At 41.6% G+C, this 274,274-nt stretch overlaps 1 protein-coding gene and 2 long non-coding RNA genes across 4 annotated transcripts; 2 read left to right on the top strand and 1 right to left on the bottom strand.

Moving 5' to 3' along the window:
* Positions 1-37,512: 37,512 nt before the first annotated feature.
* Positions 37,513-250,617, top strand: LZTS2 (leucine zipper tumor suppressor 2). 2 transcript variants are annotated; one of them, XM_089683290.1, is made up of 6 exons: positions 37,513-37,647; positions 128,342-128,403; positions 220,231-220,752; positions 237,145-237,735; positions 242,564-242,833; positions 244,556-250,617. In XM_089683290.1, exons 3-6 carry the CDS (start codon positions 220,270-220,272, stop codon positions 245,258-245,260), a joined length of 2,049 nt encoding a protein of 682 aa, XP_089539416.1. In that variant the 5' UTR covers positions 37,513-37,647; positions 128,342-128,403; positions 220,231-220,269; the 3' UTR covers positions 245,261-250,617. The 2 variants fall into 2 exon arrangements, with proteins under 2 accessions (XP_089539416.1, XP_089539417.1); XM_089683291.1 differs by lacking the exons at positions 37,513-37,647; positions 128,342-128,403 and adding an exon at positions 191,162-191,320.
* Positions 111,623-113,269, bottom strand: LOC149457820 (uncharacterized). Its single transcript, XR_016313560.1, has 2 exons — positions 113,143-113,269; positions 111,623-112,032 (listed from the first exon to the last, which is right to left on the bottom strand). It is a non-coding gene; the product is annotated as an uncharacterized LOC149457820 (long non-coding RNA).
* Positions 250,618-265,113: 14,496 nt separating the features above from the next.
* On the top strand, positions 265,114-269,692 carry LOC149457818 (uncharacterized). The gene is made up of 2 exons (XR_016313559.1): positions 265,114-265,248; positions 269,488-269,692. It is a non-coding gene; the product is annotated as an uncharacterized LOC149457818 (long non-coding RNA).
* Positions 269,693-274,274: the final 4,582 nt, after the last annotated feature.

Raw genomic sequence — 274,274 nt, 5'->3', positions numbered from 1 at the left:
GCATTGAAAAAGTATTCATACTCCTTGACATTTTCCACATTTTTTCATGTTACAACCAAAAACGTAAATGTATTTTATTGGGATTTTATGTTTTAGACCAACACAAAGAGGCACATAATTGTGAAGTGGAATGAAAATGATAAATGGTTTTCAAAATGTTTTACAAATAAACATGTGAAAAGTGTGGAGTGCATTTGTATTCAGGCCCCCTGAGTCAATACTTTTGCTGCAATTACAGCTGCAAGTCTTTTTGGGGATGTGTCTACCAGCTTTGCACATCTAGAAAGTAACATTTTTGCCCATTCTTCTTTGCAAAATAGCTCAAGTTCTGTCAGATTGGATGGAGAGTGTCTGTGAACAGCAATTTTCAAGTCTTGCCACAGATTCTCAATTAGATTTAGGTCTGGACTTTGACTGGGCCATTCTAACACATGAACATGCTTTGATATAAATAATTCCATTGTAGCTCTGGCTGTATGTTTAGGGTCGTTGTCCTGCTGGAAGGTGAACCTCCACCCAAGTCTCAAGTCTTTTGCAGACTCGAACAGGTTTTCTTCTAAGATTGCCCTGTATTTGGCTCCATCCATCTTCCCATCAACTCTGACCGGCTTCCCTGTCCCTACTGAGGAAAAGCATTCCCACAGCATGATGCTGCCACCACCATGTTTCACGGTGGGGATGGTGTGTTCAGGGTGATGTGCAGTATTAGTTTTCCACCATATCAGGTAACTTCTGAAGGCAATTGGTTCCACTACATTTTAGTTAGGGGTGTCGGGGCTGAATATAAATGCTCACCACACTTTTCAGATAGTTATTTGTAAAAAATTGTAAAAACCATTTTTTTTCCAACTCACAATTATGTTCCTCTTTGTGTTGGTCTATTACATAAAATCTTAATAAAAAATATTTACATGTTTGGTTGTAACATGACAAAATGTGGAAAATTTCAAGGGGTGTGAATACTTTTTCAAGGCACTGTATATGGGCTTGAAATGAAAGATACATGATCAGGTCATGATCTTCTATTTGAAGACCTTGCAGATACTGCTTTCTCCTATAACTGTGTCAGTATAGTCCCTGCTTGTAGCACATGTGAAGGGAGAATTATGCTGCTGCATATCTCCAATCATCTGATATGGGAAAGCAATAAAGGGAATGCTAAATGAAACAAAAAGTGCACAATGATGCTCCTGTAAATTAACCAAACTCCATTGTTTTTGATTAGGAGAAGGAAAACAAATATAACTGGTTGTGATATTAAGCAGTACATGAAATAAAATAACAACATGGAAGAACAGAATAGAATAAAATAAACCCTTCCACACGCCATTATCTCAAACAGTCGTTCTATTTTTTGGTGGGTTATTTAGATCTTTCTCAGTTCTTCATATCAGTCCATACATCAGATCAACTACTCAAAACTCTTTCACCTTACTGTCATCCTTCAAGAAGCATATTATATCCTGGCTGGGTAGGAATACTGTTATAAAAAATGTCCCGCTTACTAAATTTCTGCACTATATAAGTGTTCTACAGGTCTCCATTCCATCCATTAGGCTTTGGGCACTCAAGAATCCTCCATGTTCTGTTTTGGTTTTTAATTTTTTATTAAATTTTTTTGTTAAGTTTATATTATAAATACAAAACATTTTTCAAACATTACAATCACACAATCTCCATATCAAATTTTACAAAATCCCTTTCCCTCCTTCCATACAACTCCCACCCCGCCCCGCCCCCCTCCCTGTTCACCTCCTTCCACTTTTTCTTTCTTCCTGTTCCTCTATTTTGCTCCTGATATTTTTCTTCATCACACCACTCTCCTTCCCTACCTACCAAAAAACAATTAAAAAAAGAAAACCATCATTTCTATCTTGTCTCTACCTTTCCTTTACACTCAGTTATAAAAATCTCTTAGATGTTTTAAAATCCTTCCATCTATCCCAAATGTTCCTAAACTTTTCAATTTTATCCTCTCCAATATGGTATAGTTCCTCCATCCTATATATATATCCCACTCTATTTATCCAATCTTTTATTTTCTGGGTTTCCTGTATCTGCTAGAATTTAGAGATCAATCCTTTTGCCGCATTTATTAAATAAAATACCATCGTGTTCTTAAATTGTTTCACTGTACGTTCGGATTTGTGGGTTTCAAGCACCACATTCTGAACGCACTGCCCTTGCGATCTGCAGTAGGTGTCAGTGCAATTTTAACGACACCCCAAATGCAAATTGCAAACACAGTACTTTTGCTTACACCGGATTGCATGGTACAAATGTACCATGTGACTTGGTTGCAGTGCCTTTCTTAAAGTATTTCATGCACTGCTTTTGGTGTGGCGCGATGTGATTTCAGCCCATTCAAAATGAATGGGATGAAATCACACCACACAGAGCTGCATGTGATTCACATTCCTAGTGTGAATGGGCCCTCAAGGTTTACTTTTACAGATTTGGTGGGAATGCCTAAAGTTTAGGAAATTCTCTGCCTGGATATATAAACTGCTGTATACTGTCACAGGCTCCTCATTGAGCAAGGATCCTTTTGAGGCTCTCCTCAATAGGAAACCCAAGAACTGACCAATTAATCACTCATTTTTTTAACAGTGGCCAAGCATCAGATAGCTAGGGCTTGGAAATTCCTTTCTATTCCCCTCAAAAAGGTAAAAAAACAAGGTGTCCCGTGTAATGTTTTTTTTTAAAGTGACTGCTTTTAAAATTATTATTATTATACAGGATTTATATAGCGCCAACAGTTTGCCCAGTGCTTTACAATATAATGGGAGACAATACAGCAACGGCACAGTTCAATACAAGAGGGATAGGAGGGCCCTGCTCCTCAGAGCTTACAATTATACTTTTATACTTAAAATTATATATTATACCAAAATTTCAAACAATATTGAACCCTCAGATTTACCTCCTCCTTTTTGGTACCAAAATAAACTTTATTGCAACAGTAAGTCACAGACATATTTAGATAAAAATGGGTACAGGGGGATTAGGAACTTGACAAGATAGAAATGCCATCACACACATGCACGGGATTTGCATCAGGCACTAAAAGAAATAGTAGGATAATGTACAGTATATGCCTGTGTTAGGGTGAGAAGTAAGGCACAAAGTAGATTGCAGTGGACTAGTGTTAGAGGATAGGTTATGCAAAAGAAGCCAAGAGTCAGAGAGGGAAGTAGAATAATGGGGAACAGGTAAGAAGAGAAAAAGAAAAGAATGAAATAAGGTGAGGGGGGGGGGTCCTAACACAGGGGCCACTCCAATATATTTCCAAGAAAGAAACAATTTTGAAGTCATCACCTGGGTCAGATTTGGACTAGTCGCAGAGTTAACCATGAGACAGGTTGTTACAGGAACCTGTTGTGCCTCTCTTTCAAGACCACAGTCTGCTTTTCTTTAACCACTTGCTACCCAAACCTATACAGACACTTCTTTCTCACAATTTTCTATTACTAAATCATATTTTTTTTGCTAGAAAATTACATAGAACCCCAAAAACATTATATATGTTTTTAAGCAGAGGCCCTAGAGAATAAAATGGTGACTGTTGCAATATTTTATGTCACAAGGGATTTGTGCAGCAGTTTTTAAATGCAATTTTTTTGGATAAAATACACTTTAATAAATTTTAGTGCACACAAACACAATATAAATCCCTATTTTCTTTATCGTAGATCACAAGACACAGAACAGGCTAAAATCATTACCATCTGGTTTATGCTCCACCTATAGGACACTGGCAGATCATTCAAACTGGAAGTCCTTCCCTATATAACTCCCCCTACACAAGAAGTACTTCTGTTTTTTCGCCAGTATCTGTAAGGTGGATGGTCACTAATGTGCTGCATGTGCTCTTGCAGCATACTGGGAGGTCCATAACAGTTCTTCTGTCAATTAAGGACTGGTATTGGATCCATTTGGAAAGCTGTTAGCTAAAAAGCCTTGTTGGATAGGACAATCCTTGAGGTTTGCCTGTAATGCACCCTTACGGCGCTGGTCCCTGCATAATGGAACCCTGTGCAGTGTTTGTTCTGACCAAGGTGCTTTCCAGCAGGGTGCTATAAAGGTCCAAGGGGGTGGACCCCAGATGTAAGGGGGACAGAGTCCTTGAAGGTCTTTTATGACAGAGCCCACCATGATGGGTGACGGTTGGACTCCTGTTATGATGCAGAGTTCTGCGGTGCGAATGGTAAGTCTACATTTACAGTGTTTCGTTACAAACCTGACTGTCTGGTCATTCTCCCAGTGGGAACCTGGGGGCACTGTGCTGTTTGGTCTGACTGGGCCATGCTCTGTGTGTCTCTGAAGGAGTATTGGGCTGCAGTTTTCTCCTCCAGCCACTAGAGGCTATGGGGCCGCTCTGTATAGCCTATTCTTGTGCAGTGGAGGCAGGAAGAGGGGCGGCCATTTTGGATTATGGTTGAAGTCCCATGTAGGTTGGAGGGTCAGTGAGGCTCCTGAGAGATAGCAGGGACATGGAGCCGTCCATGGCTTGATGATGATGTGTGAGTTCTACCTGTGGGGGAGCTGCATGACCAGACAGGACACGATTATACACTGCATTAGTCTGCATAATCCCTGGGGGCTTGTACAATGGTTTTCTGATACACCCCTGCATGAGTATCAGTGCACTTGAGTTGTTGCTCCAGAATAACTTGCATTTGATCTACAGGAGCTTGCACTGAAGCAACATAGGGGCTGCATTCATGCTGCGTTTGATGCACATGTGCTTGGCTAGCCCTGCAGAACTAATATGAGGCCAAGGACAGTTCATTTTGACACAATTCTTTGATGAAACAATATGCTTTTAGAAAGTGGGGCGGGGCAGGTGTAGCATTGTATTACATTATTTCATGCATACCTGCATAATTATTTGAACTGTATATTTGCATAATCTGCATACTTATACTTGCATAAATGGCATACGTACATGCATACTTAAAGTGGCTGTAAAGGCTAAAGGTTTTTTACCTTCATGCATTCAATGTCTGTCAATCACAGCAAGTGTGCCAATGAGAAGAGAGAGAGAGGGCAGGGCCGAGCCACAGCACGGCTCCGTGTGTGAATGGACACATGGAGCAGCGTGTGCCCCCATAGCAAGCTGCTTGCTGTGGGGGCACCCAACAGGAGGGAGGAGCCAGGAGTGCTGGCGGGGGACCTGAGAAGAGGAGGTTCCAGGCTGCTCTGTGCAAAACCACTACACAGAGCAGGTAAGTATAGATATGTTTGTTCTTTTTTTAAAAAATGCCGTTAGAATCACTTTAAATGCATCAACTACATACACTATATTGCCAAATGTATTAGGACACCCTCCAAATCATTAATTTCAGGTGTTCCAATCACCTCCATGGCCATAGGTCTATAAAATCAAGCACCTAGGCATGCAGACTGCTTCAAAGCGTCGGATGTAGTGGTGTAAAGCACGCCGCCACTAGAATCAAGAGCAGTGGAGATGCGTTCTCTGAAGTGAGGAGTAACGCTTCTCTACCTGGCAATCTGATGGATGTGCCTGGGTTTGCCGGTTGCCAGGAGAATGGCACTTACCTGACTGCATTGCGCCAAGTGTAAAGTTTGGTGGAGAGGGTTTGTGGTGTGGGGTTGTTTTTCAGGGGTTGGGCTTGGCCCCTTAGTTCCAGTGAAGGGAACTCTTAAGGCATCAGCATACCAACACATTATGGACAATTTCATGTACCCAACTTTGTAAGAACAGTTTGGGGGGTCCATTCACACGGGCGTTCCGTATGTCATCCATTTTTCATCTGTACGTTTATGGATTAAAAACGTACACCCTCGTATTTCTATGGACTAGTGGATGTAAACGGATGATCATCTGTTTACATCCATTAACGTCCATGTCTGTTAACATTGGGTGTTTAGGACAGAAGAAAACCCTATTAAATGAAACGGATGAAAAACGGATGTAAACAGATATACAGTATGTTTTTGCATCTGTTTTTGTGTTGGTAAAGGATGTAAGAAACTGATGTAAAAACTGATGTAAACCGATGAAAAATGTATGTAAACTGATCTATTTTTCTTTGAAAAAACTTGACTGAAGTGATGAAAAAAACGGAATGCCTGTGTGAAAGGACTCTTTGGGGATGGCTCCTGTGACAGTCGTGGTATCAGACCCCCAGCCCTTCTCACCAACTCGTGACCGAAGGACTAGCCAATCTAAAACCGTGCATAACAATGCCACGCTCAGCTGCACCCTGCACAAAGATTTTCCAGCTAATGGACCACAATCTATGTACCTGCAGCCTGAGAGCGATTGTTACTGGGTCAGGTTAATTACGCAATTAACCCTTCACACTGCCACCACCGCCTTTTTGTACAGAGAAGGAGGAAACTCGCAAATATTAGCAATAACACTATGATGTTTGAATATTCGTCTGTATACACACTGTCATCGCAGGCAGATGTATATAGAGGTTTAAAAACACACAGTAGCACTCTTCAGGAACAGGGATTCGTAGTTTGCATTAAAAAGCTTTAGAAACAGTTCAACACTTTTCAGAAAATAAGATTTATTACTAAAAAGGTCAAAATGGTGCAATAAAAGTATTTACAGAAAAATATGTAGCCAATATATATATATATATATATATATATATATATATATATATTGTGAGGGATTAGCTCACTAGCGGGTTGTGCTTGACCCCCTGGATGAGTCAGAACACCATAAAAAGAGGCTCAGCACGACAGCAGGTACTTGGTGAATAAGTTTTGTGCTTTTATTTACAAAGTCCAGTGAACACACGGTGCATAAAAAAAAACAGCAAAACAAACAAAACAGAAAATAAAGCCTGGCCACACTGGGCTACTAACTACAACACACAACTTTCCTATCTAGCGGGCTGTATGCAGCCTACCACTGCTCAGACCCAGGGTGTTCACACAGTTCCAAAATCACAGAGATTGTTTCTCACCACAGGTTGGTTTGGTTGCTCCCCAGTCTGTCTTACACAGTCAACTGGTTCCAGAATGGAGCAATCTCCCTATGCAGCCTGGGAGTTTTATAGAACCCAGAGCCCTTAATGCACTACACCTGAGCTAATTATCCACAGTGAGCCACACAGGCTCACCACACAGCACAACAGGAGAAACAGTCCGTGTAGAGCATAAACCTGGGACAAATATATCTCCCATCTTGAATACATCCCCTAGTTCAGTGGTGGGCAACCTTTTTTTTCAACTGAGCCAAATCTCGCCAAAACCACGATTGAAATTTATTTTGAGAGCCACATTTTTAAAACTGAAAATACATCTCCCATATAGTAATTCATCCCCCATAGTAATTCATCCCTCATATAGTAATTCATCCCCCATATAGTAATTCATCCCCCATATAGTAATTCATCCCCCATAGTAATTCATCCCCCATATAGTAATTCATCCCCCATATAGTAATTCATCCCCCATATAGTAATTCATTCCCCCTATAGTAATTCATCCCCCATAGTAATTCATCCCCCATAGTAATTCATCCCCCATATAGTAATTCATCCCCCATAGTAATTCATCCCCCATATAGTAATTCATCCCCCATATAGTACTTCATCCCCCATATAGTAATTCATTCCCCCTATAGTAATTCATCCCCCATAGTAATTCATCCCCCATATAGTAATTCATCCCCCATAGTAATTCATCCCCCCTATAGTAATTCATCCCCCATAGTAATTCATCCCCCATATAGTAATTCATCCCCCATATAGTAATTCATCCCCCATAGTAATTCATCCCCCATAGTAATTCATCCCCCATATAGTAATTCATCCCCCATAGTAATTCATCCCCCATATAGTAATTCATCCCCCATATAGTAATTCATCCCCCATATAGTAAGTTCCCCCAGTGTCAATTCACTTACCTTTGCTCCGCACGTTCCTCTCGCTGTGTTCCCGCGCCGTTCTGGTCTTCAGGGCGGACTGTGAGAGGAGAGGAGTTCGTCACGCTGCCCCGCCTACATCCTGGCTGCCCCGCCTACATCCTGACAGCTGCAGAGTCCTGACTTTTGGGGCGGCCGCCCGAGAGGAGGGAGGGGAGGGGGCGGCCGCCCGAGAGGAGGGAGGGGAGGGAGAGGAGGGGGTGGCCGCCCGAGAGGAGGGAGGGGAGCGGGCACCCGGCACACAGAAGAGCCGCATTGAAGTTTGTAAAGAGCCTCATGTGGCTCGCGAGCCGCGGCTTGCCGACCACTGCCCTAGTTCTTCCTGACCTCCTGTCACATAATATATATATATAAAAATACAGAGAGCAATACCACAGCAGGGAGATAACAGAAAGAAATTTAGAGAGGTAGAATACTTGCCGTGAGCCTTGGTTTAAGCAGATTCAAGTGTCCTGAGCAAAAGGGTGCCTTTTCTCCCAAAGTTGGTTCCTGGTGTTAAAAGGGAGATCTCTTCAACTTCCTGCTCCAAGCATAACAGCCTTTTTCTAGGAACCCAGCAGGGTGTCTCTTTAAAGCAGAGAACCAATCGCTTCATTTGGGGAGGGGTGTTTTAGGCGGGGAACTCAGGCTATGACCAAATCCCTCTCGAGTTATACCATGGTCAATAACCTTCCCTAGGTACATGTAGCAGCCTAGCCACTAGTAGATTAATATGCAGAATGATGTCCTGAACTTCCAGACATCAAATATGCCATACCTTACTATTTCAGCTAGAACTATATGGATTTTTCTCTCCTGTAGACTTTAACTAGGGGTGTAAGATAGTGTAAGATATCAGGCGACTTGCATTAAACTGAGCTATCCGAATATATGCTTTGTTTCATTGTAATTATTTCCTATCTTAAAATATGAAATTATATGGAAAAGGGGTTTTAAATAGGATGTCTATTTTACTGTTATCTCGGAATGTCTTTCATGTTCAGTGAAGGACTGGTTTATAGCTTTACGATCCTCTCCAAGCAAGAGTCTCACAGACATACTGGGCCCAGGCTAATTGGGGTTTATAACCATGAAGGTATCCCGCTGTGCCTGATGTCTGTGATCTCAGCGTACATACAGACCACATTCCTGAGGGAGGGGGATTGGAGGGAGAGAGAATGATACAAGATGGAGGATCTGTAGCAAGATGGATAACTGCGTCCATCTCTGTATGTACAATTGCTACAGCTCCTTCTTGTTCCAATATGACTGCGCATCAGGCCACAAAGCAAGGTCCATAAAGACATGGATGAGTGAGTTTTAAGTGGAGTCCTGAACTCAACCTGATAGAACACCTTTGGGATAAATTTGAGCGGAGGCTGCGAGCCAGGCCTTCTCATCCAAAATCATTGCCTGACCTCACAAATGCGCTTGAGGAAGAATGGTCAAACATTCCCATAGACACACTCCTAAACCTTGTGGACAGCCTTCCTAGAAGAGTTGAAGCTGTTATAGCTGCAATTGTGGGTCAACTCAATATTGAACCCTATGGACTAAGAATAGGATGCCATTAAAGTTCATGTGCGTGTAAAGGCAGGCATTCCAATATTTTTGGCAATATAGTGTATGTGCATGCATGCTTAAATACATAAACTGCATATGTACATGCATACCTAAATGCATAAAGGGCATACGTACATGCATACTTAAATGCACAAAGTGCATATGTACATGCATAATAAATGTATAAACTGAGTTCATGTGCATCTCCCATTCTTTGTTGTTGATGTGTTTTTTTATTGTTTGAAGACATGTTTTGGGCTTTGTTCCTTTCTCCAATTGCTGTTTACATCTGGTCAGGAAGGAATAAGACGTAAAAAGGAAAAAGTAAGATATTGTCAAGAAAGTTTTGGATCCTTGTGGTCTCTGTTTTGTTTGATTACCATTTCTGTTATTCTGTTTATTATGGTTTCTGCATATCTACATTTTTCTATTTTTGTGTAATCCTGTTGTTGCAGTAATGTAATTGTGGATTCTGTAAGTACTGTTCCATTTTCTCTATTATCTTAACAATAAAAGTTGTTTGGATTAAAAAACAAATGTATAAACTGCATAAGTACATGCATACTTCAATGCATAAACTGCATACATACATGCATACTATAATGCATAATCTGCATATGTACATGCATACTCTAATGCATAAACAAGTTTAAAGTGAAATATAAGAATTAAAAGGTATCTTTCGATACGTCTCTGCATGAGGAAATGGTATTTACGTTTAAGCGGTTTCCTATCTGCATTTCCCCTCCAGAGGAACATTCTGTCTGTCGGGATCATGAAGCTCTAATCACTGGATTGTAAGAGGGCTTTTGCAGAGTCCAAATTGGTGGTTGGTTGTTTGGAATCTGGAGAAGTGGTACTGTAATTTTCCTTGCAGGAATATGGAAGATGGGAACCATTGATGTCAGTCTATTTGGTTGGGAGGCTGGTTTGGAGGTGGCTACAGGTCAGGGGACTTGGTCTCCACAGGAGAGAATACTATCTATCAATATCTTGGAGCTTTGGGCAGTACACCTTGCTCTGGATTATTGGATGAAACAGTTGCACAAGTTTTGGTCAGGGTTCGGTCCAACAGTGCCACAACAGTAGCTTATATTGACCACCAGGGCGGCAACTGGAGTCGTGTAGTTCAGGGATAGGTGAACCACATTCTGTCTCAGGAAGAACAGCATGTGTCGTGTCTATCGGCAGTACAAATTCCAGGTATAGAGAACTAGCACGGGTTTTTTTCCTCCAGTTGTCAGCAACTAATACCGGGAAAGTGGTCCCTACATCCTGAGATGTTCTTGGCAGCCTGTTGGGGAATGATGGATGTGAATCTAATGGATTTCATGTTCTACAACAAGTTCTACAGGTTGTGTCCATGTTGAGATTCCCACTGGCAGTAAGGGTAGATACCCTGGCAACACCTTAAGAACCAGTTCTCCCTAATCTATGTCTTCCTCCAATTCAACTATGGCCGCGTCTTTGAACAGGATCTGGGTGGAAATAACGCTGATAATAGTGATATTCTGGCCTAGCCGAGGAAGGGCTTGGCACACCGACATAGTGAATCTGGCAGTGGATACTCCTTGGACACTTCCGGTCCACCCAGACCTATTGTCTTGGGTCCAACAATGTATGTTGGTTTATGATCATTAGGATTGAAGGCTTGGCTATTGAAGCCCAGGTCTGAAAGGATCAGGGGGTCTTGGATCCAGTTATCTCCACACTGTTGAGCGCCAGGAAGCCGGCTTAAAGGAGCTTCCATTACAAGACCTGGAAATCTTATCTGCCTGGTGTGAAGTTAGGAAGTGGCATCTGTGGATGTATCTGATTGGGAGATTTTTGTCCTTTCTCCAATCAGGAGGGGAAATTAAATTGGTACCATTAAATGTTAGATTTGAGCTCTATCCATTTGTTCCCAGAGACCGTTGTTTCTCACTCCTTGATTCATTTCATACTTTTTGCAGGACGTAACACGGATGGTCCCATCTGTCAGGCCACCCATGTGTCCTTAGGATTTTAACTTGGTCTTGGCTGTCCTTGTAGAAGACACCTTTTGAACCAATTCAAGAAACCCTGTTAGTCCTTTGACTTGGAAGGTGGCTTCCTTTGGTTACTATCACTTCAACAAGAAGAGTGTCAGAGATGGCTGCTCTTTCATGTAAGGAGCCATTCTTGGTCTTGCATCATGATATGGTGATGCTGCATCTTCATCCATCTTTCTTGTCTAGAGTGGTTTTCACTTGAATAAGGACAGTGTTTTGCCTTTCTTTTTTCCTAGTCCGCAGTTGGCAGGGGAAGGATCGCTTCATATTCCGAATATAGTTTGGATTGTCAGAATTTTCTTGAGTTTGGCAGCACAGGTCAGGAATCCTGGTTTGTGCTGCCAGAAGGGCCCAGGAAAGGCAGGTGGCATCCAGGTCAACTATTTCTCATTGTATCCCCCAGTTAACCACTTGCCCTCCTGAGGATTTACCCCCCTTAATGACCAGGCCTCTTTTTGCTACTCGGCGCTGCACTAATTCAACTGATAATTGCGTGGTCATGCAATGCTGCACTCAAATGAAATTTACGTCCTTTTTTTCACACAAATACAGCTTTCTTTCTGTGGTATTTGATCACCTGTGCGCTTTTTATTTTTCACGCTATAAACAAAAAAAGACCACAAATTTTGAAGAAAAATGATATTTTTTACTTTCAGCTATAAAAAATATATAGTAAACTGAAAGTTGGTTATAAATTTAGGCCAAAATTTATTCTGCTACATGTTTTTGGTAAAAAAAAATACCAATAAGTGTATATTGATTGCTTTGTGTGAAAGTTATAGCGTCTACAAACTATGGTATAGATACTGCAATTTACGCCATTTTTTTGCTATACAGCGCTGCGCTAGATTAATGGACAATTGCGCGGTCATGCAATACAGTACATAAATGAAATTTACATCCTTTTTTTCCCACAAATTGAGCTTTCTTTCGGTGGTATTTGATCGCCTGTGCTTTTTTTATTTTTTGCGCTATAAAAAAAAGGCTGACAATTTTGAGGAAAAAAACAATATTTTGGACTTTTTGCTATAAAACATGTCCAGTAAAAAAAATTTTAAAATCAAATTTAGTCATAAATTTCTGCCAAAATGTATTCTGCAACATATCTTTGCTAAAAAAAAAAACAATACGTGTAAATTAATTGGTTTACGTGAAAGTTATAGTGTTTACAAATGGCGGGAAAGATACTGGGATTTTTAATTTTTTTTTATACTTAGACTTATGGCGGTGATCAGCGACTTATGACAGGACTGCGGGACTGCGGCGGACATTCTGACACTGGGGGGGAACTGACTTGGGGTCACTGACATCCCCAGTGACACCAATACAGTGATCAGTGCCAAAAAAAAAACACTGACACTGTACTAATGGCACTGGGGAGGAAGGGGTTAACTCTTTTTTTTACTGAAAGGGTTAACTGTGTGAGGGGAGTGTTTTACTAGGGGGCGGGGGTGTGTACTGCAGCGATAAACTCTTCTCTCCGGATCAGCATGTCAGGAGCTGACGGGACTGACAGGGACTGTCAGTGATTGCCGCTAATCGCTGGGACACGGTAGGTAATGACCGGCCGTGACCCGGCGACTGACACCCGCGGCCATGATCGGCAGGACGGGTAGGGCGGGTACGCGCTTCGCGCGTGCCCCCTACCTGTTTTGCAAACGCACGTTTTAAAACGTGGTTTTGCCCATCCGTGCCGACCTGCCACCGTATTTCTACAGTGGCTGGTCGGCAAGAAGTTAATCATTCAAGCTTATGAGTTGAAGGGTAATATTCCACCCTTTTGGGTGAGAACGCACTCTACCAGGAGTGTGAGGGCATCTTGGGCTATCCACTATCAGGCACCAATATCTCAGGTTTGAAAGGCCGCTTCATGGTCTTTTGTTCATACATTCAAAAGGTTCTACCAAGTGAAGGTTAGAGCTACAGAGGATGCTGCCCTTGGCCGCAGTGTGTTGCAGATGGCACATTAGGTCCTTGGACTGATAACAGTGTCTGGGATTTGTGTCTTCCTCCCCTCAAATGTATTGCTTTGGGACATCCCAGATAGTAATGATTATAGCTTTCTCTGTGTCCCGTGATATATGATAAAGAAAGTTGATTTTTTTATACACACTTTCCTGTGAAATCCATTTCTTGGAGTACATCACAGGACACAGAGGTCCTTCCCCTCTTTTCGGAATTTCAATGCTTGCTACAAAACTGACGTACTTGTAGGAGTGGTTATATAGGAGAGGACTTCCTGTATGATTGATCTGCCAGTGACCATTCACCTATAGGTGGTGCATAACCCACATAGTAATGATTGTACCCTGCTCTGTGTCCCGTGATGTACTCCAAGAAATGGGTTTTACAGGTAAGTATGTTGAAAAAAATCAACATTTCTTGGTAAAATATATTCGACAAAGTGTCACTATTGTAAATAGAGAATGAATTCTCTCAGAGGAACTTAGATTTGTTCATATGAGTATACCCCCCTGTCAGTTAGTAAGGAGTAGACTGTTAAAAAGCCATGTGTGATCCACCAGCTGAACCGTGTATTCCTCCAATGCACCTGGAGGAAACAATGGGCAATCAAACAGTTGAGTAATTGAGGGGATATTAATCTTGGATTTACATCCTTCTTTCAACATAGAGTCTGTGACCATGGAAAACCTCCCTTGGCCCCCCTCATGCATGAGTGATAGATCACATTCATTACTCCCCATCCCACCCCCTTTTTATATATTTCTTTATTCCCTTCTCTTAAAGGGGAACTTTACTCATAACACTTGATAAAAAATATTGTTCTTTAGCAAAGAACATACATTCCACATCAATAGTTATGCTACCAAACTTAGTGTGTGTTGTAAATTGCCTCCAACATTGTTCATGTTTCTTCTTGCTGCAGGCTGCCATTTTGTTAAAGCTCAGACATCTGAGCAACAGTTAAAGCAGAATTAAACCATCCTATCCTTTTCAGCCAAAGAAGCTGCCATCTGTTTGATCTGCAACTGCCATGGTGCTGCACATATGATCAGTTATGACACTGGTCATTTGATGGTTTGACAGTTTGATTGAGAGCACAGTATAGGCACTTATTATTAATGTTTTACATAGCTAAACCTGCAAAATCGGTCAGCCTGAAGTGATCTAGCAGAACTTAATTTTCTGACTAGAGTTCCACTTTAACTTCCCGCCTCTCTATTCCTCTCTGCTTATTGTTCCGATCTTTACTCCAATTTTCCTACCTTCTACCCAGATATCTAATTCTGCCCTCCTAGAACTCTTTGTAGCCCCTTTTCGTTGGCTGTAACAGTCCTTTATCCTTACTGTACAATGTTATATGTAAACAAGGGCATGTAAGTTCTTGTACATCCTTTCCTACCTCTGGTTCTCCTTCTCCACTTTCTTGTTGCTATATTGCTTGATATTTGTCTTATCACGTACAGTATATGTTGATAGCTCTAATACGGATCTACTGAAACATACAATGCTCAGCATAAATGAGTACACCCCTTTTGAAAAGTAAGATTTTAATCAGTATCTCAATGACAAAACTGAATTTTATAGAACATTTGTTTAGCTCATTACATGAAAGTAAGGTTAACTTAGGTTACAAAATCTACAATTTTACTTAAATTAGTTGATACAAAGATGAATACATCCCACAACAAAAACGAACACATCTAGTATTTTGTATGACTTCCATGATTTGTAAGGACAGCACCAAGTCTTCTAGGCATGGAATGAACAAATTGATGACATATTGCAACATCTATCTTTTTCAATTCTTCAAGAACAACCTCTTTTAGAGCCTGGATGCTGGATGGAGAGTGATGCTCAACTTGTCTCTTTAGAATTCCCCATAGGTGTTCGATTGGGTTCAGATCAGGACACATACTTGACCACTGAATCACTTCCACCCTGTTCTTCTTCAGAATTGCAACAGTGGCCTTAGATGTGTGTTTTGGATCATTGTCATGTTGGAAAAGTGCAAGACGACCAACGGCACGGCATGATGGTAGCATCTTCTCTTTCAGTATAGAGCAGTACTTCTGTGAATTCATGATACCATCAACAAAATGCAGCTCCCCGACACCAGTAGCACTCATGCAGCCCCACTGCCACCACCATGTTTCACTGTAGGCACCATGCATTTTCTTTGTACTCCTCACCTTTGGAGCGCCATACAGTTTTGAAGCCATCCGTTCAAAAGCATTTATCTTGGTATCATCACTCCAGAGTATAGAGTCTTAGTAGTCTTCTTCTTTATCAGCATGGTCCCTGGCAAATTCTAGGTGGGCTTTTTCGTGCATGGGCTTTAGGAGAGGCTTCCTTCATGGACAACACCCATGCATGCCATTCCTCTGCAGTGTATGCTGTATCATGTCACTGGAAACAATCACTCCGGTTTGGCTTTCTACTTCTTACGCTAACTGCAGTGAACTTGCATGGCAATTTTCTTCAATCCTTCTCATCAAAAGATGCTCCTGTCGAGGTGTTAACTTCTGTGGATGACCTGGATGTCTCTGTGAGATGGTTGCAGTTCCATCTTTGTTACAGTTTTGTATCACTTTTGCTACAGTTTTCTGGCTGATAAGTAATGATTTTCTGATCTTCTTGTAGCCTTCACCTTTCTTATGTAAAGAAATTATTTTGTTTCTCAGGACTTGTGACTTTTCTCTTCCATGTGGTGCCATTGCTGACAGCATGAAATGGGAAGGGTTTTTTTTTGGTAAGTAACGACCTTTTATAATCAGCTGTCTGCTGGACACATGTTTAATGAATAATTAGACTCACCTGTAGTTGAATTCTTGTTAATTAGGATTTTGTTGTCTAAAATTTAGCTTTGCTCCTAAGACTTTCATTGGGGTGTATCCATTTTTGCAACATGCTCTTGCGTGAATTTGTTAGGAAAAATACTTTTTTGTGTGTGCAAATTAACAAATCTTGTTTGCAATCAATGCCCTGCATTTGTGGGAGTATTTTGTTGTATAGTGTCCCATAGAAAATGTTGATTCTGAAACAAAAGTAAAGGTTTTCTGTCAAATCTGTTGTGGTGTATTCATTTATGCTGAGCATTGTATGTTATGCATAATGTGCACTAAACTCTTTTAAAATCTACATTCCCATTGTGCATTGTTGAAAGTATGACTTTTTCATGTTAAAACAATTAAAAAGTATTGAATGAAGAAACAATATAAATAGTTTTAGCATTTTACACTTTACCTGCTCCAACCAACTCTGAACATCAGCAGGCACCACTAACCAGGAATCCTGTGTTCACATGATTGTTCCTTTTAGGCAAAGGAAGAGAGCAGTTGAGCGACCACTGAACACAGACAGTCCCGGTGTCCTTCAACCTCAAGTGAAACAATAGCAATAAGGCAAGTTTTTTAAGCATTCTGGTTTCCTAATCTCCCAAGAATGGTTGTGAGGAACTGCCTGAAGATCCCTAATAAACTTTAGATCTTTGGCTAATCCAGCTATAGACATGAAAATGAAAGATCTTTCCAGAAAAATGCATAATTGTTTAAGCCAAACATGCATGTTTATGCGCTGAGCAAAAACACCAGTAGTTGGCCTAGCCTTAAAGAAACAATATAGACTGTTACGAAGAAGATCGGACAAATAGGGTGTTATATTGTTATTGGGAAATGGGAAATGATCTCATGGATATGGGTAGCTTATTTACACAGATCTGTATAGCACACATAGCAGTAAGACAGATGAAGGTTTAAAAGAACAGGAAGATTTAGGTCCAAAACAAGACCAGTTGATTCCTTTGACTGCACAATTGGACAGCAGATGCTTGATTTTCATGGATCACATTTATCAAAGGTGTCCTTTTGCCAAAGTTCATTTTTACCAATTGTGAAAATGTTCTTTCATCAGTAATTTCACACTTTGCCTGTGGAGCCTTTGATAAGACTTCAATCACACTACCATATCTCTAAATCAACACGTCTTGGTGCTGAATAACCTCCTTATCCTCTCCTTGTCCTATGCTATCCCCTCCCCAGGATGAAAATAACTGGTAAAAAAGACAAGACCATGGGTCTATTTCTGAAACAAATGCTTAACATCATTACAGGACATTTCAGCTGAACAAATGCATAATGTGTTTAGAATTATCCTAGATCTACTTTCATTCTGAAAACTCTGAATTTGTCATTTGCTTCTTATAGCAATCTCAGTTCTATGAGCTGTCAGGCATAGAATGAAAAAGCTGCCTTAATTAGAAGCCATGTGGCCAGCCTATTTTTACAGGGTGTCTTTGGGGACTGACGTTACACTTAACTCTTTTTCTAAAGGACAATGCATTTGCAGAAGGCTTAACCACGATTAATGAAGAGCAGCTGGCAATCAGGAAATGTGCAACTGGGCAAACTATTATGCAGCAAATTTATATTCTGCTCTCATATTTTATCATGTAGGTGCTAATGTATATGATGTATTGTTTTAGGTGAATGTTCTGCTTGAGTGAATTGACCATAAGCAACCAAAGAGTGTATATAGAGACCAGTGTTCACCATAGTGTTAGTCTCTGTGGTGAACTGGTTTGCTATGTGGTGATCACAAACTAAGATCAGTATCATTCAAATGTGGAAGCTAAATAAGATGTTTAGCACTATATGATGCCAGGTTTTGTTGTTATTGAAAAATAAAATGTTAATTTTTAGATGACACTAAAAGCCCAATGTAGCCCCTGGTCTCATGTATAAAAAGTGAGTCTGTAATGCTTGTAAAAATATGCTACCAGTCTGATGGCAGTACAAATATAATACCAGTGTCTGATGTTTGGAAAAATATAGGGACCCTGTGTCAAGGTCCTACCTTTCCTCAGGGCTTGTGCTGCTCCATGTGCTGGCATCCATCTTAGGTGTCTGCAAAGCACTGTAGGATCCTTTATGCTTTCAGCCCTCTGCGGCTCCTCCCCCAGGAAGTGGCGGCTTATCACATATAAGTCTGCTGTTTGTAGCTGTCCATTGCATTTGTGTCCTGTCTGTTGCACAGCAGCAAGCTCCTGTTTAGTTTCTCATTGCTCTCCTGGATACCGACTCGGCTTTGGCAAGACTCCTTCCTGGCTTCTGACCCCGGCTCTGGCGACCATCCTTCCTGGCTTCTGACCCCGGCTCTGGCGATCATCCTTCCTGGCTTCTGACCCCGGCTCTGGTGACCATCCTTCCTGGCTACTGTTCTACCAAGTCATCCGCTGTTGCTGTTGGACTTGCATAGACTCTGTCTTGTTTTTGTATAATAAACCTACCTTTAATTGCACCTCCTTGTGTGTCTGGCTCCTAGTTCCCTGACACCCTGCTTTAAGCTGTTGTATTCCTAACCAAATTTAATGTGTGTTGTTGCTAGGCTGTAACCAGCCTGAGCTGTTATTTACCATTTTCTTGGCTGTGCATGTGTTCTCTAAGTTCATTAGGTTGATTGCTTTAGTCCATTACTGTGAAGGAGGTTCCTGAGCTATAAATATGTATCTGACCCAGCAAATCCCTTAGGTCCTTGTTCAGAAGTACTTTTAGATGGCGATGGGAGATGCTAAATATTCTGGGCACCTTTCCAGAATGTTCTCATCCGCCCTCCTGGGCTTTGCCAAGGCAGGATGTGTGTCTGTTCACTTGGGCCTTTCTTCAGCCTGGGGCATGTGCCAGAAGCTCGAAGACTTTAAGCTACCTGCTGAAGTGGATAACTGGATGAAGCTGGGAGAGGAAGGGATCTTCTTTTTTAGGGGTATGCAGAGGAGCTTGGTAAAAGATACCATCTGGAAATTGCAGTAAAACTCATTTGCCCACAGATCAGGGTATCTTTGACTGCTATTGGAGAGTCAAGGGACACACTAATTAAAAAGAAATCCACTGCAACATAAGAAAGACTGAGACTGCTCTTAAGGAGTCGTGGATCTGCTTGGCTGCTCCTACAGGACACTCTGAAATGGCCTACTATTACTTTCAGAGTAACAGTTTTTTGGTACTCTTCTTTTTGAGTATCATGCACCCTTAAACACTCCTCTCCTAGAATTCAGTTGAGGGATAAAATGAAAAAAAAAACAAAAGTAACTGATGCGCAACTTTTTTTCTGCCCAACTACCGGTATATACCAAGGACTGGACCCTTGGATTGAGATGTTAGCCTGCCTCACCACTTAGGGTGTAATTCCACTCACAAGCGGATTGTTGCTACAACAACAACAACAGACTTTTATGCTGTTATCAGATCATCCACATAGTAACCTGGGCAGGATTCTATGGGCTTGTGGATGTCCAACGTTCCCAGCTACAGCATTCATTCTCTTGCAGTAAGCCAGGTAATAGCCAATCAGTCAAGGCTCTGCACCTGCTTGTTACTTAATCTTGGATTAGGATTTAGTTGTTGGAGACCAAACTTGTGAGCATCACAAGCAACATTTGGGTTAATTAACAAAGGCAAAGAGACTGTGCACTTCGCAAGTGCAGTTGCTCCAGAGCTTAGTAAATGAGGTGAAGCTTTGCTGACTTCCATCTTCCAGTCATGTGCAAAAATTCTGCTTTTTAAAAAAACATTTCCTTGCATGTAATTGGGTATTCTTTGCAAAGGGAAGCTTCACCTCATTTACTAAGCAACTGCACTTGCGCACAGTCTATTTGCCTTTAGTAAATGATTCCCAGTGTATACTCTATGACCTTCCTCTAGCAGCCTTAGATCTAACGTTCCATCTCACAGTAGAGATTTTATTCTAACACAAAATCATGGGTTATCACTAGTGTCCTGCTCCGCTGTTGTCTGCAATGAAGGTGATTTAGTTGCACACAGTTTTCCTGACCAACAATAAATATTTTAAACCCCTTAGTCAGTGAGTGCTATTTAAATGTGTTCTTGTTGGGAACTCTAAAGCTTAATTTTGATTCTCAGGTATCTACATGTAATGAAGCTGTTATGGACCTTTTAGCTAAAATGAGTGCTCGCTGTCACAAGATGATTTGAGAAAATAATGCATTAACCGCTCTCACCTCAGTTATATGTATACTACAGCAAGAAAATAAGCTTTCACAGTAATGCCCCTTTAAGCATTTGATGGATTCAGAAAGTTATCAAGGTGCCAAGCTTGAAGATAATTCTCTATCAAAATGGTGACATTTTCTCTTCCAGATGCAAAAATCTCCTTCTTAATAACAGTTCTCCAAAGAAGTCAGGTAATTGTTGGCGCTCATTATGTATGAATGTCCCTCTAATGTGTCAATTTATAAAATTCTTCTCTTCAGTTATCAGTTCTAATACCCTGATAACAGTGAACTTAAACAATTAGTGGCTCACTGTAGTCCAGTTCTCTGGCATACGATTAAGCTGTTAATTGCTTAACAATTCTGCATCTACAACAAAGAGTTTTAATAGCACAAAGCTTTAATGAAAAGGACTTAATTATATCCCTTGATATGTACTGAGCTCCTTAATGCTGAGCATATGCTCCTCAATGTATGTCTGTGGCTAAAATGTAAGGCTGTTCTGGTCATAATCTTTCAAAATTGGAAATGATAATAGTAGCATATAAATTTATGATTCAGACTGGAGCCTTTTACTTTTTTCACTAAAACACATGATAAAAAAAGCTACATTATTTGTAGGCTAGAACATTATTTGCAAAGACTGCAATACATGAAGCACAAGTACATAAAGCTGCTAATTACATTCTTGATCTTTAGGTGGGGTCTTGGGAATTTCAAGTTTATGTGGAAACCACTTATCTGCAGAGGGGCCCTGTGTGTAATACTACAGAGGAGTTCCTGATTCATGCATCCTCCATCTTAACAGGACTGGCCTGTATCTGCATGTTTATCCTTAGATTCCAGACTTCACCAGGGAGTTGAGCTGCAGTCAAAACCTGTGATTGCAACTCCTGGTTCAGCAAAGAAGATAATGAAAGGGAATCCTCAATGTTTACTTGAAGGTAAAGAATACGATATGTCCTCCTGATAACATTAGACTGCAGTGGCTACCAAGTTAAAACCTTTGTAAAGGTCCATCTTTTTTTTGTTTTAAAATAACATCATAATTACCTTCTCTTTGCACAGAGCAGCCCCAATCCTTCTCTTTTTGGGTCCCCCACTGGCGCTCCTGAGCCCTTCCCTCCTTCTGAGTGCCCCCATAGCAAGCTGCCTGCTCTGGGGGCACTCATGCGTGCTCACTCTTGAGCCATCAATGTGATTGTGTAGTTCATCTCAAGAGCTGAATAGTTGATAAGATAGAAAGTACCCCACTATTTCACTGCAGGATCCGCAGATAACTCTTACAACAATTAGTGTCAATGTGCATTCAAGAAAGCGATTGTACCATTTTAACATGTGTGGGAGGTGTGCAAGGATAAAGCCTTTGCAGTTCAAAAAGAAAATTAGAGGAAAACTAGAGTTTGCTATTGAACATATAGCAGCTGCACACATGTGGTTCTGTAAGGAAGGGAAGTGCTCATTTTTGTAAAGCTGGTGCATACTCAACGTCTCATCTTTCTCATCTTCTATGCCAAAACTCATGATCACTGAAAAGACTTCTTCTTCAGCCAGGCTTTGCAGAAGCTGCCATTGCCCTAGGGGTATGGAATTTAAACTAAAGCTGGCCATACACTATGTGAATTTTGGATGGTTCCTGGTTACCCAACTGTAAGTCCTTATGTGGGTGGCATTGTCTGATCACCCCGCCCCCAAACACATCTTTTGTTAAAAATTGAAAGAGGTGGATGGAAACCTTTCAACCAAATCAGCTGTCTGCTGGGGCTGTCAGAATACAATAGGCACAGTGGGAGATTTGTCCACCTAACTTGTATAAAGAGAAAAATAAAGAAAATAAAGAAAAATATAACAGTGTACAGCCAACTTAAACTTAATTTCTTTAGAAAGCATTATGATTGGCAATAGGGCCCCTTGGCTGCACTTTGATTTTTAGTAAAAAGGTGAATTTGCCTTAAATAAGTTAAAGTTGACTGTTTTCCATGGGTTGTACTTACTTTTTACAAGACTATATGGGAACTTTCTAATATGATAATAATTTTCTTCAGAAATGATGCAGAGCATTACTACTGCAGCATGTGAACAAAGGGCGGCCGGTGAAATGGGCTGCGGGGGGAGACACCGTGGGATCAAGGGACAGGTAAGTGTGCATTTGTTTGTAGCAGCTGACTTTTTTTTATTTTCACTGGAACTCCGCTTTAAGCAAAGGAAAATATTACCACACATATACATTGTTTTCTTTTAACTTACTGGTCAGTGAAGAGTTCCCCTCATTGTTTTCTACATTCCTAAAATATTGGCTGCCTATACCATGAGATAAATTATCAATGTGTGTTTTTTTTTCGTGAATTAACTCTAAAGATTTTTAATATTTTGTGGTGATTACTGAGATATCAATGTTTTACTTTGATGACTCTGCTCCTATATTACTGCATGCGATATTTCCCCAAAAAACACAAATATTGCATTTAATACTGAATAAAAATAGAAAACCGCTGCACTATTAGTACTGTATAAAAACAACTATAAATAGAAAAAAAAAATAAGTCAGATTAAGTCAAATTTAATCAGGAAAGCAGCTACCACCCAACTATGCAATCACTCCACTGTGTCAATGAATCAAAATCAAATACTGGTGAAGCGCTTCCAATGTGACATAACAATCATATAAACAGATCCTCCGAGTATTCATTATCCTTTTGTGAATGTGCAATATACATATATACAGTATATATATACATGTACACATACATACACACAGTATAGCTCTTAAAGCATTAATAAAAGCCCAAAAACATATTGTCCAATGTGTGAGTATCATACACCAAAAAACATTTGTGCAATCTTCAATCGATATATTTATTCTGGTCAGAACAACAATATGACTTTCTTCAGCATAAACAAACACCACCGTGCCCTTCACCACACCTCATAGGTATCTCCTCACCTTGTATCATGGACCCCACTGCAAAAGGAGGGTCAATTGCGCTTTTCTTTAGAGACCACGATCTTATTCAGCAATCTTCAATCGATGTATTAATTCTGGTCAGAACAACAATATGACTTTCTTCAGCATAAACAAACACCACCGTGCCCTTCACCACACCTCATAGGTATCTCCTCACCTTGTATCATGGACCCCACTGCAAAAGGAGGGTCAATTGCGCTTTTCTTTAGAGACCACGATCTTATTCAGCAATCTTCAATCGATGTATTAATTCTGGTCAGAACAACAATATGACTTTCTTCAGCATAAACAAACACCACCGTGCCCTTCACCACACCTCATAGGTATCTCCTCACCTTGTATCATGGACCCCACTGCAAAAGGAGGGTCAATTGCGCTTTTCTTTAGAGACCACGATCTTCTTCAGCATTCACCTGGTCATTACCAATCTCCCAGGAATAGATATAATAAAAGGAAGCTAAGTAACATCCAATAGTTCGGACTACTAGTTTATTTCCATAAGAAAGTTACAATTATTATTATTATACAGGATTTATATAACGCCAACAGTTTGCTGAGCGCTTTACTATATAAAGGGAGACAATACAGCAACAATACGGTTCAATACAGGAGGGTTAGGAGGGTCCTGCTCCTTGGAGCTTACAATCTAAGAAATTCCACTCATGTTAAAAAGCTCATAAGGGCATGCCACAGGCTATTAGCATACTCGACTTTCCAAAATGGCATCTAAGCTTCGTCCAGCATGATGGGGTCACTGCCCACTGACGCGTTGCGCCCTAGTCGGCTTTCTCAAAGGCTCAGCCGAAGCTGAGCGGGCAGTGACCTCATCATACTGGGCGAAGCTTAGATGTCATTTTGGAAAGTCGAGTATGCTAATGAAGATTTCTGCATGTTGCACCTTTGGTACACAAAAAGGCACCTTTCATTGTAAGTCAATGGGAACACATCAAAAGTGCATCAATGTAAAAGGGACCTTATTAACTCAAAAAGTATAAAAGTTATCAGATCAGCATTATAGCCAGAAAAACAGCATTTTCAGAAGGTGATCTGCATTGGCAGCAGCATCCATGTTTATTTCAACACAAGTTTTCATGAATTAACACATCATTGATGTAAAGGCGCTGATTATATTTGCCTGAAGTTCCAATTTAGGTTTACAGCAGCAGATGAAGGGTATCAAACATGTAAGGTATACAGACATTGCAGTTTTTCCTAATATTACATGAGTAGGCATTGTTCATCGCCATGTCATTGATAATGCACACATTATGGTAAATTTGTACTCAGACAACAATGCCCCTTCACCATGTTTATCAGCAGGGAAGCATAGGATCTTTTTTACTGAATCAATGGAGAACTATTATATCCCTTTGACATGCAGGACAATTGTGAGCTGTTCCAATTACTGCAATCTGCCTGGTACTATTAAAATACTTTAGCTGTTTTGAATAAACCAAATGTATTTAAGTGTTGAGGCCCCTGGCAGTGCAGGGAGCCGACAGGCACAATCTGGGGTAATGCCGTTTTCCTAGGTCTGCTTGCATTATAAAAATAGAAGAGCTCTCTCCAAATGTACCAAGATGTATCAGTTATGCCTTTGTCCACTCCCCAGTCTGGCCATCTTCTCTGCCTGGTCTGAACACACATGAATTAAAAAAAAAATGTAGGCCTGAAAATCCAGATATAGGATTACATCTGTCCATATATGTAGCCATTGTATGACTTTTCATTAGGAGAATGCATGAGTTTAGCACTGAAGGAAGCTGATAGCCACATCATTTCTCTTCTAAGTCTAGGTTCACACCTATGCAGGTTGCGTTTGATGCGTTTCTGCATTGCGTTTTTGCAGTTGCGTTTTTCTGGCATTTTTTATGGGTTTTTTTTCGTTTTATTTTAATTTTTCTTGTTGCTAGGCAGATTTTAAATGCAAAACGCATCAAAAACATATAAAAGATGCAACAAAAACGCAATACATGCTTTTCTGCAGCATTCCCATTGAAGTCAATAGAACCAAAAATAAAATGTTTTGTGTTCAAAAAAGTCCCTGACCCTGTCCAAGAAAGACACATGGGGTGAAAACATGGAGATGTGAACCTGTCCCATAGGAAATCATGATAAATGGACTCTACTGTGTTTCTGCAAAACGCTGCAGAAAACGCTTAGGTATGAACCTAGGGTAAAGATGAGTTTTCAGGCCAACCAACATTGCCGGACATATCAACATTGAGAATTCAAACTAAAGGAATAACATTTCCAAGAAGAGTGTGTAGCATACATTGTCTAGGAAAAGGGAGCAGCTTGCTAGTAAGATTGCCACACACAGTTACCACCCATGAGCTTTTGGGTGTACTGATTCTTTAATATATACACTACACATCATATAATTAATTGAAACCCAAGTTCATTCTAATGAATAATAAAGTTCTGGCACCAATACAGTGAATTATTCCAACACACAGTAAAGAAACAATTGAAACATAGTCAGCCAAGCAGGGGCAGACTGACAACTCATGGGGTCCCCGGGCAATAGGGGATCATGGGGCCCCTGTGTCCTTGCCCACACTCAAAAAAGCCTATAAAAAAGGTACCAGGGGCATTTCATGGGGCCCCCTACTGACCCCGGGCCCTCGGGCAGTGCCTGAGTGCTCAATTGGTCAGTCCGCCCCTGAAGCCAAGTAATGTTGCAGTGCCCAATATAGTGAGTCTGGATTTTTAGGGGTTAAAGTAGAACTAAAGGGGGGAGGGTTATATTCCATGTCAGTTTGATTTTTGTTGCCATCTGTGTTCCATTGGGTAAATTTCCCATCACTTCTTGTCCCATAGCCAAAAGGGGCAGTGAGAGGAAATCCCACCAGGCTCCATCTATAACTAAAATATCACTTTTTGGGGGGACAGACCCTTTAACTGCTAAGAAAAGTTGTGTCATACAATTCCTTTTCCTATTTAAATACACCACCGCAGCTGGTCATATGATTGCTGAAATAGGGTGAAGTTGAAGCAGAGCCAGCCAATCAGAGCTTATTTTTTTAAACATATTTTATTGGCAAGTTTTCACTTTTTATAAGGAAACAATGACTAAAAACAAGCAAGTAAGTACATACACATGTACGCGGAACATGTCTAAGCCAAAGCAGTTTTCCCATGTCAAAAAATATAATAAGTCCTGAAAGGCCACTAGTTAACAACACAAAGCTTGCCTTTAGTCAGCAGTCACATGTACTATTGCCTCAGCAGATTCAAGAGAAGCCAATGGTTAACCCTAGGTGGCCTGCAATTGCTCAGGCACAGCAGCCCATTCAAATGAATGAATGTTCTCATGTATCCTGCAGAAAAAAAGGTCCTTGCACTTTTTTTAACCACTTGCCTTCCGGGTACTTTTACCCCTTTCCTGCCCAGGCCAGTTTTCAGCTTACAGCTAGAGGTAGAGTGGTGGTGGTAATAAAGTTCTGGCACCAACACAGTGAATTATTCCAATAAGGCAGATCGGCAATCCCCATTTCAAAATCCTTTATGTGTCCTTGACAGGGATGGTGCTAGGCTATTTTGTGCCCTAGGCAAAACCAGCTACTTGCAGCCCCCCCCCAAAAAAAAAAACTTCACCTGTAGTTCTACTCCACCCCTCCTAGCACACATATTCTTTCCGCTCAAATTTTCCATCCTAGCACAAATCCTCTCCCCCAAATCCCCCCTCCTAGCATTGATCCCCCCAATCCCTCTTCCTACCACACCCTCCTCCAAATTACCCTTCCCAGCACAAATCCTTTTTCCCCACCCAAATCCCCCCTCCTGGTACAACCTCTCCCAATCCCCCCTCCTAGCACAATTTCCTCTCCAATCCCCCCTCCCAACAAAAGTCCCATCCCCAATCCCCCTCTCCTAGCACAAATCCCTCCCAAATCCTCTCCTAGCACAAACCCCCCCAACCCCCCCTCCTAGCACAATTCCCCCCAATCCTGTCTCCTAGCGTAAATTTTCCCTCCTCCTAGTACAAATTCCCCACTCCTAACACAAATCCACCCCCCGAACCCCTCTCCTAACACAAATCCCCCCCAATCCCCTCTCCTAACACAAATCCACCCCATCCCCTCTCCTAGTAAAAATCCCCCCCCCAATCACCTATCCTAGCACAACCCCCCCAATCCCCTTTCCCAGCACCAATCCTCTTACTTCAGTCATTCCACCTAGGTAAAATTCCCCCAAATCCATCCTCTAGCCAAAACCCCTCCAAATTACCCTTCCCAACATAGAATCCTCTCCCCTTTAGCACATAATCCCCCCAACTACCCCCCCTACAAACCTCCCTCTACTCCTTGCACATGTCCCTCCTTTCCTTCTACTAGCACAAATCCCCCCCCCCCTCATCATCTCCATTACTCTTCCCAGTACAAATAGCCTCCATCCCACCTCCTGCACACCCCTCTCGTCTCAGACAAATGATTTTTAATGCCCCCCCCCATTTTATTGTGTACAGTTCCCCCGGCCTGTAACCCCTCCAAATTTAAAGGTGGGAAACCAGGTAGAGGTGCAGGTTGTGTTGTCCTCTCACTCCTGTCAGTGGAGTGATCCTCTATGCAGCAGATGAGATAGGATCTCTCTTGGATCGGGCTGTACACAGTTTGACTATCCTGCCCCCTATCTCCTCTGCTCATCTCTCAGCAGCAGGGAGTCAGGAAATTAATCAAACATTGAACATGCCAATGTAAGGGTGATCCTGTGTCATCTGCTTTATGGAGGATTGCTCCACTGACTGACTCTCTCTAGTTATTTCTGCTTTGCAGGTTTCACTGCTCTAGGCTGCTCTCCCCTTTTCCCAGCTGTGAGTGCAGGGATTGAGGAAGGCACTCAGTGGCCAAACACAGCGTCCATGGAAGGACCGGAAATCTGGGGGGTTGTAGCCCACCCCAGCACCGCCTAAATGCAGCCATGGCAGAGAGTAGGGAAACCAGTGGCTGTACCCTAGGCAGCAATGCACCCTAGGTAGATGCCTAGTTTGCCTAGTGGAAGCACTGGCCCTGGTAATTGATAGCAATGGTCTGAATAACAGTTGTGGCTATCATGCATATTCTAAGCCACTATCGTAATTACAGTCAAACAGTATGGAGGCTCACAGGAACAGAGTAGGTTTTAACCACCTTACTGCCATTGGGCCCCATTCACAAAATGCTATCTATCACTTTAAGAAATGTGGTAAAATACCGCTCAACATTTTATGAAATTTTTTTTTGCCATTCACTAAAAAAATCTTCTAAAAAAAAAAACATGCAGTATTTTTCTGAAATATGCAGTATTTATCTTTTGAAACCATGCGGTATTTCATCTCATGCGATATCCAGTGGAATGTATACAGTGGTGAAAAATTAGAACCCTGCTAATAAGGAGGTAAATGGTTTAAACTGTAGAAATATGCCAAGTCACTAAATCCTTGCATTTCTGTCAGATAATACACCACTTCACCCAGAAAATAGTTGTAAGTACAAATATTTATGCATTCTCATGTTTATTTTGTTTGTATAGGTATGACACAAAAAAGTGAAGAAACAGAAAGCCAAATCTGACACATTCCATGCAAAATCCCAAACATGGGCTGGGCAAAATTATTGGCACCCTCAATTTCATATTTGTTAGCACACTCCTTGGAAAAAATAACTGAAATCAATTACTTCCTGTAACCATCAATGCGTTTCTTACACCTCTCTACTGGAATTTTGGACCACTCTTCTTTTGCCAACTGCTCCAGGTCTCTCAGATTGGAAGGGTTCCTTTTCCCAACTGCTGTTTTGAGATCTCTCCACAGGTGCTCTATGGGATTGAGATCTGGACTCATTGCTGGCCAGTTCAGTACTCTCCGCACAAAACAAAAAAATCACAATTTTTTTTTAACATATTGTCACCAGTCCAGTACAGCATGATTATATAACTGGTGTGGCGATGATCAGGGACACTGACTGGTGACAGTATGTAAAAAAAAATAATAATAATTTAATTGTTATTTTTTTCAAATGTTTCCATTAATTTTTTATTTGTTATTACATTCTTTTTCCTTTATTTTTTACTATTTTTTCTTCAATACACTGTGACCAAAGCAATACAATGTTACCATATTAACATTGAACTACTCTGGGCAAGTGAGCAGGATTTTTTTTTCTTTACACATTATGATTGCTAATACCAATGTATTTCATTGATATTTGCAATCATTGTTACTGAATTAAACTGATTAATTCAGTCTTTTGTTGTGATTAGCTGTGATTGGGCAAAGCTCATCACATGATACAGATGGGCTGTGATTGGCTCTGTCTGTACCATGTGACTGCTTTGATCAATCACAGCTGGCAACACAATTGTATACAATGAATGGTATGACAGGAAGCCATCCATTGTATACAATTGACATGTGATCTGCTGCAGTGGTGGACTGACAACTCATGGGGCCCCCGGGCAATAGGGGATCATGGGGCCCCTGTGTCCTTGCCCAAACTCAAAAAGGCCTATGAAAAAGGTACCAGGGGCATCTCATGGGGCCCCCTACTGACCCCGGGCCCTCGGGCAGTGCCCGAGTTTCCAAATGGTCAGTCCGCCCCTGATCTGCTGTGATTGGACACAGCGGTAACATGACACTGACAACAGGCGGTTGTAGTTATATGCCATTGGCTTTGTCCTGTGGACACAGACAGTGACAGATCGTGCTGCTGTGCGGCCCCTCAGCTGCGTGAATGATTGCTTTTGACAGGACGTCATATAACGCCCAGTCACAACAGTGAGTGTCCCGCAGGGCCGTCAATCTGCTATAGGACGTGCGGAAAGGTGTTAATACTATTTTCATTCAATATTTGACATTTAGAAAGATAGTTTTAATTTATTTAAAGTATAACTAAAGGAAATACTTTTTTTTTAGTTTTGTGACTGCTGTGTGTCCCCATTGGGGAGATTCCCCCTCTCTATGTTTACCATTATCACTGAAAGTGAAATGAAAAAAAAAATCACAAATTTTGGGTTGTCCTCAGAAAAGTGACAAAGGGAAATCTTCCAATGGGGACACAGATGGCAAAAAAAACTGACAGGGGTTATAACCTTCCATTACTCTATCCAAAATGAAAAAGAATGTTTTGCCTTTAGTTACACTTTCCAGCAGTCTTTCTCAACCTTTTCAACACAGAGAAACCCTTGAAATATTTTTACAACCTCAGGAAACCCCTGCACAAAATGACTACAATTTATGATACATTAGTGTGATGGTCAGTGGGAAAAATGCTCCTTACACTTGTGGTCATTGTGAAGAATTAACCACATACAGATGGCTAAAAAGACCAATGATGTCAGTGAGAACTTGTCAGTAGGAAGACATCTCTAAAAAATAATTATGAAATAATTGTGAGAAAGTAAAGTATCTCCACTACATATGACATATGTTCTAACAAGGGATTAGACCATTGTGATGTGCATGTACATTGTATTATGTTTGGAGTTAGTGGGAGTTTTGTGCAGCAAATTATGTATATGCTTGTATTTTTCTAAAAATCTGGCAAAATGACAGGAGAAAATAAGTATGTTTTACTAAATGTAATAGGGTGGATTTACTAAAGTCACACAGACTGATTACTTTGTAAGTGAAGTTGCTCCATACCTTATTAAATGAGGGGGAGCTCTGCTGTCTTGCCTCATCCAGTCATGTGCAATCAAAAATGCAGTTTTTTTGTATGCATGTGATTGGGTATTCTTTGTAAAGTGAAGCTGTACCTCATGTACGTACTAAGCTCTGGAGCAAATTGCACAGTCTATTTGCCTTAACGTAGAACTACAGGCAGAATGGGGAGGGAGGGTTATAACCCCTGTCAGTTTTTAAAATTTTTAGCCATCTGTGTCCCCATTTGAAGTTGTCCCCTCTATTACTTTTCTGGAGACAACCCAAAATTTGGCATTTCTTTTACTTTTAATAATAATGGTAAACAGGACAAATAGAGACGGTGAATCTAATGGGGGCACCAGCAACCTTTAGTAAATCAACCCCAATGATTTCCATATTTCTATATTTAGGTTTCTATGCATTACTGTTGAGAGAATTGGTGCAAAAAGCCAGAAACTACTCAAAATTGGCTATAATATTTTTTACATTCCTTAAATACCACATGCCTGGACTACTACTTGCCAGGGAAGCGTGATTCGTCACTCCAGAGAACACGTCTCCACTGCTCTAGAGTCCAGTACTTTACACCACTGCATCCGACACTTTGCATTGCACTTGGTGATGTAAGGCTTGGATGCAGCTGCTCGGCCATGGAACCCATTCCATGAAGTTCTCTATGCACTGTTGTGCTAATCTGAATGCCGCATGAAGTCTGGAGGTCTTTAGTTATTGACTCTGCAGACAGTTGGCGACTTCTGCACCCTGTGTGCTACAGTATGCGCTGACCCCGCTCTGTCATTTTACGTGACCTAACACTTTGTGGCTGAGTTGCTGTTCTCAGTTGCTTCCACTTTGTTATAATACCACTAACAGTTGTCCGTGAAATATTTAGTAGCAAGGAAATTTAACGGATGGTGTTATTGAACAGGTGGCAACCTATCACAGTTGAATTCACTGAGCTCCTGAGAGTGACCCATTCTTTCACAAATGTTTGTAGAAGCAGTCTGCATGCCTAGGTGCTTGATTTTATACACCTGTGGCCATGGAGGTGATTGGAACACCTGAATCCAATGATTTGGAGGGGTGTCCCAATACTTTTGGCAATATAGTGTATGTGTTTATAATTAAAAAATCAGTATAATTATTCTAAAAAATATTTTGTGAGCCATTTTCAGTTATCATTTAAGACATCACTTTATATATTTTAGTATATCCAGAGTACTTGAATGAATTACACGTATATTACATGCGATATAAGAAATATAGGTACATGTGGGATTTGTAGATGATGAATTATGTAGTTTGTATAATTTCTCTTTTTTCTCTCAGTAATCACACTGTCCTCTCCAGCATCCAGAGAGCATTTAATCTTTAGTAATGTAATAGGAGATAATCCACCCTCCTGTATCTCATATAGGCTGACTGCCTCCGGCCAGTTATGTAACACAGCGTCTGTAAGATGCTTTGGATGTTTATTCTGTGGCCTATTTAATATACTGCTGCTGCAGTCATTGCTCTAGTGACTTATGATGCTTCTTTTAAAATATGTACAGTGTTTAATGTGATGACAGAATCCCTGTGTAATTATAGGTGAGTCTTAATGAGTAGCCACTAGATTTTGTGATAGTTTAGCATTATCATCCATAAAGTTTTGAATGTGTTACTGGTAAATTGGTGACCATATAGTGAATAGAAATTTACTGGCTAAATGTACATGTGATTACAAATCACCACCAGTAATATGTGACCCTTCCTGTCATGGCTATCTGTGGTATTCTCTTTGCTCCATATCAATCTGGATTGATATCACTGGAATCTGTATGTGTACAATATTTGGTGTTCAAAGCAACACCCCTCTGTTGGGGTCACCACTTTTGCAAAGAACATGTTGGGCGATCACTAACTATACAGGAGAGAGACACATATTTGCCTTTACCATCCACGGGGCAAAGTCTAATGATGTATCTGGCTGTGCCTTTACCTTTTTGGTAAACATATAGCAAAATGCCCCTTTGCCTTGGGTCAGTGGGCTGCAGCAGTACCATTGCCCGCTCCCTGTTCCAACACACTACAGCAGAGACTTTCCTCTTTTAAAGTGGAACGTTAAATTAAGTCCCCCTAGATCACTTCAGGCTGGCCTAAGTGCCTATGCTGCTTTAAATCCAGTAATACACTGCCTCACTCTGATCTGCCCATGCTCAAGTGCTCTCTTTTATTTTTTAGGCACTGGGCTGAATTTGTAGAGGCTGATCTTTTAACAGCTTAAAGATTTAATTCTGCTTGGGACTCTGGGCTTCAACAAAATGGCAGCCTCTGGCAAAAAAAAACAGGAACAATGTTGAAGGCAATTTACAGCACACACTAATTTTGGTAGCATAATTATTAACGTGGAATGTATGTTTATTGATAAAGAACATAATTTTTTTTATCTAGTTTTTATGGGCAAAGTTCTACTTTAAAATGGTCATACTTGACTCAAATTTTGACCGATTTGAGCCATGAGTGGCCCTATACACATCAATTCCAGGAAGATACCTTGGGCTTTACACAAATTCAGATTGTAGGTCTCGTGATGACGCTTCATTCATTCCTGTGCAGTACAGCAAGCAACAGCACGTCAGGCATGTGGGGCAAGTGTGGAAATGAAAGTCTTTACTGATAACAGATAGGAAGATTGGTTTATCTATGTGCCCCTCTGCAGCTGAACCCATCCTTTAGAGAAGTGGTTCTCAACCACCAGGCTGTAGTCTCAGATTTTTCAACCCGAGGCTTGCTGTCTGCTATGGCAGCTACTGCTGTCACACCAGACTGCAACTTGTCCACTAGAAGGCGAGAGGAACTTCTGGTGGGCCCCTGCCTGCTTTACCACTGAGAAATCCATGGTACAACTTCTATTTTTTATGAATGAAAATACTGTGTCTCAAATTATTGATGTGGGGAGCTGTTCTCCATCTTGTACTACTGCACTGATACCAATGATTTGGGGGACTATTCTCTTTTTACCTTTGGGGGGATGGAAGGTTTTGGAAGAATTTACCTGGAACTAGTCTTATCGAGGTTGAGAACTATTGCTTGAGAGCAATCCTTGCCCTTACACCATTTGAAGTGATTATGATGTATATTAGATTGCTTTACTTTTTGGCAATTTAAGGCTACTTGCCTGGCTGTTATAGCCTGCGGTTGCCCACATGCATAGTAACCAGTATTCCAGGTAAAGGAGGGGATACCCCAGCTGTCTGTTCTGAGTGTTAAAGTTGACATTTCCATTTGCCCTGGGTTATCAAGGAGCTGTAAAATATATAGCTGGGTACATGAAAAAAACTGTTTTCCAGCTTTTCAAAATTGTTGTTTGTGCCATTTTTTAAGTTGGAAAGGTTTGCTTTTAAAATCTCTTAACCCCCCCCCCCATATTTCCCCTTAAATCCTACATTTACCTGTCTACTCTCCACAAAGAGGAGCTTCACAGCTAAGACTTCTAAGCTATCTACACTCACAGGGCACTTTATTAGGTACACCTGTTCAATTGCATGGTAACACAAATTGCTAATCAGCCAATCACATGGCAGCAACTCAATGCATTTCAGCATCTAGATATGGTTTAGATGACTTGCTGAAGTTCAAACTGAGCATCAGAATGGAGAAGAAAGGGGATTTAAGTGATTTTGAACGTGGTATGGTTTTTGGTGCCAGACGGGCTAGTCTGAGTGTTTCAAAACTGCTGATCTACTGGGATTTTCATGTACAACTATCTTTTAGGATTTACAGAGAATGTTCTGAAAAAGAGAAAATATCCAGTGAGTGGCAGTTGTGTGGACGAAAATGCCTGGTTGATGTCAGAGGAGAATGAGCAGACTGGTTGCTGCGACATTCAGATGGTAGGGTCAGAATTTGGCATAAACTACATGAAATCATGGATCCACCCTGTCTTGTACCAATGGTTCAGGCTGGTGGTGGTGGTGTATTGGTGTGGGGGATATTTTCTTGGCACTAGCAAGGTGTACCTAATAAATTGACTGGTGAGTGTAGACCAATAAATACTGGTACTTCCAGGGATCAGACCACTATACCATATACTATTTACTTAGGACAATACAAAAGCATTATCAGCCCCTTGGGTTCCTCTAGAGATGGCTAGGAGTTTTTTGAGCTGTGGTTAATCCTAGATTGTAAGCTCCTATCCCTCTTGTATTGAACTGTACTGTTGCTGTATTGTCTCCCGTTATATTGTAAGGCCCTGAGCAAGCTGTTGGCACTATATAAATCCTGTATTATAATAATAATAATAATAATAATTGACTTCCCATCTGATGTCTGTATAATTTCAGGTCCAACACTACTTGGTAGAGCCAGTAGCATAACTGCAAGGGTGGCATTCTGACCACCCCTTAAGGGGGACATTTTCACAATGACTTCCAAATTGACTAATCTTCACAGGGGTTCCCTGTGATCTGAACATTATTTCAGGGGTTCAAGGGCTACCTAGGGCTAAAAAGGTTGTTTTAGGATAGGTCAGCAATGCTACATATCTCTCCTATGCCAAATTTCCTTTGATCTAGCAGCAGCAATGGCTGACGGTACTTGTAGTCTATCCATTCACAGGAAACTGTGACTGAATGATGTAGCCATGAGGGCGGAGCCTTGCTGTTTTCAAATTGTGAAAACAGTTGCAGGGAGAGGATTCAGGGGTGGGAGGATTGGGAGGAAGAAGGTGCAGATGCTGGAACATATTAAATGTTCCTCCCTAAAAATAGGTGGAACATGTAACATGTTCCATAGGTGAACTTATCCTTTAATGTATTGTTGAATACAATTATACATTTTATATCTCATTGTGTGTTCAGATATGTTGGCACTATTAAAGAGATCCCTGTCCCTTTGTGCACATCAGCTGTGGGGGGTGGGGGTGGGGGTTGCCCCAGCAATTACAGCTGACTTCTCAGATTGAACCCAAAAGTGTAACCAAGCTCGCCAATTCTGTCTTCGCACATTATGGCCCCTTTAACATGTCCTTATGCATGTCAGTGCATTAAAGCGGAGTTCCAGTCAGTTTCATGTGTATGAAAGGTCAACAGCTACAAAAACTGTAGCTGTTGACTTCTACTAAACACACACTCACCTGTCCCAGGGTCCAGCGATGTGCTCCTTTCTCTGCCTCGTCTCTCCCTGGTGCCGGCATCTCGACTGTAGGCACTAGGCTGTGACAGCTTGCCAACTTCACAGCCAGGTGCCCACTGCGCATGCGTGAGTCAGGCTGCGCATTCTTATTGGTGCGGCAGTCTTCTGGGACCTGTGAAGGTTCCCAGGAGATGGCGGGAGGAAGGAGGGGTCACTTCAACGCGGCGAACTGAGCTGGAAGTGGGAGCAGGTACCTGTCAAAAACAGGTATCTGCCCCCCCCCAAAAGGTGAAGGGGGAGGAGCTTCTGCTTTTGAGTGGAACTCCGCTTTAAATACAGGTATTTCAAGCAACCAACACCAGACATCTGTCAAGAGCAGGTTATGACCCCTAAACAGCCCTGAACACTCTATTGTGACCTCAGATCTGTGCAAAAAAAAAAAAAAGGGTATGCTGCATTTTGCAGAGGTAAATGGGTGTGCACCACAACTGCCATGTGACTGCGTCCGCAGTGAAGGGGGATTTTGGTGTAAGACCCCTGTTCAGACAGGCGTGTGGGAGGTGGCCTATCACTTACTAACTGCGGGGCCCATGTGAAGAAGGACCAAGGGACATTTTTCCCACTGAGACCTGAAAATGATTTGATTGGTTCCTGTTCACATTTGACTGTTTTACCAACGCTTGCCAAACGCTCCTATAGCGTTTGGCAAGCGTTGGTCCGGCATTTGTGGAGTGTTTCTTAACGCTCAGCAAACGCTCCGCAAACGCCGCATGCGCAGTTTAGCGGTGGTTGCTAGGCGTTTGCCGAGTGTTAAAAACGCCCTATAATGAAGTTTAAATGGTGTTACCGCTCCGCAAACGCCGGTCGGGCCATAGGCTAGAATAGGAGGCTTCAGCGCCTCCTGACTCAACCAGAGGCATCCGTTTTGCTGCGACGCTAATGCTCCCGTTAGAACAGCACCATGTGCTGCAATGTGCAGAATTGTCAGAGGCGTTTAGGAAGCGCTAAAAACGCTTCCCAAACGCCTTTCTGCCGCCTGCACACAATGCTAGTGTGAACGTAGCCTTGGAGTGTTAAAAGGATGTGAGAGGCTGGATCATACTATCAAATATATGATATATTACTAAAAAACAAGCGATCCTTCTAATAGGGTACAACTCCCCCTTAGTATTGCCCTATCAGCGGCCTCCATGCCTCTCCTAGAAGAGTTTTACTTTCGGCACTCAGGACTCCCATGGACGGACCCCACGCAGTCGGCGGTCACTCAGACCCTGGCGGGGCCCCTCCGCTGGCTGATCAGCAAATGACTCCCCGGGAGAGGGCGTGTCCCGCGGCTCGGCCAGTGGGGAGGAGACAGGGGGGTGTGAGCTGTGCTTGTCCCTGCAGCAGCAGGCAGAGAGGAGAGCGCTGTGGAGTGTGAGCTCCTGGGGTCAGTGTCCGGGGACTGTGCGGGAGATCGGACCCTCCACGCTGGGAAGTGACCTCCTCTTAGTAAGTGTTTGATTCCTTCCTGTGTGCTGGGAGCTCCTCATCATCCCACTTCCCAAAGCAGTCTCACTTCTGATGAACTGCACGAGAGGCAGCTGGGGCAGAGAAACAACATCGTACAAGTGCAGAGGTCAGCAGAATGGAGCGATCACACCACTGCTGATGGCTCTGCCAAGAGGTTCTGCAGCAGCTGGCCAGTAACTTGCTCTAGGTAGTAGTATACAATCCCTCTTCTGTTCTCTATTGGTTGCTTGGACTCTTTTCTCTGCCCCCCCCCCCCCCAGCTGGGTATACTTTTCACTTGTATACTTAGTTTCTCTAATGTTTTCCCAATCCTTGGGGTCCGTTAAAACTCATCGCAACGCACCGAAAGTGCACGCACCTTGATGGTCATGCGTGTTCTTGCATTTTCACACGTATTGTCATCTGATGGGAATCGACAGGTCACTGGAAGGGTCAGACTGCCAACAAGTTATTTTTTATTTTTGACTTTCAGTGGGGCTGCGTTTTTCTGCGTTGCGTTAAAATGCAGACATGCTGTGGTTTACGGCAACGCTCGTCTACACAGCGCTGTGTTGTGAACTCCTGCGCCGGACCAGTGCAGAAAAACACGCAGGTCACTACATGTGGTGCACAGAGAGTAAAAGCGCACATGAAACGTTGCGTTTTACTGCACGTCAAACTTTGTTTATACATGCGATTATTCCGTATAGGCCACATCAGGGGTTAAAATTCTAACCTTTTATAGTTGTTATTGTTATTATTTTGCTGTGTGTTGATGCACATTTTTGTTTGTTGCATATGTTGTGTAGAAATGCAGACATGCTATGTGTGTGTGTATGTATATAATAAATATATATATATATACACGGACAGCAGCACATCTTTTATGGAGTGAGCAGAGCACACAGAAATCAGTTGTTTTCGCTGTGTCCTTGCATTGTGCCCACATTGATCAATGCAGCTTGGAGCATATGAGACAAAGATTAGATGTGAATATCTATAATTGTGAGGTTTTTTTTTTATTTTAACCACTTGCCTCCAGAGGATTAACCCCCCCCCCTCCCTTCCTGACTAGGCCATTTTTTGCATTACGGCGCTGTGTTACTTTAACTGACAGTTGCGCTGTCATGCAACGCTACATCCAAATTAAATATACGTCCTTTTTTCCCCAAAAATAGAGCTTTCTTTCGATGGTATTTGATCGCCTGTGCGGTTTTTGTTTTTTGTGCTCTGAAAAAAAAATAAAGACTGACAATTTTGAAAAAAAAACCCAGTACTTTTGACTTTCTGCTATTAAACATGTCAAGTAAAAAAAAACAAATTTCGTCATAAATTTAGCCAAAATGTATTCTGCTACATGTCTTTGCTAAAAAAATAAATCACAATATGTGTAATTTAATTGGTTTACGTGAAAGTTATAGTGTTTATAAATTGTGGTATTGATTGGGTGGGCATTCTGACACTGGGGGGAACTGACTTGGTGTCACTGACATCCCCAGTGACAGCAATACAGTAATCAGTGCTAATAAGCACTGACACTGTACTAGTGGCACTGGACAGGAAGGGGTTATTGTGGGGAGATCAAAGGGTTAACTGTGTGCTGTTTTGCTGTGTGTGTGCTTTACACTGTAAGCACACTGCTTTGAATGTCTGTGCTGTGCAGTGCCATCCAAAGCAGTGTGCACGAGCTGACAGGGAGGAGAACTGTTTTGTTTACAAACATACTGGGCAGTCACCGCCTGCGAGTAATCATTATTTCTACTATAGGGCTGACGGGAAGCTGTTAAGGGAAGCCAGTCTTGTTTGTTGCAAACTGCATGGTAATAGTGCTGCCAAATGTTTATCTGTAACAATAAATACATCTACTTTGAGGATTTCTCAACCAGGGTTCCTCCAGAGGTTGCTAGGGTTTCCTTGAGCAATTTGTGCCCCTTAGATAAGCTCCCACTGACATCATTGATATTTTTAGCTATATATAAGGGGGACAATTCTTCCCAATGACCACAAGTGTAAGGAGCATTGTTCACTCTAAGGCTGGCCATACATTGTACAATTTTCCTTTAGATTTACCAAAAACCATATGATATGAGGTCAAACCTAAACACTTTCAATTTGTATGCAGTCAGGCAGGCACTTACACTACATAGTTGAAGGTAAATATAAAGGAAATTAAAAAATAAAACTGTATAATGTATGGCCAGCCTAATGTATCATGAGTTGTAGATCTAGTAATTCATCTCAGGGGTTCCCTGAGACCAGAAAGTTATTTCAAGGGTTCCTCTATGTTGAAAAGGTTGAGAGAGGCTGCTTTAAGAACCGGCATCCAAAAAAAACTGAAAGCTTGAACTGAAGCCTGCAGCGGCCAATCACAATTCAGGTACCAATGTGCCAGTGCAAGTTGCAGGATGAAAGCTATAGTCTGATTGGCTGTTCCTGGCAGTATCCCTGTGTTCTCAAGTCAGCTATAGCACATTCAGTACAAGAATTGTAGACCTAAACTTTAGACAAAAATATAATTATGTGTAAATTCATTACATGTAAGATCAGAGACTCCAAATTGAGCAGACCGCTTTGCATTTCTGTTTTGAGCGATACACAGAATGCTTGCTGTGGGGTGAGCGAAGGATTTTGAGTTTGTAATTTAGTAAGTTTTCCCGTAGACGGGGTCACGTCTGCCTTGTAGTGCTGTTTCTGTGGCCAGTGTTGCTGAGTTTGCACAAATGACTGTAATTCATGGCAGACTCAGCGGTAGGAGAGATCTACGTTTAATTTACAGCCGTTCATTAAGAGCAAAATATTTCTTTTGTGCTGAGAATGGATTTTTGGTCGTTTGTCTGCCAAACAAATGCTCCTTGTGTGGGACCAGTGCATGTTCCTATTTATTTTCCTCCTCTGATTTCTTCAACTTTATTGTTTATCTACTTGCTTTACTTTTCCATACGGAAAGGATCTGGTGTGACCGATGGAAAATACTTCTTCTACAGGAGAACTGGAGACGACTATAATGCTGGGTCTGTGGGAGCCTGAGGGGTAAAGGGGGTATGGCATTAAACCTCTACTCCAGTCAAAACTTTTTTTTTTTTTGTTTCGATAGTGAAGAAGAGAACGTCTGTCATATTTTAGGGCTAATTCACACAGGCATCTAAAATGCTGTGTTTAGATGCATACAACGTACAGTTTTATATGCATCTAAACACAGCACTATAGGAAGCAATGAACGGGGTTCCTTGGTGTCCTGCTCTGTCTAACATCTGTCAACAAGATTTAAAATCAGGTGATTATTTTTTCCTGTTCCATATTAAAACTTTTAAAAAAGACAAGGTGGGGGAATTTTGCCTTCCTTTCTCTTTTGCCTGACATTCATCAAATAGGCAAGAAGTAGGGTGATTTTCGCTAATTTCCTTTTCTGTCAAATACCTGTTCAAGAGGAAGGGTGGTGATTTTTCAAATTGTTCTTTTTTTACCTGATTTTCATTGATTAGACAAGAAATTAGTTGATTTTCTATGTATCTTTTGTTTTGCCTGATACCCATCAAATAGGAAATGGGGTGAACTGAGAAGAACTGGGGTGATTTCCTATAATTTCCTGTTATGTCTGATATCCATCAGATAGAGAAGAAATGGGGTGATTTCCTATAATTTCCTGTTTGGTCTGATATCCATCAGATAGAGAAGAAGTGGGGTGATTTCCTATAATTTCCCGTTTTGTCTGATATCCATCAGATAGAGAAGAAATGGGGTGATTTACTATAATTTCCTGTTTGGTCTGATATCCATCAGATAGAGAAGAAGTGGGGTGTTTCCTATAATTTCCTGTTATGTCTGATATCCATCAGATAGAGAAGAAATGGGGTGATTTCCTATAATTTCCTGTTTGGTCTGATATCCATCAGATAGAGAAGAAATGGGGTGATTTCCTATAATTTCCTGTTTGGTCTGATATCCAGCAGATAGAGAAGAAATGGGGTGATTTCCTATAATTTCCTGTTTTGTCTGATATACTTTGAATAGAGAAGCAATTGGGCATTTTTATCATTTCCTCTTCTACCTGTCAAACAGGATGGGGGTGATTTTTTTTTTTTCCCCCCTCACTTCTTCTTCTGTCTTTCATTGATCAAATAGTCAGGAAGGAAGAAAAAGCTGCCAAGTGAAGTGTCATGCAGCAATATAAGGGTAACAGAGTTTCTAACCCAGCCTTTCTCAACGTTTTCAATGCAGAGGCACCCTTGACATAACTTTTCCCCTGCTAAAAATGACTACAGGCGTACCTCGGTTTAAGAATTTAATGCGTTCTCCAGGACGTTTCGTATTGTGAAAAATTTGTAAACCTAAATGCGGTTTATCATAGGAATGCATTGAAAACCAATTAATCCGTTCCGGAGGTCAGAAAAAATTAGAAAAAAAAGTCTTTGATCTGTTCAAAACTCTTTACAAAGTGCATTTTAAAGGAATAAATACTGTACAGGGACATGATTAAAAATTTCCAGAATGGCTCCAAAACTCGATGAAAAACCGCTCCAACTCCTCCACACTCGACAACATTTGCTGCCCACAGACTCCAGCAATGCACGGGGCCGGCGCTATAAACCTCCCAGGCGCAATGCATCCTGGGGAAACTTGCTTTGTTTTGCAAAAAAAATTGTGTAAACCGAGGCATTATTTTCAATGGATTTTCATTCGTAAACCGAAAATTACGTTAACCGAGGCGTTTGTAAACCGAGGTACGCCTGTATATCTACAATTCATGATACATTAGTGTGATAGTCAGAGATCAGAATTCTCCTTACACTTGTGGTCATTGGGAAGAATTACTCCCTTACAGATTGCTAAAAAGTTCAATGGTGTTAGTGGGAACTTACCTGAGAGGCAAAAGCTGCCGGTTGCTCAAGGAGCCCCTAGCAACCTCTGGAGAACCCTAGTTGAGAAACCTGATCTGACTCATCCCCACTCTATCTAGAACCAAAATAAAGTTTAGAGTTTAGGCCAAAGTTGGGATTCATGTAAATGAACATCTCCCTTTTGGTTGTAATGATGCTTCAGGGCTCTGCAGATCAATGTGTGATATTATTACTGTTTACAAAGTTCAGGCTCCGCTGATATAATTATTATTTATTGTAAGTGAGAAAATGAATCTTGTTCACAAGTCAAGGTCACCACTTATGGAATTGGCCACTTCACACTCTGAGCTCAATAAGCCTTGTGTGGTTACAATGGCCAGCATGCTACCAATCATGATCTGTAGACATCTGTTCGTGCACATGGAACACAGTCTGGTTGTGCCGTGCCCCTATTTGCCCTGGCACTAGTGCTGGTAGTCTCCATATCAAGTTATTAGCCAGTTCAACCACACAGCAGACACATGCTTGCTTCTGTTAGCCAGCTAACTTGTCTAATAGTATCAACAATTTGTAGTAGTAATAGTAGTATCAATTAGATTCTATTATATCATCAGTATACATAATCAATTATTGCAGTATCAATTAGTATCACGTGTTATTGTATCAGTGTACATAATGAAATATAGTATAATAGCATGAATTAGTATAATCCGTTATAGTATCAGGGCTTTTTTTTCAGCGGGAATGTATTGGAACGCAGTTCCGGAACCTCCAGCACTGAATGTATGTAATGACAAGAGGTGTTTGGGTGTGCTGGAGGGTCTAGTGATGCTGGCTGCTGGAGGATCTATTGTTGCTGTAGAGGATCTATTTTTTCAAGGGGGTCTAATGTTGCTGGGGGGTTCAATAGTTTCTGGTGGGGTTTTTATTGTTGCTAGGGGTGTCTTATGTTTCTAGGGGTTAATTTGTTGCTATGAGGGATCTACTGTTGAGGGAGGGATCTATTGTTCCTGGAGGTTTTTTTTATGCTGGCTGCTGGGAAATCTGTTGCTGCTGCTGGGAGTTATTGTTGTTGGGTGGATCTATTGTTGCTGGGGGGGTGGATCTATTGTTTCTGGCTGCAGGGGATCTATTTCACTGCTTTTCTTATCAATGACAAATTCCATACAAATTACTGAGCACCATAAAATGATACTTTGTTCTGTATTCTTTGAAAGGGGAGTACTGGGAGGTGGGTAGAGGGTGCAACCAAGGGATGGTGCTCAGAGGTAGGTCGGAGGCTGAGACAAGGGTGGCTCAGAAGGGGTAAGTTCCTGTAACTTTTCACTGAGAAAAAACAAACTCTGTATAGTATAAATTCTAGCATAGTAGTATTAATTAGCATCATCTATTATATTATCAGTACATAATTGATTATTGTAGTATCAATAAGTATCACCAATTATTGTATCTTGAAACATAATTAGTTATAGTATAGTAGTATAAAATAGTAGTACCAACTAACATTATCCATTATAGTATTAACATAGATAATCCATTATACTGTAGTATAGTAGTATCAATATACTAGTAGCAGTTTTTCCAAGGATCACCATATACATTACAGTCTGACTGTAAAATCTTTGTGCAATCAATGTTAGATTTACCAATACTATATAATATAATGACCTACCTAATACAATTATTTTTTTATCCATTCATGCAGGTCCTTAGTGTGTGTGTGTGTGTGTGTGTGTGTGTGTGTGTGTGTGTGTGTTTAAATAAAAGCTTTTTTTGATTGATTCAGACTTAATTTTGATCATATTCAATCAAACTGGATTGGCAATAGCAGATATTTACCAAGCACTTGGCCTTGATCAGCAGCACTGAGATATATTGTTCGTTAATACGATCCTATTTTGATTGATCAAATTAAGAGATGACATAAAGGAAACAGAGAAGTGATCAATAATTTTATCCACATTCTATGTGCCACATATTGACCTAATGGGTTGTCTTCTAGAAATCAATTGTTCCTATTGGAAGAAATCAACATTTATCAAAGCATGTATAGCCACCATAATTAGAATTGCATTGCACAATCAGATTGTAATGTGTGTGGTGAGCTTAAAACAGAACTAAAGGCTGCTTTACTCGCCCTTCATCCACTGGTCTCTGTTCCCCACCGGCGCCAACATACTCTGTGTGCCAGTGCACGGGATGATGGCACATAGGGATCAGGCCAAGAAAATTAATGGGATAGGCAGGCAGGTGGATTCCTTGCAGAATAGACTTTGCATGCTCACAGTTAACAGCAAAACTTTGGTTCTGCTTCAGGCCTTATGCACACTGGTGTATTGTAAAATGCTGTTTCTCCTGACAGGAGAAAATCAGAGTTAAAAACTCACCTAAGCTGCGTTTTTTCAAACCAGTTTAGCAGAGTTTGGTGTTTGGGTGTTTATTTCATTGGCCAGCCATTTTAATTTATTCTGGCTATTGAAATAATTGCAGTGCTAAATGCTACTAGCGTTTTAGATACCGTTAGCAGTATCAAACATTTTTTTTTCTGCCAAAACTTTGCTGCTCCTGGATTCACTGCCATAACTTTTTCCTGCCACATAACGCTGCTAAATGCCTATACTTGCATTTATATAGGTTAACATTCAGGGGAGTTTGGAAGCAAGCAAAAAAAAAAACCCACCAGAGGCCCCTAGGAGCAGCTGTAAAAACATCCAGTGTGCATCAGGCCTAAGTCTACATGTACAGTTGCAAGAAAAAGTATGTGAACCCCTTGGGATTACGTGGAGTTTTGCATGAATTGGGCATAAAATGTGCTCTGAACGTCATCTAAGTCACAACAATAGAAGAACACAGTCTGCTGAACATAATACTACACAAACATTAGATGTTACCATGGTTTAATTGCACATAACATGTAAACATTCACAGTGCAGGGAGGAAAAAGTATGTGAGGCCATAGCTTAATGACTTCTCCCAGAGCTAATTGGAACCAGGAGTGAGCAAACCTTGACTCCAATCAGTGTGATGATATTGGATGTGTTGCTGACAGCTGTCCTGCCCTTAAAAAACACACACCTGTTTTGGGTTTACTGGTTTCAAGAAGCACTGTCTGATGTGAACCATGCCTCGCAGAAAAGAGCTCTCAGAAGACCTACAATCAAGAATTGTTGACTTGCATGAAGCTGGAAAGGGTTACAAAAGTATCTCCAAAAGCTTTGATGTTCATGTGTCCACGGTAAGACAGACTGTCTACAAATGGAGAAAGTTTAGCACTGTTGCTACTCTCCCTAGGAGTGGTCGTCCTGTAAAAATGACTGCAAGAGCACAGTGCAGAATGCTGCATGAGGTAAAGAAGAATCCCAGAGTGTCAGCTAAAGACCTTCAGAAATCTCTGGCACATGCTAACATTTTTGTTGACACATCTGCAATAAGGAAAACATTAAACAAGAATGGAGTACATGGGAGGACACCACGGAGGAAGCCATTGCTGTCCAAAAAGAATATTGCAGCACATTTGAAATTTGCAAAAGAGCACCTGGATGTTCCACAGCACTACTGGCAAAATATACTGTGGACAGATGAAACCAAGATTGAGTTGTTTGGGAAGAACACACAACACTATGTGTGGAGAAAAAAAGGCACAGCACACCAACATCAAAACCTCATCCCCACTGTAAAACATGGCGGAGGGAGCATCATGGTTTGGGGCTGCTTTGCTGCCTCAGGGCCTGGACGGATTGTTGTCATTGATGGGAAAATGAATTCCAGAGTTTATCAAGACATTTTGCAGGAAAACGTACGACCATCTGTCCGCCAACTGAAGCTCTGCAGAGGATGGGTGATGCAACAGGACAATGACCCAAAGCATACAAGTAATTCAACAAAACAATGGCTGCAACAGCACGGAATACGCCTTCTGGAGTGGCCCAGTCAGAGTCCTGACCTCAACCCGATTGAAATGCTGTGGCATGACCTTAAGAGAGCGATTCACACCAGACATCCCAAGAATATTGCTACACTGAAACAGTTTTGTGAAGAGGAGTGGTCCAAAATTAATCCAGATCGTTGTGCAGGTCTGATCTGCAACTACAGGAAACGTTTGGTTGAGGTTATTGCTGCCAAAGGAGGGTCAACCAGTTATTAAGTCCAAAGGTTCACATACTTTTTCCTCCCTGCACTGTGAATGTTTACATGTTATGTGCAATTAAACCATGGCAACATCTAATGTTTGTGTAGTATTATGTTCAGCAGACTGTGTTCTTCTATTGTTGTGACTTAGATGACGTTCAGAGCACATTTTATGCCCAATTCATGCAAAACTCCACGTAATCCCAAGGGGTTCACATACTTTTTCTTGCAACTGTACATTAGCCTACTCTGACTGTGGCTGCGGGAAAAAGAAACAAAGCGTGCAAATGCGTTACCGCGTTTACCCCCTTTTTTACTGTGTTTTGCGTTTTCCCGCAGCCGGTGCTCAAAATGTTAGTCTGATTTAGTAGAGGGAGGTTTAGCCTCACCCAAACACGGCAGTTCCTAAACTCTGCTAAAAACCGAGGTGTATATGGACACACAGGCTTTTACGGAGTTGAGTTTAGGAGCTTTGGCACAAAAAAAAAAAAAAACACGCCAAAAGCTCCTAAACTCAAGTTTGGGAGGCGCCAGTGTACATGAACCCTAAAGACATCCAGTTACATCAGTAGTTTTCAAACTGTTTTATTTAAGGCCAGTATTATTGTCCTTGATGGCCAACCTACCAAGTCTTGTTCTGTTCATTGGTTACAGCGCCCCTCCCACAATACCATAAGGAATGTTCTCTGTAGGAAGCTACAATGTAAATTCATGTGTTTATGATACATTTCTTTTGTTTACAAATGTTTTTATTTATTAAGGAATAGGCTGCAAAAACAGCATAAAGTATAATATACAACAGAAAAAAGGCACATCTGTATGAGCATGGTAGGCAGAGCAATAAGGCTACTAACAGAGGAACACTATCAATTAAATCATGAATATTCATTAGTCATGCAATAAATGTCTATGAGTTTTCCAAACATCCCATCTTCTGTCAAATAAATGCATCCTATCCTGTAACGTATAGTGAATACGTTCCATGAGCATCACCACATCGACTCTTCGTAGAACTGAGGCCAATGGTACTATGGCGCCTTCCAATGAAGGGCAATGGCCCATAGGGTTGAGACACATATGGTGTGAATTAGCCTCATAGCCTCAGTCTGTATTCCCGAGATATGGGCTCCCAGTTGGCAAATCTGCATAGACAAATCTGCATCTGCCACAGCAGAAGCCACTTCAGAGATTTTGCGCCATACCAATAAAAGGCCGGGAAGGGCCCAAAATATATGCACAAGGGTACCAGCAAGGCCACAACCTCAGAAGCAAAGGTGGGACGTCCCTGGAAACATGATGTGTAGTCTAGAGGGGGTATAATACCGACGGGTTAATACCTTAAGGCCATCTCATGGACAGAAAGAGATCTAGAGCTCTTACGTATGTTATCCACCATGGAGTCCCAGTCCTCTTCAAAGAAGGTGACACCACTATCAGCCTCCCATTTCTGTCTATATAAGGGGGGTGAGGGAAAGATAGTTGCCAAAAAAGGTGATACAAATCTGAAGGTATCAAACCAAAATATGAATTGAAAAAATGTCTTATTTGCCAATAACGATAGTATTCGTGAAGTGGGATATCAAAAAGTGTTCATAACATCTGAAACGTAATATAAGACCCACCTCTTTGAAAATGAGATAATCTGATAAAGAATCGATCGTACCACCAGAGGAATACCTACGGAGATGAAAATGCCGCGACAAAATTCGGGTCTCCAAAAAATGACGAACCTGATGAGACAGAGGAGACAAGGTCTAATTTAAATTTATAACAGGACCAAAGTATCAATGAGTGGGCAACAATTGAATTATGGGTCAACAACGAGCGAAGGGGAATTTTTGTCCATAATAGACCCGGTAGATAGAACAGGCATATAGATTGAGACTCAAATCTGACCCAAGGAGTCTGGGAGTTAATAGTCGCCCATTGCGATAGTTGTGAAATGCGGGCAGACAGGTAATAAAGCCAAACATTGGGGAGTCCGAGGCCACCCACCCGTTGCATCTGATATAGGACGGATGAAGTAAAACAAGGATGTTTATTACGCCAAATAAAATTATTAACCATCTGTTGAAAACAATCAAGGAATGTTTTCGAGGCCAAAATTGGGAGTGCTTGGAGTAAATAAAGTAATTTTGGCAAGATATTCATTTTCACCGCCGTGACTGTGCCTAAAAATGAGATGGGGTATCCATGCCAGATCTTTAACAAAGAAGAAATCTGATACGTTTCTAATGAGTCAGGAGATCCTCTGTAATGTCACATTTGACAGGTGGAAATGTTCTCACATAGGTTTATTGGAAGGGTATGTCTTGGCAAAAGAACAAAACACATGCGGTACATCTCTGCAAATACATGTACATTTGGGAAGCATTCTATCTCCGGGAGGAGTTAGCATAGTGAAGAAGATGTGTCATTTTGGGCAGAGCTTGATGAATAGGTGTCAGTGACATGTTTAATGACATCCTAAACAGTGTGGCTGTAATGTGAAGTTCATGCTCTTTAACCTCTGGATTGCCAGGGGCAAGCACAATTATGACACATTTATGATCATGACACAGTTGACATGTGTGTCTGGTCACTGGTATGAGCATGAATTATTCTTCGTCATTTGTCTGAGATTGTTTCTGCTCATGTTTTTTCAGATGGTGCTCATATTTTTTTTTCTAAAATGTTTCGTTAATAAACAAATTACCTAGCCCAGGTTCACTCTATGAATTGCACAGGAACTTGCTGCGCATTCCTGTGTGTTTAAATGCTCTGCAATTTGAACCCATTCATTGTGAATGGTCTCAAATCGCACTGCATCACACCAAAAGTACTTTTAGAAACACTCTGCACCCAGATCCCATAGTGGTTCTTTGGTATCATACGATCAAGTGCAGGCAGATGCACTGCGTTTAAGTGTGAACCTAGCCTTAGATTTAAATATTGTGCAAAATGTATCTAAAAAAGGTATACCTTAAACATAAAGGAGTAATTTGCCACATTTCACTCACTATTCTAAAATGAATAGTAAACGTCTGACTTTTTCTATCTGTGATGGAAGTAAGGCTACATTCACATTTCTGTGTTGCAGGAACGCGCACAAAATCGCATGCTTTTCTGCAAAGCACAAAAATGCGTAGACCATTATCAGACGTGTGGCAGTGCCATTGAATCCTAATGGCATCCCCACGCCTCTTGCTAATGCATATGCTTTGACACACCAGAATTCATGGTAACGAAGTACCATCAGTAAAAACAAAAGGCAACCACCCCAACCTATAACTGGCCTTTGCAGCAAGGAGCACATGGAAGGGCGACGCATGTCAAAAAAACAAGAAGCAAAAATTCCCAGCTTAATTTATCAGCCAGCCAGCAACAACTCAAATTGTCCTGTTTAACAGTTCATGTTAAAACAAAGGGTTTAGTTTGCACACATTTGCAAATAGATACGTAAGCTGAGGAGGCCGCTTCATAGCACCCCATATATCTGCAGTCCTACCTCTCTAAAGCACAAAAACACGCTCACTAGCTGTCACAATGGGGATGGGGGGGGGTCTGTTCATAACGTGTTACACCCTGAATATGGGTATAACATGTTACAAAAGGTGATCTTATCCTTTGCAAATGCCTTCAGCTTGAAGAGGACTCTACTATCTATCTCACCTTTTATGTGAAGGGCTTGTTGGTTCCCTTTAGCCCACCTTCCTTTAACCTGTCTGGTTGGGCCTTTATCTTGGAGAGATGTCCTCTTTCTGCTGCTGATGAGAAAATATTCTCCTGAATAGGACACAGATAGTAAAAAAAAATCCTGAAAATGGTTTCAACCCCAATGGGGGAGCTTCTTTAAATCAGTAATAAAATGTAAAATATTGCAGCTTACAGTTCTGCATTTGTTTTCCTTTTGATTTTCTTTTCACCTGTTGATTTGGCCTGTAACACACTTCCCGTCTTATGGTCACCATACACACTTCAATTTTATTATCTGATTCAATCAAACTAATGAATAGGCAAATAATCAAATATTCAGAACGTCCCTTCTGATCGATTTTAGATCAGATTTGCTTAAATGGAATTGATTAGCCAGTGCAGAAATGATCGATTGTTTTGACTGGCAACACCGAGATACTTTGGTCATGATTCTGATCATATTTTGATCAGTCTGATTATGAGACTGTATGATGGAAACAGAGATGCTATTAATAATGCACAATTGTTTCTTCCAACTATCGATCATGTTCTTTCTTCTCTGAGTGTGCCTTATCAATGAATTTGAGTTGTTGATCAATTAATCTTATCGGGAGAGATCTATTGGATAAGACATCGATCATTTATTAAAGTGTGTCTGGCTTCCATTAGGGTGTCTTCTCTCTGTATTTGGAAAGCAGAGGAGAGGGTAGAGGGGATGCACTAGCAGATTTAGATGAACTTGACCAACAAATTAAAGCCGAACTCTAACTGACACTTTTAGTAGTTACAGCAACACTTTTTTCTTTTTCCTTTTGGGATAAAGTTTTTACATGGTTTAAATGGATATAAGTCGATCAAAGTAAGCATGCTTGTCCTGTTTTAAATAGATTGCCTCAAACTGCTACTTTTGCTGGACAGCTTGTCCTGTTGAATGAGGCTAAAAAAATAACAGACTTACTGGCCAGATAAAAGTAATGGAATATAGCCTAAAAATAGAAAATAAACGCAGCCATTGCATCTAAGAATTGGTAACCTGTCATTGAATACACTTCTGTTTTCGGCTTTAACACTGTTTTAATCGAACAGGTTTTATCTTTTTCACACATATGCAATCTATGATGCATTTGGACAGACACGGATTCTCATGGCAGCCCACATAGTATTTGTTCTTACAGAGGTAGTTCACACACATGCGATGCAAAAAGGGTCCTGTGTGAGTTTGGAGCAATGTGTTCCAAACTCACATACTATAGTACACAGGTGTCAAACACAAGGCCCGCAAGCCGAATCCGGCCCTCCAGGCCATTTCATGTGGCCCTTGCACCTCTCCTGCAGCTACAGTACCACCTTGTCTCTGCCCCCACCTTGTCTCAGCAGTCGGCAGCAGAGAGGTGGACAGAACTCCTCCACCAGATCCTGCACCCCCTCATCTCTGCCTCTCCTGATCTCAGCATTCAGCAGACTCTGATAACTGACTCCACCCCTCCTCTGGTCCTCTTCCAGACCCTGCACTTTCTGCTTCCCAGCTCTGGGGGGGCATGGTGATGTTAGGAAGGGTATGGTTTCTTGACATCTGATGTAATGGGGGGGGGGGGGGGTGCTCTGGACATCTAGTCTCACAGATAAAACCAGCTCTTTGAGGGCAACCATAATGCTGATACGGCCCGTAATGAAATGGAGTTTGACACCCCTGCTATAGAGTTTAGTGAGATTCTGAGATTTTTGTTCAGATGTGAGTGTGATTCTGATGCGTTTTTACCATACCAGCAGAAGATCAGTGGGTTTTTAACCAAGGCGAGAGAGAGGGATGGAGAGATAGAGAGCCAATCAAGGATCACATGAAGAGCAGTAAGCAAGATGTCACTTTTGACATCATTGCTTACTACTTGTGAAATCTGTGAATGATCACAGAGGTCACATGGTACAAGGCTATTCACAACAGTCTTGTACCATGTGACAAGCTGTGACCAATCACAGCTCACACGGTATTTCTCAATGGCTGCAAGAATGCAGCCAGAGAGGAGGAGAGATGATTGTTTTGACAGCCTTTGTGGGTATAAAAGCAATCAGTGTAAAAAAAAAATAATAAATCTTCAACACCCCCACAAGTAGTACAGTGTCACTGTGGTGACACTGTACTGCTAGGATGACCGTATGTGTAAAAAAAAAATATAATTATATAAATAATATATTATATAAATAATATAAAAATGTAAAACATTTTTTTTAAATTCTTATTTTTGGTTATAAACTAATTTTTTTTTTACTAAAAATATAATTGAATACATTTTGGCCAAGATGTATGAAAGATTATTTATTTGCAAAATTTTATAAGAAAAACACTTTTTTTCCAAATTTTTGGAATTTTTCATTTATATAGCAAAAAAAATAAAAATCCCATTAGTGAATAAATACCACCAAAATAAAGTTTTTTTAAATCTGTCCCAAAAAAATGCTAAAAAAAATCATATGGGTACAGTGTTGCATGACCGCGCAATTGTCATTCAAAGTGTGATAGCACTGAAAGCTGAAAATTGGCCTGGACAGGAAGGGGTTAAAAGTGTCCGGACTTGAAGTGGTTAAGATTATTTAGGCTTTAGGTGGAATTCTTTAAGTATTTTTTTTAACTCCATGCAGGTTTTTGCCACTGATGATCATTCTGCGCTGGCTGAACATTGATCTGTTCGGTCAGCCTGGGTTCACATATATGCGGTGCTGTATACCGCATGTGATTCGCACAGGGACCGCATTCCTGTGCAAATCACATGTGATTTGTGTGCGGTGTGATAGGAGCCATACATTCTGTATGGCTCTAATCGCACCCGCACCAAAAAGGTGCAGGACCCTTTTTTGGTCCGCACTAGAATCGGATCGCATGGATATTCACAGCTATGCGATCTAATTCTGCACATCGCACCGCTTTTTGTGGACCACTTTTGGGGTGTTGTTAACGTAGCGGTTTGCATGGACGGGGTGCAGTTCTGATGCGGCGCGGAATTCGCACAGAAAATGCTGCAAATTCCGCATCAGTGTGAACCAGGGCTCACAATGTACCATTTTGATTCTGTTCCGGTGCTGCAAGAACAGAACTAATGACTAATGCAGTGTCTTATCTCTGTTTACTAACAATAAACTCTCTGACCTCAGACTAGGATGTTTGTGTCATCTAGTACAGGGCTGTGCTTTTTTGTTTTCCACTTTTGTCTCTGTTTAGTCTTTCAGAAGCTTTTACAATGTTGTATGTTAATGTAATTTCCTAGTTTGCATGTAAGTGCTGGACAGTTTGCCCCCATCCAACCCCCCTTATACACTAGACTGGAGGAACTTGTTATCATAGATGTTCAGCCTGAAGTGTCAGTTTGGCCTATAGTACTCCATTTTTGTTCAGTACATCCTACCAAGTACTTTTATCCTAAGGCAGTAATTGCTTAACCCCTTAAGCAAGGTATCACATTTGTATTAGATGACAGCTAGGCCTATTCTATTTTACACATCAATAGTGAAAACATAAGGCTGATTCCATTGGCTAATATTTGAGTCATGCTGTCTGCATTCGACATGCACCCACACAGCTGTCAAGTTAGGACCAGGGGCTGTGTACATGCGGCCATTGCATCTCAATACACATGAATGGAAATGCCTGAACGCAGATGCACGGAACATCTATGCATGTGAAGACAGCCCTTCACATAGGTGTAAGTGTAAAGACATCCCTGCAAATGAGGCCTAATTCCTGCCCAGTAAAGAAGAGCTTGGGTGTCCGCCAAACCATGGGTTGAAGGAAAGAAAATCGCTTGATTCTCCCATCAACAAAGTCAGTGTTGATAGGGGAATTCCTCCCACTGCGCTATTGTATTCTAATAGCAGGAGGTTACCCAGCTGCCACAATACAATGATCACTGCTGCAGGCTTTAGACAGCGGCAGTGATCGAACAAAAATACCTGACAGGCTGGTTGCACGGAAGTCAATTGATAGTTCTCTAACTGAACTCCATATCTACCCACTTTTTTTATTCTTTAAGTGTTACTAAACCCAGGACCCTGCATTCACTATATCTGGTCTCCCCCAGTACACAGAACATGGAAGTGCAATTATTTTAGTAAATATAAAATGCTAAATACCTTTTCTCATCAGCAGTTAGAGCAGTTTTGTGATTTTTATCTGTCCAGCCCAGCATTAGCTAAAGTTTGTAGGAGGAGTTTTCTTTCTGCTCTAAGAGGATGGAAATCCCCTGACTTCTGTCTTGACAGTGCTGATTGGCCCTGTGCTGATCATATGCACTCTCCCAAGAAAAAAAACACAAAAAAACCTATAGCAATACACACCAAACTGAGCATGTACATGAATACGGTTCAGTCTGGAGATAAGAGGTGGTCGCTTGAAAAGGGGAGGAACAAAGAAGAAAGGATCAAACAGCCTTTTACACAATGCAGAAGATGAACCCCTTAGGTTCTATAGTTAGTATAACAAGCATGCTTTACTGCATATACAGACTGATTTTTACTGTTGTGGGTTTAGTAACTCTTTAAGCCAGCCATAGACATATCAAAAGTCTACCGGTTCAGCAAGAACTGTCCAAATTTGGATCAATCTATGGGCAGGCTGGTGGTGTTGAAGTCAATCTATCAATCAACTTCAGTACAGCCAGCCTGTCAGGTTTTTATTTGTTTAATCACTGCTGTTGGCTATAGCCTGCAGCAGTGATCATTGTATTGTGATGGCAGAGAAACCTCCTGCTATCAGAATACAATAGGGCAGTGGGAGGGATTCCCCCCATCAGCACTGATTTTCTTTGGGAATTGAGCGATTTTTCTTTCCTTCAGCCCATAGTGAAAGGAGAGAAAATTGCATAATGTATGGTCAGTGTAAGTTGGGTCATTTCTGTCCCACCTACAGCTCATTGAGGTAGAAAGAAGCAAGTTGGGAGTTTGGCTAGAGATAAGTTTGAAGGACATTCAACCTCATCTCTACTTCACAGCGCCCATATATACTTCCCCCTCATATTTATGCAGTTTTCACCCCCCTCCCCCAATATACAATCCCCAATACACACACAATCCCTGGCTCTAGTATCTTTGGTAGTATAGTGTTTATTAATCACTGCTAAGTCTATTAGTGGCCAGGCATAGTGGGAATCATTAAAGTCTATGTTTAGCCAGACTTTGCAGTTGGAGTGTGGAAGGATTTTGTCTGCTATCTGAGGCTCCAATAGAGAGAGAGATTTATCCTCACTTCCTGTTTACCAGACAGGAAGTGAGGGGGACTCTCTGTATGCTGAAAAAAGTGGTACCCAGCTTCACCTGCACTTCACGTGAGAGAAAGTTGACTATAAGTCACGAGTGACTTATGTCATAGAACAGTGTTTGTCAACTTGAGCTATAGGGGGCCTCAAATGCAGCCAAATATCACCAAAGAGCTGCACATAATGTTCAATATATGTAATACTTTGGAGGGCTGTCAGAAATTACAGACCTAATAGAGGAAATGAGGGTCAGAGAGTTTGGACATGCTACATTTGTGTCTGGGGATATGCTGCAGAATACAATATGAACCTGGGAACATCTTACATGAAGCTAGTGGAGATCAATGCTATTACCCCAATCAGTGTTCCCACTACCGACTGCTGAGGTCCAAGGCCTGCACATCATATACCAAAGGGGCTGTAGGTTGGGCACCAGGGGCATAGAGTGTACTTGAAATTGAACAGATCAGCAAGTGCCCAGCCTGAGAAGTAGGTCTGGGGGACGGAGGAGGAACTGATGGTCAGGATTTCCCAATCAGTAGAGGAATCTTTACAGTCTTCATGGGCCTGGTAATTAGATTTGTCAAGCTTTGCATTACTCAATAATTATTTTGCATTCTTCATTAAAAGAATGTAAAAAATAGTGCTTGTAATTTAATATGGTCTTATAGATGGGGATGAATACAGACATGATTTGTGTCCAACACCCACAAGGCTACATTCGCCAAAACTTCACACTCTGGCTGCATCCAGAATCGGTTAGATGCGCTATTTGCATGTAACCGCTCAGTTGTACTTAATACAGAGTTCACATCTGACAACTGCATCTGTGAGAGTTTACCAATCCTTGCTGGTGGACATCCCTGGCTGCAAATAATCTCCCATATTAATTGCATGTTGATGACTCCTCAGCTCATTTAGTCATCACTTAGTCATCACACATCACAAATTTGTATGCAAAAGAAGTAAATGTTGCTTTCTCTGTTTATTATCTCTATACTGGTATTACAGCATATTTCTGATAAAAAAAGAAAAGAAGTTCCAAAAGCACGTCTCTGTTCTTGTCTGCACAAGTCCTATCAAGTTGTTTTCCGAATAGAGTATTCAGTAAAGCCGCAGTAAAAATAGAACTGCTTATTGATCTTTGCTGTTATGCCGATGTTCACATCTGTCGTCTTTAATGATGGTGGCAGGACAGGTATACCTTTTGTGACTCACCAGTGCAATAGTAATCTGTATCAACCAATCAGAAATGGTGCTTCATTATTTTGAATATGTGAACGCTAAACAAAAGTGACATTTTGGTTTGGTACTTTGGGTTACAGAACCTGGAACTTCATTGCTCTTTGTATTGCTTTCTTAATTGAGCCCAGAACAAAGTTACAATGGGAAAGGATGAGTAATTATGCCAAGTAGTTCTTATGGCATAATTCATTGTGACCTTACTGTGGTAAAATATATGTGGAAAGGGTCACAGTAAAACTGTGCTAAAGATGTTTCCAGTTGCATGTGAATCCCATAAGAAAGAAAAGAAATGTATTTTGCCTGCTCATGTTTACTTTTAAAAAGGGCACATACTGTATATTATTTCAGGTACTTCTATAATGCCATCAATTTACGTAGCGCTTTACGTATATATTGCACATTCACATCAGTCCATAACCCTCATGGGGCGTCCAATCTAAGATCCCCAACTTACATTCATACATACACATACTAGGGCCAATTTAGACGGGATCCAGTTAACCTACCAGCATGTCTTTGGAGTGTGGGAGTACCCGGAGGAAACACACACAGGCACAGGGAGAACATGCAAATAATACGAATTCTCCAAGACTAAGCAAACCTTTGAGCACAACTGTACCTAGTGCACATCCCTGCTTATGCTCCATGTGCTTGTACTGGATTGAAGCTATTTGTTTTACATATTACAATCTACTATGGCTAGGCTGGACATGCTTTCCGAGGCTGACCTGTAACCTCTGCTGAATGTGTTCTACTATATTTGGTCAGGTAATGCAAGACTGTCTGCATCGAACATGAGAGAGCAACCTGAAACGTTGGATTTATTCATGAACAATACCCTCCAGGCACCCACTCCAATCTTGCTGTACTACCTATTTTAGTGGGGTTAAAGTAAATCGGTCATTTCACAAAAGCTACTAAATTGCAGGCACTTTGTAGGTGGCTATATGTACCTTTTTAAATATGAATTCCAGGTGGGGATATTTTATTTATAGTTTTATTGGTCCAGCTTAAACCAATGTAATTATGTATATACCATACGTGTCCAGTGCCTCTGGAAGCTAGAAATAACTGAAGTGAACACTGCTACTTCAAAGATCACCACATGTAACTATGTAGAAAATATCCATACCTGGAATTCATCTTTAAAGTCCAAGTCTGGGCTAAGGTCTGGTCCACACCTATGCATGTTGTAATCTGCTGCGAGAAAAAAAGTCCCTGACCCTTTCCAAAAATGCAGTGGCTAAAACAACATAGATGTGAATGTGTCCCATAGGAAGCCATGTTAAATGGACTGTATTGTGTTTCTGAAAAATGCAAAAAAGTACTAGAAAAAAATGCATTGGTGTGAACTAGGCCTAAGTTTTTATTTCAATATATAAATTAATCTCTGACTCTGATGTTCACTTTTATTTAATGGCTGTCTTTCACAGTACCACAAGATGTCCTCAGTTTTTCATTGATTGTCATCATCCTGCATCACTTGACCTGCAAACCTGAGGACTTTTGTTTTTGCAGGGTACCATGGGTCCAACGCCTTGGGGTTGATCACCACAGTGCTCTTTTCTTCCGTAGTGTATTTATGTAGACAGCAGCACTGACAGTATCATGTCAGCCCTGGACGTGCATTATGGAGGACCACCCACTGCCAGGAGAAGACCAAAGAGGACCCAGTGCATTTGTGTGTGTGTGTGTGTGTGTATGTATATGTATGTATGTATGTGTGTGTGTGTGTGTGTATGTATATGTATGTATGTATGTGTGTGTGTGTGTATGTATATGTATGTATGTGTGTGTGTGTGTGTATGTATATGTGTGTGTGTGTGTGTGTGTGTGTATGTGTGTATATATATATATATATATATATATATATATATATATATATATATATATATATATATATATATATTAAAATATATTTTAAAAAAATTGTAAAGCATGCAGCTGTCCTATCGTGAAGATAACCTTGGCAAAGGTTTTAAACCTGCTCTAATTTTTCCACAAATTTGGCTATACAGTAACATCTTGATGAGTCTCCTGAGAGCCCTAAATATGGGACATTTCTCAAATGCAAATTCCAACTTCTCCTAGTAAAGTAGTACGTTGGAACGTTGAGGACCCCCCTTCCTAGATCAGTTGGGGGTCAGGGAGATGAGAATAAGTGAACAAGCACCTCTGAAACTCCACCGCAATATGTTTTTATACCTAGGAATTGGACAGTACAAGACATCTTTCATTTTACAGATCTGGTCAGAGGCAGAAGGGGGCGCTCTCAAAAGGACAGTTTTGTTTGCTTCTTGATTTTTTTCATGCTCTACTGGAAACTTGAAGGGGAAATGCTAATTGATTGATTTGGACATTAAGGACTGTTCTTTTTCATAAGGCATGTATCTTGTTCCTAAGGAACATTAAAGCGGCGCTCCAGTCAAAATATATAAAAAATAAATCAGCAGCTACAAAAACTGTAGCTGCCGACTTTTAAATGACAGACTCCCACCTGTCCCTCGATCCCGTGGTGTCCTCACCGCAGTCGATTTCACCAGCCTCTCTCCCTGGAGCTGGCATCTTCATTGTGGGCACCCAGCTATTACCTCTTGCGACTTCATAGCCGGGTGCCCACTGCGCATGCAGGGGGGAGGATGTCTAAATGAAGAATTTCCCTTTTTTGGTCGAGCTCGGCTTTAAAGTGGAAATTCACTCTCTCGGTCAACATTGACTATTTATAATCTTTATGCTGCTAGAATTAGTAAATAGGAAAACATACCATATTTGTTTGTTTTAAATGGTTTTTTTTCACATTTCTTCAGTTACTTTCTGCTTTCCATGCCTAGGCAAATGTTGTCATACATCCCAGAAGTCTTCAGGCGGGAGGAGGGGTTTTCTAAGCTAAGAACACCCTCCTGCCTGCATGCCTGAACTAAGGGCAGATGGATTCCAGGAAGTAAATGCTACATGAATCATCTGCCTTTACTCAATATGGCCACAGTCAGAAATGCTAGGGGGTGTTTTTCAAAGTGATTTCTCAGCAAAATTAAGCATGGAGACATGGATGGATGAGTGAGTTTGCTTTGAGTATTAAATATGAATTAAATAGCGTTTTTGGTTTGTGGTTCTCAGATACAGTGTAGTTTCACTTTAAGCTCAGTTTCAAATAATGAAACTACACTGATGCAGTAAAATAGCGTTATGGCTCCCTCCCATTTTTTTTTTTAATTTTTTTTTTTTTTTAATTGCCCCATTACTGATTGCTGATCCAGGATAGTGTAAGGGAGACCTAAAACACTACCTATTTTACTGCCCCGTTATTTTTAGCATTTGTCCTAGTATTGGGTAATTAAAGTGGAACCATCATTCAGACCCACACTAGGACTGTATAAATAAGGCCCATAAACCATAACTAAATCACGCTGCTTAAAATACTTCTTTTGCATATTTGGAGTTCCCTGACAGATTTTGTCCAATAACTTTTACTGATATAAGAGGATCATAAGATGCACAAGCTCTCTGGCTTTACCCATGTAAATATATACAGTAAATCAAGCTATGCAAAAAAATGTAACTAAACTAATAAAATAAAACTTACTGTACATATCCAGGGAGGTAGACTGGTAGTATAAACCTCATAAGTACCCTGTTGGGGTCCCTCAAGGTTTTGTCCTTGGACCCCTTCTCTTCTCCATCTACACCTCCTCCCTTGGCCAACTGATAAACTCCCATGGCTTCAATTACCATCTCTATGCTGATGACACACAAATCTATCTCTCTACCCCTCACCTCACCCCTTCAGTCTCCACTCATATCACGAGCCTACTAAGTGACATATCGGATTGGATGTCACTCCAGTTCCTCAAACTCAATCTCTCCAAAACTGAGCTCCTATTATCCCCCCCCAGCCCGCGCCTCCCCCCCTGACTTCTCCATCAAGATCAACAACACTATCATCAGTCCCACCCCTCAAGCTAGGGTACTAGGTGTCATCCTAGACTCCCATCTGTCATTTCAGCCCCAGGTCCAATCGCTGACAAACTCGTGTAGACTTCACCTCCGCAACATCTCCAAGATACGACAGTTCCTAACCTCGGAAACCACTAAGCAACTCATTCACTCCCTTATTATATCACACCTCGACTACTTTAACTCCCTTCTCACTGGCCTACCTCATTGCAGGCTATCCCCACTTCAGTCTATCATCAATGCTGTTGCCAGACTCATCTACCTTACTAACCGTTCTGTATCTGCCATCCCTCTCTGCCAATCCCTCCACTGGCTTCCAATTGCCCAACGGAAAAAAATTCAAAACACTAGCACTGACGTACAAAGCCGTTCATAACACTGCCCCAAACTACATCACCGATCTTGTCTCCAAATATCACCCTATCCATACTCTCCACTCCTCACAAGACTCCACTAGCTCCCTTGTCTCCTCCTCCCATGCTCGTCTCCAGGACTTCTCCAGGGCTTCCCCCATCCTCTGGAACTCCCTACCCCAATCTATCAGACTATCGCCTACTCTCTTTACTTTTAGGCGCACTCTGAAAACTGTCCCTTCAGGGAAGCCTACCCCGCCCTCAGCTAATACTGGAATCCTCTACTCTCCCAACCACTCCATCCCCCATAGTTATTACCTTTTGTACCACTATCCCCTCCCTATTAGATTGTAAGCTCCAAGGAGCAGGGCCCTCGAATCCCTCTTGAACTGTATTGTTACTGTACTGTCTCCCACCATATTGTAAAGCGCTGAGCAACCTGTTGGCGCTATATAAATCCTGTATTATAATAATCATAATAATAATAAAGTATTTTTAGAACAAAATAGACCAAGTCTTAGTCAGTTTAGGTTTTCTTTCTTTTTTCACAGAATCATGGATGAAATAAAGAAAATTCATGTTAATGTACTGATATCTGTCCTTGGGAGAAACGGAAATGTAACCTGTGAATGATACATGAGGGATATTTTTGCAATCTACTGTTGGAATGAGGACAATGATATTCAAATACACCATTTCAGCTCTTGTCCTTTTTTTTTTTTTTTTTTTTTCTCTGGTGCTTGGGAGAGTGCCTTAGTTCATGTTTATTCTAGATGATGTTACTTATTTGCATGTTACAGAGATTGTTCCTGTATGTTCAGTTGCATGCTTGATTACACAACGTATATTTCAATGTCCTTCTGTAAGTTCTTTCATATATTAGGAATTAAAAAAAATATATACTTTATAGCAGTAGGCTAAGGTTTATGAATTATCTAAATCTTTCAAAGTGGATGCATTTACCAGATACTGCAGGTACTTGCCCATTTCCTAGTTGGAACCCTCACTAACCCATACTTTATATGAAATCTGCATTTCATTTGTCCTCCCATTTCATTTGGAAGTTGAGGTTTAAGAGAACTTTGCCAGTGGCACTCAACATAAATTTTTTATATGTCATATAAAATAAGTATGTCTGTGAAATATGAAAAGACTATACTGTAATTCATGCTCAGTTGCTTCTATCCAGTTGCTTAATACCTGTTCTACTCTTGGTAGAAACATAGGTGGTGTTGTCGTAGATTAGATGGTGTTATAGGCCCCCAATACTTTTCAGGGATGGTTGTTTCAGTTTGACATAGCCTCAAACCATGAACAGAAGTAGGGGCCTTTCAGCACCTCTTGACTTCCACATACTTCATAATGCTGTTTTTTAACTTCTCTACCCTGTTGGTTTGACAATAGTTCGCACCTTCAGCCATGTGAATCAATAAATTAACACCTATGCAGACTCACTCTCACCAAGGATAGGCTTATGTAACTAGAACAGGGTGGTTTCATAACTTTCACACATCTCATCCTATTCTTGGACAATCAACATGCACCTTTGACAAAATCCATGGTGATCGGATTAAGCTGTATATACTGCCTGTGTGGATGTAAATGCTTAGGTATATTCCTGACGCTCCTTAGAACTGCAGAAGTGGTTTGAATAATCTATGAAACATCATCTTCAACTTTACAGAACAAGTCCAGTTTTATGTGACTAATGACTACTTGACCTGGATAGATGGGAACCTTCATAGTCATCCAGTTAGTTTTCATCCACTTAGAGTGACACTCAGCAGGATGTGTGATCGTATTGTAAATGTATTTATTTATAATGAATGTTGTTTTATTGGGATGGTCATGTTTTGAATGGGATTTATGTACAGGTCTTGCCGGACTACATACAAAACAATAGTGTAATGACAGAGGGTGTGACTAGGAAGCCATGTATTTATAGTCAATGAACACTGCCTTTTATATAGCAATTATGTAACATTTTGCTCAAAGTATTTAGCTGAGATGATAAAAACGGTTTAATTGTCACGTGCTATATACTTCACGTTCACTGGGGAAATCCTGTTTAATTTGTTTAAAGTCAATGTTGCACACATTCAGCTAGTTAAAGAAATGGTATGATGCTTAGTTTTATTGACCAATTGGGACTGGTGTGTGTGTATGTGTTTGTGTATGTGTTTATGTATGTGTGTGTGTACAGAATACTGACTGGACTTTCATGCTAGCATTCATTGAATGCAGCTAGTTGCATTTATAGATAAATCTCTATTGTTTCCAGTATCCTTAAATTGTATGTATAGTCAAATCCTGTTTTGCATAGGGTAGGGAAGAAACGGAACCCATAGAAAGTTTTTATTGCTCTCTGTGCACCAGGCAGGTAGTTTTACTCCCTGTATTCGATGTGGTTGCCATTGTTACCATATCCAAGTGGTGGGTAATTCTAAATTTTACAGTTGTCACCAAAACAAGGCGGGAGGGGGGGGGGGGTAAATGTTCCAGTGGGGACACTTGTTAGGGTGACAGCTGTCTAAGGGAGGAGATCCCACTGATCTTGCAGATATTTCTTTACATTTCCTGTTGTGTCACTAGGACAAGAAGTAAAGGGAAATCTCCTCAATGGGTAAAATATAAATTGATGGGTTTTAACTCTTTCCTACTCTGTGCAAGACTAAACAAGATAGTTTTAACCATGCATATATATTTAACTTCCCAATAGCCCTTTGTCACAGACCGATTTGGCATCCCACCTGGTTTCCTCTGCCACACAGTGCCTCCTGCCTTCCAGCAAACCAAGAGTTCATACCAGCCCTTTACCCCAAGCATCATACCCAGACAAGATGTTGAGGTAAAAAAAGGAAATATTTTATTCAACAGAAATACAGGTTTTTATACACTGTGGGGCAGCACAGTGGCTAAATGGTTAGCACTTCCTGGCAGTACTAGGGTCGTTGGTTTGAATCCCAACCACGGCACCACCTGCCTGGAGTTTGCATGTTCTCCCTGTGTCTGCGTGGGTTTCCTCCGGGTACTCCGGTTTTCTCCCACACTCCAAAGACATGCTGGTAGGTTAATTGGATCCTGTCTAAATTGGCCCATGTATGTATGAATGTAAGTTAGGGACCTTAGATTGTATGCCCCTTGAGGGTTAGGGACTGATGCGAATGTACAATATATATGTAAAGCGCTGCGTAAATTGGCGGCGCTGTATAAGTACCTGAAATAAATAAATACTTCAAAAATAGGAGTAGTCACCACATGAACAATAAATACAAATATTACACATTGGTGTAAACATCCCAGAGTGGTTGGGTAACAAGGTAAAGTTGACACCAGTTTAATCACATCAGGAGGATTAGCAAAGAGACAGAAACAATGGGTTACTCAATTAACAATGGGAATATGCACCTAGGAGACAACACAATGGGGAAATCACATAATGGGAGAAAGACACTTCACACCTTAATAAACAGATTACACATAACAGCAGGAGACCATCAGGTTGTTTTGAGCTGATTATAATCTTCTGCTTTGAGTCTCTAATGCCGGCCATAGATGGGTCGTTTATCGGCCGAATTTTCGTCCACACGAAAAATTGGCCGATATTCATGCCGTTAGTGGGGCCAGCCCGTCAGCCATTTTTTGCGGTCCTCCTCATTTATTTTTATCGGTCATGCTGGAAAATCCACGAAAAACTGCCATTTTTCGTGGACATTGGTGGCAGCATTGGCAACGGGGCTGACCGATTTTTTGTTTATCGGCCGATAAACAGCCCGTCTATGGCCTGCCTAAGAGCAGATTGAAGCAGTCAATGCTGCTTTGGGTTGTTGGTTCTATACCCCGACAACACACAGAGGCCCCAAATCTGTATTCAAGTCCTCCAGGTCTCAAAGTCTGTGTGTTTCAGGGAGACATGGACATGAATCTTCAGTAAAACTACTCCAAAGGTCCCCCGGGCACACACCTCCAAAGAATAGAGCTCCCTCAAACGCAAGGGCTCATAGTCAGCAGGCAAGAGGCTAGCCTTCAATTCCCTCCAAAAGCTCCTGTCCCAGTTGGGTCTGTCACACCCTAATACGGAGCCTTCAATATGCAGGCTTAAGCCAGCCATAGATGTATCGAACCTCGTACGGTTAAGCAGGGACTGGCTGAGATTTGATCCATCTTTGGGCAGGCTTGTTGTACTGAGGACAATCCATTGACTGACTTCAGTACTGTACAACCTGCCGGTCAGATTTTCTGCATGTGATCACTGTTGGTGACTATAGCCAGCAGCAATGATCATTGTGTCCTGCCAGCAGGGAAGGCTTCCCTCAGGCAGAACACAATAGCACTGCAGGAGGGATTCCCCCTTCAACACTGACTATGTTGATGGGGGAAATAAAGTGTTTTTTTTTTTTCAATTTTATACAAGAAAATTGTATATAACTATGGCTTGCATTAGTGGGGTCACTGGTTCCTGCACCTCCCTTACATTGAGCACTCTTCAGTATTAAATACACACAAAGGAGAATGAGGTTGTAGCAATAAGGTGCACTGTCAACCAGATGTCCTAGGACTGTCCTGCTAAATCGTCTGTGTTGGACAATACAAGTATAAAACAAATGGACTTTCTGACTTTAGCACAGTTTTAATGTTCCCTAGGTAATCTATTAATCTGGCTACTGTAAATTGTTGTATTCTGATTTGTAAATTGCTGCCTTTGATTTATTCATGTTGTTCTTGTTAGCAGCCCAGGAAGCTTCTTTTTTTTTTTATATATCAGAATTTCTGTGCTAACTTCTGGGCTACTTGATTATACAGTGCTGCATTTAAGTCTTCTGTAGCTCTAGGCCTCAGTTAATGATCATGCTCTTTAATATGGCTGGCCGTGCCCTTTCCTTCACTAATCAGATTAGAGAATTATATAATATTATATTTTATCATTTTCACTGCTGGAGGATTCTGCCTCTATTGCTAGATTTAGCTCAACAGACAATGGAGTACCACTGCTATTCCATCCCCACCACACATATTGGTCTCTCGCTAGTGGAGATGATCTTGGGCATTCTCCAAACTCATCTTTATCTCGAACTCTGAGCTTGTGCTCTTTTGTACTCCAGTGAGCTGCAGGCCTGGTAATTCCTGGAAGCTGCGGGACAGGGAATCGCCTTGCCTGCAGTTCACTGGAGTACAATAAAGTGCAAGTTCAGAGTTTAGGTTGGTGATGAGTTCAAAGAATACTCCAGTTCATCTGTACTCCTGGTTATTCTGCTCCCGCCATACAGTTTTACTCCTAGTGAGGATGCCAGTGGAAAACTAGCCCTTGGAAAGTACAGAGCTCATTAGCCATTCTTCACATGTTTGTGCTCAAGCTTTTCAGTGACCATTCCTCAGAGTTTTCACATTAACCTCTCAGTGACTTGTTTCCAGATTGCGTTCATTAACCCCTTAAACATGTTGGTGTAGCTCTTCTTTCTGTACACGCCTAACCCTATTTGACCTGTGCACCAAAGAGAGCACGTTTGCTAGCCCACATGTACTGCTGGAATCGGTTTGCTTTAACAGCCTGCAGACAAACTGGACATTATTATTATTATTATACAGTATTTATAAAGCGCCAACAGTTTGCTCAGCGCTGTACATTACAAACATGCGACAGTACAATAACAATACAATGCGATACACGAGGGGTTCGAGGGCCTTGCTCTTTCGAGCTTACAATCTAGGAGACATGGCTGCTTGTTGCTTCAAATGCTTATCCCTCCACTCTTCTTTTTTGTGATCGAAAAAACTCACTAAATTGAAGATTTAAAACTGTAAATGTGTCAATGCCCAGGCATACACTTTAATGGATAGTTGATGTCTGGAGCCCACAAAAACTGGGACATTATTGGAGACAGACTTTGTTTCATACTGCAGGCCCAACATTTTATGGAACCTTTTTTTCCACATAGAGCTTAAAAAAAAGTCTGACTTGAGTGTAGATGACTATTTTACATGTTTAGAAAACTGAAAGGCAAAATGAAATTCAAAGGATACAATAGCAAATAAAAATGGCTGTGTCTCTACATGCCAACTTGACCTTAGACCTTGACTTTTTGTCTTGATTGGTAGCTTTAGGGCCAAAACTTAGGCTTTTGTCAGTTTAGGCTTGGGGCCCATTCTACCCACAATACTTATGTGCTGTATGATGAATGAGACTTGTGTCATTTCCAGCTTTATAGCTGTAATTTCCCATAAATTGTGGGTGATTTAGTGAGATTTGAATAGTCGCAGCACTATTATATTATTGTGTGGAGGACAGAGGAGTGCTGTGTCCTTAATGTGAAGGACCTTTTTATCTCCACATTTAATGCTGATTAGCAAGAAAATATTCTATTTTTATATAGCATAAATTCAGTTTTCTTCACAGTTTAGAAAAGGTAAATCTGAACTTGAACTTTAAAATTAATGAGCTTTCATTGTTAACACTTGTAAATTATGAAGCCTGACCTCTTTTACCATGTTTTAGAAGCAAGCTTTCAATGTTATCCCTTTTTCTAACTAGCATATTAAATATTGTTGAATTTCCTCAAAGAGTTGTGACCAGATTCATTCTATTTATTGCTCTTTTGTTGCTGCATTATTTTTTCTGTTGTCAGGCCTTGTCACTAGTTGGTATGATGTACAACAATAGAAAGCTATCATTGTCTATTCTATCATGTTGATTTTTTTTGTTTCAGTTATTATGATAATGCCTCCTAAAATGAGTGGTAGGTGAAAGCCAAATAAACTTTCCTCGTGATTCATTTTCTGAAGACAAATTTGAGGGAGCATCTTTACATCAGTATACATGGCTGCTAATACCCGGAGCAGCTATTGAAGCCTCTTAACCTGAATGTCAGGCCAGCATGCCCAGGACAGCGTTAAATCCTCCCAGAAGCCAGGGACTTTTCTACTACTGCAGATGTGTCAGTGCCTGCTGTAGAGGAATACTGGCTGCCCATCAACCTCTGTCAAATAATACAGGACGTGTGGAAAGAACAGTGTGGAAGAGTTTGCTGGTAGTTTTGAACCCTGTACCTAGAACTCTTAAGTGGCACCAAACCCTAGTCCAAAAAATTTTGTTTTTGTAAGTATGTAGTCTCAACTCAAAGTATCTTCTTTGGCTGTCAGGTGCCTCCAAATATCCAAATTCCTTTTTTTTTTTTTTTTTTTTTACGCTGGGATACAACTTCCTGGTAGCTATATTTATTCTCCATGGTTCCACTATATGTAGGAACATAGCCAATCTCTCTTGCTCACTCCTGAGATGGACTAGGAACTATGGGGTTTGTAGTGCGCATAGAGCAGTACACATGACCACAGCTAACGTGCACTGTTCATTCCAAATGGAAGTTAAAGGGGAAAAAAGTTCAGTAGCTCATGGAGGACATTACAAAGAGGCAGAAAAACACATTAAGAAATGATTTTATGAAAAAATGGATTACATGTCTATTAGAAAGTGAATGTTCAATATATGGATAATTTTTGGAGAATAAGGATGTTGTATAGCTGTGGAGAAGTGGTTGGGGAATCCTTAAAATGGATGCTAAGGGGAGTATTCATGAATGTGCATCAATTAAACTACTGGTGACTGTGAGGATTATTCTTTGTGGACAGTAACCCCATGGATGCAGGTAAGAGGCGTATCCAATGCCCAGAATATAATAGAGTGCTGGGGCTGAAACACTTGAAGGACAAGTTCACCTTTGGAACAGGGTACATGTTCCACCCATTGTTAGGGTGAAACATGTAACGTGTTCCTATAACCGCAGCCGTGCCCACTACCCCTCCTCCCTCTGACAGATCGTATGGGGAAATTTCTCCCCATACTATATGTCAGATTTGAAAACCGCACAGCCCTGCAGGCCTTCACCCACACAGTCGCATCACTCATTCACAGTGTTATGTGAATGAGTGCCTAAATGTCTCGGCAGCCTTAGCGGCTGTCGGCTTGTAGCTTTCAAGGTAGTTCATTGAAGCTTCTTGTCAGTATATCTGCTTGCTCGTACATCCCGTATGGCAAGCAGATATTCTGAAAGGTCTGCAGGAAACCTGCATGGCATCAGTTACCTAATGATCGCTGGTGCAATGCTTTACAGGCTCCTTTTTGGACAAAAATAATAAATGCACATTTTTTTTTTACATGCAAAAAATGTGCATTTATTCTTTTTGTCCAAAAGGTGAACTTATCCTTTTTAACTTGTGGAGGACAAACTGTTTGTAGCCACTTTGACATAATGTCTCCCTAATGTGGAAGGAACCTTTAGCTATATTTCAAGAGAGCAGGATATACACTGCTCAAAAAAATTAAAGGAACGTTTTGAAAATACATCAGATCTCAATGGTGAAAAATATCATGCTGGATATCTATATTGATATGGGCTGGGTAATGTGTTAGGAATGTAAGGATGTCCTATTGTTTGATGGAAATGAAAATTGTCAACCTACAGAGAACTGAATTCAAAGACTCGACGACCTCGAAAATCAAGTGAAAAAATGATGCAGCAGTCTAGTCCATTTTGCTGAAATTTCATAGCAGCAACTCAAAATGGTACTCAGTAGTTTGTATGGCCCCACGTGCTTGTATGCATGCCTGACAACATGTGAGCATGTTAATGTTGACGGATGGTGTCCTGGGGTATTTCCTCAAAGATCTGGACCAGCCAGAACATCATTGAGCTCCTGGACAGTCTGAGGTGCAACCTGGCAGCATCCGATGGAATGAAACATGGTATCCTAGAGTTGTCCTACTTGATTTAGGTCAGGGTAGCATGGGGGCCATTCAATGGTATCAATTCCTTCATCCTCCAGGAACTGCCTGCATACTCTTGCCACATGAGGCCGGGAATTGTCGTGCACCAGCAGGAACCCAGGACCCACTGCACCAGCGTAGGGTCTTACAATGGGTCCAAGGATTTCATCCCAATACCTAATGGCAGTCAGGGTGCCATTGTCTATCCTGTAGAGGTTTGTGCGTCCCTCCATAGCTATGCCTCCCCAGACCATCACTGACCCACCACCAAAATGGTCATGCTGAACAATGTTCTAGGCAGCATAATGTTCTCCACGGCTTCTCCAGACCCTTTCACCCCCCACGCTGTCACATGTGCTCAGGGTGAACCTGCTGTCATCTGTGAAAAGCACAGAGCGCCAGTGGCAGACCTGCCAATTCTGGTGTTCAGTGGCAAATTCCAATTGAGCTCTATGGTGCCAGGCAGTGAGCACAGGGCCCACTAGAGGATATCAGGCCCTCAGGCCTCCCTCATGAAGTCTGTTTCTGCTTATTTGGTCAGAGACATTCACACCAGTGGCCTACTGGAGGTCATTTTGTAGGGCTCTGGCAGTTCTCATCCTGTTCCTCCTTGCACAAAGAAGCAGATACTGTTCCTGCTGATGGGTTAACTACCTTCTATGGCCCTGTCCAGCTCTCCTAGAGTAATTGCTGGTCTCCTGGAATCTCCTCCATGTTCTTGAGACTGTGCTGAGAGACACAGCAAACCATCTGGCAATGGCACGTATTGATGTGGAGGAGTTGGAGTGCCTGTGCAACCTCTGTAGGGTCCAGTTATCGCCTCATGCTACCAGTAGTGACACTGACTCTAGCCAAATGCAAAACTAGTGAAAAACAGTGATGAGTAGGGAAAAAAATGTCATTGTCCTCCGCATGTAAAACCATTCCTGTTTTTGGGATTGTCTCATTGTTGCCCATCTAGTGCACCTATCGTTACTTTCATTAACACCAAAGCAGATGAAACTGATTAACAACCTCCTCTGCTCCTTAACTGACCTGATCAATATCCCAAGAGTTTAATTGACTTGATGCCATACTTTGATTAAAAAAGCGTTCCTTTAGCAGTATACTTCCAAACAGTGTTTTCTGCTTGTTTCAAAGGCTAGGTTCACACTGCTGCGATCTGATTTTTACATGATTTTCAGTGTGACTATGTGATGCAGCTAGGATATGGTTCTTATATTCTGTGGGGCTAAAGTCACATTGGAATTGCATCAGAATAGTACAGGAACCTTCTCATGCTAATTTGCATTGATGTGAACGGGAATCATTGAAAACAATTTGATTTCCATTGTCATACATTTCTGTTTGTCCTCAGGTCGTATTTGAAACCGCACTAGTGTTGACAGAGCCTATGTGTTCCTTTTTAAGCAAGAGATGGTATTTATGGAAAGAGTGCAGACAAGAATGTCTCTTCTTAGTATAGGGACAACTGCACAGTCTTTTAAGGTGCTGTATAGGCAGAATGTCTTACTATTCCGTCAACTAGAATTTTTTTTGCCTAAGTAAAAGAATGCAACACAAGCCTTTTTTCATGAATTACTACACAAACTGTTTTTAAGTAGGAAATCAACAACTAAGAGTACTTCCCATATGATCAACATTACCAGTACTTGTGTTTTTGGCAGCTCATACCCGGTCATTGAATTTACAAGAGACTCTGGGGTAGTGCCCATTCCCGATACACGGAGCTCACATTACACTCTGGTCGGAAATCAACTCTGATGTTGCTGGATTTCTGCTTTCTTAAAACCTGTTAACCATTATTTTGATTGAGCTAGTATGATACAAGGTCTCCTTTGTACCAAGCACCACTGAAACACAATATACCACTCTAACAGCTTTGCACACACTCTTTAAGGTGCAAAACAGTTTTTGCAAGTTGCAATAAAAGAAACGAAAATGATCATGTGTGAAAACAATATACAAGGCCAATTTGGCTGTGTCTGTACACTGAAAATAAGTAAATGGGAGCTAACTGTGTTGTGACGTTCTATTCTGCTTTCACTAATATTAGTAATCTCACATTCCAGGGGTCTTTATTTCTCCCAATAATTTTATATTAAAGCATTCAACAGGTAAACCAATATGTAACATGTGCCCATAGTTAGAATCACATTGTCAACCACAAAGTTTGTATGACCTTTTTAATTTTTATTTTAACAGGGTGAGTTGGGTGTAATGGTTATCATATGAAACGGTAATATGCAACCCAGGGGATCTCTTAATGGGCTAAGTAGAGCGTGTAGATGAAGGATGAGGAGGAAAAAAGAAGGGCTGTGAAGGGAATATTCTAAAGTTGGGGAGTACACCTGAGTGGTCCGGGTCAGCCAAAAGGTTGTTCAAACGTCTTTATAAGTTTACAAAGGAACAGTTGAAGTCTGGGGGTAGATAATGCTGTAGCCATTGGGACCACACTTTCTCAAAGGAGGCCATACGATCAGTCAGTATTACTGTTGTTTTATCATTGACCATCATGCTAGTTACCCTATAATTGTCCTTGCAAGAGTTCATTGTGGCCAACTATCACACACTTGCTATGGTCTGTTTTGTTGCTAATATGAGAAAAATCATTAGTTTGAATTGAGAGTATGTGGTCCCCTCTGGCTTTTTGAATGATGGGGTCAGTGGGGTCTTTGCTAAAGTTACAGTGGAAGAGCTTATATAGCATACGTTAGGTGATAGACCACAGTTGCTATGCCACTAGGCATGCTAATCAAATATGATAGAAAGTACCCTCCTTGTTGTAACTTCTAAAGCATTGAGAAGAATCTTAGGCAAATGTGTGGATCTGGAATAGTACCAGGAGAGCAGTTTATAGCTTGCCAGAGAACATGTACACTGGAGCAACTAAATAATGCAGTTTGCCAGATTTGGGACCAGTCTTCCACTGCCAGATGTATGTCTAGCTCCTCTAGTAGCCTTGCTTGGTACCCCGTGAAATTGTGCATGGGGTAGACATGATTACTGAGTAATGTACAGTGTGTATGCTGATGGAGAAATCTGTAAAAAAAAAAAAAAAAAAGACCCATTTACAAAAATTGGGACCCTACATATGGCTGCAGAAAAACAATCAAGGTTAATAGGTCAGGTTTCAGTATGGCATTAAAGGCATTGGTGAGCATGGGGTCCCAAAATTCAGATTAGTTTCTGTAGTAGCTAGAAAGCCATCCAGTCCTGCTTATTTGATGGGTTTGAGTTGCCTATTGGCTAACTGGCTTTTAAGGTCTGTCAAGCCCTTTTAAAGGGTAGTTCTAAAAGCCAGGGGGACTTCAGGAAGGTTGAATTATGAGAATACTTTGTCAGCTACTGACAAATTAAAGGCAGTTGGAGAATTTGGCCATATGTCAGTGAAATTAATAGGGTAATTTCTCTGGTTGTTGGTAAATTTATCATGTCCTATCTGTAGTTTTATAGGTTTGCATGCTGGATCTAGGGTCTTCAGTCTTTTGGGTAACGTTTTAATCTTGTTGTTGTGTTTTTTTTTGTTTTTTTTTTTTACTTCTAAGGCAGATTTTGTGACATGTTCTGCAGAGTTGTTTTTTTAAGCTGTTGCTGTTAGAAGAAGATCAATATTGAGCTCATCTGTGTCTAGTTTGGATTTGTGGGATTTGGTAAGGTTAGGCATACTCAGTTTCCTCCTGGTTCAATGTATCTACTTTTTTTTTTTTTTAAATTCTGTTCAAGCAAGAAGCTAATTGTATGATTTTACCCAGTAAGACCGCCTTATGGGCTTCCCAGATTGTTATTGTTGGTAATGTAGTCCTGAACGTGGTATTGTACAGTAGTGCACATAGCAGGATCTAAAAGGGGGAAATCAATAGGGGTTCAGCAATGGTCCATGTTATGTTGAATTCGGGAGGAAAATCTCACAACTGTAGCCCCCTGGTCCTAAACTGGGGCTACTATGCAAATTTCGTTTCGCTGGGCTGTAGTTAGCTTAGACTGATTGTAGAATTTCTTTATTTGGGTTTCCCCTAATCTCAGTTGGGTTGTGCATTTCTCACTATCACCAGTAGGTGTCACTAGTACCACAGGTCATAGTATGAGAGTGCACACAGACTGAGTTATGAATATTTATATTTTTTTCCAGGCAGCCCAGTAGAAGGCTCTAGGCTACTGGTGCATTCTGGGAGAGGATATATATATTTGGGACGGGGTATGTGCTTGCTCTCTCTCTCTCTCTCTCTCTCTGGTGCTGCTGTGTTAACCCCAGTAGCCTGTCTGGGCCTACCTGCTTCAAAGTGGTCCTGAGGCTGTCCTGCATGGAAGAAGCCAAGCCAAGGTGAGAAGATCCAGGGGAGGCCCCTTCCTGGAGAGATCCAGCATGAAGGCTGGTCTCTCAGAAGGGCCTAGCGACTTGCTTGGAGGACACATTAGATTCTAAAATGTTCTTGCAATGTTGCTGGGTGGTCTTAAAGGTTTCGACACTGTGAAGCTGGACTTTGTTTTGGATCCAAAGCATCTGTAAGTGATCTGTGTGGCATCTGAAACCCCTAACCCTCTCCTTCCACTTCCTTTTCACGTTCGTTAAAGCTTTGAAAAAGATCTAAAGTGACTGGTGCCCAATTTCTGTTCTAATCTTTCCTTTTTAGCCATGGCTCAGCCCTGAGGTAAATGCTAGTTCTCTCCCTGCCCTTTTTTGAGGTAACATCCTGTCTTCAGGGGAGTCAGGGGGGCACTACCCAACCATGGTCAGATCATAGATTGGTCAAAGAGAGGAAACCATGACTAGTAGCTGCAATGACAATTTAGTAAAAATTTGGTCTATTTGTGAAAACTGTTATTGCGTATGGGAGTAAAACGTATGGTTGGTTTTGTTTTCCAGGACCTTTTTTTAAATACAACAGGTTCTATCAGGCTTGCCATGCAACACTGAAAATTTTTCCTCTCAAGTAAACATAACGATGTAGTTTAACTTATTTAGGGTGCCTGTTGTACATGCTTAGTGGCTCGTTTTTAATGGGGTCATTCATCCTGCATAGCTAAATGCTTTACTAGCTAGATCCCTGTTGTCGCTTGTGAAAACACTTGCCAGCATATTCTCTCTCTGAGCCCACTGTGTACTTCTTCACACACAGAGGAACACAATACTGAGGCTGTACAGTGCAGAGACTGTAGCACCTGCCTAGGGCCCCTGCAAGAAGCTTTCTAGATCTAGCGACATAACATTTTGTAAAACATGTACAGTGCTCAGCGTAAATGAGTACACTCCTTTTGACAAGTAAGATTTTAATCAATATCCCAATGAACACAACAACAATTTCTAAAATATTGACAAAACTGAGTTTTATAGAACATTTTTTTAGCTTACTACATGAAAGTTAGGTTAATAATATAACTTAGATTACAAAATCTTCAGTTTTACTCAAATTAATTGATGCAAAAATGAATACACCCCACAACAAAAACTACTACATCTAGTATTTTGTATGACCTCCATGATTTGTAAGGACAGCATCAAGTTGGCGACAGACTACAACATCAATCTTTTTCCATTCTTCAAGAACAACCTCTTTTAGAGCTTGGATGCTGGATGGAGAGTGATGCTCAACCTGCCTCTTCAGAATTCCCCATAGGTGTTTTGAATGGTTTCAGATCAGAAGACATACTTGACCACTGAATCACTTTCACCTTGTTCTTCTTCAGAAATGCAACAGTGGCCTTAGATGTTTGTTTTGGATCATTGTCATGTTGGAAAAGTACACAACAACCAAGAGTGATGGTATCATCTTCTTTTTCAATATAGAAGAGTACATCTGTGAATTCATAATACCATCAATGAAATGCAGCTCCCCGACACCAGCAGCACTTATGCAGCTCCACAGGACACTGCCACCACCATGTTTCACTGTAGGCACCATGCAATTTTCTTTGTACTCCTCACCTTTGCAGCGCCATACAGTTTCGAAGTGATCAGCTCCAAAAACAGTTTATCTTGGTCTCATCAATCCAGAGTACAGAGTCCCAGTAGTCGTCTTTTTTTATTCTAGGCAGGCTTTTTTAAGCTTTAGGAGAGTATTACTTTGTGGCTGACACCCATGCATGCCATTCCTCTGCAGTGTATGCCGTATTGCGTCATGGGAAACAATCACCTCAGTTTGGCTTTCTACTTCTTTAGCTAACTGCAGAGAACTTGCATGGCAATTTTTCTTCAACCCTTCTCACCAGAAGACGCTTCTGTCAAGGTGTTAACTTCCGGGGTTGGCCTGGACATATCTGTGAGATGGTTGCAGTTCCATTTTTGTTGAAGTTTTGTATCATTTTTGCTGCAGTATTCTGACTGATAAGGAAAGCTTTGCTGATCTTCTTCAAACTTTCACCTTTCTTGTGTAAATAAATTATTTTCTTTCTCAGTCTTTGTGACATTTCTCTTCCATGTGGTGCCATTGTTGACAGCCCTTTTATAATCAGCTGTCTGCTGGACACCTGTTTAATGAATAATTAGACTCGCCTGTAGTTGAATTCTTGTTAATTGGGATTTTGTTGTCTAAAATTTAGCTTTGCTCCTAAGACTTCCATGGGCTTAAATGAATTTGTTAGGAAAAATACTTTTTTGTGTGGGCAAATTACAAATCTTGTTTGCAATCCATGGCATGCATTTGTGGGAGTATTTTGTACTATAGTGTCCCATGGAAAATGTTGATTCTGAAAAGAAAGTAAAGGGTTTCTGACAAATCTGTTGGGGTGTACTCCTTTTGGCTGAGCACTGTATATTACCTTTTGTATGTAACGCTTTGCTTAGACTTCAGTTTAAAAATAGCTTTGTTAATATTTGATTATAGCCTGATTGAGTTCATTTTATGACTTTCACAACTGCAATGTTTCATATAAAGCATTAACATTGATTGATCTTACTTGATGTTCTGTGTTGCTCTTTAATTATCATGTAGGTATGACAAAAGAGAGCAGTAGTTCCAGAAAGAACTGTTGACACAAGCAGCGTCATTTGTCATTCAACTGCTTTCATTTGATATAGGCATTTAAGGTTGTCCTACATAATTCTAAAAGACAGCTTGTCTCAAACACAATATTCTATCTGCAACATCTCAGATGACGTCACATACCTAACATTACAAGTGATATTTACTAGATGAGAGATGAAGTAGTATTAACCATTTCTGTAAAAGCTTTTTCCGTGGCTATTAGAAAACCTCTGCTTATATCAGTGAGATACTGGGAACCCACATGATCCATCCCTTTTATAGAAGTCCTGTAAGACTGGTCCTGCGAGACAGACTTGGTGAGCTGCATCGTAGACCCAGCAGTGATAATCTCCTATTGTAATGTGATATAAGGAGGCCCCTCTGGATATTTTCCAATTTATTAATACATCTTTTTGCTGTGTCATTTCAGTGACGAATAGACTACATTTTCTTCAGGAGGATTTCATGGACTTTGTGAACTGTAGTAGATGAAAAGTGAAGCCTCCCAAAGTCTTTGGGGCCATGTCACACTCGCGATTCTTCAGTTGTCAACAACTTACTCAGCAAAATGCAGTTGCTACTAAAGCGTCTCTGTAGGCAAGTTTTTATTGCTGTCTGTCTCCATTCGGAGTTTCGCCCTTCTATTTGTACTGGTGAATGTTGTCATGTAGAAAGATAGTGAGCAGAGATCCAAAATTTAGATCTGTCCCACAAGAGCAAGGGAGAAATCTACCCCCCTGAGCAAGCAACATAATGCTTATATTCCAGGAACAGCTCTCTGGGGCAAGAAGTGAACTGAAAGTTCTCCATTGGTATACAGACAAAAAATAAACTGGCACTGGTTTTACCCTGCCTTACTCTATCCAAAACTAAAAAAAAGTTTTGGGTATACAAACTTTAACCCTCAAAGACTAAGTATGTAATATATGGTTATTTTGATGTTGTGTTTTTTCCCTGCATTCTTTCTTTCCAGCTGAATCTTTCATCTGAGTTGGTGTCTTTGTTACAATTATGTAGGGTTGACGCTACCATTTGGGTCCCTCTGGAGCCCCAGTAAGACCCCTAATGTGCACACTTGCAACAGTGCTCAGCAGCTATGTTCCCTCTACCATCCTGAGCAAGCAACAAAACTGCCTATGATTAGAAAAAGTTCAGGCTCCTCAACCAGAATCCCGAGAAGTGCTGCAGAGAGACAGCAAAACTTGGGGATATTGAAAAAGTGAAAGGTAGTTTGGGCCAAAATGATACAGAATTCCTATAGTACATTAATGATTTAAGTGGAGCTTGAGGAGAGCTTAATGCTAATTTTAAGGCAGAACTCTAGAGAAAGTAAAAATGCTCCCTTGTAGGGGGGCTGCAAGCACATAAAGGGTTAAATGCTTGTTTAGGTCTAAGGGCAACAAAAAAAGTAATTTTACTTTATCCAGTCCTTCACTCTCACAGGCTCCCTTCAGGCTGTAAACTGATCCCTGCAGCCTCTTCTCCCTTAGGCTCTAGCAATCGCATGTCCTCTGACATCATCAAGACCAATTCAGAACCAAAGCCCTGCACTGGATGGGAAGATGGCAAGGAACAGTCCATTGCTGGCACATCGGGAATGCCAGCCTCCAGGGGAGCCAGGGAAGTAAAAAAAAATGATGTTACTGCTTCCCAAGACCTAACTACAAGGCAGCGTTTTTTTCTTTCCCTGGAGATGGGCTTTAATGGACATCTCTCCTTCAATAGAGGAAACCCTTCCAAATCTTGATTGTTTGTTGGTGAGGGAGCAGCGATAGAACAGCACCTTGCTGGTAGGGTCAATGAGAAAGAGATGCCAGAGGAGAAGGTGGGTTTCCACCTTACGCTTCACAATGTTATGACATCCTTTTTTTTTTCACGTGTCACATACATTTGCAGCAATAAACTTTTTTTACAGCTAACTAATATTGTTATTCCTTATATTACTCATGCAGACAAAACGACCAAATGTGCATGTTTTTTGCATGGAAATGGCATATTGTAAGCTCCAAGGAGCAGGGCCCTCCTAACCCTCTTGTATTGAACTGTATTGTCTCCCATTATATTGTAAAGCGCTGAGCAAACTGTTGGCGCTATATAAATCCTATATAATAATAATATCTGATGGAGTGTCTGGGAAAATGTGGCAGGTTTGTGGAGTGCATATAAATATACAGTCTTTTTCCATTTCTGATCAGAACTGGCTAAATTGGGTGAAACTCATCCACTCTTTATATGCATATTAAAAGTCTTACCTATTTACAGACTACCACCATGCAAATATAATATATAGCTTAGAACAGGGGTCCTCAAACTACAGCCCGCGGGCCACATGCGGCCCGCCAAGGTCATTTATCCGGCCCGCCGGCAGGGGCGTATTTTCCGTGAGGAAGGGACATTAAGTACAGGGGTGGGCAGGGGGCTGCTATATCTTACCTGGCTCCGGTCCCAGTCCCACGACGATCCAGTCCAGGAAGTGCTGCTCCTTCATTCACTCCGGCCACTTCCTCACTCCTGCCGCTCGGCTCCGCCTCCTCACCGATGATTGGGCGCCAGAACTGTAACTCAGGAAAGGCACACAGGCGGCCAATCACCTGCGAGGAGGCGGATCCGAGCTGCCCCGCGAACATCGAGTGAGGGAGAGGCCGGAGTGAAGGACAGCTGACAGGTAAGTGTGCCGTGCTGATGGTGCTGCTGCAACCAGGTATGCTGGCTGCAGCAGCACCATGCTGGAGCAGGGTCAGCTAGTTAAGTGTCATTGGTGTCAGTGGGAGGAATAGTGCCCCATCATTGGTGTCAGTGGGAGGAATAGTGCCCCATCATTGGTGTCACTGATACTATTGATGATGCATTATTCCTCCCACTGACACCAATGATGGAGCACTATTCCTCCCCCCACTGACACCAACGATGGGGCACTATTCCTCCCCCCCACTGACACCAACGATGGGGCACTATTCCTCCCCCCCGCTGTCACCAACGATGGGGCACTATTCCTCCCCCCCACTGACACCAACGATGGGGCACTATTCCTCCCCCCCACTGACACCAACGATGGGGCACTATTCCTCCCCCCCACTGACACCAACGATGGGGCACTATTCCTCCCCCCCACTGACACCAACGATGGGGCACTATTCCTCCCCCCCCACTGACACCAACGATGGGGCACTATTCCTCCCCCCCCCACTGACACCAACGATGGGGCACTATTCCTCCCCCCCCACTGACACCAACGATGGGGCACTATTCCTCCCCCCCCACTGACACCAACGATGGGGCACTATTCCTCCCCCCCCACTGACACCAACGATGGGGCACTATTCCTCCCCCCCCCACTGACACCAACGATGGGGCACTATTCCTCCCCCCCCACTGACACCAACGATGGGGCACTATTCCTCCCCCCCCCACTGACACCAACGATGGGGCACTATTCCTCCCCCCCCACTGACACCAACGATGGGGCACTATTCCTCCCCCCCCACTGACACCAACGATGGGGCACTATTCCTCCCCCCCCACTGACACCAACGATGGGGCACTATTCCTCCCCCCCCACTGACACCAACGATGGGGCACTATTCCTCCCCCCCCACTGACACCAACGATGGGGCACTATTCCTCCCCCCCCACTGACACCAACGATGGGGCACTATTCCTCCCCCCCCCACTGACACCAACGATGGGGCACTATTCCTCCCCCCCCCACTGACACCAACGATGGGGCACTATTCCTCCCCCCCCACTGACACCAACGATGGGGCACTATTCCTCCCCCCCCACTGACACCAACGATGGGGCACTATTCCTCCCCCCCCCACTGACACCAACGATGGGGCACTATTCCTCCCCCCCCACTGACACCAACGATGGGGCACTATTCCTCCCCCCCCACTGACACCAACGATGGGGCACTATTCCTCCCCCTTACTGACACCAACGATGGGGCACTATTCCTCCCCCCCCACTGACACCAACGATGGGGCACTATTCCTCCCCCCCCACTGACACCAACGATGGGGCACTATTCCTCCCCCCCACTGACATCAACGATGGGGCACTATTCCTCCCCCCCCACTGACACCAACGATGGGGCACTATTCCTCCCCCCCCACTGACACCAACGATGGGGCACTATTCCTCCCCCCCCACTGACACCAACGATGGGGCACTATTCCTCCCCCCCCACTGACACCAACGATGGGGCACTATTCCTCCCCCCCCACTGACACCAACGATGGGGCACTATTCCTCCCCCTTACTGACACCAACGATGGGGCACTATTCCTCCCCCCCCACTGACACCAACGATGGGGCACTATTCCTCCCCCCCCACTGACACCAACGATGGGGCACTATTCCTCCCCCCCACTGACATCAACGATGGGGCACTATTACCCCCCCCACTGACACCAACGATGGGGTACTATTCCCCCCCACTGACACCAATGATGTACTATTCCCACTGACACCAATGACGTACTATTCCTCCCACTTACACCAATGATGGGGTCCTATTCCACCCACTGATACCAATGATGGAACACTATTCCTCCCACTGATACCAATGATGGGGCACTATTCCTCCCACTGATACCAATGATGGAGCACTATTCCTCCCACTGATACCAATGATGGAGCACTATTCCTCCCACTGATACCAATGATGGGGCACTATTCCTCCCACTGACACCAATGATGGGGCACTATTCCTCCCACTGACACCAATGATGGGGCACTATTCCTCCCACTGACACCAATGATGGGGCACTATTCCTCCCACTGATACCAATGATGGAGCACTATTCCTCCCACTGATACCAATGATGGGGCCCTATTCCTCTCACTGATACCAATGATGGGGCACTATTCCTCCCACTGATACCAATGATGGGGCACTATTCCTCCCACTGACACCAATGATGGGGCACTATTCCTCCCACTGACACCAATGATGGGGCACTATTCCTCCCACTGACACCAATGATGGGGCACTATTTCGCTCCATAAGACACACTTGGGGGGAAATGTCTGTGCGTCTTATGGAGCGGCCGGCCCAGTATTCCCGCCGCCGTTGTTTGTCCGCAGTCTCTGGTCATCTCCTGTACTGTGTCCGCATTTGTTTAAAATTTTTTTTTTTTTTTGTAGAAACTATAGTCTGGCCATCCAACAGTCTGAGTGACAATGAACTGGCCCCTGTTTAAAAAGTTTGAGGACCCCTGGCCTAGAATATTGACATTCTGTACTTATTAAATATCTATTTTCATAAGGCAGTAGTATATCTTCTCTTTGGGACTTGGAATTAAAAATGTAGATAATTGGTTAATTCAGCAGTGGCCTTGAAGCTGTGACTTGTTTATAACTTGTTTAATATGTGTTGTGGTGATGTGAATAATCCAGTACTTGGAAGCTTCAGTATGTCATGGCCATCAAAGTTGGGACTGCTACCAAGAACTGGTAGCGAAATGACCTAGAACAGCTACAGCTTGCTTTTCCAAGCTGTTTTCAGATTTCTCTATTGTCTGCAAACATCACTTGGTGTCACAGGTTCCTGAAAATCTAGAAGTACCAAGTATTTCTCAAGGCTCTGACATGTGGGTGACCTGTAAGCATGGGAGATGCAAGTTTAGCCAACTTTATAGTGCCTGTTATGGTTCCCCGATTAAGAACAACATACTAGTTCACAGCCTTGTGTAAGAATTGGAGAAATTAAAAGGACCATTCGACTCAAAATGTATTCAGTTAGGGGAAGATAATTGGTAGGGGTTTTTAGTTGTGAGATCTGTGCAACTAAAGATTGCAGAGCCACTCCTCTTCCTATTGCTTACTCTAATTCTGTTGGAATTTTCATTCGAACTCTATGGTTGTGGGGCAGTGGTTGGAACTCTTATAGCGATGTTGCTACTAGAGTCCCCAAATGATTTAAAGCAAAACGTTACCCATAAAAACTTGATAAAAAATAATGTTCTTTAGCAAGGAACATGCATACCACATTACTCCTGTTTCTTCTTGCTAGAGGCTGCCATTTTGCTGAAGCCCAGAGCCCCTGAGCAGCAGTAGATCTTGAGGCTGTCCGCAGATCGGCCTCTACATTTTCGACACAGTGACAAAAAATAGAGAGCAACTGATCATGTTCAGAGCAGGGTGAGACAGTGTATTACTGGGTTTTAAACCATATAGGAACTTCTTTTTTTAAGTTCATAGCTATACCTGCAAAAGGGGCCACCCTGAAGTTATCTAGCAGGAATTAATTTTCTGATTAAAGTTCCACTATAGGAATTCAGTGGTTGCTTGAGATAATCCATGATCATTCATAACTAAATCTGTTATTTCTGGGTGAACTTTTAATGTAGGACTCAAGAGCCATTTGGTTCTATTGATTAGCCACCAAGTTTTTTAAGGAACTGGATCTGATCTGATCCCATTACAATAGAAAATTATCAGAGCGTTTTTGTCAACCTTATGCTAGGCGTTCTGTCCTTCCTGTTCCCAGCAATGGTTTTTGATACCTCTGTTTGCTCAGATTGCACAGTGTGTGGAATTACTGAAAACTACATTAGCAGTATACCGGTGTTTCTCCCAAACACGCTCAAATGTTCACCTGTTGCGTTGCAAGCACACTGCAGTTGTAGGACACAATCTTATTATTTTTTTTGTACATCCTAGAAGAAAATGCTGACTCTAGTATCTGTATGTTCTTATGAGTAATTACTGGATTTTGCGTTTTTGTTTGGTGTTCTCTTGTAAAAGGTTTGGTACTAGCCAAACTTTTTTTTTTTTTTGTTAGATCCGTTAACAACCTGACTGCTGGAATTTTTCCATTCTTTTCCTGATCCACTGTCAGTTGTTTTCATATTATCTTCAGGGATGAAGGCATTGGTCTATCAGCTGTCACAGCTAACAGTTTCAAATCGTCTGTTTGGAAAAGTGACATTATGGCAGCATGTTTGTACTCACAGATCTGCTTATTAACGGCATGAGCTATAACAACATTACCACTATGTGCTCACTCAGGCAGCCCTCTGGACAACAGATGTTGGGTTCCGCTCCAGAGATCTGTTACATGTTATTTGAGACGTTGGACATCTTCTGTAGCAGTACATCTCTGTTTTCTTCATTGAGTCTATGTACACTGTTTTAATCTTTCTAGAAGCTCACTTTTATAACATGCCTCGATATTTGCTTGGTAAAGACTGGTTTTTCTTCTAGCTTTTTGAAACTTATTTGACACAAATATTTGTTCTTCATATTTTATTCTTATGATTTTGTTTGTCAGTGGAGGAAGACTTGGACAGGAGGCAGTTTGGTAAAGGTGAGATGCAGCCAATTGTTTGTTTTTTTTTTGGATAGAAAAGAAGGATTATCACCACTGTTTTTTGTGGCTGTTTGTTGAAATGCACAAATATGTAAAAAAACAAAACTTGATGGCAGTTTTCAGCCTCTAACACTTTATTAAAAACCGAAAAAATGTTAGGTGTCCCCCTCCAAGCCTATGCGCTGTGCTAAAATGTGAGAAACTAATTTTACTGTAATGGATATTAAGCCAACACACATGTGCATATATTGTTGCAAGCTGCATTTAAAGTGGTTGTAAAGGCTGAAGGTTTTTTACCTTTATGCATTTTAAGCATGAAATTAAAAAGCCTTCATTGTGTAGCTCCCCCCTCAGTCCCCCTAATATTTACCTGAGCCCGATCCAGCGATGTGCATGAGAGTTGCTGTTCTCCCGGGTCTCTCCCTCTTCAGTGGCAGAGACACAGCAGTGGGAGCCATTGGCTCCCACTGCTGTCAATCACAGCCAGTGAGGAGGGAGTGGGGGCGGGGCAGAGCTGTGCTCTGTGTGCTTTATGGACACACAGAGACGGCTCGGGAGTAAGTATGCACGAGAGCTCCAAGAGCAAGCAGCTTGCTCTGGGGGTACTCAGCAGGGAGAAGGGACCAGGAGCACCAGTGGGGCACACAAGAAGGGGGGAATCGGTGCTGCTTTGTGCAAAACAATTGCACAGAGCAGGTGCATATAACATGTAACTGAACTTTTAATATCACTTGAAATGCCAAGTTCACATTTTGAAAAAATAAAATAAACGCAGGCAAAAAAAAAAGTGTAATTGTTTTTCTGAGGAGCCGGCAGAGCATTGCACCCGTGATCAGCAGATCACACATGCAGTGTCAGGCTCCTGCAGACTCTCAGGATAGTTGTATGCCCATACCTCTTGTACAAGAGCACTCACCGGCACCCTCAACGTTCATTGAGAACTACAAGCCGTCAGTTGCAATGGCTGAGGGTACTTGTGGTCTATTCATTCACAGGAGCCTGCACAGCCACACTGTTTTCAAATTGTGAAAATGGGTGAGGGGAGAAGATCCCCCCACCTGCTGTCACATGGAGGGGAAATTGGGGAGAGAAGGGGCAGATGCTGGAACATGTTACATATTCCAGCCTAAAAATGGAACTTGTAACATGTTACAAAGGTGAAAAAAGGGGGACATTTTGGTCAACTCTTGTTCAATGGCCATCCTTTTCTAATAAATGTGCTGCATTAACAGAATCCACATTAGTGGTAGTGCACTGCAACAGACTATAGAGGGTCTAAATGTTGAAATGAAGCAAGTAATCTTTTACTGGGTGATGTCTCCACTTTGCACCAGTTTTTGTCATGGATTCCGGTTGACTTGCTCAGTAAATACTGGAACAAAGCTCTTGGTACAAAGTGTAGTATCCAGTCTTGGCCAGATAGGTAGAAGATTGCTTGCATGCACTTTATTTGAATAGGAACGTGTTTTGTTATAAATAACAAGCAATCATTTTCCAATTGTCAGCTTCGATGTGAAAATAAAATCGAATGTCACTGGCTTCTATGAGAAGCTACCATGGCAGAACCCCTTTTATATTGGATGTCCCTTCTGAATGAGGTTTAGCTGTCTGATCCAGAAAGATGGAGTGAAAGGAAGGCGGACATGATGTTTGAAGTCTCTGGGTGTGTCAGAGACAAATACCTGTGGTAATCTAACTAAACTAGTGTGCTCTTCAGCTTCCGGTGTTCAACAAACTATCCTCAACAAACTATCCTCGCTCTGTGTGGGAAATATACACACAATTGTTTTGGCATGTGTAAATATTGCTTGAGGTAAAAGAGACTCTTGTGTTCAATGTTCCACTTGATTTATTTATACACAAGACACCTGGGTCTTCATTCGCTTAATTGGTGTTTGCGGAGTATATAAAGTTATCAGAGCAACGCCAATTGATTTACATGCAATGCCTGTGCAGACAAAGACAGTTATCAGCTCAGGGAAAATATCAAGCTGTCATCACTAGAAAAAGCTTGGCCTCTTTATCAAAGTATCAGACATCTGCATTGCTCCATAAACACAAGAGAGCCTCCTGCGCTGCCAATGTAACACCAGATAACAAAAAACAGGAGTGGCCGCTAGCACCCAACTACAATACCAGATAGTGAAGTAAACAGGGGTGGTGCTGCACTAATCCTATATATAACGGTGGAAGAGATCAAAAAGGTGTATAAAAACTCAACCTCACTTATGTGAATAAACAAAAATGTATAAAAAAGCTGAATAAATCATACATGTGATCCTAAATACAATGAAATGTTTGCCCTGAGGAAGTCACGTGACCCGTGACGTAACGCGTAGGACGGAGGCGTGGGGACATCATTTCCGGCGTGGACGACAGCCGCCATCTTGCTACACCCTTGCAAGTACACCTTTTGTGTTCCTTGCTTATTTTATACTTGTGGGTCTGCAGACCTTGTTGTTTTTTGTAAGTAGGCTTTTGGCTTGTGTTGCCTTAATAAATGTTATGGGAGTCCTTGTTTTCTATTTCTTTATGGGGATCGCCTGAGAGGCTGTTTGGCTGACCATTATTAGGAGGGGATACCACCACCATTGGTATGGTTCCTGGATTGCTGCCAAGGGTACTGATGTGATTAGTAAAAGAAAACATGGCACCTGCCCCGGTCTATAACTGGCTTATGAAGCAAGGACTACGTGAACTGGACAACACATGTCAGTAATAAAGGAAAAATGGTTCAAAAATCAACTCGCCAGCCAGCTTGCCAACAACCAAATTGACCTGTCTAACAGTATGCGTTAAAGAACAGGGGTTTAGTTAGCACACATTTGCAAATACATACGTAAGCCACATCACGGCACCCTGATATTCTGTGGTCCTAACTCTACAAATTTGAGAGTCCCCATAGTAGAGGCACATGTATTTAAAGGATAGACCAGGGGCAGGTGCACATGAAGGGAGCCCACCCCTCTTAAAGGTACAGGAGTGCAAAGAACACCCAGCATGTAGCACAATGGCAGCCAGGGTGCCCAGTGCACTCACTCATCTTAAAAACAACAGTAAAATAAAACATGGCACCTGCCGCGGTCTATAACTGGCTTATGAAGCAAGGACTACGTGAACCGGGCAACGCATGTCAGTAATAAAGGAAAAATGGTTCAAAAATCAACTTGCCAGCCAGCTTGCCAACAACCAAATTGACCTGTCTAACAGTATGCTTTAAAAAACAGGGGTTTAGTTAGCACACATTTGCAAATACATACGTAAGCCACAGAGCCACATCACTGCACCCTGATATTCTGTGGTCCTAACTCTACAAATTTGAGAGTCCCCATAGTAGAGGCACATGATGTGATTAGGATCACTCTGCTGAGCGCTACTTTGAAGTGTGTTGACCCTTAGGGGTCCTTGTGTGGAGGTGAACGTGCATACTAGCCGGTGGCGGATTCATGTGTTAGAGTGATCACTGGATGCTGTCACTGACTGTACACTGAGTTGCATTTTGGATTCAGCACTGAATTGATTTTGGACTGTGCACTATTGTTTCAGTTCACTTTCTTGGCCCATTTGTTATATGGTTAAATACGTCCAATATTGTGTTATCTGTTTATTCACTCACTATTTTCAAACACTCACTTCATTATTTATCACATTGTGGTTTATGTTATTGTGTATTTGTTTTTTGATGATTTTGTTGTATTTAGGATCACATGTATGATATATTCTTATTTGTTATATATTTTTTTGTTTATTCACCTAAGTGAGGTTGAGTTTTTATATACTTTTTTGATTTCATCCACCTTTTTATATATAGGATTAGCGCAGCACCATCAATGTCTGCATTGCTCCATAAAGACCAATCCGTGTAAAACCTGAATGAATGAAAAGGTGGAATTTTTGAAATTGTTAATCCTATCATACTCTATAATGCAGGCCATAGACAGGTTGTTTATCGGCCGATTTTTCATGCGCACGAAAAATCAGCCAATATTCACGCTGTTAGTGGGGCCAGCCTGTCGGCTGTTTTTCGCAGATTTTCTCGTTTAGCTTTATCGGTCATGCTTTATCGGTCATGCGTTTTTCGCGGACGTTGGTGGCAGCATTGGCAATGGGGCCAACCGATTTTTCGTTTATCGGCCGAAAATGGCCTGCCTAAGGCTTGGTGTGAAAAAAAACAAACTTACCTTAGATCTTGGCTTCCAGTGTGTTTGCTTACATGAGGATGATGCCATTCAGCATTTTCATGGAAGTTTGGAAAACCTGAGGATCCAAAGTTTGGTGAGAATGTGCTCCTAAATAGGCCCTAGTTGCTGCAGACTGCAAAGTACTATGCATTGGAAATTTTCCAAAGCTGCTTCATGTCTCTCCGGAACACCCAGCAAGAGTTGCAAGAGCTGAAGAATCAACACCAAAGTGTTGAAGTCTATTAGGACTGTTCAGATAAAAATAAAGTTCAAGCAGAATCTTGTGTATGTAGCCAATGAGTTTTGGGGGCTCAAAAGCACTCCTGTTATCTGGAGTGGAATTAACAAATATAAACCTATAAACCGTACAATATAAACCTACAATTTCTTTTTTATAGGCTTATATATTCTACATTTTATGTTAATTGCAGCTCTGATGAAAGGGTTGCCGCTCAGCCGCCAAAAAGCTTTGGCTATAAACACAGATGCTGCTTTTTATTAGGATAAACTTATTTTAGATGTCAACACTCTGGTGTGGTAATGCAGTCTTGATCTCTTTCTTCAGTGTCAGTCTGAAGTGGCGTTGGCAGCCGTTTGGTTTAGGAGAGCAGCCAGCTCAGGGTTGAAAAGGTTTCTCAACCCATTGCTTCCACACCTTCAAGTAGAAATGCAAACAGCTTTGGGGACCCTGCACCGCCTACACACCCACTCATTAATTAACCTACCCATTTACTCACCCATCCATCTGCTCACAAAAATTTCTAGCAAAATCAACAGGTATTTTTTCAATTGAACAGATTTAATAAAACACATTTATTATTGGTATCTATATAGCAGGCCCACCCTCCACTCACACTTCACTTAGCCTTGTTATTATGTAGTGCCTCCTTGACATCATTCATGATCCATTCACTGTTGGAGGATGAAGAGGACCTGTTTTAATATATTTATAAACGATATAGGGTCTGGGATTATAAATCCCATTTCAGTCTTTGCAGTTGACACCAAGCTGTGCAGTGGAATAACGTCCTTACAGGATGTCTCCAAATTACAAGCTGACCTCAATGCACAGTTTATTTGGCCAACTATGTGGCAAATGAGGTTTAATGTTGATAAATGTGAGGTTCTGCACTTGGGGGCTAAGAATATGCATGCATCATACATACTAGAGGGTGGATGAGGGGTACAATTGGGGGAATCAATGGTGGAGAAGGATCTGGGAATTCTGGTAGATCACAAGCTTAATAATGGCATGCAATGCCAAGCTGCGGTTTCTAAAGCGAGCAATATCCTCTCTTGTATTAAAAGAGGTATAGACTTCAGAGAGAGATATAATTTTACCCCTGTACAAATCATTAGTAAGACCTCATCTGGAATATGCAGTTCAGTTTTGGGCACCAATTCACAAAAATAACATTGGGGAACTGGAGAAGGTACAGAGAAGGGCAACCAAACTGATACGAGGCATGGAGGAGATCAGCTATGAGGAAAGATTAGAGGAACTGAATTTATTCTCTCTTGAGAAGAGGAGATTAAGGGGGGATATGATCAACATGTTTAAATACATCAGTGGTTCATATAGTGAACTCGGTGTAGAGGTATTCACCCTGAGGGCATCACAGAGGACAAGGGGGCACTCTTTACGTCTGGAGGAAAAGAGATTTAATCTCCAAACACGGAAAGGTTTCTTCATAGTAAGAGCTGTGAAAATGTGGAATAGACTCCCTCAAGAGTTGGTTCTGGCCAGCTCAGTGGATTGCTTTAAAAAAGGCCTGGATTCTTTCTTGGATACACAGAATATAACTGGTTACTATTTACAGGTAAAGTTGATCCAGAGAATACCTGTTTGCCTCTCGGGGGATCAGGAAGGAATTTTTTCCCCTGCAGGAGCAAATTGGATCATGATTTGCTGGGTTTTTTGCCTTCCTCTAAATCAGTGGTCGGCAAGCCGCGGCTCGCGAGCCACATGCGGCTCTTTACCCAGTCTAATGCGGCTCTTCTGTGTGCCGGGCGCCTGCTCCCCTCCCTCCTCTCGGTCGGCCGCTCCCCTGCCTCCTCTCGGTTGGCAGCCCCAAAAGTCCGCGCGGACCTTTTAATCCGGCTTGCGGATGTGGCTGTCAGGATGTGTGTAGGCGGGGCAGCGTGCCGAACGTGAGGGGAGGGGAGCTAGGCTCCTCTCACAGTCCGCCCTGAAGACCCGAACGGCGCGGGAAGACAGCGAGAGGAACGCAAAAGGTAAGTGAATTGACACGGGGGACTTGGCTTACTAGAAGGGGGGGGGGGAATAGTACTGTGGGGGATGAAATACTATATGAGGGATGAATTACTTTATGAGGGATGAAATACTATATGGGGGGATGAAATACTATATGGGGGATGAATTACTATATCAGGGATGAATTACTATATGAGGGATGAAATACTATATGGGGGGATGAAATACTATATGGGGGGATGAAATACTATATGGGGGGATGAATTACTATATGAGGGATGAAATACTATATGGGGGGATGAAATACTATATGAGGGATGAAATACTATATGGGGGATGAATTACTATATGAGGGATGAATTACTGTATGAGGGATGAAATACTATATGGGGGGATGAAATACTATATGAGGGATGAAATACTATATGAGGGGATGAAATACTATATGGGGGGATGAAATACTATATGGGGGATGAAATACTATATGAGGGATGAAATACTATATGAGGGATGAAATACTATATGAGGGATGAAATACTATATGGGGGGATGAAATACTATATGGGGGGATGAAATACTATATGGGGGGATGAAATACTATATGAGGGATGAATTACTATATGAGGGATGAAATACTATATGGGGGGATGAAATACTATATGGGGGGATGAAATACTATATGAGGGATGAATTACTATATGGGGGGATGAAATACTATATGAGGGATGAATTACTATATGAGGGATGAAATACTATATGAGGGATGAAATACTATATGGGGGGATGAAATACTATATGAGGGATGAAATACTATATGGGGGGATGAAATACTATATGAGGGATGAAATACTATATGAGGGATGAATTACTATATGGGGGATGAAATACTATATGAGGGATGAAATACTATATGGGGGATGAAATACTATATGGGGGATGAAATACTATACGGGGGATGAAATACTATACGGGGGATGAAATACTATACGAGGGATGAAATACTATACGGGGGATGAATTGCTATGGGGGATGAATTACTATATGGGGGATGAATTACTATGGGGGATGAATTACTATATGAAGGATGAATTACTATATGGGGGATGAATTACTATATGGGGGATGAATTACTATGGGGGATGAATTACTATGGGGGATGAATTACACTATGGGGGATGAATTACACTATGGGGGATGAATTACTATATGGGGGATGAATTACTATGGGGGATGAATTACTATATGGGAGATGTATTTTCAGTTTTAAAAATGTGGCTCTCAAAATAAATTTCAATCATGGTTTTGGCGAGATTTGGCTCAGTTGAAAAAAAAGGTTGCCCACCACTGCTCTAAATCAACTGTGGGTGTAGGATTATAACTTTTTTTTTTTTTTCAGCCAGACTAACTATCTAATGAAGATAACTGGGAGAAAAGGCATGTATACATTCTTCTGAAAGGGCTGCAAAGAGCTCCAGCGAGTGAAATGGGCAAGCACGCTCAAGTGTGAGAGGAAAGGGGGATCCTGAGCTTGGAGCTGAGCTTTAAGGATTAGATTTAGGAATTAGGATGAAGGCATTTTCCAGAAGTGTTCAAGTTAAGCAATTAGAATTTAATGACACCCAACCTGGGTCTGTCTGAATCAATTCAAATGTAAGTGCAGCACTAAAGCATAAGTGTCAAATGCAATCATAAAGTACTTATGTGAATAGAAGTGTTCATACAATATTCCAGTGAAATAAATCAAATAAAATGTCTCAGATCACATAGAATCATAAAAAACTCTAAAATTCTGTATATAAATAGTGGGTAGTCCGTAGCACTGCAGGTCACAGAAGTGCCAAGTGATATACAGTATGTCTGCTTATTTATCAATACTGATGATTATACATAGTCTGTGGCACTACAGGTCACAGCAATGCCCGGTGTTTGTGGAACTACAAGGTGCAGCAATACCAGCTGTGATGCTCAAGAGTGCTCATGATCTAACATAGGAATCCACCACCTTATATGGATGTGCACTCACCAGAACGCTACTTGTATAATAGCATTAATGCTGATCTTTATGGGGAGTCTCAGGAAGCCATAAATAGGGACCAAACTTCTCCAGGGTCAGGGCTATGCAAAACCAGCAAAGGATCCTCCTAGGGGGAGAAGCAAAATGGCCGCCGCTCTGAGCTCAGCCCGTGATGGCGTTATGTCAGCATGTAAGGCTCCACCCAATGCGTTTTGTGCACATGCACATCTTCAGGGACACACGTATCCACATTCAGTGGATATAAAAAGTCTACAACACCCCTGTTAAAATGTCAGGTTTCTGTGATGTAAAAAAATGTGAAAAAGATAAATCATTTCAAAACCTTTCCACCTTTAATTCAACCTATAAACTGTACAACGCACTTGAACAACAAACTGAAATCTTTTATGTGGAGGGAAGTAAAAATAAAAAACTAAAATAATATGGTTGCATAAGTGCACACCCTTAAACTAATACTTTGCTGAAGCACATTTTAATTGTATTACAGAATGAGTATATCATTTGGGTATCAGCATGGCACATTTTGACTTGGCAATATTTGCCCACTCTTCCTTGCAAAAACTCTCCAAATCTGTCAGATTGTGAGGGCATCTCCTGTGCACAGCCCTCTTCAGATCACCCCACAGATTTTCAATCAGGTTCAGATCTGGGCTCTGGCTGGGCCATTCCAAAACTTTAATCTTTTCCTGGTGAAGCCATTCCTTCATTGATTTGGCTATATGCTTTGGGTCATTGTCATGCTGAAAGATGAAGTTTGTCTTCATGTTCAGCTTTCTAACAGAAGCCTGAAGGTTTTGTGCCAATATTGACTGGTATTTGGAACTGTTCATAATTCCCTCTACCTTCACTAAGGCCCCAGTTTCAGCTGAAGAAAAACAGCCCCAAAGCATGATGTTGCCACCACCATGCTTCACTGTGGGTACGGTGTTCTTTTGGTGATGTGCAGTGTTGTTTTTGCACCAAACATATCTTTTGGAATTATGGCCTAAAAGTTCAACCTTGGTTTCATCAGACCATAACACATTTTCCCACATGCTTTTGGGAGACTTCAAATGTGTTTTTCTTCGTAAGAAAAGACTTCCGTCTTGCCACCTTACCCCATAGACCAGAAACATGAAGAATACATTGGGTTATTGTTGTCACATGTACTACACAGCCAGTACTTGCCAAATATTCCTGCAGCTCTTTTAATGTTGCTATAGGCCTCTTGGCAGCCCCCCAGACCAGTTTTCTTCTCATCTTTTCATCAATTTTGGAGGGATGTCCAGTTCTTGGTAATGTCACTGTTGCACCATATTTTCTCCACTTGGTGTTGACTGTGTTCACTGTGTTCCATGGTATATCTAATGCCTTGGAAATTCTTTTATACCCTTCTGACTGATACCTTTTAACAATGAGATCCCTCTGATGCTTTGGAAACTCTCTGCAGACCATGGTTTTTGCTGTAAGATACAACTAAGAAAATGTCAGGAAAGACCTACTAGAACAGCTGAACTTTATTTGGGGTTAATCAGATGCACTTTAAATGATGGCAGGTGTGTACTGACTCCTATTTAACAGGATTTTGATTTTGCTTATTTCTGAACACAACTACATTCCGTTATAAGAAGGTGTGCACACTTATGCAATCGCATTATTTGTTTTAGTTTTTATGTTTACTTCCCCCCCTAAAAGATTTCAGTTTGTTTTTCAATTGAGTTTTACAGTTTATAGGTCACATTAAGGTGGAAAAAGTTCTGAAATGATTTATCTTTGTCTCATTATTTTTACATCACAGAAACCTGACATTTTAACAGGGGTGTGTAGACTTTTTATATCCACTGTATGTGCAGTATATCTAAAGGACTATTCTTGGGGTGCATTGATCTGGTCAATAGTTTTTGCAGTCAAAAGCTGATTGAAGGCATTGGAAATTCCCACAAATTTGGTATATGCATGGTGTACATTTTGTCTCCCATCTGTAAATTCATAAAGTCAGGAAAAGGAAAGGCAGCAGCAGGAAAAAAGTAAATGTATAATAAAATGGACAAGCTGACTCTTTAACCGCTTTATGACCACCCTATAGCAGGTATACTGCTACAGGGTGGCACCTGTGTGCAGGATCACGTGTGTATATATATATATATGTGTGTGCGTGTGTGTGTGTGTGTGTGTGTGTGTGTGTATGTATATATATATGTATGTATATATATATATATATATATATATATATATATATATATATATATAATGTCATTCTGCATTTCCGGGTAGGGGGTATGCACGAGCCCTATCCGCGCTGCCATTCACAGCTGCGGATGTCAATCACTGGGTCCCAGCCGGCAATTACCCGCTGGTGCCCGATGATTACTGAGCATCTCCGACAGGGAGGAAGATTGTTTTGTTTACAAACAATGTTCTTCCCTGTCAGCTTGACCACACTGCTCGGGATGGCTGTGCACAGTACAGCTATCCCGACCAGTGTGCTTACAGTTTTTTTTTTAACAAAGACATGTCGCAGAATACATTTTGGCCTAAATTTAAGATGAAATTTGATTTTTTTTTTTTTTTTTTTTTTTTACTGGACGTGTTTAATAGCAAAAAGTCCAAAATATTGTTTTTCTCAAAATTGTCGGTCTTTTTTTTGCTTATAGCGCAAAAAATAAAAACTGCACAGGCGATCAAATACCACTGAGAGCTAAATTTGTGGGAAAAAATTACGTAAATTTCGTTGACAATTGCGCGATCATGCAATGCTGCACCCAGTTAGAGTTACGCCACGCCGTAACGCAAAAAAATTGCCTGGTCATGAAGGGGGGGGGGGGGGGGGTAAATCCTCCGGAAGGCAAGTGGTTAATTAAAATACAGTTTTAGCAGAAAGTTAATGAATAGCTATTAAGAATTTGCTGCAAATTTGTTCATACATTGGATGTCTGTTGGTTTAGTGCACTTATCCTTCACATTGAATGTGTTATCTGTAACATCAGATTATATTGTATTGTGGAGTGTTTCCTTTGCAGTTTTCTGGTTGAATATTTACAATATTCTTCCTTCGGTATACTAAATTTAAGCAGAAGGAAAACATTTGGGTGCTGTGCTTTATGCCTGCTCAAATGAGGACACTATAACTTAAATCTGTTCCATGCTATTTTTAACCTTTGGTGACCTCATGCAGCGATTTTTCCTTCAAATCTGTCTGGATGTCAAATTACATACAAATTAGATGTCTAGTATTTCATAACAACCCAGTGAAACATGAAATCAGCTTTTTCAGTAATTTGCTGTCACGGCTGATGATCTGACAGCATCTTGGCTTTTCTGGGTATACTCGCATAGAGAAATATAACATTAAATCGCCATACATCTACAATGAGTGTGATATAAAAAAGCAGAAAAAGTTTTGACGTGACAAGTTTCCTAGGCAAACTTATTGCATATGTCTAAAAAAACACAGAGCTAATGGTAAGGATGCAGGGATAGGTATGGCTTTGCCATGTAAGTGGCCTGTCTTAAAGCTGATGACTTTTAAAAAAACAGCCTCTCACCTGTCCCATTATCCAGCAGTGCCCCCGCCGAAGCCCGTTTCACTGGCCATCCTGTATTCCAGGTGCCGGCACCTTCAGTGTGGGCACCCGGCTGTGACAGCTTGCGACTTCACAGCCGGGTGCCCACTGCGCATGCGCGAGTAGCACTGCGCTTCCTGAATGGTCCCGTCTTTTTCTGAGACCTGTCACGTGTCCCACAAGACTTCGAGGAGGGAGGCTAGGACAACTTCCTCTTCCGATCGCCTAGGTGGGAATGGGTCACAGGAACGGGTCACAGAGAATCCAGAACATACTGTACCCCTGTGATCCACAGAAGTATGGTCAAAAGAAAGAGCTTTGGTTGTACTTCTCCTTTTAATGCCGTCAGTACCTTCATGCTGCACATATGCAACCCCACACAGTGACTGAGCTGTCATAGACTGCTCCTGGTCTCGGTTTATGATGGATGGTGTTCTGGTGGGATGGGCTCCCAATCATATGACCACTGTGGCTGCGAATCAAAGAGATCACATAATTAGGAAGTCTGTCCTGCCTCCTGGTGTTAGAACTCAGTTGAAAGGCCATCAGGAGGGTTGGGAAAGGGTTAATTATTGGCTCTTTATGTGCTGTTCCATTGTTATCTCAGTCAGGTGACTTGCAGGTCATCTTTCTATTTACATATATAATCTAATGTTGGTAATGTGACTGCTCACTAATCTTTCCTGGGATCCGGCAGGTTGTCCTTGGCCAAGACAGATGCTGCAATACACAGTATGCCCATCACAGATAATTCAAGTTGAGTCAAAGTGCCCCAATTAGCACCTTTGTGGTTTAATCATTAAGCCCTTGCTCAGTCATTATCTAGTCCACAGAGATTAAATAAATAAAATACATCCTGGAAATTAACTCTTGCCTAACAGGTCACATTGACAAATTCTGTTCAATTTATTGACAACACACATTCTTCATCAGTGCATGCCGTGGTTGTGGGTAAAGTCCAGGGTTTGCCTGGGGTTGTTTGCATTGCTCACCAAAAGCAAAGAAAACATTTTGGAGTACAGATCAGTCGGAGAGTGACATGAGTGATTCATAAAGACATCACATCAGTTTAAAGCTGAACTCTAGGCAAGCACAGGAGGGACCTGAACACTCTCTGCTGTACTGTCAGTTTTAACTACAGGTCTAATCTCCACCCCCATCTTCTGATTGGACAGCAAAGGGAGAAGCAGTGCACATACGAACCAATCTGCCACGTGGCTCTCTTCTCCTATCAGCATCTTCTTTGCACTGCAGCATAACTCACTGAAACTAGCCATAGATGGGTAGAAAATCGCTTGAAAATTTGTTCCCATTTGATAAAGATCTGTTGAATGAGCATACGATTATACCATCATTGATACAATACCCCCCCCCCCCCCCCCGATTGTCATGCGTTTGTAACATAAAAGGTACATTTGTCGATTTGATTTCACATTCTATTAGATTGTAAGCTCTTATGAGCAGGGCCCTCTTAATCCTCTTGTTTTGGTTATATTGTAACTGTACTGTCTCCCTTTATATTGTAAAGAGCTGTGCGAACTGTTGACGCTATAGAAGTCCTGTATAATAATAATATATGCTCATATGCAGTATGATTTTTTATGTTATTCCTGATCAATTCTGCTACTTGAGCTTCGAAAATCATTAGTTGGCATCACAAAGTTCCGACTTGGCAGTTCGGTTTTTTTTGCAATAAATTTTTGCTTTTTGAGAATTAAAATGAGCCCACTAACATTTTTGAAAGTCAATGATCAAGTGTTTTGAATGATTATTCGTATGATTTTCTACCCATCTATGGCCAGCTTGACTCCTTGTGCTGTTTCTCCTTCCTGTGAACTGCTGTATAGCGGACTGTGAGAAGCTGATACCAAACCCAATGCACACCACTTGCATTTTAATAAAACAATATATTATTGCAACATGGTAAAGCACCTGACATGCATTAAAGTAGTTGTAAAGGCGCAAGGTTTTTTTTTTTTTTTTAACCTTCAGGCATTCTATTCATGAAGGTTAAAAACCTTCTGTGTGCAGGAGCCCCCCCCTCCCAGCCCCCCTTACCTGAGCCCCCCTTACCTGAGCCCCATCTTGATCCAGCGGTGTGCATGAGAGCAGCAGCTCTACTGGGCTTCTCCCTCTACATTGGCTGAGACCGCAGCAGGAGCCATTGGCTCCCGTAACTGTCAATCCCAGCCAGTGAGTCAATGAGGAAAGAGTGGGGCTGAGCCACACTCTGTGTGTGAATGGACATGCATAGCAGCAACTCGGGAGCAAGCCTGCTTGGGTGCCCCCATAGAAGGCTGCTTGCTCTGGGGGCACTTGGCAGGAGGGAGGGGCCAGGAGCGCTGGCAGGGGAATTAGGAAGAGGAGGGTTGGGGCTGCTTCGTGCAAAACCATTAAGTATAACAGGTTTATTATGTTTACAAAAAAGCCTTCAATCACTTTAACTATTTTGTTGTGTTACAAGAAAAAAAGTGTAGTGGATTCTCCTTCACTTTCTGTCCCAGTGACAATGGTTTTACCAAAAAAAAAAAAAAAAAAAAGGTTTGGTCTGGACATTGTTTAATCTGATCACATCCACAGTGTGCGTCCAGGGGCGCACATCCATCCCCAACTACAAGTACTCATTATATGTGCACTTACAGGCAAACCGCTGCCGACACTGTTGTCCTGTCATTGATTCATACAGACTTCCTTTCATGGCTGATTGGAAACGTCTGTGTGTCTGGTGCAGAAACATGCTGATCTGTACGGTGTTCGGCCTTAGTCAGCCATGTGGATGACCCCTTATTGCAAAGGTGTGCTGGTTAGATGGTGAATCCTTGTAACCAAGACGCTGTCGCCTGTTTTACCATTGGTTGCCTTATTGCCTGGTTGAAGCATGCTCATTATGGTTATGTCGGTGAATGCACAATGCCTAGAAGAGTTTGTTTTTGTACAGTGTAGCTGTTGACACATGTGGCGGTCTACCTTCCATTTATAGACTTGCAAATGATTGCTTCCTTTGTCACCAGACATGAATACTCCCCAAAGAGCGGCCAGTGATGTGATAAGTGGAGAATCCTAAATTAGCAGAACTGCAGAGGAGTAACCACAAACTATTTTCAGCTACAAATCCCATTTCTCCAAACACAATGTTTGTTTTAAAAATTTGCATTAATAAGCCACTAAATGTCTTGGTAAAGACCTGACAGTTTTGTTAAAGCTGAACTTCAGGTATGGTTTGTATTACATTGGACCAATGGTAGAATACATATTCCATACCTGGGGGACTGCTTTGGAAGCAGAGAATCACTAAAGTAGCTACAGGGATCACCACGGTCTCCCAGGTCCAATAGTGAGTGGCTGCCCTGCTGCATAGTAACCACAGAGGTGCATTGGCTCAGTTGGACAGCCGCTTATCTCAATGAATAGAAAGCGTTCTCTGATTGGATAAGGTGGGGAGGCTGGGCAGTGAAAACATGATCTGTGTATTCCCTCTTTTGCAGCTAAATTGGGATAACGCCTCCTTGATATTTGTTACCTGTTCCCATTCACTTACATTACCATAACTTAAAAAAGAAATTAGAAATGCAACTTACCTTTTTACCAAAAAATTCTACCTAGGTTCCTCTACTATGTAATGTTAAGGAGGTAGTTGTATTTACAATGATGAACAATGTACTGTGCCGGCCTATTTCACTATCAGTTGAAATGTAGATGTCCACACTGGCCTAACAATCCACCTTTATGCCCAATGTTTCATATAACATCCGTATTTAGGGTGTAACAGGAAGCATAATCACAGTCTGCAGACCCCCAACCAACCCACCCACCCACCAACCAACCAGCCAAGCCAAGCCACGCCAACCCACCTCAACAACTTCTTTATTGAATCTGGTGGTTCTTCTTCCTGAAATTCTCTGTGTATTTTTGAATTTGGCAGAACGACACACAGAATCTGTCAATGAAAATACAACAAATCCCATCTGAAAATTCCTGCAGCTCTGTAAATGAAAGTCCATACCGAGGGCTGGGCTGAAGGAATAGTCTGCAGGAGCCTGAGCATTGTACTGTAATCCACAGATTTGCTCCAAAGGCTTCAGTGCAATAAATAAATTCACTTTTTTTTTTTTTTTTTTTTGCTATGTGGGTGCATTTATTAATTAGATTCAAGATTTCAAGGCTTTGGTAGCACACTGTATGTTAATGCAGTTTCAAAAGAATATGTTGTCTCTACGTCTGTTTCCTAATTGCGCATTGCAAGCTATTCTGAACATTTCCAAGCTGCCTATAGAATGCTATGTTTAAACCTGAGCCAAAGAAACAACTTGAAGATGAGAAGTATTTATTTATTTTTTTAATTTTAGGAATGTTGTGTGAATGGGAAACCCATAAAAAGAATATAGTTGAGTTTTTCGAATTGACTGCAAAAGTAGAAATACACGTAAATGTACAAAGAGCAAAAAACTGCAGCAGGCATTTGGCAATCCTCGTTGACGACTGTGACTGCTCTACACCAATTATTGCCAATGGCTGATTGATTGCTAGGGTTACGTCATATTCTTTTTTTTTTTTTTTTTTTTTTTTTTTTTTTTTTTCCTTTGATTTATGCCCCAACGAGGGCCAGATTCTAATTATGAGAGAAATGTGTGAGCGAGCTTGTGAATACGTCATTGATGAGGGGAAGGTTTAATTTGGTTAATCCCCATGTTTCCTTTGGCAAGCTTTTCTGTTTGCTTGTTCCTGGTATTGTAAACATAGCATTGACATTCTGCCCCTTAACAATTACATGTAATCATTTTAGCAAATGGCTAGATTTGTATTATACAAATAAATACTTTTTTTCCCACTGGATTGTTAAATATGTAATGTGTGCAGAATACGCCAGCTTTACAATTGTAGAACAGAGTAGACAAATCTGTACTGAAGGAACCTGAATGCCAGCTGATGCCCCAGGAGCTGCAGGACAGAAGCAGCACCAAGCGAACGTCCTTTCTTTTTTTTATTCATGTGCTTATATGCAATCTAGATTAGGATGTGATGCATATAACTCATAGAAGTAAACCGAGGCATGACAGCATCCATGGAGCCCAGTCCTGGGGTTCTGAAATTGAATTATCCAGACAGAAGAAGCATTTGATGAATTCTTTTATAAAATAATGAAATATGAGTAATGTAACTAAGCAATCAGTGTTTGTAGTTAATTATTTAGAATTACACTGGTCTCTGTAGTGGGACTGATTTCCATTAAGTCAATTAAGCTGTGTTTGGATCTCTGCTTTCCACCTTTTTTGTTTTAACAGCGGATCATTTTTTTATTCTTTTTCAGCAAATGTGTTGTACAGCTTTTATTCAGTAGTTGTCTGAGGCTGGCCATAAACAGTAGTTAAAAAAAAAAAAAAAAAAAATTCACACAAAAGAGGTGACTGAAGAAATCTCCCTCTCAAGGACATTGTATTCAGCCGCACTTGCTGCTCTGACAGTCGGTGATCTGGCCAGTAACATACCTCCTGTATTAGAGTGCCTCCACTCTGGATGAGGTAGCAAGAGACTTCTTTTTCACTGCAGCATTGTCCGTTTGGGGGGAAGGTAGTCTTAGATGTACTAGCACAGTGGTCGGCAAGCCGTGGCTCAGGAGCCACATGCGGCTCTTTACACACATTAATGCGGCTCTTCTGTGTGCCGGGCGCCCGCTCCCCTCCCTCCTCTTGGGCGGCTGCCCTAAAAGTCAGGACTCTGCAGCTAGCCCAGCAATGGGCAAACTACGGCCCGCATACGGCCCGGCGGACCTTTTAATCCGGCCCGCGGAGCGTGGCAAACATTGGCTGTCAGGATGAAGGCGGGGCAGCGTGACGAACTCCTCTCACAGTCTGTCCTGAAGACCGGAACGGCGCGGGAACACGGCGAGAGGAACGCGTGGAGCAAAGGTAAGTGAATTGACACAATATGGGGAATGAATTACTATAGGGGGGATGAATTACTATAGGGGGGATGAATTACTATGGGGGATGAATTACTATATGGGGGATGAATTACTATATGGGGGATGAATTACTATGGGGGATGAATTACTATATGGGGGATGAATTACTATATGGGGGATGAATTACTATGGGGGATGAATTACTATGGGGGATGAATTACTATATGGGGGATGAATTACTATGGGGGATGAATTACTATATGGGGGATGAATTACTATGGGGGATGAATTACTATAGGGGGGATGAATTACTATAGGGGGGATGAATTACTATAGGGGGGATGAATTACTATATGGGGGATGAATTACTATAGGGGGGATGAATTACTATGGGGGATGAATTACTATATGGGGGATGAATTACTATATGGGGGATGTATTTTCAGTTTTAAAAATGTGGCTCTCAAAATAAATTTCAATCGTGGTTTTGGCGAAATTTGGCTCAGTTGAAAAAAAGGGTTGCCCACCACTGTACTAGCAGATTTAGGTACACTAAACAACTTGAAGACTAACTTGAAGTAAGCAGTTACAGTAACAGTTTTGTTCCTTTTTGGATAAAGGTTTTACATAAATAAAAGCTGATTTTTGTAAGCACCCCTGTCAGTGGTAAATACTTTGCTTCAACTCTCTAAACAGCTACATCAGCAGTACAGCTTGTTTTGTTGAAAAACAACAGAATTACTGGCTGGTGCACCTGGTAACATAAAAGTGAGTCTAAAAAACAAGAAAACTAATGGAGCCATCACATCTAAGAATTGGAAAGCTGCAATTTAATAAATGTTTGCATTTGGGCTTAATGACGCTGTAATTATTTGATTAATTACTGTCTCGGCATGCAAACATCTGTTGTAAATAACTTTTAGTAGTGATATAATGTTTTGTGACATGGCATACTTGAAGCAAAGTCTTCTAATGTATAGCATCACGACTGACACCAATACCACTTTCTCCATGCCTCTAATAGGCTGCTGGGTGGATTCCTTGAAGGGCAGTTTATACATTGTACATGTCTGGAATGCAACACATTAGCTATGCTGGAGCACAGGAGCCTATATTTAAGTCTTGTTTTGTTGGCGAAGTGGAGGAAGCTGTTTAATGTATGAAATCTGATTGAATAGTAAAAGGCCCTATTCAAGGCCAAGTAAGGAAGCTGGAATAACTGTAACTGCCTACAAGGGGTCACATAGTGAGCACAGTGTATATATATACTTAAGCCATCTCTATTTACAATGAATTCTCTGTACATTCCGTCTGGGTGTTTTTCTATTTCATTTATTAAACATTGTCTCAGTGCTTTGGAATCCTGCTGTAAATCTGAACAGCGAGAAAAGGTGGGATGATAAACCTGTTTACTAAGAATCACACTTTCCTGGCCAGAGGATATGCGTGTTATAATTTCTGTCCAGGTCAAACAAACCACGGCTGATACAAACAGAAGTGTGTGGTTTGCAGTATGCGTATTGTCAATGTCCGTCATCTACTACCGTTGTGATGTATGCACATGCATCATGTACAGGATGTTCCATGATGCATATCTGGAGGTGTGTGTAAAGGGACCCAGTTGAGGGGGAAAAATTAACAAGGGGCCTGTGTCAACAGGCTTTGATGAGAACATGCCACGTGCTTCTGACATCAGTTCTGAGGATATTCAGAATTCACTGCAGGTGCAGTTGACCGCTATTGGACCTGCTTTAGCTGTTTTGCATTCCCACAAATTGTATGGGGAGAGAACCATTGCTGAAGTGTACAAAATCCCATTGATACTTGTCTCAAACCTCCCACTGCTTACCTGGCACTGCTTATTGGGCCCCAAAATTCCTGTTTAATTTTTACTTTTTTTGCAGCAGTTTGGTGAAAGCATGCAGTGCTCCTTACTTTGGGATTAAATTGGAATTACTGGACTGCTTTTACCTCAGGAGGTGCCTTCAGTCTTTATATCGAATACAAAGGATCGTAAAGGCCATGTCACTTGCAGTTAGAGAAAAATGGTAGGAGTGCCTAGTGTCCATCTTTAGGAATGGTAGATATCTCTGTCCACCCCTCATATTCCAGGAAATCTATCTCGCTGAGCCCAACAGTTGCATTTCTTACTAGGGAATATGTTTCATCGTAGCAGCAGCAGAGAATGGTGGCGGGTGCCCAGCTCCTTTTTCAGAATTGGTGGATATCTCCCAGTCCCTTTGTATTCCAGGATGTCTGTCTCACAGGGCCCAACAGTTGCTTCTTTTATTAAGGAATATGTTCCATTATAGGAGTAGCAGAGAATGCTGGTGGTGCCCAATGCTCATGTCAGGATTGCTAGACATGCTGGATTGCTTTTTATTGCTGGATGTGTCTTTCACTGAGCCAGACCGTTGCATCTCTTACTAAGGAGCATGTTCCATCATAGGAGCATCAGAGAATAGTGCTGGTCACCAGTGCCCATGTCAGGATTGGCAGATATCTCTCTCCACCTCTCGTACTCTAGGATATCTGCCACACTGAGCCCAATAGTTGCATCTTCTACTAAGGAGCATGTTCCATCATAGGAGCATCAGAGAATAGTGGTGGTCACCAGTGCCCATGTCAGGATTGGCAGATATTTCTCTCCACCCCTCGTTTTCTAGGATATCTGCCTCATTGAGTCCAACAGTTGCATCTCTTACTAGGAAATATGTTCCATAATGGCTGCAGAGTGGTGGTGTTGCCCAGTACATGCCAGGAATAGCGAATATCTCTCCACCCCTCATTTTCCAAAATATTTGTCTCTTTGTGCCCATCACTTGTGTTGTATCCCATGCTAAAGCATATGTTGCATCATTGCAGCAGCAGAGAATTGTACCGTGTTGACCATTGACAAAAGTAGAAGTTTGGATTTAGAGTGATGCAATTTATTGACTAACTAAAAGATTGTAGCGGAACCTTTCAAGGCATGGTAGCCTTTTTTTTTTCTTTTGGACAATAATGTCTAAAGAAGAGACCAGCACACCGTGAAAGCTTGCACTGCAATCTTTTTTTGTTAGCCAATAAACCTAAATCCAAAGTTCTAAAGAATATGTTACAAGGCAGAACCTATATTATTCTTTGCAGAGGAGAAACGTAACAATAGGACAAACTTTTATGTCTGCATACATTCTACAGGAAGTCGAGAAGAAAAATAAAACAAAACATTAAGGTCCCATTTGAGTGTTTGGTTTGTGGTACCAAGTATTGTTTTTCTTTTACTTGTTGTGGTGTTTAGTATCACTCTTGGTTTGTTGACTTTTGTATATACTTGGCTTTTGTTTGCAGAACAGTAAACAATTTGGTGGGTGGGAGATATCAACATGACTATTTTTACGACATGTGTTTTTGTTTCGGTAACTGCAGCTAAATTTGTCTGGTAATACAAGTATTACAGATACGTCTGTCAGGAGGCAGAGCAGATAGATGAAGTCACGGGGGAATGGTTATACATCTTCACTGTGATCACAAGGAGGGATGAAGTCATTGCTGGCTCAGTTTGGTCAAGGTCAGGATACAGAAGCAGGATCTGGAGGTCTGTGAGAGAACACTACTGAGCTATTCTACCGGGGAGTAATTACTGTACACTGATCATGTGCTGTCGCTGGAAAGGCCAATTTGTTGTGTGTGCATATGAATAAAGCTAAACCTAGCATTAGGATTGTGCAGATGGGTTTTTTTTTTCCTTGATAGACTTTTTTTTTGTATTTCTACATTTTTACATTTTAACTGTAATTTAAAGCAGATCTAAACCCCAACTAGGTCACCTTTTAGTTTGATAAAGCACTGTGTAACATAGGCTTTTACCTTTTTTTTTCTTTCTTAATAAAGTACATTTTTATGGTTTGCTTTACCTAATGGTTATTACCCATGCCATTGGCTCTTGCAGGGGTTAAAAGAAACTATAAAATTCCTTTTGAAACTATAATGTTATTGTAGCTTACAAATTCCTAGATGAGATGTCTGCATTTGTTTTCATTTTTAGGTTTTATTTACTTTTCTTTTCACTTGGTGAGCTGGCCAGTAAGTCTGCTGTTTTTCAAAAGAACAAGCTATCTTGCAGATGTATCAGTTAGAGATGAGACACTGACGGGGGTGTTTACAATGATCAGCTTTTATTTATTTAATTAAAACCTTTTTCACAACAGGAAAAAAATAACTGTTTGCTGTTCCTCTCTGCTCCTTCATCGCTAGGTCACCAGGTGAAAACAAGGAAAAAGCATAAAAAAAGAAAACTAATACAGCCACCACATCTAATGATTAGTAAGCTGCAATATAATACATTTCTAGTTTTGGGCTTAAAGAGTTACTAAATCCAAGACCCTGCATTATTATTATAATTATACAGGATTTATATAGTGCCAACAGTTTGCTCAGCGCTTTACAATATAACGGGAGACAATACAGCAACAATACAGTTCAATACAAGAGGGTTAGGAGGGCCCTGCTCCTTGGAGCTTACAATCTAAGAGGGAGGGGCTAGTGGTACAAAAGGTAATAACTGTGGGGGATGGACTGATAGGAGTAGAAGATTCCATTATCAGCTGAGGGCAGGATAGGCTTCCATAGGTTTTCATAGATTGCCTAAAAGTGAGCAGAGTAGGCGATAGTCTGATAAATTAGGGTAGAGAGTTCCAGAGGATGGGGGAAGCTCTGGAGATGAGTATGGGAGGAGGAGACAAGGGAGCTAGAGAGCAGGAGGTCATGCGAGGAGCAGAGAGTACAGTTTGGGTGATATTTGGAGACAAGATTGGTGATGCAATTTGAGGCAGAGTTATAAATGGCTTTATATGTTGTTATTAATATTTTGAATTTTATCCATTGGGCAATGGGAAGCCAGTGGAGGGATTGGCAGAGAGGGGTGGCAGATACGGAACGGTTAGTAAGGTGGATGATTCACTATATTTGGTCTCCCACAGTACACAGAACATTAATAAATATAAACTGCTAAATACCTTTTCTCATCAGAAGTTAGAGCAGTCTTGTGACTGCTACCTGTGTCCAGCCCAGCACAAACTAAAGCTTGTACGAGGAATTTTCTTCCTCCTTTAGGATGATGCAAAACCCATGACCTCTGTCTGCTCAGTTCTGATTGGTGCTGTGCTGATCACATGCACTCTCCCAAGAAAAAGAAAAAAAAAAACCTCTCTAGCAATACACACCAAACTGAGCATGTGCAAATGCCTATGGTTCAGTCTGTCTTATCAAGAGATAAGTGGTGGTCCCTTGAAAAAGGGAAGGAACAGCGAAGAAAGTATCAAATGGCCTTTTTGCACAATACAGAGGATGAACCCCTTAGGTTTCACGGTGAGTATAACCAGCATGCTTTACTGCATATATAGACTGATTTTACGGTTGTGGGTTTAGTAACACTTCAATACCACATCAATTCTGGGAGACTGCAGGTCACTGTATAATCTGCATCTTGTTCATAAACATGCAGATCTCTGTATAGATAATCACAAGAAGTTGTCTTCTCTGCTGCTGTATGCTGCACAGGAGCACTGGCATAGATCAATAGCCATGATTCTAGAAACGTTCAGAGATCCATCAAAACCCCAAGATGGCAAGATGGCTTTGTTTTCTTGTGTCCTGAGGCGATACTGGAAAGAGAGAATAAACATCAGAACCTGTTTTTATTCTCAAGATGCAAGTTCTGCCTTTTGAAGCCTTTCTCCCCATTAGCCTAGTTTTCTTTATAGGCAAGCCAACCCTCTGTCTGTTATCACCCGTGTGTTTGAATGTGACTCAGACCTTTTCTGCTAAGCTTGTCAGAGATGGTGGTCTGAAGGTCTTACTGACAGAAGATGGACGAAGTGTCCATGTATTAGTTAGGAACCATCAGCACCGGCCTGATCTCTGGAGCACAGTAGAGGGCCAGAAAAAGTCCTCATGGACTATCCATTCTCGCCATGAGATCAGTCAGCCAGGCAGAGTCTGCAGAAACTTTCAGACTGCTCATACATGAATCAGTTTGCAGCTTAACCATAGACAGCTGCTTTGATGGTCTCCTCTTTATGGATACCTTTTGGAAGTTAGGATATATACAAAAGGTGAACAGATACAGTATTGTGTAACTAGTGGAAATATTAATGTTAAAGAACTTAGTTTGTAATGCAAAATGTGAGTGGAAAAATCCAAGCTGCAGTTTTAAATGTATTTGACCAAGACCTAAGTGGAGATATAAAGCAGCAGGGAGTATTGCACGGAGCATATGGAATCTGTTCCCCTTAGTCAAACCGTGAAATGTTTCTGCTCTATTAAACTTTAGGGTAGAAAGTTGGCTGTGTTGGCAGAGCATTTTGGCTGGTTTGGCCGGTCTGTTAAATTTACCAATATCCTGTTCTAGGTGTATGGGAGGTAATGCTGGTAATCATGTTGGATTTATATTTTATGTCTTGGAACCTCAGACAAAGCTAAATACACAGTTGATATACATAGGTTTTTACAGTTTTAACTGGCAGCAGATTTGCACTGTTGGGTAACCATTCTCGTGATACACACGTGCTAGCCAATAACTTCTTGGGTCAGTTTCACTTTTTAAATAAAATAAAGCACCCTCCCCTGTCACTAAGAAAAAAATTGCAAATGGGTAAACTAGGAGAAGAATATAAATACATAAAGTGGAGCTCCAGTCTCTGGTGAAAAAAATTATGAAAAAAATAATGAATGAATTTTAAAAAGACAGCCACTCACCTGTCCTGTGATCCAGCAGTGTCCTCACCACAGCCGGGTTCACTGGCCATCCTGTTTCTCCGGCGCCGGCATCTTAAGTGTGGGCACCTGGTTGTGACAGCTTGGGGCACCACAGCCCACTGCATGCATGAGTGGCACTGAGCATTGTGAATGGTCCCGCAGTCCTCTGAGACCTGTCATATGTCCCAGAAGACTGCGGGGGGGCTTTCAGTGGAAGAGAGAGTGGGTACCTGTCAAAATTCGGTACCCAATCCCCAAAGGTGCCAGTCCTTAACAGGGAGTGGGGGATGAGGCCTTGAAGCGGAACTTCCCCTTTTGGGTGGAGCTCCGCTTTAACTTTGCCGCTGCCTATGCCACCGGAACATCATAACATTTGCAAGAGATCTGAAGTCCTCTGGAAACTGACACTTCATTGAATGTCAATCTACTTGGCCACTGTGAAGCTCTCGATTCCAATGTTCTGAATGTCTTCTTAAAGGAGATGTATGGCCAAAGCTCTTTTGGCTATACTTCTCCTGTGGGTTACAGGAGTGCATTTAGTTCTGCACTCCTGTGACCCAGATTCAGCCAAGTCTGCTGATTATATATCGTGAACCCCAGCGCACAAAGAACTGAACGTTAAATTAAATCTAAAACGTGATAAAGATACCAGTATGCTGCTGTGCAACAGTGTAAAACCCCAATATTTAAAGAAAAAGACATATAACCGCGCAAAACACAAAATAGTACCAGGACCTGGTCTTGAGAATGCCCTGTGGGTGGGGCGAAACGCATCAACGCACTTCCGGTCTGCCGTCAGTACGATCTACGTCACTTTCGGTGAGTGGAGCGCACGCTGAGAGGTGCGTTCCAGCGGCCATCTTTGATGTCGGGAATACAGTGTTATCCTCTGCAAACCGCAAGGCTGTGAGGTTCCTGGTACTATTTTGGATATGTGGATCTGTGTGAGCCGATGAGGCTATTAAACAAATGCTTTTAACTTACTTTGAACATGTGAGTGGCCTGGTATTATTATTCATTTATTAAGTGTTACTGGCAGTATTACTATGTTATTTTTTCTTCTGCACTGCTGGAGTTTTTGAAGGAGTGAGTTGAAGGAGACCATTGTACCAATCAAGGTGGAAAAGGAGCTCTGGAGAGTTTTAGAGGGGCATAGGATCCCTAAAAGGCGCAATACTCACCATTATCCGGTGAGTGCGGTTGATATTCATTTGTCACTGGTGGATGGTGGAAGCACTTTTTTCTTTGGGAGAAGATTTGTTTATCATTATACACCTTTGGGAAGAAGGACTTTTTCAAATTTCATACATATTTATGTATGATATATTTTGTGGACACTTTTTCTATGTCAATTTATTGTGAAGAGTCTTGTGCTTTGCGCTGTTATATGTCTTTTTCTTTAACGTCTGCTGATGGCTAACGTCACAGAGCCGGTGCAGGCTCTGCAGGGATCCTGACAATAATGTCAGGATCCACCCAGATGCCTAACCAGCACCTGGCTCAGCCTCTCAGCATGCCTCTGAGAGCCTGAGTCAGCCTCTTGTGCCCCTTCACAGCCTAGTGATCCTTCACAGCCTAGTGATCCAGTGAGCACTGGAGAGGGGCAGAGCACAGAGCGGTGACCTGACCGTTACCGATGTGTGTTTACAGCGGAACTGAACTGAACTATCTGTGGTCTTTGATTGCTCAGTTCTCGGTGTAGAGCTGGCGGGGGACAGCTGCAGCCCGGATAAGTGCTGCAGCCATTTAGGTGATTAGGATTGTTATTTTTAATTCCTGAACTTCTCTTTTAAGGGGAGCTACTGTGTTAGCTGGCTTCTGAATTCTACATTTTCCCGTGGATGTGCTGAATGTGACTGTCACTCGTGTTATTTTTTCAGAGTTGGTGAATTATTTTTTGTAATTTTTGTTTTCTGTTGTGTTACCGGTTTGTTTGCATACCTTGCAGGAGATGACACTATATCCATCATCAATTACAATGAAAATTAGAGGATTCCATGTTTCATGAAAAAGTAATATTAAAAACTGGTTCCAAAAGGTTCTTTAGCATACTTGTGATATTAAGGTGCAACCAATATACTTTGTCACAAACCAAGGCACAATTGTCTACATATGTTACAAAAATCCTACAGTTTATGGCCATACCAATAACACCCTTAGTATGCGAGAGCTTCAGTTTTACCATTTGAGCCCTGACTCCAAACTATAGCTTTGCAAGGCAACACTGTTAAAGTGTATCTAAATCAAAGAAAGAAAAGTTATATTGCAGCCTGTCAGTCCATAAATGTGGTGGTACCATTAATTTCAGGCTTGCTTATCTTTGTTTTCTCCTGATGATTCTTTATTTCCTAGGGTGACAACCCTCAGTGTATAAAACTGTATCTCTGGAGGTGTAAGCCGCATTGTCACCCCAAGGGCAGGACTACAGAACACCCCTCCCACTCATTATTTCCACTATATAGGGGGGAGGTGTTCAGTAGGGCTAAACTTGGGCATGTTCAAATCGTAGTCCGAACCCATGAGTGAGCCCTCAAGGAAGCTGTCATTGGACTGAGGCCAGTCGTCTGCGGCTAAGGCATTCCCCATCCTGCAGTCATACATACACATACCCCTTGTATACATGCTGCTGCAGGGAGGGGAATGTCCTGGCTGCACATGATTGGCCCAGAAGAGGAGGCAGCTTCCTGGTGGGCTTGCTTACATGGGTTTTGACTAGGATCTGATCATGCCCAAGCTTGTCCTTATTGTCTGGTTGACCACTGACACAACTGGCAATCCATGTAACTGATAAGAGTGCAAGCACAGGCAGAATATACAGGCAGCTATAAACTCCCAAGATTAGTCAGGATCAACAGGTGTGTTTTTTTTTTTTTGCAATTGAACAGATATAACAAAGCACTTTTATTGTTATATTAAACAGACCAAAAGGAAGCAAATAAAAGCAGTTCTTTGTTGGGGTTGACATACACTTTAGCTGTCAAAAGGAGTTTATAGAAGAATCTACAACTTCTTTTAAGGTCTTTGTTTTTAGAGACGAATATGGTAAGGTGATTCAGCCTGGTAATTCAATAGCGGTGTCGGAGCTTTAGACAGTCTCGTTTTTGTAGCTCTTACTGTGGAGGAGACCTCCCATTGACCTGCTGAGATTTCTGTTCTTGGCTCCCCCTGTTCTTTTATGTCCTGTGAAAACGTTTCTAACACTTTGAACTGGTGGACTTTGAATGAGTGGAGCTTTGCTGCAGTCAGGCACATTTCATTAAGATTCTTGGTTTAGCAGAGTGATCCAGTGGAAAGAATTCTGTGAAGATTGTAATAGAAACATCTGGTTACTCGCAGGAAGGGCGGGCACTGGAAGGTTCAGTTACTTCCCCATCTACCGCCTCCCCTCAATGTCTGGTTCCTATTTGAAAACAAACTGACTTTTTTTTCCCTCCAACATCTTGAATAGGTTGGAAAGATTTTATCCCAGGCTTCCAAGTTGGCTGCCCAGGTTTGTGAGTCTGTAGCTGGAATACAGAAAGGGTCAATGCTGGTTTTTTAGTTATGTGATCCCATCATCTGTGAAGGATATGCAAGTGAAAGCAAGACCACAGGAAAGCTATAGCTGTTGCATTCAATTTAGTCTTTTATTTTCATTTTTCTAATGCTTTGGTATTTATATTCTACATTTTGATCTTACCCCTGATTAGGCCTAATACAATGCTCATTTATTTGGGGTACTTAAGGGAGGGCGTCATCCTTCAAAAATACATTGCTGAAATAGGTATATAAAAAAAGGAGAAAAGTAAAGAGGGGCCCCTGTACACTTTTCTCCTTTTTTTATATACCTATTTTAGCAATGTATTTTTGAAGGATGACGCCCTCCCTTAAGCCCTCCTTCTTAGCTTGTCTCTTGGGTTGTCCTCAAAAAACAACGTTCAGCTTGGGTGATTGTACTTAAAACATGAACTACAGAAGTTGACATAGACCAAGGGTGTCAAACTGGCGGCCCTCCAGCTGTTACGAAACTACAAGTCCCATCATGCCTCTGCCTTTGGGAGTCATGCTTGTAACTGTCAATCTTGCAACGCCTCATGGGACTTGTAGTTTGGCAACAGCTGGACGGCCGCCAGTTTGACACCCGTGATGTAGACTTTCACCCTTATGGTTTGCTCACACTTGCATTTTATCCTGTGAAATTTCTATCCCCAATCTAAGTCACGCTTTATTTATGTACGCAGGATCTAATATTTTTTCTACAGTGTGGGACTAGGGAGGTATACCCAATGTATTGGTAGCTGCTGAGTGATTCTGAAACTCCTCCTAAATTACTTTGTTTATAAAGCATATACAATCATCATCTTGCTCTTGCCTCTAGCAATATTCATCTAACTAAAACTGCATATAATAAAGTAATAATGTTACTCACATGTTCTTGTCAGTTTATCCAGAAGCCACGCATGTATCCAAATGTGCAAAAGAAGGTATTGACCATTGACCATCCACTCATCCAAAGGATATACATTGTAAAACCAAAAAGCTATGTAACTTGGTCTATGGATATAAATACTGGTATGTAATAAAACTGAGACAAAAGTATCCATTTGTACAAATTTACTAGATAACAGGTTTAATGGTGCACTCCACTCAAGTGTTTGGATAGAGCTCAGCATCACTCCAACTCATTTCTACAATAATTTTCTCTTTCCCAAGGATAGCTGTCTGCCTTTGGGTGGATGTTCTGCCTGTAGGGTGACGTCTTGCCTTTTAGGCTGGATTCACACTTGAGCATAGCATCTTTGAGTGTTTTTTGTGCGATATTTGTGCATTTTATGTGTGTTTTCATGCAATGTTTTCAGGTTTTTTGAGCTGTGGGGGTTTTTTCATTAACCAACACAGAAAAATCATCTGTTGCATCAGTTGTTGCTAGGTTTTTCAGCTTTTTCATCAGCTCTTATTTGGTTTTTAAAAATTATTATTTATTTTTTGTTAGGGTAAGGGGTTAAGAGTTAAGGTTAGGTTAGGGTTAGGAGTTAAGTTTAGGGTTTGGGTTAGGGGTTAATATTTTATTTGTCTTCTTTTGATTTGTTTTGTTAGGGTGTTAATATATAATAATAAATTATTATTAATATTATTATTAATTATTATTATAGAATAAATGTAAAATAACTAATTATAAATAAAATAAAATAAATGAATAATATGTAATAAATAGATAATTCACCCTTAACCTCCTAACCCTTCAATTTTTTATTAATAATAATAATAATAATAATAATAATAATACACATCCTAACACAAAATAAATATTAATAATAATAAAAATATTTTTGTTATTAAACACATTTTTGTACGGGTTTCTGTGTTTAATATTTTATTATTATTATGATTAATATTATTCATAATATCATATATTCATTTATATGGAATTAAAAACACTCAAACGCACAAATCTGCCCTAAGCTCCAAAACTTGTTTGGCTTCAGGCGAGAGTGGAGATCCAAGTTCATTGAGCATATTTGATTTTTTTTTCTCCAAGTGCTTTGGAGCTTTGAGCTACAAATCACTTAGGTGTGAATGGGGCCTTAGGGCTTCTGGAGCCACCCTGACATGTACACTCCTGATTGGGATTGCATCTTTCTACATCAATTGGTGGCATGCTCCATGTTCTTCTATACTAGAGGGAGGCAAGCACATTACAGGCAGTGCGCTGGTGATGTTCTTGGGGGGGATGCATACGCAGTACAGGTAGCACTCTGTTACTGTGTCCAAGTCATGTGCAGTATGAGCAGCACACAAGGAATCATGGGATTCATTCCCATAGATTTAAATCTCTGACTTTCTCATGGTGAGGAGAGGAATCCAGGAAAAAGAGAAAACCATAACAGTTAGAAAAAGTATGGCTGAGCCACAATAAGTCTCACAGATTCCCTTGACAAGGGAAATCACATTATTTTCAAAGGTGCCAGTTCAATTCAATGAGATTCCGCTCATTGTAATTTTGGAAAAGATCCAGTGCTACTTTGTTGCAATTTACAGCTTGATTTGACTCCTCAGAATATGCTAACCAAATCCAAAGTCGCATCAAAGTTGCACTAAATAATACAGAAACACGCATCAAAATCACAGTAGATTACCTACTGGTTGGGTGGAGCTGAATGTGAATGGCAGTGTTACACTGGGGGTTTTTACTACTTGAATGAAAATCGCAGTACTTTTTTCAGTAAATATTATCTTATGTTTATCTGAAACAGCGTTTAACATGATTTTCTGATTTTCACACTTTTATTTAATTTTTCCCTTGACATTTCCAGCTGCCCTGCTGGATACTGAACACAGGGGGTTGCTTTTTTGACACGGGTGCCATTCACAGAACACCTTGCATTTTTATTAATGAATGCAAAGCATCTCTGATTGGACAGGAGGTGGTGACATCACTCTGCACAGATTGAAAAAAATGCAAAGCGTTATGTTTATGGCGTCTGTGCTGAGTCAGCGATCTCCTATGTTCACTGTCCAGCAGAGAAATATAAAAGTGAGCGCTATCCAATCAGCAGCTAAGCACTCAAGGTAACCAACATAAACCTTACAAATAGAATAGATAAAACAGTGCAGCTCTAAAATTATGAATAAAAGACAGTATTGAACGACAAACTAATATTAAAAGTTCGATATAGATGACAGTCTATGTGACTATAAAGTGCCAGGTGACTGGTTTAAAACTTGATGGTGGTGCTCCGTGAAAAATGGCAGAATTACGCACTCACCAGATGCTTAAAAATTATACGCATTAAGTATCAAATCCAGAGGTTTCCTCATCAGATATAGGTCTGGAAGGGTTTAGGTGATCCTCCCTCAGGGTAGTAGTCAGCAAATGCCCGGTAACAGATTACTCGGATCCAGGTAACCAGAGGTCCCTTTAAGGGATGGGTAGAAGAGGCATCTGGTGAATGCGTAATTCTGTCATTTTTCACGGAGCACCACCAAGTTTTAAACCAGTCACCTGGCACTTTATAGTCACATAGACTGTCATCTATATTGAACTTTTAATATTAGTTTGTTGTTCAATACTGTCTTTTATTCATAATTTTAGTGCTGTGCTGTTTTATCCATGCAGCAGAGAAGCCACTCCATATGGAACCCAGAAGACTGTGGCAATCACTGTAGTAGAGGAGACTACTACAGTGATTTTCTTCTTCCAAAGCAGTCCCACATGTTTGGAAGAAGCACACATTGGTCCATCCTGGATGAAATCAATTATAGAAAATAATCCATACCTAGTACTCCGCTATAAACAGCTTTCTTGAATTACTCCTTCCTTTCCAGGTTGGGGATTGTTAAGTGCCGGTTCACATATATGCGATTGGAAGTGGTCTGAACTGCATCCAATTCAGATAACGTGAAAAAACATTGCTTCCTATGGTGCCTGTTCCCATATGTCCGGTGCACTGGTGGTGCAGATTCAGTGCGATTTGAAAAAGAGTCATGTATGATTTCTGAGCAGTGCCTTCAGGTTTCAGGTGCAGACTACAGGCTATTGACATCTATAGGAACTGTTTCTAAACTGCATTTCTGTGAACAGGATAAAATCTTGACCTAATCCTGTCCTGAACCTCATGTAAACCTGACATGAACCGCTGAAAAAATACTGTGTCAATTAGCTGTGAAACCTGAGCTTCAATCCACATCGCACATGTGTGAATCCGCTCTAAGTGATTCTAAAGGTTGTAAAAATAAAAAATATGTTATACTTACCTGCTTTGTGCAATGGTTTTGCACAGAGCAGCCCCTATCCTCTTCTTTTTAGGTCCCCCACAGTGGTCCTGGCTCCTCCTTCTCCCCCCAATCGAGTGCCCCCAATAGCAAACTTCTTGCTATGGGGGCACTCGAGCAGGCTCGCTCCCAAGCCACCCTCCTGTGAATGAACATTATCCATTCAAACACAGGGTGTGGCTTAGACCCACCTCCCCACTATCTCCTCATTGGCTCACTGGCTGTGATTGAAGGGGGGGGGGGTTGGGGCTGCACACAGACATTTTTTTCTCTCTTCAGCATACAATGCATTCAGGCAGGGGTGTCAAACTGGCGGCCCTCCAGCTGTTTCGGAACTACAAGCTGCATCATGCCTATGCCTGTGGGAGTCATGCTTGTAAATGTCAGTCTTGCAATGGCTCATGGGACTTGTAGTTCTGCAAGAGCTGGAGGGCCGCCAATTTGACACCCGTGCATTAAGGTAAAAAAACCCTTCTGCATTTACCCCTGGTTCACATATATGCGGCCTTGCGGGACGCGTTTTGTGCAGGCGCGAGAGCCCATTCATTTGAATGGACTCCCGTGCCCCGTGACACGCAGTCCCTGCACTCCTGAAAATGCAGCCCGCACGGGAACCTCAGTATGGTTGTGTTTTCCAGTGCGGGCAGTGTGCCATTAGAAGTAATGGTATCCACCCGCGGGTCCGCAATCCTCTGTGCGGGTGGTATGGCTGCACGGATTTTCATGCGGAGCCGCAGCCACACCACCCGCACAGATGTGAACCTAGCCTTAGAAGCACTTTAACATGCATCTTAATGGGAATGTTGTGGTCTCTTTAGACAAGCTGCTGGTTGACTTTCATTGTGTCTTTATAAAATACCGAGGCTTGCTAAACTTTCATAGTGATGAATGTGAACGTTGTGAACAAAAGCAAATGCTTTTTAAATTCTTCCTGTATACATTGCTCTTCAGACTGGCATCTACAGGCTGCAACCTGTGTGATCAAAGCCTTATTGGGCTGTCTTTCAAACTGTACATATGCCAAGATGGCAGTTTTCCTTTGGTGACACTTCCACGGCTTTCAATGAGTTTACAATCGGAGCTTTTGTAACATTTTTTTAGTTTGTTTAAATATAGGAGAAAGAAAACAGGAAGCACAACTTAGATTTTTTTTTTGTGTGCAAGGAACGGGTTGTGTAAGCCGTCTCGGTTTTGTATTGTAGATGAAGATGTTAATGAACTTGTAAGTGTTCCCAGATCTATCCTCCAGACCAAGTGATGTTTGGTCTCTCGCTTATTTTCTCATTTAATTATTTTTATTTCCTGAGCTTGTATATAGTTCCATGGAATAAATGAAGGCCGCTGCTCTGCAAACAATTACACTGAGTTATTAATAACAGATGTTTTTTTTTTTTCTTCTTTCTTGGTGATTCTTACCTCGGTGGCTGTCTCAGGCCTGTAAGTCTAGCAGACATGCAAGGCCTGTTTTAAGGCAGGGATCCCGTTCCCGCCAGTTGAGCCGTAAAGAGCTGTCAGATTCGTATGTATTATGGTGAGCAGATGACTTCTGAGCTCGGGGTACAATTAAGTTATGCAATCATTTAGTTAGTGTCCAGTAACAGGAACCATCTGGCCAGTATCACTATAATGGAAGATACATTATCTGCTGTTTTAACAGACGTTTGTGTATGTCCAAACGTGGATGCATGTAGAAGACTGAGGTCATGTCTGTTTTCCCTGGACCATCAGATATGGTTAAGGTTCATGGATGATGATACAAGTATATGATACTAGGTTACAATCGCGCCATTCCATCTGATATGGGAATCCCAGGTTTCTCACTCAAATGGCTGTCTGGAAGAGGGAAATGAGAATCACATGTAACTGGGAACAACACTGCTCCCTGCTAAATGGACTACTCACAAATAAAATGACAACTAAACGTACATAAGGTTTTTGTGTATTTTTCTTTTCATTCTTTGTTTCTGTACAGCTCAGGGCAAGTATTATCCATTTGGAAAGCATGTGACAGTGTGACAACACAGGAGCACAATTGGGAGACAAGGACAGAGTGTTGTCACCCTATATCAGGAAGTGCCCAGCCAAGGACTTTTGTGGCAGGATCAGCTGGCGTTAAAAATAAAACTGAATTTGACATTTTTTAACATTTAACATGCTAAAGCCTATATAAGATTTTAGTGATTGATTGTAATACTTTAAACCAGGGGTGTCAAACTGGTGGCCCTCCAGCTGTTGTGAAACTACAAGTCCCATCATGCCTCTGCCTTTTGGGAGTCATGCTTATAACTGTCAGTCTTACAATGCGTCATGGGACTTGTACTTTGGCAACAGCTGGAGGGCCGCCAGTTTGGCACCCATGCTTTAAACAGTGGTACATTAAAACTATGAATATTCTGTTATGTGGAGCTCATTGGACATGCACTGTCCAGTGCATGTACATGTCAAATGAAAGGATGTTTATTTCATGGTGTGATTGTGTTTTGTCCTTATAAAAACATAATTAAAAGTCTATTCACACAGGCATGTGTACATTTTCTTGCTGGCAGAATATCCTGCAGAAAATACGCATCTAAAGTATTCGCGCTTGGATGTGTACAATGTTTTTTCATTCAGATGAATGGCTACATATTTCAGATGTGTTTATAGCCATTGGGGCAAAATTTGCGATCTGAGCGGCCCTGGTTGCAGCGGTGTCCTACTTTTTTTTTTTTTTTTTTTCCTGTGCGGCTAAACACAGCTCACATTTTTTCAGGTAGATTTGTCAGTGTTTGGGGTCATTGATTACAATAGTGCAGTGTAGATGTACACAAAACTATGTACAGTGTGCATCAAAACTGTGTTTTTTCTGTCTGTGTTAATGAGCCCTTAAAATGGAACTTCCATCAGACAGCTTAAGGGAAGAGTAAGAACCTTTTGTTTTATTATACACCTACTGCTGCAAGACCAACTGAGAGTCTTTTCTCAGTACTAGGGGGCAGTGGTGAGCCACTAACTTTCCTAGACTTTCTCTGATGCTGACAGATGAGGTATGATGGTGCTTTGTAATATCCTGCTTTCTACGTACTGTAATAGCTCTAGGTAGAACATATTTATGTCTTGTCTACTATGATTTTGCAGTGTCATTTTCCCCTAGTGTTCTATTTTGTAAAGTAAATATAGACATGAATGTAAGACTTTACTGAAAAGTTGATGAAGGGCAATAATACTGTTGAGATTCCAAATAAAATGCAATCCAAGCACAATAGCTGAGTATGAGATGTAAATAATAACATCCACATAGCTGAACATCAAATGATTTACACTATTTGTGACCGTGATATATAAATATATATCTCCTTAAGGAGTATGTAAACCCAACATTTCATATTCCTGATAATTGCCTGCTGTACCATGTACTTGTATGCAAAAGTATCCTGTTTTCTCTGTGTTGCTTCCATTGTGTGAAATCCCTGGCGCTCCCTCTTGTTTCCTTTAAAAATTGACTACATTACACTAGGCATGACAACACAGTGTGGTCAGTTCTCTAGCAGTGCTGGGAACTCTGTGTGCTCTCCTCCAATTATCAGACTTGTTGCTCTGGGTTCAACAGCATCTCCTGTGAATGTGGTTCTGGGGGCATGCTGAAGTGACTTCACATACAGTATTTCTGGCATACCAACAATCCCTTCTGACCTAACAATCTAGGTGCCGGGCAGTTTCCATAGATATTTCTATGGTAGAATTTGGATGATGGAGCACTGCACTCTAAGCCTGGTGGAAGTTCTGAATAATTCAGATGGTTGCTGCATTGTGGCAGCAATTCTGTTGCACGATGGAACCCTAATTGGGCCCTTGGGGGAATCTGCTTATATAGAGTGAAAGAATGAGACTGCCAAGCCATAGGGATCGCTCCAGGTAAAGTTTTATCTGTCACAATAAAAAGAGCTATAGTTTAAAGCTCACTCAATAAAATCTCTTTTCACTCTGTATAGTATATGCAGTACAAAACAGTATGTAACTATACTACTTGGTGGAAGGCAGAGCTAAAAACCAGAAGCCCAAAGTAGAGTTCTGCAGCAACCAGGTATCAAAGATGGATTAAGGACTTCATGGAGTCCTAGGCTTTACTCCCCATCCCTTTTGAATGATTGACATTGATTTGGATTGAGAGATGCACAGAGATGCTTTGGTTTTACTTGCATGGCCCTATGAAACACCCGCTGCCTACAAATACATCCTTCCTTTTGAAGTGATGGGTAGATACACAGCTTTGACCAATTATGCTGTCCTCCGGTTTACTGCAGCAGCAAGAAAGTTGTAAATGGGCCTTCTGGACATTCATTGGGTTGTAGGCCACTGCCTTGGCTGTCTTGTAGATGATTAGGCTCTGGCAGGTACCTACAAGTTAATGTGTGGGAGTTACTGGACGGGACAAGTTATATGAGGCTGGCTGGGTTGCTGTACGGTATCGCTGCCAGCTGGGCTCAGGATCGCTGTAGGTTTTCTACTAAGGCATACAGATAGGTTTGTCCTCTGTTTTTAAAGAAGTTAGAACATAATGCAGTTCCTCACCGGCTTGTGACATAGCAGCAGGTTCTAGAATTCTCCAGTGACTTGAAGGCACAGTCATTTTGTATGGCGGTGGCAATAGAAAAGTGGGTTTTAGGTACCCCATTGGTTAGGGTTTCTTGTTCAAATGGGTTAAAAGACAAGTTGGAGGTCAGGGTTCAGGTCTGCATATACAGACTTTAGCTCATACTTAATCTCCTTTTTAAATCTACCAACAACTATGCAAGGGCCTGCTTGATTGGATACATATTGATTGGATAGTGTAGGTAGGTCCCTATATATTGTATGGTCAGATTGTTGCGTGTATTATGACCCATAGACAATTTCCTACCCAAAAGTACTTTTCACAAAACTTTGCAATGTCATCTTCATGAAAGAGGGGCTAAAGAGGACTTAGGGGACTCCCTCTTGGCATTTTAAAGCGGTTCTTCAGTCTCCCCTCAAAAAAGTTAAGTCAGCAGCTACACATACTGTATCTTCTGACTTTTAATGAAAAGACACATACATGGGCGGCTGACCTCTCCTCTCTTCACTACCTTTTTTCCCCATTCTTTTCACTTTCCCTTTTCTCTTTTTTTTTCTTAATCTTCCCATACTCCTGGAAGTTAATAATGAGCTTAGGACACACTGCACATCCTACATATGTATGATTGGCTGTATACTCGTGTTACTTGTCTTTTCCAGTTCAGGTTATGTGTACCCTAATGGGGCTGAGAACTCCTAATGTTTAGTCTCGAAAAAATGCACCAGTCAATCCTCACAATAGAACACCTCTATATTGCGCTTTTTACCTTGCTATGTTTGTGTTTTCAGTGGGTGTGAATCCCACATATTGCTGTAAATTTCATGTTAATGATATTTTTGTTACTTTGCTTACTCAGTTATAATATTGAATGAGAAAAGACACTCGCATGTCCAGGTATCCAGTGCTGTCCTCACCCGGGCCAGTTCTTCACTAGTCTTTGGGTCCCCGGCACTGCCATGCAAACTGTGGGAAGCCGGCCATGAGTCCTTGCGGCTTCTCAGCTGGCTCCCTACTGCGCATGTGTGAGCCGCGCTATGTGAATGTTCCTGCAGCCTTCTGGGACCTGTGATGTGTCCCAGAAGGTTGTGGGTGGAGGGTTTACCTTCCACTTGGATATCACCTAGGCAATCCAGGCAGAAGTGGGAGCAGTTACCTGCTGAAACCAGGTACTCGACTCTCCCCCCCCAAAAAATATATCTAAAGGTTGAGGAGAAAGGGGGGAGGAACCATTTTGGGTTAAGTTCTGCTTAAATCGCCATTAAATGCTTGTAGCTTGAAAGATTTTTATTTTTTAATTCCAATGTGCAGTACTAATTGCCACTAATACCTGAATTGGTTGCATATTATTTTTGCATATACAGTAGAGAACCAACTTCTGTAGTGAAGTACAAAGTAAGAAGTGCAGAAACTAATCTGGTTTAAACCTACATAACTACATGATCTACTAATGAGAACACTGGCCAGAAGAGCTTACATCTAAATGGAGAAGGAATAGGCCCATGTCAGGTTTTATTGCTCATTTACACTCGGCTTGTCTTTGAAACAAAAATTAAACTTTCCTAATTCAAAGAACACAACTGACTTTCAAACCATTTCAAATGTTCTTTTCATTGTCCATTGCTCAAATGTGAGAATGATACCACATAGATCCACTTGGTGGAGCTTGTTCCTTAATAACCGTTCAGCCACAGCTGCAGAAGTATTTGAATCCTGATGGGGTCATTGATTTATATGAAGTTGTATTAGTCTTGATGATTCAAGCATCTCTAGCTATAAATAGTTGGTGTACGTGTTTTAAGAATATGAAAGCCTGTATTATCTGTCTCTGAAGATTTCCACTATGCTGCGCATTCAGTTTTTAGGTATATGTAACCCTTAAATCTATTTTTAGTGTGTTTCACAGCATGCCTCGCAGTATACAGTTTTCTTAAGGCTCCAAGCACACAAGGCGTTTTAATAAAGCTGGTAACGTTAGCTGTGTAAAGTCACATTAAAAATGTGAGTTTTTTAGCGTTTAGCTGCGGATTTTTACTTAAAAAAAAACCAAAATCCAAAGACGCTGGTTTACCGCGTTTTTTGGTGTTAGACCATTTTACAGCTGAAAAACTCCTCTAGAAACCCACTAGTTCTGCGTTTTTTTTCCCAGCCAAAAAACGCCCCTGCCAAAAATCGCTGATTAGTCTATGTGTGCATGGACACCTAGGATAACATTCTGGGGAGTTTACTGGTTGTAGAAAAAGATGCCAAAAAACAGCAGCTGTAAAAATGTCCAGTGTGCATGAGGACTAAACCTGAACTCTGGGGTAAGCAAATATTGTCTAAATACAAGAGGCTTGTTATTCTTATCTGAGACTTGGTTTGATCTGTGCAGTGTGAAACTTTACCTCTGTGCAGGAACTTCCTGTAACGAAGACTGGCCACTGCCGCTCTATCTCCTTGTGCAGGGTGTCTGGTCTTGTCTCTGCCCCTCCTATAGTTTTCTGCAGACAGTCTATAGTGGGTGGAGCCTGTTAGATCCCTCCCACAGCTTTGCTCTCCGCACTGGTTATGTGGAGCGCACTGATGATGTCACTTCTACATTTACAATTTAATATCTGAGTTTGCAAAGGCATTTGATTCTCACAAAGTGGATTTACATCTTTTTGCTGCTATTGAGGAATATATTTAAATGAAAATTTTTGTGCCCAGTGTTCAGCATCAAGCATAACAGTGTGCTGTATTGTTTTTCTTGAGTTGAGGTAACATGCATTACCACATTGCACTAGTGTGAGCATTCCGGGACTGTGCTTTATTTTTCCTCTTCACTATACAAGCCAGCTGACCCATTGGAAACAACCCACTCTATATGACTGATATCTTATCCCAACACTTGTTAAAGGGTTAGTTCACCTTTACCAAAAAGCTTCCTATGTGGATAAGGGGTGTCTGTAAATAAAAACAAACTGTACAGCTCTGACTAAAGTTGAATAATGCCTTTTGCTATAGGCGGGGCTGCTGTTAGAAACCACAGGGCCCCATACAGTTAATCTGACAGGGCTCCCCTTCCAAAACAACCCCAAAAAAACAGTTGACTATGCTTTAGTTATGAATGAGCACAGCGAGTGATCGGTACCGATCACCCATTGTTTTCATTAAGGAAAGGAAGGGGCTGGTAAATGTGCCATATTTACCAGACCATTCCCGTACTCCCCATCCTGAAGCATCCTTTTGTGTGCTTATAAATGCTGTTGGAAAGGAGAGGAGGGAAGCCTGCAGCACTGTGGGGGCCCACATGGGGGTCTGGGCAGCAAGGAGAAACGTATGGTGCACAGGGAGGGTGATGGGTGTGGTGGAGGGTATTACTGTAACCAATCCCCTTTATGGCTCTCTGCAGTAGCGGAAAGCCAGAGAAGAAGCCAGCTTTTAGCTGCTGCACAGAGAGACATACAGGGGATTGGTGCCAGTAATTGCCCCCCCCCCCACACACCGATCTCCCTTTCTGCCCTCATCCAATTCACTCAGCTGCCTGGGCCCCTCTGCTGGCCTAGGCCCAGTACAGAAGGACTGGTGGTACTCTCTTATCCACGGCCCTGGGTGTAGGCCATTTACGTACCCCCTGAAGCCTCACTGGAATACTCCCAGGATGTTGCTAGGACATTACCCAGTGAGTTCTAGTTGTTACTGCTTACCTCTTCCACCACAGGAGTCAGGTCTCAAATGGAGAGAGAGCAAGCAAGGGGGTTTGAATCAGAGAAAAAGCTCATAACCGTGATGGAAGAGATGAGAAATAAAGACTAGGCCTCACTTAGCAATGTCCTAGCAACGTCTTGGGATTATTCCAGTAAGGCTTCGGAAGGTACATAAATGGCCTACACCTATAGCAAGGGCATTATTCAACTTTAGTCAGAGCAGCACAATTTGTTTTTATCTATTAACACCCCTTGCCTGCATAGGCGATTTATTTGAAAAGGTCAACTAACCTTTTAAAGTGAGTCTGTCATGTGAAAAGTGTGTAGGCTGCCATTGTGACCTCTTCTTTGAGAATGTCGTTTTCCTGGCTGTCATGATGATGCTAGGGTTTCAGTGCTAGAGAGAAGAAATTCTGACGCTCAATTACATCTTGCTTTTTCCGGGTCTTTGACTCAGAAGTATTCGGCATTGTTGATTGGTGAGCATATTGAACCATTGAATATCTGGACCAGTGCACTCTGTGAGAACAGCGGCCCGGATCTGCAGCGTGCTGCTGGCACAAGGCAGCTTTGATATACTTTTTAAAGATCTTTCAACACTATAAAAAAAACAAAAATTTTTAAGATCCATATAAAGTAGAATAAAAAAAAGAGGAACTGTCTCTCGAAAAGAGGAACCGCAGAGAATCTTGTATTGTGTGGGTAATTGAGGGACAACAGGAATGCTGTTGGCATTGACACAGTGCTTGATATGGCAGATTCCTTTCCTTTATTTTAGGTATAAGCAAGAACATGCATAGTGATAGAGAGGGGATTTCTATAGCACATACCCATAAATGCTCTACAGCAGGGGTGGGCAACTGTGGCCCTCCAGCTGTTGGTGAACTACAAGTCCCATCATGCCTCTGCATTTGGGAGTCATGCTTGTAACGGTCAGTTTTGCAATGCCTCATGGGACTTGTAGTTCTACAACAGCTGGAGGGCCACAGTTGCCCACCCCTGCTCTACAGCTTACTAATGCTTTGACTGTACATGAGGTCTTGGACAATGCCCATAGAAAGAGAAGAGTTCCTTTCCAAGACTTTGCTTAAATTGTGCAAATATTTGGAAGCTGGAGATGGTGGGAACCCAGAGGTCGGTGAAGCATTGGTAGACTGTTGGGTAAAAGCAGCTTTTATGCAGTACTTAAAACATAGCAAAGAACCAAGAACAAAAATTTTTTAAATTTTTGTTTACTGGACCTTCGTTGTGGCTGCATTAGTTTTTTTTTCAAAACTTGTTTCCGTTTTTTTCACTTGATCCTGCCAGTCACACATTTCCTGTCCTAGGGTGACCACTTTCACTAACTGTACTTTAAGGAGGAGCAGTGTTGTCACCTTAATACAGGAAGTGTTAGGACCACAAAATGCCTCTCCCTCTCATCTCCATCACATAGGGGGATGTGTTCTGTAGTCCACATCAGGATGCTAACTGATAACAGTGCGAGAGAGTGCAAAGGAAGTTACAACCTCAGTGGATTACTGCCAAGAATTAACAGGTGTTTTTTTTAAACCTATCAAATAAATATAACAAAATGTTTCAGTTGGAACAAATAAGGGAAGCTAATTGTTAGGGATTATGTACGCCTTCAGCACAGAATAAATGTCTACAAGAAAAAAAAGTGCAATGTACTCGGCCCTGAGCACAGTTCAGTGTATCTGTCCCTTTGTACTGCATTTTACCTAGCAGCTCACAGCCAGCGATCTCCGTGATCGCTGTGTCCTATGGGCACAGCTGATCATGTGATGTGGTAAAAGGCCAATCACAGCAACCTTTTACCACATGATCAGCTGTGTCCAATGACACAGCAGATCACCAGGTAAATTCAGTTACCAGTTGTCAGCTGTATTTTCTTCACGCTGTCACAGTGTGAGGAAGGTACTGGCGATAACCGGCAATTGTCAGAAAACAGATTGGCAGTACTTTCCTCACGCTGTGACACAGCTGATCACTTGGTAAAAGGCCGGTGTAATTGGCCTTTTACCACATCACGTGATCAGCTGTGTCGGTAGGAAACGGCGATCACGGTAATTGCCGGGTGCGCGCCACTGGGTGGGTGGCACTGCTGGACACTGATCATCAGTGCCCAGCAGTGCCACCCACACGTGCCAAGCAGTGCCACCCACATGTGCCCAACAGTGCCATCCACCTGTGCCCAGCAGTGCCACCCACCTGTGCCGTCAGTGCCACCCATCAGTGCCCATCATTGCTACATATCAGTGCCGCAGTATCAGTGCTACCTATCAGTGCAGCCTCATCAATGCAGCCTCATCAATGCAGCCTCATCAATGCATATCAGTGAAGGAGAAAAATTACCTGTCTGCAAAATTTTATAATAGAAACAAAGAAAAACTTTTTTTTTCAAATTTTTTGCTCTTTTTTTTGTTTATAGCGCAAAAAATAATAAAAAAATGGCACCAAAAGAAAGCTCTATTTGTGTGAAAAAAAGTATAAAAATTTCATATGGGTACAGTTTGAAAAATATTGTCCTTACAAATCATTTTGATTATTGCTAGACAATTTTGTATTTGATTTTCTTCTAAGAATTTTTCAGCTAAAGTAATTTCTAATTCTACTTAGATCTGTAGCTCCCCAATTGTTCTCAGTTTCCCAGAGTGGTTTTTGGCACTGGAAATATTTAGCTTGTCTCCATGTTGCCTTAGATTTGGACTTGTGATAGCTTGGGTTGAGTGACTGAGTGGGAATAGTCCAAAACAGTTTCTTGACACTAAAATTTTAAGCCTCTTATGATTGAATAGACCAAGACCCAATATTTTTTTTTCTTCTACAGTAGAAGAGTTGTAGGTGAATAGTGATATGATTGTAAGATTAGTGCACACGTTTCCTTTCTTTTGCACTTTATACAGGATCTCTATCTCTGTACAAATAACCGTCTTGATACAATGGATTCTTACAACGAATAAGGACACCTTGCTTGTTGGTCACTCCTAGGACCAGGAGTTGCAGTTACAAATTCTTTCATCATCTTCTGCTGGGGAAAACCCCTTATTGCAGCATGGCCATGAAGATACAGGTCATGTCTTAGGTTGGACTTCAAGCCTCTAAACACTGTGAACATCTATAGATCAAAGGGCATACTAGTATCACAAATGCTACAGCCAATGGGGCCTTAGCTGGCCATTGACTTAAAAAAAAAAAAGTCAGACATGCCATAGTGATTGGACTACCTTGGGCTTCTACCTCCATCAGTACATCTTGCAGATGGACTCAGGCCAAAAATGTATGTTTAGGCCTATGGAGAGGAGTGGTAAAGACAGACCGCAGACCCATCCATTGCTGGCTTATCTTGGGTAAACCAACAAGGTTGTGGTACTTTACGCATCTGTTTATGTATCGGACTTCCCAGAGCAATGTATTTGAGTGCTTTATGAAAATAAACTGCCTACTGTGGTTTTTGGAGAGTTGTTCTGCAGTTTCCTACCCAAGTCAGTTGCTTGGGGTATTTGAAAATTGCAAAACATGTTCAGTTGAGTGCAATACTGAATGTATTTTCAGGCATTTGTGAACAAGCTGTAAATCATGCATGTTATAACTGTGCTTTTTTTCTCTTACAGGTTTCAGTTGTAAAAGGTGGAACTGAGTGAACGTAGCCACTGGTAATTTTCTGTCCAGTTCTGTAAGTAATTCTCATCTTTCAGTCCTTTTTTTGATTTGGAAATGTTGTCATGGTTGCTGCAGGCTCTCCAACTGAAGTGCTGAATAAATAATGTATTTCCATCCAAAATATATTTTTATAGTTTTGGACAGATTAGAGATAGGAGTAAGAACCCCGGTTAGGTGTTTACTAAAATCTGGAGCTCCATTGGATACATTTGCATTACTGCATACGCGGTACTACATTAGCTCAATCGGATATGTTTGTGTTACTGCAATATGTGTTAGCACACATTACATGCATTAGCACTTTGCGTTGCTATTAATTTTAAATGGTACCCCAACATACTTCGACAACACAGCTCTGATGCACGTGCTTTGCAGTATAATCCGATGCATGGTAACGCACTACAGTGCACTGTGGTGCGCTGCCTCGTGGAAAATGCTGCAGGTCCATCTTTTTTTGTCCACTCTTTTTTTGTCCACTCTTTACATTGACAGATAACATGTGAGGGTAAAAAAAATATCTGAAAATTGTTGTTGCATGCTTTGTGTAAAACTTTTTCTCAAGCACACCACTGCCCTGTAGAAGTGATTGTGCAAGCTTAAGGCCCCTTTCACACAAACGTTCCAATTGGGTCCGCCTGCCCGTTTTTCAAGTGGACCCGATCATAACCTATATTCTTTTGGAGCAGTAAGTGTAAACGGATATGTGTCCATTTACACCCGCCGACATCCAATCCGCCAAAAAGAAATGGATGGGGATCCATTCCCCTTCCGTCCATGGGATCAGATCGGATGGGATGGCAGATGGAAATGGACAGGTGGTCCGTTTTCATCTGACTGCCCGTAGAGGACAGTGGGCTGTGTCTGTGTACGCTCTGCAGCAGCGGAGCAGACATAGACCTGTCATCTGCTTGCTCATCTGGGATCTGCGGAGAGATTACCCCCACTGAGCAAGTGAATCCCCTGAGTGGTCCGCCCCGTGTGAAAGGGGCCTTACAGCGAGCGTGATCATTTCTACATTACAGCCAGGAGGAAGGTGTACAAGTTTAAAGCAATACGTTAGGAAGAAGTAGAACCCTTGCTAGCTTTTTATTGCTGTAAGTATCCCCACTAATAGGGAAGAATAGTAAAAAAATCTTACAATAGGGACACTTGTTGCTGTGACAACTAAGAGAGAATTTCTCTCACTTTGAAGAAATGTCTTCTTGCTTCCTGTACCTAGAGGACAGGAAGTGAAGGGGGAATCTCCCATATGGAAGCGGGCAGCAAAACAAAACCTGACAAGGGTTTTAAAGTTGCACAAAACTCTGGTTAAAAAAAAAATCTATTCAAGTATGTATTCCTAACTTGGAAACTTCTGTTGCTTTCAGTTTCCAAATTTCCAAATTCCTTTTTATTTGCTGTTGTGATTTGACTTCATGTTAGAGGATGGTTACTTTCATTCCCAATGGACCCACTATATGTAAGCTTCCTCCTGAGATGGACTGTGAGATTTATAGTGTGCATAGAGCAATACACATGACCACAACTAACATGCACTACTTGTTTCAAACAAATAGAACTGAGCGGGGAAAGTAGAGGTCTGGGAACTCACAAAGGATGTTACAGTGAAGTAAAAAAACACAGAAAAAAAAAGATTTCATGAAAAGTATATTATAGGGCCTGTAATTAGTGAATTATTTTACATAATAAGGATGTTGTTTAGTGTCATTTTAACCCTTCCCCACTGTGTCCAAAACTAAAACAAAGGTTTAGACTTTAGAAATTCTTTAAAGCGGAGTTCCAACTGAAAAAATTGAAAATAAAAGTCAGCAGCTACAAAAATGTAGCTGCTGACTCTTTAAATACAGCCACTTACCTGTTCCTCGGTCCAGCGGTGTCCTAACCACCACTGGTTTCTCTGGCCATTTTCCCTCCCTGGCGCTGTCATCTTCAGTGTGGGCACTCGGCTGTGACAGCTTGTGGCTTCACAGCCGGGTGCCCACTGTGCATATGCGAAAAGCGCTGCGCTTTGTGAATGGCCCCGTAGTCTTCTGGGACCTGTCATTTGTCCAAGAAGATTACAGGGAGGGAGGGGGGGGAGGACAACTTCTGCTTCCGATCGCCTAGGCGATCACAGTGGAAGTGGGAGAGGGTACCTGTCAAATTCTGGTACCCGCTCCCCAAAGGTGCCAATCCTTAATGGGGAGCAGGGGACAAAGGCTTAAAGTGGAACTTCCCTTTTTGGGTGGAGCTCCATTTTAAGTATTTCCTGGTGATCATAGCAGCACAGCATATCAACAGACAACCCTCTTCTAAGGTAATAACTGTTCCTCAGTTCAGCTAAGGTGTTGTCAGTTTTTCCTATGAAATCCAGATTTGGACTACAAGCAGCCATAATGCCACAGTCACCTCTGTAAAATTGTAACATTCAGCCTCTGCTGGAACGTGTAAATATCCTCAAGAATATTATAAAAAGAGTTTATAAAATGGTCACATTGAAAGGAGAGAGAACAAAGTACGAGAATGCTTTTTTTTTTTTTTTTTTTTGTTAAATTGCAATATTCCTTACGTCTAGTACTCTCTTTGGAGAGTTTAGTTCTACTTTAATAATAAAGCCTGCCAGTGTCTTGTGTAAGTGAGTGCATATAATGACCCCTGAAGCTCTGGAAACATTAGCCTCACTTCAGTAAGCTCTATTTACTTCCACTGTTGTTTTTAAAGAACCATTAAATGGTTGCGCAGTATCCTCTGGACTTCAGAAAAACTGCAGAAGCGGCTGTATTGTTAGCACAAATCCATCCTGACCAGCTGTGCCCTGGGTTATATTATCTACAGAGCATTTTCCTCCCCTCTCCGAACATACAAGGCCGAGCAGTAAAAGCTCTTCTAGCTTCCTCTGTACTGCAAACACATTTTTTTTTGTGTGTAAAATTAGATCAAGTAACCCCTGTGAGCAAAACAACATCAGAACTCATAAATCACTTCATGACCATATTGCCATTTCAGAAACAAGAGTCCTTGTAGTACGACAATGGGGTCACCTCATAGGACAGAAAAAAAAGCCTCTCTGCATCCATGGAGGCACAATGGAAGAGACTGTAGACACACGGTCTATTTATATACCCGTCCATCGACATCAATCTACATGATTCTTTACAGTGTTTTTTAATGAGTCGGAGAGGCCCCCGTCTACCGTTAACTCCTTTTTACTAGAAGATAAATTTGGTTTTATTGTGGTTGGAAGGTAACCAGCAAAGGAAGCGGTGGTTGTTCTCATAAATAAATGATAATCTTTCAGGTCATAGAATATCATTGCAAGTTTTCTGCTGCACACTCACGTTTAATTTTAAATTGGGTTTTGGAAAGAGCAACTTGCACTACTTGTGTTCTATGAAGAGAGATGTGCTCGTTATCTATGCAAAGATCATAGCTTGTTTTTGGTTGTATCTACAAACCTTCTGCATTCTGAAATACAAAGTATGGACTTATTTATTATGAGATCACACAGTCTGAAATACAAAGTATGGACATACAGTACTGTGCAAAAGTTTTAAGCTGGTGTGAAGAAATGCTGTAAACTAAGAATTATTTAAAAAATATGTACTTTGTTTATTTTTATCAATTTACAAAATGCAAAGTGAATGAACAGAAGAAAAATCAAATCAATATTTGGTGTGATCTCCCTTTGGCTTCAAACCAGCATCAATTCTTACACTGGCACACTTGCACAAAGTCAGGGATTTTGTAGGATTAGAATCAGGTGTACAATTAACCAAGTATACCAAGCAGGTTCTAATGATCATAAAAATGTAGGTTGAAACACAGTCATTAAATGAAATGTAAACAGCTTTGTAGGAGGCTTAAAATTGGGTAACAAACAGCCAAACTCTGCTACTAATGTGAGGTTGTGGAAGACCGTTTCAAGTCATAGGTCATACACCATGGTTAGACTGAGCACAGCAACAGGACTCAAGGTAGTTATACTACATCAACAGTGTCTGTCCCAGGCAAAGTCTTCAAAGCAGGCTGCGGTTTCAAGATGTGCTGTTCAATCTCTTTTGAAGAAGCACAAAGAAACGGGCAACGTTTAGGACCGTAGACACAGTGGTCAGCCAAGGAAGCCTGATGCAGCCCATGAAAGACACATTATGCTTACTATTCTGTGACATCGGAAGATATCCAGCTGTGCCACAAGCACAGAACTGCAGAATCCAGTGGGACCCAGGTACACCCATCTACTCTCTGGAGAAGTCTGGTCAGAAGCGGTCTTCATGGAAGACTTGTGGCCAAAAAGCCATACATCCAATGTGGAAACAAGGCTAAGCGACATAAAAACATAGGAAATGAGGTTCAGAAAAATGGCAGTAGGTGCTCTGGACTTATGAGTCAAAATTTGAAGTATTTGGTTGTAGCAGGAGGCAGTTTGTTAGTTGAAGGTCTGGAGAGTGGTACAATGAGTGTCTTCAGGCAACAGTGAAGGACGGTGGAGGTTCCATGCACGTTTGGGGTTGCATTTCTGCAAATGGAGTTGAGGATTTGGTCAGGATCAGTGGTGTCCTCTGTGCTGAGAAATACAGACAGATACTTATCCATCATGTCATACCATCAGGGAGGTGTGTGATTGGCCTCCAAATGTATTCTGCAGCAGGACAACGATCCCAAACATGTAACTAATGTAATTAAAAACCATCTTCAGCACTGAGAGGCTGCGCCAGCTGCCGACAATATAGTCTGGATCCTTCCAGAGCCTGGATTGCCTCCTTTGATGTCACAGAAGTAAGTGACACTCCTGTGACTCACAAGAGAAGTATGGCTAAAAAAGGATTGGCCATACTTCTCTTGTAGAACAATCTCTGACCATTTCTTCTAGTAGGTCTTCAACTTGACGTGACCATTTTCTGTGGCATTACTTGTAATTAAATATTATATACATCCATTTGGAGACATTACAGGCTACATTTGAGTCCCCTATTAACTTGCAAATTCACAATTAAAGTAGTTTCAAAGGATAAACATTTTTAACTTGAGCAGCAGTCATGGCACCAGCTAGAACTGGATAAGTGCAAATAATACTTGTTCATCTTCAGAAATCTTGTGATAACTTCCTCTTCTCCCTGCCTGTGTAGACCTGTTATAGGTTTGTACTGTTTAAAGGTCTTTCTGTGAACCACAACACACCCCAATGTTACAGAGAAGAAGGGAAGGTGTTTTGTAGTCCTGTTCTAACAGGACTACTAAACAAAGCTTTTCCATAGATAGTGTAATGAGTGAGTGAGTGAATGTTGTCACCTTGGGATTGGAAGCGTGTAACTGGCAGGTTAACTGGGGGGGGGGGGAGAGTTAGTCTGGCCAAAAAAATTTAAACTAGTGAGGCCACCAAATCTAAGCACTGCTCAAAAAAATTAAAGGGACACTTTGATAACACATCAGATGTCAATGGGGTAAAATATCATGCTGGATATCTATACTGATATGGACTGGGTAATGTTAGGAACGTATGGATGCCCCATCATCATCATGGAAATTTACAATTATCAACCTACAGAGGACTGAATTCAAAGACACCCCGAAAAGCAAAGGTAAAAAATGATGCAGCAGGCTACTCCATTTTGCCGAAATTTCAGTGCAGCAACTCAAAATGGTACTCAGTAGTTTGTATGGCCCCCACGTGCTTTTATGCATGCCTGACAACATCAGGGTATGTTCCTAATGAGGCGATGGATGGTGTCCTGGGGTAGTTCCTCCCAGATCTGGACCAGGGCATCACTGAGCTCCTGGATCATCTGAGGTGCAACCTGGCGGCATCGGATGGACCAAAACATGATATCCCAGAGGTGTTCTATTGGATTTAGGTCAGCAGAGCGTGGGGGCCATTCAGTGGTATCAATTCCTTCATCCTCCAGGAACTGCCTGCATACTCTCGCCACATGAGACCAGGCATTGTTGTGCACCAGAAGGAACCCAGGACCCACTGCATCTGTGTAGGGTCTGACAATGGGTACAAGGATTTCATCCCGATACCTAATGGCAGTCAGGGTGCCACTATCTAGCCTGTAGAGGTCTGCGTGTCCCTCCATAGATATGCCTCCCCAGACCTTCACTGACCCACCACCAAAATGGTTATGCTGAATGTTACTGGCAGCACAATGTTCTCCACAACTTCTCCAGACCCTTTTCGTTACATGTGCTCAGGATGAACCTGCTCTCATCTGTGAAAAGTACATGGCACCAGAAACGGATCTGCCAATTCTGGTGTTCAGTGGCAAATGCCAATCAAGCTCTATGGTGCCAGACAGTGAGCACAGGGCCCACTAGAGGACCTCAGGCCCTCAGGCCACCTTCATGAAATCTGAGACATTCACACCAATGGCCTGCTGGAGGTCATTTTGTAGGGCTCTGGCAGTGCTCATTCTGTTCCTCCTGGCACAGAGGAGCAGAAATGGGTCCTGCTGATGGGTTAAGGACCTTCTATGTCCCTGTGGAGCTCTTATAGAGTAACTGCCTGTCGCCTGGAATCCCCTCTATGCTCTTGAGACTGTGCTGGGAAACGCAACAGCAAACCTTCTGGCAATGGCACGTATTGATGTGCCATCCTGGAGGAGTTTGACTGTTTGTGCAACCTCTGTAGGGTCCAGGTATCGCCTTATGCTACCAGTAGGGACACTGACCCTAGCCAAATGTAAAACTAGTGAAAAACAGTCAGAAAAGATGAGTAAGGAAAAAAATGTCAGTGGCCTCCACCTGTAAAACCGTTGCTGTTTTTGGGGTCGTCTCATTGTTGCCCATCTAGTGAACCTATTGTTAATTTCATTAACACCAAAGCAGCTGAAACTGATTGACAACCCCCCTCTGCTACTTACAGTGAAGGAAATAACTATTTGATCCCCTGCCGATTTTGAATGTTTGCCCACTCACAAAGAAATGATCAGTCTAAAAATTGAATGGTAGGTGTATTGTAACACTGAGAAACAGAATAGCAACAAAAAATTCAATAGAAATGCATGTCTAAAAAATTCTGAACTGATTTGCATGTTCATGAGGGAAGTAAGTATTTGATCCCCTCCACAAAACATAACTTAGTACTTAGTGTCAAATCCCTTGTTGGCAATCACAGAGGTCAGACGTTTCCTGTAGTCAGCCACCAGGTTTGCACACATCTCAGGAGGGATTTTGGCCCACTCCTCTTGGAAGATCCTCTCCAAGTCATTTGATGTCTCCAAGTCATTTGGTAGCCCAGTTCAGCCTTGTGTAGGTCTACAGTCTTGTCTCTGACATCCTTGGACAGCTCTTTGGTATTTTGCCATGGTTGAAAGTTTGGAATCTGATTGTTTGATTGCTCCTGTGGACAGGTGTTTTTTTATACAGGTAACAATGAGATTAGCAGCACTCCCTTTAAAAGACTGCTTCTAATCACAGCTTGTTACCTGTATGAAAGACACCTGGTAGCCAGAAATCCTACTGAATGATAGGGGATTTGAATTTTTTGTTCCTATTCTGTCTTAGTGTTACAATACACCTACAATTCGATTTTTAGACTGATCATTTCTTTGTTAGTAGGCAAGCATTCAAAATCAGCAGGTGATCAAAAACTTATTTCCTTCACTGTAACTGACCAGATCAATATCCCAGGAGTTTAATTGACTTGATGCTATACTCTGATTAAAAAGTGTTTGAGTAGTGTATAATAACATTTTGATCTTGGGTTTATGTACACTTTATGGCCTATAGTTCCCAGAAGCAAATTTGTGCTTGTTCATTATCATTATACTTTAAGCTGAATTTTTCTTTCTCTGGTTATTCAATACTCTGGTAATCCATTACTGCCGAATTGGACAATATTCTAGCTGGACATACATTATTTGGTCATCTCACTAAATACAGGTGAAACTCAAAAATTAGAATATCGTGCAAAAGTCCATTTAGTTCAGTAATGCAACTTAAAAGGTGAAACTAATATATGAGATAGACTCATTACATGCAAAGCAAGATAGTTCAAGCCGTGATTTGTCATAATTGTGATGATTATGGCTTACAGCTCATGAAAACCCCAAATCCACAATCTCAGAAAATTAGAATATTGTGAAAAGGTGCAATATTCTAGGCTCAAAGTGCCCCACTCTAATCAGCTAATTAAGCCATAACACCTGCAAAGGGTTCCTGAGCCTTTAAATGGTCTCTGTCTGGTTCAATAGGAATCACAATCATGGGAAAGACTGCTGACCTGACAGTTGTGCAGAAAACCATCATTGACACCCTCCATAAGGAGGGAAAGCCTCAAAAGGTAATTGCAAAAGAAGTTGGATGTTCCCAAAGTGCTGTATCAAAGCACATTAATAGAAAGTTATGTGGAAGGGAAAAGTGTGGAAGAAAAAGGTGCACAAGCAGCAGGGATGACCGCAGCCTTGAGAGGATTGTCAAGAAAAGGCCATTCAAAAGTGTTGGGGACTTTCACAAGGAGTGGACTGAGGCTGGAGTCAGTGCATCAAGAGCTACCACACACAGATGGATCCTGGACATGGGCTTCAAATGTCATATTCCTCTTGTCAAGCCGCTCCTGAACAACAAACAACGTCAGAAGCGTCTTACCTGGGCTAAAGAAAACAGACCTGGTCTGTTGCTCAGTGGTCCAAAGTCCTCTTTTCTGATGAGAGCAACTTTTGCATCTCATTTGGAAACCAAGGACCCAGAGTATGGAGGAAGAATGGAGAGGCACACACTGCAAGATACTTGAAGCCCAGTGTGAAGTTTCCACAGTCTGTATTGATTTGGGGAGCCATATCATCTGCTGTGTTGGTCCACTGTGCTTCATTAAGTCCAGGGTCAACGCAGCTGTCTACCAGGAGATTTTGGAGCACTTCATGCTTCCTTCCGCAGACGAGCTTTATGGGGATACTGACTTCATTTTCCAGCAGGACTTGGCACCTGGCCACACTGCCAAAAGCACCAAAACCTGGTTCAATGACCATGGGATTACTGTGCTTGATTGGCCAGCAAACTTGCCTGACCTGAACCCCATAGAGAATCTATGGGGCATTGCCAAGAGAAAGATGAGAGACATGAGACTGAACAATGCAGAAGAGCTGAAGGCCGCTATTGAAGCATCCTGGTCTTCCATAACACCTCAGCAGTGCCACAGGCTGATAGCTTCCTTGCCACGCCGCATTGAGGCAGTAATTGCTGCAAAAGAGGCCCAAACCAAGTACTGAGTACATATGCATGCTTATACTTTTCAGAAGTCCGATATCGTTCTATGTACAATCCTTGTTTTATTGGTTGCATGTAATATTCTCATTTTCTGAGATTGTGGATTTGGGGTTTTCATGAGCTGTAAGCCATAATCATCACAATTATGACAAATCACAGCTTGAACTATTTTGCTTTGCATGTAATGAGTCTATCTCATATCTTAGTTTTACCTTTTAAGTTGCATTACTGAAATAAATGAACTTTTGCACGATATTCTAATTTTTCGAGTTTCACCTGTATATCAATAGTATAGAGTGTAAGCTGGTTGAATGCATGTAGAGCATAGTGGGAGAGGTGCCAGAGAATGTATAAAAAGGACTCTAGGAAAGGGACAGCATAAACAGTAAAAAGAAAAAGAGCTAAAATATAATTTAAACAATTCAATTGTAAACATTTTAGAATGTAGCTGAGGAAAATTGAGCTTGAAAAGGGCTTTGGGTCACTTATTAGGGCTTCTTTCAAACTAGCGACAGTGTTTCCACCCCCTAAAATACGATCCAAGGTGGTTTGCTTTTCAGAGGTCAGTAAAAGGGGGTCTGCAGGCATTCAGCAAGTGTTAATATGGCCTTCTGGTGCCTGTTTGTTTTTTGTTTTGCTTTTTTATTTGGGCTTTTTTTTGTTTTTTAATTTAAATTGCCGAACTTTGATTTTGCATTGTGGGACTGCAGAAAGCTTTTAGCTCACAGTTGCAGCATGGTCCCAAATTGTTTATGTAGCAGTACCCCCTTAGGAGTCACTAGAGTTTTGGGTCCCCCTATAGTCATGCACACCCAGGTAACATGCATTTCCTTCTAGCCTTGCACTCGAGACAGTAAACGGTCCTTGAACTTCTTTTTTTTTTAGTTTATTAGGGGTATTTGAACTTTGATCGGAATGAGGGATACATGGGATGCCCAAGGAACTGTTAAACTGAGGACAACTTCCTGGAACTATGTACAAGTGCACAGAAGGATTTTCTCTGTTCTTTGGAGAGCTATCCAGCCTTTCCTGGTGTAGGAATCCCTGGACAAGGGGATCTAGAGTCTGACACTTTAAAAACACAGTCCAGCTGGGGCTAGTAAGGTTTCCCACCCAAACGCCCTTTCTCCTATTTCCATCCAGGGGTTGTAGAAGTACTCACTGTCCCTCTTCTGTAGGCTGCTTTCAGGCCTTCTGCTGGGCTGGTTCTTTCCTTAGCTCCACAGATGTTCCTCTCTCGGGGCCAGTGAGGTCCAGCTTTCCTTCTGTTTGCAGCTCTCCTGTAGGCAGGCCTCTTCCCTGGGCCTCCTCCCAAGCTCCACTCCCCAGTTCCTGCCCTTACATCTTCCACCTGAACTCTCCTGTTGCTGAGCAGGCTCAATCACTCTTAAGGGCTGTCCTGAGCCAATGCCAAGCCTCCTGTTTGGGGAGTGCCAAGGGTCCCTTGAGAGTGCAGACCAGTTCCTCCTCACCCCTGGCCACTGAATTCTAGAGACTTCTCCAAGTCTCTAGATCAGGGGGAGGTTTCAGAAAGCGGATCTGCAGAGACTCTCAGCACTGACCCAAATTTGACTATTGCACAGGCTGCTATTCAGCCTCTAACTAAAAAAAAGATCGACTAGATCCCCCTAGCTTTCCTAGGAGGGTGCTAAATTTACATAGGAGAATTTGACAGATATGGTGCTGCCTTTAAAACTTGGCATGTCTTGTTAATGTGTACTTGTAATGGAACTGACCCAGTCTGAGCTTGGTACTTCCGTTATAATACTGCTTCCCCGTCCGAACACCGACCACAGACCCCACAGCCGACCAAACAATACTAGACGACACCAGTCTGTCTGAACATGGAACTCTTTATTTGAAACTCGAACTGGCTTTTTATACACTCAGGGGAAAAATTCCCCCTCCCTGCATAAGGACACAGGGCGGGGCAATCTACACTTAGCAACAAGAGACATACAGGTATTCAAACTTCACACCAACAGACAGTCCCATCAGGAGAGAGGGCTGCTGGAGACCCTCCCCCCACTAAGCTAATACACATAAACACATACATCCCATAATAGTTTGCTCCCAAGCAAGACACACAGTAGAACAATGGGATGCAACCACATGACATTAAACAACAACCCCCCACCCCAATATTAGGACAGATCGCCCTGTAACCCTAACAGGCACAGGGTGACTTACACATAATAGGGATATGGGGAGCTGAGACAGGGGTCTCCCCACTTCTCCAAAGTGAGCTGTATTCCATGGGCCCCCCACCCAAAGTGACTCCCATCACAGTACTCATCTAGGTGATGTCATGTTTGCTTGTAGGTGGACGCTAAAAAAAGAATCCACTATCTTTTTACTGTTCTCTGTCCGTGCCGGACTGTCCATCTAGGAAACCTCATCCTTAGTGCGGCTCAGTAACTTTGAGCCTGGTAAAACAATAGGCTCATTGTTTCTGAGCTCCCTGCCTGATCACTGCACATTTGCGCACAGCGGGTATCTACCCTGGCACGACCCTGACCATAAGATAAGACACCATTCAGTGCCTCATTTAACAGTGTATTAGAAGAAAAACCTTTTTTTTTCCTGGTTGTTCTAACAATCCAATTCTTATTGCATTCTTGTTCACTACTGTCACTATCACGTCGTCAGACCCCAGCTCTTCTCACCAAACTCGTGACCAAAGGACTAGCCGATCTAAAACCGCGATGTCACGTGTGTAACAATGCCACACCCAGCTGCACCCTGCACAACGATTTTCCAGCTAATTGAACCACAATCGATGTACCGGCAGTCTGAGCGATTGTTACTGCATCAGGTTAATTACGCAATTAACCCTTCACACTGCCACCACCTCCTTTTTGTACAGAGAAAGAGGAAACTCGGCAATATTCACCAAAACACTATAATGGTTGAGATAATCGTCTGCATAATATGGTCACCGCAGGCCGATTATGCAAAGAGTTAAACAAACACAGTAGCGTTCTCTTTAGAGGCAGGAATTTGTAAATTGCAATAAAGCGCTATAGAAACAGTTCAACACTTTCAGAAGGAAAGATTTATTACTAAAAGGTCAAATGTGTGCAATAAAAATATTTACAGAAAAGATGTAACTAAGATATATATATATATATATATATATATATATATATATATATATATATATAAATATACAGAGACTAACAGTACAGCAAAGAGATATCAGAGAGAGGTGAAAGGGTTAAGGTACTTGCCAAAGTTCTGGGTTAGCAGATCCAAGTTTCAGAGCAAAAGGGCATGGGTCTCCCCAGGTGGTATTGATGTTAAAATGGGAGACGTCTTCAACTCCCACTCTTAGGCCTGACAGGCTATTTTGTAGTCCCCAGCAGGGGGTGTCTCTGAAGTCAAGGACCAATACCCCGCTTAGGGCGTGGAGGTATGGGGTGGATACCTCAACTAGAGCCAAAATCTCCCTTAACTCATATTTTGGCCCATAACTTTCCAGCTCCACAAGTGACATTCCACCCGCGGGTAGATTATTATGCAGACACGTCTGAGGATTGATTAGATATGAATTATGGAATTATACACTGTACGGTTCACAAGATCTACTTTTCTGTTTTCCTATGTATCCGAGACAATGCGAGTGACCTATCAAATTGTTTGCCTTCTCGTGGCCAATCTGACGATAGGTCTGGTTTTTAATTACGTCTCACATTCCAAGATATGAGACATAGGGGAGAAATGGATTTTGAAAAGTGTTTATCTGATTCTGTCACCTACGTTGAGTTAGGTTTATTAGGTTGGAATCTCTTTCAACTCCTGGGAAAGCTTGCCTTATCTCTTACGAGGTGTTACAATTTGCATGTTCTTTGGACAGGCAGGCCCCAGCTCCCTTGGGGAGCTTTATAGCTCCTATGACCCTCCTGGCCAAATGTCGCTGGGCCTCTCTAAGGAGGGAGGGGGGAAGAATGAGGGAGAAATATATTTGTCAGGATGGTTAATCCCTTTGCCAAGATGGAAGTTGAAGCCAAAATGGTTGAACCGCGTCCATCTCTGGGTATACGCTGTTACAACTACAATAGCTGAAGGATGAACCTGATAAATTTCCTGTAGGAAACTAAACATTACTTTGATAAGAAAATAATAAATTCATTCCTGTTAGCCACGCTTCACATCTGTGTAGACTGCTTGTAGGGCAGCCCATTTATTTTACTGGGCTGCCCTACCAGCGAGAAATGCTGGGAAAGAAGTCCCACACTCTTTTATGAGATTGCAGTTTGCTACTCCTGAAAACTGTGCTTGCCAATATGTGGATTGCCATTAAGAATGAATGCCCCCTCTCTGCATCTGGTTTAATTTGTTACATTGAAGAGTTTTTGCAACATTTTGTGTGCTGACTTTATATAGAATGGGTCAAAACAAACCTGGAGTCCATCAGATGCTCCCTCTGATGAAGAGCTAACTTTGCCCGAAACTTTGTACAGTTTGTTTCTGTTGGGATTAAATAAATCCGATAATCTGAGGCTGCAATGTACTTTGAGATTTTTTAAATTGTTTTAATGAATGACGCACAGCTGATCGCGCACTTGGTGAGTCGCCACTGATTTAATAATACTCCATGTTATATTGCAACACTGTTTTATAATGACATATAAAACCGCATACAGTGAAAGCATAAACTTGATTTTTATATATGAAGTAACCTGTGTGGCTCACATAGACAAAAATCACCATTTTGCTTTTGCTGTAAATGCCAGTGCTGAAGAGGAAAGGGTGACATTTGAGGTGACAGAAGCCTCATTGCCTCATTTTGTTCAGTGTTGTAGCATTGTGTGGTGAATAGCCCAGACGGGGGAAAAGCGGGCAGGGCCTGCTTACTTGACCTAACCTAACAAAGAACATGGTTCTGGGAGAAAGCTTTCCTGATCGGTCCTCTCAGCGAACATCATTTAACCACAAAAGGTGCAGAGCGTTGCCCCTGGTGACCACTGGCAATGGAATAGACTTCACTTAAACAGTGCGAACTTTCTCCTCCGAGTCCAGCCTCGTCTGTGCTTGCGTGCAGCTGCAACCAAGGCAGTGGCTATGGCTGCCAATAAATGTGGAATTATAAAATTATCTTAATAAAGACTTTCTTTGCAGCTGCATTAGGTTTTGGGATTTTTTTTTTTTTTTTTATTTTCTTGTGAAGGCGCCTTTTGAGCTTTTGACAGGCCTTTATTCACAGAACTTTCTTCGAGCTGCTTTTTGTTATTCTCCTGGCAGCTTGCTGGTTTTCCACTGGCTCCTCTGCGTTTTTGGGCTGCCTCTCTGTTCTCCCTCACCGTGTCTTCTTCTAAACACTGCATTAAATCCGTTGCTAATTGGAAGGCGGCCATGCAGGAAGAAAAAGCAAATAACGGCTGACAAGTTTTCCATTAATAAACTCCGGTTTACCTATCCCTCCCTGTTTCCTCTTACTTTGTAGTCAGGATTTACGGCCTGCCCTTACCTCCACTGCTGTCTACCACATGGGCCAGTAACTGCTTCAACCAGATCTCTGGTTTGTTTTCTAAGGCCTTTCAATTGAAAACAGTTTACGTACTGTATGCTGCATAGCATTGTATAGAGCTGTACATCCTTTAGATTTCAGAATAGGTTTGTTAAATATGGGTATTTAATATGCCTTTTAAGTAGAACTGATGCACCCCTAGGCAGGTTTCTCACATTGTGAAGAAAATATGGGTAATAAATATATACTGTTTATACATATATTTTTGATTATTATTATACAGGATTTATATAGCGCCAACAGTTTGCTCAGCGCTTTACAATATAAAGGCAGACAATACAGCAACAATACAGTTCAATACAAGCGGGAAAGGAGGGCCCTGCTCCATTTTGTTTTTTTGGGGGGGAGAGTTATCAAAACTGCAGCAAACACAATATGGAGCAACTGTGCATAGTACCCAAGCAGCTTAAATGTTCAGCTTATTCGGTTATCATTTAAAAATGAAAGACTGACTTGGTACCGGTGAGGATAGTCAAGTATGTCCCCATCTATCCCGCAACCTGTTTTCGTAACTGCGAGGATCTGGGAACCTATTATCATATCTGGTGGACCTACCTGATAGGTAGCACATCCTTGTCTATCTATCTATAACCTCCTCTCACAGTTTCATTTTGAGATCCCAGACCCCTGGGTTGCTCTGCTAAACATGCGCCCACTAGAGCTGACCAAGGCACAGTTTTTGGTTGCTACTTTAAGTTTCCACATCTTCCAAACAAATGATAGCAAGAGCCTGGAAGACGCCTTCACTTTGTCTCCTTGCCACAAAGAATAGAGTGACACAAGCCATGGCCCACGCCAAAATTGAAGTAACCTTGCAAGAAGTGCACAAAAACCTTGGCAACCTTACATGGACCATTTTCTTGCACCAAACCTTGACTCTTGAATACTCAAACCTTGACATTTTGTAATATAAGCTATTGATACCATCTGGGTTGCCAGCCATGGCCTATAAGACCCCTGGGGTATGCTCTTCCCTTTTTCCCTGTTCTCCTATACTTTTCTACAGTTTCTGATTTCTGGATGCATTAGTCCCTACCTTTTTTTCACATGTATGTTTGTATGGTACCTTTTAATACATCCAAATTCTTACCCCCATTATAGTAGTAGACCAGCAAACTTACTTTGCCAAGTATTTTAACGTTGTATGACAGTCTATATTCCATGTATATGCATGACTTGCTGGTCCTCCCTGTGTGGAAGGTTGACCGCTCAATAACTGTCAAAGGGGGTATGAGTTCTCCTTTTATTTTTGTTAAAACCCTTCAATAAAACCTTTGAACAAGAAAAAATGAAAGACTGAAGCTGATTGGTTGCCATGTACAGCTGCTGTAGATTATGGGTGCCCCAGTTTTGAAACTCAACTCTTTTTGTTTTATACGTGGTATAAGAAACATTTGCAGTGAAGAGATGAAACCTTTTGTCCCTGAGTAAAAGGAAGCCTTCCATAATAGGTCTAACTACTGGCTGTTATTAGGGCTCATTCACATAGGTGTCTAAAACATTGCATTTAGATGCATATAGTGTATCGTTTTTGTACGCATCTACATGCAGCACTATAGTAATCAATGAGGCAATAAACACAGCTGCATCTTTAAGTGAAAATGTGCTCTGTGTGTAGCTGCGTACAAAAACAAGTAGGGCACAGACTTCTGTAGATGCAAGTAGGGCGCAAACTTCTGTAGATGCATGAATGCAGTAACACATAAGCTGTTAGAAGAACTGTAGATGTCTATAGTACTTTGGTGCCAGTTTGAAGGAATCCTAATTTGATAGAATATGGCCAGTCCAAAGTTGGCCATGCATGCAAAAACTTCTCCGTTTCACAGATTCCACCATCTTTGCTAATAAGCGCACAAATCTACCATGTTGACTATTGTATCCAGACAGTTGGCACCTGGGCTGGTTGGATCCAGTCACTCTTGTAAGAACAATTTTCCACCTTGGTTGTTTGACAAAAGTTGAACAGTCCGTTTTTGTCAAGCCAACAGGGAATTAACACTTTGTGCATCGAAACAAAAGTTATCTGTTTTGATGCAGCAAAATACATTTCAAATAAAAATCCCATTTATTGCTATGGGACTAGTTCACATCCATCCATGGACATTTTGTGTGAAAGAGGAAAGGAAACACAATGGGTCAATTCACTTCTATGTATGTGCTTTACCATTCACACACTGGAACAATATACCGGTAAATCCAGTGACAAATCATTTTTGGAGGAATACTGCTAAAGCCTGAGTAAAACATCCTGTGCCCTGTAATGCTGCAGAGAAGATGTATGGAAGCACTGCCACACAGAGCACAGCGGTCTCTCTGCAGTGGTCAAAAACGCCCCGTGCTATCAGCAGGGAGAGTGCGCATTATTGATTTTTTTTTAAAAGCTATTTTTAATTACATCAGATCAGGGGAATTGTTTAACAATGTGTAATGAGTTTTTAACATCATGTATATGTTATTAAATTTCAACTCTGGTCAAAACCTCTATGTTTTTAAAAGTGTTAGAACCTCTGTCAACTTCACATCGGTCTGTGTCTCCATTTGGAAGATTTTTCATCACTTTCATTGCTATTTAACAGGTGTCAGAACTGAAAGAGAATTGAAATCTAAAGCCAGCCTCACATGGATCACAATTCTGCTGGCACAGCAGGGACCAGCTGAATTTCGATCCAGGTATGAGCTAACTTGTTGTATACAAGTTGATCTATCAATCAGCTTGTGTGCAACCAGTCTGTTGGGTTTTTACCGAATGATCAGTGCCTCCGGCTATAGCTGGCTTCACTGATCATTGTATTCTGCCACTGGGGAAGGTTCCTCTCCGGCAGAATACAATAGATCAGTGAGCGTGATTTCCCCATTCATATCAAATGTGTGAATGTGTGGAATTGGTTTGTTTTTTTTTTTTTGTTCAACCAGCTAGTTGAATGAAAACATTTTTTTATATGTATGGCCTGCCTCCGGGGAGGCACATAAAGCATTTACCCTATCAGGAGTTCTGAAAACCTTCCAAAATTATAAAAAAAAAAAAAAAGGTTTAGTTGGAGTTGGGGCTTAAGCAAATATGTTTGTTATGAGATGTAAGATAAATTAGCAAACGGGGACCCATTTATTATTTTTGTTACTCTTTATATAACGACAATATCTATTCTACAGCACTTTATATTTTCGGCATATCGCAAAATAAACATAGAACATTTTCTGGAGACCCATTCTTCCAGTTACAAGTTGTATTGGTAAATCAACACAAGCAAAGGTAACTGAAAGACAAGACTGATCAATATGTGTTGCTGTTAAGATGGGGGAAGCTGTAAGTAGAGATTACAAGGACAGAAAGGGACTGTGATCCTATTTCAGATCATGCATATTGTCTGGAGTACTGCTAACAGGGATGCATTTGGGGTTCATTTTGCATTACATTATCACCACATGACTTTTTTGGTCATCCTGTGTAAATGACAACAGGGATTATTCTCTGATGCCTGCTTGTTAGAGACAAAGGAACCTGCATTTTAATGGGCACATATAAACGGTTGCTTTTTATCTTCTTCCATTTTGTCACATTTATTAGCATCAAACAGGAGTCCCATCTGCCTTTCATGTCTATAGGAAAGTGGTTTGGTAGAATGGGACTTGGTACTGTTCATCTAAATACAGCTCATTAATCCATTGAAAACTGCTCTTGGCGTTAATGCAGACACGCGTTCTCCCGTAATCTGCCATGTAGCACATTTACATGTTTGAGGAAGTCATTGTTAATATAGCAGAAGTTTATTAATCTAGAAAATAACTAGTTAAAAGCAAAATGTGTTAGTAAATGTGGCTTGTCAGCTTTACTAAGCAAAGGATCATATGCAATAACCTAAGGGCCCTTTCACACTTTTTTGATGCGCTTTTGTTTCGCTTAAGGGCCCTTTCACACTGATGCGCTTTTGATGCCTCCCCTTTGACTTACAATGGAAAGTGCACCAAAGATGCAGCATGCAGGACTTTTCACAGTGCTGCACACCTGCAATGTGAAGATTTCCATGGGATGCATTTTTCTTCTGCATTTTAAACCCAAAAAGTGCATCAAAAACTAATTTGTTTGAAAGGGCCCCTAAAGCAGTGGTTCTCAACCACCGGCCCATGGCCTCCTCTCTCCTGGGCCCGCAGCCAGCTGGGAATCCCTTAACCTTCCATAGTATCTCCAAGCTCCCGTAGTGCCTCCTAGCTCCCATAGTGCCTCCAAACTTTGCTTAGCAGCCCAAACGTGCCCCCAAACCAGCCACAGTGCTTCCTAGCCTGCTTCAGAGTCTCCAGCACTCCAACCTAGTGCCAGAAAGCCCCCAACAGGGTCCTATAGCGCCCCCCCAGTCTCCTACAGTACTCCCTAGTCTCCCACTGTACTTTCTAGTCAGCTGCGGAGTCCCCTTACCCACTCCATGACCACTATCCCCCCACATTCCACTCCATTATCACTGATGTTCACTCCACCGACGCAAAGCGAGGCTGACTTTCCTGAAGTGGCAATTTAACCACGTCAACCTCTGAGCCATTTTTTTTTAATTTTTGTTAAAATTCACATTTTAGGCCTAAAGATTAGCTAAAGAATAAAATTAAAAGTTATGTTCCGGCGGATGTAGTAGTGATCATGCAGAGAATGACTTTCATCTGTAAGCCAACAGTTGGTTTGACAAGAGTACACATGTTCCAAGTTTCTATAGTAGCCGGAACTGTGTTTGAAAGCCTTTGATACCAGCACTGTGTACAAGCAGTGCTGGAACCAAAGAGGTTAATATTTGCTGTTGGGGCTATATAATTATTTTCTGGGTGGGTGGGGGTGCACAGAGGGATAATACAGCTCACTAGTCTAGCCAATCTCTTTTATAAGATTTTCAATGATATGCCAGCTTATCTTTAAAAGAGAAGTATGTCCAAAGCTTTTTGGCCATACTTCTCTTTTGGGTCACAGGTGTGCACTTATTTCTGCTCTCCTGTGGTCCACAATCAGCTGACAAAGGGCTAAAGTCAGAGTGCCAATCCAGGTTTGCCGAGATCCTGATAATAATGTCAGGATTTGCCCAGATGTGTTACTGGCAGCTGGATTAGCCTCTCGGCACGCCAGCTGCTCCCAACTCCTCCACATCATGGCGCTCCAGTGAGTTCTGGAGTGGAAGAGCAGAGATCAATGACTGACCGTCACCGCTGTCTGCTCAGTGAAGGCCAAGAACAGAAATCAGTGCTCATGTGATTACTAAGTTTTTAGTCTTAGTGCCAGCTGGGAACAGTCGCGGCATTGGAGTATGAAAGTTTTTTTTTTTCTTTTTTCCAGTCCCATACTTCTCCTTTAAACAATCCAAATTAGCGATTTTGGCCTCTTAAAAGGATTGCGCTGTATGGGATAGCTCAGAAGAATGACTTTTTTTTATGTTAAATGGAACATGTAGGAGTTAACCTGTAAACAACATAAATGCTCTTGGAACAACTCATTAATAATGAATAGCAACTCCAAGTTGCCACTAAATCTTTCAGTGAATTGCCAGTGATAGCCAGGGAACTTTTCACCCGAGCCAAACTCAGATAGTCCATGTGATTTATCTGGGCATGGAACCCTTTTTCTATAACCAAAAATCAAAATTAATATTTTTACTAATCATGTCTTGAGATGTAACTGCACTTTAAGGGCTCATGTATACTGCAGCTAATAAACTCACGGTTAGGAGCTGTTAAGCATTTTTTTCAGCAGCCCCTGAACTCTCCCTAATGCTTTCCTAGGTATCCATGTACACATCATCATTTACAGTCGTTTACAGGCAGTTGAGTTTACAGTGGTGTTTTTGAACGCAGAAAACTTGCGTTCAGCAGTAGATTTTATCAGCGTTTCAAACGGCAAAATGCTTGTAAACGCGGCTAACCATGTTTATAGGCATTTGCACGTTTTTTTTTTTAACGCTTCCATTTTCAGATGCTGTCCAGAGCCTTTTTTCATCATGAAAAATACATGGAAAGGGTTTTCCCAGTACTCAATGGACCTGGCACACCGCACTTTGAGGTTTTGCCTGAAAAAAAATATGTTAAACACTGCTGCAATAATTTGTGCACAGAAATGAGCTGGAACACATCCAAACACCACAAAAAAAAAAAAAAAGACCGCTAATCTCAACAAATACTGCTGTCTCTGCTTCTGCTCTCACTATTTCTCTCAAAATGTCTGAAATAGTTAATTTTTTACTGTTTTTCAGTGCATTCTGGGCATTTTGGAAGATCTCCTTAGGTTATCTTTAAAAAACGCTTCTCAGCGCAAACGTTCATAAACGTGCGTAAACACACATAAACGCAGTATGCAAATGCGGCTAAACAGACGTTTTTTTAACCTACGGTTTCCAGCAGTCAGTTTCCATCGTTCAGAAGTGCCCCGTGTACATGGGGCCTAACACTTGTGTTTACTCCTCCTTGGAGACTGATTGCTACCACTGGCTAACTGAAGATGTGATGCATAAACTGATCCTATCAACTACATGTGTATCACAGTGTTTCATTTTTATTAAAGGAAAACTGTCATCAGGTAAACCTGCAGGCTGCCATTTATGACCTCTTTTGAAAATTTTATGCTTGCTATCATACTTTTTTTCCATTTTTTCTATTGACTTTTTTCTGACAATCCCGATCTGTTTTCTTGACCTAGAAGCATTTTCGGAAGGAGGGCAGCAATGGGAGACCTCATACTTCCCCCATGGTGGTTTTGCTTTAAGTTGCTGAAAGTGAAGTTTTGATTGGCTGCTATAGCTATTGTTGTGTATACAGTCATTTGTGGTTGTACCATGCTTGTTCCACCTCCTACACTGCTGCATATCTATATGTAGAAAAATCTGAAAACTGCCTTCTATCTTTAGACTAACTGCCAAGTAACAAATACCTGAATATTGTGAGAGCCTTTGGTTGTTGTTGGTGTATTGAGAATGGTGCTGTATTAATTTTGTGGGATATTTAATAATGTTTTTCTAGGAGCTTATATACCAAGTCTTCACAAGCATTCAGAATCCAGTACAAATGATTATGGAGCTGGTTATGAATGCATAATATTTGCTAATTTTAGACTTTAGTGTAAAGCAGTGTTTCTCAACCTTTTTACCTTGGAGGAACCCTTGGCAAAAAGTTTGAGATCTCGGGGAACCCCTGAAAACTTTTTCAGATCTTCAGGTCATGAAACAGTGGATCTGATCAGCGATTTGTAGATATAGCAAAAATTTAAACAAATGCAGGGCAGTGGAACCCCTGGGGACTTCTCGTGGAACCCTAAGGTTCCGCAGAATCCCAGTTGAGAAACACTAGTGTAAAGCATAGAGAGTAGAGAGCTTTGTCATTCCATTTAACCAACCTCATTGTAGTCCTAATAGTTTAGACATACATGACTTCCTCATATAGTATAGTAAATCTTCAAATATGGAAATTTCTACGTCTTTGAATCAAAGTTGTGTATTGTGGTCCCAAATGCAGACCACATCATGGATATATTTGTGTTGGTGTTGTGGTGTGTTTGGAACATCCTTCTGTACAGTAGGTGTTCTCAACACTTCAGTGTTAAAGAAGAGATCATGTTAAAGAAGAAGTCCCACCATCAATATACTTCCCTTATCTTGCTCCTCCGGAAGCAAGGTGTGTGTAGCACTTGGTCCTGTTTTTGTAGATGCTGTGGATCCATAGCTAGGGCAGTCAATAGTATGCTCTCCTTCCCCTTCTTGCTGTCTGACCACACTGCCCTGTAGAAGACTATCTATATAGAGCTGTTTGACAGAAGTCATCTCTGCACCAACTATTTTCCTGAGACCAACACCTTCGCGCTTAGAGGGAGGGGGCATGTAAGCGCACTTGCCTAGAAAACATCCACAAGAGTGCTCACAGCAGAGGGGGTGTAAACAAGTGAACCTGTGCCTGAGGTCCACCAATAGCAATGCCATTAGTCATGTTCGGGAGGGGACATGTCCGTACTCATTGCTGTTTCTCGAGTTGAACACAATGCAGAGGGCTACGGCAGCTTCTGGTATTTGTTTGCTACACTAAATAGTACAAATGATGTCACATGTGCTCACTGAACAAGGAGGCTGTAGAAAATGAGCTCTAAAAGAGGAATGTCCACAAATCGGGCTTCTGACAGGGGAGGAACTGACAGGTGGCAATGGGCAATTAGAAGGGATTTTCTACAGTATTGGTTCCTTAGGAGAAACAAAGAGATATTTCTATGTTAAACTATAAGCCAGCATTTAATTTTCCAGAAAACTAAAGGAGAAGGCAGGTAGAAGACCAGCCACATTGCACAAGGAGAGACTATTGGTGTTTCTGTAGACTGATCAGTAGAGAAGGACAATTGCTCTCTAAATGGAAAAGTGATCTCTCTACAGACCTCAAACATGCCTTCTGCTTAGTCAGAACAAGAGCTCTTCAATCACCAAACTGCATGCGCTGACTCAGCAAGTTGCACGTCGGACCTCTGCAGTGACACCGCTGCTTCCACACGTAGAGCAAATTTCCTTCTCGGCAGGTAACAAGCTTTTCTGCTCAGGATTGTGGCTGCTTATTGTTTTCACACAACTATCACCCAGGATTCACAGAAGATTCACGTACAAACATTGGTGAAATTATTATTAGACTCCTAAGATTGAAATGTGTTTAGTTGCTTTAAACCGATAGTTCAGTTGGGATTTAAATAACTACAGCTGCACCTGGTCTTTATACTTTGCTTTCAGATAGTATTACTTGTAATGTCGCAGACTTGTTATATTCTGTGTGCTCCATCAGGATGGCTCATAAAAAGCAGACTGCAGGCCTGGGAAAATGTGGAAGTATTTGTCACCAAACCTGCACATTCCTGATTCTACTATCTCCTTACACAATGCCAGCTTTATTGAAGTGACACCTGTGTACAACCGTCTTCTATAGCCTTGCGTTATAATCTTTCACAGGATTATATAATAAACACCAAATGCAAATTATTTAACTTTTAATATTTTTACTGTCTATTTATTTGTGAAAATGGTTACAGTCAATGTTCAATTAAGTGGGTGAATACATAAATAGCCCACCCACCTATATCATAGGGCATATATCATAACAAAAATTCCAATTTGGACAGAAGTGTGGTGACGTTATCTCTGGTGCGGCAGCGATTGCCGCCATCTTTGTTTACCCCTGCTTGATATGCTGTATGAAGGTTTTAACCCTTATGTGTTGTGTGAGTGTGGTTTTAATAATTGTTATCTTTATTCAATAAAACTGGTTGCACTATGAGAAGCCCTCTTTTTTTCTTTTTACTTGAGTACATTCCTAAGCCGGAGACCTGTTGGAGCGGAATCCCACCAGCCCTGACCTGCAGAGGGATTTGGATGTTGGTTTGAGTGCTATTTGACCTGTTATCTATAGGTCAATGCTTGGAGGTGAGCGTGCATGCTGGGTGATGGCGGTTACAGCGGTGTACCAAGAAAGATTCACTTTGAACTCTTTTTTGGGACTTTTTATGATTATCACTGTGGACTGTCACTTTATATTTACTGGAAACTATCTTTTGATAAACCACTGTTGTTATCCACTGGTTTATATTGCACCTACATGTGAGTTATATCTTATTGTGTTTGTGATCTACAATATTTTTTCACAAGGTTTTTACTAGATAAGGGTTTCTCAGCTAGGGTTCCTGCAGAACTTGCTAGGGGTTCCTTGAGCAATGAGCAATTTCTGCCACTCAGGTAAGTTCCAATTGACACCATTGATCTTTTTAGCTATCTGTAAGGGGGTAATTCTTCCCAAAGACCACAGATCTCCGGATCATTCTTCCCATTGACCATCACACTATGTATCATTAGTTTAAGTCTCAGTGATACCTTGGTTCACGAACTTATTTTGTTCCATGACTCTGGTTGCGAACCGAGGCAAATTTTCCCATAGGGTTCAGTGTAAATCAGGTCAATCTGTTCTGACTCCTACAAACGTTGTCACCAACCGAATAAAATGTTCCCATAATCTTAAACCGGTCTGAACTTTTTTTTTTGTTGTTGTTTTTGAACCACAAAAATATGAAACAAAGTACAGTACAGAGAGAGAATACTAACCTTGCTTGAGGCAAATTCTGGTGTGTAGGACAGGAAGGCGGTTATTGTTCGGAGGGAGAGTCCCCCTCCATAAGGACATTGTGGAGATCTCCTTCATGGGCTTGTGACCTGGCAGTGCCTTTTCCTCCTGTGTGATATAGGTTCTGTTCGGCATCTTTTTCCAGAAGAGCCTTGTTTCATTACAGTTGAACACTTGTTGAGCGACGTATCCTTCTGCCTTCTTGAATTCTGCAAATTCTTTCTTGTAGGCTTCTACAGCTGCCTCTTCAGAACTGGAAACCTCACCATGTCTTGTCACACTGTGGATGCCACTTCTCTTGTGGAATTTTTCAAACCACCCTCTATTGGCTTTATATTCACTTGCTGCACTTGTAGAGGGTTTATATTTTTGCAGTAAATCACAGCAATTTCCTGGCTTTTTCACAGATCATAGCTTCACTAACACGATCACCTCTCAGCTGTTTCTCATTCAACCACACTAACAAAAATGTTTCCACCTCTTCCAGCACTTGCGTCCTCTGCTTGGTTAACATCGTTACTCCTTTTGCCACATCAGCTCCTTTGATGGCAACTTTCTTCTTCAAAATAGTCGAGATTGCCGACTTTGCCTTCTTGTACACAAAGGCCAGATCAGTCACACGAATACCACGGTCATGCTTTTGTACAATTTTTCCTTCTTCAACTCAATGGTTATTTTCTTCACAACCTTATTCTTACCATTCTTGCTCTGAACTTTCTTTTTACCACCATGCTTGCTCTGCATGTTCTGGTCACCTTCATTAACCGCTCTGCACGTTCTGGTCACCTTCATTACCGCTCTGCACGTTCTGGTCACCTTCATTACCGCTCTGCACGTTCTGGTCACCTTCTACACCACTCTGCACTTTCTTTTTCAACAACATGCTTGCTCTGCACATTCTTGTCATCTTCATTATTGCTCCACACTTTTTGTTTACCACCATGCTTGCTCTGCACATTCTGGTCACCTTCATTACCGCTCTGCACGTTCTGGTCACCTTCATTACCGCTCTGCACGTTCTGGTCACCTTCATTACCGCTCTGAGCGTTCTGGTCACCTTCATTACCGCTCTGCGCATTCTGCTCACCTTCTACACCACTCTGCGCTTTCATTTCAACAACATGCTCCTTTGATGGTAACTTTCTTCTTCAAAATAGTCGAGATTGCCGACTTTGCCTTCTTGTACACAAAGGCCAGATCAGTCACATGAATACCACGGTCATGCTTTTGTACAATTTTTCCTTCTTCAACTCAATGGTTATTTTCTTCACAACCTTATTCTTACCATTCTTGCTCTGAACTTTTTTTTTACCACCATGCTTGCTCTGCACGTTCTTGTCACCTTCATTACCGCTCTGCACGTTCTGGTCACCTACATCGCTCTGCACGTTCTGGTCACCTTCTACACCGCTCTGCACTTTCTTTTTCAACAACATGCTTGCTCTGCACATTCTCATCATCTTCATTATCGCTCCACACTTTCTTCTTACCACCATGCTTTGAATTTGATCCATTGCGCAATCGGAAGCCAGTGGAGGGATTGGCAGAGGGGGGTGGTGGAGATGGAGCGGTTGGAAAGGTGAATGAGTCTGGCAGCCGTATTCAGGATCGACTGAAGCGGGGATAGCCAGCGGCGAGGCAGGCCAGTGAGGAGGGAGTTGCAGTAGTCGAGTCGTGATATGATGAGGGAGTGGATGAACTGTTTAGTGGTTTCTGGGGTTAGGAACGTGCGTATTTTGGCGATGTTGCGGAGGTGGAGTCTGCACGATAGTTATTAAATTCCATCACATCCTGCTGCTAGGTACATTACAAACAACATACTGTATATAATGTATATGTGTGTGTATATGTATGTGTATATGTATGTGTGTATATATATATATATATATATATATATATATATATATATATAACTTTGTGAGCACTGACAGGTTAGTGAATAATGTTCCATTTCATTTCAATGGCATCTGAAAGTGGCTAGGATATATTAGGCAGCAAGTGAACATGTTGTCCCTGAAGTTGATGTGTTAAAACAGAAATAAATGGGCATCAGTTTGTTGTGTATGGAGTTGCGCAGTCGCAGAATGGACAAGATTCCCATGATGATCCTTGTCCAGAGCTAAAAGCACCTACAATGGGTACGTGAGCATCTGAACTGAACCACAGAGCAATGGAAGAAGGCGGCCTGGTCTGATGAATCTTTTTTTTTTTTTTTTCTACATGAGGATGGCCGGGTGTGTGTGTGTTGCATACCTGGGGAAGACATGGCACCAGAATGAAGTATGGAACGATGACAACCTGGAGGAGGCAGTGTGATGCTTTGGAAAATGTTCTGCTGGGAAACCTTGGGTCCTGCATTCATGTGGATGTTACTTGACACATACCATCTATCTAAACTTTGTTGCTGACTAAGTATACCCTTCATGGAAATGGTATTTCCTGATGGCAGTGGCCTCTTTCAGCAGGATAATGCGCCCTGCCACACTGCAAAAATGGTTCAAGAATAGTTTGAGAAACACAACAATGAGCTTGAAGTGTTGACTTGACCTGCAAATTCTCCAGATGTCAATCCAATCATGGGTTATGCTGGAAAAATCCATTTGTGGGCTGGAAAAATGCATTTGTGCGTATACGCAGTTCTGGAGCCACCCGAGTCTGAGATCATTGATGATTGTGTGTTCGGACGGTGGGGGCTGTGGTTGCACAGCGACAGCGTCAGTGAGCATGATGATGTCATGCCACATTTCCCACCGCAGTGCCAGCCTCTATAAAAATCTGACAGAGCAGCTGCAGTGGAGCCCCACGTGGCCTTAGGTGGACAGCAAACAGGCCTTTAATGTAAATGTTAGGTTATGAGCAGTGCTGTGGGGATGTGGTATGGTGCACATTGCACTTAAATGTGAAGCTCAGGGACTCTCTCTTTCTCTCATGTGCTGGTGTCTCTTCTTGCTGTGGGGGCAAAGCAGTCAGTTTCGTGCTCTTTCTCTCTCGAAAAAGCAGTCTCGCTCTCTCTCTCTCGAAAAAGCGGCCTCTCTCGAAAAAGCGGTCTCTCTCACAGAATTAGTGGTCTCTCTCTCATAAAAGCGGTCTCTTGTGCGCTCTCTCTCGAAAAAGCGGTCTCTCTCTAAAAAGCAGTCTCTTTCTTGAAAAAACGGTCTCTCTCTCTTTCTCTCTCTCAAAAAAGCGGTATGTCTCTCGAAAAAGCAGTCTGCTTTGTTTTGCCCTCACATCACAGAAAGTATCTCTGTGGGGAAAATCGGCGTCTCTGTGGGGGCAAAACAAAGCTAATTACATATTACTGTATATTTATCTGTAACTTAAATACTGAAATTTGCACTTAAAACTGTAATTTTGTAACTTTTGGAAATGCCACAAAACCTTGGCTTTGCCAGTATGCCAGTAAGTTTTGGGTGTCGTGTCAGTGAATTTCAGTTTGGTAGGTTGGCAACACTGGCCCACACGTTGTGTGTGTCCAGCAGCAGTCACTGCAGGTATTCTCTGGCCGTGCAGAGAGCCGTGAATACCTGTGGCCACCGGCAACCTGTCATTATAGTGAATATGGCCAGCCGCCGCACCTAGCCACTCAGAGCCGCAGCAGAAATCCAAAGATTCCTGTCAGTGCAATTTACATTGGCCTAAAATGCAGCTCTGAATGTAGTCTTAAAAAAAATAAAAAACCTGAAGGTTTATTATCACATTAAAATTATATGTACATTGTTTCTTTTCTTCCATTGTGTCTAAATCTGTGTGGCAAAATGCACGTTGTTTCATATTCTGACCTTGTTTTTCTATTAGTCAGCCTTCTGTAATGCTTCAATCAGTTTGAGTCATCATGTTCCAGAATTACTTGTCCCCTCAGTAAGTAGGCATACGTTTCGGGTCTGTCTTGGCTGGTAGATTTTTATTTAGCATGTAGTTATTTGATAAATTGTCTGGTGTAAATTTCCAGCAAAAGCTAATGAGACAACTGAAGCGTACTGAGCAATCAAAGGAAACTCAAGTGTTCTGTTTTCCCCTGACCTGGTGTTGAGGGCAGAACTACAAAAGCTCTAGTGTGTCTGCTTTGTGTTCATATAGATTTCTGATTTCAGAGCGGATTGGACAGATAATAAGCACTTCTATCTATAGATTTAACATCTGCTTATTTTATTTATGGATAAACTGTGATGTCCACTATACTGTACAGATAACAAATCCATCGTCTTGTTTATAAAGTAAAACTGAATCCAGGTATGGAAATTTGTACATAGTTACACTGGTCCAGCTTGTCCAATGTAAGTATGTATTGCCATACCTGTGAGATCCCTGTGGAAGTTGGAAATCTCTGTAGTAGGCAATACTGCTCCAGTGATCTTCGCTTTCATCTGGGTCCTGAGCCAAGCAGCTTCCCTGCTGCATTGTGAACACAAGAGGTCTCGCACTTGGCAAGGGTTCCATTCAGAGAACTCTCTGCATTTTCTTAATGAATGCAAGGCGTTCTCTGGACAAGGTGGAGAGGTCGGCTGGTGAGGTTGAGATCCCTACCTCATCCAATCGGAGAATATTCATTTACTGAAAAAATACCAGTTTTAGTAAATCAACCCCAAATTGGTCTTTTAATGATGTCCATACTGAGTGGGCAATCCCCTGTGTTCAGTAAGCGACAGGGCAGCCACTTGGTGTGGAATACAGAAGCCAGGGACAACCACCATAGTAGTGGTGCCTACTACAGTGATTTCCAGCTTCCGCAGGTATGGCACATATCTACTTATATTGGGTGAAGCTGGAACAATATACCTATAAAAAAAGTTGCCATATCTAAACTTCAGTTTTAACAATATACATATGCTGGTACTGTACAGTGGTAACCCAGAATACTGCAGAGGGCTTTGAGCAAAAACTAGTGGGATGAAACTGCAAGTCACAAACAAACTTGAGGTATCACATACAGTAGGTATCTGCTTCAGGTTCTATAGGCATTGGCTCCACCATAGACTTTGGGCAGTTGGATGTTAGGAATGAACTAGCTATCAAATCATCTTATTCTCAGCCATCACATTAACTAAACCCTCCTGGTCTTTATCGCCAAAGAAGCTTCTCTCTTAGTCTCTGTTTGATGTGTAGTTACCATGGTGCTCCACATATTATTAATTATGACACCAGCAATTTGATGGCCTCACTGATTGGTAGAGAGTTCAAGCAACTGTAGCAGTTCTCATTCATGGCATGCATTGAATGTAACAGTTTTGGGAAACCATTAAATTGATGAGTTTAATTCCACTTTAATATGCATTCTTGTTTCCTATAGGCGTGGTTGTTTATTTAAAATTCAGATTTGAGGGGTTCTGCTCTGATGACAGGAGAGCATCAGACCAACAGATGATTAAGTCTGAACTAGTTAATAGCATCTTCCCCTGACACAGCTCTGCAAGTGTGGACTATACCCTGTGTAGACATCTCAATCGTCACCCAATCTATAGTACCTACTTAGAATCAAAAACTGGCTGTATGAGAGAATCACAACAAAAGGCTAGACCCTTGTGTTGTTCATGTATCTCGACTTTATTATCATATCGAACTTCTCTTCCAATTGATTTAGACTCTGTTTAGATCAGACCAGGGCAGAAAATTATTAACCATTTGGCATTGGTTGGTAGCACTGAGATACTTTGTTCATGAATCCGATTTCAAAGCCTCCTTGCTTTTCCACTTTGTCCAATCAGAGAACGCTCTGCATTCATCCAGGTGATGCAAGGCATTCTCTGAATGGTGTCCGTGCTCAGCAACTGACCTTCTGTGTTCACAATGCATCAGGCCAACCCCGCAGCCCAAGACCCAGAAGCAATCACTGGAATAATGGTGTCTTCAGTGATTTCCAGCTTCCAGGGGCATCGGTCAGGTATGGTATATACAGTTGTGTCCAAAATTATTCAACCCCCACTGAAATTGAGTGTTTTGGCCAGTTTGACATTGCTTTTGATCATTCAGTCATCTTGCTTACATTTACATTAAAGAGGCACTTGTAGGTCAGACAAATATAACATAACAGTTATAATGAAATAACCACAAATGTCTTTTCTGTGCTCACAGCAGTATCAGTTTTATTCAACCCCCAAGTGACATTCAATCTTAGTACTTAGTACAGCATCCTTTTACAGTTATAACAGCTTTTAAACGTGAAGCATAGCTTGACACAAGTGTCTTGCAGCGATCTACGGGTATCTTCGCCCATTCTTCATGGGCAAAGGCCTCCAGTTCAGTCACATTCTTAGGCTTGCGCACTGCAACTGCTTTCTTTAAGTCCCACCAGAGGTTCTCAATCGGATTTAAGTCTGGTGACTGCGATGGCCACTCCAAAATGTTCCAGCCTTTCCTCTGCAACCATGCTCTAGTGGACTTGGAGGTATGCTTGGGATCATTGTCCTGTTGAAAGGTCCAACGTCTCCCAAGCCTCAGGTGTGTGACGGACTGCATCACGTTTCCATCCAATATCTCCTGGTACTGAAGAGAATTCATGGTACCTTGCACACGCTGAAGCTTCCCTGTACCTGCAGAAGCAAAACAGCCCCAAAGCATGATTGACCCTCCACCATGCTTCACAGTAGGCAAGGTGTTCTTTTCATCATAGGCCTTGTTCTTCCTCCTCCAAACATAGCGTTGATCCATGGGCCCAAACAGTTCTAATTTTGTTTCATCAGTCCACAGAACACTATCCCACAACTTTTGTGGTTTGTCCACATGGCTTTTGGCATACTGCAGTCGACTCTTCTTATTCTTTGGAGACAGCAAGGGGGTACGCCTGGGAGTTCTGGCACGGAGGCCTTCATTACGCAGTGTGCGTCTTATTGTCTGGGCTGAAACTTCTGTACCCACATCTGACAAATCTTTTCTCAGTTCCTCAGCAGTCACACGGGGACTTCTCTCCACTCTACGCTTCAGGTAGCGCACAGCAGTCGAAGTCAGCATCTTCTTTCTGCCACGACCAGGTAGCGTTTCAACAGTGCCCTTTGCCTTGAATTTGCGAATGATGCTTCCTAAGGTGTCTCTTGGTATGTTTAACATCTTTGCAATCTTCTTATAGCCATTGCCCTTCCTGTGAAGAGAAATCACCTCTTCTCTTGTCTTCCTGGACCATTCTCTTGCCTTCACCATGTTTGTAACCACACCAGTAAATGTCTAGAAGGAGCTGAGTATCACAGTCATTTTAAAGCTGCCTAATTGGTGCTTATTATGCTTGATTGCTGCTCGGTGACATCCACAGGTGTTTTCAATACCTGATGGAAAGCACCTGTATGAACCTCTGTTCTTCAGAGTGGTAGTCTTTAAGGGGTTGAATAATTGTGGCAATGAAGAAACCACATAAGAACCATTTACTACTGTATTACATAAACAATTGATGTCATTTTAGTTGCATTTGGGTAGTTACAACGTCCTTGTAGGATTTGATTCTGAATACAATTCCAAATGTACACTATAGTCCCTAAACCCCTTTACAGCATTGGGGGTTGAATAATTTTGGACACAACTGTACATAGTTACATTGCTCCATTTTGGATGTAAAAATATACCATGGCTGTAAATGTTGTTGTTCCTATTTGTTATGAAACCTACTCTGCTCTTAAAGTTAGTGTCACTGGGATTTGTCATGGAGGATTATATCACCGAAAGAAAATGAACTTCCACTATTGTCAACCAAAAACAACTAGTGTTCATGTGTGCCCTATCCTTACATGGCTGGGCATGTTGGCAGATTACAGACCCACCATGACCTGAGTATCATGATTAGGCAGAAATCTGATAAAGGGACTGTTTCCTTTTCTATGGATAAAATTGGCTGTTTGCAGAGGTTTTCTAGTTCGATTACATTTTAGCTTTACAGTGGCAGTTCTTTACTTGGATACATTGCCTACAAAGATCCAGTCGTTTATTGGCTCCTGAAAGCATGGTAGTCTCATATGGAGTACTGTATTGTGTGTACACTATTGCGGTTTGTTTTATGTTGATTCCAGCATTTCCACTCTTTCTACATTTTCCATCTCCTATAGAATGGCTATCATCTGTAATATCCATCTCTTTGTAGAAAGTCTCAGAGACCATCTCGGGGGTCAGTAAAATGCTGATAATCTATTTCCAGGAAATAATTTAGTATATTTATATAAAGCAGTTATGGGAAAGCTGCTGTTGGGGTAACAAGTACCTGAAGGTCTCAATCCTCTGGCTTGTGTTATGACTGTGGTGCATTATGGCAGAGGGTGTATAAATAGACAGAGCCCCGGAGTGACTTAGTACCGCTAACATTTGATGAATGACAGCCTGTGCATGGAAAGTGCCTCCATAAAGCAGACTTGGCAGAATACAGAATGATGAAAGTGTCCGCTAATCGCAGCAAAACAAAGCTGACTGCAGCGTACTAATAGAGTCTGAAAACATATGGAGAGGGCTCATATATTGTATACTTCTAGATCCTCTACTTGCCAAAAAAATCAGACTTTGAAGCAATATCCTGAGAGCTGGCTTCTGTCAGCGTGTGCATTGTGTCTGAAGTGCCTTGCGGGAAAAAATATACGCTATTTATAGATGGTGATGGTTTATATCACCATTTTTCTGTAAACATGTAATAAACCGTACCATTCAATCTATGTGGAGACCTCTGTCAATGCTTATTTTCCCACAGTTCATTGCCTGCTGTGCTGGAGGTGACCATTTTTAAGCTGAGCCATATTGTTCATAAGAAAACTAGTAAAAGAGTTTAAAGAAAAAGACTAGTAAAAAATGTAAAAACCTATTTAAATGGTAAAGAAAATAGTATTTAAAAAAAAAAAACAAAACTGTTCAAATAACAAAGTCCCTTCTATTGCTCTCAGCCTATCCCAGATCTCCAAATTCCTTTTTATTTATCTATTTATTTATTTATTTGCTACTGTGATCCAGTTGTCCTGTTGTTCTGTCGCATGTTCTGTCTCCCTTTGTAATGTACAGCACTGAGCGAACTGTTGGCGCTTTATAAATACTGTATAATAATTCATAATAATCCACATGATGTAAAAGAAAAAGTGATTAATCAGACCAGGCCACCATCTTCCATTGCTCTGTGTTCTATTTCTGCTGCTCACATGCCCATTGTAGGTGCTTTTGGCAGTGGATACAGGCTCAGCATTAGTACCCCATGCCTTCCGACTTTTTGAGATGGGAACGAGGGACACCTATTAGCAAATGTATTTAGGAATAGGATGCACACCCCTGCCACATACCCTTAAAGGCGAATTATACAAAAAAAAGATTAGTTACACCCACAAGCGCCTTTTTTTTTTTTTCTTAACAACTACTATTCCTTTATACTGGCTTTTGAAGTTTACAAACGCAACAATTTAGAAGTTGGATGAAAGGTTTAGTACCGTGTAACACTTTTTGAAAGATAAATAGTGTATTTTATATACAACTTATAGATCAGAACAAAATGAGGGACAAATGAGGAGGAACGAGGGACAAGAAGGACTTTGTTCCAAATCAGGGACAGTTCCTCGAAATCAGGGACAGACCTTCGAAATCAGGGACAGTTGGGAGGTATGACACCCTGACCGTTCTGTGGCTACGCAGCCCCACACTGTGAAATGCTGTGTGTTCTGGCACATTTCTAACAGAACCTACATTTAAAATTTTCTGCAAATTGAGTTACAGTAGCTGTTCTATTGGATTGGACTACATGGGTCAGCTTTCGCTCTCCATGTGCATCAATGAGCCTTGGCTGCCCGATCCTGTCACTGGTTCACTGGTTTTCTTTCCTTGGACCACTTTTGGTAGGTCCCAATCCCTGAAGACCTGGAGCTGCAGTTTTGGATATGCTTAAACCTTCACTCCACAAGTGCATCAATGAGCCTTGGCTGCCTTTGATCCTATCACCGGTCTTCCTTCCCTGTACCACTCTTGGTAGGTCCTGATGACTGCAAACAGGGCCAATGCTAGACTATTTTGTGCCCTAGGCAAGACCAGCTACTTGGACCCCAACCCCCCCCCCCCCACACACACAAAATAAAGCTTCCAAATAAAAATCCTTGCCAACGTTCGCTCTGTGTGGAGACTGACTGTGAAGCTGGGAGGAAGAGATATTGCGAGCAGCACTGCTTGTGCAGCACCTCATTGACTTGGATACCTCTTCTTCATGGCTTGGCTTAAGTTTGCAGGCTTCGTCTCCAGCTATCATCATCCAATCCTGTCTGGGGACAGTGACACCAGGAACCAGAAGTGATGTTTTACATGTTGCTTCCAGGTCATTACCGAGAAGGGGAGATCAGTGAACAGGTGTTCGTTGATCTCCCTCTGTTCTACCGGTGGCCCCCACCATACATGTCCCAGGTGCACTGATGGGAGCGCAGAGCCTGGGAAGCATGGCAGGGCATGGGGGGTGTGGAAGCGATCTAGAAGCTGCACAGCTATTGGATCATTTCCACCTGACAGTCAGCCTGTCAGATTTACACACACTCAACAAGATACTTCCTGTTCTTATTTACTTTTATGATTGAGCGACATTACAAATGTGTGTATGAGCCACACTTTTACCATCCCCCAACTACCCTCCCATTGTACTACAAAGGTACTGCCACCAAAGTATGACAGAGGGGGGTTTTACACAGCACTTTGTCGCTATTGCTATACTACGGCGGCAGTGCCTTTGCAGCACAATGGGGAGTGGTTGGGGGGCAGTAAAAGTGTCCCTCAAACATAAGTGTAAATAAGAACTAACAGCATCTCACCATGCTTATGTGATCATCACCATTATCATGATGATGATGATCACACAGTACAGAAGGTGCTGTTTGTCTGTATCTCTGTCTGTCCCTCAGAAAACAGAGCTTGCCTGTGCACCGGGTTCCCATTGTTGCTTGTGCCTTTGGCCACCTCTCTGTTGAATCACCTCCCGCCGCCAGGCTACAGCCTCACCTTCCATCCTCCTCAGTGGAGGAAGAGATAATCACGACTCAAGTGAAAGGCTGTGAGGAGCAGCGGCCGGCTGCTACTGAGCAGCATTTCAAAACGCAGCGCAGCTTTTGCCGGATGTGCTCGGAATTTAAGAGAGTCCCTTTCTGCTCCTTGTCTCATGGGCCACTCTGGTGAAATGATGGGGCCCTGGAAAATATTCATGTTACAACAGGGCCAGCTATACTGTCGTATTGACGGCCCTGGCTGTGGCCGCCTAGTTTGCATAGTAGTAGCACCGGCCCTAACTACGCACCAGGAACATCCCACAAAATACAGTTTTGAAGTTGCTCTGACCCAGTTGTCTGGCCATTGGTTCCATGTCATACTTGCTCAAATCCATATGCTTGCCCATTTTCTGCTTTCTATCGTCAACTTCAGGGACACCATGTTTACTTGCTGCCTAATATATCCCACCCACTTTCAGGTGCCATTGTAACAAGATAATCAATGTTCACTTTACCTGTCAGTCGTCATAATGTTATGGCTGATCAGTGTATATAGATTCAGTAAGTTTCTTCTTGAAATTCATATTAAAATTGATTTCACATATGGGTTATATACACTATATTGCCAAAAGTATTGGGACATCTGCCTTTACACACACATGAACTTTAATGGCATCCCAGTCTTAGTCTGTAGGGTTCAATATTGAGTTGGCCCACCCTTTGCAGCTATAACAGCTTCAACTCTTCAGGGAAGGCTGTCCACAAGGGTTAGGAGTGTGTCTATAGGAAGGTTTGACCATTCTTCCAGAAGTACATTTGTGAGGTCAGGCACTGATGTCGGATGAGAAGGCCTGGCTCACAGTCTCCACTCGAATTCATCCCAAAGGTGTTCTATCGGGTTGAGGTCAGGATAGAGCCGTTCCAAGTTCCTCCACCCCAAACTCGCTTATCCATGTCTTTATGGACCTTGCTTTGTAAACTGGTGCGCAGTCATGTTGAAGCAGGAAGGGGCCATCCCCAAACTGTTCCCACAAAGTTGAGAGCATGAAATTGTCCAAAATGTCTTGGTATGCTGATGCCTTAAAAGTAACTAAGAGGCCAAGCCCAGCTCCTGAAAAACAACCCCGTACCATAATCCACCCTCCACCAAACTTTACACTTTGCACAATTCAGTCAGGCAAGTAGTGTTCTCTTAGCAACCGCCAAACCCAGACACCTCCATTGGATTGCCAGACAGAGAAGCGTGATTCTATTTTATGGGGATTTTGTCCATAGCTTTTAACTTTGTTTTTGTGGGTAATAAAATTGTGTATGGAGCTGTTCCAAAGTTTGATTTACAGGAAAACTATATTTTTTCCTTAATCTAGATTAAGGGTCCTTTCACATGGATGGACTCCGCCAAGCAGACCCATATGCTCAGCAAGGAACAGGCAGACGACAGGTATGTGTCCACTCCGCATGTGCAAAGCGGACCTAGACACAGCCAGTTGTTCTCTATGGGGCGGTCAGATGTAAACAGAATGCCTGTCTGTTTACATTTGACTGTCATCTGATCTGCTAGATATATGTGGAATGGATCCCCATCCGTCTGTTTTTACCAGATTGGATCAGTTCAAGTGTAGGCAGGTGTAAACCTACACATTGTCAGTTTACATCTGCCTCCCCATGAATAACAATGGGTGGTCCAATCGGGTACGCCTGAAAAATGGGTGGACTACCCGTGTAAAAAGGGCTGTAGTCTCTTTAGCATGCTTTTGTGAGACTTGCTTTTCATTATTGAGAAGTGTACACATTTGCTTTACAGCCTATCGAGGTTATTTGAATGCATTGTGTGCAGTGATGAGAGATGACCCATAGACACTCATAGCAGACAGAGTGGTGATTGCCTTTTGGTCATTTTCGCTGCCCAATAGGGCCTCACACTTGAGCTCAAAAATGCCGCCTTTACAAGCATTTGAGCGTTTTTTTTCTCTTTGCTTCTAAACGCCTCTCTATGTTAGCCTATGTGTCCATGCAAACTATATGTGTTTAGAGCAGTTTAGAGGCAGAACCCCCCCCCCCAAAGTTGCATTCAGGAGAGAAACTTTTGAGCATAAAAAAACTCTCAAAGTTACATAAACATGTGATGATGCTAGGTGCTTTCGTGTGTTAATGCGTTCTAATGGCCAAAATAAAATAACATCCAATAGAATGCCTTAATGCCAGACACATGAACGCGCATGTAAAAATTTGGCTTTTTACTTCATTTTTCCACTGCTGAACTCCTGTAGGAAAAATGGTGTTGTAGAGCAGGGGTGTCCAATCTGCGACACAAGGGCCAGATGTGGCCCTTTTGCTAGCCTTTATCCGGCCCTTGGGGCACTATTCCTCCCAATTATATGAAGCAGTATTCCTTCCACTGACACCAACAATGAGGGGCACTATTTCTTCCACTGATAACACTTATGGGGTACTATTCCTCCCATTAATACCAATTATGGGGTACTACTCTTCCTCCTACTGACCACTAACCCTGAGGCCATGTTTATTCTCACTGATGATGGGCCCGAAACATTTTCTACCCCAACTGGGCACACTCTGGCCCTCTTAAAGTCTGAAGACCGGCCCTTTGTTTGAAAAGTTTGGAGACTGCTTTTGTAGAGAATACAGTGTGCCTGTAACCTAATTGTTGTAAACCCTAACTGAATGACACTTTGTTTACTACAGCACTCTGTATCAAAAACACTTTTTTTTTTTTTCATAAAATACTTGTTTTCTTTTTTTATTGTTTGTTGCATCTCCAAGTTGCTGATCTCCTACAGCCTCTTTTACTGCCATTTCCTATCTACATGCTTACGCTTCAGCAATGGTTGTATTGCATTTCTAAAGCAAGCCATACATGGGTCGAAATCCAAAAGAATTTTCTTTCGAAAATCGGAACTACGAATTTTCATTAGAATTTTGCACCATTAGTGAGCCACAGCACTGGTAAATGGTAAATTTTCGTGCTTCCATCAAATTTGAGTGATCAGGCATGTTGAAAAACAAACCAATTTCGAGTACGTTTTTTTTTTTTTTTTTCTTGTTTTTTTACTCCCACCCATGGTAAATCGAAAAATTGCATAAGCTATGGACCTGCCTTACATTTGCAGCTCAGTGTGCAGTTCTGGCACCTGCCAGGGGCTAGATAAATAAACTTCATGAACATGTGCAGGATAAAAATCATTGCACACCAACCTGTCAAGGCGACCAAAGTCATCACACTTGGAAGAAGTCTGGGGGAAGATTTCAGCGCTAGCAAGGGAGCTTATGGACATTGTGGCTGGAGCAGAAGTATTTGCAGTCTTAAGTTCCGCTTTTGGAGGGTTGGAAACAGCCTTTAAAATGTCATTAACAAATTGAAGTCTATGTGAGATTTAGTGATTGTATACTGTACTTGAACCTAGTTGTCAGATGGAAGTGATCAGGTACACTCGCCTGATTGCTTCTGTCCTCCCCTGGGAAGATTGGCCATCATTCGCATTTTACTCTAAACTAGCCTAGCTTGTTAACTCTTCAGGCCTAAAATGATTTTTTTAAACAAGTGTGCAACCAACTCAAAAATGGATCTGGCAGCAAAGGGATTAAATTTAGAACAGCTCAGTCCAATCCATAGTTTTATATAATAAAAGTAGCTGAAGTTGTGCATTTTATTGTCACTTCATTCATGGGTGTAGTAAAGCCCCACCAGCGAAGCCTGGCATAAGTTCCAGAATGTAAGGTTTAGGTGAACGTGGCAGCATGAACAGATTAGCTGCTACGTCTTCCAATAAAATGGTCTATTATATGGTGCTGAGAGGGTTCTGGGGGAAGGGTGTAGAAATCTTTCATGTGAACCAAAATGTTGAGCTTGAATGCCCAGAATGGTCACATAAACCTGGGTTTAGGCTGCCAGGCCCCCTTTCCTTCATCTGCTTTCTGTTTCTCAGCAGTCTCTAAATTGAAAATGGGAAGAGAAGAATGGCAGTGATTATTTGGTGCTGGTTGGAAGAGAAATCTTTCCTTTCAGCTGTGCAGAGCCTGGGAAATCTTCATTGTCTCCAAGGAGCTAACAATAAACACAACACGATCAGCCTAGCCATGCTTTGAAGTCACCTCCCCGATGAATGGAGAGCGGCTCTACTGCTACATCTGCAAAAAAACCCCGTGGCTCACAGCCCTGAGAAAACATTTGGAGGCACACTTGTGTCTGCTACAGTATAACTTTTTCTCTAATTCATTGGCAGACCTTATTATATCCCAGCTAATAATGAGAAACAGGAAGCAAGAGAATTGCAAAACGGCAAAAGGGATTGATAAAGCTTTATAAATTATCTGAAGATACCTAGAAACATAAGATCACCTTATTTCACAAAATATATTCGTCACTATTCATAGGTCTGTGCGTCCTCCCCCCAACCCTTTCGGGGGTTGGTTTCATTGGAGTTTCCCAACCAATTGCTGTTGCTTTCTCCCAAGATAAACCCATGTTGGAAATTGTATGTATGTATGTATGTATACTTTGTTTCTCTTCCTTCCTCTGTGGGCAGAACAGTACACATGTGGCCAAATTGAGCATGCATGGTACACATATGGCCAAATTAAACATGCATGTTTATGAAAGAATCTTTCATCTGAGTCTTTCATTGGTTGGATGACATCACTGCCTTTGTGTGCAGTACTCTGAATGGCTGCATGTACAGTTATAGTTTCAAAAAGGAGCGCACACGTAAAGAAGACACCGACAGGGGTCAAAGGGCCTGTCGGCCCAGGGGGCACACATATAACAGGAATTGTTGAACTTTTAGGCAAAGATAGCAGTCAGTGATTTATTTTAAAAATTTATTTAAATATGGTTTAGTCTGAAATTATAAACATTTATCAGAAATATTAATTTCTAGTATACACTTTGGATGACCATAAATTTCTTGATAGTGACTGTTCAAACACCAATCAGAATGAGACCTACAGTGACCTGCAATCTCATCCTCTGGCTGAAAGAACTCTTCCAACACCAAATACTTTTGCAGCTCTGAGATGTTGTGTGGTGGAATCCCAAGAGAAGCAAACAAAAAAAACTGATGCTGGAAGATATGAAAGGATGTGTCGTAATAAACCATGTCCTTGTGGAATATCTACCTTTCACCATGCCCACTAATCACACTTTGCATGGTAATCTTTCTTTAGAGCACAGAAATCTGTCCCTGCCATAAAAAGGCAACTTTGTTGTATTTGCACCCGCAGGCTGAAGGTTTCCAGTCCTCACCTGATGGTGGTACAGTGGGGATCGAAAGTTTGGGCACCCCAGCTAAAAATTTGTATTAATGTGCATAAAGAAGCCAAGGAAAGATGGAAAAATCTCCAAAAGGCATCAAATTATAGATTAGACATTCTTATAATATGTCAACAAAATTTAGATTTTATTTCCATCATTTACACTTTCAAAATAACAGAAAACAAAAAAATGGCGTCTGCAAAAGTTTGGGCACCCTGCAGAATTTATAGCATGCACTGCCTCCTTTGGCAAGTATCACAGCTTGTAAACGCTTTTTGTAGCCAGCCAAGAGTCTTTCAATTCTTGTTTGAGGTATCTTTGCCCATTCTTCCTTACAAACGTCTTCCAGTTCTTTGAGATTTCTGGGCTGTCTGTCACGCACTGCTCTTTTAAGGTCTATCCATAGATTTTCAATTATGTTGAGGTCAGGAGATTGTGAAGGCCATGGCAAAACCTTCAGTTTATGCCTCTTGATGTAATCCCCCGTGGATTTCAAGGTGTGTTTAGGATCATTATCCATTTGTAGAAGCCATCCTCTCTTTAACTTCAGCTTTTTCACAGATGGCATCAAGTTACCATCCAAAATTTACTGAAATTTTATTGAATCCATTTTTCCTTCTACTCGTGAGATGTTCCCTGTGCCACTGGCTGCAACACAACCCCAAAGCATGATTGATCCAACCCCATGCTTAACAGTGGGACAGAGGTTCTTTTCATTAAATTCTGTGCCCCTTCTTCTCCAAAGGTACCTTTGCTCATTCTGGCCAAAAAGTTCAATTTTAACCTCATCGGTCCACAGAACTTGTTTCCAAAATGCATCAGGCTTGTCTATATGTTCATTTGCAAAGTTCAAACGATGATTTTTGTGGTGAGGACGTAGAAGAGGTTTTCTTCTGATGACTCTTCCATGAAGACCATATTTGTACAAGTATCTCTTTATAGTGGAATAGTGTACCACAACTCCATTGTCTGCCTGATCTTTCTGGAGGGATCGTGCAGTCAAACGTGGGTTTTGAATTGTTTTTCTCACAATCCTGCGAGCTGTTCTGTCTGATATTTTTCTTGGTCTTCCAGATGTTGCTTTAACTTCCACTGTTCCTGATGACTGCCATTTCTTAATTACATTCCGAACAGAGGATATTGACATCTGAAAACGCTTTGCTATCTTCTTATAGCCTTCTCCAGCTTTGTGAGCGTCAACTATTTTCAGTTTCAGTTTTCTAGACAACTGCTTAGAAGAACCCATGGTGCTGATTGTTGGGGCAAGGTCAGATGAGTCTGGGCATTTAAAACCTTTGAGATTGACATCACCTGGTCTTCCCAGACAATGATTGAGAACAATCCATGACACTGGCAGGTCTCAACTTTGCAAAGGGGGCAGTGCATGCTATAAATTCTGCAGGGTGCCCAAACTTTTGCAGATGCCATTTTTTTGTTTTCTGTTATTTTGAAAGTGTAAATGATGGAAATAAAATCTAACTTTTGTTGACATATTATAAGAATGTCTAATCTGTAATTTGATGCCTTTTGGAGCTTTTTCCATCTTTCCTTGGCTTCTTTATGCACATTAATACAAATTTTTAGCTGGGGTGCCCAAACTTTCGATCCCCACTGTATGTGTTGACTTTGATATCAGAAATGCTCTTTTTTGCACATGGGCAAGGTTTTAGTTTCAGTTCAGTTCATGCAAAATCATGCTGTGGTTGGCCTCGATCCTTCCCAATCACTACACGTACACCACAAAGCCTGTCAGTTTTGAGGCAGATCCTGGTGCTGGTTCTCCTTTTTTGTTCCCAGCTGGGTTTCTACATGGTTGTCATTCTCTAGGTCTTGGAGATACCTGCTTATGGCACTTCTTGGAAATAAAAGCTTCTGTTTTCTACGGCACACCTTTGGGGACAAAGCACCATTTTTCGTGCTAGGACCTTACTTGCTACTGTGGACAGCACCTCCATTTTTAGTTTGCTTTGGTTTTAAATCCTTCTGTTAAGGATTAAAACTGAGCTGACTCTTAATCAATGCAGGCTGTAATTGACTACTTCCTTTTGAAAATGCTAGTTGATTGGCTGTGTTTAGCGTCTGTTGTAGCAAATGTGCACACAGAGATGGATGCGAACCTCCATTTTGGGGCAAAAGATCTTCCATCTTGTATCATTTCTACTCCCAAATCAGCTTTCCTCATCCCCCTCCCTCTCTGTTGAGTGATATGTGGTCTGTTTGATGCAGATCACAGGCAGTAAACTCATTGGAAGGGAGTCATGGTTATAAATCCCACACTATCTTGTGCCACTATGTTCTTGAGACTCTTGCTGGAGAAGGGGTCGTAAAACCATAAACCAATCCCTCACTGAGCTTCAAGGACATTCCAGGTAGTCCTAAAAACAGACTTTCATTTAAAAACTCACTTTTCCATATAATTTGATATCTTCAAATAGGACATATTTACATAAACATGGAGCACATATTTGGACGGCTCACTTTAACACAAGTCGCCTGATATATTACACCCCCTATCTGGCATATACAGGAGAGCAGAAAATTATATCTCCTGAACCATCCAAGCAGGTATGTCATATTTCATATCTAACAGTTCAGCAGATGCGTCTGCATATTATTCTACTAGTGGCGAGGCTGCTAAATGCACCGAGAATAAGTTATGAACTATGACATCAACTGGGAGAGTTTTTGGTCATAGCTTGGGTCTCCGCCTGCAACACCCGCCCAAATGAGGCGATTGGTTCTCTGCTTTAAGGAGACACCCTGCTGAGTTCCTAGAAAAAGCTGAGCTAAGCTGAGTTGAAAGAAGTTGAAGATTCTCCCTTTTAACATAGGAACTATCTTTGGGAGATAAAGCATCCTTTTGGCTCATGAAACCTGATCTGCTTAAACCAGGACGTTTGGCAAGTACTTTATCTCCCTAAATTTCTTTCTGTTATTTCTTTGCTGTGTTATTGCTCTCTGCCTATTTATATATATATATTGGCTACATCTTTTTCTGTAAATATTTTTATTGCACCCTTTTGACCTTTTAGTAATAAATCTTACTTTCTGAAAGTGTTGAACTGTTTCTAAAGCTCTTTAATGCAAACTAAGAATCCCTGCCTCTGAAGAGCGTTACTGTGTGTGTGTTTTAAACTTCAGTGTATCTATGGCTGCGGTGACAGTGGTGTACCGACGCTTATGCAAACATCATAGTGTTATTGCTGATATTGCCGAGTTTCCTCTTTCTCTGTACAAAAAGGAAGTGGCGGCAGTGTGAAGGGTTAATTGCGTAATTAACCTGACCCAGTAACAATCGCTCTCAGGCTGCAGGTACACAGGTTGTGGTCCATTAGCTGGAAAATCTATGTGCAGGGTGCAGCTGGGCGTGGCATTGTTACACATCTGACAGCGTGGTTTTAGATTGGCTAGTCCTTCAGTCACGAGTTTGGTGAGAAGGGCTGGGGTCTGACGCCGCAATCGTCACATCTGTGACCTCGAATTGGATGCAGTATGTGAAGTCACAATTATGCATGTACTGCTGAGTTATTGATGTTTTATCACTCAGTAGAAACTTCATTATTAACAATAGTGAAACAGAAAAAGTGCATGTTGTCTTCATTTTCTAATTCCAGCGGAAAAGTGATATCTGAAGCCTGGTTGGTCATTCTAGTCCATGCAGATATTGCCTATAATGACCAACTAACTCAAAGAAGAAGGAAACCTGTCCCTAAGCCGCACAGAACAGGAAATTCTTTAGAGAATAGAAAAAGAGCATAGAACAAGTAACGTCAATTCATGAGCTGCAATGAAGAATAAATGGCACTAGTCAGGAAACTTTGAAATATTCTTCAAACAAACCTTTTTTGAATGAAACATGGAGCCTGCCATTGCTAACCTCACCTTTAAAATAGTAGTTGTCTAGTTCTTGTGTTTACCTTGTTGCTTCTCTTATGTTACTTGTTAAACCAAGTCATTATAACAGGCAGGCAACTGGCATTTTCAAGATGAAGTCAGCAATAAGCCCTGTATTTCTGTCACAACAAGCTTACTTTATATCAAAAACTCCACTTTGATCACTTTTTTTATTGAGTAATATGAAATCCCATTGCAGGCTCCTTCAGTGGGCATTTCACAGTGCATTCTGTGTGGACTGCATCGCGTAGCACAGTGGCTAAATGGTTAGCACTTCCGCCTGGCAGTACTAGGGTCATTGGTTCGAATCCCAACCACGGCACCACCTGCCTGGATTTGCATGTTCTCCCAGTGCCTGCGTGGGTTTCCTCCAGGTACTCCGTTTTCCTCCCACACTCCAAAGACATGCTGGTAGGTGAATTGACTGTCTAAATTGACCCTAGTATGTGTATGTATGAATGTGAGTTAGGGACCTTAGATTGTACGCCCCTTGAGGGTTAGGGACTGATGTGAATGTACAATGTATATGTAAAGCGCTGTGTTAATTGACGGCGCTATATAAGCACCTGAAATAAATAAAATAAATAAATGTGAAATGATTCTGTGCTGTGCCACCTCTTCCTCCTGAGAAGTTCTATGTGTGTTGTATGGAAGGTTGACATTTCGGTAGGCTTGCTTTTTAGTCAAACTCTAAAGAGTACCGGAGAATAGAGGAAAGCATAGGGGTCAGGTTTACACCATTGCACTTCTGTAACACGTGTTGTAGTGCAAACCTTGAGATCCCTTTTCAACAAATGTGTACTGCGGTGCACAGCGTTACAAGTATATTAATGCCTACTTTTTGATGCATTTGGCAGCCAGTTCAAATTAATGGGCTGCCTTAACACAACGTGTGTCAATGGGCCGCAACAGTGTGAACCCAGCCAGAGATTGAATGAGCAGGGTAGCCAGTTCCAAAAAATGAATGCCAAGAGGATATTTATTATTATTATACAGTATTTATAAAGTGCAAATGGTTCGCTCAGCGCTGTGGATATTTGGAGCCACTCGGCAGGTGAGAAGTTGACACATGAAATTTTAATGTTTCTCTGCAGTGAACTAGAAAATCATAGTTTTGTTCTTCCTTAACATCCAAGTTATTATTTATGTTAGTGCCTCCTCCTTGCTTTTTTTTTTTCTCACTAATTAAATTGGACTTCATACTGGAATTCCATGACTCCTTCCACTCCCTTCTTCCAGTCTGTAGTGTGTTGGTTGTAGTTGTATATCCTTCCAGCCCACACATAGCTACAAGTGCCAAGTGTGCTTTTTATAAACCTGTCAGATAATGAGCAACTCCTGAGCTGGACACTTCTGAGGGTCCGGATATGAGATCTGAAGTTTGGTGCTAGGCTCTACTGAACACGGACTGGTTTTTGTTTTGTTTTTTTTCAAATTTGGAGGTTTAAAGGAAAACTCCCATGTTTAACCTTGTTTTTACATTTTCTTTCCTACAATTTTGCAATTGCATTTTAATAGATAGATATATTTTCCTTGTTCTTTTCTTATATGATGCATCACAGCCTGTGCTCCTTCTAACATTCTCGTTGTATTCAAACCTAATAAGTCCCATAATACTTTGTTATGGTAACTGTCAAGAGTGCACATTTGATAGAACCGTAAAAAGGAAACCGGGAAGTGTGGTTACATGGTTTTTCAGGGTATAGACCAAAAACATTGGTGGTTGAAAGCTTGGACAAATGTACATAATTATTATATTGGTAGAAATGATATTGTACAACACCCAGAACTCTGAACGCCATTTCCTCATATGCTACTTTTGGCAGCATGTACACCAACTATTTCCATCACATAAGGGTCAAAAAGCTAGCTCGTATACTGGACAAAACCTTAGATATTCTTTTGAGGACACGTTCACACTATTGCAGGTCTACAAGACAGAATGCACTATCACTAGCTGTGGGTTGCAGTACCATTTATACGGAATGTCATCACAATACTCTTACACACCCGTGCTCTGGTATCCCGCTCTGTTAAAAAAAAACAATCAAAAAACAACTGTTTTTCCTTGTGTTAAAGCTGAACTTTAACAATTTGATAACAAATACTGTTCTTTAGCAAGGAACGTACATTCCACGTTAATAATTATGTTGCCAAAATGAGTGTGTGCTGTAAATTGTCTCCAGCATTGTTCCTCTTTCTTCTTGCCAGGGATCGCCATTTTGCTGAAGCCCAGAGCACCTGAACAGCAGTAAATCTTTAGACTGTCAGCAGATCAGCCTCTACATTTTTGGAACAGTCCATAAAAATGAAGAGCAACTGAGCATGTGCAGAGCAGGGTGAGACAGCGTATTGTTATTATACAGGATTTATATAGCTCCAACCAGTGGCGGACTGAGAACTCATGGGGCCCCCGGGCAATAGGGGATCATGGGGCCCCTGTGTCCTTGCCCAAACTCAAAAAAGGCTATGAAAAAGGTACCAGGGGCATCTCATGGGGCCCCCTACTGACCCCGGGCCCTCGGGCAGTGCCCGAGTTTCCAAATGGTCAGTCTGCCCCTGGCTCCAACAGTTTGCGCAGCGCTTTACAAAATGAAGGTAGACATTACAGTTACAATACAATTTGGTACAAGAGGAAACAGAGGGCCCTGTATTATTGAATTTTGAATACTATATGCACTTTGTTTGGTTTTTTTTGTTCTTTTTTTTTAGGGCTAGTTCACACTAGATGCAGTCCAGTGCGTTTTTTTTTTTTTTTTTTTTTGCATCAAAAAAATGAATGCACAGTGTTTTCCATGTATTCCAAGGGCAATAGTTTACACCAGTGCAGAAAAAAAGTAGAACATACTTTATTTTTTTCTGCCCAGAACTGTTGTGGAACATAGCAAACTTCATCAAAACTGCACTGGAACTCCGTGTGGTGTGAACTGTAAGCAAAAACATATCCGGAATGCATCCGGAGTGCATTTTTGTGATGTGAACTGCTTCTTAAAGTTTTACATAACTGTATCTGCAAATTGGGCCAGCGGAAGTGATCTAGCAGGACTTAAAGTGGTTATAAAGGCTCATGGTTTTTTTTTTACCTTCATGCATTCTATGCATGAAGATAAAAAACCTTCTCTGTGCAGCATCCCCCCCAGCCCCCCCTAATACTCACCTAAGGACGCTCTTGATCTAGCGATGTGCACTGGAGTCTGGGCTATCCCAGGACTCCCTCTCCTCACTGGCTGAGACGGGGGGCGGCATTGGCTCCTGCTGCTGTCAATCATAGCCAGCTTGCTGTGTGGGCACCTGACAGGAGGGAAGGACCAGGAGCGCTGGCGGGGGACCCGTGAAGATCTCTGGCCTCCTGTCACAATGGAGGGGAGGAGGGGGGCTGCATGAGTGGGAATATGTTACATGTTCCACCCAAAAAAATGGTTGGAACATGTAACATGTTCCCAAAGGTGAACTTCTCCTTTAACACAACGCATCATAACTCACGTGTGTTAATGCAGCACAAAGTGTTATGGAGCCCAAAGGTAAGGACAAAATGCTGTATATTTTGAAAAACTGGTAAACACAGCTGCCAAATTGCATTACATTGGGCTTCATTTCATGGAGTCAGATAGTGAAGAAAATAAATGCAAACCTAGAGGCTGTGTTTAGTGTTGTGCTGGTGTAGCCATCATATTGCCGATTTCTGTGGATGTGAACATCCCATTCTAACGGATTGCTTCTTCCCAGATAAGCTGGCTAATAAAGCCCTGTGTTAGGTCATTCATATATATGGCCGATTTTTCCAAAAATTCCAATACAATGTGAGTCGTGCGTACAATAATTAGCCAGTGTAATAGCAGAAGTGCTTAGTATTGCTTGCACAAATTATCCAGCAATTGGGGAAGGCACCTGCGACTTGCAAGCCTTGTTTCCATTTTTCCAAATAAGTGGCAGTGTTCATTTCACCGAGTTCTCTTTTGCTTTAACCAGGGAGAAAAATTATTGGAAGTTCTGTAGTTGAAACCATTCCCAGATCTTTCATCTCCTGTCTGGCCCTGTTCACGCTTATCTGTTTTTCTGCCTGAAAAATACATTTCAGAAGAATCCCCATTCATTACTGTATGCATATAGCTTTTCAAGGTCCAATAATGGTAGATCTGCATATAGATGGCCAAACTTGTAGCTTTTATATGTCTTCATTTTTTATATAGCCAGACAAGAATTGGGGGGGGTCACATTTTGAAATTTGAAGCTTTAGGATAGCAGACTTTTTTGGTAACAAAAAGTATATTGTTTTATAGACATTTATACAACAGAATGAGTAAAGCGAGAGCTAAAGAGGAAGAGGAGGATCTGGTTCTAAGAAGGGACAGTCGGAAGTTGTATGTATAGGCTAGATCCATATTTTTTATCTCATACTTCTGCTCTGTGTTGTGAATTTCAAAATATATGTTGGCAGATTGTATATAGCCCAATTCCAGAAATATAAGAAAAACTACCCTTGCAGCTGACCCCCTATCAACTCCCCCCCCCCCCCCCAATACAATCAGTAATTCAAAGTCTCTTCTCTTCTATATAATACTCTGGGCCATGGTCGCATTACTATGCTATCAAAGCCAATATCATTGTACGTGAGGTTGGCAAGAGACTGCCTACAAACCAGAGCAGTGTAGGGTGAGGGAAAGGTAAGTATTACATCTTAATCTTCATTTAACAATCATGTAGCCCTGGTGGTGGTGGGGGCATACCCATGCCAACTGCAAGGGTAGTGTTTGTTGGAATTCCTGGAGTTGAGGTTTAAAGCCGTTCGGAAGGCTGAGGACTTTTTACCTTCATGCATTCTATGCGTGAAGATGAAAAACCTTCAGTGTGCAGCTTCCCCTCCAGCTTCCCCTAATGCTAACCCAAGCCCAATCCCGTTCCAGCATTGTGCACAAAGGCTTGAGCTTGGGACCGAGGTGCACTCAGTGTATCATATAGAGGCAGCTCAGAAATGAGTGCGACCAAGTGCTCCCAAAGCAAGCAGTTTGCTCTGGGGGCACTCAGCGGGGGAGGGGCCAGGAGTGCTGGCAGGGGACCAGAGAAGAGGAGGTAAGTGGCTGCTCTGTGCTAAACCACTGCACAGAGCAGGTAAGTATAACATGCAAGTTCTTTAAAAAAAACAAACAAACAATTGGTATCGCTTTAAGGACTTATTCAGATGGCTGATAGGGGCTGTACACTGGCAATATCCTCATAGTTCTGTGGGGGGCCACTCATCTGTCCCTAATCGCATGTAACCCCTCAATGTGTGAGTACATGTGAACAGCTGCAATGCCTGTCAGCCTGTCATTGATTTATACAGGCTATTGGTTGCTGTTGATCACAAACAGCTGTGCTATCTACCACAGAAATACACTGATTCTGGTGGCATACGGCCCATCAGCCACCTCAATTTATTTATTTATTTCAGGTACTTATATAGCACCATCAATTTACACAGCACTTTACATATATATTGTACATTCACATCAGTCCCTAACCCTCAAGGGACACACAATCTAAGGTCCCTAACTCACATTCATAAATACACATACTAGGGCCAATTTTAGACAGGATCCAATTAACCTACCAGCATGTCTTTGGAGTGTGGGAGGAAACCGGAGTACCTGGAGGAAACCCATGCAGGCACAGGGAGAACATGCAAACCCCAGGCAGGTGGTGCCATGGCTGGGATTCGAACCAACGACCCAAGTACAGCCAGGCGGAAGTGCTAGCCATTTAGCCACTGTGCTGGCCACATGAACCCTAAAGTGTATCTAAACTGAAAAACAAGAATTTATTTTATAGAACCTCATGAGTCTTTTTTTAAGACAGCGGCTTACTAACCATGTAGATGTGGTGGCTGCATTATTTGTCACCAAAAAAAAAATTTTTTCAACAAGTACAGAAAATACTTGTTGATCTTGCCAGAAATACAGTGTCCTCATCAGTTCTTGTGAGCTTTAAAGAAAGCACAAGGAACCTTCTCTTTATTGTGTAAACTACTAATCTCATCAACCCACCATGTAGTGGAGATGAACAAAGGCAGGCAAGATTGAAGTCCAGTCTGGGTGACAACCGTGGCGATCCCTATAGATACAAAAGAGAAATGAGTGTAGATATAATAGAAAAGGATGCATGATATTTGCAAGACCACCAGATGACAATAAAGAGAAAAAAGCCTGAAAAAGAAAACTAATGAAGCCAGTCTAAGGACTGGTAACCAGCAATATATTACTTTGTTTTTTTTGGGGGGTTTGGATATGCTTTGAATCCCAAACACCACATTTGAAGATTGTTTGTGCTGTACAAATCAATAAAAATGTTATACCGGTAATGCTTATAAAAGTATTACGCAAAGTGAATATAAATACCCTTAATGTTTCTTAATATTTTGTATTTTAATCTTTAATGTATTTAATGACACATTAAAAATTGATTCCACAGAGCCAGTTCCTCCATAAAATGGTTTCAATATGAGATTCATGTGTTTAAGGGATATATTAGACGTGCCTGCATTTTAGGCCACATGAATAATTCATGGTGTGCAATGTGGTGAAGTGACAGCTACAGCAAGCGCTGAAGATTAGATAATAACACATCCTGGCATGACGGGTAATTACTGCCATATGTAATGATAAGCATTTACTCTGCACTTACGTTTTTAAGGACCATTTTGAAAAGTGGAGCAGACAATGGGAATTTGTAATGTAAATTTGGTGTTAACCAGAAGATGTTCCATTTAGGACAAGTTAGAAAATATTACTTAATGTGAATAGTTACTTTAATGATTTTAATTGCTCTCTTTATTTCTTTATTAGTCTGCGTTGTACAAATCAGGCCGTTGTTTATTGCATGAAGATCTTTGTGTCTTTGCTGCTAGCTGTGATTATAGATGCACGTAGTTTTGCGTACATCCCGCCTGCACAATATGTAGGAGATGATTGTGTTTTATCCAAAGCTTCTATTTTCTGCTAATGGGAAGTATGCATATTTAAAGTTTGGCAATGCTGTGCAAATTGTAGTGATTGTATGATATGACCCAGTAGGATTGAGCTTAAAAGTTGAACTCGCACAAAAACTTTTTCATTGAAATATATTTCTTAAAAGCCACAAAGGTTAAAAATCAACTGTGTGCATCAAATGCCTTTGCAAACCTATATACGACTTCATCACTGTGCTGTACATAGAGGGCAGAGCTGTGGGAGGGACTTAACAGACTCCACCCACTTTAGGCTGCCTGCAGAAAACTAGGAGGGGGCGGAGACAAGACTAGTCACCTTGCACAAGGAGAGAGAGCAGCAGTGACTGGTCTTTATAACAGGAAGCTCCTGTGCAGAGGCAAAGTTTTGTTCAGCTTTAAGAATACAGGGCTTTTGGAAGATTCTGAGTGCGTTGCGGGCATTTATATGTTGTTTTTACCCAATAATTATTAAAACTGAACTTTAGCTATGCTTAAAAACATTGCAGTGAGGCACCCCCCCCCCCTCGCAAGGTGTTTGATTGATTATAAATAAATTGCACTTCCTCTATTCCTCATTCATGCAGGCTTCCTTCTCTCCATGCAGTGGCACCCCAAGGCAGCTCCCTTTCACTGCTGGACTGGTGGCAGCCCTTTACCATCATCATATTACAACTTAGAAATGCAAATCTGCTTTGTAGGTGAGGACATTGTGGACATCCCACATTTCAAAAGTGTTGAAAAGCTGAGAAGAGTGACAGCTGCTGGGAAGCAAGCAATAAGGCATTTTACCACCTTCATCACCCCATACATGAAATCCGAATTTAAATTCCAAGTGCAAGTTGAATTTTTAAGTACACCCGGATATGGTTTCAACAATAACCAATGATTCCATTTAAAGTATAACTAAAGGCAAATGTTTTCTTTCATTTTGGATACAGTGGAGAGGGGTTAGATCATCTGTCAGGTTTTTATTGCTGTCTGTGCCATCATTAGGAAGATTCGCCCTTTGTTTGTCAGGTTTACTGTTATCGCAGAGATAGGAGAAAAAAAATCACAAACTTTGGGTTGTTACCAGAACAGGAGTAGAGGGGAAATCTTCCAGTGGGAACCCAAGTTTTGGTGACCCTGGTGACAACCAGGGATTCTCACTTTGGATTCGGACTGTTTTGGCTATAGGGCAGTAAATGAAAGAGGTTGTAACGGATAATTTTTTTTAACTTTAAGTGTTACTAAACCTACAACAGTAAAATCAGTCTGTATATGCAGTAAATCATGCTTGTTATACTCACTGTGTTAATCCTCCGCATTGTGTAAAAGGATGTTTGATCCTGTCTTCTCTGATCCTCCCCTTCCTCCACAGTCTCCAATCCATCTGCTGATAGTACAGAGCCCATGTTCAGTTCAGTGTGTATTGCTGGAGAGTTTGTTTTTGTTTTGGGGAGGGTGCATGTGATCAGCACAGGGCCAATCATCACTCCGAGAGAGAGAGTCAGGAATCATGCAATCTCAGAGGATAGTTGGAGGAGAATGAAAACTCCTCCTACAAGCTTTAACCAGGGCTTAGCCGGACACTGATAGAAGTCACAAGACTCATATATACTGCTGATGAGAAAAGGTATTTAGCAATTTATATTTACTAAAATAATTGCATTTCCATGTACTGTGGAAGACCAGATATCGTGAATGCAGAGTCATGGGTTTAGTAACACTTTAAATAATAAACATGTTATACTTACCTGCTCTGTGAAGTGGTATTGTACAGAGCGGCCTGGAACCTCTTCTTCTGGGGTCCCCCACTGGTGATCTTGGCTTCTCCTCCTCTGTGTCTGCCCCATAGCAAGCCGCTTGCTATGAGGGCAGACATGGGCTCGCTCGCAAAATGGGCTGTGTGTGCCCATAGAAAAACACAGCGTGGTTTGGCCCCGCCCCAACTCTCTGCTCACAGTATTTGATTGACAGCAGCAGGAGCCAATAGCTCCCATTGCTGCCTCTGTGTCTTGTAAATGCGGGAGGGAGGAGAGAGCTGCTACAGACAGGCACAGCGCTGGATCAAGTATGTATTTAGGAGGCTGAGGGGGCAATTCTGCTATTGAAACATTTTTTACCATAGTGCTGGGAATGCATTAAAATTTAACTCTTATCTTTTGTTTCAGTTTACATACATCATACAGCACTGTGTTGTAGTCTGAGGCAAGACCTTCCTGTCACAGACCTGGAACACAATAGTCTGCGGGGGGTGGCGCTCAGCCATTCAGAGAATGCAATGTATTCTATCAGTGAATACAATGAATACAAAGCTTCCTCTGGCTAAGTCAGAGAGGTGGGCTGATGATGTCACAACCTTTGACTCAGCCAATCAGTGGACGCTTTGTATTCACTGGAAGAATATATCGCATTTTTTGAGTGGCTGGACTCCGCTCCAGCAGAATCTATGGTGTTACAGGTCTGAGACAGGACGGTCTCAGCTCGGACCGGAGCAAAGTGCTGTATACTGTATATAGCCTCCGCTACATTTATTCAGCACATGCAGCGGCCTCAGATGTTAGTGAGGGACAGAGTTCGTTTGGGCCAAACAAATTATATAAAGTGGTACAAAAGATGGAGTTTAAAACCACTTTAAACCGGAACTTCACCAAAAAGGGAAGTTCCACTTTTCCTCCTCCTCCCCTCTCCTCTTCTATGTTTGGAAAATATACCAGGGAGGGGAACTCGTACCTAGTTTTGGCAGGTACACTCTCCCACTTCTCAGATCCCTATGCCAGGGGTGCTCAACCTTTTAAAGAGCGAGGGCCACTTAAGTGATTTGGTAACTGGTCGTGGGCCACAATGAAATGAAATGGTTCCTGTAGAATATTTTATTTTGTGACTTGCATAACAAACATTTTCCTTCTGCAGCCATTGAATTCCATCAGGAGCAAGAGGAGGAGAAGTCGGCTTTCGGAGGTTGCTGGAGGAAAATGGGAAGGATTGGTTCCTGCACCCCCCTCCCGGTCCCTGTTTAAGTGTTAAACAATGTGACAGGAAGGCCGTACGGGCCCCCTGGAGCATGGGGTGGGGTCACCACTGCAACCCCCGATGCTACACCAGTGGCTAAGGGGGTGGTTTAAAAACACATCTCAACTATGGGGTTCTACTGCCCCCACAATACAAACAAGTGCTTACTGTCCTGAGCCCGTATAAGGCTGCTTTCACACTGATGCTCTGCAGTTTACCCGCACCACGGGCTCAGCGCAGCGTACATGCAGCTTTCCTGCAGGTTAGCTGAAACTTGTCAATGACATCTATTGCATCTTGCTGGTGTGGTGCACTTTCTGAAAGCGCACCAAAACTCCTGCATTTAAGAGTTTTGATGCACTTTCAGAAATTCATCAAATCCACAGGATATAATATAGTGTAAATAGTGTGCTTCCCTGGTTTGAGCTCGAGGACCACATCAGAGGGCTCCGAGGGCCACAGAAATGTTTGCCTTTAGTTCTACTTTAATGAAAACAGTGTTTGCAAGGTCAGAACTTATATGATATCAAAAGGAGCTTCAGGTCCATTGGCCAGCCCAATGATGATCTTCACAATTGTAAAGCTCACTCCACCCAGGTGGGTATTGTTAACATTCTAAAAAAATATATCTATCTTTATATAACCCTAAATTGTTCATCTGCTGGAGAACTAGTAGTCTTCCATGGTTTCCCAGCATCGGGTATCCTTTTTCAAAAGCTTTTTCACATGTACAGAAGACAAACTATTGTAACAGGATTATCTTTTGGTGGCTAATTAGGAGTATTTGAATTTATACAGATTTTCATAGCTGGAAGCTCCTTCAGTTATATTGACATAAAAAGATTCAGGTCTTGTGCATGTAGAAGGAACTTTAGAGCTCTGACAGTTCCTACCTTTTCAATATGCACTCACCAGCCACTTTATTAAGTACACCTAGAGCAGTCAGATCGGTGCTGTTCTGACTTGGTCAGTGCCGCACCAATTTCTAAAGTAGTACATATACTAATTTTGGTGCGATTTGCATAGACATCTGTGTCAGGTGTCTTGCAGATCGCACCTGAAATCGGCAAGTCACCCGACTTTGAAATCGTGCAACTTCACTGCAAGTCACACAATTTCAAAATCAGGCTTGATGTGACTGGGGGCTTGGGCATCTACACGTGGTGAAGACTGCTTGCTGAAGTTCAAATCAAGCAGAGTGGGGAAGAAAGGGGATTTAAGTGACATTGAATGTGGCATGGTTGTTGGTGCCAGATTGGCTGGTCTGAGTATTTCAAAAACTGCTGATCTACTGGGATTTTCAAGCACAGCCATCTCTAGGGTTTTCAGAGAATGGTCCGAAAAAGAGAAGAAGCTGCAGTTGTGTGGACAAAATGCCTTGTTGATGTCAGAGGAGAATGGGCAGACTGGTTCGAGATGATAGAAAGGCAACAGTAACTCATGGCAATATGGACCAAAATCTGAGGAATGTTTCCTCAACTTGTTGAATCTATGCCACGAAGAATTAAGGCAGTTATGAAGGCAAAAGGGGTGTAACTTGGCACTAGCAAGGTGTACCTTGTATTTTGTTGGCCACCAAGGCTTCATTCACTTGGTTGTAAAGAAAAAAATGTATATGCAAGTGTTTTTTAATTATAGATCCAAACGCAGCTGCATTGTTTTCAATGGAGCCATTCACACAGGTGCATAAACATGCACTGCGTTCAGATCTGTAACACAGAATCCAAAAATCTGCATCTAAGAGCATGCCATTACGTGTATAAACACATGTGTATGCGTTTGTAAGAACGTATATTAACCACTTCCCGACTGCCCTACAGCAGAAACACAGCTACAGGGCGGCACAGGTGTGCAAAATCACGTATGTATATGTGGTTTTGCATTTCCAGGTAGGGGGCATGCGTGCGCCCTACCTGCGCTGCCATTCGCGGCTGCAGCTGTCAATCACTGGGTCCCGGCTGGTGAGTACTCGCTGGTGCCCGGTGATTACTGAAGATCTCCGATGGGGAGGAGAAATGTTTTGTTTACTAATAGTTTTCCTCCCTGTCAGCTCGGGCACACTGCTTTGGATGGCTGTGCACAGCACAGTCATCCAAAGCAGTGTGCTTACAGTGAAGCACACAGACACTGCTACATAATAAAACACACCCAGCACAGTTAACCCTTTGATCGCCCCTCATGTTAACCCCTTCCTGCACAGTGCCATTAGTACAGTGTCAGTGCTTTTTTTTTAGCATTGATCACTGTATTGCTGTCACTGGGGATGTTAGTGACACCAAGTCCGTTCCCCCCCCCCCCACTGTCAGAATGTATGCCGCAGTCCCACAGTCACGACGCCATTACTACTGTAGTAAAAAAAAACCCAGTATACATACCGCCATTTGTAAATGCTATAACTTTCACATAAACCATTTAATTTACACGTATTGGGATTTTTTTTTAGCAAAGACAAGTAACAGAATACATTTTGGCCTAAATTTATAACTAAATTTGATTTTTTTACTGGACATGTTTAATAGCAAACTGTCACAAATATTGTTTTTTTTTTGTTTCTCAATTTTTTTTTATAGCGCAAAAAATAAAAAACACACAGGCGATCAAATACCACCAAAAGAAAGCTCAATTCGTGGGAAAAAAGGACATAAATTTCTTTTGGGTGCAGCGTTGCATGACCGCGCAATTGTCAGTTAAAGTAACGCAGCGCCGTAACGCAAAAAATGGCCTGGTCAGGAAGGGGGGTAAATCCGCTGGAGGGCAAGTGGTTAGGTTTAAAGGAAGGGGGAAAAATACATTATTATTATTATGTACGCATATGCATCATTACATGTTTATAGCCATTGATATGAGAGTATTTTACTGATCATTACGCTGAAACATTTCTCCTAGAAAACTCTCGTGTAATAATATCAGTAACATTTTTATGGCTTTGTGAATGATACCTAAAAGTGCAATGTATCAGAGAGACAAGGGCTCGCTCACACCAGTGGCCATGTTGTACTGCAGGTGTGCGTTGTGAAAGGAGCCATGTGCCAATGTGTTGTAATGAGGCATCGCCCTAGGTTCATCTTTATTGAAATGTCACAAATTTACATTTATTTGTCTTTCTGGAAGTTGTGATGTAGTGTAGTGCATTACAACACATTGAAAAAACGTATAGCATGTCTTACTTCGGTGTGAACTGACCTCATAGGTGTCAAGGCAAACTGCGTTGTCTACTCATTGGGCAAGACTGCTCAGCATAGCCCAGTTGTGATTAGGTCCTTAAATTGTTTAAAAAATGTGTTCTACCCACAGCAACTATATTCTGTCCAGTCATTTTCTAGTTCAGGAGGAACTGAAGAGTTATGTGGTTTCCCACATGGAAGAAAAATATATTTGAAACATATTTAAAAAATATTCTTCCCAAATCCATTGACATATATTTGAAATGCTACAATTTTGGCCATATTCAAAATATTTCAATAAATAAATACATTATACACTGCATGTTGAAATGCGTTTTTATTACTAAATATGAAAATGTTTTTAAAAATACATTTCAAATATACTGTATGTCTTTAAAAATACAAATGTACATTTTTGGAATGCATTTACAAATATATGTAAAAATATGTTAAAATTACTCTTTTATATGTTAAAAAAAATCTGAAGAATATATTAAATATATTTTTAAAAATATATTTTTTTCAATATATTCAGATTTTTTTAACATATAAATTATAACATATATTTTTACGTATATTTGTAAATGCATTCCAAAAATGTACATTTGTATTTTTAAAGACAGTATATTTGAAATGCATTTTTTAAAATATTTTTCACATATTTTGTAACAAAAACGCATTTCAACATGCAATGTGTGTATGTATATATGTGTGTGTGTGTGTGTGTGTATATATATATGTGTGTGTGCGTGCGTGCCTGCGCCCGTGTGTATGTATGTGTGTGTGTGTATATATATGTATATATATGTATGTGTGTGTGTGTGTGTGTACAGTTGTGACCAAAATTATTCAACCCCCAATGCTGTAAAGGGGTTTAGGGACTATAGTGTACATTTGGAATTGTATTCAGAATCAAATCCTACAAGGACGTTGTAACTACCCAAATGCAACTAAAATGACATCAATTGTTTATGTAATACAGTAGTAAATGGTTCTTATGTGGTTTCTTCATTGCCACAATTATTCAACCCCTTAAAGACTACCACTCTGAAGAACAGAGGTTCATACAGGTGCTTTCCATCAGGTATTGAAAACACCTGTGGATGTCACCGAGCAGCAATCAAGCATAATAAGCACCAATTAGGCAGCTTTAAAATGACTGTGATACTCAGCTCCTTCTAGACATTTACTGGTGTGGTTACAAACATGGTGAAGGCAAGAGAATGGTCCAGGAAGACAAGAGAAGAGGTGATTTCTCTTCACAGGAAGGGCAATGGCTATAAGAAGATTGCAAAGATGTTAAACATACCAAGAGACACCTTAGGAAGCATCATTCGCAAATTCAAGGCAAAGGGCACTGTTGAAACGCTACCTGGTCGTGGCAGAAAGAAGATGCTGACTTCGACTGCTGTGCGCTACCTGAAGCGTAGAGTGGAGAGAAGTCCCCGTGTGACTGCTGAGGAACTGAGAAAAGATTTGTCAGATGTGGGTACAGAAGTTTCAGCCCAGACAATAAGACGCACACTGCGTAATGAAGGCCTCCGTGCCAGAACTCCCAGGCGTACCCCCTTGCTGTCTCCAAAGAATAAGAAGAGTCGACTGCAGTATGCCAAAAGCCATGTGGACAAACCACAAAAGTTGTGGGATAGTGTTCTGTGGACTGATGAAACAAAATTAGAACTGTTTGGGCCCATGGATCAACGCTATGTTTGGAGGAGGAAGAACAAGGCCTATGATGAAAAGAACACCTTGCCTACTGTGAAGCATGGTGGAGGGTCAATCATGCTTTGGGGCTGTTTTGCTTCTGCAGGTACAGGGAAGCTTCAGCGTGTGCAAGGTACCATGAATTCTCTTCAGTACCAGGAGATATTGGATGGAAACGTGATGCAGTCCGTCACACACCTGAGGCTTGGGAGACGTTGGACCTTTCAACAGGACAATGATCCCAAGCATACCTCCAAGTCCACTAGAGCATGGTTGCAGAGGAAAGGCTGGAACATTTTGGAGTGGCCATCGCAGTCACCAGACTTAAATCCGATTGAGAACCTCTGGTGGGACTTAAAGAAAGCAGTTGCAGTGCGCAAGCCTAAGAATGTGACTGAACTGGAGGCCTTTGCCCATGAAGAATGGGCGAAGATACCCGTAGATCGCTGCAAGACACTTGTGTCAAGCTATGCTTCACGTTTAAAAGCTGTTATAACTGTAAAAGGATGCTGTACTAAGTACTAAGATTGAATGTCACTTGGGGGTTGAATAAAACTGATAATGCTGTGAGCACAGAAAAGACATTTGTGGTTATTTCATTATAACTGTTATGTTATATTTGTCTGACCTACAAGTGCCTCTTTAATGTAAATGTAAGCAAGATGACTGAATGATCAAAAGCAATGTCAAACTGGCCAAAACACTCAATTTCAGTGGGGGTTGAATAATTTTGGTCACAACTGTATATATATATATATATATATATATATATATATATATATATATATATATATATATATATATATATATTGAATATGGCCACATTTGTAGCATTTCAAATATATGGTAATATATTTGGGAAGAATATTTTAAAAATTTACTTCAAAGATATTTTTCTTCAGTATGGGTTATGTGAACCACACAAGTCCATTGTTCCATTGAGGCAGAGGGGCTGTTTGTGTGTATACTATGTGCTGTCATGATGAGTGTACTGACAGTGTCCAGTGATGCTAAACCTGTACATTTCCACCTCCCCTGCTGTGCGGAGAGCCTGATGTTGCCAGTTTTTGAACACCCTGAAGAGGGATATCCTTTTGTGCTGGGATTTTACACAAAGCTGACAGCAAGAGATGATTCAGTAGCCTGCCCCGCCCTATCCAAAGAGTTATCACCTACACAATAAATAAAAACACATAAAATGATTATCTAAAAATGCTAAGATTTGGTAGGTGATTGTGCATTTTTTTTCTGCACTGCAACGATAGATAAGACTTTAAGATCTGTGTCATTTGGTGATCCATCTGTTTTCAGAACCTGATGTGATGTACCATAAAATGTGGCATAGAAATAGTTTACTTTTCCTCCATAGTAATAGGAAACCGCCGAGGTAAAAGGACCCCACTGCATGCTGCTTGTTTTGGCTGACCTCTTACGTCACTGCAGGTGACGCATGGTGTCGGATTAAAAAACAGTGTGGCAGGGACACAGGCGCCTGATTTTTATGGGTGTTGATTGCCGAAGAGACTTTCTGAAGCTGTAAGGGCGAAAATACAATGTCTTCTATTGCAGGGACCTACTAGGTTAAAACATTTAGAGACCTGACAGGGTCTCTTTAACCCTAGATTCACACCTAAGCGTTTTGCAGAAACGCAGTACAGTCGATTTAACATGAATTCCTATGGGACATTTCAGCGTTTTCACCCGGTGCGTTTTTTGGAAAGGGTCAGGGACTTTTTTGAACGCATACAGGTGCTGCATACAGCAGACAGGAGTGTACGCAGCAATATGAAAGTATACTCTGGTACTGTCATAAGTCCATGCATGTGCACTGATGAAAAACCCCAAAACGCATGTGTGTGTGGGTTCACACAGGTACCGGCATATATCAGCATATGCACCCGCAGCACACTGATGTGCGCAGTTCCATAGGATTTAAGGGGAAATATTTTATTGCATTTTTAGTGCCCTTTACATCAGTGTATCAGTGTGAAAGGGCCCTAAGTCTAGGTTCACACCTATGCAGGTTTTGTTTGATCCCTTGCTGCAGTGCCTTTTTACTGTGCGTTTTGGCGAGGTTTTTAAAAACATTTTTTACTTTTTCTTGTTGCTAGGCAGATTTTTAACGCAAAACGCATCAAAAACGCAATACATGCAAAATTGTGTTTTTGGTTTTATAGACTGCAATGGGAACACTGCAGAAAAGCATGTATTGCGTTTTTGATGCATTTTGCGTTTAAAATCTGCCAGCAACAAGAAAAATTTTAAAAAATAACCTGCCAAAACGCACCGCAAAAAGACACTGCAGCAAGGGATCAAATGTAACCTGTATAGGTGTGAACCTAGACTTAGGGCCCTTTCACACTGATACACAGATGTAAAGGGCACTAAAAAATCAATAAAAATATTTGCCCTTAAATCCTATGGAACTGTGCACATCAGTGTGCTGCGGGTGCATATGCTGATATATGCCGATACCTGCGTGAACCCACACACACATGCGTTTTGGGGTTTTTCATCAGTGCACATGCATGAACTTATGACCGTACCAGAGTATACCTTCATACCGCTGCGTACACCTGTGGCTCCCTGTTGGGGAATTACGCCTGAACCTTACATTGCACATGTGCATTAGGCGGCCGCATGCATAAATCCTTGAACTGTATACATTCCTCTGTTTGTTTTAGCTATTTGTATCCCAGATTACAATCCACCAATATAAATACACTGCTGCTGCAATGGTTTGTTTACCAATCTCAGCTTCCAGCTGGCAGTGTGTGCTGCAGGTATTGTGCTGATGTTCACATTGAAATCCCAGCACTCGCACTTTCAGCACCTCCGAGCCCTGACAGGTACAAAGGATCCATGTGTGTCCTGCAGCATGTTGGTGGTCGCTGACTATTCTGGGGAACCTGTCTGTACTGCCTCTTCTCTGAGGCCAGTGAAGGGACACATTCAGGCAGTAGGCTGGATATACAGTCAATGCGGAGAGGCGGGGAACGTCCTGACAAGAGGATGGGGGTGGGAGGCAGCAAGCAAAGAGAGGGGAGGAGAGCAGCATATTCAAACTTGATCAGTTTAACAAGAACCCTGAGCCAAAAAGTCCTCTGCGCTGCTATCTGCGTCCGCTAATCATCTGTGCGCCAATCCGCAGCTCATACAGTGCGCCTTTACCCGGGGGGAGGTGAACCCTGCTGAACATCTGCCACCATGGCTGGAGGAAGGAGAGGTAAGAGATTCAGCATGTGCTGGGACTGGGGGGTGCGTGGACCCTGAATGGGGGTAGTGTACAGGCGGCTCTGCTTCTTCTCCTTCACATCCCCGGCCATCCCAGATACCAACAGATACTGCGGATGTTTATGTTGGAATTCTTCACACTGAGGCTTTTACACAAACTTTACCGCTTTTAGGAAAAGTGCGAGACAAAGAAAGTCTCATTCAGACAGCTGGCTTTGGAAAAAGTGACTTGGGAATGTTTGCATTTGGAGATTACATATTAGAAATTCATTTGCTGTCTCAGGTTTCCAGTCTGGATGGTGGCTCTGATGAGTGGGCTTTGGATGTAGAATATATTTAACTGTGCTTGTTTTATCGCAACCATGAAAACCGCTATGCTGAAAATCATTTTTAGCTTTGTGATGACACCTACAAGATGTATCATTTTTTTTCTGGATGGCTGGAAAAGAATGGGGTGTCCAGCAATCCCAGTGAGAGTTGGGAGGCTTGCATATCCTTTGCACTGTTGTTGAGATTCACATATCATTTGCCCTGTTGATGAGGTTACCTCTCATTTGCCCTGTTGATGAGATTCACATATTTTCCCTGTTGGTGAGATTCACATATTTTCGCTGTTGCTGAGATTCACATATCATTTGCCCTGTTGCTGAGATTCACACATCATTTGCCCTGTTGCTGAGATTCACACATCATTTGCCCTGTTGCTGAGATTCACACATCATTTGCCCTGTTGATGAGATTCACACATCATTTGCCCTGTTGCTGAGATTCCCATATCATTTGCCCTGTTGATGAGATTCCCATATCATTTGCCCTGTTGATGAGATTCACATATCATTTGCCCTGTTGATGAGATTCACATATCATTTGCCCTGTTGATGAGATTCACATATCATTTGCCCTGTTGATGAGATTCACATATCATTTGCCCTGTTGATGAGATTCACATATCATTTGCCCTGTTGATGAGATTCACATATCATTTGCCCTGTTGATGAGGTTTACATATCATTTGCCCTGTTGCTGAGATCCACTTATCATTTGCCCTGTTGCTGAGATTCACACAGCATTTGCCCTGTTGCTGAGATTCACACAGCATTTGCTCTGTTGATGAGATTCCCATATCATTTGCCCTGTTGCTGAGATTCACATATCATTTGCACTGTTGTTGAGATTCCCATATCATTTGCCCTGTTGCTAAGATTCACATATCATTTGCACTGTTGTTGAGATTCACATATCATTTGCCCTGTTGCTGAGATCCACTTATCATTTGCCCTGTTGATGAAATTCACATATCATTTGCCCTGTTGATGAGATTCCCATATCATTTGCCCTGTTGAGATTCACATATCGTTTGCCCTGTTGCTGAGCATTTGAACATGGCACATCTAATTCTTGAAACTTTGGTAGCTTTTTGGATTATTTTTTTTCTAAGTGAAAGAGCAACAATCTTAGCTAGCTATCATTTGCCAGCGTCCTGGAAGATCTCTACATTGAACTGTAAAGGAAATCTTCAGTTGCTGGCTGCTCTCTGTATTCACTGGCTGTTACTCACACAATCTATTCAAGTAGGTATTCCTGATTAAAAAGTACCTTCTATTGCTTTCGTCCTCTTCAGATCTACAGATTTAAAAAAATTTTTTTTTTTGCTGCTGTGACTTGACTTCCTGTTAAAGGGTGGCTACGTTCAGAGTCCATTGATGCCAGCCCCTGTGTTGCAATGTCGCACTGTGTGTCCCAGTACATCACACTGTTCATTTTTGTTTTTTTTTTAAACAAACTTTACTGAAACTTTACTCTGTGACATATCATAAAATACTATCAGACAGCATGAGGTGACTGCGCTGTGTTGGAAAAACATACTGCATATATTACTTTTTTTTTTCCGTGCACACTGCACTCACACCGCCACACAGCAGTGGTGTGGACCGGGAACACTGGAGACGAGGCATTTTGCCTTGTCTTGTAGTGCGGGTATGGTGGGACTGCGTTGGAATAGCCACTCAATGCAGTCCCGTTATGAATGTACCCTTATACTCCATGGTCCCACTGTGTTTAAGTGCATAGTCAACCCTCACTTGCTCGCTCCCGAGATGGACCATGGTCTGTGGGATTTCTAGTGTACAGAGAGCAGTGCACATGACCGCAACTAACGTGCACTGCTTGTTCCAAACAAGCAGAAATGAGAGGGAAAAGGACAGGTTTGGGAGCTCACATGAGATATTACAAGGAGTCATAAAAACACAGTAAGAAACTATTTAATGGAAAATAGATTACAGGACCATTAAGTAGTGGATGTATATTTTTGGAGAATAAGGATATCTTTAGTGTCACTTTAAAGCCAGTATGCAGATTAGAGACTCTGACTTTGCTGATGAGCATGCTTGTTTCAGGTCAGTGTCCCAATAAAAACTCATGCCAGGGACAACCAAGCAACTAACATTTTCGAAAGGAGGTCAGTATTGACATGCCTATACTTCTCATAGTGGAAGTTTCCTCTTATTACATTTGCCATGTTTCCAGGCTCAGCACTCAGTTGGTCACCATGCTGTAAAATAAGCTCAAAAAGTGCTAGTGTTCGAAATTAAAAGCTGAAAGGAGGCCTCTATGCAAACTGTCCCCACTGTCTCAATGCTGTTTTAATAAGTCAAGGTTTACGTAAGTGTAGGGTTGTGGAGGATGGTACCAGAATTTAGGATATGTGTAACCAGTGTGACTGACAGGACCATGGAAGAGGTGTTTATTTTACTAGTTAATTAAAGACGTCATCCTCAGTTATGGTTCAGTTCGTGTGAAAGTGACATTTGAGCCCTCAAAAGTGAAATACGAACATCTCATTAATTAGACTTCAACCACTCCATGTGGTGTGAACACACAGATCAGGCTGCAGTGTTCGGTGAAAAGCCACATGTGACCACCCAGCAGTCTGGGGTAACCTATGTGGTGTGAACATCATCGGGGCCTCATTCAGATTGAAGTGCGGATATAGACCTAGTGATCTGCCACTAACAGATTAAATTGCAAATTCCTTGATGATATGAGTCCTGTTTTATTAATTATAAAGCTAAATATCCTAGATTGTAAGCTCCAAGGAGAAGGGCCCTCCTAACCCTCTTGTATTCAACTGTATTGTTGCTGTATTGTCTCCCGTTATATTGTAAAGCGCTGAGCAAACTATTGGCGCTATATAAATCCTGTATAATAATAATAATCCATAGCCATAGGTGTTTATTTCATGGGAAGGTGAGGCAGTCAGTGAAAGATCTTGATAGGGTCATACACTCTTGCAGGCAGGAATCAGGATTGGCAACCAATGGTTACCAATAATCGTTCAACAATTTAGGGTAGTCAGGCTAATGAAAACAGATCTGGGATTTGTTCTCATCATTACGCTGCTCATTCCCCCCAAGTTTCTAGGTTTACTTTGTTCCGAAACCAGGGTAGTCAAATGAATGCTCAAAGAGGTTGGCCATACATGGCTAGATCTTGCCCCAATCCAATAACATTGCTACAAAGATTGGGTGAAGATTGGGCATTTGGTAGAAATTACAAGTTCCTTTCAGTTTGTTCATTCTCTCAGGAAGAAGGGGTATAAGCTACTACACAGTCTACTGGGCAAGTTGGGCAAGAAGCAGTGGTGGATCTTGGCCCTACAAATGGCAATCAGATATCTCCCTACCTGTCTTACTGTCTTTGGCCAGCTTTGTATTGTCTAGAAAGATCAAGAAACCGAACATCATCATTTATCATATTGAAGTTTGTTAATTTAATGAATGCATTACTAACAACAAATGATAAGAACTGAGCATTGCCTGATACAAAGAGTAATTTTGCAGTCATTGTTGAAACACTGACAAGGTACCTTTGCAGGCGTTGGTCCCCTAAGTTTTTTCCGTTCCTCCAAACTAACACTGACAACAGTGTGTCAGCTGAAAAGTTTCAGTTGAGCAGTTGATATTTCTTATTCAGTTTATTGCTCTTCTTTTTCAACGGTTTGCACGATGATCATCGTTCAAATAACTTGACAACCTCAATGTTTGTATCTCAATGTTTGTGGTGTTCAAAATGGTCTGGCTCATAGACTAGACGTCTATAAGACCAGAGAATAGATTGAATTATGAGTGTGAACTAAGCGCTGGGCTCCTGATGAAACAGGATTAGACTGGGTTGCTGTGCCTTCAAGTAACATATTTCATGTTGTAAGAGATCAATAATTCCTGGCTCCTGTTTCATCCTCCTGTTTTTGATGATGCTCAGAAGAAAAAAAAAAGCTGCAACCAATTTTTGATCTGTTCAAAGCACGTTCATGAGCCCTTGTGGTGACGGATGGAGCAATAGATCAGATTTATACCTTCTACGGGCTCTTTCTGTGCTGACCCGGCCATCCAGATTTGTGGGAACACCATTTCCTGAGTTGCCTTCCCAGCCGCGTGTTCAGCCCTATGTGAAAGAATCCCATATTTCAGGACATGTATGCTTCTAATTAGGCTACTGTATTATGATACTGCCACAGGGAATAAAATGTTCAGTGTTCATTATTTCCCATTATTGAGGTCACCGATGAAAGTGAACCAAAGTCGAATAAGAGAAAGAAAGAACCACTTCTTGTTCTTGTTTTTGGTGGGAAAGGAAAGCGGCAGAGTAAAATATGGTTTGTTACATATTTAATATTAAACAAAATGTGTTTTTATTTAATATCAGAGGTTCTTATTTATTAAGGAATGTGTCTTAGAGTCTATGCTAGCTTTGAAGTTTCTCTGGAAAGTAGATTCAAATCTGTTTGCTGTGGCAGTCAAGTCATTGCATTCAGATGAGTGTAGAAACTGATGTCAGTATATTAGAAACCATATTTTGTTTAAGCCACTCTGAATGGACTCTTAAGGGTAAGATGATGGTCATGGCAAGAGCACCATGTCTATAGGTACCAAAGGAGCACTACAGCAGACAACACATAGACACCAAAGGAGCACTACAGCAGACAACACATAGACACCAAAGGACCCACTACTACAGCAGACAACACATAGATACCAAAGGACCCACTACTACAGCAGACAACACATAGACACCAATGCACCCACTACTACAGCAGACAACACATAGACACCAATGGACCCACTACTACAGCAGACAACACATAGACACCAAAGGACCCACTACTACAGCAGACAACACATAGACACCAAAGGACCCACTACTACAGCAGACAACACATGCACAATGGATGTTGGAGAGAGAAAAGTTGATTGGCCTGGATATGTTTCCAGACCAATTAGCATCATTAGTTTTCCTACACCTGCACTGGAGGTGCCTGCATAGTCCATAATCTTATACACCAAGCCAGGGATGTCAAACTGGTGGCCCTCCAGCTGTTGCAAAACTAAGTCCCATCATGCCTCTGCCTTTGGTAGTAATGCTTTTAACTGTCAATCTTGCAATGCCTCATGGGACTTGTAGTTTGGCAACAGCTGGAGGGCCGCCAGTTTGACACCCGTGCACTAACCAGTCACAAGTGTTTATGTCCCATAACTGTAACAGCCTACTCTTGTCTATAGCTATATAAATCCTGTATAATAATCCATGATATAAGTGATGTTTAAACTGCTGCAATCTTATATGTGATTGGCTTACTCACTAAACCATTAAACATACAACTCCTTGCACTATTTTATGAAATAAGCCCAGCAGAGCCACAGTTCTCCATCAAGGTCAATCCTATTGTTTTTAAACAGCAGCTCGAAAAATGTTTTTTCAAATTTGAACCTGTTTGTTGAATTCCCCCCTCCCTGTTAACATTTCTTGTTATGTGGAAGCTTTTCTTTTTTCTTTACTTTTGAATCATTTTGTTGTATAGTCAAACTGGGCAAACATTCTGTTACATTTAAAGGCAAAATAAAACTACGGAGGAAAACAGATAATAGTATGTATTTGTGAGTGAAAAGTTTCAAACATGCTTAAAAGTTTCTGCAACCACCTAGGGAGCCTTCAACTTTTGTAAATAATATATATAGAAAAGGGAATGATCCTTTAATGGTCTTTTTAAAATAAACAATTTGTGCTTGGCGAAAACATTGTAATGGGGTCAAGTGTGCCCAGGGGCGGACTGACCATTTGGAAACTCGGGCACTGACCGAGGGCTTGGGGTCAGTAGGGGGCCCCATGAGATGCTCCTGGTACCTTTTTCATAGGCTTTTTTGAGTTTGGGCATGGACACAAGGGCCCCATGATCCCCTATTGCCCATTTGGAAACTCGGGCACTTACCGAGGGCTTGGGGTCAGTAGGGGGCCCCATGAGATGCCCCTGGTACCTTTTTCATAGGCTTTTTTGAGTTTGGGCATGGACACAAGGGCCCCATGATCCCCTATTGCCCGGGGGCCCCATGAGTTGTCGGAGTCCGCCCCTGGGTGTGCCAGATATCGATACTGATGGTTACCCTAAACTGTTGAAGTCTTATTTGTGAATTACATTACTTACTAAACCATTAAACACATGTCTCCTTGTACAATGCCATGTAATAAGGCCAGCAGTGCTGCAGACCTCTGTCAAGGTCAATCCTATTGTCTTAAAAGCATCCCGAAAAGTGTTTCTTTTTAAAATGTGAACCTGACAGTTGAAGTCCCCGTGCCCTGTCCTGATCAACATTTCCTGTTATGTGAAAGCTTTTCTTTTCTCAGCCCGCCACAATTTGCTTTTAAAACATATTGTTGTAGATTTGTTTTGCAGCTGTATCCTAGAGAACTCAGGAATTCCAGCTGTATCAGTCAGTTCCTGAAACCATTTCTCCGATAACGCTTTATTTAGCTTCTTAATGGGGGAAATGGCATCTTGACACTTTTAGACCTTAGTTGACTTCTACTGAGCTTTGCTTTAATGCTTGTTGTTCTTCTGAGTATACGATGTGTATTTTGCCTGCTGAGCAGCCGGGTGACGTGATTGTAATCATCCACTTTGTACTTGCATCTGATACCCAACACGAGGACCCACATGTGAATAATGGATGAAAGGATGGAAGCCAAGGGTTAGAATGACTCACTGCAGGCACTACTGGAAAGAAAACGTAATGCAGTTCATTTTCAGCTTGTACATTACTCTCGTTTATAGAGACGAGACGTGACTCTAAGGATGACTGTATGCTGGGGGATGTTCAGTGGTGATGCAGCAAATTTCAGAATTGCTTTCAACAGATGTATAGTATAAAGATCCATACACACAGGCTTTGGAAGAATCTGTGGTCCTGAGTTGCTTTAAGCAAGTCTTTAGAGCAACTGTTTAGATCATCAGATAGCACTTTAACACAGGGCAATGACAATGCTTTGCTGAGTGCCTGTGTGTGTTGTGGCGTTTGGCTTAGTACGATTTGCCAAAGGGTGTCAAGAATGCTCCATTATGATGCTTAATTATACTGTGCCTGTATAAGGCAATGTGGCCAATCACAAGCTTGGCATACTGTTAAATGTTAATAGAAGTCTACAACTATTCCCCTTACCATAGGAAAAAACGAATAATCCTTTCACTGCTTATGCGTTCCAACAAAATGTCAGGAGGCACAGTCACATCAGATAGCAGCACCTGGCAAACCTTTTGAGGACAAGCAGATCTCGTAGTCACCAGTGAGGTCTCCCCCTACTTGACCTGATCACTTTTCACTGACTGGCCACCACAACAGTTGCTCCTGAGTTGATGTAAATTACACTTGGCACATACTCAGTGAGATTATTTTCAGTTGAAGATGGATTCATTTTGCAGAATGTTATAAAATCCTTTTAGTACATACTCGGAATAGGGCTTTTGTGCCTCCTTAATGAAAGTGTCTAGTAAAATATTTTGTCATGTATAGAAAGCCCAACAAGACTGGCGTTTTGCTTGATGAGAACAAAAACAAAGAAATAATAGGGCAATTAACTGTAGCAACCAGTCAAGTTTCACTTTTTAGTTTTCTAATAAGGTACAGTACATAAATCTAATGGAACACTAACATACTCTGCAAACATCCTAATGTGTATTAAACAAAAAAAAAAGGTACATGTCCTGTTTTTGGTGCGTTGTGGTGTGTTGACATTCCATTAAAATTTACCGTAATTGGCTGCCTTATAGTGTATCTAAACCCAAGAACAAAAATGTTGTCTACTATATTATGGCTTACCAGTCCTTAAGCTGGGCATAGATGACCAGCTGGCTGATCGAAAAAATCTGAATGGACCCCCCCGCTGTGCCACTGTATTCTGACTGCAGTGCTGATCGAATGAAAATTTAACAACATTCCTGTTCCCGAATATTAGATTGACTACTCTTGAATGGGAATGGCCATGCTGAACCAGCCAATTTCTGATCCATCTATGGCCAGCTTTATTATTTATTTATTACAGGTACCTATATAGCGTCATCAATTTACGCAGCGCTTTACATATATATTGTACATTCACATCAGTCCCTAACCCTCAAGGGGCGTACAATCTAAGTTCCCTAACTCACATTCATACATACACATACTAGGGCCAATTTAGACAGGATCCAATTAACCCACCGGCATGTCTTTGGAGTGTAGGAGGAAACCGGAATACCCGGAGGAATCCAACGCAGGCACAGGGAGAACATGCGGATTCCAGGCAGGTGGTACGACCCTAGTACTGCCAGGTGGAAGTGCTAACCTTTTAGCCACTGTGCTGACAGATGTGTTGGCTGCATTAGGGCCTGTGTCCATGAGATTTTCTTCACTCCAAGTGAGTTTTGGACTCCTTTTACTGGATTTTGCATTCCTATACAAGTCTTCAGGTTAGATGCAGTCAATTTTTTCTGAACGATCTCCTAAGTATCTCACACTGATGTTAAACTGAATTCATCAACACAAAGCTAAAGCCCATTGGCACAGCCCTTTATTTTTACATAGGGATCCCACTAGTAAAGCTGGATTTACACATATTAACATTTGTCAGCAGGAACCGGCTGAATTTAGATCCATGTGTACCCCTCTCTGTTCAGCAGAAGCCAATTGTTAGATTGGCCTCTGTCAAACATTCCTGCTGGAAAACCAGCATTTGAGCAGCCAATGGATGGGGACCCCACAGTCAGCAGTCAGAATACAATAGCACATTGAAGGAGATCCCTGCATCCACATTGCTTGTGTGGATGCAGGAATCTGTGAATGTGTTTATTTTTTCTTTTAACCCATTCAGTATGTACAGTATACACAACTAGCATCCACACTTGAGTACTGCTTTGTGTAAATGAAACTTTAGACTGGAATGTCTATTAAGGGATTAGTCACCAATTGTAAGTACTGTGTAAAGTGCAGCTTGAGCTATTGAGGTTTGTAAACAGGCTTTTATCAAGAGAGATAAAGGAAATAATAAAAGGCTTACCTGCTAAGAAAAATACACACCAATATGAGATATTTAGTAGGTTCCAGTCAGGAACTCTTTTTCTGTGGTCACTTGGGCTGCTCATACACACACTAAGATTTGTTTAATTCAGCCCGCAAGCAGTACAAAAAATTCTAATTCCTCTATCCAAACTATACAGTCTGGGTCCAAAATGTCCAGCTGGTCTATTATATTCTGACAGCCACTGCATCTGATTTGATGCAGCCAATGTTTGTGTGACATTTTACCACCCTGCTCCTTCAATTTTCTGAAGGATGTCAGGCGGGATGGGCCAACAGGGCAAACTTAAGACTGTTCATCAGGAACCAGACACACTCTGAACAGTGTATGGCCAGCTCAAAATATGGCCATGATATTAGCCTATGCTTGGACATGAAATAGCAATCTGGCTGTGTTATAATACCTCTAGGTTCAGTTTAACCTTTAATTTAACCCACCAGGCTTATATCAAGTAACAGGACAAAGTTATCTGTCCTCCCTGAGGGCTTTCTTCTATAGCCGATCTAGAGGGACTATTGGTGGCATTAGATCCTTCACCTATCTTTCTCCTCAAGATGCTGTAGTATTAAATCTATAGGTACCTTTTGTTATCTAATTCAAAATATTTCCTGTGCCGCAATTGATCAACTTCTTTCATGATACTACTATTACGGATAATTGGCACAGCAATATACAGTATTATGCTCATTAAAAGCCAATTAGAGTTAAACTGACTATACATTAGTAGAATTTGGTTTGAAGTGTTTCATTAGAAGAATGTTTGTTTGATTTTCTAATTGTTAGTGGGGTCAATCAACATTCATTTTTAACCACAGTGATGAGAACATTCAAAGGAGCAGAATGGAAATTGTTTTCTCGAACAAACTAAAATCTGTTTGTGGTTTTTGTTTGGTAAAGTCCATTCGAAAATTGAATGTTAAAAGCAGACAAAATGTAAAAGTACTATCAAATGACATTCGTCCAGTCATCGAATATACAAAGAATTTTTGTATGGATGTTCATACAAATGTTCATTCAAAAATCTACTAGTGTATAGCCAGCTTTAGATGGGCTAAAAGCTCATTGATGATTTACTTGCCTTTTGTGGTGTTAGGATAGCATATTCTGTGTTTTACAAAGGTAAAACTGAATTTAAAATTCAGAAACAAAAGACAACTGTATAAGGTCTGAACAGAGGGAGTCAGTGCTCTGTATATACCAGAATGGCCTAATCTAAACCGCTTGTTTCCTGGGTGATTAATGGTGCGTGTGGTATGACCGTGTTCTGGTAAGTGAGGAGCGGAGATGAGAGAGTTGTTAAGGAGTGGAGATGTTCCAGTTGGTCACTTTCTCTCACTCTGGACTTTCTGACCAGCTGGATTTTTGTCCCAGGGCAGTGAAATTTGAGATATTCTGACCAGTCAACTGTGTCTTGTGTAACATTTCTGACAATTGCATTGTGTGATAAATCCTTCATTAGTGAAATTCTACTTATTTCTTAGATGTGTTAATGAAATGAAAATTGCAAATCAGTAAAGCCTTGTGATTTAATGGGTCAGTCCACCGAGAAGTGCTTTTCCGCAAAATGAGAGAATCTGGTGTGCTAAAGTTACACACTTGGCTTCTTATCTCTATGGGATTCAAGCTTAGATTGTACACCCCCTGAGGGTTAGGGACTGATGTGAATGTACAATATATATGTAAAGCGCTGCTTAAATTGACGGCGCTATATAAGTACCTGAAATAAATAAATAAGCGCTAAGATCTACTATGAACAACATTTTTGGTCTTCACAATAGGATGCAAAGATCATGTGAGGAATGCAGCAACCAATAATGAGCAGTCGTAAAGTAAGACTAAAACCTACATTTTACAGCTAAGGGAGCTGCCATCTTTGCCAAATGCTTTACAGTATTTGCAATGGGGCTGCACATGAGATTAGTTATGACACAAACAATTTGATGGCTTGACAGTTCAGTTGGGAACGCAAGCATCAATGACAGTAAGCATTCACGGCATGCCTTAAATGTAGTGGTTTTAGGAAATTTAGCTTCCAATTTTTTATTGTATTGGGCCCAGGAGCTTTTAGCCATAATGTTCTAGTATGCCCACAATATTAGAACATTGTGGCATACGTAAGTGGCAAGCAATTCCCTGTAGCGCTACGCTGTAAGCATTCCCACTGGTCACCAGTGCTGCCAGCTTCTTCTAGTCTTTCTTCGAGGTTCTGACTCTTCGTCCACTTGGTTGGCTGGGCCGCAATAATGTTACTCCCATGCATGTGCACGAGTCACATTATCACTGCACAGATCGGTGCTGTAAATGAAAGTTGCACATGCAACAATGGCAAATGGTTGATAGCAGGTTGCTATCGTTGACTGCACTTTGCATATTCATATGATAAAGCCACCCAATCAGGCTGGTTTAAATTGGAGCTATAAAAACACTTTACATTAATCAGTAGATCTTAGGTTGGTGTTACCATATCATATTGTTGTTTTGAATAAATAATGTAGCACTTTCTCACCATCAAAAAAACCCAGTACTGTGATTTCTATAGCGCTGGCACTTTGCACAGCACATTATATTTGCATATCACATGAGTCCCTGTCCTTACAATCTAGGGTTTCAAGTCACATGCATACATACACATACTAGGGCCAATTTAATAAGAAGCCACTTACCCTTCCAGCATTTCTTTGAAATGTGGGAGGAAACCAGAGTACACAAAGGAAGCCTCCACAAGTATAAGGACAACATGCAAACTCCATGCAGTGTCCTGGTAACGAAGGCAGATCCACAAACATTGACTACCAGTTAATAATGCAGAGGGATTTGTACTTTCGATTGGCATTTAGATTGGAAGATGAAAAAAAGATTGACCCTATGTGCACAAATAAGCACAAACTATTGGAGACCATATTTAATTGTTTAACACATATTGTTTACATTAAAGTGTATTTAATTGAATTTTTTTTATTTTAGATAAAGTAAGGAAGGGTTAGAACTCCTATCAGATTTTATTTGTCGTCTGTTCTGCTGGGGAGATTCACCCTCTTTTTTTCTCTGTGATCACTGGGACAGAGAGTGAAAAGAATGTCAAAATTTTACAGTTATCATTGGAACAGGAGGTGAGGGAAAATTTCCCAGCAGGGACACTAGCTTCGGTGACAGCTGTCTTGAGATGATCTCCCCTTAGTGTTACTAAACCCAGGACCCTGCATTCACTATATCTGTTTTTTTTACACTACACAGAACATGGAAATGCAATTACTTTGATAAATATAAACTGCTAAATACTTTTTCTCATCAGCAGTTAGAGCAGTCTTGTGATTTTGATCAGTGTCCAGCCGAGCACTGGTTAAAGCTTGTAGGAGTAGTTTTCGTTCTCCTCTGATTGTCCTATCAGGCTGCATGACTACTGATCCTCTGTCTGGACAGTGCTGATTTGCCCTCTGCTGATCACATGCACTCTCCTAAAGAAAAAAAAAACTCTCTAGCCATACACATTAAACTGAGCATGTGCAGAGTATCTCCTAGAGACCTGTACTATCAGCAGATGGACTGGGGACAGTAAAAGAAGGGGAGGATCAGAGAAGACAGGATCAAACAGCATTTTTACACAATGTGGAGTGTTACTCCTTAGGTTCCACAGTGAGTACAACAAGCATGCTTTCCTGCATATACAGATTAATTTTCTGTTGTGGGTTTAGTAACACTTTAAGTTCCCAATACACTATACAGCACGCTAAAATGCATGTTTTTTTTTATAGTGCACTGTGGTGCAATTCATTATTAATGCCCTCCAAATGCACCTTTTTAATGCATTTGCGGTTACCATTAGTGGGATGCTGTGCTGGGAAAAAAAAAAAGAATGGGCTGCCCTAACACAACATATTAACATATGAAAAAAAAACATGCACTGTCACATAGCAAAGATATGAACGAAGTCTGAAGGAGATTGCTTAGTCAAATTGAATAGGTGTATGCTCCCCATGAGATTTCTTCTCACTTTGTGTTTTTTATGGTTAATAATTGAAGGGATACCTCTGCAAAGTAACACAGGCAGCAAATAGACAAACATTGATGGGTTCTAACCATCTCATATTCTGTCCAAATAATTTTTTGTCTTCCGGTTTATTTTGTTGGCTTCTTTCACATACAGCATATGTCTAAATAAAGTAAAGGAGACTACAGTTTACCTTTTAGAAGTTCTTCATCAATAGCAGTTTCTAAAAGGTGAGTAATTACACTGAGGACAAGGCAGTTGTAGAAGAATTTGAAGCAGGCGTTAAACTAATTAGAGAACAAATAGCCATCTCCTTTTACAGTTCATGTCACCCAAATGGCTGTAATGGCACAAATGGTGTTTGTTTCCTTGGAGCCTTTAGCAGGTTTAAATATCTTTCAAGCTGCTGTGAAAATGAATAAACAAGACTCAGTACTATACTAAGGTATGTGGCTGAAGGTAGAGTTTCATTAGGGATGGTGGCTTTTCTGTAGCAACAAATCTGCCTAGTTTTCAAACACAGTATCTACAGTATATTCGAAAGTCTGTGTTTAAGGCCGGATAATGGCCCGGGGATTGTTTTGTGGCCTCTGACCTGAGCTCCAACTGTGCTGAATACACCAATCAACCATAAATTAATGACCACCCACCTAATATTCAGTAGATTCCTCATTTGCCACCAAAACAGCCCTGGCATGGATGTCACTAGGTCTCTGAATATATGCTGAGGTATCCGGCACCAAGCTGCCAGTAGCAGATCCTTTTAATTCAGTAAAGTGGGGCCTCCTAGGGTCAGACTTGCTTTTCCAGCACAGATGCTCGATTGGATTAAGATCTGATGAATTTGGAGGCCAAGTTAGCACCTTGAGTTTCTCAGATCATTCTTGAACCATGAAGAGGTGTACTTGGGCAACACTGTTTAGATAGGTGGTACATGTCACAGTAACATCCACATTATTACTAATATTATACAGGATTTATATAGCGCCAACAGTTTACGCAGTGCTTTACAACATATGGACAGACCGTACAATTACAATACAACTTAATACAGTAGGCATCAGAAGACCCTGCTTGTTAGAGCTTAAAATCTAAGAGGGAGGGTCAAGAGATACAAAGTGTAATAACTGTGGGGGATGATTAAAAAAAAAAAAAATTAAAGTACAGGACCCAAGGTTTCCCAGCAGAACATTGCCCAAAAGAGCACTGCCTCTTCTGGCTTTCCTTCTTGCCATAGTGAATCCTGGTGCCATTTCTTACCCAGAAACGCGACACACAATCACCCATTCATCCACATAATGCAAAAGAAAACGTGATTTCATCGACCAGGCCACTATCTTTCATTGTTCTGTGGTCCAGCTCTGATGATGCCCATAGTAGTTGCTTTTGGCTGTGGACAAAGGTCAGCATGGGCACCCTGACCATTCTGTGGCTATTCACCCCAATACACAACAAACTGTTTTCAACACATCAACTTCAGGGGCAACATGTTTACTTGCTGTAATACATCTCACCAACTTTCAGATGCCATGCTAATGAGATTGACCATGCCATGATAATGAGAAGTACTGCTACATGGTGGCACGGGTGCGTAAAATCACTTGTGTATATATACGTGATTTTGCATTTCCGGGTAGGGGGCGCACGCACCCTAACGGTGCCAATATTCGCGGATGCGGCTCTCAATCACCGGGTCCCTTCTAACTACTTGGCAGCTCAGCCATCTCTCCATTGATTAATGCTTGAACCCAACACAGACCACAGCATACCTATAGTATTTGGATGGTGGCCTGAATGGACCCTCTTCTCCTTTGCACTGGAACACAATATATACTTCTGTTGATGTGTATTCCATAGGGCAAATTACAGTTTGATCATACTGATCTTGTTATTTCACTTAAATAACTCTATGGTATTAGGTTGAGATCATAGGCAAAACCAAAACGGATTGGAAGAGGGGCAGGGAATATATATAAATGGAGAGACAGCTGCGAGGCATGGCGTGGTCACAATCGCTGTCATACAGCCTGGACTCTCTGTAGGAAGGAAGTTGAAAATTACAGGGAACATGGCAGAGTGAAAGGAAATGATAAAGCAGGAAGCACAAGGTGAGCACAGAACATCCCCCCGGCATCCGTGCAATTTGTTTCTATTTTTTACCAACTCACTGAGAACATTGCAAACTGAGTAATTCATTTCTAAAAAATTTTCCCTTGCTGGGCCCAAAGCTTTGTAGCTGCTAATCATCTAATGTGACTGCAGATGTTATCCTGGATGCTAGCAACACCTGCAACAACATAAACAGAACAATGCCTGTCACACTCACAATACATGGAAAATAATAGATGGATGTTAACATGATCTGATCACTAAATGATTAGCTTTAATTTGGTACAATGTATTCAGTTTTTTTATGCCTTTAAGGCTTGTAAACAAACTTCTATTGGAGTGCTTAGTACGTAATCCTACCATGCATCGGGTGTACAAAAAGGTTGTTGAGCCCTGTAGAGGACCTTTGAGGAGTTCTCTTTGCTAAAATGTGGACTGTGGTGTTGACCAGTGATAGCATTGTATACATTACGACATAGAGTTCTTACAGTGAACACTCAGGTGTAAGCTTCTATTTAATAGCCCATGTTGACAAAAATGTGATACGGAAGATGGTTGCTATTTCAAAATATTCAGTATCAAGTATTTTTTTCTTTTCCAAATGAGTGTCGGTTTTCACATTATCTGTAACCGATCATGTAAAAAAAATTGTCAGTGAAAAAATCTATTATTCTAGAACAATGGTCTTCAAACTGCAGCCCGAGGGACGAATGTATCCATTTGGTTGCCTTTTTCTGGCCTTTGGGGCACTATTCCATTAACTGACACCAATGATGGGACACCATTCTTCCTACTGACACCATTCACAGCACCATTCTTTCCATTGATACCAACAGTCGGGGCTTATTACCCTCCTTAAAACCAATGGTGGGGCATCGTTTATGTCCACTGATGCCAAGGCAGTCTGGACCCTTCTGTAGCTTGAAGGACAGTAAACTGGCCTTTTTGCTTAGAAAGTTTGGAGACCCCTGTTCTATACGTTAATAGTTCCCTGGCTATACAGCTGCTATTGGCTCAGAACACACATGGAGGGATTGCCTTTATTTGCTGAATGCTTACTCTAGCTGCCATAACTCATGACATATTTATTTTTCATGGTTACATTGTTAGGTCGAATAAAAAGACACATGCCCATCAAGTTCAACCAATAGACAAAAACAGATTTAAAACTTGCATCATCAGAACCCTAAACCCACAGTTGATCCAGAGGAAGGCAAAAACTCTTGTAAAGCATGGCCTAATTTGATGCTAGAGGCAATAAATCCCCCCCCCCCCTTTTTCTTTCCCATAATTGAAAGATGTTTCAAAACACTAGCCTGAGTACATTCAAGAGTGTATGTATGTGCATATATATATATATATATATATATATATATATATATGTGTGCGTGTGTATATGTGTGTATATGTATGTGTATATATATATATATATGTATATGTGTGTGTGTCTATTGGTTGAACTTGATGGGCATGTGATTTTTTTTTTTCCTATGTATATCTCCTAATAAGCGCAAGGACTGTACATACACACAAGCACAAATATTCGCATATACCCATCTGTATCAATTAGGACAGATTATTAGAGCATAAATCATGAATTATGAAATTACTGCTGTTCCAGTAAAGGTCTCTTTCTTGCAGAGGTAATGATTTTCCCAGAAGGCATTATGGGAATGTGGCCATCAGGGAGACACCATATGGTTGATGGAGGCATCCCCACAATGTCAATTGGGATTATACTCCAGATGGTTTAGAATGTTAAAGGACAGGTGAATGAAGTGCATATTGAAAGGCAGCTGCATAAAAAATAAGCATTACATCTGTACAAAAATCAAATTCAAATCTTAATATTGTCTGATGTTGTTGTGGATACTGGCTTTGTACCCACTTAGTCCCTAAATATAATGGTTCTTGAAAAGAATCAATTTCTTTTGCCCCATAGTGGCCAGCACTAAAAATGATGGCAGTAAATTACAGGCTGAGTTGTTGCTACGAGGCAACCATGATAATTTGTAGGTAAATGGACATGAAATGTCTAGGAGGTACCCTCATGGTTGAAATACAGGGACTGACTACTGTTGCTGACGATATGATATGATTAGACTTTGCTGTGTACTTGTTTCCAGTCTGTGACTTTGACTTTATAGAAGATAGTGGCAGCCAGGCAATTACCCTTTTTAGCAAGAATTTCTTTCATGGTTTCAATTAAAGGAGTTTTCCATTTTAAAGAAGAAATTGGAAAACCTTTGCAAATACCTCCTGCTGCTATTTAGCAGAGGTTACCTGCTTGGAATTTCCAATGCAGATCTGAGGCTACTACCACTGTAAAAGTGCTCGTTCTTCCTTAGCACCACATAGTCCACCCTTACAATACCAGTCTTAAAAGGGACCATTGAAACCTTTTTTTTTAACTTTATTCTATTTATGCAACCCATAATTTAATGCAGACTTTTAAAAACTCTGAACCACAGGCTTTTGTTCATGTCAGAACAGCTTTTCTCCCTATACATGTCTATGGGAATACAAAATCCGCTTAAGGCAGGTCTAATGCAGGTCAGGAGGAGGTCAACCGCATCTGTCACTAAATTCTGAGTCATCTCCGATGCATCCTAAACTGATATCAATAACAAGCTTGTCGACAAAGGCTTTAGGGCCTTTGTCGACAAGCTTGCTATTGATATCAGTTTAGGATGCATCGGAGATGACTCAGAATTTAGCTGGCAGATCAACACAACCATCAACTATGTGATATAACGCTAACCACACACAGCTCAAACTGCAACCGATTCCTGTGAATCAGCAGAAATCCAAGCCTTGTGTGGCCCTGCTGACAACACTTAGCCTGACAAAATTTGTTTGAGAAGTCGAAAGAGCTGGATGGGAAAAAAGTAATCTGAATAGTGGCTGCTGCCAATCAGCTGCAGTCACTGTTGGGGTATTCTGAAAGCAGGGAGTGTTAGCTGTCAAAATACAATAGCAGGCAGATTATTGATCCACGCTGTTTACAGTAGATGGAGGAATATATGGATTTCTCAGGATACTCCCAGTGAAATCTGTACGCCTCTGGCTAGCTGTAGATTAGGCTGACCATTGTCCAGGGGCGGACTGACCATTTGGAAACTCGGGCACTGCCCGAGGGCCCGGGGTCAGTAGGGGGCCCCATGAGATGCCCCTGGTACCTTTTTCATAGGCTTTTTTGAGTTTGGGCAAGGACACAGGGGCCCCATGATCCCCTATTGCTCGGGGGCCCCATGAGTTGTCAGTCCGCCGCTGCCATTGTCTCTCCAATTTAGTAAAACATGTATCTTTTTTTCCAAACCAGTTTTAATAAAGTACCCCCTGCCATGGGTAGATTCATTACAAGTACCCCTAGTTGAGTAAATGATATGTTATTCACTAGATAATAAATTGTTACAATTAGTAACAGAATACCCCCTGAAGCTGTCAGAAGTACCCCTTCATCCATACCACTAGTTGAGATCCTATGAGCAACAGCCTCACACTGCACAATTTGTTAAAGGAGAAGTACAGTGACTGACAGTCACTGCTCTCTGCTCAGAGGCGGCAGGGAGTGATTGGCAGTGTTCGGTCGCTCAGTTCTCACCCTTAGAGCTTGCGGGGGACAGATGCAGCATCAGATTAATGCTGCATCCATATAGGTAAGCATAATTTAAAAGAAAAAAAGAAAACCCCAAACTTCTCTTTTAATACATTTTATTGAACTAACAGATGAACCTCTGACTGTTACACCCTTACAGTCACAGATATCCACAAGCACATGGAGGGACCTGAGGAATGTATACTGGGCTCCCCTTTTGACACCACTGCATACACAGCCTAAAATACTGCAATGAACACTTGGATGGACATTGACAGAATGCCATATGAAAGGATCATATAGTACTTGGCAAAGTGGTGCTGGCCCTATTCTATTAAAAACATTTAAAAGGGAAAAATGACTAAGTTGCACATAGCATGCTAACAGATTGCAGCTATATCCTTTTCCTAGTTACAATGTGTAAGACAGGTGCTTTGCTCTTCAGGATTCTAAATACATGCTGCCAAATACAAGTACTTGTGTGAATTAGAAATGAGTGACCTTTGTGCATTGTGTACTGTAGAAATGTGGTGTAAGAAGCACGCAATCAAGCCATTAGTGATCCACTGTAAGCAGTGTATAGGATCTTGTTCATAAAACAGTGCACACAAAACAGTGATGGAAGGTAAAATTCCTTTTTGGGCTGTATTTGGCTTATCTGATATGCAGGATCCATGCCCTGTTGGGACTAGTTTCAGCTGCACCTTTCAATATTCATGTTTAAAACTGAATAATATGAAATACATTTATTTTAGTACAGAACCTAAATGAACAAAATGTGTAAAAATGCTCTTGATTTCCTTTGTTTAAAGTGTATTTCTGCTTTTGCAGTCAAATTTGAGAAAACACAACCATATATTTGTGTTCCATTTGCACATTATGCTTTAATTTTTTTTTAGATGTTTCTCAGGAGGAGGTGTCATGGCTGACTGCAAGGTTTTTTTGACAAACGTTAGGGTGAGCCTGTCCCAAGTCTGTCTTCATTAAAATACAATGCAGGACGCCCAAACTCTACATCTATAACCATTTGGTTGTCCCCCTTTGTAATGTACAGTGCTGAGTGAACTATTGGCGCTTTATAAATACTGTATAATAATAACAATTTGGTCTTAGGACAGATAGTGTTCAAATCTAGTTAGAACTGAGAATCAAGATCTGCCTGCACAGTACAGGTAGAGTTAATTATGGAAAACACAGCTGCTCTGCCCCCTCATACAAAAAAGCAAACTAGTAAGCATTTTCCTTGCTGGAGGGCCCAAAATAGAACGTCTAGAAAAAGTAAATAGCAATTTTTTAATTTGTTGGCTACAAATGTGGAAATGCTATTTAAATGATCCCTATCCTGTTCAGTTCTGTTGTTTGGGATTACCCACACATATCTGCAAGCAAACCGACAAGGAAGCAGTGAAACGAAGTAAATATGGATTGTTTATGCTGAGCCTCTAATGCGGCTCCATCATACCCGGCAGCTCTAGGATAAACACACACATACAAACTCTAAGTTGGTAGAACCTGAAGGTGCCCAGTTTGCCTACATTCTGGAATATTGCTCAACAGACCCAGAAATCTTAAGCTGGCTTTACACCAGTTGAATTTTGTTTGAAATTTTTCATTTTGGGAACCAATGTTCTGGTTATGGGTTCAATTGATGGTTCTTTTCGGCCATAGTGACAGAGAAATTTAAAGGAGCAGGATGGCAAATTTTTTCAAAAGTACGAAATTCGAACTGTGACTGTAATTGTCATTTAGTACATATGTGCATGTGCTAGAAACAAATAAAAGCCTGTTTATTATGTCTGGAACCCCATTTAAGTAGCAGGTCTGGAAGAAATTGTGAATGAAATTTGTTGACTCGATGGCAAGATCAACTACCGTAACAAACGATTTTTAAAATTTCTGTACGAACATTCGCGCAAACTTCTATGTATGTATGTATGGCTAGCTTTAGGCTTTTGGTATATGTTTTATAATGATTTGTCTTACAGTACATTTATCATGATAATATAATTGTTTTAAAAAAGAATTACTACCAAAACAGAGGCAGACAGACATTCCAAGTCTGGTTTTATTGTTCTGAAAGCATTCTCTCACTTTCTTCCTTTGCCTGGGGTCCATCACCCAGCTTGTGATATTTGACCTTGCCGTAGAGGTGTAAGCAGAGAAGAATGATGCCTCTTGCCCTTGGTGCACACGGCAGGTGTTTGTTATCAAGGGTGTAGTGTTAAAGCAAGGCTGTGTGTAGTTCTCAGCTCGCTGCCATTGGCAGCACAGGTTTTCATTAGCACAAGGCAAGGCATGGTGTCTAGTGTTTCCATAAATGTGAGCTAGTCACGCAACGGCCTCTTGAACTCCTGGCAACAGGCAGAAGCAGAGCAACAAATGAACAGGGGTAAAGAAATCCCTAGTCAAAGCAGAAGTGAGGTCAGAAGAAGCTAGGAATCTGGAGAGTTGAAAGGCGAGCAGGCAATGGGGGATTAGTGCCGGAGTGAGATGTACACGTTAGACTTGTAGAAAGCAGAATGTTTGGAGAAGGTTAAGGGCTGAAGAGATGATTCATCCTTTTAGAAGTGATAGAATGTGACTGAACTACTGTACAAGTTTAGTCTTTTGGAGGAAGATTTTAAAGTGTTAGCCAGATGGTGTATGTTACCGATACAAATTTCTTCTTATTCATGGAATAAAAATCCCAACTGTTTTAGAAGATACTATGGTTTTATGGTACCATGCTACACATGATGGACCTGTCCTGGGATGGCAAGCTTTTGCAAAAATGTACGCAAGCTAATAACAAACCGTAACAGGCCTGAAATTAGAAAGTAAGCTTTATTCTCTCTCAACACAAACCCTCTGCTGATTTTACTATACCTTCTCAATAATTTTACTTCATTTCTGCTCTTGCTTGCCTAAATGATATTAGCTGGATTCTGGATGGAACCCATGGCACATTCTGATCATGTAGCAAAATAGTAAATGAATTGGGATAAAATAAAATCAGTTTCTAATGATATTGGGCTTCTGAGAAAGTGAAAATATGTGGGACCCCATCCAATATATGGATGTAAGTGGATCACACTTACATTTGTTTTTTAATTTGATTTTAATCCATGTAATTATATTTTTTCAAATAAATTATTATTGTACAGGATTTATATAGCGCCAACAGTTTGCTCAGCGCTTTACAATGAAATAAAAACAGTTTCCAATGATATTGGGCTTCTGAGAAAGTGAAAATATGTGGGACCCCATCCATTATATGGATGTAAGTGGATGACACTTGCATTTGTTTTTTAATTTGATTTTAATCCATGTAATTTGCATGGGTCATGCTTGGCGGCGGTACTGCCCACCAAATGAACAGCTGCAAAGTATAGTAATCATGGCATGTGTATAGCCCTGAGTGGATGCATGTTCTCCTTTATGTTGGTGGTTAGGGGGGTGGTAAAACCTATGATACCCCTCCACTCCTCACTCCATTCCATCCCCCACAGCCATCTCCTCCTGTATCACCATCCCCTCCCTCCTAGACTGTAAGCTCGAAAGGGCAGGGCCCTCTAAACCTCGTGTATTGTGTATTGTTTTGCTACTGTATTGTCTCATGTCTTGTCCCCCATTCTAATGTACAGCGCTGAGCAAACCCTTTGGCGCTATATAAATACTCTATAATAATAATAATAATGTAATTATATTTGTTCAAATAAATTATTATTATACAGGATTTCTATAGCGCCAACAGTTTGCTCAGCGCTTTACAATATAACGGGAGACAATACAGCAACAATACAGTTCAATACAAGAGGGTTAGGAGGGCCTGATCCTTGGAGCTTACAATCTAGGAGATTATGTACATATATCCACATCTTCTATTTGTCTATGTGGATCTCTACAAAGTTAAAATATTTCTGAGATGCTTGAGGCTGTGTTTATACTTCTGCCGTGTAAAACCATGGATCAGACCTAACCCAGCTTCTCGGTGTGCTGTTGTATTAAAAGAAATGTCATTTTGCAGGCCTACATAATAAAAAAAAAAATTTATGATTAAGGGGCAGCACAGTAGCTGGTTAGCACTTCCGCCTGGCAGCACTAGGGTCGTTGGTTCAAATTCCAGCAACGACACTACCTGCCAGGAGTTTGCATGTTCTCCCTGTGCCTGCGTAGATTTCCTCCCACACTCCAAAGACATGCTGGTAGGTGAATTGGATCCTATCTAAATTGTCCTTAGTATGTGTATGTATGAATGTGAGTTAGGAACCTCAGATTGTAAGCTTCTGAAGGGCAGGGACTGATGTGAACGTACAATATATATGTAAAGCGCTGTGTAAATTGACAACACTATAGACGTACCTGTAGTAATAATAATATGATCACATAATAAAGCTGACTGTCACCTTCCAGAAAATTTGGGTTCAATCAGACCTATATGTCCTTTCTGCATATTGGGGCCTAATAAGATCACTTGACACAGAACAATGAACCTTGTGTTATCTATTCTAGCTCTTCATGGTAATAGTGGGCCTCAAATATTGGAACTGTCTAAACCTTTGGTGGCTAGAGAAATGCTGTCCATACACATGACAGTTATAACCAAATTTTGATTGCAAATACATTCAGCAACTTTTCGTAGGTTATCTTCATCCTTTTAGTTTTTGCATTTAAATGTAGGTGAAATTGGCTGAAATTTGCCAGATTGGGACACAAACCTGCTATCTAGTTTTGGCCATGTCCAATATAGTTGGTTTGTGAATGATCTTTCAATATCCAGATTAGTCTTCTCACTTCTTATGTTGATCAGTAATGTACATTCCCAATGCAATAAACTGATAATCTTTAGAGGTTATGTGTGTTGCTAGCTTTCTCTTTGTTTGGCAAGAAGGTAACCACTGAATAATGGAACAGGCAAAACTACATATGGACTGGTTTGTAATGAAACATACATTGGCAGATATAGGAGATACCTTTTTTAGGTATAGGATGACCATACGCTGCCCAACATATGCAACCAGTGAGCAAATTTCAGCATCAATAGAGATATCTGTGCCATGTAAGAATTAATAGCAGGGCACGTTTGATTTTTACTAGTGTACATTATTCCATTCAAAGGTTTCAAGACATGTTAAAAAGCCTCTGCTGATTGTTCTGTTTTCTCTGTAGATTAGAGAGAGGTTTGATCACCCATTGGCTGGGCAGGAAGAAAATTTAGCAGCAGGCTCTGGCAATGCATGATTTGTACTAATCAGAATAGACAGCCTTCATTCTCCGAGAGATCTCTACCTATATCCACATTTGGGTCCCAAAAATCAGGTCATATATAGGATGCAAACAACCTCATTTACCTTTTGAATGTGAAGGATCGATTTGTATTATTAGGCTGGCCATAGATGTGAAAATGTCTTACCAAGAACAATTTTGCCCATTCTTTTGTAAGGAAAGGACTGACCATTGTTACTCACACGGCTTACCTGATACACAGAAGCATCTTGCACACAATTTACAACTGCCCTCCTTTTTCACTAGTCTTTTCACATCATTTTTTTACAAACATTTGAGTAATCTTACTGTGTCCTTTCCTTTATACATTTAATGTGGGCAGCACAGTGGCTAAATGGTTAGCACTTCCGCCTGGCAGTACTAGGGTCATTGGTTCGAATCCTGGCCATGGCACCTCCTGCCTGGAGTTTGCATGTTCTCCCTGTCCCTGCGTGGTTTTCCTCCAGGTACTATGGTTTCCTCCCACACTCCAAAGACATGCTGGTAGGTTAATTAGATTCTGTCTAAATTGGTCCTAGTATGTGTATGTATTAATGGGAGTTAGGGACCTCAGATTGTACACCCCTTGAGGGTTAGGGACTGATGTGAATGTACAATATATATGTAAAGCGCTGCGAAAATTGACGGCGCGATATAAGTACCTGTAATAAATAATAAATAAAAAATGATTGAAGTGTTTGTTAAATCCTGTAGGATAGTCCTTAATGCCCTGGTCCTTAACCAAGCATTTTATGGGGCTGTTGTATCATGTTGGGGCTGGCACAGTTGTGACCACGCTTAACCTCTTTATTCTATAAAAACACCTAATGTATATTATCTCTCATACAGTAAGGCTAAATTAGTTGAAAACACAATACCAATTTAAACATGTATGTGATATTTGTCAAATATGGAATGGGGTCGTAAGTTGTATAAAGCATAGGTCTGAAAACCATAGTCATATCAAGGAACATTAACAGGGCACTTTCAGCCAGTGTCCTAAAGTGAGTAACATATTCGCATGGCTGGACGTTGATGGTCATCTTTGACTTTTTCTGACAAGCCTTATAATAGTGATACATGGTCATCTTATTTCTTTTTTTTTTCCTCTATAGTTGAATACTACTGAAATGTATGCACACTATTGTCAGAACTAAATCTCCTCTTCTCCTCCGATGCACATTTGAAAGCTGTAATTCTCACTAAATTAAAGTAAACGTACCTAGACAACAATCAAAATTCTTTAATATCCTCCTTCCACTCCTTAGCCATGTGATCATTGTTAAAAATGCCCTTATCCTCTCTGCCTTGTTTCTTATTAGGTCTATAGTGAAAACAGCATCTTCTTCATTGAATGGTAGAAGATGCAATTATATTGGTTTAGTTTGGAATAATGTAGTATTAATTAGCCAATCTATTGATTTTAGGAGTTGGCAATCGTTTCTAATGATCCTGACAATATATACGGTATATATTTTGATTGAGAGCAATAGGAAAAACTACAAAGAAGGCTCCATCTATTAGCTTATAGTAGCACTAGTGACCTTGTCCCTGGGTTTTGTACAATCTTCTAATAGGCCTGCCTTCCATTTTATTGTGGAGGATTCTAATTCACAAGAGGATTATGGTAATTTGAAGTATGCAAACATGAGCTAAAAATGGTTTTTAGCATGAGCTGTTTTGGAAAGTCTTAGGAAGCCATGGACGCTTAAAACTGTACAGTGAGAAATCTTTGAAACAGGACTATGCAAGGACCTCTTTTGGAAATCGGTTCATCTCAAAGCAGCTAGGTGAAGGACCAGGTCAGCACCTCATCTAGCAAAGCATAGAAGGGAGATATATGAGTTGATTAGAGCAAACAAAGGGGTCAGCTGGGGATTAAATTGAATAAAATAAAATTTGCAAACTTTTTATGGTGGCCCTGAGACTTAGTAACGCTTTCATTTTTGTTCATATTTAGGTATTTCTCAATGGAATCAGAAAATATATAAAGCCAAAATATTTTTGAGAGGAATTTTTTTCAAAGTAAGGGATATTTCCCCCTTAGATAGCTGTCACCAGAACAAGTGTCCCCATTAAAATATTTCCCTTCTATTCCTGTTTCGGTAACAACTCAGAATTTTGGATTTTCCCTTGATATTGGACCTGTAGATGTTGATCATCATAAAAAATAAGACAGCAAAAAAAAACCCTGAAAGATTCTAACCCTTCCCTACTCTATCCAAAACTAAAATTGAAGTTTTGTCTTTAGATACACTTTAAGTGGTGTGTGTCTTTTAGAAGGCTTTAATGTGCTATTCACTGATTTGGTTGGAAGTCGTTTTGATTCATTTAGTCCCTTTTCACCATATCTTTAATGATGATACTTCGCTTTTTGTGTGTAATACATATTTTGTTGAGATAATACAAGTTTGCCCTCTACTGTATCTCTAACTCAGCAACACTCAATAAATCTTTCTAGTCCAGATAGATTTCTGTTCCATTGTTTCCATTTATTTTGGCACAGCTGGATACTGTGTAGTCCTGTAATAATGATATATTTCTGGAAAACTGATTTTTCCTGTTCGGTTAAAAGATTTACTGGGATGGCAGGCTGCAGTTAAGATTCCTGTGAAATTATTGGTAGCTGTTCAGAAGCAATTACTTGTCATAAGACTATTTTTTTTTTAGCAAAAATCTGATAAATAATATTATTGTGGCGCCTATGTGTCTATATAACAAACAATGAAGTTATGCCTGCAATACGCCGGAAATGTGAATTATCAGCTGCCCCTAAAAAGTGAAAAAACACTTGGATATAAACAAACGTGCATAGGTAGGTGTTGCACAACCATGTGACAAAATTTCAAAGCAAAACATCTCTCTGCATTTTCTACCAGGTGATAATAAAGAAAGTGTGATAATACATATTCCCGGTGACATCTAACCGATAATAGACGTGATATAAATGATCACAATGTGTGTAGTGACAATCCCTTAGAGGTACGTTGCTGTGGACCAAAACTCTGTGCGCTTTTACCACGTGTAGGTGAAATAAGTGAATTTCTCACTCACCAGAAACATTTGACCCCAATCAAGGTGGTCAAATACTGCATTATTATAGTATGAATGGAAGATCCGCAACTGGCTCTCCTAGGATATCGATTCCGGTCATCAGCACATCATAGTTAATGGCCCCAGATGGATAGTCACAAGATTCCAGATAAAGCAGTTGTAAATTGGTCCTTGATACCAGGCTCTCCTTAACAATGAAGTGATGCTTCAAGCCGCTCAGATAAATCAGATGAGTTTAAGCGTTCTAAGTGTAGTGTTTATTAAAATTAGCACAATACATAAACATAAGGCTTATACACTTACAAGTGGAGGTGCCCTGATAACCGGCACCAGTCTGTATAGCTTGTGTGTTCCAAAAATGGCTGGCGTGGCTTGGAATGCACACTGGCCATTTTTGGAACACACAGGCTATAGGCAACCCACAGTAACACACAACATAATGCACATTAACATGCAAAGGCCCAAATACAATCTTATGTTAGGTCATTGTATACGTCATTAGGCCTAAGTTAATAATGGTTGGTGTCCTGTCCGCTGTTACTTTAAGGGTAGATAGTAACCAGTGATCCAGTTCTGAGAATGTTAGACATGACAGATGCTAACAAGGCTTTGACTTGATCACGCTTTCCAGATATAAATTTAGCAGCTATCATTAGCTTTGACATTTTCACTTCCCTATTAAGAAAAATATTTTCCCTAGTAACTTTAGCACAGAAACTTTCTTCCAGATAAAATTCCATTAAATGTTTACTTTTTGATAAAATGTAGTTGCTCTCCGTCCAATAAAATTAATTGGATCAAGGCCTATTAGACTGCCATCCTGCAAATGTACATTGATTTGCAACTTTAAATGTAATAGAATATGTTAGTTTCACTACTTTGTTCTGTGTCCTGGAAAGTGAGAAGAATTACTCTGAATGTAGAGAACCAGTGGGGAGAAGCAATGTCCAACCATGTGAAACCGTGCTCCATGGTATTAACAGAGACTTTTTTTCTTTTAATCAAGTGTCATTTATGACTTTCTACAGTTATCCATGTTAAATTCCAGTTTATGTTCACTGCAGACTTATAGTGTGCTTCTTTTATATATACTCGACAGCACTATCTTTGCTATACAAATAACTCAAGCAGAATTATCAGCCCTGCCTGAGTTCTTCCCTGATGGACTATCGAACACATCCCTCTCTCCTCCTCTACATAACATAAAGGGGTGAATCCAGTTAGGTCTGACAACACTGCTCAGGATTTCTTAGGATTTGTGCATTACTCACACAAAAAATTGTTTTCTTGAAAAAACAAAACCCTTTAAGGCCTGTCTACAATGCAGTAAACCTCCTGGATGATTTGTCTGTGTCCGAGCTCCTAATAGTTGTCAGCAAGGATGTTGATTCCTTTGTCATTGACCAGTGCAACTTCCTGTGGCTTTGAATCAATGAAATAATGTTAAAAAAAAAAACCACAAAGCTGGTAACTGAATTCCCTCTTATCAAATGCATCATCTTTTTTCTTTTTTTTTTTCCTTTAGGTTGCATATGTAGAGTTAAAACCTTCTATAACTTACAAGATGGCTGCAGTGCAAGCTCTTCCCCTGTCCATTGATCAGAACTCTGAGGTCATCATCCCTCAAAGCCCACCAATCTCCAGGTCACCGGTGTCCGATAGCACCATGGGAAGTGTGAGCAGTCTAATCTCTGGAAGACCTTACCATGACAAGCAGTGCAAGGCCTCAGAATTTAGCAACAAGTGCCGCAAACCTTCCAGCATGCCGAACTTTTTTAAGCAGCAGGAGGGACTCTTAAAAAATAATTATAACTCCCAGGATCCACTGTTTTCTGGCCTTCCTACAAAGAAACCTTGTGCTTCTACTTCTGGTGGCAATGGAAACTATGCCTATGTCAATGATGTCTTAAAAGAGGAGTGGCTGGAAGCCAGAGCACCCAACAGCCCATGCAGTGATCTGGATGACATTCGGGAAGAGAGGACTGTCAATGGAAATATAAAGGGTCCTCCACCCAAACTTATCCCTGTTTCTGGAAAACTAGAAAAGGTAGGAGTGTATTTTCTTGTGATCTGACATATGTAAACTTTACATTAAAAAAAGTAACAAAACCCTACAATGTGAAGATTTCGCTAGCCAGTCTTGAAAAAACATGAGATTCGCTGCTTTGATACATACAGTGCTAAATAAGGCATTTGGATCAGTTTCTATGAGACACTGCTACCAGGGTGATATATATATAAATGCCTCCTATGCTACTTGCAAGCACATACAGAAAGTATACTCCAAATGTTTGCCTATGTAGCGGGTAGTCGACCAAGTAAATTGTAACACACATTCAGTGTTCAGTGAGGTTAATTATCCCTGGTAATCTGGTTCGTAAATTATAGTACCAATTCATGGAAATCAAGGGGGGTAATTATAAAGCTAATTCCTGGTATTCTTCATGGTGGGCTTTACAAATGTCAATTTATGGTAATCTAGTTGGGAAAATTTCACCTTTCTAGCCTCTGTACACAAATGCTGAGAGCTTAGTTCTGGGTCCCTTTGGCTTCAAATACAACAGTGAATGAACAAAGCTGTCATTAAATACCTGTTGTCTGCAGGTACCCAGAAGCAGCTATACTGAGATCCACATTTTCTGACTACCTTGCTGCCACAGAATACAACAGTTGCTATTTGTGTTTAGTGTCTCTCTCTCTCTCCCCTCTTCTGTCTCCTCCTCTCTCTCCTCCCTCTCTCTCTCCCCACCCCCTCTCTCCTCTCTCTCTCCCCTCTCTCTCTCCCCCCTCCCCTCTCTCTCTCCCCCCCTCCCCTCTCCCTCTCCCCTCTCCCCCCCTCTCCCCTCTCTCTCCCCTCGCTCTCTCCCCCCTCGCTCTCCCCCCTCGCTCTCCCCCCTCGCTCTCCCCCCTCTCTCTCTCCCCCTCCCTCCTCTCTCTCCCCCCTCCCTCCTCCCCCCCTCCCTCCTCCCCCCCTCCCTCCTCTCTCCCCCCCTCTCTCTCTCCCCTCTCCCCCCCCCCTCCGCGCACACAGTTGTGTGTTTGAGTGTGGGGTATTGAGTTCTGTAACCATTTTTTTCAGCAAGGAGTTAAGGTTAGTCAGGTAATCATATGAAAAAAGTGCATTTTTCTACCATATGAGCAACACAGCTGGATTCAGGAATCAATGGCTTGATCCTAGCATCCTTCTGCAAATCCATCCGGTTTCTAAATGCAGCTGTGTCCCTCAATGAAATCAGAGATAAAAATGTAAAAGGCGTACAAAAATTCTATTTTGTTTATCAATCATTGATGAACACTACAGTGATTCTCCAATTCCACAAGGATCAGCCAAGTATGACATATACATATTTACAGTATTCCAAGCTGGATCAATGCAACTATCCCAAAAAAACATACCAGGATTTCAGTTCTCACAAAGATTACCAACAGTTTTTAACAGCAGCCAGTTGAAAAAGAGCGACTGTTACCTCTGTGACCCAAAACACAATTATTATATTTATTAGAGATACTCTGAAAATTGATGCTCATGTTCAAAAGCAGAATTCTGCTGTTAGCTAACCCTGTAATTATTGTCATTAATATTTTTGAACTCTTTTACTTGACAACATTTTATAGATACCTTTCCGTTCTTGATGGGAAAGTCTCAGTATGCCTTGCCTTTCGAAAAAATGCTGAGACTTTTTGCTCCTCTCTGAATATAACGATGCTCCTTGGCCTTATAGTCATGTTCCTCTTTGCATCCATATAACGATAGTGATATTGTAACCAAATAACTGTTTTGCCTCCGTATTGCAACACTGTAGGAAACGTGATAAAGGTCTACATGGACTATTGTGGATATTGATATACTGTAGGTTTAACTGTACTACTTAAAAACTGAGATAAATATAAGCTGCCAGCTATTTTTTCTGTATCTTGCTAGTTCTGGTAGAATCAGGTGACATTTAGGATTTCTAGATGTGGGCTCACCATCATTACAGTCATTACAATCTGTCAGATAGGTTGGACTTTCCCAACAAATTAACGTTTAGTTCCCTCAAGCTAGGTCTAGGGTTGTTTGTTACCCACACGGTAATGCATGCTTGTGTGATAAACATGTACAAAACCATGAAACTTGTAAGACTGGTAACATTACATTTCCTATAACCAGGTCTGGTTTGTCCAATCAGTTGAGTACTCTCCCAGTGCTGAGCTGCCGTTGGTAACTGCCAGTGGTTGGGTTAGGCTCCTTACCTCAGACACTGGTAATATTTTTAGAATTTACTTGCAATACAAAGTTGAGTGAATCGTATTATTAGAATATCAAATTTTCATTGGTGCTTTATAAATATTGGGATGGATACATTCTCTCTAATGGCTGCATTTGCTTTCTGCTAAATATATTCCTCACTTAGCAAAACTAACAGCAACTAACGACTTGCTAAAATTGACGCCAGCTGCAATGTATATTGATTAAGGAAAGTCTAGACGAACAAGTAATTTTATATTTCTCTTTTTCTTTTTCTTTTTTTTCCCTGGCAGTTTTTCCAGCATCGCTCATTTAATGTAATTACTCCACAACAATTACCATGACACTGACTCATGCATTTTAAAGCATCTGGTAGAGGGCCTCTCAGTCTTATAGTGGACTCCTGTCACACTACAACGAATTTATTAATTTGTGTCGGCCTGGGAAGTGGGGTCTGCTAGGGTTCAGTGATAAATGAACATCTGCTTTTCACTCCTACGGGTGTCACATGCACTTAAAAGGAAGGATGCTATAACTTCCAATGGGGACACTTTATACAAACACATAGGGAAATCTTTTTAAAACTGTTAATGTGACAAAAGATTTGCTGCAGGTGAATTAATCATACTATTTTAAAACCGATAAAAAAAGATACAAATGTGGCGCTCTTGGACCCCTGCCCCTTGCCCCTCTCTTTTTTTTCTCTTTCTCTCTCTTTCTTTTTCTTCCCCTCTTTCTTCCTTTTCATTCTTTCTCTGTTTTGGTGTGACTGGCCTGCTGCATTTAGTTGTTATTATTATTATTATACAGTATTTATAAAGCGCCAATAGTTCGCTCAGCGCTGTACATTACAAATAGTCAGTTACAGTAATGTTTTGTTTTGTAATTTATGTGCCATTGATAGCCTCTGTGCGGGCGTACCTTTTGCCCTGTTGGCATTAGAGCACTGTTTTTTCCTTTTTTTTTTTTTTTATTTTGCATTTTTTTATCTGTGCAATTGATAGCCCCTGCATGGGCGTGTTTTATTGCCTCTCTTTTATACTGTTTAAAAATTAATAAAAACCATTGAAATAGAAAAAGATACAAATGCAGTCATTCCCTGGACAGGGTCGTCCAGCGCCTAGAGGAAGGACGCAGAACTGTGCCCCATCTCCTGTTGCTAAGCCATGATAAAGATGGGTATTTCCACGTTCTCTGGTGCCCCCGTTCTTCACCCTCCTGTGCTCCAGCTGCCCTTAGTTGGCATAGAGGATGCGCTGCACAAGTGTGGCTGTTTGTTTGGTATCTAACAGCTGGGGGTGGGTGGTTACACACGTTACATTTTTTATGGTGGCTGTTGGGATTAGGGGGAATGTGGGAGCGTGATTTGCCAGCAGTAGCTGTAGGAGCAGACAGGGAGCCACAATGCAGTAGAAGGGAGGCCGAGCTTCTTTATTTCCCCACCACCCATCTGAAGCATGCATTCACATTGGTCCCTGACGCACAGAGGAACTCACATTCTGATATCCATACCAATTGCTTACGCACACTCAAAGCTTGCACCTCCAGCATTTTTGTATTATATGTAATTATTTTTATTGTATGTATTCTTTACTATATTTATGGCTTGAACTAAAAATGTATGTTATAAAACATTTTTCAATGTTTCTTTTTTGTCCGGTATTTGGAAAATATTGCTTTGTTTGCCTATTGCAAGTGGAGCTTTATGTAAGAGCACCAGCTTTCTGAAAGCTCAGACAACAGCTGCTGCTGTTAAGTAGATCTAAATAGAAGGGAGATCAGATTACACACACTGTTAAATAACTAACAGAGCACACGCACCTCCTCTTGCATCATAAAGGTGTTGCATCTGGTGAACCATCTCACTGGTTTAATTTGCACACAGGTTGCTTCTAGGCAATGCTAGGCTTATTTAATAGAAAACCCAGCATACTTTGTGAATTTGTTATCACTGATTCTGTACTTAACATGTTATTTGAAAAATAATGATTTCATATAAATAAGGTAGTGATATAAAACTGCTTTTTTATGTAATTTTAAAAAAAATGACAAAACACATGACTAAAAAGCATTGTTTTGTGTCCGGAAGTAGAGATCTAAAATAGACCTAAGTAATAGTGAATACACACACTGGTAAATAACAGCGCACACATACACCTCCCCACTCTGTGTCCAAACAGTTGAATCTGGCGGGCATCTCTTACCAATATCAATGCACATAGATTCATTCTATCCATGCAGGTAGTGCCAGGCTTTCTTATTAAAAATCTAAGCATGTTTTGTGAATTATCTTTGATGTTGTGTTTAATACTTTATACACTCACTGGCCACTTTTAGGTACACCTTGCTAGTGCCAAGAAAATATCCCCCACACCATTACACCACCAGCCTGAACTGTTGACACAAGGCAGGATGGATCCATGCTTTCATGTTGTTTACGGTAAATGCTGACCCTACCATCTGAATATCGCAGCAACCAGTCTGCCCATTCTCCTCTGACATCAACAACACATTTTTGTCCACGCAGCTACCGCTCACTGGATATTTCCTCTTTTTTGCACCATTCTCTGTAAACCCTAGAGATGGTTGTGTGTGAAAATCCCAGTAGATCAGCAGTTTTTTAAATACTCCGACCAGCCTGTCTGGCACCAACAACCATGCCACGTTCAAAGTCCCTTAAATTGCCTTTGTTCCCTATTCTAATGCTCGGTTTTGTCTTGGAAATTCGCTTTAACGAATTTCTCCTTACCGTGAGTACTCGCAGTTGGATGCGCAGAAATCCCCCATAAAGCTGTGCGAATCTCGCTTACCACGACTGCAGCCAAACTACACAATTCCTGCCCATCCAAATACTTTGGTTCTGTTGAATTGTGGGTGATTGGAGCTCCGTTACCCTAGAATGATCACACGACACTCTAAGGATGGTTGCAATCCACATAAGGGCTGATTTCAGGCTCAGCTCTCTGTTTTATTAAAAATACACACATGCCCCCCACATGAATAAAGTCAATCCCCTCCCACCGAACAATGCAATGGGGATTGCCTATACACAGGATGTACATTCCAATTGGAGCATAGCCTTTGCTATTATCTATCACTGGTCCTCCCCCATGAGTCTTCTGAGGTCAGCAGACTTCCTCCCCTTCCCCCCTATGAGCCATCTGAGGTCATATTTCCTGTCCTACTAGCTTCTATTGGTATGTAAATTCTCTGCACAAGCACTCCCTAAAAATATCAGTCTGTACCTGGATGGGCCCGATACGATCTTTATTAAAACACATCCATCCAAGATACAGTTCAGATTAGCAATGGGTTGTAAGATATGCATAAGCCTACACGTGGAGTTCACACCGCTTGCGCATTGCGTTATGAAGCCCACGTGGTACCATGCTGCTGATATGTGGATACAGGCCCACGGTCTACTGACAGCAGCATTCGCATGGAATGCCGTGGTGGTATACACGCCGGTCTATAAGCGCAGATCTGCCATTTCATCCATTACCAAGCTGAGTACTGTAATACATACATTGTACATGCGCATGGCCCAATTGCAGCCTTCAGAGCTTTAATTAAGCCACACGAGAGACATATGAATAACACGAATATATGACACATTTAAAGTTCGACCAACAATACAAAATTTCCATGACATTCCCTCCTGTTTTATCATATTCTCCTCGTGTCCCTTCTTGATCTTCTTCAGCTTGATGGGTGTAGTCTCAAACTTCAAAGAGTTCCTGTAGTTGTCCCTGAGAATAAAGCTCCACGGGGTACCTGAAACAACAAGACCCGACGCAGACTCGACGCAAACAGGCTTGATTGAAGCAATGATCCTCAAAAGCGTTGGAACCTTCACTACAGGAAGGCTCTTGTAAAAACCACAAACAGACTTGTGGTATGAATAAGGCTTGTGATCCCACGGTGGTCTGGGGAGATCCAGCAACAGATTCTCAAATTGCCCCTGCAGACGGGGCCACACAAGGCTGGTCTCGACCCAGACGGTTTTCCAAATCGCAGACACAAACCATGATGAGGCTTGAAGCTTGCTTGAAGGTCTTGGAGAATGTGGTCTTCAGAGAGATAAATTAGAGGGAAGCCAGGACGTAATCTGTAGAGAAGGTGGATGGTTGGTGAGGTCTTCCTCCGATCAGTGGTTGGAGTGGGATCCCAGGAGCGGGCATGGAGATGTGGTCGTCTGCCCGAGCTTGGTTTACACGGTCGATGAGGCAACAGGAACATCTCACCGCGGCATATAAAAGGCAGATGAAAAAGAGAAGCATCAGGATATACACTCCCACTTCCTTCAACCAAGATCCGATGGAGAACAGGAAATCTCCCAATCCTCCCAAACCCTTGAACGGATTCCAACCCTCACTAGCTATAGCTCTAGCTTTTCCCTGTAGTTCACTAACTTTGTCCATATGGGCCTGGACCTTGTCATCGGTGTCTTCTATCCAAGTACAACAATCCTCTCCGATGAACTCACAGAACCCCCCTTTGGCGGCTAAAAGATAATCGAGGGCCATCTTCTCCTGAAGCACTAAAATTCCCATCTGCCGTTGTTCTTGGGCAATTTCTCTGACAGCCTCTACGGTCTCGTTAAACATACTATCCACGATGACAGAAAAATTGTTCAGGCGCTTCATAAGTTCTATTCCCCATCCTGTCCATGAGGGGAACCAAGCCCATGCCTGGTCGCCCTCAGAGAACAGTTCCCTGCGAACTCTCCCTGCCATCCTTACCTTCTTGTGGACCATCAACTCTTCATGGTCCATCACTACATAGGATGCGGGGACTAGCTTTATGAGGGCACACGAACCTTTCGCGTTCTGGGGGAATGTTCTATAGGCTGCCGAACCACACAGAAAATAGTATGGACCTGTCAGAGCAGAGCAGGAAGAGTTCCTCGTTCGGCCTCTGGCACTGAGCAACAGTTGCACAGACTGGGGGATTGCTCCCTCAGTCTGCACATCACATCCGTCCTTCCAACACACGTGGTCTGGTCGGTCAGTGTGGTTACTCAGAAGGGAAGTCTGGTTAGTCAGATTGACAGTTATACCTCCCTCACAGGTGGTAGTCCCAACAAACTTGTTACCTGTGCCAAAGCTGATGTTAAAGCACACCTGAGGGCTGCCTAGCTGCCCAGTTACCCATAATGGACTGGTGAGGGCCCTACAGGAGCTAGAGCTAATATTGGTGCTGAAACTGATGTTACCTGCTAAAAATGTGTCATTAAGTTCTACCGACAAATGTCTACGTGGGGGCTGACCAGGGGTCCCTTGCTTTTTCATGCCGACGCGGATGTCATATAGGGCATGAACAGCGGCCATTGCGGACATGTGATGACTGGGTGGGGGCTTAGAGCATACCCAACAGTTGGTTTTGTTGGCGGTTCTGGCTAAACGCAGGTGCATTTTAAATAAAAGGTTGGGGTATCTGCCGTCTTTTCCTCCGTTCACACACATGTATGACATACAAACAAAAAGAAAAAGGAAAATGACACCCCTCATTCTCTGGTGTAGCTGAAAAGCTTCTTGCAGTGGCTTGCGTGCACCCAGTTGTCTCGTCCCTCGATTTTGAGTGAGGTAGGTGTCGTCAGCTGGACTTGGTATGGTCCGGTGAACCGTGGCTCGAGTCCGGTTCTTTGATGTTTCTTTAGGACGACCCAATCACCTGGCTCAATAGAAAGAACACCTGTTATTGTATTTGGATCGGGGAGCGATTCGCGAACCCGATGGTGTATCTTCTGCAGCTCCCGTTGCAGAGATTGCACATAACCTGTAAGCTGTGAATGCAAAGACGACAACTGTTGAGGAAAGTACAACCCTGTTTTGGGAGGTCCCCCAAACAACACCTCGTAGGGTGACAGCCCATGTGGTTGCCGAGGGGCATTCCGGATGGAATAGGGGGCAATGGGGAGACACTCAGGCCAAGGTTTTTGGGTATCGGAAGACGTTCAACCTTACCGCTACTCTCGGGGTGATATGGGGTGTGTCGCCGCTGACTCCAGTTCCACCAAAGAAATGCAGTCGTGTCCTTTGGAAGAGAGATTAGTAGTGGACAAAGAAGACATGTTAGCAGAAGAGGTGTTAGTATTGTTAGTAGTGTTGCAAAATTCAGCACTGTCATTGCTGTCCTCCCCCCCCCTTCTCATCTTCCGATATAGGAAGAAGAGAAGCTGGGTTAAGAATAGTGCATCGTTTGATAGTGAGATTAGTAGGGCTTTCCCCTGAGAGGGGTACCTTGCCTTGGATGTCCTGTTTTCGCAGGACCGTTCTTGCTGCACTGGTGTCGGTGAGGCAAGGGAGGGGATATTTTAATTCCTCTAGAAAAAGATGGATCTGGGCCGACACCGATTTGCCAACTTCCTATGAGAATTCATAGGAGTTACTTACCATGGTGGTCATAGGGGCGGAGGACTCATCAGGAATGAACTGCCACCGACCTTTAGGTAATTGGGGACAGCTCCTCCTCATGTGCCCCGTTTGGTGGCACTGGAAGCACCTGGGTGGGGGTCTATCCTTCCTGTGACCCAGATCCCTTGGTTTTTCGTGTGGGGTCTGGGACATAAGAACTTTGGCCTTGTCTTGTTTTCTTCTATCCATTTCCCTCTCTATTGCCGCAAGAGTGGAAAGGATAGCAGGGATAGACATCTCATTATATTCGGGTCGGGCCAGAACCAGCCTTTCCCGAATTTTAATATTGATGCCTTCCAAAAATTTGGCCCGCAACAGAATGTGCGTCGCGGTCACCTTTACCCCTTCAGTTGGAGCATCAGGTCCAACTTCCAGATCTGCATCCAGTGCCGTCTGCTTGAGACGGCGCCAGAAGCAGGCGCTTTCCTCATTAGGACCCTGGGTGAGCTTCATCATGTCCGTAGTAGAGGTAGCACCATACATTTCTGGAAGCTTTGCCTTTAGCTGTGTACAGAACTCTTTGCCCCCTGAATTCATCTCCTCATGCGTGGTTATAGAGCACCCTGCAATCACTGTACTGGCCACTTCCATGCCCACCTTCGCCCGCAGGATCTGCGCACAATCTGACCCGCTCATACCATAGCTGAACTGGTTTTGTCCAAACATTCGAGCAAATCCTCTCGGATTGACTCGATAGTCCGGGAGCTCAGCCAGAATAGTGCGGATCTCTGCCGGGGTGAAGGGGACATGCCAAACTACCCGTTCCCCTAAAGTCCGTTCCCCCTGTGCATTGGGAGGACCTTCAAATTGCTGCACCCTGACTGGATAGGCCTCGGTCCGGGAAGAGTGCAAGGGCTGGCCCAGCTTCATCGGTGGGCTTAGATTAACCACCTCGCTTACTGCACCTTCAGGTTTGAGGTCCCTCAGATCAGGGTATAGCTGGGGGGCAGGGGTCTGATCAGTGGTTCGTAGCGCTTTGATGCAATCCGCCCTGTTTTTTAACCGGGTGTCTACTCCCCTTGATTCACAGATAGTCTGCAAATCGGTTGTTGAGAAGGCTTCATAGTTGGAAACAGAAGGAGCTGGGGTGAAGCAGGAAGAAAGGAGAGGTAGAGGTAGAGGCTGAGGCATAGAGACAGAAGACACAGAAGGTATGTCAAGAGTGACGTCACTAACAGAAGAGACAGGTGCAGTTATACTTATCTCAGCCACTGTTGGTTGTTGGGGAACCCCAGCAGACCCTGATCCTGCCTGCCTTAGTAGAGTCAGCCCTGAAAGAGCTTCTTCCACCTCTGACACTGGATCCTCCTGTTTTATTCCCTCTGGAGGCCAGGTATACATCACCTGGTTCTTCCGGACAGACACCAGTTTATGTATGCCCTGCCTCCCTAATTGGATTGACCTGTGAAGCCATAGCTGTGCGATCTCTAGTTCTGACGCCTGCATCCGTGGTTCAAATTCAGAGATGAATTTTTCCCACCTCCATGCGTCAAATGTACCTTCCCGGGGAATTTCCCATCTGGTACCCTTCGACCATTTATTCCACCTTTTGAGGGGTTCTGTAGACTTCCCCCCCAAACTCACCTTCATCAGTTGTGCAGCTGTCCTTACCCTGAAGAGGGCTGGTTCCCCCTCTCTCTTCATGGACTGACTACTGCCCATCGTGACTAGTCACTGGTATATATCCCGCGTCCGGGTACCTGTTTACCCCCTGGAGCACTCGGTGGGATCCTACCGAGAGGCCTGATTCCACCACTTTCCCAGCACAGCGTAATTTATGTGATACTTATCGATCACCCGAAGCGCATCAAGTGGCGGTCAGACTGAGAGCACACCTCCCACTCCCACAGCGCAATTTGTGTGATCCTGACCACCCGAAGTGTTTGTGGTGACCAGGACTTCCCTGGACCGCCCACTCGCACAGCGTAATTTATGTGGTTCTCATCACCCACTGTGTTTGGCAGGCCACACCGCACAATGATGAAAGTGGCTTTTCTCTCCCTGCACACAGTAGCTAACACAAGTCAAAACAAAAAGAGGGGTTCTTGGATGTTACTTAGGGGTCACTGGTTGGGCAGAAACCTGCTAACTGACCTTTAGGAAATTTGTGTAAAGAAAAAAACTTTCCTAATACACACAGAAAAACCCTTTTTCAACCTGAAAAACTGTTAAAAAGGACAAAGTGGATCCTTATGAAAAACACGGGACGTTTCACAGTAAAACAATTACACAGAGGTAAACCGAAAAACTGCGCCAAAAGTAACCTTGTTGCTGACGCAAAAATCACTCCTATCAGCACCGCTAAACGATCTGCGCTACACACGCAATCTTTACTGCAACCACCTAGAACCGTTTACACAAAAAGTCTGCTGGACGTGAAACACGCGACACAGCAGCTTAAAACAAACCCGCTTTACAATAAGGAACTACTTTTAACAGGAAAAACACAAGAAAAACATAATCACTATACAAGAAATCTATGTGCAAAAACCCAGACTACACCGCGCTCATTAAATGTGGAACACGTGAAGGGAAAACTCGCTTAATACACTTTAAATTGGCTGGCAATACGCAAATTTAAAGCTAAAAGCAAACAAATGAAACTGTAAAAAATTTGGATTAAAAACACAATATGGGTCAAATGCATATAGGAAACTTCATGCACATTGCATAGAGATTACTGCACATTTGGTAGCCAACAAAATGGCCACCAAACAAAAGGAGTCCATGTGGTTTGTCAAGAAGATGACCCCCCACAGAGGAGCACATGGCAGATACTAGAATGACCCCCCACAGAGGAGCACACGGCAGACTCTAGCCTCAAAATTGCCTCTTACATAAAACAGACTTTTAGACAGAACATACACTGGACAATTACACAACAATATGAAGCACACATACAACACAATTTGGGCACAATCACAGAACGGACATAAAACACCAACATATCACACTAACATGCACATGTAACAAAAAGGACCCCCTGCTGCATGCTTGCTGGGAGCAGTAGTACCACAAAACATTGTACAGACCACATACACAGATCTTACAACAGTTAACAATTAACCTAAACCTTTCAGCACTGTAATAATTACCTCACGTGGAGGGGGGTAAAGCAATTACCACAGTACCTACAGCCCACAAATACTTACCTAACACTATGCAACAACTTTTACCCACTAAAACATATACCCGTTTAATTTTTGGTTGGAAGATTTTTAAACTTGGCCAAATCCAGCCAACCAAAACCCACCCCTCTGCTGCTCTCAGCAGAGACAAACCCTCGTCTTTTCACCCACAAATCAAGAGTTTAGGACAAAAAACGAGGTCCTTGTTAAGCGGTATTTCTTGTTAGCTAACAGAGAGCGAAATCAGCCACACGAACGTGCAAAAAGCGATCCTCTTAATGGCAGAGAGACCTGAAATGTGCCGGCATACTTTTTGCTAGTTCATGATGGCCATTCCCCCCTCGTTCTAGGTTAGCTACGCAAGAATACGCGTTAGTATCCACCAGGCTCGCCAAACTGTCTTGGAAATTCGCTTTAACGAATTTCTCCTTACCGTGAGTACTCGCAGTTGGATGCGCAGAAATCCCCCATAAAGCTGTGCGAATCTCGCTTACCACGACTGCAGCCAAACTACACAATTCCTGCCCATCCAAATACTTTGGTTCTGTTGAATTGTGGGTGATTGGAGCTCCGTTACCCTAGAATGATCACACGACACTCTAAGGATGGTTGCAATCCACATAAGGGCTGATTTCAGGCTCAGCTCTCTGTTTTATTAAAAATACACACATGCCCCCCACATGAATAAAGTCAATCCCCTCCCACCGAACAATGCAATGGGGATTGCCTATACACAGGATGTACATTCCAATTGGAGCATAGCCTTTGCTATTATCTATCACTGGTCCTCCCCCATGAGTCTTCTGAGGTCAGCAGACTTCCTCCCCTTCCCCCCTATGAGCCATCTGAGGTCATATTTCCTGTCCTACTAGCTTCTATTGGTATGTAAATTCTCTGCACAAGCACTCCCTAAAAATATCAGTCTGTACCTGGATGGGCCCGATACGATCTTTATTAAAACACATCCATCCAAGATACAGTTCAGATTAGCAATGGGTTGTAAGATATGCATAAGCCTACACGTGGAGTTCACACCGCTTGCGCATTGCGTTATGAAGCCCACGTGGTACCATGCTGCTGATATGTGGATACAGGCCCACGGTCTACTGACAGCAGCATTCGCATGGAATGCCGTGGTGGTATACACGCCGGTCTATAAGCGCAGATCTGCCATTTCATCCATTACCAAGCTGAGTACTGTAATACATACATTGTACATGCGCATGGCCCAATTGCAGCCTTCAGAGCTTTAATTAAGCCACACGAGAGACATATGAATAACACGAATATATGACACATTTAAAGTTCGACCAACAATACAAAATTTCCATGACAGTTTGAACCTCATCAAGTTGTCTACACCACGTCTAGATGCCTAAATGCATTAAAGCAGAGCTCCACCCAAAAGGTGAAGTTTCACTTTACGTTTTTTTCCCTTGTTCCCCATTAAGGATTGGTACTTTTGGGGAGCTGGTACCCGAATTTGACAGGTACCCGCTCCCACTTCTGTTGCGATAGCCTAGGCGATCAGAAACGGAAGTTGTCCTCCCTCCCTGTAGTCTTCTGGGACATGTGACAAGTCCCAGAAGACTATGGAGTCATTCACAAAGCGCAGCACTTCTCGCGCATGCGCAGTGGGCACCCGGGTGTGAAGCCGCAAGCTATCACAGCCGGGTGCCCACATTGAAGATGCCAGCGCCAGGGAGAGAAGACGGCCGGTGAAACCAGCAGTGGTGAAGACACCGCTGGACCGAGAGATAGGTAAGTGTCTGTATTTTCAAAGTCAGCAGCTACAGTTTTTGTAGCTTCTGACTGTTTAAAGAAAAAATTTTCAGGTGGAACTTCGCTTTAAGTTGCTGCCATGTGATTATCTTATTAGCAATTTGTGTTACCAAGCAATTGAACAGGTGTATCTAATAAAGTGGCCGTTAAGTGTATGTAAAAAAAAAAAAAGATTTCATATACATAAAACAACAATTAAAAAAAACCCCTGCGGTTTATGATCATATAATCATTAAAATAAAAAAAAAAAGAAATGCAGATAAGGAGCACTCCATTTCTTTGCGCTATTTATAGGCCAATTTCTCTTCTGTTTTAAAGACCTTCATCCAACTCCTTTCTGTCTGTTTGAATACAGTATTGCCCTCCTTAATAAAGACCAAGTGGGCTTTGTCCTGTTTCATCAGGCGGGAGACAAGGTCTGTCAAGTGATCAACCTGACTGATGTAGCTAATAGGGTTAAACAGGAAGCCCTTCTGCTAAGCTTAGCCGCTGAAAAATCTTTTGATCACCTCAGCTGGCCTTTCCTCTTCGAGACCCTTATTCCGTGCAATCTCCCACTTGTACTCCAACCCCACGGCACAGGTCAAAACTACAAACACTACTGCTCAGCCATTCTCTGCTTGGAATAGGACGAGATAGGGCTGCCCCATATTATATATTATATTCTGTTTTTATTATTATTATTATACAGGATTTATATAGCGCCAACAGTTTGCTCAGCGCTTTACAATATAACAGGAGACAATACAGTAATACAGTTCAATACAAGAGGGATAGGAGGGCCCTGCTCATTGGAGCATTTGTGTTATGGCATCCCGGTTAGGGGAAAATAATTTAAACAACCTCTCTTCGTGGATAGCATTTTGCTTACAATAACACAGCCCCTCATAACCCTCCCTAACTTACTATACATAAAAAAATTAGACCTTATTATGGGGTGCTTTCAGGATATAAATTGACCCAACTAAATCAGAGGCCCTCCCGATTAATATCCTCCAAGATACAGTATCGTGCCTTTCCTTCAGTTTCTCTAACACTTGGAGGTTAACTTCCTCGAAATATTTGGGAGTCTGCCTTACACCAATGTATGACACCTTATATAAAGAAAATTATCTCCCACTGTTTAGAACAATCAGGACAACCCTAATCCAATAGAACAATCAGGACTACCCTAATCCAATGGAAATCTTATCACGTTTCTGTCTTGGGTAGTACGGCCTCCATCAAGATGGCCATCCTCCCGAAGTTTTTATACCTTTTTTAGATTCTGCCGATCCCAGTCCCTACGCCACACCTCACCCGAACAATTTATTATGGAATCCAAAGGTACCTATGATTCCTAATAGGCTCTTGTCCTCCATGTCCTTTCTCTTCAAAATTTGGAAAGCTTTGGCACGTGTATATATATATTCAAGTTTGAAGCATCTCTAATGACCGCCTTCTTGTTCAATCTCGAAGTGCCTGATAGTCTGACCACTTCCATGTCACATCCATGGTATCGGGGAAAAATTGTTCCAATTCCATCAGTTTGACTACTTTTCTATCCCACCATTCAGGAAAGAAACCATCTACCAAATACCGCATTATATGGCTATATGCAAATCAGACACTATACCCTATACATTACCCCAATGCTACAGTTTTCTAAACAAACTTCTTTTTAAAGATTAATGGCTGAAGGTCCCTCCTGTAAAGGCCTAATCTCTGATATTCACAAAATTCCAAACGCATATTCTTTTGTAAAGCGATGTAAACACACATATGCTCAAGTGGGAGAAGGCCGTGAGTTCTGTATGCACCCTTTACAAGGAAAATTCATACAAACTGCTGTACTTGCATATAATGCACCCTGAAGTCACTGACCTATGTTGGAAACACCAAGGGCTCCCTCGTACTAAACCTATTGGAAATCGATATACCGATTTGATACAATTCCTTTTTGATTCTGCTGTCCTGTTCACCCCTACACCATTTCTGCTTAGCTTTCCTCCTCCTCCTCACCTGTCTAAACTGGGCAAGAAACTTCTGAGGAATATCTTTACCGCAGCAAGATGCTTAATAGCTCTTCAATGGAAACAACCAAACCAAAGTATATAGCAGGGCTATATGCTAGGATTAAGGATGCTGAGCTCATGGAATTATTAACTGCCTGCCTAAACAACATTTTAGACAAGCGCTACAAAGTATTGAAACTGGCTTGAGTCTGCTGATTCACTGTAGTGGGCCGGTGGTGGTTTTTACCTAGCAGGATGTGCAGCCCGGGTGTGGGAATCAAGCGATGGTGTGATTTGGGCCGACTATATCCTCATTCTCTTTTTCTATACTATTCTTTTTTTCTTAATCCTCCTTTTCTTTTCTCTTTTTCTGCCCTTTTCCCCATTTCTCCCATACCCGAGCTTACTGTTGTCTTTGGCTCGGCTGGCATAGTACTAGCTACAGCATTGAATTCGGTACCATTAGCTGAAAAAGCATAATCAACCATGAGAATGTGGCCAGAATGATGCGAGGTTTTACAAAAAGATCACTACTCTTGTTTTCTTTAGCCACTAGGATGCCCCACCTGTGGTTATGCTGATAATGATTTATTTTTTTTCTTTCCTCTGTACTGATTCTGAAATGTCATATGTTGGTAGTCATGCACCTGACTGTGAAATTCTTGACACTTTGTATGCATTGTCACATTTCCCAATGTCTGATACAAATATGCTATACTATTCCTTTTTTACTATGTGCTGTTAATTTAATAAAACTGTTAATTATATTAAAAAAAAATTACAATAAACAACACCAAAAGGCATTATCATGTGTCTTATAGTTGAGGGTAGTTTTATCTATACAAACAAGGTATCTTTCTGTTTCCCTAAATTCTGTTTTCTCATTTACAGAACATTGAAAAGACATTAATAAAACCTACAGCTTTCAAGCCAGTGGTGCCGAAAAAGCGCAACTCCTCTCTGCAGTTTCTTGTCCAGAGAAATGGAGCAGCCAACTTATCTGACAGTCAGGGAAGCCTAAACCTCCTTTTCAATGGGACCTCAGGAGGGACGAGTGAGAAGCACAGCTCGTTCAGCTGCAGGAACAGTTCTGTCTCTGGGACTATGACTGACTCTGGAAGGAATTCTCTTTCCAGTCTTCCTACCTACAGCACGAACTGCAGCCACCAAATGGAGCCAGTCAGTATGTCTATGAGTCACATCAACTTGGATAATCACACGAACATGAATGTGTTTTCTGAGCGGACCTCCAGAGCCAGGACTCGTCCATCGAACTCTGATAGCGGCCGCTCATCCTCTAGTAAGAGCACAGGGTCATTAAGCAGAGGGGGCAACCAGTCATCAGATAGTGGGTCTTGTGACCGGTCTCCGATTAATGAAGAGATTCTCATCAGAGAGCTGGAGGAGAAGCTAAAGGACCGAGAACTGGAACTGCAGCATCTGAAGGAGAATCTGGATGAAAACGAAGCTGCAATTTGCCAGGCAAGATTATAAATCTTTACTGTTTTGGAGAATTGTGACCAATATTGGTGTCAAATTTTGGATTGCTGAGTTTTGGTCTAAATATTATTCTCTTATATAGGCAGAAGTTCTGTATATAGACAATAAGAAACTTGTTTAAGTGGACCTATAGTGAAATATCAATACAGCTTTGTTTCAATATTCAGCCAACATTACTGAAGTTCTCAAAAGAGAATCTTGAAGTATATCCAAAATATCCACTTTTTTTATTAGAGTAGGGAATGGTTTAAAAACGGTTTTTTTTTCCCCCAGTCTCTGTGCCCTATTAGGAAGAATTATCTTTGTTCCCTGTCCCATAGACCCAAGAAGAAGTTTGATGTTTCTCTAGAATAAGGAAATTTCCCTTTTGAACAGGTGTTACCAGAAAGTGTCCCCATTGGAAAATTTCCCTTTTACTTCTTTTCCAGTGACCTGTTACAATTTTAAATTTTTTCCTCATTTTCAGTCCTGGTGGGTAATATAGAGTGTGAATCTTACTTTTTGGGGCTCAGACAACAATAAAAGCCTGACAGAAGTCACTGTAATCTTCTGGTGTGGTGGGGTTAATACAACTAATGGGCTGTCACCAGCTCCCATCATGAGAGCATAGCTATGCCCACCCTTTCTGCCCAGATCCACAATTCATAGAAGCTGTACTACAACTCGTATGAATGAAACCGGATCAAGAATGGAGGGGGCAGGAAATTGAGGGGAGCTGTCAATCATCCACCCATACCCCATGCATAGATCACATTCCATTCATGGAAGCTGTAGCACAGCTTCTTTGGATGGTGTATCCGGGCAGAAGGTGTGGGCATAGCCAGGTTCACTTGATGGGAGCCTGTGACAGCTACTTAATTCTAATAACCTCCACCACATCAGAAGATAATGGCTGCTGGGGTGGTAGGATGGACAGAGGAAGCTTTTCACTAACAGCAGAAGAATCAGTACAAGGGACACATCTTGCTGTCCAGTGTGCTGATTTTTCTGTATGTGATACGCAAGTCAGTGTACACATAGCATGTCTCTTCTGCATAAAAAAGAATCTGCCTGCTCGCAATGTTTTTGGTTTAGGTAGGTTTAGTTTTTTATCCCTTGAAATATTACTGCATTTTGTTATGTTGCATGTCAGTTGTTTAATATGTTGGAATGTTAAAAGTTAGCTGGTGTTTATAGAGTGATGTGTTCAATAGTCCGAAATTCACTTGTATTGCTGCAGGGATATTCTTTGTGTGTGGATTAGATCATGCTTCACACAGTGGAGAAAGTGTGCTACAGCATTCAAGAAATTGCTGCCAATACAAAGCTAGAAACTAATTACTAAAATCGTTTAGTAAACTACTAGTGCTCTGCAGAAAAAAAATCCTGATTGTAAAATAGTGTTGTTTTACCTTTAATGAGAGATGATGTCATGTTGGCCATGTTAGGGCAGTGACAATGCTGATACCTCACCCCCCACTCCAAGTTATACTTGTCAACCCACGTTCCTCTGCCACCTCCCCACTCCAGGGGAGTCCTCAATCCATTGCTGCAGCTGGTCATCAAGGGGAGAAGGAATGTGACCTCCTCCATAAGACAGTGCTCAGTCCTCATTCACCAGGAGGCATGAACTCTGCCACGCTGTGGGGACAGTGGCATTATCCACCCAGGTAATCTCTGACACCAGATCTTTCCAGGGGTGAACGTCTGCCATGAGAATATGACTAGTGGGCATGAATCAATGGGTAGGCCTTGCTGCAGGGAATTTTGGACATCAGCAGACACTGGTAAAGTTTTGCCATACTAGTAGAATTTCATTTGAAATGTTTTGGTTCATTCAATTTTCTAATCGCTAGTTGGGTCAAATCGATGTTTATTTTCTACCACAGTGACAAGAACATTTGAAGGAGCAGGATAGAAGTTTTTTTTTCAAACAAATTAATTTCTAGAAGTGAATCTGGCTTGTATTCGGTAGATCCATTAATTCCAAAAATTAGAAGCAAACAAAATTACCGGTAGTTAAAAAAAAGATTGTAGATCGTAAAAAAAAAAAAAAGTACTTTCACATGACATTTGAATTTCCATACAAATTTGTATACAAATATAATTCAGAATTTAACTAGTATATGACCACCTTTGGAAAAGTCAGACATTATGCATTTTTTTTCTGGTACCAAAAAACCTTTATTGAAAGTTGTTTTTGTACAAAAGTAGGTCAATAGAGCGCAACTTTAAACTGTAACACAGAGATCGCAAATGAAACGGGTTCATCTAGTATAAAATAACAGTATGGGCCCATGCAGGGGCCGTTGTGGCAGTAATAACAGTATGTCATGCAGAAAGAGATCACAATCCATATGATAACACAGTAATAACCAACGATTATATTGGTACATCTCTAAAGAAGGATCATGCAACCTGGTTCCCCATAAAGTATGATCATGTACAGTAATAATGTTGAAAAGTGGGACCTAAAAATTGTGGATGTGAGAATGTAAATGTAGAGTAGCGCCCCTCTAAAAAAATAAAGTTAGACAACCAGAGGAGCTGGCTTGCAGAAATAAAAGAAGGTGAAGAGCTAATATGTCCTGGAGAGTAGCCATTCAGTCCCCACCGATAAGAAGGATTGGGAATGAAGACATGGCCTGGGATCTTCTAATGATGGCTTGTTCTGTCTTGGGTCCTGAATCTGGAGATGTACGGAGCTGTTGGGGGATAGCAGTCAGCTCAGGGAGGATTGTGAGGCCTGTGTCGATTGTAGAAAGAAAACCCTGATCTGCGAGGCTTTTTCTCAATTCCTCCGAGTTTGTGGCATCATATTGGGTCCCGTGAAATGTAAAAGACAACTTAAAGGGGAACTCCCAGCTAAAACGGATGGCTCTCTACTGTATTACCTGAAGAAGAGGTCTCATCACGCTCCTCTTCAATATGGTGGTATTTGAGAGGTCTTCATAGGCTTGATATGGGTGACCCTGGACGGAGAGTCTGGTGGATTCATGAGCAGCCCACATTACCTGAGCCTTCGTACGGTAGTAATGGAACTTGAGCACTACATCTTGCAGGTGAGGGCTTTGTGGACCCTGTCTATCTCCAATCATTCCACAGGGACCTCAGGTATCAGTTCTTGGAGTAGGGATAGCACTGAGCCTTGAAGATCTGTTATGGACTCCGAGAGGCCTCTGATCCTGATGTTACTGCGGCGGGCTTGGTTTTCTGTGTCCTCTAGCTGATTCCTTAGCTGATGGAGTTCAGCCTAGATCTGCTCAATGTCGTTTTCGTGCCCATCAAACACTGTTGTGGAATCATTGATGACGAGTGATGAGTAATACATATATATATATATATATATATATATATATTATGTAAAGCGCTGAGCAAACTGTCAGCGCTATATAAGTCCTGTATAATAATAATAATAATAATCATCCATTCTATGCTTCAAGAAAGATGCCCATTCACCCACCTCACTTACCTCAGGAGCTCGCTGGTGATTTTGCGGGAGACCTCCAACAGCTTCTTCAGACAATGCCGCAGGAATTATTCAGAAATTCATCAGGGTCTGAATAGGCTCGTTGCAAATTTCGTGGCGGGTGGGGAAAGGTTGATTGCTGCTGCGGGAAGCGAATTCGTGTTTGGAGTGTGCGGAGCTAGCTTAAGAGTTGGCCATCTTGGACTGCCTCGCGCATGCGGCCCGCCTTAAATCACTTCCACTGAGCTGTTGTAGCGCGGTAGTGGAGCCTTCCCCTTCATCAGAATACACTGACCAATTTCTCCAGCTATAGTTGGGGGGGGGGCACTAATTGTTCAAGGAAATACCTGACAGGTTGGTTGTACACAAGTCGATTGATAGATCATCTTATTTACAGCCAGCTTTGTCCATACATGTATCAATTGTGTCTGGTCCCTACTGAACTGTGAACCGGCCAAACTTTGATCCATATATGGCCAACTTTACTCTGCCCTGATTAAGCAAAATCACAGTGCCACTTTCTGTGAATCTGACAGGAGGGAAGTGAGAACTATGCTATTGTTATTTTTTAAGGGGCACACTTGGGTCTGTCATTATTCTTCTTCCTTCACTACTTTAGCAAATTACTGACTTAGAAAGTGCATGTTCTTTTTAAGAGCCCTAACATTTCACTGAATACATGCAAGATCCAGTTTAGAGACTCACCCAGCAGGAAGACGAGAGGTAACAGCCTCAACTTCAAAAACAAGTCAGCAATAGCAGGACCCTTTATTCTTGACTGGTCCCTTTTTTATTTGATTTTTATGTAACTGTTACTTTTGAACTGTACTAAACTTTCCGAAGTCCTTTGGGTTGGAATGCAGGCTCCTGGTGGCCATTCTTGCCTAAGCAACCTCCTTCTGAGCCTCCATCACTACAGTCTACTTAAAGCATTGTTTGGAGGAAATATGTCTTTTTGAGTTTGCATAATTAGAATGGACAGCCTTGGCATGTGTATAATTATAATGTGTGCAGAGAGAGGTGGAGTTAGCTCTGCCTGACCCACAGAATCACAGACTCTGGGTTACTTGTTCTCAGAACAGGTTCCTGACAACAACAGCTGTACATCCTGGTGTATCCAAGCAATGGCAGAATTAAAAAAACAAAACCCACAAGCAGGTATGCAGACTCCCCTGCTAAATCAGTGCAACGGAGCGACCCTTTAAATGACTAGTCTTTTTCATGAATTATATGTTCCTAGTAAACCTGGCAACATCTTTTAAGTTGCAATGATTTGGCAGTATTGTAATAGTAATATGATAACAGAAGCTACATTTTAGAAATGGCTGGAAACAGGTTGATGTATATGGTTTCTCTCTACAGGTCTATGAAGAAAAACAGAAGCGTTTTGAGCAGGAGATGGAAGACCTGCGTCAGAGCTGTGCCCTTAAAATGAAGCAGGCTTCCCAGAAGGCGCAGAGGATGCAACAGGTTCTACAACTGCAAATCTTTCAACTGCAGCAGGAAAAAAAGAAGCTGCAGGAGGACTTTTCCCAGCTTCTGCAGGAGAGGGAGCTCCTGGAGAAACGCTGTGCCTCATTTGAGAGGGAACAAACGGAGCTTGGTCCACGACTAGAGGAGACTAAGTGGGAGGTATGTTAAAAAGATGATCCATTCAAGAAATAGATAAAGCTGTTTCAGTTTTGTAAATTAAGGGTCCGTGGATGAGCTGCGTTTATATATAAGCATGGCATTGATATTTGTGAACTGGTTTTACTGCATTGCACTATGACGTGATGTGAAGAGTATGTTCACAGCAAACCTACACTACAGCACGTTGCAGAGCACCCCCACCCAGGACATAGGTTGGGGTGCACTGTGCTGAAAAAAAAAAACATGGGACCTGTAAGTTACATGATTAAATCTGCAAGACTATTTAAATGTATTCCCAGAGCCATTGTATGGATTATGAGCTTCAATAAAGAAAGGACAAATATGAATAGTCCAGTATTTCCCTGTAAAGTGCTGACTTAACATAAATAAATGAATGTTATTTTATCTGGCAAGAGCAAACATAAACACTGGAGTGAATATGCAGCATACAGAGCCCAAGTGGAAACTGAGAATTGTTCCTTCTGTTACATAAGAGACTTCTACATGAAAAACTCAGAATGAACAGGAAGCTTGTAATGTGCCAACTCCAATAAAGGCCAACTCCTGTCAAATCTTTTTATTTAATTTTGAATATAACAGGGAAGGATTAGAAATTCTGTGAGGTTTTTGACATCTGTGTCTCTAGTGTCCAGAATAGGAAGGGATGAGAAGTCTCAACATGGACACAAAATAAAACATTTTTGTAGAGCAAGTCACTGTTCACACCACTGCGATTTAAAATCACACGATTTGTGTGCAATTTCAGGTGTGATTTCTGAAGACTTGTGAAGATTTTCAACTATTTCTTGCGATTTGCTTTGCGATTTCCATTATATTTTATGTATGTGAAATCGCAATAAACTGCAGAAAAAAGTAATGCAAGAACTACTTTAGAAATTATACATGTTAAGACACTGACATTCACTATATGCAATTTCAGTTTGCAAATCGCACCGGTATGACCGGGCAGTAAAGCTTGGTATGCACCCTGTGATTCAAACAGTGGGCTGAACGAAAAAAAAAAAACCTCTAAGATTCGCCCCTGATGTGCTATTGTATTCTGACAGCAGGAAAAAGAGAGTGCTACACATCGGGTAATATTTACTAAAATTGGAGAATGCTAATCTGCAAAACTCTGCATAGAATCCAATCAGCTTCCAGGTTTTATTGTCAAAGCTTAATTGAACAGGCTGAGGCTGAGGTTAAAAGCTGATTGGCTACCATGCACAGCTGCACCAGATTCTGAGTGCACAAGTTTTAGTAAATGTCCCTATTGATCAAAATTAATCCGGTTTCTGCTGAACCGGCTGAATATTGATACGTTTGTACCCAGTTTAAGACAGAGTAAAGTTAGAGATTTTGGCATTCTTTTTATTGTGGTCTATGCCTTGTACAGTGGGATGGCAATGCTGCCTGGTGGGTTTGACCCCATGGTTAGCGTTGTCACCTATTAACTGAAAGAGACAGATGTTGGCAGAGTGAACAGGTATTTATAAATGCTTACCAACTAAAAGAATAAAAGAGCTTTCAAACGAACACGTAAAATAATAAAGGGAAGTCAAATATATTTTTTTGGGTTTACAAACACATTAAGTAAACCACACATCCGTGACATCATTGTTGATCCCTAGCATTTTTCTGTAGAATAATTCCCCTAGAATGTTTTTGCAGTTTGTCTAATGAACAGCAGAAATAATTTTTGGTGTATGACTTTCCTCCTAGGTTTGTCAGAAATCTGGCGAAATATCTCTTCTTAAACAACAGCTGAAGGATTCCCAGGCTGAGTTAGGTCAGAAATCCAATGAAATATTACTGCTTCGTTCCCAGCTGAGAGAAACTCGATCTGAGCTCCAGGTCAGTGAAGAACAAGTGCAAGAGCTGCAGGACACGTCACATACAAAGACGCTGGAGCTAGAGGTGTGCGAGAACGAGCTACAACGCAAAAAGAATGAAGCTGAACTGCTGCGGGAGAAGGCCAGTAAGCTGGACCAAGAGGTAACAAGCCTCAGGGAGGCGGCCATAGCCAACCTTCGACATGGGCTTTGCCATTGCCAGGAGAAAGAAGATTCATTCTTGGTTTATGAAAGCGATGAGGCCAAAGCACAACGGCAAAATGCGGACAACCTGCAGGGCTTAAAACAGTACATGGAACGGCTCAGGGAGGCATTGGTGAGCGAACGCAGGAGAAACCAAGAACAAATAGAAAGCTTCGAGGAAGAGCGGCGCATATGGCACGAGGAAAAGGAGAAGGTGATCCGATATCAAAAGCAGTTACAACACAACTACATTCAGATGTACCAACAGAACCGCGAGCTAGAGAGGGACATTAAACAGTTGTCACTAGAACTCGAGGCAAGGGAGCTCGATGAATTTGACTTACACGGTGCAGAAATTCAGTTTGAGGAAATCACAGCCACAGAAATTTAATGCCAATAACACACCGCAAATGCCTTTTCCTTGGACCTCTGGTTGATGTTGCCAAAAAAGCAACTTATCCTTGGAAGTTGTTGGAACTATTGTGTAAAATGAACTTGCTTTTATACTCACAGGACAATAGAAACAGTTGACAGTAATGGCATTGTGTTACAAGTTTCGTAAAGGCAGATGTGAGATAAATCCTAATATCAGTCTAAGAAGCCATACACATACACTCATGTACACACGCATGTTATACTAGGCATGGCTAAAGGACCAAAGCAATGTCATTGGACAATGCATACAGAAAAGGCACCTTTCTGTGTTGCAATATTCCTTCCGTTCTCAGGACAACCATATTGTCTCCTAAACGTCAAATTTCACAGCAGAAGAGGATTCTGAATAGTGACCTAAAAAGTGCTTCCATAGGACAAGAAACTCCTAGTTTTTGCTTTGAGAACACCTTAGACCTGTTCTAGCGCTCTCTTTATTTTGTTGCTATTAATGATAGCCTAGCCATATTTTGAATGTTATATGTCACATGTAACTGCCACCATTTTGTCTGTGGTCACACATAATGCAGAGACTTCTTTTATGTATGTGTTGTCTTGTAAATAATGTAAAATAAGAGTTTTTGTTTCCCAAAGCAAAATAACTGGTTTTGTACAAATGATGACTAGCACCTTCTCTCTCTGTTTGACAAGCATAGCCGCTTTCAATCTCAGGTAGGCAACTTGCTAGAGCACAATCATAACGTAAACGTCAAATAACACCGTATGCAATAAAAAAAAGACTGTTTGTTCTCTTCTTTGTAAGCGAGATGACAAGTTAATGATGAGCCTCCCTGAAATAAAGAGAATTAGATTATGTTATACAGGCTTTTGGGGTCCCACTCTTATGCTAATAACCTCATGTAATTGCAATAGCATTTTATGTATGCTGAAAAAATGAATTCTGTAACACATAAGTACCCTATATGGTTAAGAGATTGTGGACAATGTGATCATCACACATATATAAGCTTATTGGACATGCCATTTCAAAACCATGGGCAGTAGCCAGGAGTTACCTTCCTCCTTTGCAGCTATAGCAGCCTACACTCTTCTTAGAAAGGATTCCCAGATCATTTTGATGGGTGTCAATGGAAATTTCTGGCTATTTTGCCAAATGAGCATTTGAGAATTCAGCTGCTGAAGTAAAATAAGAAGGTCTGACTTACAACTGGCATTCTAATTCACCCCAGTGCCGTTCAGTAGAGTTGAGGTCAGGCTATGCAGGCCACTAGAGTTCATTCATACCAAATTTCATCAAACCATATCCTTAGGGAGCTGGGCTTTTGCACTGCAGAAACAAAAAATGTGTGTTCCCACAAGGTTGGAAGTACCCAATTTTCTAAAATGTCTTTGTGTGCTGTAATGTTAGAAGCACTCTTGACAGGAAACACCTGAACTTTGGAGGGGCGTGCGCGTGTTTTGAAGCATAAAGTGTAGGTATGATGGTCAGGTTTCCACAAACCTTTGGCCATATAATATATTTGGACATTATTGCTTACATTCCCTTAACTGATATGAAATGGCTAAATACTTTCAAAAGTCAGGCAAGTGTTTAAATACACAGTTGAAAGAAAACTTGGCTGCACAGCTCATGAGCAGGTAGTAGTACTGGTATACTAGTATTGGTATAAGGGGACTGGTTAGGGAACTTGGCATCATTGTGGGCAACACTGTTGCATTCTTTCCCTGACATGGCCACATTTGTGCTCTCCACGCTACATTTTAGGTAAAACACTAAGGGAATGTGACTTTCACTAAATATTCTCTGTTGAATAATCAATCACTGTCATTTAAAACACATGGACCTGAAAGATTCCTCACCAAGTAATGTTTGGTGAAAAGTCACATTCATTGCTTTATAATGGTATAATGGACTCTTAATGGTATTTGCACACTGACAGCTGTACTGTGTTTACATTGCATTGTGTCTGGGCACACATTTTGTGGTTCATTTTAGAGACAAGGTCTATTATAGTTGTGATTGTACTGTAGAATACACTGCTCAAAAAACTGAACACTTTAAAAACACATCAGATCTCAATGTTGAAAAATATGCTGAATATCTATACTGATATGGATTGGGTAATGTGTTGGGGATATAAGGATGCCCCATCGTTTGAAGGAAATGAAAATTATCAACCTACAGAGGACTGAATTCAAAGACACCCCAAAAATTAAAGTGAAAAAATGATGCAGCAGGCTAGTCCATTTTGCTGAAATTTCAATGCAGCAACTCAAAATGGTACTTGGTAGTTTGTATGGCCCCCATTTGCTTGTATGCATGCCTGACAACATCAGCATGCTCCTAATTAGACGACGGATGGTGTCCTGGGGTATTTCCTCCCAGATCTGGACCAGGGCATCACTGACCTCCTGGTCAGACTGAGGTGCAACCTGTCGGCATCGGATGGACCGAAACATGATATCCCAGAGGTGTTCTATTGGATTTAGGTCAGGCGAGGGTGGGGGCCATTACAATTCCTTCTTTCTCCAGGAACTGCCTGCATACTCGCCACAGGGGGCCAGGCACTGTCATGCACCAGAAGGAACCCAGGACCCACTGCACCAGTGTAGGGTCTGACAATGGGTCCAAGGATTTCATCCCGATACCTAATGGCAATCGGGGTGCCATTGTCTAGCCTGTAGAGGTCTGCGCATCCCTCCATGGATATGCCTAACCAGACCATCGCTTCTCCAGACCCTTTTGTGTCTCTCACATGTGCTCAGGGTGAACCTGCTCTCAGACCCTAGTCAAATGCAAAACTAGTGAAAAACAGTCAGAAAAGATGAGTAGGGAAATAAATGTCAGTGGCCTCCACCTGTAAAGCCATTCATCTTTTCGGGGTCGTCTCATTGTTGCCCATCTAGTGCACCTGTTGTTAGTTAACACCACAGCAGCTGAAACTTATTAACAACCCCCTCTGCTACTTAACTGACCAAATCAATATCCCAGGAGTTTAATCGGCTTGATGCTATACTCTGATTAAAACGTGTTCTTTTAATTTTTTTGAGCAGTGTACGTACTACTACATTTCCCAGCTTTAGTCCTCAAGGACCACTAGTGGGTTACCTTTTTCCTAAGCTTGAAGGCATTTTCAAAGCTGTTTTGAGCATTTTGGCCCCCCCCCTTTTTTTTTTACACTTCAAATTAAGTACAATGTGTTTGTTACACAACACATCACACCGCAGTGTGTCAAAGTGTAGACATGCTAAATATTTACACATTGCACACAAACACATATGTATGGTGTACAAAGGACACACAGAAAAAATAGTTTTCTATGTGCCCTTGCATTGAGCCTGTGTAGATGCAATGCTGACCAACACAGCTCAATGCACTTGACATGAGTGAGCCCTAAGAGAAGCACAATGATTATTTTTACTATTTGTATCAAAAGACAATTACATAATACAGTTTTGTGTACATGAAAATGTATGCTGAGCCTCTTTCATACGGGTTGGAATCAGTTTGGATCAGCAGAGGACCTGCCCACATATCTCCTGCTGATTGGCAGGTGACAGGTCCGTGTCGCCCAGTTTCTGCAGGGCGGACATGGACAGAGCCCGCTCCGCTCTATGGGTAGCTGAGTGTAAACGGACTGTCTTTCAATCCACCTAAGTGGAAGTAGATACCCTTCCCCCCCCCCCTTTTTTTTTTTTTTTGCCCAGCAGACTGGATCGGACCTGGATCTTTGAATGGACACAAGTCTGTTTACACTGACCTGTCCATAGTGATGAATGGACCTTCTGAGAAGGTCATCCTGAAAAACTGACAGGCGGGCCTGATTTAAACAGTCGTGTGAAAGGGGTTTAAACCCTAAATAGTGTTTTGGGGGTTTTTTTTGTACATTTGGCATTTGTAATTTAGTTTTTTATGAATCTTTTGTTGGCTGCTGGATGTCTGATGATACTGCTGCTAATTATGAGGCTAGGCTTAGCATTGTCAGCTTGCAACTAGAAGTGCTATTACTGGCAGGATCTCCAGATAAGGAACTTTGCAGTAGATTTACAAAAAATGATTATCATGCAAAAACTGTCTACAATGAGACATAATGGCAAACATGCTAAAAATTAAATTTTGGATTTACGTACACAGAAATGAACCAGTCAGTCACAGATGGAATGCAGACACGGTCTAGTTATCATGCACATACCCTTAAAAAGTAACTCCACCCAAAGGGATACGCGTTAGATCAGTTTTTATTGTCCTCTGTGACCTTTTTGGGAATATTTCCTCTCACTTTCAGTTCCGATTATAAAGTTGTCACTATTACAAGAAGTGAAGAGAAATCTTCATTGGAGACAAACCACAAAAAAATGGCTAATTAAAATTCAAGCCTTTCACTGCTATCTTAAAGGAAGAAAAGGTTTATGTTGCCATTTTGTCCTTGTTAAAGGTTCCTTTCCACTTTCTACACTGGTAACAAAATCATTGCATCATTGGAGCAAGAAGTACGAATAATCACCCCAAGAAGGCCACAGATGTCAGTACACATTTGATAGGGGTTCTAGCCCTTACTCGCTTTTATGGAAAGCTTTAAAAACATTTTAAGCCACATTATAGACGTTAGCGGGAAGACTGTCTGCCGGGAAAATTGTGATTTACTGTAAGTACTTTATTAACTTGAGTCAGCCAAACTTACAAATACTTCCTTTGGAAATGTAAAAGATGGAACAGGGATTGGCACCTAGGGGGTGGGTTTGTGCTTGCTTCCTCAACAGGGACGGGCTGGTAGTCTCTTGGACCACCCACAGATATGAGATGATTGCCCAGTATGCTAAATAACAGCTGGATCAGATTTCTTGTCCATTGGTACACCTACAGATTTGTATATTAAAGCAGTGCATAGCGCAAATTCTACATACAGAATAGGTGACCTATAAGAGCTGTCAATCAGATTTCAGTTCACTGTATTCACATCATTTGAGATGATTTCTACTTGCTGCAACTTGCTACATATGTTTCATACTTTATTGCATATTGCTGTTATTGTAGGATAAGGGATGACATGCTAAATAAGCCTGCTTAAATCCAAAGATCATATTTTAAAGTGGCTTTTATAGTGCATGTTTCTGTGATTTTATTATGTCTTACAGCTACTGATGAGATGAAATTTCACTCTTACAAGGTGTGCTCATGGAGCACAAAATGCCGTTGCAATCACATGCTAGGGGTTACTAACTGTGAAGAGTGGGCATTCTCTCCAAAAGATATAATTCTCTTGTAAAACCAATAAGTGTGACTTATCCCCATACACTATGGGTTATTTGTTAGCAAGTCTAATAAAACCTGGTCCACCCCAGGACTGTATCAAACATTGTCTGGTCTGTTTATTCTGTTTACTTTTATTTCCATCTCCAGATACAGTTCCTTGAAAAAGTATTCATACCCCTTAAAATTTTCCTCATTTTATCATGTTACAACCAAAAACCTAAATGTATTTTATTAGGATTTTGTATGATAGACCAACACAAAGTGCCACATAATTGTGGATTGGAAGGAAAATAACTGGTTTTCAAAATGTTTTACTAATAAATATTTGAAAAGTGTGGCGTGCATTTGTATTCAGTCCCCCTTACTCTGATACCCCTAACCAAAATCTAGTGGAACCAATTGCCTTCAGAAGTCACCTAATTAGTAAATAGAGTCCACCTGTGTGTAATTTAATCTCAGTATAAATACAACTGATTTGTGAAGCCTTAAGAGATTTGTTAGAGAACATTAGTGAACAAACAGCATCATGAAGGCCAAGAAACACACCAGACAGGTCATGGATAAAGTTGGGGAGAAGTTTAAAGTAGTATTAGGTTATAAAAAAAATATCCCAAGCTTTGAACATCTCCCGGAGCACTGTGCAATCCAACATCCAAAAATAGAAAGAGTATGGCACAACTGCAAACCTACCAAGACATGGCCATCCACCTAAACTGACAGGCCGGGCAAGGAGAGCATTAATCAGAGAAGCAGCCAAGAGGCCCATGGTAACTCTGGAGGAGCTGCAGAGATCCACAGCTCAGGTTGGAGAATGTCCACAGGACAACTATTAGTCGTGCACTCCACAAATCTGGCCTTTATGGAAAAGTGGCAAGAAGAAATCCATTGTTTAAAGAAAGCCACAAGGAGTCCAATTTGCAGTTTGGAGAAGCCATGTGGGGGACACAGCAAACGTGGAAGAAGGTGCTCTGGTCAGATGAGGCCAAAATTTACTTGAGACTGGGGCGGAGGCTCATCTTCCAGCAGGAGAATGACCTTAAACATACAGATCAAAGCATATTCATGTGTTAGAATGGCCCAGTCAAAGTCCAGACCTAAATCCAATTGAGAATATATGGCAAGATTTGAAAATTGCTGTTCACAGACGCTCTCCATCCAATCTGACAGAGCTTGAGCTATTTTTCAAAGAAGAATGGGCAAACATTTCACTCTCTAGATGTGCAAAGCTGGTAAAGACATTCCCAAAAAGACTTGCAGCTGTAATTGCAGCCAAAGGTGGTTCTACAAAGTATTGACTTGGGGGTGGAATACAAATGCACTACACACTCTTCACATATTTATTTGTAAAAAATGTTGAAAACCATTTATCATTTTCCTTCCACTTCACAATTATGTGCCACTTTGTGTTGGTCTATCACATAAAATCCCAATAAATACATTTACGATTTTGGTTGTAACATGACAAAATGTGGAAAATCTCAAGGGGTATGAATACTTTTTCAAGGCACTGCAGAGGAGCTGTTTCTCAAAATGGCTAGTTTTTAGTTCACATTTCTCCATATCATGATATTAAAAGGAAGCTGAATCCCTTATTGGTAGCATGGCCAACAACCATTTAACTTGTTTTTTTAGTTATGATTGAAACCCTAGACTATTGATGCTATATTAGTGGGGGGTTTTTTTCTCTCCTCATACTATATAGTATGTTCTAATGCTATTAGACAATTACTGGAATACTCACAGTCCTTTTATCTTTTTGTTCACCTTTTCTAAAAACAATTTGGTGCAGTCAAGGGGGGGCCCACTAGGTTAGAAATCATGCATTCTAGAGACACATTACCAGCATTTCAATGTGTTTTTTTTTTTCTGCATCAAAAATGCACAGAAAGTAGGTTATATGGTTGTCAATGTCATAGTTCACATCAGTGCTTGCAGTTCCAGTTGCAGATGCAGAAAAAAAGTAGACTGCATTTTGCCTGCACAGAACTGTGCTGGAACATGGTAAAACTCACCGGAATGCGCCAAAAATGCACTGAAACGATCATGTTCCTATTTAAATTGAAGAAAAAGAGGGAAAAAAATGATCCGGAAAGCATCAAAATCGTAAAGGAACGCGTCAAAAACGTACATGCAGAAACACATCCGAAATGCATCTGGACTGTGTTTCTATAGTGTGAACCGGCCCTAAATGACTCACTGGCAGGCCAACTGCAGCTTTTGCGAAAACTGGCCAAAAAGCATTAACATTGATTGGTTGCATCCTGCATACAAGGTGGACAGACAGCATGTTAAACATAACAGGAATGAATATGAAGCTGCTTATGAACTTGTACTGGTTTTCAGTGTGGAGCGCACCGACGTTTCTCAATTTATAAAGTGTCCTTAACTCTTAAACACCCCCTAACATCAACCCTGCCACTTCCTGAATACTTAACACTACTTTAACCTCCTTGGCGGTATGATTCTTTCCAATTTTTTGTGCTGAAACCGGTACCATTTTTTTGCATGGAAATATGTAGTTTTTTATTGTAGGCTGTAATTTTTAGGAATAACTCACTGAAATCTGTCCGAACAAGAGTCTAGTAAACATCCCGGGTAGGATAAAATTTGAAACACAAAATCATAAATTATAATTTAATAAATAATCATAAAAAATAATATAATAATAAATTTAATTCAATAATATAATCAAACCAAAAACACTGAAATTTGAAATATAGCGCCAAGTTCGCACATCACTGAGCAAAGTCGCAAAATCGTGTTCAGTGTCTGATGACGAATTTCCCCACGAATCATCACTCAATTCTGCAAGTGGTTCTGATTTACTATCGCTGTTCTAAAACCGCTTTTGACGTAAAGGGACGCTTTTTGGATGCCATGGACTTTTCTAAGTTTCCAGGCAGAAAGAACATTCAAAATGCAGGCAGGGCACAGGACAAAGCAGTAGGGACAGAATGTATGTGAAATGCATTGAAAAAGCAATGACAGCAAAAATGACATTTTTTAAAAATTTCAAATTTCCCGCCGGTTCCGGCACCCGTACGTCCCGACATCACAGGGCCCGGAACACGGAAGCCGGATGCTGGCATCGGCCGGAGGAGATGGCCGTGGACGCTGCAGGGGACACATCGCGGGAGCAAAGGACAAGGTAAGTGCTGCAGGGACCCCCTGGGCAACGCCGCATGGTAAGCCCGAGTGTAGCTCGGGGTTACCGCTCTTGGTATAGAAATTTTACCCTGAGCTACACTCGGGAATACCGCTGAGGAGGTTAAGCCCACAAATTATACCCCAGCTCTTGACATTAACACTTGTTCATAACACCTTAATACTTAAACCTAATCCCAAAAGTGAATCCTTAAGGCATATCTAAACTGCAGTGACCTACTAAGTCCTTATGTGTAGTGGCTTCATTCATTTTATTTTTTTATGGTTAAGTACAAGTAAATACCTGTTGATCCTGCCAGAAGCTCAGTGTCCTTGTGACTTCCTTTACACTGACATGAATCTCAGACAAGTACACTCACCGGCCACTTTATTAGGTACACCTGTTCAATTGCTTGGTAATATAAATTGCTAATCACATGGCAGCAACTCAATGCATTTAGGCATCTAGACAAGGTGAAGATGACTCGCTGAAGTTCAAACTGAGCATCAGAATGGGGAAGAAAGGGGATTAAATTGACTTTGAATGTGGCATGGTTGTTAGTTAACTGGCTGGTCTATTATTGAGTATTATTGAGTATTTCAAAAACTGCTGATCTACTGGGATTTTCACGTACAACCATCTCTAGGGTTTACAGAGAATGGTCTGAAAAAGAGAAAATATCCAGTGAGCAGCAGTTGTGTGGATGAAAATGCCTTGTTGATGTCAGAGGAGAATGGGCAGACTGGTAGGGTCAGAATTTGGTGTAATCAACATGAAAGCATGGATCCATCCTGCCTTGTATCGATGGCTCAGGCTGGTGGTGGTGGTGTAATGGTGTGGGGGATATATTCTTGGCACTACCAAGGTGTACCTAATAAAGTGGCCAGTGAGTGTATATTATTATTATTATATAGGATTTATATAGCGCCAACAGTTTGCTCAGCGCTTTACAATATAACGGGAGACAATACAGCAACAATACAGTTCAATACAAGAGGGAAAGGAGGGCCCTGCTCCTTGGAGCTTACAATCTAGGAATCGACTTTCCCAGTTCTCTTTTCTGAACAACAGAATACCTTCTATCTATTTTATAGGAATGAGGGAAGGGGGCTGTTCTGAAGTCCTGACAATGCGGCCCCTCCATATATACAGTGTAGTGAATGAATGTTGTTACCTTAGGACAAAAGGTGTGTTTCTGGCAGGATTATCGAGTGCAAATAAAAGGGGAAAAAAGGAAAACTAATGTAGCCATCACTTCTGTAGGCTATTATACCACATTATTTATTTATTTATTTTGTATGTAGACACATAGACAAAGTTGCAAGGCCTGCATCCCTTCAGATGTGATTTCTCTTTGGGAGTATCACACCAAAAATTACATTTTTGTTGCAGGGGATGCTCAAAATCTAACTTGTATCTTAGTGGAGAATTCTGGGAAAATCAGTGAACCAATCGCACAAGCAGAAAATTACATGTCGGTGGGGGGGGCGTTCTGCACATAGTCTGTGTACAGAAAGCCTGCAGGTTGCCATATTGCATTGTATTTTACAGAAAATTAAAGCGCAGCAGGTTGAAAAGGAAAGGTGATTTTAAATGTCATTCAATTACAATATGACTTGTGTCACAATTGTATATGCTATATTATTTTTTTATTCAGAGTAAAGTGGTGTTACCCTTTAACCAACCCATGCACATACCCGTAAACTAAGCCCATGTTCTGTATATTCATCTTGTCCTGTGCCAAGAGTTTGTGCACCAACTCCTCACAGCTCAGTGCTAATTCAAGGTGCATGAAAAGGTAGAAAATGAACTTTTTTTTGTTGCATTTTGCTTAACGTATATGTGAATCCTCACCTTGTAAAACAATCCATTCGAGTTAAAATAGAAATAAAAAGCATTTGTGTATACATATAAAAAAATATTAGAAACACCTTTAACACATACCCTCTGTTCTCTCCTGCAAGGAGTTCAAGGAAGAGAAACAACAGCACACCGATCTTCCCAGGGAATGGCAGTGCAGGAAGGGAGGGGCATGTCAGCAGAAGGCTGATCCAGCACACTGAATTCCCAGCAGAGCTAGAGAACTGACCGTGCTGTGCTTTCATGCCTAGTGCGGTCCATTTTTATTAGGAAAGCACTGGCAGGAACACCAGGGATTTCACACAATACAAAGAACAGGATACTTTTCCATACAAGTACATAGTACAACAGGACAAATAGGGAATATGAAATGTTGGGTTTACATATTCTTTAATATCTTTACCAGAATATTTCTATATTTTTGGTCTTTTTTTGCCTCTGTGCATTCTTGCAGCTTCTTCAGAGGTGCTGGACGAAGCTACTGTGGTTGCATTGAAGATGGAATGACGTAACACCCCCTATCAGTGATTTATGTCTTCTGCAATGTCTGTCTCACATCAAAGACTTGATTATCCTCTAGGGATTCTTTAGTTACTGGGGAAGCTTTTTTCCCATTCTGGAATTATTGATCAGAAGTTGCGCACAGACGCTGGCAGAGAATAAATGTGGTGAGGTAATTGCAGTGAGGTTACCTGTCAGGAATCCTTGGTAAACATTGCAGGGAAGTGTTAGCCTTGCAGATTTGAGTATTGCTATTACAGAGAGGGGTTGGAAGAAATTGGCATTGCAGACACAGACCAACCATCAAAAAGTGCAGTCGGCAGAGGGGTGGGAGATATAAGTCAGGTGCTCCTCATTTATTAATCCATTCTGCCTATAATTCTGGACAACTTTAGAAGGTTAAATCAGACTTCATCCTGGTTCCCACTGCTGTGACTTGCAACACAGAAAGTCACATGACAAGTTGCAACACATTCATTTCAACGGGTACAGTCTTTAAGAAAAAAAAGTCCCTACTATTCTGTATCTTTGGTGCAACTTGAATGCCATGGACTGCAATGTTAAAATCACAAGGAGTTGTACAGTTGCAAGAAAAAGTATGTGAACCCCATGGGATTACGTGGAGTTTTGCATGAACTCAGGACAATGACCCAAAGCATACAAGTAATTCAACAAAACAATGGCTGCAACAGCACAGAATACGCCTTCTGGAGTGGCCCAGTCAGAGTCCTGAGCTCAACCCGATTGTAATGCTGTGGCATGACCTTAAGAGAGCGATTCACACCAGACATCCCAAGAATATTGCTACACTGAAACAGTTTTGTGAGGAGTGGTCCAAAATTACTCCAGACCGTTGTGCAGGTCTGATCTGCAACTACAGGAAACGTTTGGTTGAGGTTATTGCTGCCAAAGGGTTATTAAGTCCAAAGGTTCATATACTTTTTCCTCCCTGCACTGTGAATGTTTACATGTTATGTGCAATTAAACCATGGCAACATCTAATGTTTGCGTAGTATTATGTTCAGCAGACTGTGTTCTTCTATTGTTGTGACTTAGATGACGTTCAGAAACACATTTTATGCCCAATTCATGCAAAACTCCACGTAATTCCAAGGGGTTCACATACTTTTTCTTGCAACTGTATCTTTGTCTTACCAATGTGACTTTGGCTACAACATGATCTGACGTAAGAGGGATTTTTTAACCCCATAATCCACTCCCAGTCCATTTTCTGCTTGTTATACTCTGTAATGTGTTGAATGGCCAAAGCCAAAGTCACATTGCAGTTGCAACAATTTGTATCAAGTCACACAACTTTGGGGTTGCAGCAGTGTGAACTGAGCCTAACTGTTATACCTGTATGAGGAGCCCAGGATGACCTTCTGCACAGTTCCCATCTGTGCACCCCCAGAGATGGGGTGAAAGGACAATGGAAGGATGTAATGCCTAGGTGCGGGAACAGGTGACTGGAACTCAAGAGTGATGGTATTAGATGAGTAGGAGTACAATCTGCAGAACACCGGGGATCCACAGATCTCCAACACAGGAAGAGTTGGATCAAAGGCCAGGACTGGTGACAGATAACCAAAGCATCAGCAGAATCAGAGTTGGGAACCAGCAAAGTGGCAGCAAGTTACGGAGTCCGTGAGCATAATCTTGATATAAAGTCCACCCTGAAGTCACTTAAAAATATAATCAGTAATTATGGGCAGACTCAGTGCCCATTCACTTATATGTGGATTGAATGCGGTTTGAACCGTGTCCAATCCGCATTACATGTGAAAAAACATTGCTTCCTATGGTGCCTGTTCACAAACACTATATTGCCAAAAGTATTGGGACGCCCCTCCAAATCATTGGATTCAGGTGTTTCAATCACCTCCATGGCCACAGGTTTATAAAATCATGCACCTAGGCATGCAGACTGCTTCTACAGACATTTATAAAATAATGGGTCGCTCTCAGAAGCTCAGTAAATGCAAGCGTGGTACCGTGATAGGTTGCCATCAGTGCAATAAGTCCATCCATGAAATCTCCTTGCTAATAAGTATTCCACAGTCAACTGCTAGTGGTATTATAACAAAGTGGAAGTAACTGGGAACAACAGCAACTCAGCCATGAAGTGGTAGGCAACATAAGATGACAGAGCAGTCTCAGCGCATGCTGAATCGCACAGTGCGCAGAAGTCGCCAACTGTCTGCAGAGTCAACGGCTAAAGACCTCCAAACTTCATGTGGCCTTCAAATTAGCACAAAAACAGTGCATAGAGAGCTTCATGGAATGACTGAGCAGCTGCATCCAAGCCTTACATTACCAAGTGCAATGCAAATCATTGGATGTAGTGGTGTAAAACATGCCGCCACTGGACTCTAGAGCATGAATATATGAATTAATATATATATATATATATATCAGTGCTTAGCTATAAAACACTACTAGTCACACTGACTAGCAGCATTCGGTGATCTGCTGAATCTCCCCAGTGGGAACACTGGCAGCAATAAAAACACAAAAAGGGTTTTAACCATTACCCATTCCATCCAAAACTAAAAGTTTTCTAGAGATACATTTTTTAAAATGTTATTCAGTTGAAGAACAGTGCTTTCAGTGCTTAACTAAGAAACACTACTAGTCACACTCACTAGCAGCATTCGGTGATCTGTCGATTATTGCACGATTGGCCTATTCATGGAAGGACTCTGCCAACATTTCATTGTTGTATACATGTGTACTTATGGGAATGTCAGCTGTCATCAATGTCTATGGCCATCCCTGTGTATGTGTACATATGGGAATGTCAGCTGTCATCAATGTCTAATGCTTTCCCTATAGATGTGTACATATGGGAATGTCAGCTGTCATCAATGTCTATGGCATCTCTATACATCTGTGCATATGGGAATGTGAGTCATCATCAATGTCTATGGCCATCCCTATACATGTGTACATATGGAAATGTCAGCCGTCATCATTGTCTATGGCCATCCCTATACATGTGTACATATGGAAATGTCAGCCATTATCAATGTCTATGGCCATCCCTGTACATGTGTACAGGTGAAACTCAAAAAATTAGAATATCGTGCAAAAGTTCATTTATTTCAGTAATTCAACTTAAAAGGTGAAACCAATATATGAGATAGACTCATTACATGCAAAGCAAGATAGTTCAAGCCGTGATTTGTCATAACTGTGATGATTATGGCTTACGGCTCATGAAAACCCCAAATCCACAATCTCAGAAAATTAGAATATTACATGCAATCAATAAAACAAGGATTGTACATAGAACAATATCGGACTTCTGAAAAGTATAAGCATGCATATGTACTCAGTACTTGGTTTGGGCCTCTTTTGCAGCAATTACTGCCTCAATGCGGCGTGGCATAGAAGCTATCAGCCTGTGGCACTGCTGAGGTGTTATGGAAGATCAGGATGCTTCAATAGTGGCCTTCAGCTCTTCTGCATTGTTCGGTCTCATGTCTCTCATCTTTCTCTTGGTAATGCGCCATAGATTCTCTATGGGGTTCAGGTCAGGCGAGTTTGCTGGCCTATCAAGCACAGTAATCCCACGGTCATTGAACTAGGTTTTGGTGCTTTTGGCAGTGTGGGCAGGTGCCAAATCCTGCTGGAAAATGAAGTCAGCATCCCCATAAAGCTCGTCTGCGGAAGGAAGCATGAAGTGCTCCAAGATCTCCTGGTAGATGGCTGCGTTGACCCTGGACCTAATGAAGCACAGTGGACCAACACCAGCAGATGACATGGCTTCCCAAATCAACAAAGACTGTGGAAACTTCACACTGGACTTCAAGCATCTTGCAGTGTGTGCCTCTCCATTCTTCCTCCATACTCTGGGTCCTTGGTTTCCAAATGAGATGCAAAAGTTGCTCTCATCAGAAAAGAGTATAGACCACTGAGCAACAGACCAGGTCTGTTTTTCTTTAGCCCAGGTAAGACGCTTCTGACGCTGTCTGTTGTTCAGGAGCGGCTTGACAAGAGGAATACAACATTTGAAGCCCATGTCCAGGATTCGTCTGTGTGTGGTGGCTCTTGATGCACTGACTCCAGCCTCAGTCCACTCCTTGTGAAAGTCCCCAACACTTTTGAATGGCCTTTGCCTGACAATCTTCTCCAGGCCGCGGTCATCCCTGCTGCTTGTGCACCTTTTTCTTCCACACTTTTCCCTTCCACATAACTTTGTATTAATGTGCTTTGATACAGCACTTTGGGAACATCCAACTTCTTTTGCAATTACCTTTTGAGGGTTTCCCTCCTCATGAAGGGTGTCAATAATGGTTTTCTGCACAACTGTCAGGTCAGCAGTCTTTCCCATGATTGTGATTCCTACTGAACCAGACTGAGAGACCATTTAAAGGCTCAGGAACCCTTTGCAGGTGTTATGGCTTAATTAGCTTGCACCTTTTCACAATATTCTAATTTTCTGAGATTGTGGATTTGGGGTTTTCATGAGCTGTAAGCCATAATCATCACAATTATGACAAATCACGACGTGAACTATCTTGCTTTGCATGTAATGAGTCTATCTCATATATTAGTTTCACCTTTTAAGTTGCATTACTGAAATAAATGAACTTTTGTACAATATTCAAATTTTTTGAGTTTCACCTGTACATATGGGAATGTCAGCCGTTATCTATGTCTGTGGTCATCTCTATACATGTGTGCATATGGGAATGTGAGCCATCATCAATGTCTATGGCCGTCCCTATACATGTGTACATATGGGAATGTGAGCTGTAATCATTGTCTATGGCCATCCCTATAAATTATGAGAATGTCAGCTATCATCAATGTTTATGGCCATCCATATACAGTCAGGTCCATAAATATTGGGACATCGACACAATTCTAACATTTTTGGCTCTATACACCACCACAATGGATTTGAAATGAAACAAACAAGATGTGCTTTAACTGCAGACTGTCAGCTTTAATTTGAGGGTATTTACATCCAAATCAGGTGAACGGTGTAGGAATTACAACAGTTTGCATATGGGCCTCCCACTTATTAAGGGACCAAAAGTAATGGGACAATTGGCTTCTCAGCTGTTCCATGGCCAGGTGTGTGTTATTCCCTCATTATCCCAATTACAATGAGCAGATAAAAGGTCCAGAGTTCATTTCAAGTGTGCTATTTGCATTTGGAATCTGTTGCTGTTAACTGTCAAGATGAGATCCAAAGAGCTGTCACTATCAGTGAAGCAAGCCATCATTAGGCTGAAAAAACAAAACAAACCCATCAGAGAGATAGCAAAAACATTAGGCGTGGCCAAAACAACTGTTTGGAACATTCTTAAAAAGAAGGAACGCTCCGGTGAGCTCAGCAACACCAAAAGACCCGGAAGACCACGGAAAACAACTGTGGTGGATGACCAAAAAATTCTTTCCCTGGTGAAGAAAACACCCTTCACAACAGTTGGCCAGATCAAGAACACTCTCCAGGAGGTAGGTGTATGTGTGTCAAAGTCAATAATCAAGAGAAGACTTCACCAGAGTGAATACAGAGGGTTCACCACAAGATGGAAACCATTGGTGAGCCTCAAAAACAGGAAGGCCAGATTAGAGTTTGCCAAACGACATCTAAAAAAGCCTTCAAAGTTCTGGAACAACATCCTATGGACAGATGAGACCAAGATCAACGTGTACCAGAGTGATGGGAAGAGAAGAGTATGGAGAAGGAAAGGAACTGCTCATGATCCTAAGCATACCACCTCATCAGTGAAGCATGGTGGTGGTAGTGTCATGGCGTGGGCATGTATGGCTGCCAATGGAACTGGTTCTCTTGTATTTATTGATGATGTGACTGCTGACAAAAGCAGCAGGATGAATTCTGAAGTGTTTCGGGCAATATTATCTGCTCATATTCAGCCAAATGCTTCAGAACTCATTGGACGCCGCTTCACAGTGCAGATGGACAATGACCCAAAGCATACTGCAAAAGCAACCAAAGAGTTTTTTAAGGGAAAGAAGTGGAATGTTATGCAATGGCCAAGTCAATCACCTGACCTGAATCCGATTGAGCATGCATTTCACTTGCTGAAGACAAAACTGAAGGGAAAATGCCCCAAGAACAAGCAGGAACTGAACACAGTTGCAGTAGAGGCCTGGCAGAGCATCACCAGGGTTGAAACCCAGCGTCTGGTGATGTCTATGCGTTCCAGACTTCAGGCTGTAATTGACTGCAAAGGATTTGCAACCGAGTATTAAAAAGTGAAAGTTTGATTTATGATTATTATTCTGTCCCATTACTTTTGGTCCCTTAATAAGTGGGAGGCACATATGAAAACTGTTGTAATTCCTACACCGTTCACCTGATTTGGATGTAAATACCCTCAAATTAAAGCTGACAGTCTGCAGTTAAAGCACATCTTGTTCATTTTATTTCAAATCCATTGTGGTGGTGTATAGAGCCAAAAATGTTAGAATTGTGTCGATGTCCCAATATTTATGGACCTGACTGTACATGTGTGCATATGTGAATGTCAGCTGTCATCATTGTCTATGGCCATCCCTATACATGTGTACATATGGATTTCAGCTGTTGTCTATGCCTATGGCCATCCCTATACATGTGTGCATGTGGGAATGTGAGCCATCATCAATGTCTATGGCCATCCCTACAAATCTGTACATATGGGAATGTGAGCCGTTATCAATGTCTATGGCCATCCTTATACATGTTTACATATGGGAATGCCAGCCATCATCAATGTCTACGGCCATCCCTATACATGTGCACATTTGGGAATGTCAGCTGTCATCAATGTCTAATGCTTTCCCTATAGATGTGTACATATGGAAATGTCAGCCATCATCAATGTCTATGGCCATCGCTATACATGTGTACATATGGGAATGTGAGCTGTTATCAATGTCTATGGCCATCCTTATACATGTTTACATATGGGAATGCCAGCCATCATCAATGTCTACGGCCATCCCTATACATGTGTACATTTGGGAATGTCAGCTGTCATCAATGTCTAATGCTTTCCCTATAGATGTGTACATATGGAAATGTCAGCCATCATCAATGTCTATGGCCATCGCTATACATGTGTACATATGGAAATGTGAGCTGTTATCAATGTCTATGGCCATCCTTACACATGTTTACATATGGGAATGCCAGCCGGTATCTATGTCTGCAGTCATCCCTATACATGTGTGCATATGGGAATGTGAGCCGTCATCAATAGGGAAAAAGGATCCAATTAAAGGATTTCAGTTGTCTTGTTTCTATCAACATCCACAATGCATGCCAATCCAGTCTTCTGTCTTTGGGGGCTGGCCACTGACAGCTGGCACCTAAACACCGAACAACAGCTTTGAAGCAGCCGCACAGAAAAGCCTGAGCCCTCTTCATTCTTGAGGTCTTCATAGTTGGAGTATCTGCAGGCTGTAGAATGATGCCTCCTTCCATAGGGGGCTTTCCTTTGGTTGGTTTCTGTTTTGTGTTTTTCGGAGAAACAACCATTTTAAGTGTAAATTGTCTCATTATGAAGAATAATGAAACACGCTTTAACCGTTCAAGAATGATATTGCAATCAAATCAGACCAAAAAAATCCGATCCAATCAATCCGCAAGCAAAAACACGTCTGCACTGTACAAGGTACAAGCTGCAACTGACCAGACCCTGCTTAGAGCTTCCTTACCCAGGAAGGAGGGGGCAGCTGATGACATCACACTTCAGGTGCTGAGCTAAAAATAACTGGCAATTTTTCCTAAAGTGGCCACGTTCTGATTTGTTAGCTTTATAAATCCAGGCTGTAGGCTCAGTATAGAGCTAATACATCAGGATAGGGTCCTTTAAAAATGTTTTTATTGAAGTGATGGTTATTTTGAATGAGATTTAACACTTACAGTCTCGTAATTCCCCATAAAGATCTGTATTCCTATGATGAATGTAGCCTTATCACATCATATAAAGCCCTCCTGCAGATCAAATCTTTTAATTCATTTCCCACTTATTTTTTTATTGCCGCTAAAGGAAGGGGAGGTGATACAAAAGGTGATAGCTGCGGGGGGATGATCTAGTGGAGGTGATTCAAGTACAGTTCTTAGGAGGAGGTGGGGTAGGCTTCCCTGAATAAGTGAGTTTTCAAAGATCGCCTAAAGGCAGACAGGGTGGGGGCTGACCGGACATACTATGGTAGGGAGTTCCAGAGGATGGGAGAGCCTCTGGAGAAGTCCTGGAGGCGAGCGTGGGAGGAGGTGATGAGGGACCTAGAGAGGAAGATGTCTTGGGAGGAGTGGGCGATTTGGGCGGTATCTGTGGATGAGGTTGGCGATGTGGCTAGGGGCAGTGTTGTAAGTTGTGGTTAGTATTCTGAATTTTATATGTTTGATTAGTGGAAGCCAATGAAGGGATTGGCAATGAGGGGCAGCAGTCACTGATCGGTTGGTAAGGTGTATGAGTCTAGCAGCAGCATTCATAATAGACTGAAGGGGGGATGACCTGTGTAATGGTAGACCAGTGGGGAGGGAGTTGCAGTAATCAAGGCGTGATAAAACCAAGGCGTGGATAAATTGTTTTGTGGTGTCATTGGTCAGAAAGTGGTGGATTTTGGAAATGTTCCGGAGGTTGAGGCGGCAGGATTTAGCCAGTGATTGGATGTGGCGCCCAAAGGAGAGATCAGAGTCTAGGATTACGCCTAGCACCCTGGCATGAGGGGAAGGACCAATGGTTGTGCTATTGATCTTAATGGTAAAGTCATGACTGAGGGATCGGGGGGGAGGAAATATTACAAGCTCGGTTTTGGAAAGATTGAATTGAAGGTAGTGGTGTGACATCCATTCTGATATGTCGCTTAGTAGATTTGTGATACGCGAGGAGATTGAGGGGGTGAGCTGGGGAGTGGAGAGATAGATCAGGGTGTCATCAGCAGCCCTCAAATTAAACCTGAGAGTGTGCACTTTCAGCCCATATCCAGTATATAACTATAGCTTGAATATGTTTTGGTAAATACCTGAAAAAAACTAAAATTGTGCTTGTGTCCAAATATATATGGACCTAACTGTATGTTTTTTTTTAATTTAATAATTTGTCTTACATCTTGAAAGTGCTCAGAGTAAGAGAGGAAGAGGAGAGCCAAAAAAGCAGAATCCAAGGATCGGAGAAGACCAGTCACCATGAACAGCTCCAAGGCCAAAACACCACTGGAAGCTCTGGGGATTAGCACTAAGCAGCTTCACTGGTAGGAGGTAAAGCCTAATCTACTAACAATGTCTTTACTAAAAGTTACCAACCAGTATCTGCTGATACTCCACTTACAATTTAGTTCATTCTCCAGTATAGTTGGACACAGGACATCCTCCATTCTATCAATGCTCTAGGCCACCCTTTGGCTCACTCTGCAAACACTACAGTTGTCAGGGCTATCAATAGAGGGGGAACAGGCAGTTCTTCCAATAGATCAGCAGGGGGGCCAACAGAGGCTGACTATGATGGAAGGGGGTCCAGTGCAAGTGTCCCTAGAATTTTTTTTTAAATGTTGGAAACTATGCACACATGCACAAGGGACAAGGGGGGCATGCAAACTCCATGTAGATAGCAGGACAGATTGTGAATAGAGATCCCAGTCCTGCAATGCAGACATTCTAATCACTAAATAGTAGCCTGCTTGGTGCCAATTTCAGGGGTGGACATATTTGCTCATACAGGCGCCATGAGGCATTTATGCAAAAGCATACAAGTCTGCACATTATCGCATGGCCAGCTAAGCAGCCAAGTACATGCATGTGCACTTTTGCCCCATGTTACTGAAATAATCAATCTGCTGGTATGATCTTCCTGATACAAACCTGTGAGCAGCTGTCCGTGTCATATATTTTAGAGATGCAGTTCTAATTCTAAGTCGCAGAAGGGGAAATTCATGAATCGAACTGCAATCTCCTAATAAATATGCCAGACAAAATTTTGAGGTAATGTCTTTTGATCTTTTATTTGAGATTACATGTAGGAGAGACCAACTTGAAGGAAATAATCTCATCATTGTATGGAAATATTTCAAAAACCATGTTTCTGTATATAGTTTTTAATTATAGATTAACATGGGGGCAATCATGCTTGCTTATTACATATGCAGTCTTTGCTCCCTGTTAAAATCCCATTGACAGAAAAACAGTAACCAAGGCACATCTGTAATAATCTGAATTTCTATTTTAAATTGATCATTCCACCTTACATCACAGGGAGTGTGTATTTTTCCTTATTTACTTGTATTCTCTCCTTGTAAGGCTGTTCCGTCTCATGCCGGGACTCAATGCTGACAATAAAAATTTGGCTATAGAACGAAGGTTCTGATAGACGTACGTGAAAAAAAAAGAAATGATAACTGACAGGTCAGCCTCCATGGGGGCCGTACAGTCTGATGCTGAGCTGACATTTTTACACTAGCAGGGAAGAGAAACAAATGAATAACAGAAAAATACGTAACTATCCCTAACCGGCAAGTGTTGCCCAGAAATGAACATGAAATAAAACTGAGCTCACATAAGTCTAAGGGCCTATTGCATGTGTTATCATGCTTTTTTCTGCATTTTCTAGTGAAAGCAAAATGCAGGAATGTAAAAAAAAATATTTTCTGTAGTCTGGCCCAGTAACCCGTTTCAAAGCTATTCAGATGAAAAAATAATGCAACACGCATCAGCACATGACAACACACATCAAAACTGGGCAAAAATAACACGTGTTCAGGCGGGAAATCGTAATCATTGGTTAAAGGTATTCATACCCTCATGGCAATTTTTTTTAGCTGGAATTTGGTGGAACTCTGTTCCACCTCCTCTGGCTCAGTCCCTCTACTCCCTGCTCACCACTATCACTTGGAGTCCTGCATCTCTCTGTTTGCAAGTCACAGCTTGTCTCCTATCTGATCCCACTGATCTAATCTCTTGAGTGGCTCCCACTGAGTGCAGAATGGGGACAAGGGAAATACAGGTGCCTGTGTGCAGTGTGGATGCGGACACCATCACTGGATGATCTCCCTGCAAATGAGAGAGGCAGAGACACCTATAGTGTGTGGGGAGGTAGTAGAGAAGAAGAGGGTTGAAAATGAGATGTGGATGCAGAGGTAAGCAGCTGTGGAAGAAGGCTGAACTCTCCACTCTGTATGCAGCACACCTCTGAACTCTGCACTATGTATGTAGTGCACCACCGAACTCTGCACTCTCTACATAATGCACTCCTGGTATTTAACGCCCCATTAAGACCATCGAACCATACCCACTATTTGATGCGGTTTGGTGTGTGTGTGTGTGGTTTGGGGGGTCGTGGCTGAGTTCCTGCACCTATTTCTGAAAAAAAAATATACCCTAAATATTTAATTTTAATCAGATTGCGGGCCATCTATCTCACATCTGTGGTCAACAGTTTATTATATTATACATTTAATAAGTCACTGTTTAGTTATAAGTAAATTAAAAGCATTACACACAAGCAAACTCTGGTTTACAAGCACCACAATAGGGTGATCTGGATTGAGTCTCAGTCCATCTTGCTGTTTCTCCTGCTTAGCTCCTTCATATCATCATTACTGGAAAGCAAACCAATTGTACTACAGGTTTAAAAGCAACATAAACAAGCAACACAGGCCAGCTGATTGCTGAATCAAGCTGCATTACTGTCCCAGCATGGGTCCACCCCAGGACAACAGACTAATGATCTGCTCCAACCAGAGTTCATTGTTCTTGCTTACCAGCTGCAAGATTAAACTGAGAGATGAACACAACAAATTGTCTGCTAATATTTACAGTTGCTCATATAAGCCATGTGTTCAAGCACATTAAGGGCCTTGATTGGATCTGGCGTGTGTCCTTTCATCTTGTTTTGTGAAGGCTTTCATCTGGTTTTGGTCAGTGAAATATTCTTTAGTCATCTCACACACACAGATATTGGCAGTTCTTAGAAGTGTGATAGATCTGGCTGCAGTTTGTGCACCAAATGCCAAAACTTATGTTCACAAAAACAACACAGTTACGAGTGGGGGGAATAAATATGCATACGTTAACTTTTTTTTTCTTCAAACGTTGACCTGGTTGTTGAGTAGTGCCATTGATATATTACCTACAGCCCATAACTGGCTGTTTTTTTTCCCAGAATGGTGTTGCATTAGGTAATGTACTTGGTTTTTATTTTAATTTTATCTGGAAGTAAGTGTCAATGAAACTCATATGTGAATAAATAGCAGGGCAGTTGCTTGGCACAAACAGATGCAATTTACTGATGTGAACTGTTGGAAAACAAAAGTTGGGATAACGCTGGACCCAGACACCAAGACAGCCATTTTCAACCAGGGTTCCTCCAAAAGTTGCTAGACATTCTTTGAGCTATGGATGATAAAACTTCCATTTTATGGTTTCAGCATAGTTACGGGGCCAATAACACAAAGCCAGTTGCATGACACCAATAACCTGTGGGGGCATTCTTTCCTGATCACCAGCAAGAAAACTATGGGAAGAGAAACGATGCAGGGGGAGTTGAGAGGAATTAAGAAACCCAATCCTCTCTCACTTGTTTGTTGGTCTGTACAGATAAAAGTTAGGCAGGTCATAGATGATGCAATTTTCTTTCCTGCAAAAGAAAATTGCTCGGTCCCCCCATAAACACTGTTAGTGTTAGCTATAGCTGCTGACAATAATGCAGATTGTACCCAAGTCAATCAATGGAGTGACTTGGGTACAATCAGCCTGCCCATAGGTGGATCGAATTCCGGCCAGTCTCTGCTGAACCGGCCGAGATACGAACCATCTATGGCCGGCCTATGTTCTGCATACTACTAAAACCTTATGCTGCTTCCAATCACTCATTCTAATATTGCTTTTGCTGAAATATTCATTTTGGTGTGCCTGGGGCAGCATTGGATCTTAATACGTTCCTGAATGGTGTCTGTGTTGGTAAATTTTCAAACAGAACACTTTTTATTCAGTATTGCACCCCCTAAATATAGAGCTGCACTGCTCTGACTCCCTATTGTTTCAAAGTTGAAAAAAGATTGCTTAAATGCATCCTTAGTCTGTATTTAAATATTAGCTGGTGTGTAAAACCACAATCATGTCACGTTGCTATATAATTTGACCCTGGAACCGTTGAGTAAGTGTATTTTCCAGAAGTAGCTTGTCTCCTGTGACTGGGGCTCCTCACCAAAGATTTATCCAAGCTGCTCTGTCTCTGGGCTGATGGAACCTTTAATGGAAACTCTGGGATGTATGCTTATTGGAATGTATGTGTGTCCCATGGAAAGTTCCTATATTCATTTTGCTACGTTAGCTAATGCAAAGGGAATATGCTCTGATAGCCCTGCACACAGTGATGGAAGCTGAGTAAGTAAACCCATTTAAGTAAATTATGTAAATTTTTACAGATGCCCATGAACTCTTCAGGGCTTTTAATAGAGCTGGTGGTGTGGTTATATAAACGTTCTCACTCTGCTTATTTTTCAGAGAGACACTGAGTCTGCAATCTGTTCTGAGAGCTGATCGCTGTACAAATGATCAAACGATGCCCAGTGAAAGAATGCTTCCCCTCTTATTTCTGTAGAACTGCATTTTCATACTTAATTTGGTAAAGAGGTGTGAAGACCATGTATTGTGTGACCTTGTTACAAATTTTCCTTTCTTTCCTATATTAAAAGGTTATGCACCACAACATCTTTAGTTTTTTTTGGTAGATATCACCAAGTTAGGTCACACTCAGAAATGAATGTATATCTCTGGTGGTGATAGCTTTAGATTTGAGTTTCCTATTGAACCCAAATCCCACAGCTATTATGAGGACACCTCTATTTTACTGCTGGAAAAGTGAGACACACAGCATAAAGGGTGGAACCAGGAGCTCCAACAGGAAATTCTCACCTGTAGAGATCCAAAAGTAGTGTTAAACCCTTAGTCTTTTTTAGTTTTATACATTGGGAAACCTGGCCAAATCTGGTAATTTAATTTGTCCATCTGGCGAACTGCGAACAGCTCAGGTTTGGGCTAAGCTCATGGTTGACATGAACCATAAAGCTCATCCCTACCTACAGCCATCTTCTTCCTTTGACAACCACTGATGCAGAGTGCACAAACAGCTAAAGAGGTTGCACGTTAACCTAACTATACATCTTTAAAAAGGAATTGATTCCATCATCCATGCAGGGATTTGTGGCTGCTAAATACCCAAGCACTGACTGCATTTGTTTGGATGGTGCCATTGTTCAGCCAACAATGTTCCACCAACAGTTTGAATTTGGAATGATTCAGCAGGAGCAGTGTATGGCTACATTTACTGTGCCCTCATTTTGGTAAATCCTCTACTCTGCATATCTGTTTATGTACAGTAGAGGAAGCCTATTGAAAATGAGCAGGCAACTTTTTTGTTCAAAAGAACTAGGACCCATAGGGAAACAGGAGTCTCAATAGGTTAGAAGTCAACACACAGGGTTCCCAGAATGCAAGGAAGCCACTTCTTACAAAACCTTGGGGAGCCTACCTTCATATAACATATTACAATCTGTGTATATGGGGCCTGTAGCCCCCTTACCAAACTTGGACCACAGAGTGTGGTGGATGATAACCAAATCACTTCCTGCTGCCTAGAATCAAGAATTAATCATAGCAACAAAATGCTTTTGTTTTCTCTACAAATAGTAATACGAGTAAAGTATGCAGTCCTACATGATTCAGTATGATGTGAACTTATGAGAAAAGCTTGTCAAACCTTAGGAATTTTCTGGATGATTCACTAAAAAAAGTGATCTAATTTTCATTTCAGCCATATTAACAAACAGCACACCAAACTTTTACATTGTCATTGCTTTGTTGGACAAACAGTTTAAACAATTAAGGTTATTGCTGGGAAATATTATTTAACTAGTGCTTTGCTTCCATATATATCACTCTATACATTTAACAACATGTCAACTTTTGTTCCATCTATCCATAGTGCTGGGGAACAATTATGTGGACCTCAGAAAAGTTGAGAAGAACAAAAACATTTGAATCACAAGATATCAAACACATTAAATAAAATATATACAGTATAATTCATGTGATAATAGTTCAATCAGTAAACATGAATAAATCCCAAAAGAAAAAGTGAAAACAAAGAATTACAGTAATCTTCACATCCAATCCACTTTGAGAATCCACCATGTTAATATAAATAGTTCCAACACCTTAGGGAAAAAGATGGCCACTCACCTCAAGTAAAAAGACCCTTATACTATAAAGGTAAAGAGCATATCATTCTTTAGGACTCTGGAATAACTTCTAATGGTTTTGTGGCAAGGAATAGTAAAACCGCCACATGTAGTGAGCGTAATCCAGCACCACCATGCAGTTTAGCCGCTTACTTTGAAACGTGAACCCTTACAAATAATGGTCAAAACATGTGTGTTACAGCTCAAGGCAACAGGCTCACTGTTCAGATTCCACTTCTTTCTTAGGGCCAACTTCACCACAGATAGGGATGCAACTTTTTTGGTCACTTTATTAAAAATAAAATAAAAATACTCAGAGTTTAAAATGTATGGATTGGGCTGTGACTTTGAATAAGTCGAATTAGATGTAATGCGTAGGGTGAAGTTCCCTTTCAGCAGTGTGTCAAAGCGGAGGTTTCCCTTGTCCAACAACAGCTGCTGCTTTTTACTTGATGTGAACTGCAGTCTCTTTCCCTGAGGTGGTGGTACTATTTATATGAACCACTTTACTAGCGCTCTATCGCTTAATGCTGGCTTCAGCGCAGTCATCCAGTTCTGGGAGGGCGTTATATGACGTCCTCACAGAACGCGCCCCCTTAGCGCACACCCTAAGGGGTGTGCGCTAAGGGGGCGCGTTCTGTGAGGACGTCATATAACGCCCTCCCAGAACTGGAATTTTCTGTGTCCTATGGACACAGCTGATCACATGACATGATCAGCTGTGTCCAATCACAGCTGACCACTATGTAAATACACTTGCCAGTTATCAGCAGTACTTTCCTCACACTGGCACAGTGTGAGGAAAGTACTGCCAGTAACCGGCAACTGTTAAAGCAGACATCTGCACTGATGATTAGTCCCCTGATTATCAGTGCAGCTCCAAAAGTGCTCATCAGTGCTGCCCATCAGTGCCCAACAGTGTTGCCCAGCAGTGCTGCTCATCAGTTCCTGACAGTGCTGCCAGTCAGTAGTGCTGCCAGTAAGTGCTGCCAGTCAGTGGCCTTCAGTGCTACCTATTAGTGCCCATCAGTGCCGCATATCAGTGCAGCATTATCAGTGCCTCCTCATCAATGGCCACCAGTGCTGCCTCATCAGTGCAGCCTATCATGCCGCCTCATCAGTGCTGCCTATCAGTGCAGTCTCATCAACACTCATCAATAAAGGAGAAAAATTACCTGTTTGCAAAATTTTATAACAGAAACAAAGAAAATCTTTTTTTTTTATTTCAAAATTAACGCTCTTTTTTTTTTTACAGTGCAAAAAATAAAAAACCCACTGGTGATTAAAAACCATCAAAAGAAAGCTCTATTTGTGTGAAAAAAATAAACAATTTCATATGGGTACAATGTTGCATGACCACGCAATTGTCATTCAAAGTGTGTAGGCGCTGAAAGCTGAAAATTGGCCTGGGCAGGCAGGGGGTAAACGTGCCAGTTGGCAAGTGGTTAACATGATGGATGAGACTTATTCATGTATTTTGATCAGACTATTATCACATGGATTATATACAGTATATTTGATGTAATTTGTTTGCTATTTTGTGATTCACAAGCATTTATATTGATATACTCACATTTATTTGTGGTTTATACTTCGAATGCGACACTGTTGGTATATACATTTTAAGAGGGTTGGAAACTTTAAATGCTGCAGCTTATAATTATTTATATATTCATTGTCCAATAGTAAATAGAGGACAGTGGGATGTTTTGTTTATTAATTTTGAGCAAAAACCTAGACCAATAATTTTCTTCATTGTAGCTATCCATATATAATACCACTCTTGTTTTCTGTTTACCTTATATAAGCTCAGATATTGATAAGTGCAAAAGAGAGCCTGAACAATGGCACCAAATTTCTTCAATTTGTAAACAAATGTCTTCCATTAATAAACAGTCAGCCTCAATTTAGACCAGCCTACTTAACCAGGGTTTCTCCCGAGGTTGTGGCTGATTGACCTCCCATCTGATGGTGCCTGCATAGTTCCATGGCCAATGCAACTTGACAAAGCCAGCAGTATGATGCCACTTATTTATAAGTTGTCTGTAAGGGTGGCAATCTGACTACCATCCTAAGGATGGCATTCTTTCTACTGTCAAGCAATGTATGGGGCATTTTTCCTACTGACCACCAATAACATTTTGTGAGGATTCCTCAAGACCTGAAAATTATTTCAGGGGTTCCTCTGTGGTGAAAAGTTTGAGGAAGGCTGCTTTAGACAGATGGCCCAGTGCTTTGAAAATCCTTTGGGTCCATTTCCAGTGTCATGTGCTGTTGAAACTATTCTGGTCCCCTAAAATCTCTCAATCAGACTATAGTATACTTCAACACAGAAGACTTTCAATGCAGAAATCCAGAACAAGGGTTAAACATTTTTTTCCCAGAACTCTGTACTTTAAGGGCTCATGTACACTGCAGCTGATAAACTCACGTTTAGGAGCTGTTCAACGTTTGTTTCAGCAGCCCCTCAACTCTCCCTAATGTTTTCCTCTCTATCCATGTACACATCTTCATTTACAGTCATTTACAGGCAGTTGAGTTTACAGTTGTTTTTTTTAACGCAACAAACTTGCGTTCAGACGTTGATTTTATCAGCGTTTCAAATGCAAAGCGCTTGTTAACGCGGCTACATGCATCTAAACGTGGCAAATCGCGTTTATAAGTGCTTGTGTTTGAAATTTTTTTTTAACTCTTCCAGTTCCCAATGCTGTCCAGAGCTTTTTTTCATCATGAAAAATGCATGCAAAGAGTTTTCAAGGTGCTCAGATGGACAAAACACTGAACACAGGATGTACCTAGTAAGCTTGTCACACATTGTAATGACCAATTCACACCTCAGACCTCTCCCATCCTTGGAAACAAAGATATGTTACTGCCCATTCACACCTCAAATTCCTCATGCAGCCCCCCTGCCAGGTGACCTTAATGACTCACTCCACCACACACCTTTCCCACCCTTGGAAACAAAAGAAATGTTAATGAGCAACTCACACCTAATTATCTCAACACATACTGCTATCTCTACTTCTACTATGTGTATTTCTGAAATAG

Source organism: Staurois parvus, unplaced genomic scaffold (assembly GCF_062004578.1).
Source record: "Staurois parvus isolate SC_StPar_1 unplaced genomic scaffold, SC_StPar_1.0 ptg000303l, whole genome shotgun sequence".
NCBI lineage: Eukaryota > Metazoa > Chordata > Amphibia > Anura > Ranidae > Staurois > Staurois parvus.
Note: the sequence above shows the minus strand (reverse complement) of the source record. Positions and strands in the feature narration are given on the sequence as shown.

Excerpts from the sequence above, each read along its gene's own strand:
- LZTS2 (XM_089683290.1), top strand. The coding sequence starts at position 220,270 with ATGGCTGCAGTGCAAGCTCTTCCCCTGTCCATTGATCAGAACTCTGAG. Across the intron at positions 237,736-242,563 it reads ACGAAGCTGCAATTTGCCAG|GTCTATGAAGAAAAACAGAA; the intron begins GCAAGATTATAA and ends TTCTCTCTACAG. Across the intron at positions 242,834-244,555 it reads TAGAGGAGACTAAGTGGGAG|GTTTGTCAGAAATCTGGCGA; the intron begins GTATGTTAAAAA and ends CTTTCCTCCTAG.